The 248,898-nt window shown below is 41.5% G+C and overlaps 1 protein-coding gene across 7 annotated transcripts; it reads left to right on the forward strand.

Moving 5' to 3' along the window:
- Nucleotides 1-1,580: 1,580 nt before the first annotated feature.
- Nucleotides 1,581-240,421, forward strand: PHACTR2 (phosphatase and actin regulator 2). Of its 7 annotated transcripts, none has more exons than XM_070417821.1 (13): nucleotides 1,581-1,788; nucleotides 159,205-159,372; nucleotides 186,028-186,108; nucleotides 190,446-190,604; nucleotides 196,169-196,408; nucleotides 200,877-201,408; nucleotides 207,859-208,061; nucleotides 209,284-209,440; nucleotides 212,334-212,389; nucleotides 217,302-217,363; nucleotides 220,224-220,361; nucleotides 225,156-225,232; nucleotides 233,833-240,421. In XM_070417821.1, exons 1-13 carry the CDS (start codon nucleotides 1,581-1,583, stop codon nucleotides 233,846-233,848), a joined length of 2,097 nt encoding a protein of 698 aa, XP_070273922.1. In that variant the 3' UTR covers nucleotides 233,849-240,421. The 7 variants fall into 7 exon arrangements, with proteins under 7 accessions (XP_070273922.1, XP_070273924.1, XP_070273923.1 ...); XM_070417823.1 differs by lacking the exon at nucleotides 1,581-1,788 and adding an exon at nucleotides 72,728-73,047 and having other exon boundaries at nucleotides 217,299-217,363; XM_070417822.1 differs by lacking the exon at nucleotides 1,581-1,788 and adding an exon at nucleotides 128,529-128,749 and having other exon boundaries at nucleotides 217,299-217,363.
- The last annotated feature ends 8,477 nt before the right edge of the window (nucleotides 240,422-248,898 follow it).

Genomic DNA, 248,898 nt, shown 5'->3' on the forward strand with positions numbered 1-248,898 from the left:
TTAAAAAATAAAAAAATATGTAAAAATCTTTATTTTTGAAAGTATTACATATGTCCCCCTTTATCCCCCTCTGACCCCCTCCCCCCGCCCCCCGCCCCCGAGGCCTTCACCACCTTATTGTCTGTGTCCATGGGTTATGCATATAAGCATACAAGGTCTTTGGTTGATTACCTCCCATCCACCCACCCTCCCCCCGCATTCCCACCAAGATTCTGAAGTTTGTTCCATGCTTCCACGTCTCTGGATCCACTCCGTTCACCAGTTTATTTTGTTAATGAGATTCCACACATGAGTGAGATCATGTGATACTTGTCTTTCTCTGACTGACTTATTTCACCTGGAGATAAGCTGTCTCAAAAGGTAAGAAATTCTTCTTTTTACTGCTGCATAGTATCCCGTGGAATAAATGTACCACAGCTTTTTAATCCGCTTGTCTACTGATCCACACCCCTTATTTTTGTCCCTCTTTTTTCTTACGTCCTCTGCTTCGGTTGTTTTTCTTATTAAAAGATATAATGTGTGCAAAGTGTTTGAAGCAGCACCTGGAATATAGGCTTGTGTGTATCAAAGTTTCATTGCTAACCCTACTCCCCCTGCCCCCCTGCCCCCACACACACACATACATACACACATCCCCTCTCTTCCTGCTGTCCATCTATGGCCTGCAATGAATGGTGACTTCTGAGCCTGATTTACAGCCTTTTGATTCTGGGCAAGTCCTAACTTGGGGGCCTAATCAGCAAACTGATAAAGGTTAGGTTGTGAAATCACCAGCTGAAACAGCAAAATCCCCACTGCCCATTTTGCAAACCCCTGCAAGGCATGGAGTCAACTAAGATGTTTCCCATCAGAGACCTGTCCTTTCCTTAGAAAGCACTGAGTCGGACATCAAGTCTGTGTTATTTATTCAGTTCTCGGAACACTTGACTTTTAAACATGACCTTTGAGTTTACCCAGCAGACAGAAATCCAGGGATGCGGGCAACAGTGAGCTGGAGAGAAGGAAGGAGTTTCCAGGCAAGGGAAGGCCAAGGTCTTCCCTTGACTTAAGGGACTCCAGGGTCTGCCACTATCCACTGGCGCCTTGGCCCCGCAGTGTCTTACCTGTAAACCGGGTATGATCATTTCCGTTCCACAGCGCGGCTCCAGTGTGTGTATGACATCCCCCCTCCCCCCGCCCCATTAATGGACAGGGTATAGTTAACCCTGACCTTGCATCCCATCTCCTGTCGCCCACACCCCACTGATCGGCTGGCTGGGTGGCAGCCAGAGGGAGCCCACTGCTGCCGCCCCGCACAGGGCAGAGCCCGGCCCTTGGGGGAGGAGCGGCTGGGCAGGTTCGCAGGCACCGAGGGCTGCCGGCTCCGGGCCCTGCGGCTTGCGCCGGCGGGAGCGAGCAGGCTGTAGGCGGCTCCTTCCTGTGCAAACTTTTCTCTCCTCTTCCTCCTCCCGCCCAGCTGCTCGGCGCCCGGCGTCCAGCCTCCCGGCCCCTCGCACTGTCTGGGGGGCGCGGCGCGGCCGGCAGCACCGCCCTCGGCGCCAGCCGCACCCCGCGCTCCGGGCCGGCCACCGGAGGAGCCGATGGCCGAGGCGGGCCGGAGCCCCGCGGAGCCCCCGGGGGAGCCGGTCGGGCAGGTGGCGGCCAAAGCCTCTGAGTCCGAGGCGTCCGCCCCGCCGCGGGCCCTACGCCGGCTGCCCGGGGACCCGAGCCCCCGTGGCCGCTCCCAGAGCGACCTGTCGTCTTGCTCCAGCAGGGGCCGCCCCCTCCGGGTGCACATCTCCGGCTCAGGTAAGGGCTGGGGCGCAGGGGGCCGGCCGGGGCGGGGGGGCGGGCGCGGGCAGGTGGCGGCGATGGCCAGGCTGCAGCCGGGGCGTCCTCGGGCGCTGGTCTCCGAGGCTGGCGGCGGGAGCAGAGGGGCCGGGAGGTAGGGGCAGGGCGAAGCTGGACTCCCCCCGCCGCCCTCCTTCTAGGCTGCCCGCGGCTCGGTGCCCGGGTTCGGAGATGCTGGAGCCGGGCTGCGGGCTGCGGGCTGCGGGCGGCGCGCCGAGTGGGCGCGCGCCCCCAGGGGCGAGGGTGCTGCCGCCGGGCGAGGGGGCGCTCCCGCGGCGGCTCTGGTTCGCCGGCTGGGCCATCAGGAAGAGGAACCTTCTCTTGGTCTTGAGCGCGACTTTGTCCCTGGGAAGGGTGCGGTCCTGTCACTTGCGGGGCTGGGCCAGCTCAGGACTTGGAAACCCTCCCAACTGCTCTGCTTCTGAAATCGAGCGTTCTCGGGGGTGGGGGTGGGGGTGGGGGTGCTGCTGGCCAGAGGGCTCCCTGTAAAAGCCCGTGCAGGTGGTGCCGAGAGTTGGCCAGCCTGTGTGCTCATCTGGTCCTTCGCTGAGCCGTAGCCCGACCGCGGACTCTGGGCTCCACTCTGCGCGGCGGGTGCTGGGGGCCGCCCTGCGCCCAGGACAGGCGGGACCAGGAGCCCGGCCAGGTGCCAGGTGCTGTGTAACGTGGGGCGCATCACCTCACCTTGTCTCTCACATCTCGGTGTTCAAAGTGGGAATGAAGAGTGTGGAACTACCTACCAAATGGGGAGGTTGAGGATTGGATACTTAATCCTTTTTAAATGCGTTGGAACAACGCATTACCCTAAGAACTGCAGAACTTTTAAAAAGTCCACCAGATTGGTTAAGTTTCCACAGATGTTTTTCTAATTTTCCGTTGAGGGCTGATGCATGGGAACTGGAAGTTGAAAATAAAACGAACATCAAGAGCACACTTAGCAGCGAAAGGCCCTCACCGTGGCGTGCAGGTGTACACTATCCCCCACCAAGAATGACTCCTTTCAGGCTCCCGGCTCAGGCCAAAGCTCTACTCAACCCCACTTCTACCCGAATCCGAGTTTCCTGGTCAAAAAGGGCATGTTTCTGGCCAGCTAGCTCTGTTTTCCACCAAAGACCTCAGTTTTCTTTTTCTTGTTATATTGTTTTTGTCGCACAATGTGTATACTTAGAAAACATTCAAGGCATTGTTGATCCGACTTTGCAGATCAAATTGGGTAGAGCTGGTTAAAATTGTTCAGTACAGGTAATGGGAGGTAGGGCGTGGGATTTGTGTAAAGACCCCTCTGGTGCGCTAGCTGGTTTGGTTCAGCTGGTTTGGCCTGTGGACTGGAGGGTCCCAGGTTAGATTCCGGTCAACAGCACAGGCCCGGGTTGTGGGCTCCACCCTCAGTAGGGGGTGTGCAGGAGGCAGCCGATCAATGATTCTCTCTCATCATTGATGTTTCTCTCTCTCTCTCTCACTCTCCCTTCTCTTAAATCAATAAAAATAAAAAATATATATTAAAAGAAAGACCCCTCTGGTGAATTCATACTGTGGAAAGCATTGAAAGGAAATTATTTTACCTCTTGCTTTTTATGTCTTGGCCAAACTAAACTTGGCCTGTGGATAATCTCGATTGATTTTTACAAAAATGAACTGTTCAGATGACTCTAAAGCAGCGGTTCTCAACCTGTGGGTCGAGTCCCCTTTGGGGGATCCAACGACCCTTTCACAGGGGTCGCCTAAGACCATCCGAAAACACATTGTTTTTGTTATTAATCACTATGCTTTAATTATATTCAATTTGTAACAATGAAAATACATCCTGCATATCAGATATTTACATTACGATTCATAACAGTAGCAAAATTACAGTTATGAAGTAGCAACGAAAATAATTTTATGGTTGGGGGTCACCACAACATGAGGAACTGTATTAAAGGGTCGCGGCATTAGGAAGGTTGAGAACCACTGCTCTAAAGAGACAACTGAAAATTAGTCCAGTTGTAGATAAATAAGCATAGCTTGTATCACCATTTTTCATTCGGCACATGTAACAGAAAAAGGGCAGGAAAACCCTTTTAAATGTGAGTGTGCGAAGTACACATCGTGTAAGCTATGGGCTTCATTTTATAACATTATTTTGCTTCCGAGAACTCTGTGTCTCCTGTATGTTCTTAAAGGACATTGGAAGTGACAACTGTCCGCTGCGTTGTCCTGGTGCCCCTGGATGCTGACCCACGTGTAAAAGAGCGAACTTCTCCCTTGTGACTGTGTTCCATTTTCAGAACGGGGCTTTGGGATTCTGGAAGAGCAGGCTAAACGTGACCAGAAGCTCCTGCATTTCTTAGACTCAGAAAAAAGTCGTCTGGTCCCTCGTGGACACACACAGAGTGTTTTCCCAGAGTACTGTATCCTCTGCAGGCATGTGAGATTCAGCCAGATGACTGGGCTGGGTAACGGGATTGTCCTACAGGCACAACAGGGAGGTTACGCCACCTTGTGAAAACATCCCTTGGCCTGGGGGAGGGCAGCCTAAATTCCAGGCCCTCCCCAGAAGCCGTGGACACATGGGTAGTGCCCAGAGTTGGTTATATGTAGCCTCACCGGAATGGCCCCGGACCAGCAGCACCCGCCTCATCTCAGAATCTCACGCCCCACCCCAGACCTACTTAACCCCAGTCTGCATTTCACAAGTTCCCCAGCTTGTGTTTAGATACATTCATATTTCAGAAGCATGACTCTCTGACACTTGTTTTCAAAGTTGGTGACACATAGGAGTCACACGGGGAATAAAAAACAAAACAAAAAAACAACCACAACCAGAGTACGGCCAGGGCCCACCCCCCAGGGATTCTGACCTAATTGGCATCAGGTGCAGCCTGGTATTATGTGATTCTAATGTATAACAAAGCTTGAGAACCACTGCCTTGTGGCGTGTATATGTCAGTCTGTCCTGTGATGCTGTGGCCAGGGTTGGGCCAGTGTAAGGTTGATGGATTTGGTGTAGGACCTTCTCACATCCCTATTGGCACTTTCTCCTACTGCCACCTCCCAAACAGCTTTTCTCACTCCCTTTCTTGATTCCAGTTTCTTGTCAACAAGTTTCTTCTAAGGGTTAATTTCTAATAATGAGTCAACTACCTGGTGTGAGTCCTTGGGAGAGTGTGGGGTGTGGGGTGTGGGATGAGGGGTCGGGGAGGAGAGGGGAGGGGACATCACATTTTGCAATGATGTATGTCTGGGAGGGAGGAGAGGGAAGGAAGGAAGAGAAGACTGAAGGTGTTCTCCAAGGGCTGGCCAACAAGAACCTCACTCCAAAACAACCGTGCCCTCCCTGCTGCCCCCATCTGTCACCCCACCTTCCACCCAGTCTCCTCTCCACCCCTCTCCCATGAAAAAATAACTAAGAACTTGCAACTTGACCTCGAAAACTTTGCCAACTATGGCAATAAGAATTATTCCAATAGGACACATATTTCTAAAGACCAGCTCTGTGCTCGCACTGTGTTGATGCTGTGGGAATATCACAGGAGGATCCACTTTCCCCATATGCTTTATGCTTAGATTGTTGTCCAAAAAAGCACCTCACACTTAATGGCTTTTATTTAACTTGTGATGTGAGCAGTTAAATTTTCACTTGATAAAAATGCATGCATGTTGTCAGCATAACCTATATGTTGTTTTGTATTTAAAGTATGTTTTTATTGATTTCAGAGAGAGGAAGAGAGAGGGAGAGAGAGAGATAGAGACATCAATGATGAGAATCATTAATCGGCTGCCTCCTGCACACCTCCTACTGATTAAGCCCACAATCTGGGCATGTGCCCTGGCCTGGGAATCCAACCATGACCTCCTGGTCTGTGGGTTGATGCTCAACCACTGAGCCACACTGGCCAGGCATGTTTTTGTGGATTTTGTAAAATCCACTCAAAAAGTGCCAAGAAACCAAATATTTTCATAAAATGCATTTTACAAATGTTATTTAAATACATCAGCCCTTTCATTGAGCTTATAAAAACTGAGATTTTTTTTTTTTTTTTTTTGCTTTATAGAAACACAGATTGATTTTGCTTTATGGTTTTTGAACTCACAGTTTTGGAACTCAACAGAAGTTCTGGATTTTAAAAACCAAGTATTTCTTTGTAAATCTAGTGCCATTTTATCATTAAAAAATAAAATCCTGAAATAAGCTTTTGGTGGCATATGGACAGGTGTTTTATTAATTTTCAGATCAATCTTTTCTCATGCTAGAGACTTGAATATACTCAGTAGATTCTGATGCGCTCTTCTAATAAGCCCAATGCTTAGTGAGTAAAGAACCTTAGGCTACAACCCAGGGAAGTTTCTGCTCTAAGCTTTCAGCAAGTACTGACTGTGACCTACTGTGTGCCAGGCAGTGCTGGACTTGTCAGGCCATAGGGAGGCCCAAGAGGGTTGCCATCTTCAAGTGATGACTCTTAGTCTTGCATGTTGGGATTCACAGAGCAGAGAACTATTGGGGCCACTTAAAAAAAAAAAGGGATGTATGAATGAGTGGAAGACTTTATTAGCTTGATGTATAGATGTTTGGTACCCTGACTCATCTCTCCAGCATCCCTTTGCCCTGGTATACCATGGAATGAATAAATATATATATATATATATATCTGCAAAGCCAGTGCTGCTGTCAGCAGCTAGTGGTCATCTATCCCACTGAGGGGAGTCCTTGCTTGTCCACACCTTGCTGGTACTCCCAGAGTGCCTCTCCCTGACCTCCAGGGTTATAACTCTTGGAGTCAATGCTTGCATGCTCAGCCTTGTTCCGAAAGCATAATGCTGTGCCTGGGAGGCTGGGTCCCAAAGGCCCTCAGTCACAGCTGGGCTGGAGCTGCCCTAGGTCAGGAACAATGGATGCCTGCTCACTTTCCATTTGCTAAACTCAGAGTGGCTTTTGCTAAACAAAGACCATCTGGCTCTAAGTTTACTTTCTGTCTGTTTCTATTCACAGAAGACCAAAGCCTCCCTCCTGGGAGTACAAAGAGTCATGGGCAGAGCACACTGGGGGGCTCAAGTCTAGCCTGTGCCCAGCCCTGGTCAAGCAGTGCCCCCTGGTGTGGACATGCACAGCCTCCCTGTGCTCCTTCCCCAAAGAGGGACCCTTTCTCTTTGCCCAAAGGCCATGGACTTCTAGCCAGCTAGGAGCTGACCATTGGTCAGGCTTCATCCCAGAAGGCGTATCTTTTATCTAATTCTCACAAAGACCTCTATAGAAGCTGATGGTGGTCCTGTACATGAGGTTGGCACATTTTAAAATTCATCTTCACCTGAACCTGTAACCAAGGCTGGAACACACTCTGCTTCGGGGTGTCCAATCTGAACAGACTCTCCTCACAGGTGCTTCCTCATCCACCTATTTACAAACACCACCTCATGGCTTCTGTCTACACTACCCCATCCTTACCTTTGCTTCCTCTTAGTTCTTGTCCCTACATTTAGGGGGAAAATTTCTTTGTATTCCTTGGTTCAAATTTCCTAGAAAAGACCTATTTGAAACCACAATGAAGCCTATGTGTCTGTCCTTCATCTGATGACACCTACCCAAGCTCAAACCAGCTGTGGCCTAGAAGGTGAAGTCATCACACAATGCCAATATGGCCACTTAGAAAGGACTGAGTCAGGGAAGTTTCCATTTATTCATTCATTCAACTGGTCTTGAGTGTGCCGGTCATTGTTCTAAGCACTGGGTGTACAGAGGTAACAGGATATGATTCTGCAATTTGGGGGGCAGACAAGGTGTGGCAGGACAGATACAGCAGCATGTCTAGTGATCTAAGCCATTGTTATTTGCCATGATTATGCCAGAAAAATGACTGATGATGATGATAGAGATTACTCTTGTTCTTATTTCCAGAGGATGCACGATTTGCTAATTATACCTGAGCTGGGCACACTCTAGTTTGCATCAGTAGTTCAGTAGTAGCTCTGAGACTGATAGCAAAGCCATGGGATTTATTTTGAATTCCAGCTACTGCAGGGGTTACTCTAGGTGAGAGAGCATATCTTGACTTTTTAATTCATATATTCAATCAACAAACAGCGAATGAGCTAAACACAGAGGCTGCAAACACATCCCTAAGGAACTCACAGTGTAGTGAGGGGAAGACAGGTAAATAAACGAACAACTGAAGTGCAATAAAGTAAGAGTGATGACTTGTGCCCTGCCTTGGGCCTGGAGGAGAACCCAGGAGACTCAGCTACAGGAAATGGCTTGGGAAGGGTAACCAGGGAGAGCTTCCTGGAGGAGATGAAAGCTGTGCTATCTCCATCATCAGGTAGATGGATTTGGATGAGGTGGAGGAGGAGCGTTTGGGAGAGGAAACAGTACACACAAAAGCACCAAGGCCTGAAACAACCCAACATCAGCAGAAAACCCCCAGTAGTTCCTTTGGCTCTTGGTAGGGTTCCCGAGAAAGAGGGGAGAGAAGGGAGATTAGGGAGCTAGGCCAAAGCCAGAGGATGATAGGTTCCTGCAGCTGAATGTTTCCTGGGAGACATGATTTCAGTGACATTTGTAAGGCATTTGCAAGCTTGATGGGGGTATGTTCTAGTGTCTTCCGACATGGACACTGAGGGACAATGGAGGAAAGAAGACAGACAGCTAAGATTTAAGACACAGAGTCATGGTCCTTATCAGTGTGATATTGGTCAATTTACTGTCCCTCACTTTCCTGCCTGGTTTCCTTATATCTGACCTGGAAATGGCCAGTAACAGCAACACCTAGTTCATAGAGTTCTTGTATGAAAAGTGCCCTTGAACTTTAAAGTGCCATGTAGCCTGGCTCCTGTGGTTCAGTGTTTGAGCATCAACCTATGAACCCAGAGGTCATGGTTTGATTCTGGCCAGGGCACATGCTGGGTTGCTGGCCCGATCCCCAGCGTAGGGCATGCAGAAGGCAGCCTATCAATGATTCTCTCTCATCATTGATGTTTCTATCTCTCTCTCCCTCTCTGAAATAAATAAAAATATATTTTAAAAATGTTTTTAATTAAGTGCCATGTAAATGATGGCACCCTTTGCACACTTCTGTTACGGGACTTACTGTAGTAAATTCAAAATATGCATGGGTTTGTCTCCTTCCTCATACTGTAAGATCACTGAAATCAGAAAGTGTGTTTTACTAATATTTATATTTGTATTCTCAGTGCCTAATGCAGGGCCTGGTATATACTGGGTGCCTACTAGATATTTACCAAATGAATGCATAAATTCCTTAAGTCAGTGCTTTTGACACCAAATAGCTGTAAATCATGGTGTTTTAGAGAAGATAAAGGTTGCACCTAAGTTGACATGAAACTTTCTTCCCAGGTCCTAAAACACAAGCATCACACACTGGCCAAGCGCAGATAGGCACCAGAGAGAGCTAACCGGAAGTTGGAATAGTGGACTTGAGGCTTTGGCAGGTCTGCACTGGCCTATTTTCTTTTTCTTTCTTTTTTTTTTTTTTTGCTGTTGGCTACCCATTTTTATGTGTGGAGGGCATGCTTGGGGTGCAGATTTTGGAGACCATTAATGAAATGGTGTGAAGAGTTGTGAAGAGCTGGGTTGGCTACAAGGCCTGGAGCAAAGAGTTTTAAGCAAAGGCAGACCTGTTACCCTGGAGATGTCAAGGCATTCCTGGCACCAGTCGTGCAGCTGACCAGTTGAAAGGCAGCTGGACGGAAGCGCGTGGGGTAGAAGATCAAAGTTTCAGTTTTAATAAATTCTTATAAACCAAAAAATAGGCAAAGTGATAAAAAATATAAATGGAAGATTGGGTAAAAGCTATTATTCCCAAATGTGTTAAAATAAAACAAAACACCCTGGCCGGTTTGGCTTCGTGGTTACAGTGTTGTCCCATGAACTGAAGGGTCCAAGTTCAATTCCTGGTCAAGGACATGTACCTGGGTTGCAGGTTCCATCCTGGTCTGGGTTGGGGCATGTGCAGGAGGCAACTGATTCGTGTGTCTCTCTCACATCGATGCCCGCCCCCCCCCCCCCCCCCCCCCCCGCCCACCGTTTCTAAAAATTAATGGGGAAAAAATACTCTCAGGTGAGGATTAACCAAAAAATAAACAACAAACAAAACTAACCAGTGTTTTTAAAACTCTACTCATGAGATAACTAGAGCTTCTCTGGGGATATGGGGCAAACCACGCTTTGTGACATGTACAGAAAACTGTGAAAGGGAATTGGTGAGTGTCAGCCCAGCCTCCTGCTGGGATGCGCCAGCCGCCTTGGAGTGCTAGTGCTGGGGCTTGGATGCCAGAGGGCAGGTGGCAGGGTCAGAAGGAAGTGAACTCTCATGCCATTCCAGTGCCGCATTGTTTACACACGCTATCACATTTCATCTTTATAGCAACCGCATGACGTAGCGATATATCACTTTTAGATAAGGAACCTGGCTTTAGAAAGGTGGAGTAACCCACCCAAGTCCGTCCCACAGGTAGCAGGAAAGTAGTAGAACAGAAACCAAAATCTTTATGACCTCAAAGCTCACGCTCTTTCCCTCATTGCATGCTACCTGCTACCTTACCACCAAACGGACCCCCATCAACAGGGAGGAAATCGCATCACACACGCTTTACTCTGCAAGTACCATACGAGAGAGACCAGCAGATCTTTTTAAGGCCCCAGCCAATTGTCGATCCATTTCCAAGTACACCCGACACATCAGATTTAGTGAAGACAGGAACTTTGGATGTTCTGAGTTGTGATGGGATTCTGGAATCCAGTATTTGCAGGCTAGCACACTTCAGTTATCCTTATGCAGGGGCATTCTTTTGACCTCAGATCACTGTCTTGGAGTCAGGTGTGTAATTCATGCTCGAGAAGCATATCTCGGCTCAAAGTACAAGTGTAGTTTCACTTACAGTGAAGCTCAGGAAAAAACACTGAAGCAGCTTTAGTGTTTTTAAAATACCATCCCGGGTGACTCATTATCTTTGATCACAGTAGCTGAAATTTGCACAGAGAAGTAGGTTGCGCTAGCTTGCCCTCGCAAAGTTTCTGAGATCTAGCTCGCTTTGGGACCTGTTGGCTAACACTTGACATTTATATAGCTTACTTTGCAGTTTCTTGATGCCTCTGTGAAGGCTTAAGAAAAAGTAGCTATTGCTTATTCCTCATAACAGGAAGAAACTTGCAACATAAATTAAAGTACATTCGCTCTATGGAGAGCTCATATGTGGCTAGGGCAGGAATATCACAGGTGCGATGCTTCAATTTTGGATCCGTGGCTCACATATTTTCAATGTGTGGCACTTAATGTATGGCCGTGATTCAGGTCATCCACGCTGGTCTGTAATTTTCTTTTGTCTTCATGTACGTTTTAACCTCTCTGAATGTTTGGCATACTTCCTCAGAGGTATACTTTCTATTAGATAATTAAGTACCCTAAACATCAATAACAAATATATATTAAACCCCTCTTCTTCAACCTATTGGGCATTGTAAATCTTTGACTTCTGTTCCAGATACCTGGATGAAGGTTTCAGAAATATATAATAATGATAAAGGATGTGATTTATATAAAATGAATGTAACAGAACTTATGTCTTTAAGTGAATGTTTTAGAGCTTTCCTATTGGACAAGTGTATGCCTGTTCCAGTTATGATCTTGCTGGGTAAAATAGTGTTTAACAGAAGTCATATGACTAACATGTTTGATCCCTCATTTTATTTCCTTGCCCCAATTACAGCTCTTTCTAAAAATCATATCTACCTTTCAGACACTGTCACTGGGGAAGATTTGAAGTGGCATTCTAGAAATTGCTGGGCTAGTGCCACTCCATTGTGTGAATTCATTTTTCTCGCCGCATGATTATTTGGGTGTGAATAACACTCATTTAGACAGCTAAGTCATTCATATTACTTTATAGTAACACACCATACCTCAAAAATACATAACCATGCAAGGGCATCATGTGCTAACCAAACAGGTCAGTTTAGACTTCTAACATAGTGACTGTGAGCTTAAGAAATTAAAGAAGGTCACTATGACATTTGTGGGAGACTCAGTAAGATATGAATGAGAAGATTACTAATTGATAGCAAAGATTTGATCAAAATGAACAAATTTCCATGGCCAGTAATAGAGACTTCCTTGTTTGGGTGAAAGAAGAGAGTTTTCACTATTTTTTTTTTTATTACTCCTCACCCGAGAATATTTTTCCATTGATTTTTAGGGAGAGTGAAAGAGAGTGGGAAAGACAGAGAGAAACATTGATGTGAGAGAAACACATTGATTGGTTGCCTCCTGCACGAGCCCTGACTGGGACCTGGCTGGAAAGGAGCCCTTGACTGGAATTGAACCCGGCACCTTTTGGTCTGCAGGTCAATGCTCTATCCACTGAGCCAAACCGGCGAGGGCAAAGAAGAGAGTTTTTAAAAGTAAGGATAGAAGAGTAGTCAAAAACCAGGAAGTAGAGTTGAGTAGTATCCTGAGGCCCTAGAACAGTGATGGCGAACCTTTTGAGCTTGGTGTGTCAGCATTTTGAAAAACCCTAACTTAACTCTGGTGCTGTGTCACATATATAAATTTTTTGATATTTGCAACCATAGTAAAACAAAGACTTATATTTTTGATATTTATTTTATATATTTAAATGCCACTTAACAAAGAAAAATCAACCAAAAAAATGAGTTCGCGTGTCACCTCTGACACGCGTGTCATAGGTTCGCCATCACTGCCCTAGAACCAGGAACTAATAAGTTACCTGTGGCCAAGGAGGGCACACTCTCTTCATCTCTCCATCACTCCCCCTGCCCCCAACCAGGGATCTGTCTATCTTCATCTATCATCGAATGTAACCTGTCTTTCTATCCATTCATCCACCCATATGTATCAGATTTCTCTGCTGTTATGAGCACATGTTTACATCTAAATTTACACATCTTCAGTTCAAACCAGCAGAGAGACTCCTCAGTGCCCTTGGGTCCCAATTCCAAATGCCCAGCCTGGGCCAGATAGCCATTCCTGGACCCAGCTGTATGCAGATGTGGGATAAGTGAGGCTGCTGGCGTGTACTCCTCTGTAGATGTGGAGAAGATAGTTCTTAGATAAGTGATGGGGGGAATGGGAAAACACCAAAATTATCTATTGCCTCAGAGTACCAGAGAATTAGTGAAGTGAAGAATTCCTGGGTTTCTGGGGTGCAGAAGCCTCACTGAGAAAAGTCAAATGCCTGTTAAGGTAAGAAAGAAGAAAAAGGTTGGGTAATAAAATTACATAGAATAAGCCTGTCTGGTATGGCTCAGTGGATGAGTATTGACCCATGAATCAAGAACTCACCGGTTAGATTCCCATTCAGGGCACATGCCCAGGTTGTGTGCTTGATCCTCAGTAGGGGGTGTGCAGGAGGCAGCCTATTGATGTTTCTCATTGATTATTCTATCTATCATCCTCCCTTCCTCTCTCTCTAAAATCAATGAGACCATTGTAAAAGATTTTTAAAAAATTATATAGAGTAAGAAGACATTTGTCTATAATGAATTGGATGTTCCATAGCACAGTGGGGTATTATGGAGTTTTGGGGAAAGAAGAAAGAAGGGGTATTTCTAGGGAACAACAAGGTAGGGATAGCAAGGATGATGGAAGTGATTTGTTGGGGTGCAGGGTGGGGATACATGTTGCGGGGTCACGAGGGAGCAGATCTTATGCCTGGGGGGGGGGGTATAAAAAGTACAGGGGAGAAGCCTTGACTATGAAAACAGACAGTCTTCTCTTTTGCCCAGTTGATGGGGTGGCTACCCAATTTCCTTCCCAAACACCATCATACCAGTTGTAGGGTGCACGTTACCATGGTGCTAACATCCATCTATTCTCTTTTATTTCTCTCAGCCCTCAATGGTCATTTTACCAGACCCCTGTCCCTACACTAATAATGGGCCTCACACAGCAGATCGGGCCTGTGCTTCTTTCCAAATGGACCCTGTGGTAGTGAGGCTGACCCAAACCCTGGCTCTCTGGGGATTACATTCTCCCAGATGGTGACTTTGGCTTCTGAGGTTTTGTTAGGGTGTGGAATGGCATTCCTCTGGCCTAATCTGATCAAACGTTTCTCAACAAGGGGTTAGAGTTGGCATTAGGTCACATGTGATTATCCAGATCAAGATGGGTGGTTTTTCACTGTGATGACTGCTCTTTAGGCAGCTGACAAATTCCCAAAGACCTGGGATCGAGCACAAGTCCTTGGCCTTAGGCAATGGCAAGATGGGGCCTGGGAACACACAAGAGGGACCTGGCCGCTGCCAAGCAGCTGCAGAAGAAGAAAGAGTTTTGAACTTTCTGGTGCTGGAAAAACCCACCGTGTATATCAAAATCTGTGTGCACATGCCCCTGTCCCACTGCCGCCTTGGGCTGCGTGGCTGCCACTCCTCCCTTCTTCTTGTGTTCACACCTACATCAACTGTTGCTCTTTGAGCCCTCTTCCTCCAAGGCTTCCCTTGATGTTCATTTTTACAGCCCCTCACCTGTGCTGAAGTATTACTGAGGACTGGGGGTGGAGGTGTCTTGATATGATTCAACTGGTTCCTGTGCCCCATTGAGGAAGCCCTTAATCCCAGGCTGTGGGTTTCGGTCATTATCACCTCACTGCTCTGTTAATAGTCAACAGGCAACAAAAGCACCCAACAAAGGATGGAAAACTAGCCACACCAGAAAGCACTAAGTCTGCCATTTTCTTCTGGATGGGTACTGGGGTGATGTTTCAGCGCATCGACGGGCAACTCAAATCAACTGTAATGGCCTGTTGAGCAGAGTTCTCACCAGGGTTCACCTTTGATTTAGGGGGCAAAGTTATATATTATCTCATGTGGCATTTCTCAAATGTTACTGTGCTTATGAATCACCCAGGGATCTTTGTTGAAATTTGGTAGGTTCGGGGTGCAATTGAGCTTCTGCATTTTCTGACAGGCTTCTGAGTTTTGTTGATGCTGCTGGTCCAAGATGCTGCTGGTCCACTTTGAGGACCAATCCTCTAGGGATAGCTTTTATTGGACTTGTCAACTATTTTAAGGACAGATTCCTTTTGCACTAATGTCTTGAAATTCCATCTATGGAAACTTTGGTCCTGCTTTAAACCCTACTCTTGCTTTCTTGTTTAGTAAACCTTCTATATATTATTTATAGGAGGTGGAAGCTCGGAAAGATTTAAGAGAGAGGGAGCCTTTAGAACTTCCATTTATGCTGGATATTTTGCTTCAAGAGTGCCCATGTGAATTGGCTCCTGGGACTTTATCTGTAAACCCTCTGCAGCAGTTCTCAACCTGTGGGTCGAGACCATCGGAAAACACATATAGCATATCAGATATTTACATTATGATTCATAACAGTAGCAAAATTACAGTTATGAAGTAGCAACAAAAATAATTTTATGGTTGGGGGTCATCACAACATGAGGAACTGTATTAAAGGGTCGAGGCATTAGGAAGGTGGAGAACCACTGCGTCTAGTGTCTAGGGTTTTTAGATAGTAGCGGTCAAGAGATGGAGCTGGAGAATTTTTTTGAGATATAATTGGTATTTGGCATTGTATTAGATTTATTTTTAAAAAAATATATTTTTATTGATTTCAGAGAGGAAGGGAGAGGGAGAGAGAGAGAGAAACATCAATGATAAGAGAATCATTGATTGGCTGCCTCCTGCATGCCCTACACTGGGGATTGAGCCAGCAACCCAGGCATATGCTCTGACGGGGAATAGAACCATGACCTCCTGGTTCATAGTTCGATGCTCAATGACTGAGCCACACCAGCCGGGTGACATTGTACTCGGTTTAGATGTAAAGCATAATGATTTGATATTTGTATATATTGCACAGTGATCACCACAAGAAGTTTAGTTAACATCCATCTATTCTCTTAGCAACTTTCAAATATACAATACAATATTGTTCACCATAGGAACCATGCTGTACCTTACATCCTCAAGACTTACTTATAACTGGAAGTGTGCACCTTTTGACCACCTTCACCTAGATTACTTTTTTTTCCACCTAGATAATAATAATAATAATAGCCGTAACCGGTTTGGCTCAGTGGATAGAGCGTCGGCCTGCGGACTGAAGGGTTCCGGGTTCGATTCCGGTCAAGGGCATGTACCTTGGTTGCGGGCACATCTCCAGTAGGGAGTGTGCAAGAGGCAGCTGATCGATGTTTCTCTCTCATCGATGTTTCTAACTCTCTATCTCTCTCCCTTCCTCTCTGTAAGAAATCAATAAAATATATTTTAAAAAATAATAATAATTATTATTATTATTTTAGGGTTTAGGTCATTTATTTTTATTTTTTTCCTTTATTGATTAAGGTATTACAAATGTGTCTTTATCCCCCCATTTTCCCTCCATCCCCCCACTCATGCCCTCAACCCCCAGTGTCTGTATCCATTGGTTAGGCTTATATGCATGCATACAAGTCCTTTAGTTGATCTCTCCCCCTTAGCCCCACCCTCCCCTGCCTTCCCTCTGAGGTTTGAGCATCTGACTGATGCTTCTCTGTCTCTAGATCTATTTTTGTTCATCCATTTATGTTGTTCATTATAATCCACAAATGAGTGAGATCATGTGATATTTATCTTTCTCTGACTGACTTATTTCACTTAGCATAATGCTCTCCAGCTCCATCCATGCTGTTGCAAATGGTAAGAGTTCCTTCCTTTTTTTAAAAAATAATATATATATATATTTTATTGATTTCAGAAAGGGAGAGTGAGAGAGAGATAGAAGCATCAATGATGAGAGAGAATCATTATCAGCTGCCTCCTCACAGCCCCTACTGGGGACCGAGCCTGCAACCTGGGCATGTGCCCTTGACTGGAATCGAACCTGGGACCCTTCAGTCCACAGGCCAACACTTTATCCACTGAGCCAAACCAGCTAGGGCTAGGAGTTCCTTCCTTTTTACAGCAGCGTAGTATTCCATTGTGTAGATGTGCCAAAGTTTTTTAATCCACTCATCTGCTGATGGGCACTTAGGCTGATTCCAAATCTTAGTAGATTATTTTTAACTAAAGATTAAAACACCAAATTTATTGCAAACTCAAATCCATTTTTAAAAATGGCTTTACCCAAAACATGTAAAGACAAGAGTAAAAGAAGAATATACACTTTTGAAAAGTTTTAATTCTTCATTTCTCAGTGTCTGTGATGCCTTTTGTAGAGCAGAAGAGGAATAGGCTGAGGAGACTGGAGTTGAGGTTATTGACTCTCAGTCCAGGGCTGTGATCATAGAAATGAGAAGGAAAGGAGACCTCAGGAATTGGATTGGGCATGGATCTCCTTCAAAGGAGACTGGAGATGCTAAGATTCACCTCAGTATAAGAATGTTGATGATGCCCCTGGTAATTGTGAGCATGTTGGAAAATAGGCAGGTTTGAGGCTACAATAAGAAGATACATTTTGTCATGGGAAACACCCCGTGGAAGTGAGAAAAAGAACAACTGGGAGAAGCTATGGCTCTAAATGGAGAATTATGAGTTACTGATTATGTCAGTCATGTGACAGTTTATTATGCCTTGAATAGCACCAGAATTTTCATACATAACCATTTTATTCAACAGATAATTATTAAATCAACCACTGTGCAGTAAACTTTAAGTTTTCAGATGAGGACAAACTATCTTGAGTGCAGCAGTTAAGTTTTAGTTTTTGTAATCTCCAGGGTGTCTCATCCATAGTAGTTGCCTATAAAACATTTATTGGAAGTGACAGATTATACTTGGGACTACTCCTAGTCACCTAGAAATGGTGAGAAGAGCAGCTGAAAAAAAAATGAGAATAAGGGAGAAAAAGTATTGTGAATAAGGTTATTAGCATCACTCAAGTCACCTAAGAGACCTTGAAGAATAAATGCTGAAAAGACACCATGGGGTCACATCCGAAGGAAGTTACTGGTAGTCACACCAAAGCACATGCAGTGAAGTCTGGGAATGGAAACCTAGAGAGGAACTGGGGGAGTTGGAGATGAAGGGAAGTTTCAGGACCAGGATCATGGATGGAAATAAAGGGTGGGGAATGGAGGAAATAACCGTCAACAATAGAAGTCTTCCTGTGAAGCAAGTACTTTTTGGTAATCTTTCATTAGCTTGGTCCTGTGTGCCATCATGTATGTTTATGGATAATATTAAGCATGTAGCAGATGGTGCTTTATCAAGATTAAAAACAAATTGAAGATAAGTTTAGGAAGACTGGCACGATCTGTGGTATTCACCCACCTGTCATTTGCCAAGTATTTAATGAATGAGGTGAGCAGTGATATTTCATCCACAAGCTTAAACATGCTACCATCCCGGAAGTGTGGTGAAGGGACTAAAACCCATGTACAATGGTTGATCCATCAATGACACTCACCATGTATTTACCAAGTCTCTACTATGTGCCAGTGAGAAACAAAATCCAGCCCATGGAGCCCATATTGTGGTGGGAATGTAAAAAATAAACAAAGCTGGACATTAGTTCAAATGGAAAGGTCAGATTTTAATCAGTAACGTGCCACCCCGAAAGGGAAGAGTCTAGTGTGAGCTGAACTCAACTTCGATTTGTACAGAGGTGATCAGGCATTTTAAAGGGAGAATGGTAGGGAGGGGTGAGTAGGAGTTCAGTAGAGTCATGAAAGTGAAAAATTACAAGTGGGTTGATCCATGTGAAGTCTGTTTGGGTTTGTTATCTGGTGCTTATTGAAGTTAGGTTCCTTCCTCCCACGGAGGCTGGGAGACTGAGGCCCTATCTTCAAGTGTTAGTTGAAACAAATAGTGAATTATTATGGCAGCCTTGAGTTTTTGCAGGCAAGCACTATAGTCCCCCTGGTCATTGTAGGGATGTGACCTTGAGCTATTAGAAACTATGTCAGTGTTTGTTCAAATATTTATAGGCCAAAGTGGAGGCCCAGTCAAAACAAGGGCTCGGGAGAACCTGGCTAGAGTTTTATCAAGGACACAGGGATGTTTTCAGTGTCTAAGCCACAGAAAAGAGGCCTGAAGGGGTAGAGTGAGTTGGGGAAAAGGAGTGGGCTGTGAGCTCAGAGAAGTGAGAATGCCATGGGCCTCTGTAGACTATTGTAATGATGTTGACTTTCTCTGAGTGAGATAGCAAGTCAGTAGAAGCCTTGGACAGAGGGGTGTCATGTTCTTTGATGAAGTTAATGTGGAAAGCAACGTTGGGGAGATAAATGCTACATTAATACAATATCAACTTCAAAGTGAATCCGGTTACCACAGGGGTATGGTGTCTGCCTCTTCTTTCCCACTTCCTTTAGTTAATGGACAGTAATTAGCAAATCAGTGAGACTCTAAAGTTAACATTATGTGGAGTAGCTAAACTAACCCACAGCTCTCAGAATGGCTTCATCTAACCTCTGACAATTTGCCTTCATATTGAAGCATAACTGAAACAATTCTCCACTTTGCCAGCCTCAACAAACCCACTTTATATATTTTATCTCATTAAAATATTACAGTCTTAATGTAGAAAGCTCAACTACTACAGATATGTATGAAAGAAAAAGTATAATTCCTCTCACATTCCCTGTCCTCACTTGTCCTCAGCTTGTGTCCTTTCAGACGACTTCTATGAAAACACACAGAAAGGTCCAGGTATAATTGTTTTCCCTTCACAAATCTGGGATTATGCTATGTATGATCTTTGCAACTAGTACTTTTTTACTCAAAATTTTTTTAACATTCTTTTATGTCAATATGCATGATTTCACCCCATTCATTTTAAAGTTTGCAAAAAACTTTACAATCTAGTTGTGTTTTGTATAAACACTTCCCTGTTGATAAAAATTGTGTGTTTTTTCTGGACATTTCTGATATGACAAACAATGTTCAGTGAAAGTTGGACAAGTATATATGTTTACATATATAATATATATATTTTTCTGTGTATGTGGGTGTATTTCCATGAGAACATTCCCAACTCTAAGGTTATTAGTTTTCAAAAATTTTTCTCTAAAAGTCTACAAAGCCACACTCCTAGAAGAGTGTGAGTGCTTGTCTCCACACCACTGCCAGGACCCAAAGCTATTAACATTTTTTTAGCTTTTGCTAGTCTAAGAGGTGTAAGTTGTGTCTTGAATTTTGCATTTCGCTGATTGCTTTTGCAGTTGGGAAGTATTTTACTATTGACATTGTTTTCATCTATGGTCTTCCTATCCATATCCTCTGGTACATTACTTTCTTAGCTCCCTGTGTATTGAGGGTAGTAACTTTGTCTTATACATCGGAAATATTTTCTGCTATTCAGTTACTTTCACTTTGCTCTCAATAGTTTCTGTTGCTCAAGAACAAATCCAGTTTTGATGTGTGCCGGTACATGTTGACAGACACCTAGGAGGATTTACAAATGTGCCACATATGCCTCTATTTGCTTTAAAATGCCCTTCAGTAGAAGCCATTCTGGCTTCTGTGATTCTTATCTTTCCTTGTAGTGTGGGAGGCTTCCTGCTTTGCTGTTGTCTGTGTCTTTGCATTGGGCCTACAGAGCTTCGTTTAGCCAGGGGAGAAATACAGAAGAGATTTACAATCAGGTCAGATTACTTCCACTGCCTATGATATTCAGGATAATTTCTTGGGGGTAAGTTAAAATGTGGGACACCACCTTGCCTGAAGCAGATTTCTGTTGTTGGCAGATTGCAAGGTGTTACTTGGAGCCAAAAGCTTTATCTTTTCAACACCAGCGCTGCTGCTAGATTTCATTGCCTCCAACCCTGATCCTTGATTTAGTTCTGAAACAAATAATACAGCCATCTGTGCAAACTTGTGGGGGGAAAAAGAAGGGCAGTCTTTTAGGTCTGTTCTATTTTCTACCATGATGAGCATCAACAGAGACATTTTACATTTCATTTATCAGCTTATTTCCTGCTTTTCCTTTGGCTCCAGTTTGAATTCCTAAATTTCTGGCCATAGAAATGCAAATTAAATATACAGCCACCTCACTGGACTGTCAGAATTTACTTGATCAGAGAGTAAGCCCAGCCACCTGTTGGAGTGTTGTTTTTTCCCTAACTAATCATGTGAATTGCCTTGTTATGGGGAAATATAGATGCTACCACCTATGACCATCCTCCCACCTCCATTTGCAGATAAAATCTAATTATCACCCAAGAATGGTTTCTTGTCAAATAATATAATCACAGGCACTAAATAACTTAGGGCATTTTGACATTTAGGGTTTTTTTTTAACTGTTGTTTTTTAAACTGATGTCTTTAAGTTAATATTTCACAATTAATTGTTTAAAAGGCAATAAGAAACAGTAAAAGGAAGGAAGGAAACCAAATCTTTTACTCTTAGTGTTTGCTCTGTTTGTAGTCTTACACTGAAGCTGTAGTAAAAGGTATAGTGAAAATTCAAGATGTTTAAGAAATTAATGAATTTCATGGACTTCAGACAGGTTTCTGTTAATTACCAAATTTTCCAACTTTGATTAGCGAGTCTTTTGACACAGAATTTTTTGACACCAGCCACTATATAATCCAACCCCGGGTTGTTCTGGATTTTAGTTCTTAAATTCATTTCAAGATATTAAGAGTGGACTTTGGGTCTGGGCCCCTCCAGTGCTCACGGGTGCCAGGTGTAGAAAGTGGGCCAGCAGATCATGTGAACATTGGCCAAAGACATCCTCTCCTCCTTCCTCCCAGAAACCACATTTGTCTTTGAAATAAAAATGAAGCCAGAATGAAAGGGCCGCCGGAACCGGCTTGGCTCAGTGGATGGAGCGTCGGCCTGCGGACTGAAGGGTCCCGGGTTCGATTCCGGTCAGGGGCATGTACCTGGGTTGCGGGCACATCCCCAGTGGGAGATGTGCAGGAGGCAGCTGGTCGATGTTTCTCTCCCATCGATGTTTCTGACTATCTATCTCTCTCCCTTCCTATCTGTGAAAAATCAATAAAATATATTTAAAAAAAAAAAAAAAAAAAAGGGCCTTCCTGGCCTACCAGCAGTCACTTAATGGGGGTCAGAAGAACTGGCTGAGCATCTCTCTCAATTCTCCACAGAGCCCACTGATAAGAGATTGATTTGGTTTGACAAACTTTCCCTTTTAAAGATTAAACATTACCTGAAGGATAAAGGCCATTGGATATCATTCACATTGGTATGTATGTAAATTATATTCAACATCATTATCACTATAGTATTGTAGAGAAGTTCACTGTTACTGATTTTTTATTCTTCTAACCTCCTGAATCCAGCTTGACTCTTACTGACCCCATTTCATGGATGAGGAAGTGAGAGGAAGGTAAATAGCCTTGGCTCATACAATCATGAATGCCAGGCAGAATTCAAACCAGGTGTTCTGACCCCCAGCTTAAGCCTGCTGCTACCACACCAGATAATCAATCCATTACATCCCACATCTGTGGGAACAGGCGCTTTGTGGGGGCTGGGGAGGAGGTGTTAGAGGCATTTGGGGCAGCCAGAGATTCCGCCTGATGCTGAGACTGCTCTCTCACTGCAAAGGTCTTGATGTTTGAAGAACTGACCTGGCCATGCAGGCCTGGCTGCTCCGCCAGACTCCAGCCATTTAACTTGCCTCACTTTTCCCTCAGACAGTCTCATCCCAGGCTTGGAGGTACCGATTCTTTGCATCTTCTGTCTGCTACCTCAGGTTACCATGTGCCACCTTGGAAACATAGACAGACATGTAGTTTCTTTTGCCTCGACTCTGATGAAAACAAGGTGGAAATGTAAGTCATGTTCTTAACAGGTCAAATTTAGGCACATAGTCCATGGAATAAGCTAGAACTATAGTAGGCAGTTAGACAGACATGAGCAGATCAAGTACAGTAGGCTAGGTACTGAAGGTCACCAGGGCTGGAAGCCCTGGGTGCCTAGCAATGGGCAAAACTGGGAAAAGGACCTTGTCCCCAGGGTAACCTTTCCTCCCCTAGCATATTGCTGGTCATGGGTTTGGACCCTCTCCTGACCTTTCATATTCCTGGTCATACAGTTCAGACCCTCCCTTTCTAACCCATCCCTCTTTTTTTTTTTTATATTGTTTCTGTTAAAAGTGTTTTTGTAAAAGATGAATTGTTAACTAATATGTAACCTGTTGATAAGTGGCATATTTGTGTAAGAGTCCCCAGAACTAGCTTCTGGGAAGGAGGCTGACTCCAGCAGCCAGGTGTTCTGGCTTCAGGAGACTTGCTGACTCTCAACCATAAAAGCTGGACCTCTGCCTGACCAATTTTGAGATAATCATCAGAGTGGACTGTGCTGACATACACATAGAGAACGTTCAACTCCCCTCTGCCTGATTTCTTTGTTCTGCTTTTCCTCTCCCTCCTAATAAAACCCCTGCCTGCCCTGAAATGTTAAGATGGTCTTTGGGATGGGAGCCCACCATCTTCTCAGGTTGTCAGCACTTGAATAAACCGTCTTTCCTTGCACCCGCCCCTGCCTCTCGAGTATTGGCTTTCGAAGCTGCAGGCAGCTGAACCTGAGCTCAGTATCACCCTGAACTTTCTGCCCTGACATGTTGCTAGTCATTTGGTTTAGACCCCCTTATAGAGGGGAAACAAACAGGGGGGCCAGAGGATAGCTTTTAAACATTAAGCTCCCAGGACAGTGAGGTTCTGATCCGCATCAAATACATCTAGGCCTGCCGGACTGGTGTGGCTCAATTGGTTGGGCTTCATCCCGTCCACCAGGATGGTGGTTCAATTCCAGTCAGGGCACATGCCTGGGTTGTGGACTTGATCCCCAGTGGGGGGAGAGGGGGTGTGCGTGCAAAAGCAGCCCATTGATGTTTCTCTCTCATCAGTGTTTCTATCTCGCCCTTTCCCTTCCTCTCTCTGAAATCAATAAAAACATATTTTAAAAATAATACATCTAGGCCTCAGTTGTATTTCATCTCCAGGCCCAGAAAAGCAGCAAAACCAGACAAGCAATGCAATAGACCAGCTGCATTGACTAATGACCCCCTCCCTGCCCTGGTGCTAACCTATCAGTAAAGACCACAGTCCTGAAAGGACACACATGGAAAGCTGATGAGCATTCTGTTGGGATCCTCCCCTGAGACATCCAGATAAATACCCTCAAGACAGAAGACCCAGTGCAATGGGTCTTCTCTAGGGCAGTGGTTCTCAACCTTCCTAATGCTGTGACCCTATAATACAGTTCCTCATGTTGTGGTGACCCCCAACCATAAAATTATTTTCGTTGCTACTTCATAACTGTAATTTTGCTACTGTTATGAATCATAATGTAAATATCTGATATGCAGGATGTATTTTCATTGTTACAAATTGAACATAATTAAAGCATAGTGATTAATCACAAAAACAATATGTAATTATATATGTGTTTTCCTTGCCTCTCTCTTTCTCCTAAGCTACAAGATGCCCCCCACTACTACTACTACTACTACTACTTCTTCTTCTTCTTCTTTTTTTTTTTTGCCTCTGTAACGTTTCTTGAGTCCATTTCTTCTACAACTCACTTCTTCTACTTCTGTGACTTTCTAAATACACTTTCTCTTATAGTTTGAGTCTTGGCTCTGAATTCTTTCTTAGCCAGAACTCAAACACCGAGGTTGCTGAACCGAAGTCTGGTCTAACCCCACTGGTCTAACACCTGGTGCCGTTCTCGCCACCAACAGAGCCATCTTCCATTGTGAGTGCAGTTGGCACACAGCTGCTAGAAGCACCCTTCCCTGATACCCTTTTGCTTCCCCCATTCCTTCCTCAGAAACACCTGTGAAGGTTGGACAGCGTCCCTCGTGCCCAATCCAGCCTCACCTATTTCAGTAGACCCACCAGACTGAGCACTTTCCCTCTGAGCCTACCCTTGGGCCCAGCCTCTCTGCTGCTTCACTCAGGGGCTTCTGCATTCTCACCTTTCTTTATTTTTGCCGCAGGTTGGAAACCTGTAGAGTGAAAGAGAAGAAAAACATTGTACAATCAAAATGTATAGACTTTATTTGGATTCCTTTTCAAACAAACTGGACAAAATATGTTATGACATATTTTATGATCTTAAGGAATTGGTGCTAATTGTTTTTAGGTGTGAAATGATATTGCAGTAATGTTTCTTAAAAAAAAGTAAGTCTCTTATTTGCGTATTACAATATCATGAGGAGAAAAAAGATATATATCCCTTTTCCCCCCTAAAATGCTTAAATCTTACTTAGCTTTTTCTATTTACCCTATAAACATGTTCTGTCTGCATTAGAAATCTTAAATTTCTAAGTTCGTATGTAGTAATAGTACTAGGTTTTTAAAAGAATAAGTCATGAGTGTCAGATATATTATAAGAAGCAAGTTAAATATTTCCATGTTTATTTTCACTTTTAAGCCATATGGTGGAGGAATTAGGAAGTTCACTAGTTTCCTTATTCTTATTATCTTGATTTATTTTTCTTAGTAATATTCCAGGCAGAGGAAGGTAAAGAGGATATATAAGCGCCTCAAGGTAGGTTCATGCTGCTTTCACAATGAGAAGAGGTAGTGAGTGGTCCTCTTACACAATCTTGTTAACTGTTTATGAACCGGAAACTGGTTTTGTAAACAATTTGCTTGGAGGGTCAGAGGTTTGAAGAGAATTTCAGGACCTTGCTGCAAACTGTGGACCAGTAGTGGTGACCGGGTAGCTGGTAGTGGGTATATATTCCTCTCTGATGATTGAGCTGCTGGAATGCATGGGTGTGGCTTAGGCCTCTCCCTCCTCAACTCCCTCTGTTACAAAGGCCAGTGGAAAAAAGGGTCACTCAGGACAGTTGGCATTCAGAAGCAGATCATAGCAGCTTTCAGCCCCTCCTGGTCCCTCTTTGGCTTCTGCCAGACATGGGTAAATGGAGGGGTGCTGGGCCAAATAAGGAATGAATTAATCTAAGAACCTAATCTTCAGTGGCCTGTGAAGATATCCTGGAATGGGAGCAAGGCTTCCCCTCACTGTAACATAGAGATGACTGTCCTGATACAGCAAGTGTCCTTGGACTGTTCTCCTTTGGGGGTGACTTTGGATCTTGGCTGAAACATCCTCATTGCAGGCATCTACCTTTATTTTCATCTTGATCAAGTGGGTCAGCTCCAAACACATCTCTCAGGCCGTTATGAATTCAGAGGCAGCATCACCTGGATCTAACGTAAGACCAGCCCGTTTGGAGATTGTTTCTGATCTACTGAGGAAATGGCAGGAGAAAGGAAGGAGAGGGAGAAGCAGAAGGTTTATGGGTTATTTATTAGTTTGTGATTCTGTGTGTGTCAGTGGTAACTCTATCCTGACATCTGTCCCTCTCCTCATTCTTTCTGGGGGTGAAGTAGGAAAAGACAATGAATGTAGGAAGGAATCGAATATAATTCATTCATGAGCATGTCAGCTAACTGCTTCTCCTTCTTCCCTCTTGTACTTTGCCATATAGCAAATGTTGCCATTTATTTTCAAATACTTAAACAAATTAGGATGATTATGAGTTATAAAAAATATTTTCAAGATGTAGAGTTCTTTTACATATAGGAAATGTTTTACAAAAATAAGCACTTGATATTTTAACCTTTTTAGTAAATATTACGTAGTATTATTTACTAAAATATTATTCATTGTGTTTTAAAAATTAAAACCAATACGTTAATTAAATAACTCTACTTATGGAGAGAGATTTTGGCAAAAAATATATTGCAGAATTTCTGTAGTTATAAAGAGCCCTCCAATTTTGATTGATATAATCAATATTAATTGATTAGAAACTGAAGCAAGTGTTTGATTCTGCATCTTTTTTTTAATTTTTTTTTATTTTTTTATTTTTCGCTTAAAGTATTACAAAGGGTATTACATAAGTGTCCTTTTTTCCCCCCCGCCCTTGACAAACCCCTACCCTCCCTTACCCCCCAGTGTCTTAAGTCCATTAGTTATGCTTATATGCATGCATACAAGTCCTTCGGTTGATCTCTTACTCCCCTCCCTCCTGCCCCCCAACTCTCTCTGGCCTTCCCACTGCAGTTTGACAATCAGTTTGAGGCAGCTCTGCCTCTGTATCTATTATTGTTCAAAAGTTTGTAATGGTCTTTATTATCCATGAATGAGTGAGATCATGTGGTATTTTTCCTTCATTGACTGGCTTGTTTCACTTAGCATAATGCTCTCCAGTTCCATCCATGATGTTGCAAATGGTAGGAGTTCCTTCTTTTTAACAGCAGCATAGTATTCCATCGTGTAGATGTACCACAGTTTTCTAATCCATTCATCTACTGATGGGCACTTAGGCTGTTTCCAGATCTTAGCTATGGTGAATTGTGCTGCTATGAACATCTGGGTGCATATATCCTTTCTGATTGGTGTTTCTGGTTTCTTGGGATATATTCCTAGAAGTGGGATCACAGGGTCAAATGGGAGTTCCATTTCCAATTTTTTGAGGCACCTCCATACTGCCTTCCATAGTGGCTGCACCAGTCTGCATTCCCACCAGCAGTGCACAAGTGTTCCTTTTTCTCCACATCCTCTCCAGCACTTGTCTTTTGTTGATTTGTTGATGATGGCCATTCTGACAGGTGTGAGATGGTACCTCATTGTTGTTTTGATTTGCATCTCTCGGATGATTAGTGACTTTGAGCATGTTTTCATATGTCTCTTGGCTTTCTGAATGTCCTCTTTTGAAAGGTGTCTATTTAGATCCTTTGCCCATTTTTTGATTGGATTGTTTATCTTCTTTTTGTTAAGTTGTATGAGTTCCCTATAAATTTTGGAGATTAAGCCCTTATCAGATATGACGTTGGCAAATATGTTTTCCCACGAGGTGGGTTTTCTTGTTGTTTTGTTGATGGTTTCTTTTGCTGTGCAGAAGCTTTTTATTTTGATGTAGTCCCATTTGTTCATTTTCTCTTTAGTTTCAACTGCCCTAGGAGCTGTATCAGTGAAGAAATTGTTTTGGCATATGTCTGAGATTTTGTTGCCTTTGTATTCTTCTAGAATTTTTATGGTTTCCTGTCGTACATTTAAGTCCTTTATCCATTTTGAGTTTATTCTTGTGTATGGTGTAAGTTGGTGGTCTAGTTTCATTTTCTTGCATATGTCTGTCCAGTTTTCCCAACACCATTTATTGAAGAGACTATCTTGGCTCCATTGTATGTTCATGCCTCCTTTGTCAAAAATTAATTGAGCATATTGGTTCGGGCTAATTTCTGGACTCTCTATTCTATTCCACTGATCTATATGTCTGTTCTTGTGCCAGTACCAGGCAGTTTTGAGAACAGTGGCTTTGTAATACAGCTTGATATCTGGCATTGAGATCCCACCTACTTTGTTCTTCCTCAGGATCGTTGCAGCTATTCGGGGTCTTTTTTTATTCCAGATGAATTTTTGGAGAGTTCGTTCTAGATCTTTGAAGAAGGCCATTGGTATTTTAATGGGAAGTGCGTTGAATGTATAGATTGCTTTGGGTAGTATGGACATTTTAATGATGTTGATTCTACCAATCCAAGAACATGGTATGTTCTTCCATCTGTTTATGTCTTCCTCTATCTCTTTTTTCAACGTCCTGTAGTTTTCTGAGTAGAGGTCTTTAACCTCTTTAGTTAAGTTTATTCCTAGGTATCTTAATTTTTTTGGTGCGATGGTAAATGGAATTGTTTTTCTGATCTCCCTTTCTGAAAGTTCACTATTGGTGTATAGAAATGCCTCAGATTTCTTGGGGTTAATTTTGTATCCTGCTACATTGCCAAATTCATGTATTAAGTCTAGTAGCTTTTTGATGGAGTCTCTAGGGTTTTGTATGTATAATATCATGTCATCTGCAAATAAGGACAGTTTTACTTCCTCTTTTCCAATTTGGATGCCTTTTATTTCTTCTTCTTGCCTAATTGCAATGGCTAATACTTCCAGTACTATGTTGAACAGGAGTGGTGAGAGTGGGCATCCCTGTCTTGTTCCTGTTCTTAGGGGAAATGGTGTTAGTTTTTGTCCATTGAGTATGATGTTGGCTGTGGGCCTGTCATATATGGCTTTTATTATGTTGAGGTATGATCCTTCTATTCCCACCTTTCTGAGAGTTTTTATCAAAAATGGGTGTTGGATTTTGTCGAATGCTTTTTCTGCATCAATTGATATGACCATGTGGTTTTTTTCTTTCAATTTGTTTATGTGATGTATCACATTTATTGATTTACGGATGTTGTACCATCCTTGCATCTCTGGGATAAATCCTACTTGGTCATGGTGTATGATCCTTCTGATGTACTGCTGGATCCGATTTGCTAAGATTTTGTTGAGGATTTTGGCATCTATGTTCATGAGGGATATTGGCCTGTAATTCTCTTTCATTGTGATGTCTTTACCTGGTTTTGGTATTAGGGTGATGCTGGCTTCATAGAATGAGCTTGGAAGCGTTCCTTCCTCTTGAATTTTTTGTAGTAGTCTGAGGAGGGTAGGTTTTAGTTCTTCCTTGAATGTTTGGTAGAACTCCCCTGTGAAGCCGTCTGGCCCTGGGCTTTTGTTTGCTGGAAGCTTTCTGATGACTGCTTCAATTTCTTCCATAGTTATTGGCCTATTGAGGTTTTTAGATTCTTCCTGATTGAGTTTTGGAATGTTGTATTTTTCTAGGAATTTGTCCATTTCCTCCAGGTTGTCTAGTTTGTTGGAGTAGAGTTGCCCGTAGTATTGTTTAACAATCATTTGTATTTCTGTGGGGTCTGTTGTTATTTCGCCTCTATCATTTCTGATTTGGTTTATTTGGGACCTCTCTCTTTGCTTCTTGGTGAGCCTGGCTAGGGGTTTGTCAATCTTGTTTATCCTTTCAAAGAACCAGCTCTTGGTTTCATTGATTTTCTGTATTGTTTTTTTGGTCTCTATTTCATTGATTTCTGCTCTAATCTTTATTATCTCCTTCCTTCTGCTCACTCTGGGGTTTTCTTGTTGCTCTCTTTCTAATTCTTTGAGTTGTAGAGTTAGATGATTGACTACCATTTTTTCTTGTTTTTTGAGATAGGCCTGTAGAGCTATAAACTTTCCTCTCAGGACTGCTTTCATTGTGTCCCAGAGGTTTTGGATTGTTGTGTTTTCATTGTCATTAGTGTCCAGGATGTTTTTAATTTCTTCTTTGATGTCATCGGTAACCCAATCAATATTTAATAACATGCTATTCAGCTTCCAAGTGTTTGAGTATTTTGGGTTGTTTTTATTGTAGTTTATTTCTAACATTATGCCATCGTGGTCTGCGAAGAAGCTTTTTATGATTTCAATCTTCTTGAATTTGTGGAGACTTTGCTTGTGACCCAATATGTGGTCTATTTTTGAATATGTCCCATGAGCACCTGAGAGGAATGTATATTCCGCAGCTGTGGGGTGAAGTGTTCTGAAGATGTCAATTAAGTCCATCTGATCTAGTGAGTCATTTAGGATTGCTGTTTCTTTGCTGAGTTTTTGTCTAGCGGATTTATCCAGTGATGTCAGTGGTGTATTAAAGTCCCCTACTATGATTGTATTGTTGTCGATCTCTCCCCTGATATCTTCCAGAAGTTTTCTTATGTATGTGGGTGCTCCTGCATTGGGTGCATATATGTTTACCAGGGTTATATCTTCTTGTTGTATTGATCCCTTTAGTATTATGAAGTGGCCTTCCTTATCTCTGGTTATGGCCTTCACTTTGAGATGTATTTTGTCAGATATAAGTATTGCTACCCCAGCTTTCTTTTCCTTTCCATTTGCGTGAAAGATATTTTTCCATCCCTTCACTTTCAGTCTGTGTGAGTCCCTTCTAATGAGGTGGGTCTCTTGTAGACAGCAGATGTATGGGTCATGTTTTTTTATCCATTCAGCCACTCGATGTCTTTTGGTTGGAGCATTTAGTCCATTTACATTTAAAGTTATTATTGAAAGGTATTTGTTTGTAGCCATTTCTTTTTTTGTGTGTGTGTGTGGCTGTTTTCTTTCTGAGCTTGATATTTCTTCTTTTTACACCAGTCCCTTTAGCATTTCTTGCATGGCTGGCTTGGTGGTGATAAACTCCCTTAGCCCTTTTTTGTCTGTGAAGCTTCTTATTTCCCCTTCAATTTTGAATGATAGCCTTGCTGGATAGAGTATTCTTGGATTCAGTCCTTTGCTTTGCATCACTTTGTAGATTTCCGTCCATTCTTTTCTGGCCTGATGTGTTTCTGTTGAGAAATCATTTGATAATCTAATGGGAGATCCCTTGTATGTTACTTTCCGTCTCTCTCTTGCAGCCTGTAAGATTCTCTCTTTATCCTGAACATTTGCCATGGTAATTATGATGTGTCTTGGTGTGGGTCTTTTCGGGTTCACCTTGTTTGGGACTCTCTGGGCTTGTGTGACTTTTTTCTTCCCCACCTCAGGGAAGTTTTCTGATATTATTTCTTCGAATAGGTTTTCTAATCCATGTTCATCTTTCTGTTGTTCTGGCACCCCTATTATTCGTATGTTGTTTCGTTTCATGTTGTCCCAAAGCTCCCTTAGCCTCTCCTCCTGTCTTTTAATTTTTTTCTCCATTTGCCGTACAGTTTGAGTGTGTTTTGCTTCCTTGTCTTCTAATTCACTAATTCGGTCCTCTGCTTCTCCCAGTCTACTGTTGATACTTTCAATGGAGTTTTTTATTGAAGCTATGTCACTCTTCATTTCTTCTTGGGACTTACTTAAGTTGTTGATTTTTTCATCTGTTTCTTCTAGCTTCTTGCATAAGTAGTTGAGTTTTTCATCTGTTTCTTCTTGCTTCTTGAACATCTGGTGCATGTACTCTAGGAACCTTATTCTGAATTCTTTTTCCGTCATGTTGCATATCTCTGTCTCACTTAGCTGCTTTTCTGGCGAGTCCTCCTTTTCTTTCCTTTGGGGGTTTCTTTGCCTACCCATGTTTGATCTCGCTGACATATGTAGATGTTGAGATGTTCAGTGGCTGCTCCCTGGGTGGCAGGGGCTCCTTGGGTTGTGGTTGCTGCTCAGACGGTTGCGGTAGCAGCTGCTTTCCAGTTGGCAGCAGCTCCTCTGGTGGGTGTTGTTCACAGCTGTGTTGGCTCTTCTGGCTGGTGGGGGGAGGCTTCACGTACAGCTGCTGTTCCACAGACAGAGGGTGTGGTGATCAGGAGGCTGTGGTGATCAGGAGGCTGCGGTGATCAGGGGGTTGCTGTTGCTTGGATCTGCTGCGTTGATTTAAAGGCACAAAATACAACAGAGCAAGGCACAACGTACCAGGCACTGAACACAAGTATATTCACAATATTAATAACCCCAAATAAAGGTGACCACCCGAATTAAGAGAATTAGGGGATAAGGGAGAAAGAAGAGAAGAAGATAAAAGAGAGAACAGAAAAGAAAAATAAGAAAAAAACAAACAAAAAAGGAGTGCAAAAATAGAATTGGGAAAAAAGAGGGGGGAAAAAAAGAGAGCGAAACAAGAGAATGAAGTAGAAGCGGGGAAGAGACTGTTGGTATGAGGAGCAAACTCCAATAGAACTGCCACTAATCTCAACAAATTCCAGCAACAGATCCCTGGAGATGAATGCAAACTACAAACCACCAATAATATCCAGAGGGGTAAGGGAAAACAGAAGCACAAAAATAACCGGGGTGGGGTGGGGGAGGGAAGGGAAAAACCAGCAGAAAAAAAAAAAAAAGAAAAAGAAAAAGAAAAACAACCTCACAACCAGTCCTAAAAAAGAAGAAAAAACACAAAACAAAACAAACAAACAATTAAAAAAAAAAAAAAAGCCCAATATATTCAACAATCAAGAAAACAATAGATAGATAAGAGAGAAAAAAATGTTTGGAAAGTGAAGAAGGATAAAGAATAGGTGTATAAGGATTTAGAGCAGTAGATTGGAAATAGGATATATAAGTAGGGTGGAATTAGACAGGGGGTAAAAAGAGGGAATTGGGAAAGTCTGGAGCAGGAATAGGGTAAGAGAAACAGGACACCAAAAGGGGAAAAGTAAGGAAGAGGGTTTTAGCAAAGAGGTGGAATTGAGATAGGGAAAATTAATGCTAAAGGAACGATGAAAATAGAATGGAGAACACTAATCCCAAAAGAAAATGAAGAGAAAATAAAATGGCACTTTAAAAAATGGTAAAATGGTAGCAGTAATAATACTGGTTAAAAATAAAAATGTGGTAATTGAAAGGGTAAAATCAGGTGATGGAAAAAGAAGAAAAAGAGAAAAAAAAATTGGTTTCTTAGTAAAAAGGTGAAAAAATTAAAAAGAAAAAGAAAAAGAAAAAATTTGCAGTAGTGATGGTCTTTCGGTTCTTCTACTCTTCAGCCTGGTTCGCCTTAGTCCTGCCAGGTATTTAGGAGAGTGTTGAATTTGCCTGCATTACACTGTTCCTCCGTGTTGTAAATCACAGTCCTGATTTTAAAGCAGGCCGTATTTGTGATCCAGTCTGCCTTAATTTGTATTCCCCTAAGAGTCAGTTTGTGGCTCAGCCTCTGGGTGGCAGTGTTTTTGGGTTGGCCTCTGAGGCTATACAGCTTCTCTATCCTTTTTTAATCCTTACCCTGCTCTGTGTTGTTGGTGGGACTGAAAATCCCTCTATAGGCCAGACCCTGGTAACTCCCAGGGACTAATCAGCTTGTTTTAATCCTTTATCTCATACAGGGTGGAATCTGGGTGTGGCTGTGCTCCTTGCCTGGGGGGCTGGGGGGAGGAATTCCACCCTCTGGAGGAATGGCTGCCCCAGTCCTGGGCCCAGGGGTGTCTCAGCACTCACTTCGCTGCCACCTCCTCCGGCTCCCCCTCTTTCCCCAGCCTCTCCCCAGATTCCCCTCGTCTGCACCTTCGCCCTCTCTTCAGCACAGGTGAGTGTCTGTATCCGAACTGTCCTATGAGCAGGGTTCAGTGAAAACAAAGAAACAGACAAACGCCGGCCGGCCGCGGAAACGCTCCTCTCTTACCGGTCTGGGAAACGCTCCTCTCTTACCAGCACTGCATGATCTGGGAAACGCTCCTCTCTTATGGGCACTGCATGGTCTGATCAGTTCCTCAGGATGCCCCCTTTAGTCTCAGTTCTCCGCAATCACAAAATCCAAATCTCAAATCTCCTGGCGCCAGCAAACCCGCGGAACTCCTTACCCCGGTCAGGGTCTGTGTCTGTCCCAAGAGACGAGGCTGTCTGCCATGCGGTCTCCCTCCGACCCTCTGGGCTCAGGTCTGGCAAACTTTCCTGCCCAGATCCCTGGTTTTTAACCTTTCCAGGGGAGGTCTGCCCTTCCCAGCTGCAAACCGTCTCACCAGCTGAGTAAATTTGCCAATTCGGGGTGGGTGTTATTAGTTTCAGCTGCCTACTCCGTTTGCTCCGGGACAAGACCTGGGACGCGTCTGCCTATATCGCCGCCATCTTGCTCTCTGATTCTGCATCTTAAATTAGGCCAATTCATCTATAAACTATGTGAATAGTAGCTAATTACAAATTACCAGAAACTTAACCCAGTTTGGAGCAAATATTTTGAGCTCTCTCAATTTCATTTTACCATTTTATTTATTTATTCATTTAATCAACTCTGATTGAGAATCTACTATGAGGAAAGTGTTAGAGGCACAAACATGAATAAGCTCCTAGATACAGGCATCCTTAATCCCTGTATCTAGGACCTTATTTCTATGGCAGAAATGGACTTGACTAGTTCATTTCCATTATATGTCAGCATAGTATAGTATGCGCTACCATAGGTGGGAGACCTGACCTAGGCTGGAATTGTCAAGAGAAGTCACCCAGAGGAGGGGATGGATATCTGAGCTGAGTCAAGAAGGCTTAAGTGGATACTGACCAGGGGAGGAAGAAAAGGTCGGTCCAGGCAAGGTGAGCAGTGTGGGACATAGATGAGAGGGATATAAGGAGCATAGAAATAGTAAAAATCTCTTGATGGTTGGGATGTAAAATGCAAGGTATGTAAAATGCAAGTTGTGTGTGTGTGTGTGTGTGTGTAAGAGAGATCGGGGTGAGTGGGAGGAGGGTAATGTCAAGAATTGTTAGGCGTTCCAGGCTTAGGACCAGTAAAGACTCTGGGGAGCTTTAAGTGATGATCTGGCCAGACTCCTCAACTTGGCCACGGGGCTGGATTAATCAGTCTTGGACCCTGTTAGGCTCAGCTGGCGGCCAGCCTGGCTGGGACCCAGCACCCCTCAAACACGACAAGGATGGAAGAGGAGGAGATGCAGCAGGGCTGACCTCCTCTGACCTTGGCATAACGTGGTGCTGCTGTGAGCCATTCTGCTGCTCTCGGAGGGCCTGGCCCTCTGAGCACCATTCCCCCCTCCACGTGACAACAGTCATAGCACTTAGGGACGCTGATGGGGGGCCCATGGTGGTGCTGTTCAACCAGGGTGCTTACAAACTCTCTGAGCTCATGGGTGTGGAAACCCTCAGACCCTCTGACACCAGCAGCAGGTCCTTGAATGACTAGAATATTACAAGGGCTGTGATCCCTACCTCTCCAAGTGACTGCTTCACAGCGGGGCCTTGTACAAAAAGACTGGGTGACCTCACACCAGACATACACTAACCAAAAGTTTTCCTTCCATTATTTACATTACTGCTTTTATTACGTATGGAGATAAAAAGATAACTGTGGAAAAAATTTTTAACCTAATTTGGACATGGAATGTTAATAAAATGTAGCAAGTTTTTGAATATTAGTTACTGTTAAAAATGTGTTTCATATCTTGGGTCTGATATTATTCCTGTAATTCTGAGAAAGTGACATTTATAGGCTATTCATATGAACATTGAGTTACCCTCAATCCACTCACAGTTTTTGTGGAGGTTCTGGCAAAAGACAGCATTCCACACATGAAACAAGGCCCTGTGTTGGGGATTGGTGGGGTGGAGGGTAAGGACGTCGGGGTTCTGTCAGCGTGCTTTTGCAGGAGGGCCTGGCGAGCTCACCTGAGCCTGACTCCAGGTCCAGCCCTTATGTTGCCTGGCCGGCCATTTCACACACAGAAGTCATGATCCTCCACTGTGTTGTTTCCCCTTCATAATCAAATAAGCCACTTGTTAATATTATTTTTGTTTGTATTCCCCTGCACACACACACACACACACACACACACACGCTAGAAAATAAGCTTCGTGAGAACAGGAGCCTGCTATCTTCTTTTTAACTCTTTCTTCAGTGCCTGGAATGTTAGGTAGTTGCTCACTTAATACTTGTTGAATAAATAACTGAATCGGGGTGGTTGTTGGAGAAGAACTTTCAGGAAGAAATTCAGGGGCCTGAATAGCAGACACAATACAGGCCCTGCGGTTTAGGTCTCAGCCCTTTGGAGAAAGGAGCTGTAAGGCTAACCTGGGCTGGATTCACAGGGGCTGCTGTGAGCCCAGGGTGTGGAAGCAATGCCCAGTCCCTGGTCTGATCAGCACTCCGTGTAGCCAGGCACGGGAAGGTTGCAGGGAGTGCACATCCGAGGGCCTCTGGCATGGCCTCCCCATTCCCACATGTATAGAGGTGAGATGCCTCCTCAAAGTGACCCGGAAGGCAGGACATCTGAGGGGAGTGGGAGGTCAGGAGTGGAGACTCCCAGATTCATGGGACAGCGTTGCTGGGGGCCAGGAGCCCTGCAGCAGCAGTGGGGCAGGGATCTCGAGAGAGCTGAGTTATTACTGCTCACGTAATAACTAGCTCATTTGCATTATATTTCAACATCTCCCCTTAACACCTGAGGACACAGGTTGCTTTTGATGTTAACCTCATCCGAACTATACGTGGCGGAGGTTCAGGAGCATTTTTCTTGTCCTTTGTTGTCTCCGTGGAATAGATCCCGGCCTTTCTATTGCACCCTGTTCTCCAAACATGCCCTCTCTTTCCTCCCCATACGTTGGCATGTGCAGTTCACTGGGCTTTGAGAACCTTCTGGCTCTTCTTTCTCGATGTAGAGCGTCCACTCATCCTTCAAAACTCTGATCAGATGCTGCTGTCTGGCTGGACATCTTCTTAGCTCCTCTGGCTACAGGTACTTGCTTGCTGTGTGGGCTCAAGCCTCATCACAGTGTCTGGAACTGTGTTGGAATCATCTGTTTATTCAACTGTCTATCCAATGTGACTCTGAGTTTTCAAGGGTAATAGTCTTGCCTGAAATGCGCATATGTCATTTTCATGTCACAATATCTGGCTACGAGAGATAAAAGCAAAATTAAAGAATATGTCCAAAGTGTGAAAAACATAGCAGTCACAACTTTTTCTAAAAGGCCGTGCCTGAAATATTGTTGCTCACTTAATACTTGTGGCATGAATAACAGAATCGGGGAGGTTGTTGAAGAAGAACTTCCAGAAAGAAATTAAGGGGCCTTAATAGTGGACATGATTCAGATCCTATGGTTTAGGAAAAAAAAAAAGGTAGGATATACATTCAAGAGAATATCATTCATCTGCTGAAAGGAATGAAATTCATAAACATACAACATGGATGAACCTTGAAAACTAAGTGAAATAAGCCAGACATAGAAGGACCAATATTGTATGATTCCACTTATATGAGATATTAAAATAGGCAAATTCATAGAGACAGAAAGTAAAACAGGTTGCCAGGGACTGGGAAGAGGGGGGAAGGAATTACTATGTAACAGGTTCAGAGTTTCTGTTTGAGATAATGAAAAGTTCTGGAAATAGTGGTGAGTGTACTTAATGCCACTTAATTATGCATGTAAAATGGTTCAAATTTTATGTTCTCTATATTTTACCACAATTAAAAATTAAGGCAATAAATAGGAAAGAAATAAATGAAAGAATTAGCAGGAAAATGTTCCAAAGACACAAATACAGAGAGTAATTCAAAAGTATGTTGACCAGTTAAATGGGGTACAACTCTTTATAAAGAGAGGAAAACTCAGCAAGAGTCCATCAACGTCAACATAGTAGTCTCTTATTTTTCTGCAAAATTATCAGCTGCAAGCGCTTTCCCCAACATTAAATGAAACTTTTTCTGTTTATGAAATTTTATTTCAAATAAGCTGAGAGAATTCAAATTTGGGGTGTTGAAATGCCTTAATTTCATTGGTTACTTTTAGTTTTTAATCTGTTTTAATAATAATATATTTTATAAATACATAAATAATATTCAAAGGTGAAAATGAAAGGAACAGTGATAACATGTTAGTGGTTTTATGTATTTTTACTTTCCTGGGATTGGAGCCCTCTGTTACCATCAGATAAATCTTTTGCCTGGATGTTGTACTTGTAACGCTCATGCACATTTGGAGAACTCATTGAAGGGTATTTAAAATTTCCCTCCCCGAAGAGTTAGAGAACGTGGGGCACGAGGAAGCACGTCAGAGCTGATGCAAGGCCTGCGCCATGTCAGGACCACGCGGGGCAGCACAGAGAAGGTGCCTGGTAAATCCACTGCTGGACCCGACGTGGGTTCTCGGAAGCAGAGGCTCTGGCAGCACCTAATGGCGGAGTCTCAAACAGTCACCGGCCCTAAAAATAACCCGTGCAACCCCAGCAGAACGAAGGCCCTCATGTGGGGGAAGCGTAATGGGAAACACATAGATTGGTATTTTTGTCCAGATCACAGCAGAGCTGCTCCCCTTGTCCCCAGAGGAGGGGCTGTCACCCGCGGGGTCTTCTAGCAAGAACGACAGCTCCGGGCCATAGATGTGTGTGAGGAGTTTTTTGGTTGTAAGGGTCTGGGATGGAACTAAAATCAGCTTTCATGCAGTATTCCTTCTTTCATTCTGCTCATATTTAATGAGCACCTACTATATACACCACACATTGTTCTAGGTACTCGGAATATGTCAGTGAATCAAATCAAGACCAAGTTCTCTGCCACCCTGAAGCCTCTGTCCTGGGCGGGGGTGGGGGGGGGGGGCAAAATAAGGAGTAAACAGTATACATAAGTGCATTATGTAACGTGAGAAAGTGATATTACAGAAAAAGGAAGAGTAGAGCAGGGAAAGGACACTCAAGCATGCCAAGGGAGGTGTGGGTGGGGCAGGCGGCTGCATTAGGTGGGCAGGGTAAGCTTTGTGGAGACAGTGATACCTGTCAAAGCCTGGAGCGGGAAGTCAGCAGATGGGAGGGGAAGGGAGCGGGAGTGGGGAGGAGCATCCCAGGCACTGGACCTGTGCAGACCTCAGGGCAGCAGCACCCTCTGCTGGTTCCAGGCCGGGTGGCGGCTGTAGGGCCTGCTGGAGAGAAGGGAGGAGAGAAGGGCCTCATCATCGCCTGTTCTTCTCTGACCCCCTGCCCTCCTCTTGTAAGGACACTAATGACCATGTGGGGCCCACCTGGATAATGTTCCCGTCTCAGGGTCCTCAAATTAATTATATCTGCAAAACTGAGTCTGGAGTTCTGGTAAGACATCCAGCCTGGAGTAAACCTCTGGCATTTAAAGCCCGTATGGGGGGACTTAGTGTCTCCCATAACTCAGGACAGGGTGGAATTGGACACTGGATCCTGGGATTAAAGAGTAGTCATCATACCTCTTATTCTCCCTCTGTTTCCCACGTTCCTCTCTCCCACCTTGCATGTCCCATTCTCTTGGCTCTGCGCGTGTGGGATGGGTCCATTTTCTGCTGCTACAGGATCAAGTCGGGTAGCCAGCAACTCCAGGTTCAGTCATCTTAGTGAGAACTTCAGAGAAGAGATATAGAACCTGTCTTTTGTGGGGCCTTCAAATAAAACCCCACAGGGCCCTGATAGGGGCTGATTACACCACATGGCTTAGTGGAATAGGGCGTCTGGTGTCACCCCTGTGGATGGTGACTGTTGGTCCCAAGAGAACAAACTGGAACAAGAGGAGGAGCGATTTCCCAGAGTAGAGAGTGTGTGTGTGTGTGTGTGTGTGTGTGTGTGTGTGTGTGTTGGGGAGGACTATATTTAGAAAAGAGGAAGGGATGCTGGTGAAACAAAACTCTTAATTCAACTTGTTCTTCTATGCACCTATCTCCTCCTTTCCTTGCACCTCAGAATAGGTTAAATTCCAGGCAATTATCTATATGGTAATTATCTGTATTTCGCTTATGATATGTTCCCTCCTCCTCATATAATTTTTCCTGTAAATATGTTAGTATGTAACACTACAGAGTAGTGTTACATACTAACATCAAAAACACAACCACAATACCATTATCGCACTAAAACATGTAACATTAATACCATTCACTATTCAGTGTTTGAATTTCCCTCATTGTCTCAGAAATGATGGTTTGAATCAGGATCCAAATAAGGTTGATCCATTCTATTTGGTTCAGAATTTCCTTCTGAAATATGTAGATAGGCAATTTGTCCAAAGCCATTAGCAAACAAACACTCAGGCCTGTGTCCCTCGCAATCCACTGGTCACTTGCCTTTCACTTCTTTAATTCACCACCACTGAGCACCAAAGTGGCTTTGGCTCAGGACATATCTGGAGTCATTTTGGAAGAGGCAGATGTGGTTTAGGTGAGCTTGGCTTTTGGAAACCCCCAAAGAGCTCAATAGGCAGCATTCCTGTCCTGCTTCCCTTCCTCCCTTTCTCCCATTGGGAGATGAAAACATAGATGTCTCCTCCTCCTTCTCCTCCTCCTCCTCCTCCTCCTCCTCCTCCTCCTCCTCCTCCTCCTCCTCTTTTTCCTCCCCCTCCCCCTCCCCCTTCTGCTCCCCCCCCCTCCTCCTCCCCCACATAGGCCTTGTCCTCTGTTTTCAAACACTAACTTGCTTCATGTGGAACCTTCGCGGAGTGGACCCCCTAGGCCTTGCTTAGACAGGCAGGTGGCTGAGTTGAGGAATGAACGTCCCTCTGTGTGGTTGGGGTCCGCTTTGGACCTGTCAGTGCCTCTCTCTGAGCCCTCGAGGTTCACAGTGGATTCTGGGGGAGAGGGCTGGCGAGAAGGGTTTTGCTTTTTAAAGGAGTCCTTATTCTTCAGTGTGACATACTAAAATATTTACAGGAAAAAAATGATATGATGTCTGGAATTTAAACTATTCTAAGGTGAGAGAGAGAAGATAGATGCACAGAAGGACAAGTTGGATGAAGAGTTTTGTTTCACCAGCATCCCTTCCTCTTCAGCCCTCACAAACATGAACAAAGGAGCACTAGGGCCAAACCTCACCTTCAGAGAGGTTTCAGCAATCCCACAGCTCGCTCCAGGCCAGCAGGGGGATTTTGGTCCAGCCGCTGTGCATCTTCACACATAATTATAACCACAGGTATAGTTTTACTTATCTTTCTTTGATTCAGTAAATGTGTTTGAGTGAGTGGCTGTTATTATTATTTTTTCTTAGTATATTTTTTTTTATTGATTTCAGAGAGGAAAAGAGAGGGAGAGAGGGAGATAGAAACATCAATGGTGAGAGAGGATCATTGATTGGCAGCCTCCTGCACGGTCCCCATTGGGGATCGAGCCCGCAACCCGGGCCTGTGCCCCTGCCCGGAATAGAACCCAGGACCCTTCAGTCCACAGGCCAATGCTCTATCCACTGAGCCAAACCAGCTAGGGCGTGAATGGCTATTATTATAAATTGTTTTTATCCAGGAACTCGAGCAGTTAAAGCCAGTCCAGTCCTCTGAGGTCAGCTGTAATGTTTTTCTCAGGCTATTAGGCTCAAGTCAGATTTAACCAAAGATTAGCATTTGTGGCCTCATGACATTTAAGAATTAAAATGTGAACACAGTTGACATTTTGAAACAAAGATTTGTCGAGCAGATATTCAGAAGGGACGTTGACATGGATCTGACTGGTTCTTCCTCTTTGCCGTCACCTGCGTCCTGACCACAAATGGCCTTGTCCTCATTTTCATCCTGTCCAGTGTGGTGCTTTGACTTCGCTCTCTATGCTGGCTATTAAAATGTGAGATGAGCAGTTATGTATTTATCAGTGACATGGACAAGGAACATTGTTCTTGTGTGGTGGCTTCATATGTTTCATTTTGAATGCAACCAAGATGTTCATTCCACAATACTTTCCACTGATGGGCATTTTTTAAAAATATATTTTTATTGATTTTTTTACAGAGAGGAAGGGAGAGAGATAGAGAGTTAGAAACATTGATGAGAGAGAAACATCGATCAGCTGCCTCCTGCACACTCCCCACTGGGGATGTGCCCGCAGCTCAGGTACATGCCCTTGACCGGAATCGAACCCGGGAACCCCCAGTCCTCAGGCCGACGCTCTATCCACTGAGCCAAACCGGTTTCGACAGATGGGCATTTTTGATGGTTTTTCAGTCCAGCTGCCAGAGCTGTGCCTGAGGAGGTGAGTCAGCCTCTCCTCACTCCCCTGTGTTTGTCCCTCTCCCCCTTTGCTCCTCCCTGAGATGAACATATTGTTAAGGATTCATCAGTGTAGCAGCAGGTTTACAGATACCTGCAATGGGAAAGGAATCCACAAAATGCAAGTGGAGGAGGTAGCAGATCCAGCCACTTGCTCTGGGGAGGGGCCTCTGCGCGGACCCAGCACGTGTCCTTTGGAGCCTTGGAACAGCCCACAGGCAGCTGTGCGGTTGTGCTGGCTGTGTCTCGGAGTCTCTGCCCGGCCACCATAGCCTGCCCTGTGCTCCCCTTCCTGCCATGTTCAGGTTCAGGCCCAGGGCCCTGATTTTCCTGACCTCCCCGGTGGCTGAAAGTGGTGACTGATGTTTATCATAATGACCCTGAGATGGGAAAAGTCAAATTATGTTCATATTTGTTCCCTTAAACTTTAAAAAGCTTTCCATTTCACAATAATGTTAGCCTTAAGAAAGTGCTGCAAAGCTAGTACATAGGAGTTTTCTTATACCCCCCTCACCTGGCTTCCCCAAATGATAACACTTTACAAAACCTCAGGGTAAGTATTGAAACCAGGAAGTGAACATTGATAGAATCCCAGCTAATCTACAGATCTTACATCTAGCCAACTCTCCCACTGATGGCCTTCAGTAATTCTTGTCTGCATCGATTATTACTTTGGAGCTTGCTACGTGGTGATTTTCTATTTTTATCATTCCTTTTACAATTATTAATTGGAATTCCACTATCAGGAAGAGCTGTCTCATCTGAGCTACTTAGTATTCATTAAATTGCGTACTTATTTGTATCCATATGGACCCATGGATATGTATTTTATTCTATGTGTTATAATTCATTACTATTGTTACTTATTGTCTTGCTCCTATTGTTGCATATTTGGCTATTGAGGGCTCCTTTCAAGTTGGCTCCTATATCCTTTTGACTTGCCCCCATCATTTTTTAAAAGCATTTTCTTATATTTTTGGCACCAGAAGATATTCCAGGCTTATATTATATTCCTGGGCCTGATCCTGGAATCAGCCACTTCTCCTGGAAGCCCTCATCAAGCATTGTTTTAATGTTACATTTATGACATTCTATTCATGTTCTTTGAACATTAATACTTACTCTGTGGGAGATGTTTTTCTTCCATCTACAGTACTTATTTAATTATGAAGCAGGTCCACCAACATCAGATTACAAAAGCATATTTTATATTGATATATATGGTTAAAAAAAAAACAACACAGAAAAAGGAAGCCACACAATTAGGGTTTTCATCAAAATATCTATTTCTTTCTTGGTTCTGTATTTGTTTTCTGCACTTGACCACAGAGTCAATATCTTTTAGACTCTTCTTTGCTTTTAGACTTTGTTGTTGCCAAAGCAAATTCCTTTCTCCCTCATATAAATTTTCTGTCACATTTCTCTTCTGCTATTTAGCTCCTTACTGGCTAGATTTCTCTCTCATATTTTATCTTGACACCTCCACTCTGCTGAATTCCTGGCATAGCATCTCTGTTTCTCTGACCTGTGCACCCATTTTCTCGTCGGTTTAATCAATACATTCAGTTCAATACTGAGGTGGACCAGAAAGTTTCTTGGCTGAAAAGAGAGAATCTAAATACCTCCATCAACTCCATCCCAGTCACCTATTTTTGTCGAGAGAGAGAGAGAGAGAGAGAGAGAGAGAGAGAGAGAGAGAGATTCTTACAGAGATTGATTTTTAGGCTCCAAAAATGGTTTATTTTCTTTTGAAATTTACAAATCTTACTGCTACAAATATATTTAAAAAAATAGATTTTATTGATTTTTTACAGAGAGGAAGGGAGAGGGATAGAGAGTTAGAAACATTGATGAGAGAGAAACATCAAGCAGCTGCCTCCTGCACACTCCCTCCTGGGGACGTGCCAACAACCAAGGTACATGCCCTTGACCGGAATTGAACCTGGGACCCTTCAGTCTGCAGGCTGACACTCTATCCACTGAGCCAAACCAGTCAGGGCCAAATATATTTTTTTATTATCACATTTTAAAAACCCAATTTATTTAATCTGTGGAAATTTGATCTTTGTCATATCTAATCCAGAAGTACAAAATGAAGTATTTTTCACTTTCTAATTTGAAATATTTTTGTACTTCCAAAACTGTTGGGAACTTAGTACATTGTTTTCTCATATACCCTTCACTCGGAGGTATGTACAATTTCCTTATAGGATGTATGTTTCCATCTATGATCTTCCCACTCAGAATTAGTAGGGCCATATGGTCAACATTTATTGATGACTACCTACCCAGTGATTGCCCTTGACTCCCACCAATAACCAGCTCTATGTGCAAGATCCTCTGTGTAGCTTAGAGGGAATGACCTATTCTTTGCTCCAGGGCTGGGCTCTAGGCTTTGGCCAGTCAGCTTTGGCATGGAGCACGGTTCGAGGGTGTGATTGTGATCCAGCTCAGGCCAGGGAGAAGCGTGGAGGCTTTCATTGGGGCTTATGGAAGAGAAGTTTCCTCTGCATTCCATGCAAACCCCTGATGATATATCTTGCAGTCATAATTGTCAACATGGGGGAGCCTCCCCAAGTGTGAAAGTAACAACTTAGGAGGGAAGAGCCTAGAGGATTTCTGAGACTTGAGGATGGATGCACCAAAAGCTAAGACCAGCTCTACCTCCGGACTTCCGTTTTGTGAGTTAGTGAATTTCTCCTCCTCCCTTTTTTTTCTTTGCTAAGTATGTTTGGTTTGGTTTTTCTGTAGTTTGCAATGATTGCTATTGATGCAGACCCTTTCTGTTCACCCAGTCCTGTTTTTTGTACCTCTATTAAGATTTAGTTTCATTACTCATCATAGTTCATTAATGTCCAGTTTTCCATAGATTATGCTATCCTTGGAATTGTGCATTAAACCTTCATCTGCTTTTCTGATCTTTGTAGAGGACATAACACATCCATGTAGTTTCGCACTCTCTACCAGGCCCAGAGCTGGATCTACTTTTCAGTAACTTTTTGGAAATGTGAATTTTATTTAACAAATTACTTGTATTAGTTTTCTATTGCTGCATAACAACTTACCACAAGCTTAGCAGCCAAAACAAGTCTCAGTTTCTATACGTCAGGGTCAGGAACTTGGGCACAACTCAATGAGTTTTCTGTTCAGGGTCTGTCCAGACTGCAGTCAAGGTGTCGGCTGAGCTGTGTTCTCATCTGGAGGCTTGACTGGGGCAGAGTCTGCCTCTAAACTCACCCAGCTGTTGGTAGGATCCATTTCCTAGGGCTGTATGGCTGAGGGCCCCAGCTCTTTGCTGAGCTCCTTCACTATGGCTGCTCCCTTCCTTAAGCCAGGAAGGAAAGTCTTGTGCTCTAGTCTGCTAAACAGAGACTTACATCATGTGACAATCACGGAATGACAGCCCATCCACTCTGCCATATTCTGTTGGCTGAAGTCAAGTCACAGGTGCCTTTTGCACTCAAGATAAGGGACTACACAAAGGCAGATTCATCAGGAGGGGAAATCATTGTGTATCACCTTAGAGTCTGTCCTCCCACTATCTTAAATGTTTATGTTTAAAATATCTTCTCTTAGCTCCATAAGTGGGTTTTATGTTTCTCAACCTAGCTCCCAGGGGATTCAATTCAATACTTAAAATTAGAGCTGTATTTATTTTTCTACTCCGGAGAGACATTCAGTTTATTTGAAATTTCTTTTTCTGAATTACTGTATTTTCATTAGGTTGAATCGTTTTATAAATATTCATAGAATGATCCTTGAGAACATGTTTAAATTTTCCAAATATGTTTATGTTCTTTTGACGACATTAAAAAAGCAGCACCTCCTAGAGTTGTTTGCTTTGGAAGTTTCATGTAAATATTTCCCAAACAAACCAGCACCTACTCAATAGCCATATTGACAAAAGCCACAAAAGATGATGCACTGTCTCCTGCAGATATTTCAGTCCTAAATTCAACAGCTGGCCTTCTGCCATTTGTTTTTTCTCTAAGAGAATGATGTAAAAAAACACACACAAAATCCCCTTCCCAAATGTAAAAATTAACACTTTTAATAGGGCCCTGTGAAATTTGGCCAGATTTTTTTTTTTTAATCTATGCAGAATAGCTAGATGTGGCTGTCTGATTAGATTTCTCAATATTTACTTGGCTAGTTAGTTATAACAAAATATTCATGAAGAGCTATAATTAAGCAGATAAATAAATAGTCATCAGTAACTCTGAAAACATTTCCAGTCAATAAATTAAATTATGTTTGCATATATTTTCCTATTTTTATGTTTGATCTTATATCTGCTCATTATTTCCCCCTGTTTTATTTGTATAGTCCACGGATGTCATAATTCCTAGCCACAGTTTATGATTTAATGATACACCTTCACTTTCTTTTTTATAAAAAGTCTTCCAAAAGTAAATCGGTTAACTTATTACTAGCTTTACCTGTGTTTTTTTTTAATGTATATAGTTTGTATGACATTTTATAGGTATCAGATATTAATTTATTAATACCCTGGGAAATATTATAGTGATTAATAGTTTATCTATAAACACCCTTGGCAATAAACTGCTTTTAAAACACTAGTTTACAAAATGGCATTCGAAAAGATGGGCCTGGAGAAAAAAATCTCTTCCTAGCTGCTGTTTGCAGTTTGGACACCAGGTGGAGCAGTGGTTATACTGATCAGCAAATGCCTGCCTGTTGAGCACAAGAGACTTACTATTTGCACTTAATAGCTTCTATGCAAAAGACAGATGTACCTATAAATGTGTGATTTGAATTCTTTCCTCTTGTAAAGTATGGCAATCATTGCAAAGCAGTCTTAGATGAATTACTTTTTGTTTTTAACTACTTAGTGTTTATTTATCTTCCAATCTATTAAAACCATTATTGGACAGTTTTGTTAAATAAAAATCCAGTCCCTCTTGGGGTCAGTTGTTTTCAGAGTACATTGATTCTAAAGTACATTAAGTCTTTCTAAGTGGGCATTTGTTTTCAATTTAGAAGAATACAGTCTGTGAACAAATGTTCAAAAAGACTTTAGAAACTTTCGAAGAGTCGCTGTTTTCAGCTAAGAGGGCATAATCACATTTCTGGAATGAGATATGTCAGAGAAGCCAACACTCTTGGCTGAATTGAATGTCTTTTAAGTTGATGGCCAACAGGGCTAAGTAGATGTTATAACGTGTATGCCCATAGGGTTTTTCTTTATCTTTGCTGGAAATTTGGATCATCTTCAAACTTGATGCCTTTGCATTAACAATTGCTCTTTGTGGTAGGATCTGCAGTCTGACCCTATGTTTCCTTTGACTCAGACAACAGCCAGGGGGCACTAGTGAGCTGCTATTGGGTGACTTTAGGCTCCTGTGGCCCAGCTTGGGAGGGCTCTACTCTCTGCATTCTTTTGGATTACCTGTTTCAAAGCCAGAAGGTAATTTCCTATTCCTGAAAGGGAACTTTGCTGAATGGCATTCATTCAAAAAGGACCTGTGCTTAAAAATACAAGAAAACAGAATGTTTACCAGATTTTAAATTTATTAACTTTTGGACTAGTGTTCATTACTACCCAAAAAATGCTTCAAGTGAAAGTTTATTTCTAGTATTTAGTTTTTCAGATTTAAAACATAGGTCGCAAGAGGTAATATTATTCTTTTAAAAGTTAATAACCTAAAACTCTTTGAGGAGGACCAAATTTTCTATGACAGAGCTTATATTGTAGGTATATTCTACTCAAAATGTTATACCACATATCACACCCACACACAACACACAAAAAACTTCTCTGTCAGTTATATATTTATGTCCTTTAATTTCTATAAGATGCACATTTCAGAGTTTGTGATTAAACTTTATAGTTAGGTGAACTCCTTTTGAGAAGTTGAATGGAATATAAAAATAATGTTTTATTTAAAAGTCAGATTTTCAGTCCACCAAGAATTTTGTTATGGTGGATCTTCCGGTCAAAGGAAAAATCAATCAAATTTTATTATTATTATTATTATTATTATTATTATTCCAAAGTCCTGATTCCTGCCCCTAGGAACACACGGTCAAGGGCATCAGCATTTTGAAATAAAATATTACATAGTGTGGGGAAATTAAAGGGTGATTACAAACAATAGAAAGGATAAGAAAAGGACTCTAAGGGTTAAAGGAGTTAGGAGAAGCTTTGGGGGAAAGGAAAATTTTAATGTTAATGTGTTCACCTTAATCTGTTAAAGGTTGTGTACTAGTAAGATTTTGATTTAAAAACAAGAAAGGAGTGGGGGGAAAAAAACCACCCACCAGAAAAAATGGGCTGGGCAGACTCACTGGGATGAGAAAGTTCCAGGTGAATTTTTACTTTATCTGGAGTGACAGGTGAGGAGAAGGGAGATGGAGCCAAGCAGATATTATGAGACTCCTCTGTGCAAGGCCTCGGACCACAGTCTGCGTCCTGGAACTACAGCCACTCATCAGGGAGGAGCAGTTGAAATGTTTGGGTGCCAGAGTGATACCCTGAAGAGTCCTGTTCATGAGAGGTTCCTCTGGTAATCACATCACGGGTGGGGGGGAAGTGAGAGACGAGAGATACATGGAGAGCCTTTGAGTGGTTTAATTATGAAATAGTCCAAGCCTCAGCATAGGCTTAGGGAATGCAGCCAGAAACGAGGGCTACATGTGAGGTGTGGTGAGGGGAACAGGGGGTAGATATCATGTTTTACTATGATAGACTGTGCCAATAAGGTCTCATTGTTCATCTTTCTACGTAAATTAACCTACGTCTGGTTCAAGGCACTCATCCCTCATTTATTTTGCAACACTGGTGAGTCGCCCACTGTTAGTCTGCTCGTCAGGCCTGGTCCCCGCTTGTGGGTTACATCACGTTGAGGAAGGAGCCTCATTCTCTGCCCTTTGTGGTCGCTGTTACTGCTGCTCCTTCACGGACCATTGCAGTCATGTGCGGGGCTCTGTGGCTGCTGGACGTGGCCCCCTAGGCCTGGGCATCCTCGTGCTCAAGGGTGGAAGAGTCATAGTCAGATTTACTTGGCCCTCCTTTTCTATTTTGATTTTTGTTCATCCTCACCTGAGGATATTTTCCCCATTGATTTTTAGAGAGAGTGGGAAGGGAGGGGGAAATGCAAAGCGAGAGAAATATCTATGTGAGAGAGACACAGCAATTGGTTGCCTACCACACATGCTCGACCAGGGCCAGGGATCAAACCCAGGTACGTATGCTTGACTGGGAATCGAACCTGTAACCCTTTGGTGCATGGACCGACACTAACCACTGAGCTACACTGGCCAGGGCTGGCCCCCCTTTCAATGCCATGCATCCTCCTCCATCTTCCTCCTTCTTGAATAATTTAGTTTACCTCAACTCTGTTGGCTCTTGACTTTCTTCAGGGAGGCAAGAGAGCCCAGAAGTCAGGAGAGCAAATACCTGGCCCCAGGCTTTGCCTGTGTGAAGGTTGAGCAGGGCGCGATGTATGAATGTGCAGGTTTTTCATTGCACAAGAGCATGGGCCATGGGAGGGGGTACAGCCTGAAATCCAGCCCGCACACTGCTTGCCAAGCTGGGCAAACTGCCAAGAGGAAAAGGCACCCTTTGCAATTTTTTTATTTTTTTTAAATATATATTTTATTGATTTTTTACAGAGAGGAAGGGAGAGGGATAGAGAGTTAGAAACATCGATCAGCTGCAACCGAAGTACATGCCCTTGACCAGGACCGAACCCGGGACCCTTGAGTCCGCAGTCGGACGCTCTATCCACTGAGCCAAACTGGTCAGGGCCCTTTAAAATTTTCGCATAAAGAAGCCTTAAGGAAGGTCCCGATTGAAGGAAAGAAAATCTTCATTTAGGAGGTAGGTGATTCTTTAGTAGCAAATAACAGCACAAACACCAATCTATGCTAATTACTCTCTTATGTGCATAGTCTATAACTAGATTTTCATTACCATATTATTTCATTTCGTTTCTGTTTCAGGTTTAAAACAGGTGGTATGGTTATGCTAACCAACACCAAAGAAGTTTTATTAGGCTATCTCCACAGAATTTTTAACATCCAATCATGATACATTCATTTAGCACCTTCTTATCAAGGGCCTGTGCTCGAAGGATGATGGTAGAAAATGAAGATAAAATGGTGAACTGGATCAGCATGGCTACTGTCTTCACTTAGTTTTTACTCTTGGGGCAAAGGGAGCCAAGGCAAGGGGCCAGTGGACAAGTGTGGTGAGGAAGCAGAAAGCGCCCACAAATCAGGCAAGATCTTGGAGGAGAAGCTTGTTTGTGGAGAACAATACGATCTGGGAGGAGGAGAGGGGGCGGGGCCTCTTCTGTGGATGCTGGAATCGGCTGAAGACTGGAAGCAGATTCCGCTTCCCCTTTGCAACAAGAGGGGTGGAAGGAAGGATGAGTGGGTGTGTGTGTTCACTATCTATTTGCTGTGTAATAAATTATCCCAAATGTAGCAGCTGAAAACAATGCATTTGCTATTTCCCTGGGTCAGGAGTCCAGGCATATCTTCGCTGGGTCCTCTGGCTCAGAACTGCTTGCTCACAGATCGCAGTCCAGATACGTGCCAGGGCTGCGGCCACTTCCACACTGCACTCGGGGAGGACCTGCTTGCTGCGTACTCACAAGGTTGTCGGCAGGATTCCCAGCTTTGTGAGCGGTTGGACTGAGGGCCTGGGTCCATCCCTGGCAGTTTCCCAGGAGGCCACCCTCAGTGTCCTGCTCCTGGGCCTCCCCAAAGGGCAGCTCACTCCATGGCAGAGTGAGCCAGCGAGAACGCAAGCGAGAACAAGCAGGATGCTAGTCCTGGTCTCCTTGTAACCTCTCCTCAGAAGTGACATCCTGACAGTTTTGCTGAACTCTGTTCATTGGAAGGGAGTCACTTGGTCCAGCCCAAACTCAAAGGGAGGGGACTGCACAGGAGTGTGAATGCCAGGAAGTGGGGTTAATCCCATCCTAAAAGGCTGCCCCCCACAGTGTGGGTAGGTGGGAATCTGGTGGCAGGAAAGCAGGAAGAATTGTCTGAGGGCTTCCATTTCTCCTGTGTGTTGGAGGACAGTTTTTCTGTTCAGGCCTGAGGAGAGGGTCCCAGTTTGCTGGAGAGGCCTGAAATTATCGTTGTATATCACAGAAGAGAGAGTTAACTATAGAGACTTAAAAGAATTGCTAAGCAGTTTAGAGCAGTCAGATACAGACCTTGAATGTAAGAGGTGCCATCTATGTGGTTTGTGTGGATTTTCCCAGCGGCTCAGGGGGAGGTGAGAAAAAGACAGACAGTTGGATTCACAAAGCGTTTGTTGTTGTTCAGGGAGGTGCCACTGAAGGGCAGAAGGTCAAGGATGGTGGATTGAGAGTGGCTATACAGTGGATAGGGAGGAAAGGGAGGACTGGAGGTGACAGATAAGGAGAAAGGAGGAATTGTGGGTCTGGGAATATCAAAGAGGTAATTGAATAAGAGAATTAGAACTATAAGATCATGGCCCAAGAATAGCATGATGGAATTAAAATTTTTTTAAAGTGGCGCCATTGATGTGATGGAAAAGGGCGAGTGGCTGAAGGAACGTGAAGGTAAAGATCACTAAACAGGGAAAGTTCAAATAATTGAGAGGCAAAGGTGTCGGATGGGCCGCCCACATAAATGTTGAAGTGGCCCAGATGACGAACAGACTTGGGGTGAAGAACAGTAGCGGGAGGTGTAGTTTCCGGGTGGGATCACTTCTGGCAAGATGGCCCACTGGCTATGCTGAAAAACGCTTCCACTACAGAACACCTGCAAATCAGAGAGTGCATAATAGATCCAACCTTTTAAATATCTAACTGAAATTTCAAAAAAAAAAAAAGTGAGAAATCCCTCAGGACCAAAACTAGAGGAAGTTGGATGCCAGAGTGATAAACGGGCACTAAAGCCACCGCCAGCTTTTATCAACATCCTGGGGCCTGGGGTGGCGTTCTCTAGTCTCCTGGTGAGCCGAGGATACTGTCACCTGCTTTCCCCCTATTGACTATGGCAGAAGCCCTAGAAATGTCTCTAATTGCCCTGGGAAGTAGGGGTGGGAGGTGTGACCATGACAGTAACAAGCCATTTCCCCTCATTCGTCTGACCACCAAGTCCCCTTTAAATGAACACAGTTTGTTTCTGCAAGTGGACATGGATATGACAAGGCAGCTTTCTGGGCATTGGCTCCAGGATCTTGGGTTCTAATGCCTGGATGTGTCACATACACCATGGACAAAGGGCTGCACCCTTATTAATGGGAGAAGTCGAAAAAAATCTGTCATTAAAGGGACATAAGGAAACTTACCAGTCACTTCCTGGGCTGTGGATGGAAAAATATCTCCCATAAAAATTTACAGCTGAAGTCCCATCCTCATGGAGGTTGGGGCTAGAATTTATGCTACTTGGTTAGGTCTGTAAATGCCAAGCCAAGCAAGTAACTTCAAGCGGTTCTGGACTGGAGTACCGTGGGCACCTGGTGCAGTCTGTAGCAACTCCTTTCCGGAAGCGGAACCTCCGCCCTAGCTTCATGCTATTCCCACGCAATGCTCAACTGAACATGAGTTCACAAATCAAAATTACAAAATATAGTAGGAAACAAGTCTCAAGGAAAGGCAATCAGAAGGAAAATAAGGTCATAGAAAATCAGGTTCCAGATCATCAAGTACAGACGATGTAAACCAGCAGGGGAAGAGGAGGCAGGCAGTTCGATTCCTTGGCAGGTATCTGGAACACAGTTTGGATGTCAAGGTTTTTAAAACCTTAAAAACTTTTATTTTATTTAGTGATTTGATTCCTGGAACTTTTTACTAAAGAATGATCAGGTATGGATGTATAATGATATTCACCATAGTGTTATTCATAATATTAAAAAAACAACAACTTGGAAACAATCTTCATGTTCTAAATATGAAAGTACTATTCATATTTATAAACGGTTTTAATGATATGAGAATGTGCTTATAATATAACACTGTGGGATAAGAGCAAGATCAAAAACTGCTTGTTACACATGGTAGTGTCCAGCTCCCCAAATTATGTAGCTAAACAAAAATATTTTATTCTGTTTAAATAGGTATTTGAGGTATTCAGCAGTGGAAGAAAGGGCATGGGAAAATTGATGGCCTTGCCAAGATTTTGTTGAAGGATTCAGCTGTATTGAAAGAGAAAGGTCTACAAGGAATTGAAGCATAAAAATATATAAGTAATAGTTTGCACAGTTAGGCTTTAATTCCAAACTCTGATGCACTTAAAACATGCAGTCTACATTCACATCCTTGAATTAGAAACACCATACTGAATCTATTTTGGATATGAAAACTTCTCACAGGATTTAGGAGTTAGTAAGTTTCTGTTCCTGCCTTTGAGTGTAATTATGTATCAACTATTTATGCCAAAGGAGCCAGAACATGGGCCACTTAGGTACCAGTGATTTCACCATGACTCACAGTAGCAATAAAGAGCATTCCTCCACAATCTTTCCATCTCTATGAATTGAGAAGATTCAATATTTTTTACTAAACAGAGATTTAGTTAATGAAAGCACTTGTCATACCACACGAAGATGGATTACAGAAATGCATGCTAGCAGCTATTCTCAGATTGCCATCTGCAAAGAGCCATCTACAAAGAAAACGCAAACCCTTGTCACTTTTGACGTTGGTAAAACATTGGTTTACACTCCCAAGGTTTATCCTGAAGTTGCCAAGTGACACAATGATATGTTTGTGCTTTGCTCAATCACAAAAGTAGGGCAAGAGCTATAGAATACGAATACCAGAATTGAGAATACGAATAGAGAATTGAGCAATAGCAGAGCTATTCTGTCTTGATTAGAAGGCCGTGTGTCATAATAGCAAGAGGGAGGACTGAAGTAGATAGTAATAGGTTCAAATGTGGCCGCCCACCTTAATTCATTCTTTCAAGTGCTTACTGAATTTGAACCTTAATACATTTCAAACATCCTAAGTGCCATGGATACAAATTTTTAAAAGACTTGGTTTTTGACCTTAAGGAGACTTTAATGTGGATTAAATGAAGCCATAGATGTGAAGAGACGGGCAGGTAGCAGGGGGTCAATGAAGATGAGTTTTCAGTGCAGGATAACACTGCTCACTGGAGGTGGGACTGCGTCAGGGCCGTTTGGTGCAGCAAAGCAGTGGGAAATCCCGGTGTAGGAAGTACCCAGACGGATAGGCAGGCAGGGAAGTAGGCAGCATCAGGGAGATAGCCTGCCAGTGTGAAGAGCCTCAGCTGCCCTTTGTAAATTCACTCCTTTATTAAATTTTTATTAAGAGTATCCTGGGCAGAGAAGGAGCAGTGATCAATAGACACAGTCCCTGCCCTCTAGACCAGCGGTTCTCAACCTGTGGGTCGCGACCCCTTTGGGGGTCGAACGACCCTTTCACAGGGGTCGCCTAAGACCATCGGAAAACACATATATAATTACGTATTGTTTTTGTGATTAATCACTATGCTTTAATTATGTTCAATTTGTAACAATGAAACTACATCCTGCATATCAGATATTTACATTACGATTCATAACAGTAGCAAAATTACAGTTATGAAGTAGCAACAAAAATAATTTTATGGTTGGGGGTCACCACAACATGAGGAACTGTATTATAGCGTCGTGGCATTAGGAAGGTTGAGAACCACTGCTCTAGACCCCTCCAAATTCTGGAAGCCTCCTTTGAAGGAATTCTGGTTACTCTGGGTCCCTCTCTGGGTAGGATGTCTGACACCTATTATGGTAGTCCAGGTATTTTTCAATCCATCAATCAGTCAGTCAGTCAATGATTGTTTTGCATCTAACATCTGCTAAGTATATATGCTTTTAGACTGAGTTCAAAGCTTTTGGGTGGGGCACTTGCAAAGTTGAACTATCAGTTCTGGAAAAATTACAGTGTTAGGTAAAAACAATTGCAGTATTAGGCAGGTAATTAAGAAAAGGATTTGGCCTTAGGAGCCATTGCTAGAGTTGGGAAGGGTCAGCTCTTGGGATCCAAACAATAATGAGAAGCTGGGACAGAAAATTGGAGACCCAGATATGAACAGAGATCAATGGAAAAGTGACTTGATGTTTAATCTCACCGTGTTGGACAATGAATCCCTCTCCCGTGCATACAGAAAGGATTGGTCCCAGCCTCAGTTCCGGAGGAGAGAAGGTAAGGAGTGGCACAAGCAGGGTCTGATTTAAGTAGGGCACCTCCTGCTCCCCAGGCACGGCCCCCCATGAGGCTGGCTCTACTTGGTGGCTTCCCTGCAGACCCCAAGGCAGGGTTTCCTCGCCTGGAAGACCTCAGGAGGTTCAAGTGACGTATAGGATTTGGTGTAATTATTAAATAAACCTTGGTCAATTGCTACTACACGATGTAAGAAATGAGCAAATGTGCATTGTCTATCAGCATAGTGACCTCTTCACTAACAAAACCCGGTCCAGTGATCGTCAAGCTCGGATGATGTCAGCCACTGCTCTCCTGGGGAGGATCGGTACAGGGTTAGGGGGAATGCCTGACTTGAGGGCAGTAGTTTTCTTCATGGGGATCTGAGTAATAGGCAGGTAATAAAGACTAGGAGCCCAGCCAGCTGGGGTGGCTCAGTGGTTGAGCCTCGACCTATGAACCAGGAGGTCACAGTTGGATTCCTCGTCAGGCTATATGCCCTGGTTGCAGGCTCGATCCCCAGTGTGGGGTGTGCAGGGGCAGCCGATCAATGTTTCTCTCTCATCGTTGATGTTTCTATCTCTCCCTCTCTCTTCCTCTCTGAAATCAATAAAAATATATTTAAAAATAAAATAAAATGAAAAAAGACTAGAATGCCAGTACCAGGGAAGAGCAGGATGTATGGAGGGAGCCATGGCATTTCCCTCTAAACATCAAGAGCCTGGTTTGTCTTCACCAGAGGAAGGAAGGCCCACCTCCAGGCTAGTCACAACTCAGGTGGGAGGACCTATGAATGTTAATCAGCGACTATGGTGTGTTAGATGGGCGGGACCAGGATTCGGCACGAAGCCTGCACACAGCCCACAGAGAGCAACCAGGAGGAGAGTCTGCACAGGCTCAGGACTGAGAGTGGGGCCCAGATGGTGGGACCCACATGTGCACGGAGATGCAGGTAGAAGGTGGTGAAAGGGCATGTGGGCAGGGGGATGTGGGAAACCCAGCTAAGTAGTATCAGGAAGCAGGTCTGTCCACTAGAGCAGGATTCCAGCCACCAGGAAGGGGTGGGAAGCAAACTTGAATTCTCGGGGTAAGATTGGCTTAACATAGGCACAAATCTCTGTTCCAAGTAGAAATGGAGATAGTGGACAGGACAAGGACAAACTGGGAACCAGGTCCACTGTTTACCTAGGGCTGAGGGAGTGGGGAATTGGGTCAGAACCAGAGTTGCTACAGCCTCTTACCAAGCAGAGTACAGCATGGGGACCCCATAGCTCAGGGAGCAATACCCGAGGCTGATGGTGTTGCCTTGGGAGTACTGGGTTCTGAAAAGGACAACCAGAGAAGGCAGGAATCTTCCTTTGTTATCAATGGGCTGGGCACCTGAGCCTTCACAGTGATGTGGACGGAGAAGGAGGAGACCTGAGAGTTAATATCCTAAATGCTTAAATGAGGATTGGGGTTGGGGGCGGGGTCTGGGGAATGGGGTTTGAGCCCAGTAGCAGGGGATTTTAAGCTGCAGCTACTATCACATCATGGAAGGATCATATTATTTTTTCTTTAAAACAAAATATGAACCTTGGAAACACGTTATCATGTGCTCGGATGAGACTCGGATCTTCTGTATCATATTAAATGGAAGACAAGTTTTTCTTTTAGGTGCGTTTTAGGGCAAATAGTACCAATCAGCCATATAACTCAAAGGAACTATGGTATGTCTGATTGTGAGTAGACCTGACATGGATCAATCATGCTGTATTAGCTAAAATCTGTCTGTCTTAAAAGTTCTGAAAGTCTGCACATCTTCAGTGATGTTTGGCACCCTGTGTCACAATAGTAAAGATTGTCCAACCTAGCCAGTGTGGCTCAGTGGTTGAGCATCGACCTATGAACCAGAAGGTCACGGTTTAATTCCCAGTCAGGGCTCATGCCAGGTTGCAGGCTCGATTCCCAGTGGGGTGGGGGGAGGTGCAGGAGGCAGCCAATCAATGATTCTCTCTCATCATTGAAGTTTCTATCTCTCCCTCTTTCTTTCTTTCTCTGAAATCAATAAAATTGTATTTTTAAAAAAGATTGTCTAAATCAACATATTGAGATTTTTGTTATGGTTGAGTCATTTTTTTCCCTGGTGGTAATTAGCTAGCAGTTTCAGCTAATTAACTGCTCCTGGTTTGTGAAATCCACAACATCTGCATGAAGAAAGATAATCATCTATTAGCCATGGTGGCAAGACATGGTAATTATTCTAAATTTTAAATCAAATTACTTAGCTGCAAGTATAGAGAGAGAGTTGTAATGAAGACTCAGCCCTGATCTATAGCATTTGATTTTTTAATTGTTTAAGAAACCACACTTTATTTTTTCACAATGAGTATGATACAAATAAATTTATAGACTATCTGTGCCCAATCATATAAGTAAGTCTATACATTTTTTCTGTCCATGGAATCAAAGGTGTATATTTGATGAATTAATATTATCCAAAGTTTTATACTAAAAGAATATTCAATCTGATGTTATTCTTAACTCATCTTTCAGTAACTTGAAATGGTTTATGGTTGTGATCTATAATGGAATAATTATACCAAAGGCCTGTTAGCAACTCATGTGAGATTAAATTGAAAGATTAAATCTGGAGTCTGTTTACAAAAAGCTGGGATACTTTTTCATGGAGATATCCAGTAAACTAATGAAATATTTGAAAGGAAGAACGTTGCTTTGAAATTAAGAAACACTATTCTTTCATCCATCCCATAGGAACTCTACTTGAAGGGTTATTTAGAGTAAAAAATTAGTCCAGTACTCAGCACAAATTCTAAAAGTTACTGGCAGCGAAAGATCTTCTAAATCCTTTTATACTTAATATCATTGATCTTATAAGTGTAGATAGAATTACAGGATCCCAATTTAGAAGGGTTCTGGCATTGACAAATGTGGAGAAATTTTCCTAGCCATAAATTGGTACTTAGCAACTTACTACATTGTCAATGGAAATATATATAAGTACTAAAGTTACATAATATGGGAGAAATAGACCTCATTGGCCCAGTCCTTCTGTGGTCTTCTAATTTTTAAAAACATCTTTTTATTTGGAAAAATGAAACCATTTCTCCCCCCAAACATTATGGGAGTCCTACATGTAAAAGTGGTAAAAGTAGAGCTGCTTTGATGAAAATACCTGAGCTTTCTCAATGGGGTCAGGTTATCTTTGAGACACCACCAAGGAATATCGTAGGGTCCTGCAGAGTAGAGATTGAAAACCAGTAATATACACTAGATGTCCAAAATGCCAGTCCTTAGAGAAAGACTTTCCTGTAATCAACCTAAAGAAAGCAGAGGGAGAAAATACTAAAGATAAATGTAAGAACTAATGAAAGAGAAGGCAAATAGATGAGGATCCACAAAGCCAAGAGCTGCTTCTATGAAGAGACTAATGTCAATGACACACCTGGAAATGTCCACGAGGGACCGAAGAAAAGCACAAATAAACAATATTAGAAATGGAAAAGGAACAGACCTCTAGAGGTTGCAGGGATTAAAAGATAGCAAGAGTATATTATAAACAATTTGATTTCTATAACCTTGAAAACAGATTCAATATGCATAGTCCTAAAAAATTTAACTTACCAAAACTGGCTCAAAAAGAAACAGAAATTCACCAAGTCCTGTAATTATTAACTGATTTGAATCCACGATCAAAATATTTCACCAGTCCCAAAAGATTTTGATGAAATGATGAAAATGATGCTGAGTGAGTTCAACTCAGCATTCAAGAAACAAGTCATTTTAATCGTATTAGTTTGCTAGGGCTACTCTAGCAAAATACCACAGATGGGATGACTTAAACAACAGAAATTTATTTTCTCACACTTCTGGAAGCTAGAAGTCCAAGATCAAGGGTGTGGCAGGTTTGGTTTCTTCCAGGCCTCTCACCTGGGCTTGCAGATGACTGCTTTATTATTGTGTCCTCACACAGTCTTTCCTTCTTTGCATGGGGTGTCTCTGTGTGGTCAAATTTCCTCTTTTTATAAGCACACCAGCCAGATTGGATTAGGGCATACCCTAAAAAGCCTCATTTTAACTTAATCACGTCCTTAAAGGTCCAATCTCCAAATACAGCCATATTCTGGCGTACTGGGGAGTTAGACTTCAACATGTGAAACATAATTCCACCTATAACACTAATACTGCACAAACTATTTTATATTATAGAAAATGATGAAACACATCCCCAGCTCATTCTAAAGCCAGAAGGGAAAAATGACAGACAAATCTCACTTATAAAGTAGATGAAAAATTCCTGGACAAAATGTTTGTAGCCTAACCCAACAATGTATTTACAAATGTAATAATCATGCCCAGGTTGGGTTTATTACAGAATATTATAGTCACTAAAACTCTGTGCTTACAATTTAAAAAATTCATGGTAACAGTATAAAATTGATTAGTTTGCCAGTACCCAGTGATGTTTTTAAAACGTACTTATTTGAAAATGTACTTAATTTACATAAGAACTGGAGTTTTGGGAGGTCTTACATTCATTAAATCCTATAGGATTTTAATAAACCTGAATTTTACTGTGGTGTCTTCCCTGTATTTGGGAAGATACCAAAACTAAACCCTTTGAGGAACTTACCACCTAGAGGCTGAAGGATCCACCTTCAGAAATACATCCTAGTTTTCACACAAGTCCTCCTGGTGGAAGTGTTCAGAGAGAATGCCAGTCTCCGACATTAAATGCAGTTTCGTAGCAAATGTCTCCCAGCGTGGGGCGGCTCGCATCCGTTATTTTAAGCCACTAATCAAGAAGAACACAGCGTCTCACCTCCCCTGTGTTATTTATGTGGCTTTACGTGAGATTGTTGTTCGAATGTTAATTACAGGATTCCGGGTTGCACATTCAATAGGCATTTGTGATCACAAGTGGGTACTATTGAAGAAGAGGAAGGAAGGAAATACCACCAAGTGATGGCCATTCAGTAAACTTTTTAGGTTTAAATACCACTCCAGGAGTCCACCTTTCTATTGGGATTTATTTATGTATTAACAGGAACAAGCTGTCTTCTATGCTATATCTGAAGATTTAAGAAAGAAAAAGCCTCATGTTTGATTAGCGGAGGTCACTGCGGTAGAGAAATTTCGTTCACAAGGATGGTCTATTTTTGATGTCTTTGTGTGGGCAGTTCCCTGTGCTCCGTTGTGTGGCTTCATCCTGTCCCCAAGCCCAGATGGCCGTCTCGCCATGTGCTTGTCACTAGGTAGACTGGCTGCAAACACAGAAGAAATGGAACAAATCCACACCCCCTAGCAGAAAAGCTCTACATTTATATCCCACTGACAGCAGGCCAGTATAATTATATGTGTATAGGAAGGACTGAATTTCTTACAGTAATGGTATATGAGTTTTTGAGACAGTATTTTGAAATGTTGACATATTTTTTCCTGTCATTCTTTGCTCCTTGTGACGTCCCCTTCAGCCGGGGCACCTGGGGCCTTGCACTCACCTCCTTAGGGAAGGGGCACGGGGCAGAATGCCCGAACAGTGAAGCCAACTCTTGGCCACTGAGTTTCAAAAGCCTCGGCCTGGCATGAGATAAAAGACTGGAAAGAATTGCTCGAGGGTAATCCTGAGGCAGACAGGCCCAGACACATTGAGGACACTCTGGAGTGACCCTGCATCAAACACATGGAGACAGAAAAAGAACCATCTGCATGGTGTTCTAGGCCAGTTGCTTGATTGTGTCACCCCGTGCCCTGCCCCACAGGGTGAGACAGGAGCAGAGAACCAGGGCCCTGTGGAAGCCTTTGCTCAGTTGAGGGGTACGAGAGAGCAGCGCCCGTGTGACACTCAGGCCACAGACCCGAGGAGGCTGTGAGTTCAGGTGGGAGGCAGGGCACAGCAGTGACCTCTACGGGCCCCTCGCCTAAGGCCAGTGAAGGTCAAGTGGGATAAGGGCTGGCTCAGAGGACTGTGGTATAGACAGACAGTGGCCCGGTGTTGCCCTTGCCCTCAGACACTGGGAATGACAGTACCGGGAGTGTGCTGCCTGGAGCCCTGACACCTTTCTAGGCCGTGCCTTGGGGACCTGGGGTCTTGGAACTCCTGCTCCAAACAGCCCTCAGCCCACTTCCAGGGCCCGCCTGGGCTGGCTCCCTAGCCCATCTTTATGAGGGTGTGGGCAGACTGTACTGCTGGCGTTTGTATTCCTGGACCACCGGGGCCGCCTAGGGGCAGCTTTTTGTTGGACGTGTTGACATAAAGTACGTATGAGGATACGAGTGTGGCATGCAGCTCTCACGGTACAGGGCAAACCTGGGGGGCAGAGAAGGGTGGGCCTCGGGCCAGAGGTGGCTCTCAGCATGGCCGTGTTCCAGGTCATTATGAAGGTATATTTGTTAAGGCTGGAGGATAGAACGTATTTTAGTTAAGTTTGTTAGCTTGATTTTTATCACTTGTAAATATTTGGACACATGGGCATGGACTAGCATGGGGACCTGAGTGCTCATCTTATCTCCGCCTTATGGTGTTACCTTGGAGCAGCGGCCTGTGCCCTTGAGCCCCTGCCACTCTGCTCGGTGCCCTCCTGCATCCCTGCTCAGTGAGTGCTGATGGAATGAATTTGTCAAATGAGTGTGTGTTTTTGACGGTGGTTCATCTGAAAAGCCATTCAAGGCTAACTGCTCCTGTTTAGAACCAATGAAAATATTCTGGTGGCATTTGGGAACAACACTCAGGCATTGGCATGGGTAGAAGGCCACTAATTGTCTTCCAAAGGAAGGCAGGGTGTCGCGGCAGCTGCCTCCCAGGTAGTGAGATAGGAAGCGCCCTTGACTTGATTACGGTCCAAGGGGTAAACCCTGGCTTCTGCCTCAGCACTGGCCTCGGCAAGACCGAGCTGGCCAAGCTCTACATCCTCTGAGTTTGCCATCCAGTGGTGTGGAGCCAACGGCCTGCGCTTCTGGGCTGGCAGGGCTTGGCTGCAGCTCCTGTGCCCGGAGGCTGTGCTGGAGCCACAACAAAGGGCTTGGACGTGGCCCTGCTTTGCTCTCATTAACCAGCCTGTGGGTGGGTGAATCCGGTCTGGGGGCTGTCTGATGCAGTTGGGGGCTCTCTTCTTCCAATCAGCTTGCTTTTTAAAAACTTTATCTTTATTGTTGAAAGTATTGCAGATGTCCCCCTTTTTCCCCATTGACCCACCCCCTCCCCCTCCCCCAAGCCTTCACCACACTATTGCTTTAGCAGAGCTTCTTCGCAAACACATCAGCCGAGGGAAGCCAGTCTGAAACGAAGACTATTACATAATGATTTTATGAATAACATACAGCTTCCTAACGTCAGTCTTTTCCTGTTACCGTTTCAAACTGGGTTTTAGAAGCAAGCCTATTTTAGATTCTTGTAGTGAGAACAAAGTTAGAAACCGTTATCAGGTGTGACGCATTTGATGCAAAATATAGATGGATAAGGAATGACGTTCCTCATTAATAGGTACAAGTAGATGACGCCCACTAAAATATATATGAACCAAGGCAACTATGTCAAATGACCCGCTCAAGGTTGATTAGGTAAAGGAAGGAGTGTAGGTGGTAAACTTCTGATATTCTAGCTTTATTGGGCATGACCCTAACTGGAGGGGTTTGTGCCATATTCAGTGGGTGGAGGGTGTTATGCCACATTCACTCGGCTCTGGGCGAGTTTTTTGGTCTGTTGAGCAGGCCTGACAAGGCCCGGGGCATCTCCAGGGTTGTGAGCATTCTATGGTGCTGACTGGGTTTGGAGCTTAATTATTTAAATGTTTCCAGACTCAAATGACTAATGAGCTAACATATTTTTAATTCAGACTTGCACAGAGCAAGCTGTACCATGTGCCTGAAACAAACACTGTCGCCTGCCTTGATGAACCGTGCTGAGAGTTCCATGCCGTGTATTGTATTTCGATGTTCACATTTTAAATCATAAAATAAAAACTTTATCCAAATTTTAAGGGGGCCAGCGTCTGCCTTAATTCTAGTTCCACGGTAAAGGCTTCCATGAAGAGGACTAGAGTTTGTTTGGTTGTTGTGTTTTGAAGGGAGAGAGAATGCTGTTAGAATAAAGAAGAAGAATGTTCTACTTAATTTAGCCCTCTAAAGATAAACATGCTGGTGAATCATTGCAAGCTGATGTTGCTATTTTAATGCTAATTTTGCAACCTTTTCCTTACTCCCTTCCTGTCTCTGAGTAGGTGGGTTATAGGTAGACTCACTCAGAGAAGAGTCTGTTCTTGTCAGACTCCTTTTAAGTTTCCCCAAGGTTCAAACTATTTCTTATGTAAGCAATAGCTGGGGGGGGGGGGAGAGGGGGGAGCTCTTAAAATAGTACTTTAAAGAATAAGAGCATATTTGAGAATTATCCAGTCTGCAGAGATTATATAAAGTTAACATAGTTTACTTATCATCAAACTTAAGTAACTTAACTACCTCAAATGAATTAAAGCTATTTTATAGCACTACTAGTGCTATAAAATTTGGTGCATGAAATTCGGGCACTCGGGGTGGGTCCCTCAGCCCAGCCTGCACTCTCTCACAGTCTGGGAGCCCTCGGGGGATGTCCGACTGACGCCTTAGGCCCACTTCCCTCCCCCCCCCCCCGCCCCCCCCCCCCTGCCGCACTGAACACCAGGGGGCAGCTCCTGCGTTGAGCATCTGCCCCCTGGTGGCCAGTGCGTGTCATAGCGACTGGTTGTTCTGCCGTTCAGTCGATTTGCATATTAGCCTTTTATTATATAGGATGCAAATAGTAATTAAATCTTGATGATCGGTCCTGCAAAACTGACAGTGGGAAATACTTTCCCTGTCCTGAGCAAAACAGATCTAGGTATCACTCTATTCCTTGCCACATCTCAGTCTTGATACCTAACCTGTCTTTTTGGCATAGGTTCCATTTTCCAAGCTGGGGGTGGTGAACTAGGCTGGCCATCCTTTCTCAGAAGGTTGATTCCTCAGTGGTTATTCTTGTTGCAGAGACACCCATCTACCTGGGCTTCACCAGCAAAGAGATGGTCCTATTTCTATTTTCCTCAGAGTATCCATAATAAATATTGACAGCAAACATTTCCGAGTGGATAATGGTAGGTTTTCAACAAGGGAATGGTTTTTGCTGTAGAAATACTAAATCTCTCTATAAGAGCCACAGCATCCAACGATGAGGACTTGCTGTGAGTCCTGTGAACTCACTAGGATGGCCCACACCCCTTCTGTCTCTGTCTTGTGCTCTGAACCACCAGGTCCCATTGGTGCCAGAGGTGCTCTCACTCCTGCCTTCTTCCCTCCTTTGCTTTTGCTCCTGGCATCCACGTGAAGGCCACATCATTCTGCTGTACGCTCTGGATCTGTCTTTCCATCCCTTGTGTTTGGTTTGCCTCTGTGTCCTCACCGTCCATGTTGTGGAAGGGCGCATCCATTTTTATACCAGGAAAACCCATTGTCGGGGAGGAACAGGAGTGATTTCCAGGAAGACAGTTACTCACCCTAGCCTCCCTGAAGTGAAGGAAGTGCACTTATGAGCTCATTGTTCTTCCCTCCTTTACGGAGTGTTGTAGAGGTCAAGGGTTCCTCAGTGGCTTTGCTTTTTCACCTGGAACAGCTGAAACATAAGCAGCCTTCAGGAAAGTAGTGAAGTCTTCATGTGTTTTCATTAAATGGTTAACTATGATTTCTGTTACTCAGAGTGAATATCATCCTCTACCTGTAGATCTTCCTAAAAATAAAGTGAAATCTCCCTACAATCCGCACACCAGTGCAGGCGTACAAGGTCAGAATAAGATGTACATGTCATCTTTGTAGAGTTCTGACTCTTGGATTTCAGTTCTGCTATCTGTTTCCTGATGGGAAGCCAGTGATATAGGATTGGGAGAATTTGATTTTCCCATTCTCCCTCACATAACACAGTTTCAGCTGTGCTCTTGCTAAAGGGTTTTAAACAATATATATAATATATAATATATTATATATATATATATATATATATATATATAATATTTCAGAGAGGGAGAGAGACATCAATGATGAGAATCATTGATCTACTGCCTTCTACACGCCCCCTACTGGGGATCGAGCCTGCAACCCAAGGCATGTGCCTTGACTAGGAATCGAACCATGATCTCCTGGTTCATAGGCTGATGCTCAACCACTGAGCCACACTGGCTGGGTGGATTTTAAACTCTTAATCCAGCATTGGCCTGAACACTTTTGGTGATAGCCTTAGGGACGTCCTGAACCCAGCTTCCTGAATGCCATATGGAGTTAGAATCTTAGAAGTCCCTTAAATTTATTCTTTGTAATTCCTCTACTCCCTTCTCTTGCTAAGCACTCTTTCTTTGTCTGAGCAGATCCTACTATTGGTGCCCCTTCTGATACTCCTCCCACTGCCTACCATATTTTCTACCTATTACCCTACCTCAGGTGCACCCAGGGGGACTTGCCTGTCTGAACAGTTCCCAGGGAGAGAGAACTTTGATTAAGATGACTTGCTTAATAACGTGTAGTTTATAAGACCATGATGTGGTAGGCTGAATAATGGCCCCCACATCCTAATCTACACAACTTGTGAATATATTGCTTTACATGGGAAAGGGGGACTTTATAGATGTGATTAAGTTAAGGGTCTTGAGTTGGGGAAATTATCCTGGATTAGTCTTTTGAGCTCAGTGTAATCACATGGGTACTTATAAGAGAGAGGCAAGAAGGTCAGAAGAAAAGGCAATGTGACAGCAGAAACAGAGATTGGAGTGATGTGGCCATAAGCCAAGGAATGCCAGCTGCTTCTAGAAGTTGGAAGAGACAAGGAATGGATTCTCCCCCTGGAGCTTGCAGAAGAAATTCAGCTGATAACCTTGACTTAGCCCCCTAAGACTCATTTTAGACTTCTGACCTCCAGAACTGTAGGAATAAATATAGGCTGTTACAGGCGACTAAATTTGTGGTCATTTATTACAGTTGCTACAAGAAGCTAATACAGATGCAAAGATAATGGGAAAAGCAAGCTGAAAGCAGAGCTGTGAATCAGGTAGAGAAAGCAGTAGGATGACTAATTACTTCCTGGGAACAACCACCAGCGGTCCCCATCGTGGCCCATTTTCCTGCTCTTAGAACCTGGTTAAACCCTGAGTGTGATCCGGTGCCTTTCCATGTCTTGCCCCTCGTATCAGAGACAAATGTGTATGTCATTTCCCCCCCATGGCTCCCAGAACTTTCCTACAATTGTTTTTGTAGGAATCACTCTGCCTTACATTCCTCAAAGGTGTTGGTGGAGTCCTAACAAGCCCTTCTATAACCGTTTAGATGGCTGGTGTTATGCTCACTGTTACACGTGCCAAGTTTAGTGGTGTGAATGGTCAGCACATGAGATTCCTCCCTAGTAATTAATAGCTAGATCTTACCCCTCACTTCCATAGAACAATGGCCTCAGTGGGGAGAGTCTGAGAACTAAGTTCCCAGTTAAATCAGCCAAACACCTGTTGATTACCTTCTGTACTCAGCCTGCTGCTCTAGGGGTCCTGGGTTGATAGGAGAAACTTGGGTAGCCTCCACTTCTTTCATCAATGTGTGCCTGGAGAAGGAGATAAAAGCAACATGGTGAAACAGAATCATTTCTCTAATTTATCTGATGGCTAAGTAAGGATTAGTACTTAGTGCTTACTAACAGATGGCAGGAGGAAACACAATTTTCTTTGGGCTATTTAAGGACATCAGGTGGAAATTGATGAATGAGTGAAAAAGTGACCAGTACTTTACAGGCATGACGGGATTCTCCCGTTGGTGAAATGTGAAATGGCTGAAATGAAGAATGGGCCTTATCTGACCCCGATGTCTGTTTGTCCATGCATCACTTATGTGCTCACGTATCATTCCAAACACAACTGCTGAGCACTTAGTAGTGTTCTCAGAGTTATAAAGACTGACTAGATCCCTGGTTTCATGGATTGTATTATGCAGTAGAGGCAATCAATTAATGATTGATAAGGGCATTTTCCAAGTTAACAAACATCTTGTTACTAAAGATGTTTCTTAAGTAACAAGCCACTTAAGTTTAAGTCACTCAGAATCCAGGACACCTCGTTTGATGAAACCCAGCAAGGTATTCCATGAAAGGACTATTTTTGGTTGCAAGGTGGCGTTGCCCTTGCCACCCTGTAGGAACAGCTCAGTAGGCCCCAGCCTAAACCTTTCTCCCTTTCCATGTTATCTAGATAACTAAAACATCACACCTTTTATTTATAAAACTGTAAGTCTGGAAGGGATTTGAGAGGGCATCAGTTTATCCTGTGGACTTTGGCACAAATGCTTTCAGGAGCCAGGCAGGTCATGTAGGTCTGTGCAACTCTGTGTAAGACATTAGGGAATGGTGGGGACTTTGGCAAATTGAGAATATATGCCAAGACTAAAGCTTTCAAGGTCTGGGCTGACCAAATATTATGTGTGTGGACCAGATTTGTGTCCAGTTGGCAGCCCTCAATTGCTCATCTTAGAAAACAGTAATAGACTGACTCCTTCTTAAAGCCTGCGGGAGACCATCATCTTTGTAAGTTTGGCGACAGACTTCTCTTCATGAGGCCAGCATGCACCAGCCTGCCATCGGCCTGTTGAGGGAAACTTGCTATTTGGTTGGGGTGGGCACCATCATATTTTTACCTAAGTGATGGCTTGCGAAGAGAATTTGTTCAGGCTATATATTCCTGGATCAGATTCTGTGAACCAGTTTTTCCTTATGCTTGCTGGTTTTATAGCAGTAAACTCATTCACAAGCAGCTGTAACCGCCCTTTAAGCAACAGGTCACCCTTTTGGCCGATGGATGAAGTCTAGAACTCCCTTTTACCAATTATTCAGCACCAAATCAGACAAATGCCTGCCTCTGCATTCTGGTGACCTGGCTGTATTGCTGCCGACAATAATTTTTGGAGCATTGGTCATAATAAAGTGTATGTAAAGTTGCTAGAAACTGAGTTTTAAAATCCTTCAAGTGATAAAAAAAAATTGCTCTGGATAACAGTAAGTATATATCATTCTGCTTTGATTTATAGTTTTATAATTTCGCTTCCCTTCAGAAATAATTTTAATGTGACGTCTTGTTTTCTGGCATCTCTGATTGCTGATGAGACATCTATGTTGGTCTAAATGTCATGTCTCTCATTTCCAAGATTTCCTTCAAGTTATGTTCCATATCCATCAATTCTTGTCTCATATCCACCTTTTTTATTTCATAGTTTCCTATTTGTTTTTCATACACATCTTACTTCATTCTTGGTTGTGAGGATTTATCCTCTCACTGCGCATCTAGGCTTTATAAAGCTACGGCTTCTAGAAATAGATCAAAAGTCTTTTTTATTTTTTATTTCCCAGTTTCTTTTATTGAGTTGCGAAGCTCCATTGAAGCAACCCATTAGCCGGTTTTGACACCTCCTTTCTCGAGTGGAGCTCTTTTAAACCATCACACACAGGAACCGTGCTCCTGGCCTCCCGCCTCCACCACAAAGCACAGCGGTGCTCAGCGGGAGCCCCAGTCAGTGCTCAGTCAAAAGCTCAAAAACTTTTGGCCCCTTTCTACTTCATGGGAGTGATCATCTAGCTTTCTAAGCCCAGCTGTGACTTACCTGTGTGATATTTTATCTATAGTCACTATGCCTTTGGAGCAGAAGGGTGGTGTCCAAGCATGGACTCACCACACCACCTTGACCAGAAGGCCGTGCCTGATGGCTAAGCTTCATTAAGGTCTAGACACCAGGCAAAGCTCTGAGCATGCTGAAACGTTCCGTGGTCTCTGCATTAACATGTTATTTGTCTGTGTGAATAGAAGACATAATCTAAAGACCATGTACAAGAGAAGAGAAGCAAACATTAATGAGTAATTCAGGAGAGCCCCTCCTCTCCCATGCCACCAGAAGGGAAATCTCAAAAGGAAAATAGGAATAATTGAAAACAGGAGCATGGCAAGCGACTATTGTCCTAAAAGGCAGATAATAGGACATTAGTTAAATGTGTAATTGGTGTGTTGTTGTTGTTGTCTGCCCAGTTTTTCCTGGAAATACTCTCTGTTGCAAAACTTTCTCCTGTGAACTCTTTTTTATTTTTAATAGTTCAGGGATTTGGTTTAGTACTTAGGAGAGTTATAAATCCAAGCACTTTACTCAATGAAACTATCTGTATCCGATAGCGGTTCTTGTAAAAGCAGTGGCCAAATCTTTTCAGAACAGATTTCCAGTAGAATGTTCCCAAAGGAACTGGGAGCGAGCTTGACTGCTTCCTAATCAGTAGTCAGTATCCTGGCACTTTACTTGTTTGTATGAATCAGAAAGGGAGAAGGTCTGTTGGGCTGATCCGGGTGTCCTGGAGGTCTGCTGAGCCAAACACTGTAATTATGTGGGTAATTCATTCTCTTCATTGTTTCACTCGAAGGAACAGAGTCTAACTTTGTAGAGAAGGAACCCAGTTGGTCCCCTGAAAGCCAAGCCATTATGGTTTTAGCTGATGATTCTGGAGTTGCTACACCTCTTAGAAAGCCTTTGTGCCTCTTCATCTCCACAGCATCTACTTGAACTGCTCTGGGTCCAGTGGGCTCAGATTTTAGTCAGAAAAGGCAGAGCATGATTCCACCACCCCTCAGCTCTTCCCCGTGTCCCCCAAATCCAGGTAACTTTCTCATAGAAAGTTCAGGAATAATATGAAATGAGAAAAACTTCTCTAGGAAGCTAAGGCATTCTCTTCTGAGAGAGAGAGAGAGAGAGAGTGTGTGTGTTTTTGGCCAGGTGATCACCAGGTGGTGCTCGGTGATACATTTGAAGGGGGCGCTGGATGCCCCTGGTAGCCTTGCCCTTGCCACCTCAGCTGGTCAGACCCAGAGTCACACACACCTTATAACCAACCTCAGACAAACCATCCTTAAAAATCCAGCCGGAAAAAAAAAAAATCCAGCTGAAGGCGGGTTGTAGCCTTCTTTCTGCTGGTGGAACAGCACTGAGGGTATCTTGGATGCAAGTGCTCCAGACTACCATTGGCCTCCAACTGATCAGTCTGATTCTAAGAAAGCGGAGGAACACACATATAGGGACGTTAATAAAAATGGGAACTAAGCTCATATTTAAAACATGATGTGGAACATTAGGCTTACTGATGCTGCTATGCCATATAGCGTCTGTGGCACAATTAGAAAGGGCCTGGTGAACATTTTCTATTCAGGCTTTTCCCAAGGAGAGCATGTGAATTGTGGGTCTGAACTAAATCAAGGGAGGGAGTGGCTTCTCCCTGGAGCCTGCGGACAATGCTCCACCCACTGAGGCTTTTCATTGTCACTTTGTCTTCTGGTGCCCAGGAGGGACAGCGCTCGTGCTGGTGGCAAAGGCAGGGAGACAGAAAGCAGATGTGTCCTTGTCAATGTACGCAGTTTTTAAACATCCTCATCCCTCACAGGCACTCAGCATTAGTGTCATTATTTTTAGACCTCTCTCTCTGTTGCCTACCCCTTGTTTATGTCTGACATCATCGGTGGTTAGAGAGGTTCGGGTACTTAGCAGGTGAGAGAGGGAGGGAGTTCCTGGATAAGGAAGGGGATCCTGTGGCAAAACCCTAAAAAGGATTCTTTTCTGCCCTTTTCAATCACAAAATTGTAGTGAAGGGTCATAGTCTGTCATCTGAAACCCTTGGGCTCTGGTGTGTTTCCAAATTCAGAATTTTTGCATTTTAGAAAGGTAATATATGCCTGTGCCATATCCTCAGAAGGGTCTGAACAGATGCCCATACCCGGTAACACCAACATTTCCATAGCAAAACATAATTATGCATCCTAAGTGAGATAAGTAAAGAGTTTTAAATAGCCTCACTTCAACTCAGGTTGTGACACAGATGCATTTCAGAGCCAAACTTAAAAGGAGAAAACACCTTTAAGATTTCCAGAACCTTCTGGGTTTTAGAACTGTGTTTGAGATTGTGGATCTTATATAAACCACATCATGCGTGAAGCCGTGTTTAATGGTCTGTCCTTGGAACCCAATCAGTGTTTATGAGAAAGCGTGTTTTTCAAATGACCAACAAAACAAACGTTTGGAACACAATCCATTTGCACTTCAGAGACTGACTGTATTAATAAAAATAATCAAAAGCCACTTTTTGAACTGAGTGCACAGCCAATAGAAATACATTCTTATTAGTTAGCAGGCACTGCCAGTAGTGACACTTCTTAGCTACTCCGTTCCGAAGTCTCAGACTTCAGGATGTGTTTTCTCTACCCTTTATATTTCCCAAACTCCTCTCTTTAAAAAAAAGTTGGGTTGCCCTAGATTTCCTCCTGCTGATACTCTGGGTAGTTAGCAGTCTTAATCAGGGCACGGAGATGAGGAACGGAAGCCACAGTGATTTCAGTCTTGTGGGACCCGAGCATTTTAAAAACATACGAAGAATTTTTTTTGAAACTAATACAGTGATATGTCCTCAAAATTGTGTGACAAAATTAAAATAACGGAAATGGACATCACACGGAGAAATCACTGAGAAATTCAACTGTTCTGTGAAGAAACTATTTCTCTACTCTTTATGATATCATAAATGAAGTATTTTGCTTAAACAATAAGGTAACCCAAAATCCATAGGTAAGCCTGAGGTTACATTAAAAACAAAAATATTTAGAAGCTGTTGAAATGGAAGAGTATGTTACAAATAATTTGCAAATGGTTTGTCATTAGAAATTCCAATGGCATAAAGAAACAATGACAGAACAATGACACTCAGAACTGTTTTTTTAAAAACTTGTCAAAATAAAAAAACCTGTAGAGTCTTACTGTACTGTGGATTCATTGCATCATGAGTCCACTGTATATTTTTTTTTTACTGTATCTGAGAAAATGCAGAAAATACACGTGTGCTATCCTCGCATTCCAATATCCTATCATAATAGCCACAGGACATATGATTTCTTCAGCACTCGGCCCAGCATTGTGCCTTGATATTGTTGTAAGCAGTGTTAGGTATCTTGGAGGGCCATCTTTCCATAGCCAAATTAAAGAAAAGCAGTGAAATGGTGTTCTCTGTGTTCGTAAATGCACTTTTCTTCGTGCTCCCATTTCTGTTACTGAGAATGGCTACAGATTGGAACATCTATAGCATCCCTGGACATCTTTTGACCACTGTGTCTCGCATGATTAGTGCCATTTAGTGAAAGCCCTTTGAATTTCCCTGTCGGGCTAGGTAGGAAGAAATCCTGACTGGAAATAGAAACCCTAGTCATGATGAAAACATAACCAAAAAGGAATGACAAGCCTCAGCTTCTTATCATATACTCAGAGCAGAATAGTGAAGATGGCCTTTATTTTAAAATGTTTTATCTGTCATTCCTTGCTCACCCCCAACAACAATAACAAGAAAACTTTCACATTTCACATTGAAAAGTTGCCCGGTCATCCAGTGATGTCAGGGATGAAGGCCGGACCCCCGTTAGACCTGCCCAAGGGGGAGGACCATTTAGTGTATGGTTCACGGAGCCTCTTTACCTTTTCATTATCTCTGCCTCCCCTGCTCCTGTTTGCTCTGGCATCTTGGGGAGCAGCATGTACTCTGCATAGCATGTGCGCTTCTTTCTGAAACGTGCAGTCCATTCCACACTGCAGTGATTTTTTTTTCTCTCCTTTGCTTAGAACAGAGGTGAAAACCCCAGAGGATTCAAGTATCCACTTGATAGGCTCAGTCTCTCTTAATCAGCCTGTAATGGAGCTAATGGCTGTTTGTCATCCTTGGAGATATAAATTTCCTGGCGGTGTCTCCTGCAGACAGCGCATGGAGAAGGCTGTGTGTGCCAGCAAGCACCGATAATCAGCAGAAGGGCAGGGTGCTTCGTTAGCCAGGAGGAGCGCCGGGGCTTCCCGCTGCCAGGCTCCAGAGCTCGCCTGGCCACTCCTGAGACATGGACGATGCCGGTAGGTAAAGCAAGCCTGAATCCTTCCCACCCTCTCGGCTCCTTTGCCATCGGCATCCTTCCCTGCAGGATGTTTGTCTATGTGTTGTTGGTCTTGTCCTGCACTCTCACGTTCGAGCCCGGGAGACATGGTATGTGTTCACCCTGCTGCATTGTCCACAAGGCGCTCAGTGTCTGCTTTGAAGTTCAGGAATTGGGAACGCAGATTTTAATTCCACAGTCACCTTTGGGAAGACTACACGGTTATTGTATTTAGGCTGCAGGAAGTGTGCTTTGCTGTGTGATTCTTTTGTGCTCAGAACAGTGGGCGAAAATGCATCTGGTTAATGAAACAACTTACTAAAGGGTGGCAGAAGATGGATGGAGTTAATGAACTGAACAAACATTTTTTCACTGTTACGGTATGCACTGTGTAATAGCAGCTGAATGCTTGTGTCTGATGCTTAGTCTTCCTGTTAGCATGAAAGGTGGAAAACATCTCAGTATCCCCTGATATTTTAGTTTCAGGGTACAGACATTAGTGGCCAATCAGGTGCCTTTTGAAAATGTATTTGTGTTTAATAATTTGACAGCTAGACAAACATGACTGTGGGAGTATTCTAATGCCACTTAAATGATTAGCATAAAATTACTTCTCATGTGGAACTTTTTCTGTGCTATATTGGACTTTTAGAAGACCCATGCTATGGGATTACTCCCCATTTTGGTGTTAAGAATATTAAATGCAGAATTCTCCCCAAAATGCTATGGATGCTCTGTCTCCTGAAACTCATTAGCTCAGTTGCTCAGCTGGTTGCGGTTTTATAGAGAGATGCCTTGCAGCCGGTGGACACGGTCAGCTCTGCAAAGAGGATGCATCATTTACAGCACATGCCCCACAGTAAGATGACTCATTTTTAGCAAAACGTATTTGTTTGTGAAATGTGGCTATTTCAGCTCTTGGTTCAGGTAGCGTAGGCAGGCAGAGATTTTGAAGGTAGTGTGTTTTGAGTTCTTTCATCAAATAAGTTACCAGACTCTGTGACTAAAATCATTTTGTCTTTGACATGGAAGACATTGACATAAATTGGAACAATACAATATTAGGGGTGAGAATGTCAGGGCTATGAAAGGAACAAAACAAATATGACAGTGTGTGTGTGTCTGTGTGTGTGTGTCTGTGTGTGTGTGTGTGTGTGTGTAGGAAGGAGGCTGGATTGATGTATGTATGCATTATAGCCCACATTTTTAGTCAATAAAAAAATATGCCAATAGGGCTTGTCATTAAAGCATGTAGGTGTGATGTTCCATGACAAGGCACAATTTTAACAGGAACCCTAGGCTTCTCTAATTACAGTGGTAGAGTAAAAAAAAAAAAAAAAAAAAAATAGAGAAATAAACTAGAATTCCTAACTTAGCCTCATTTAAAACTTCTGCCACCCACAAGTAATTATACTGAGGTCCTGGCAGAATTATCGTTTTAATTCAAGTAAATGCCTTTCTTAACTGACTCATGTATTTTTTTAAAGGCCATTTAAGAAAAGGAATGAAACTACTATAGAGCCCCTCTGTAGGTTTAAAAAATGCTAAGGGTTAGGATTTACTTCTTGGCTTTCTGTAGCTTAGGGGGATGAGTATTTTCACAATTTGTACTTGTATTTATGCTTTCAGATGCTATTAATAAAATACGTCTGCTTCTGACACGTTTATGACTATTTATGCACTGTGTTGAGTGGCTTTCAAAGCAGCAATTTCTCTATCATTTCAAATTGTAGGTGAAATCCCAAATGTATTCCTTTGAGTGGAATAACAGGCTTTTAAATTACATTATTTGAATATTTCAGAAATAACACTTTTCTCATAATAGTTAATTGGCTGTCAAAGATCACTTTTCATAGTAATATTTTGATGATGTAAGCAGCCTCTTATAGCAGGGACATGTGAACATCACACATACACACACATACACACACACACACACACACACACACACTTCAATACCTTGTATTGACTATAAGGAAGGCATTTAAGATAGTACTGGTAAGTGCCTCCCCCCCTCCAAAAAAAATAAAAGCTCTAAATACCTTTAACATTTTACCAAGACACCCAATTAACTTGGGATACTGCAATTTCTCCAGTTTAATTTAAACAAGATAATGATGTTGAATATCTGTCTAAATTTTCCAATTAGAAATGGTTGAGGCCTGGATAGCAGAGGCTAGCAGTGTAGAGCTGAGCACCAGCCCTAACAATTGGACCACCCATTTCAGGGAGCCAGGCCTTCTTCAAGGTTGGATTTGTTTTTGTTTAAATGCAATTTTATTGATTTCAGAGAGGAAGAGAAAGGGAGAGATAGAAACATCAATGATGAGAGAGAATCATTGATTGGCTGCCTCTCACACACCCAATACTGGGGATCGAGCCTGCAACCCAGGCATGTGCCCTTGACCACTATTGGACCTGGGACTCTTCAGTCCACAGGCCAATGCTCTATCCATAGAGCCAAACCAGCTAGGGCCAAGGTGGGGTTTGGATAATTGTTAGGCAGAAACACAACAGTGGGCACACATAAGCCCAGTGCCTCTGATTCATTCAAATCATACAGAAGGCTGCATAGGAGAGATTCGTGTGTGTTTTCTGTTAACACATAACGAAGAGTTGCTGCCTGGGACTCGGGCCCGTCCAGTGCCCAGAGCAGGTCTGAGCCCACATGCCAGTGTGCTTCCACCCACCCTCTCCTTAGCAGGCGAGAGCTGACAGTCCTCCCATCTCTGAGAAGGAGACATCCCTTCCCCATAATTGCTAGCGTATGTATCCCTTTTAAGAGCTTTTCCTGGAGTAACAATAAAATATTTATCAAACAGTTGTGTGTAGAATATGTCAGGGCAGTTTTAGCAATATCTAAGCTTTTCTTCTTTTTTCATGTGCTTGTTTCTTCTGGTGAGTTCTATGACTGATATGGCTGTTCCTTTATCAGGCAAGGCTATGACTACAACTGCAGTTCGAGTTATTCCATCCCTGTGTCTGTGTCTGCTACTTCTCCACCCAGCCTTTACCAGGCGTCCTCATGGAGTCGTTGTGGAAGGTAGTGCTGAGGCAAAGCTGATTAACTTGGGGTGTAATTAACATACCCACTGTTTGAAATGTGCTTCCATATTCTACAGGGCAGAGTAGTCTCACAAGTTTGGTAGCATTTGTTGGGCTAATTTTTCTTTGCTCGAGACCAAGATATTACCATTATCATGTGTGGGTCATAAGAGACACATTCCTAGGTGGCATCTGTGAGAGCCACTGTGTCCTCGCGTTACATTCTGCCCCAGTGGCTTAAAGGGTTTTGACTCTTGAACAATCACTGGATGTGGAGAACTTCACTGTCTATGAGCTCTTTGCAAAAGAGACTGGAGAATCATTTGGAAACAGGCCATGTATTTTCTCATCTATAAGTGGCAACAATAATTTTACCTATCTCGGGATAGTTATGAAGAGAAAACATGGTAATATGTGTAAAGCTTTGTACAATGGCTGGCATATAGTAAGACTTGAGACATGTTGGCTGTTTAAAGAACTATCAAAAAATTAAAGCAGGGTTACATTATGAACAACTCTATACTCTAGCAGGGTGGCTCTAGCAGTGAGACGATGCCGTGGGAAGGTGAGCAGTTACAAGCTGAGAGCAGTCAGGTGGGTGTCCCAAGAGTGTAATTGGAAATTGATGCCAGTGCCTAAGTGGGTGGTGCAATGGGAATGGGGTTGAGGGATGCACTGGATCTGCATCAGTAGAGCATGAGGAGCAGATAAGGAGTCAGGGGGAAGTAGACTAGTCACAGCAGACCTTTGAGGTTTCTAGTTTGAGAATGTAAGATAATAGTGTTGTACTATGGAGCACAGAGGAGTTTTAAGGGAAAGACATGGGTTCCATTTTGGAATCGTTGGGTTTGAAATACTTCTGTGTGACCCACTAGCCAAAGTAGCTGTTCAGTAATGGCTTTCTAATCCACTAAAAGGTGTACACACACACACACACACACACACGCACACACACACGTATACACACACACACATAGGCATGGGTACATGTGCACACATGGAATTCCTTACTAACCATGGATTTGAGGTAATACAGGGTTGTTTTCTGTTTTATTTAAAATCTTTTCTATTTTATGTATGATTTAGTTCAGCCCTGTAAACCCCACTGCAGCTAATGCTTCCCTTCCCCCTCTCCCCTAGCCTGTGGGGGAACCTAAGGGGTGGTGTAGAGAAAGGAGACTTTCCAGTGCTTCTTGAAAATCTTTCAACACAGGTGGAGATAAGACCAGGCCCAGAGAAATATGCCCCTGAGCACTGAAGTGGTTTTGGTAAAGGCCAGGCTGTTATATAAGTAAATGTAAGCACCAAGACATTTCAGTTCCAGCCCCTCAGAACTTCCCTAGAAGAAGCTACTTTAGCAACTCAGGCTGCCCTCGCGGAGTCCTAACAACAGAAGACGGCAAATCGGGAGAATGGTTACCTAACAGAGGAGACTTTTTATGTGAATTAATTTGCTTTGGAAATGAATGCTTCCTGGGACAGTTGGCTATGTGTGAAAACTATATTTGGTGCAATTTAAAATGTTTTCCTGTATTTTCTACTTTCATGATATCTTGGTCTTAGTAGCTGCAGTTTTATTAACCATCTCACTCTTAGACATATAATAATGTTACACACACATGCATACATTTGTATGCGTTAGTAGATCTTTATGTATGTACTTGTGTGTGTATTCTTGAGTGGGGGATTATCAGTCTTGATACAGGGGAGTGAACTTGATAAAAATTTAGAACAGATTTTCTTTTTAATTAAAAAATAAATTTATCCTTATTCTCTGAAATATTCCTTATATTGTAAAAGTAGTTCCTATTGAACATTTTCTTAGCTATAAAACAAGTAAATACAGTGTTTTCCTCTGAATTTATTAGAAGTCCATTGTGCTGTTTTAGCACTTTATGGTTCACCAAGTACACCTGAGATTCACATAAATTTTTTTTTTCTAAGGGAGAGATTAAAATGTGATAAATAATCTGCTTTCAGAACTATCAGTTTTAAAAATGACAATATTATTGAAGAAATAACTGTTCTTTTAAAACAAAATGTCACAAGGAAAAACAGATTCATGTTAAAACATAAAAGTACTCTGAAGGTGGCACTAGATTTTCTTAGTAGTTTTTACTGTAATTGAAGAGCAACTTTGACCTCCTGAGAATAAACCACAGACTTAGCTTAAGAGTGTGCTGAACCAGGACAAAGTCTTCGTTTCTAAAACAAAGCCTTGTTTTGTTTTGCTTTTTCAGATCATTAGAATTAGTTCTGAGTGTTTTTATTCTTTGCAACCACTCATATTTCCAAAGGCAAAATGAATTCTGATTTTTCTATATTGGTAAGATAAGATGGGAATTCTTATGAAATGGCTTGCTTGGTTCAGGAAGAACCTTTGGAAAAGATACAGAGAACAAGCAAGAATACATTTTGGTGGAAGCCATTTTTAGGAACTAGCAAACTGTTCATTTGCATAAATATCAAAGCTTGATTACTTAAAAATTAAATATCTGTGCCCTCTCTGTCCAGGATATCTCTTCTTGTTCTTTGTTTCTAGCCTTTGGGGCATTTCATTGGTCACTAGCATCACCATCTGATAATGTGAAGAGGGAAAGGTAGCTAGAACTTAAACCCGAGTTGGAAATGAGTGAAAGTCAATTACACCTGTGAGAGTAGGAGTACTATGCAGATGTTTAAAAATCCACACTAACATTTCCCATGAAGTATTAAAAATGGGTGATAGCAGATTTTATATGCAAGAAGTTAATTTTAAAGTTCTGTTGTGTAAGTCAGGCCTCACAAACATATATAAGATAACTAAACATTAAGTGTCTTAAAAGAAAAGAAACGTACTTTTTTAATGTCTGTTATGTCCTAGGCACCAACTTCAGTATTTACATGTTACATCATTAATTCTTGCAGCCACTCTTACTTACTTTGTAAGTAAATACTATTTCCCCAGGTTACATGAGGAAACTGAGACAAGTAAGAGCTCACTCAATAAAGTGGGTGGTTTATAAACCTGGAATCCAGCTCTTTTTGACAATAGCAAAATTTAACCCAGCATTTTTTATGTTGTCATATTCCATTGCGAATGGGGAGTCTTCATCATTGTAACTTCCACGGTGTCTTCCCAGTGCCTAAGATGTAGTCAGAATATATGTTTTTTTAAAAAAATATATTTTATTGATTTTTTTACAGAGAGGAAGGGAGAGAGATAGAGAGTTAGAAACATCGATGAGAGAGAAACATCCATCAGCTGCCTCCTGCACACCCCCTCCTGGGGATGTGCCCGCAACCCAGGTACATGCCCTCGACCGGAATCGAACCTGGGACCCTTCAGTCCGCAGGCCGACGCTCTATCCACGGAGCCAAACCAGTTTCGGCCAGAATATATGTTTTTAAATTAAATTGAATATGCCATTTCATTCACTGAGAGCAAATTTTCCAAAGAGAAATTCATTTTTAAATATTCATGTTAAAAGTGATCATATCACATCTGAATATGTGAATATGTCTTTAGATGGAAGTCAGTACACGGGTAAGAAAATACGTATTTCAGTGTTTCTTTCATAAACATCATATGTTTTATATGCACAAGGATCCTCAGCCAATCATGAAGGGACTGAGGTTTGGCTTCTATTCTACGAGCTCTCGGGGAGCCTTCGGTTTTAGGAAGGCGTGTGACATGATAGGACTGATGATTTCAAGGCACAATCATCATCATGGGAAGAACAGACAGGAGAGAGGCGAGAATGGAAGCTTCCAAGAATGAAATCCACTTAGAAGGCTCTCAGCTGGATGATGGTGTGGATGGAGAGGAAACATAACGAAAATCCAGCCTGTTTCAAGGCCCAGCACATATCCCATCTTCATATCTTCCTCCATGGTCTCAAGCCCTGCCTTTCCCCAGGGCACTAACAGAACTCACCACCCAGGGTGTATTTAATGGTAGCCTACCTGAGATCATCCTCCATTTGAGTCTTTTCTTCCCAACCAGACTTTAAGCATTTTGAGGGCAATGGACACAGCATAGATATTCCTGTGTCCTCCAAAGAGTCAGAGTGCTGGTTCTCGACTTGGCCACACATTAGGATCACTTGGAGAGCGTTCAAAGTATAGCAGTCTCTGGGCCCGACCCAGGCAACTTAGATCAGAGTCCCTGGAGCAGGGCCATGCTATTGGTATTTGTTAAAAGCTCCCAGAATATCTAATGGACAGCCAGGGCGAGGACCAGTGTTACAGACCCTCAGAAATAGCTACCAAGTGGGAGTAAGGGCTCTGCTTCAGCCCCCTTTCTCTTCTCCGCCCTCCCTTCTCCTCTCCTTCTCTCTGAATAGGCCAGTCTAGCTGAGAATTTGTGCTGGGAAATGATCTGCTTCCAGGTGCAATGCCAGGCTGTGACAGGGACTGAGGCCTCCGGGGAATAAGCTGGAAACAAAAGAGCAGAGGCTTCTGGACAACATGTCAGAATAGCAACGAAGTTGACTGACTCCAGGCTTTCTGTCACCTACCGGTCTGGAGTGTGTGGGCTGATCAGAGAGGGCAGTGGTGGAGGGGCAGTCACCTGCTTCCAAATCGGGAAGGTTGTTTTCTCCGCTAGGGTCTCTCCAGGAAATGAAATACGGAGAGATTAAATCACTGCAGCGGCAAAAGCAGTTTCTGGTGAGACTGTCACAGGTAAAGCTTTAAACTAATAAGAGATGCTAACCATCCTTGTCAGGAGTTCATACTAGAATAGGAAACGTTATTAGACCCCCAGTAGCACTGCTATGGCTCAGTCATCACTAGCTGTGTATCTGTGCCGAGCGGCTGGGTCAGGGCCACTATTAGACACCGATGCTATATTTGCTGGATCCATGTGATCCACCACAGGCGGCCTGCTTTTTAGTGATGGAGAAATAGGTCCTGTTCCACCTCATACTCCCCCCTCCCCACACACACACACACACACACACACACACACACACACACGCAGAATGAGTTTCAGACCATTTTGAACTGACAGTGACCTTAAATATTTAAGCATAGGGATTTCATAACTTGCCTTTCTGAGTATTTTGGGAAATGATGCTTTTTACATGAGGCTCAATATATACCCTTTAATGGAAACAGTAAAATTAAAATAACTCATCTTTTGTAATATTTGATTTTATATGGTCACGAGGATCGTTTGAAAAAGTGTAATTGACAGAGGGCTTTTAAGAAAACAAAACTCGAAATGTTTTTACAAACGAAACATTTAGTATTGAGGGAGCCCCCCCGGGCATTACAAAGGAGGCTTGGAGGCGACCCTCATTCTGTTTGTGTTTGTTTGTTTGTTTTGCCTATCGCGCCTCTCCTACATGGATGCACCTCACATCCCCACCCTAACTGCCCTTCCTTCTCCCCATCCCCTTCACGCACACGTCCCCTGGTCTGGTTACTCTGCACTTCTCAATACACCCCAGAAACACATATAATTACATCATGCCACTCCTACGTGAGGGCACCGTCTGCATCCCCCATCACCACCACCCCTCCACATGGAATGAGACCCAGCTCCAGGGCCCCCTCCTTTGTGGACCCTCTGCAGTTCTTCCGGATGGAGTTAGCGTTCTCTTTCCTCTCCTACCCCTATGTCAGCACCTGTCAGGTGAATTGTGATGCTGTTTTATGTGTCTGCCTCTTCAACTAGACCGCAGGCTCCTCAGGGACACGGCCTCGTCTTCTGCATGAGCTCATCACCTTGTGCAGCCCAGCCTGGCTAAGAGAGCAAATGAATAAACTGGCCGTATACCATTTAAGATGAGTAGTGGGGAGCCCATCACAGTTGCTTGTGGAATTAAAATGTGTCTGTCTGTCTACCTATCTATATACCCATCCATCTCCCTGTCTGTTTATCTACCTGTCTATCTACCTATCATCTATTTTTATCTATCTATCTATCTATCTATCTATCTATCTATCTATCTATCTACCTACCTACCTACCTATCATTTATCATCATCCCAACCTCATACCAGACTTATAATCAGACTCTCCCATGGAAGAACAGAGAGCTCTTTGAAAAAAAAAAATGTTTCCTGGTGATTCGGTGCACACCTCTGGTGAGAACCATTTTTGGTCTTAGGAACATATAAAAAAGCTGTTTTTTGTATTAAGATAATTGCTTAGTCTAATGAACAGAACAAAATAAACTGAACAAAATAAATCCAGAGACAGAAGCATGGAACAGACTGTCAAATCTCAGAGGGAAGGCAGGGTGGGTGGGTAGGTGGGTGGGAAGAGATCAACCGAAGAACTTGTGTGTATATATGCAGAACCCATGGACACAGACAATAGGGTGGTGAAGACCTGGGGTGGGGGCAGGGGTGGGCTAGAAGGGGTCAATGGGGGAAAAAGAGGGGCAAATGTAATACTTTCAACAATAAAGATTTAAAAAAAATATTTTTTTAAAAAGGTAATTGATTACTGCCAATATGAAAGCACATTATTATTTAGAATCATTAAGATCTTGTGCCATTTACAAAATGCTCTGATGTACCCTATTGGAGGCTTGCGTTGGTCAGTAAATGAAGAAGCACCTCTCATTGACACTGGTGCCTGAATAGGGTGGTGATGCCTGCATTTTCTTCACCCACTTACTGTGGAGAGACACGCAATGGCAGTGGTTCTCAACCTTCTGGCCCTTTAAATACAGTTCCTCATGTTGTGACCCAACCATAAAATTATTTTCGTTGCTACTTCATAACTGTAATGTTGCTACTGTTATGAATCGTAATGTAAATATCTGATATGCAGGATGGTCTTAGGCGACCCCTGTGAAAGGGTCGTTCGACTGCCGAAGGGGTCGCGAACCACAGGTTGAGAACCGCTGCTCTATGGGGTCCAGATCATGAACTTGTTGAAAACATCATCCACCCAACTTGCCTTTAATTTATCACATGCTGCATGCCTCTGTTTGCATTTTATAGACTTGGGTGTTATTTTCTTAGTAATGGAAATTCGACAACCATCCATTTTTTATGAGCAGCTTAACTTAGGGCACTTTTAATAAAGGGATACAAAGGAAAATTTGCCAGTCCTGACCCATGAGCAGTCGGCGCGGTATAAGAGTAAAAGTATCTTGGGTTTCCTCTGTGAGACTTTAGTCTTCACCATACCCCCTTACAGAACGGAAGTCAATTCACGTGCTCAAACAATAAGCATTTTACAGCGTTCATTAACCTAAGGGTCACTTCTTTAAATTAAGGAAGTTCAAAGACATTTGTTTAAATAACTGTGTGACTATAACTCTGATTGAAAAAAGCCAGAGAGTTGAAAATTAAAGTCAACTTTGTCTTTAAAATCCAGACTTTGTGGAAAATGCGTTTAGAATGAAGCAGCACCCTTAACTTTTAAATGCCCTGGCTTGTGTCAGGTTTGATCACAAGGCTCACATTCTAGAAACAAAGGTGTCTCTCACGCTAACAGATGTCGGCTTTGTCCCCAGCAGTTTCAGGGAAGGTTTTCATGGAGCCTTAAAACTATAAAAACCCCTAATGTACTTTTGGGCGCCTGGGTTATTTTATAACAAAATCAAGTCCCACAGAACTATGTTTTAAAAGCAGGACTAGAGCTAAGTGATTGTGTGTTAGAATGCTGTACATTCTTTAGTAATATCCCTTTCATCTTCACAAAGGCTTACAAATATAATTCATTTCTCACAGTTCTCCAGTGAATGATGTGAACATTTCAAATGATCAGTTCTGCTTTTACAGACATGAGACTACGTCAAAAAAGTGTAGTTATTTATTTATTTATTTTCAGAGAGCAGCCTCCTGTACCTCTTAAGTGCACATGGAAACCTTTGTATGGACATAGAAAAAGCATGTCTGCGTGAGTATGTGCTTGGCCTTTGGCCAACTCATGAGGCATGGGCCATGGCAAATCTGATTCCCATTGACTTTTATGCAGAAGGAAAGCCAAACACAATTTACCCTTAGGGCTGCGTGCAATATTGTTTTTCAGGGAAATGTGGTTATATTTGTCCTGGGTACAAAGACTGTCTCTGGGGAGGACAGCCAAATGGCTTGGTCACAGTGTCCACAAACACAACTGCCCTAGTTCGTTATCTGGAAGCTGTCTGTGCTGGGATGTGCACTCAGGTGATGAGGGATCGGAAATCAGCTGGAAATTTCAGTAGAGGCTCGTTAATGCAGGGGCCATGCCTACAAAGGGCATATGTTTATACGGAAAGTGGGGAGCAGGTGAAGGGACAGTACAACCCTCCCCCCCCCCCCCCCCCCAGGGAAATGACAAGAGTAGGGTAGCCTTAGCATTTTCCCACAGAGATTAAGCATAGAGATCCAGGGACTGGAGTACTGGGTAGAGGATTTGGACAAATGAGAGAGAGAGAGAGAGAGAGAGAGAGAGCGAGATCCAAGCGGGTGCTAGTTTATGAGATAGGTCGACGGAAGACTTTGGGAAGGCTACATGGGTTTTATTCTGGCTTATTTGATTTGGTGTGAGCTAGCAGCAAAAAAACTTCAAGCTCAGGGGCGAGTTCCCTGTGCCCAAGTCCCCAGAGGCCCCTCAGTGAGAAAGGGCAGCTTGTTGCCATTGTCCAGCCTTTCCTTGGGACAGCCCAGGACTCAGGCAGCCAGTAGCTAACAAGAAACGGACCCTTCAACCACCAGCTTTTCATTTTAATTCATATTGTACATGAGAATCATTCTTTTTTTTAAAGTATGTATTTTTATTGATATCAGGGAGGAAGAGAGAGGGAGAGAGAGATAAAAACATCAATGATGAAAGAGAATCATTGACCAGCTGCCTCCTGCATGCCCCACACTGGGGATTGAGTCCACAATCCAGGCATGTGCCCTGACTGGGAATTGAACAGTGACCTCCTGGTTCATAGGTCAACACTCAACCACTGAACCATGTCAGCCAGGCAAGAATCATTCTTAAATTGCAACTCTTCGTTATGTGTAGTCACATTTACCTGCCTTCTCAAATGGAACATCCTGTAATATTTGGAAGAGTGTGGAAATGCGCAAAGAAATTAGACTCCATAGAAAAGGAGCCTCTTCCACTTACTGGCCTGGGGCCAGGGGCACATCCATGGGCCTCGCTTTATCCATCTAACTAGAGGGTCAGGTATTCTTGGCACTGCCAGAAGTATAACATCAGAGCAGACTTGTTTAGTGCCTACATGGTGTCAAATCTTTACAAATATCAAGTCATGTATTCCTCACAGTCGCCTCACAGGTGGCCATGAGGGCCCCCTCAGGCTGGGTGGCCCCTGCATCCCCACCTGGTGTCCTCAGACCATCAGCTTGTGCTATTGTCAGGGTTCTTGCTTTCTGCAGCTTCCATTTCCCTCCATTCTCATGGGCTCTTTCTTTTTTTCTTGGAGTTTATTGAGGTGTAATTGATACACAGCCCTGTATAAGTTTAAGGCAGTGGTTCTCAACCTTGGCTGCACATTAGAGTCACCTGGGAATCTTTTTAAAATCCTGATTTCTGGGCCTCATCCTCCGGAAATTCTGTTTCTTTGTTACTAATGTTGTGGCCCCACCCCATAACAAAGAAACAGAATTTCCGGAGGATGAGGCCCAGGAATCAAGATTTTAAAAAGATTCCCAGGTGATTCTAATGTGCAGCCAAGGTTGAGAACCACTGGTTTAAGGTGTCTAGCATAATGATTTGTATTACCAATACAGCTGTGAAATGATTATATCACGCCCTGACCGGTTTGGCTCAGTGGATGGAGCATCAGCCTGCGGACTCAGGGGTCCCAGGTTCGATTCCGGTCAAGGGCATGTACTTTGGTTGCAGGCACATACCCAGTGGGGAGTGTGTAGGAGGCAGCTGATGGATGTTTCTCTCTCATCGATGTTTCTAGCTCTCTATCCCTCTTCCTCTCCCTTCCTCTCTATAAAGAATCAATAAAATATATTAAAACAAATGATTATATCACACTAGTTGTAGTCAGCATCTATTCATCTGTTATCTCATATAGATACATAGAAATGGTTACATGTGCTGTTTGTTATCTTTGGTGGTCTGGGAAACCACATCATTGAGATTGTTATCCTTTTGTCCAAATGTGCACAGAACCCAGTGAGGGCCTGGGTAGTTTTCCTGTGATTCACACATATGAATGTCTTACTTTTACTTGGAGCAAGTGGCAATGCAGTGTATTTCCCAGTTCTTGACAAAATCTTCAGTGACCCTGCCCCTGCCCTCAGGATAAAGTTAAAAAACTCAAGGTCTCACGCAAATCTCTGGTCTGCTTGGCCCCCACCTGTGTCACCAACATTATCACCCACCCTAGTCACACAGTGCTGGGCCCCAGCGCCCAGACTCTGCACCTCATCTCAGATACTGTGCTCTTGCTTCTCTGCTTGGCTTTGTGGTCTTCCCCTCGCCCACTGTTCCTTCCCCGTGCTTCACCTGGTGAGTTCCCGTCTCTCGGGACCTGTGGCTGAGCTGTCACCATCTGGAAATCCTTCTCCACCCCAGTGCAGGGGCAATTACTCCCTGAGCTCACCTGGCACACATACCATTGCGTCGTCATTGGGTTTTCACGTCCTCTGTCCCCACCAGCCAGGGAACTGCTCAAAGTTATCTTCTCCTTGGTTTCCTTAAGGCTTAGCACAGCACATGGCACACAGTAGGTACTTAGTACATGCTGGCTGACTCACTGCTTATGCCATTGCTTCCAAGCTGCAAAATGTTCTATGTAGCACAGTGGTGTATTTATACATTCTTATTATGTAATTTTTTTAAGTTTAAGGAGGAAATGATAGTTCGAAGAAAATGCAGTTGGATGCAAAAATGCAAAACATTGCTATCAGCTTGAGGATGTTGGTAAAATCCTTATACACCCGAAAATAGTTGTTGTGACTATTGATTTTTTTTCTGCATGATTTCCATTAAACAAATTTAGAATTTTAAAATGCATATTTCTGTAGGGATTCCTTGCAAGGGAAGATGGAACATGTACTAATTATAGTAACAAGTGTATTGAATGTGATATCTCAAGAAGAAGGAGGTAGCATATAACTAAAGAAAATATTTTTTCTCTCCCTAGCCAATTTGGCTCAGTGGATAGAGCACTGGCCTGCGGACCAAAGGGTCCAGGGTTCGATTCTGGTCAGGAGCATGTACCTCGGTTACAGACTCCTCCCTGGCCTGTTACATTTCTCTCTGTCTTTCCCTTTCTCTCTTCCATTCTCTCTAGAAATCAAAGGAAAAATATCCTCTGATGAGGATTTTTTAAAAAGTTGCCGAAACCGGTTTGGCTCAGTGGATAGAGTGTCGGCCTTCGGACTGAAGGGTCCCCGGTTCGATTCCGGTCAAGGGCATGTACCTGGGTTTCGGGCACATCCCCAGTAGGAGATGTGCAGGAGACAGCTGATCGATGTTTCTCTCTCATCGATGTTTCTAACTCTCTATCTCTCTCCCTTCCTCTCTGTAAAAAATCAATAAAATATATTTTTTAAAAAAAGAGAGAAATCTCTAATACTTGCTATTTTAAAAAAAAGAAAAAATATTTTTCTCAAAGTGGGATTTGATTATAACACAGGCACGAGACATTTGAAAGTTGGCCATAAGTCAGGGCTAAAGAGGAATCAGTCTTCAATCTGAAAAAACAACAACAAAAAAAACACACTCAGTCTGGTGATTTTTTTATTCATTTGCTCTGCACATTTCCAATTACCTTTTCTAGAAAGAGAAATTATTTTTCAAAATACCTCAAATATATCATATGCTTAAATTATCCCCTGCTCTTAATATGTGGAGATGGAAGACAAACTTAGTCATAATACCCAGGCGAAAGAGAAATAATTCCGAACTATTGTCGAAAAGAAGTTAATGTGATTATGGCATATCAAGTTGGCTTCGTTTTTATGAAAACATTTTGCGTGTGATGAGCAGTATCAGAAAAAGGTATATCCCAAGCTGTTAGTTCTCATTCCCTGGGGAATGAGAGGGGCATTTTTACTTCATATTTTTTCTGATTTGTTTGAGGTCTTTTGGTTTTGCTTTTTACAATAAGCATACACTGTTTTTAGAAATGTTTGAAGCCAATAAACTATGTTTTAATCAGTTAATGGGGAAGCAGCATATATACTGCCTTACACTGTGAGATGCATTGTATGCTGGGTACACATCAGATATGACATGGGCGCCAACCCCCCAGTAACTTGGGATAAATGGTTTGAAGGTCCTGCCTCCGCACCCTGTCCCCAATACAAGCTATTACTGAAATTGTTCTTTTATTAGTCAGAACAGCTGTAAAATCTTATTAATTTTTATGACCAAGACAATTAATTTGCATGCACTATTATCACACAAAAAATATTTTCACTGGATTTGCTTCTGCCTTCCTATGTTGAGAGTGGACTTGAGGCATATGGGTAAAATAAGCAATTTGGGGATATGGCACCAATCATTGTTGAACGTGATAGGACGCAGTTTATTTTCGTAGCATGGCATTGTGTTCATATGGCTAAACTCCACCCTGTGTCTGTCTGGGTGGCGGCGTTGTGTTCAAACTGCCTCCGGGGAGCTCCAGGCCAGCGGTGGGACCCAGGGCTGCACCGAATCAGGGGAGGTGCTTCTATGAGGGGCTGGACCGGGAAGCCAGAGGGTCAGTGTGGGTTGGTCTGGAAGGTGAAGCTGACCTTGGTATTGGATCCAAGAGTTGACATTGAAAACAGTGGCAGAAATGAGAGATGGAGACCAGAGTTGAGAGCCGAAAACAATATCATAATAAAGCAGGAGTCAGGGAACAAGGTGGGAGCTCCCGTTATGAATACTCGATGAGTGCATTGTTTGTCTCATGTTAAAAATACGGACACGTATACATAACGCTAGAATGGGATAAGTCTGTGCCAGAACTGTGCTTATTTTGAGATGTATCAACGTTTTACTTGGCAACTCAGAATTTAAACTCAACTGCTATCTGGGCAGTTCATTCAACTAATATTTGGTAGCTTATCAAACAAGTCTGTGCTACATATTGATTTTAACTTCACCATGTGCGAGGAGGTACGGGCACTTTCTTTGGTGTCTCTCTGTAGGTCACGTCAATGTGTCTCTAATAGATTTAGTTTGCTAGTGAGTGTGTGAATTTTAAAGTTGTTAAACATGACTAAGTGAAGCTTATTGTTTTGAATTGCTTCCAAGTACTTCTTTCTTATTTCCTTTAATGATCACAATTTTTAAATATAATTTAGATGAAAGACACAGTCAGCAAATAGGAGTTGAGGACCTACTGTCTCAGGCACCCTTCTAGCTGCAGCGAGCATGGTGGTAATAAGATACATAAAGTCCCTGCTACCATGGCGTTCACATTCTATTGGGATAAACAGACCATAAACAGATAAACAAACAAATATATGATCAAATACAAGGTAGTGATAAGAACCCGGAAGAAAATTAAGCAGAGGGGTTGAGCAGGGGGTGCTAGAAGTGCTGTTATAGGTCAAGAGAATTTTATCCCAATGGTTGGCCATCAAAATGAGACTGGGTTTCAAAACCTTGGGGATGTTTTAAGCATAGCTTTTTAAAGACTTATATTATCAGGTTGGTGTAGTTTCAGGTGAACACTTTTTTTCCTTATTTCAATCCATTAAGTTTCCTGCTGTTTCAAGTTTCAAGGAATGCCCCAAGGTCAAAGAAAAATGCTAAGAATTCCATCTTGTTTTGTGTAAGGACAGAATGAAGGCACATAATTACATGGCCGTCCCCACCCTGACAAACCTGCCGTGGCCCAGATTTGTTTGAAATTTAGCACAAAACTGCATTGTTTTCAGAGGATGTTCCCAGGAGATAAGAAAGTCTGGCAGAATTGCCCTGGCAGCTTGATTACAAAAATTTTAAAACATTTCTTCCTCAGTGACAAAGACTCGTTGTTTACTCTTGTAGAGAACAAGTTAGCACATGTTTATGCGGAAAAATCTTTGGTCTTAGTAGCATCTGCCTGACTATGCTTTGCATAGCAGTCACCCCAGGGAGAATGTATAATGTGTGTCAATTAAAGAAGGACTGGATGGGTTTTGGCAAAGACATTAGAATTGCAACAGCCAGAGAGTTTCTCTCAAAAGTCACATTGAACGTATATACATTCATTTCAAAAACTTGGCATTACTCAAAAACAAATATGGACTTCTGATTTTAGAATTGCCCTTTGAGCCAGTTTGCAACCCAGACCAAAAGTTTATTTATTCAGCCATTCATTGGTTCATTCATTCTGTCATTCGACAGACATTTGTGAAGACTTCTCTCTGCCAACAGTGGTGCTTCTTGCTAAGTGTGTGCCAACAGATTAGAGCCATTGCTTTCTTTTGAGTGACACTGTTGTGGGGAGACAGGTAACTTATAGAACCGGAGGTGCTTAGATAACCTTGAACAGCAGAAGGTGGAGGGCCCAGGAGGAAAGAAGCTCTGCCTGGAGAGGTAGGAGAAGCTCCCAGGGGAGGTAGCATTTGGGCTGGAGCGCTTGAAGAACAGGTTCAAGTTTGCTAGGCAGGAGGAAATGTCAGTTTCTGGCAGCAGTCTCTTACTTTGTATTTACACATCATTATTTTCAAAACGAAGATGGCATGACTCAGTTTGATAACGTGTCTTAGTCAGCTGAACGGCCTAGAATGATCTTGACTAATTAAAAAAAAAAATTTACTTACAGGACATGAATATTTTCTACCATTCAATTTCATAAATATTTCCTGGGCACCTAGCCACAGGCAATATGCTATGCCATTATGTAGGTAGCCTTGGAGAATTCAATGGAGTCTTTTCCCGGTTTTTAGTTTTTAATATTTTATTGAGGTAAAATTCACGTAGCATAAAATTAACCATTTTAAAGTGTACAATTCAGTGGTATTTAGTGCATTCACAGTGCTTTACAACCACCACCTCTATCAACATATTTTCATCACACAAAGAAGACTCTGTATCGATGATGCATTCATTCCTATTTCCCCCTTCCCTCAACCCCTTTCAAACACTAGTCTGCTTTCTGTCTCTATGGATTTACCTGTTTTGGATATTTCATATAAATGGAATCATACAATATATGATGTTTTGTGTCTCACCTCTTTTACTTAACATAGTGTTTTCGAGATTCATCTACATTGTGTAATGTATGTCATTCCTTGTTTATAACTGAATAATGTTTCACTGTATACCTATACCACAGTTTGTATATCCATTCATCCACTAATGGACCTTTGGGTTCTTTCTACCATTAGTTACTCTGAAAAGCGCTGCTATGAACATAGTGTACTTGTATTTGTCTGAAGGCCTGTTTTGAGTTCTGTGGACTATATACCTAGGAGGGGAATTGCTGGATCATATGGTATTACTATGTTTAACTTTTTGAGGAACTGCCAAACCGTTTTCCACTGTGGCTGCACCATTTTACATTCCTACCAGCAATATACAAAGGTTCTATTTTTTTTAAATGTTTTTATTGATTTTTCTTTTTTAGAGACAGAGGAAGAGAGAAGGAAAGATAGGAACATCGATGATCGATTGGCTGCCTCCTACATGCCCCCTGCTAGGGATCGAGCCCACATCCTGAACATGTGGCCTGACTGGGAATCAAACCAGTGACTCTTAGTTCATGGAACTGTGCTCAACCAACTGAACCATACCGGCCGGGCAAGGTTTCCATTTTATCCACATCCTGGCCAATACCTGTAACTTTCCATTTTTTAATAATAGCCATCCAAGTAGATGTGAAGAATTATCTCATTTTGGTTTTGATTTACATTTCCCTTAAGACTGATGATGTTGAGCTTTCTTTCTTGTGTCTGTTGGACATTTGTATATCTTCTTTCCTCCAATTTTGATGGCAATTCCAAACAAAAGAAGTTATATAAATGTCCTGAGCTATGATAGCCATGGTAAAATAGCTGAAGCACCTCACAAGAGAACTGATTTTAGGCAGACAATATTCATTTGGCTCTGAAAATTATGGCGTGATTGTTTAAAAACCAATCTTCTTTTATAGTTATATTAATTATATTATGAAAACTGTTATTACATTAGTTAAAATATGAACTCATGAGTGTCTTCTCAATTATAAACATTAGCTTATCCTCTGCAATAGCTTGTGTCTGATAAGAAGTTCCTCAATATGAGCCAGATCTATGATCTACCCATTTACTCATAGCATTTTGAGATGTTGTTATCGATTTTGCCTGTGGGACAGAGTTTCATCAATTTTATACTAGCCAAACATTTCTGAAATATATGTATATGTTTGGCTGGTATAGAAATTATGAAGTACACACACATAGAGATAATATCTCAGGACTAGGAGGGATATTGAACTTAGGTTTCCACAATTCAACTCAATAATTATTTCAATACAGCATATTTATTCTATTGCTTCACCAGAAATAAAACTCTACATCTTTTTTTAATATTCCCAGTGAAAGTTGCTGCTCATTTTTCTTCATAACTCCATAGCTATGTAAAAATTAGACACTCGGGACAAGGAGAGGCCTAGAGCCAATGTTCTTTATCCAGAGAAAGAGAGATGACCCCAACACTATTTGCTGTAGCAACCATAGGCAGACAATATTCATTTGGCTCTGAAACATGGCATGATTGTTTAAAAACCAATCTTCTTTTATAGTTGTTATATTAATTATATTATGTACAACTGTTGTTACATTAGTTAAAATACTTAGTACTCTCCATACATTCAAAAATTTTGCATTGAGCACCGACAACGTTGCAGGAATTGTCTAGGATCTGGGAATATAGCAGTGAACAAAACACAGAACCTACATTTTGTCAGAGGAAATCAATAATGAACAAATATATCAGGGTAGTTGTAAGCGTTGCGAAACAAAATGAAACAAGGAGTGAGGGGCATGACAGGACTGCTGTTGAAGAAAGGTCAAGGAAGTCTCTGAGGAAATACAGATACGTGCAGATATCAGAAAAAGGGAGCAAAATGTGATGGGACAAGCTTCACCCGTTTGAGGGACAAAGTGGTATGATTTCAAAGGATAATGGGAGGAGATAAGGTCAAAGAAATAGCCCATTTAAAATAGGCCAGTGCTGAAGACTTACTCAAAATTACAAGGATCAAGTGTATCTGTCCCTATGCTGGGAACCAGGTCTAGCTTCTGGTTTGGTGCCTGTATTCATTTCCCCCACCTTTTTTTTTTTTTTTGCTGTAACAAATTACTAAAAATTTAGTGGCTGAAGCAACACAAATTTATTATCTTACAGACCTGGAGGTCAGAAGTCTAAAATGTGTCAGGAGGACGGCATCCCTTCTGAAGGCTCTCGGGAGAATCAGTTTTCTCTCTGTACTGGCTTGTAGAGGCCGCTCACATTCCTTGGCTCTGGGCCCCGGTGGCCCCTTTCTCCTTCCTGAAGGCCAGGGACATAGCATCTTCTCATCCCGAACATCTGCTCCTGCTTTTACATCTTCTCCCTCTGACGCTGACCCTTTTGCATCCCCCTTAGAGGGACTCCTATGATTGCTTTGGGCCCACCCAGATAATGCAGGATAATCTCATCTCAGGACTCTCCTGCCATATGAGGTAACATATTCACAGGTTCCAAGGACTGGAATGGGAACATGGGAGAAGGAGGCTTATTCAGCCTCCCATAGTGGTCTTTCTCAAAGACCACTTGATCCAAGTCTGATTTTTTTTATCTTTTTTTTTTTTTTTTTTTAGCAGTGCTGGTCCCAACATTTTCAGGCTATATTTCAGATTTCATTTTTCAGGTTCTTTTCCTTTACTTTCTGGTAAGAAGATAAATGTTTAAATGGAAAACAAAATTTTGTTAGACTGGAAATCCTTGAGGGCAGAAGAGTTGGCCTCATTCATCTCTTTTCCCCTAATACCCAACAGAGGTCAGAGCACATGCTCACCCCAAACAGAAGGTGGCGGTGATGGGTGCATTGTGCAGTGAGGGAGGATGGCATTTTATAGTTTTCTTTAAAATGCCCAGGGAAATAATAAAGCTCTCTAATTCCAAGAATGAGTACAGATCTATTATATGAACATCATTTTGACCATATGTCCTCTCCCTACATATGTCTCTGGAAATTAAAAATGTAGAAGGTGGCCATCGAGGTCTGCTGAGAGAGACAGAATTTTACCCATCTCAGAAAGAGCAGAATGTATTTCTAGTACCCAGGCTAAATTTTCCTTTCAGTGGTATTTTTAAAAACAAGTGAAGTTTCAGCACTTGAATTTATATCAAGCCCCACTTTTGGCAACCAATCTGCTAAATATTAAATTAGGTAATTTGAGCTTTACTCCAAAGTAACCACGACCTCTCTGTGATGGAGAAATACAGTTTGGCATCATAATGGTACCTTCACAAAATGCCCTTGCGTGTTGGGGTGGAAGTGATACAGATCAGTGAGAGCTGGGGGTACCCCTGGAGGCGGAAGATCTTACCAGCCACTTCATGGGCAGGAGCAGGCTCACGCGTGTAGGTGGCCTTTAGCTGGAAGTGGTTTGTCCCTGCACGTGTGTCCCGTGCAGCTGTTGATTGTTGAATGTACTGCCAAGAGGAGGAAAAACTCCGAGGAGACGCTTGTTGAAAGGGAGCCCAGAGCAGAGCTGTGTGCTGTTCCAGGACGAGAATTCTCAGCCCTGAGATAATGAAATGCAAATGGAAGGAGCGTTCAGGCTGCTGCTCAGCTTCATCTGAGTGTTTGTAATGTGCTCTGCATTGCTGGGGACGGCCTGTAAAATGTGCCATCTGCAACCGGTGGCATCGCAGACCTGGGCAGCCCGCAGACGGCGTGCCCTGAGCTGACCTCTGCAAGGCAATCGGCCCGACTGCTGCTCAGATCTTTTTCACCTTCTCCTGGTTTGCATTTTCTGCTGAGGTGATCTCTGTGACAAGAGGAGGATGGGCCCTAGCCGGTTTGGCTCAGTGGATAGAGTGTTGGTTTGCGGACTGAAGGGTCCCGGGGTCGATTCCGGTCAAGGGCATATGCCTGGGTTGCAGGCTGGGTCCCCAGTGGGGGACGTGCAGGAGGCAGCCAATCAATGATTCCCTCTCGTCATCGATGTTTCTATCTCTCTCTTCCTCTCCCTTCCTCTCTGAAATCAAAAAGCAAGCAAGCAAACAAACAAAAACACATGTTGAAGAGGAGGATGGAAGCCTTGGGTACATGGCTAACATAAGGTCGACAAAGGGATTTGAGTCTTTCTTAGATTAAGAGGAGTACTTATACCTATTCTTTAAGATGAGATCATGAAAAAGTCTTTATTTTACGATTATTTTAAAAACCCTCTTAGTTGGTGTGGATGCAAACAGACAGGAAACAAGATGCGTCTAGAAAGCCACAGCCAGGCATATTGACTCTGCTTTTAGAGGAAATGTAAGAAATACATGTTCATGTATAAAACCTTTGATTTGGTGTGACACGTGTAACTTAATTGCAGTGGTAGAATTCTAATTTTACCCAAATTTTATTCCCAACCTGAAACATCTGTCCACTAATTATGGCTCAACAATAAATTTAAGAATTTCTGATAAGTTAAAAATGACTTTGTAAACAGTGATCATCCTTTATGGGTTGTTACAAAGATTAAATTAGTTAATATTTGTAAAGCCCTATTCCTGACACATTACGTATTTATAAAATACATGAAGCTCATGAGGATGAATTCCACTTATTCAATACTCTTGATAAAGCAAAGTGAATTCCTTTGTTTAATTAAAGCTTAATAGAGCAGGTCTGTCTCATGCTAATTCACTTGGCAAAGAAGGCTTCCTTTGCACCCTAAGTCTGTCTCACAGAAAGTTACTCACAGGTCGTCTTCCTAACCAGTGCCTCGTGCAAGGCAGGTTTTCAGTGGTTGCTTCACACAACACCAGCTGTAGCGATGGCCCTTTCTTCTCTCCCTTCGGCACCAGCCTTCCTTGTTGAAAGCAGGAAATTAAATAAAGTACGTCACACAAAAATTGAGCAGCCATGTTAAGCTTTCATGAAAGGGGATTTTATAAAGTATCTCCCTGCCCGTGTGTGGGCTCATCACTTCCAGGAGATTTAAACTCTTTCAAGGAAATCGGTTCTCAGACTCCTTGCTGGCCCCATCTGCATGGCCCGCAGTGGTGCCGCACCCATGGTACACCCATTTAGCAAGTACTAAACTGAATGAACTCTGCCTCACTCTAATAGGGAAAAGACCAGGCCCTGAATCTACCCGGGTTCCTGACCTATAACGCCCAGCTTCCTTTCCAAACCCCACAAACTGGGTTTCAGCAACAAAGGCAAGTTTGCAACCTGGTCCTTGGAACACTGTGTGCATCGTAGAAATATTGAGCTTCTCATAAAATGCCTGCCTTCTGAAAAGCATCATTAAGAAACAGAGGGAGTGGGAAAGGGCAAAATGATGCACGCCCTATGATTTTTAATCTGCAGTGCTTTTTTTAAAAATCAAATCTGCCTTATTTCTAGGATGATGACTCTATCCCTTATGGTACAATGCCATTTAGTCTGGAAAATTGCAACTAACATGTAAAAATAAGGAGTGATGGGACTGAGCTGGAACACAGTGGCAAAGATTGGCCTTTGGAGTTCGAGAAAGGAATTGAGATGGTTCACTTCCCAGGCCTGCCCCACCCCCCAAACCACCTCAGCCTGACCCTTCCCTGACCTGGTGCTAAGCCAGTGCTCAGTAAGCCTTCTTCCAGAATTGGAGAAGCAAAAGTACTTTACCACCAAAAGGAGAACTTATGCTGTTTCCTTATCCCCATCTCAAGCAGTGGCTAAAACTCATGTAGAGGCAGTTAATTCCTTGGGGTTCACATAATACTGTTATTTAGACTGCTTCTATCTGGGGGAGAAACACTTTTTATAGCTTATTCTGGGCATCTATAGTTTGCCTAAATATTTATGTTATTTTAAAAAACAGTTTAGACCACCCCCCCCCCCCATGTATTAAAATAATTTAGAATTTATAAATATAAACAAATAAATATTTTTTGAGTGTTTGGCTTACTTTAATTAATAAATTTAATTTTTTAGAGTGGTTTTAAGCTCACAGCAAAATTGAACAGAAAGTACAGACAGAGAGTTCCCATGTACCACTGTGTCCACGCACGGACGACTGTGCCCACTGTCGACATCCGACACCACTCGGGTATGTTGGTTACAATCAATGAACCTACACTGACACACCATCACCCAGAGTCCATAGTTTACACTACGGTTTGTTGGTGGTGGTGTACATTCTAAGGGTTTTGACAAATGTATAATGATATCCACATTGTATTATACAGAATAGTTTCACTGCCCGAAAAATCCTAAATACTAATCTTTTTATTGTCCCCACTAGAGGTGGGGTCCCTAGGCCTGGCCAACGATCAAGGCTTGCTGGCCAGGGGGAGGGCCGGGGAGAGGGACCATGGGCCATTCAGGGCCTGCTGGCCGGGGGGAGGGACAGGGCGTGGGAGGTTGGCTGCTGGCCCAAGGAGGGAGCTGGCCCTTGGCCCCCCTGGGAAAGGGACCATGTTCGCCACCACCCTCCCCCAGTACCCCATTCCAGCCTGGGGCCCGAAGGCCCTGGAGGGGTCGGGAGAGGAGGCAATGGTCGCCTGGCCAGGCATGGAAGGAACAGATGCCGGACGCTGATGCCGCCAGCTGGCTGTGGGAGGTTGGCTTTGACAGCACACTGACCACCAGGGGGCAGCTCCTGTGTTGAGTGTCTGCCTCCTGGTGGTCAGTGTGTGTCATAGCGACCGGTCGACCAGTCGTTCTGGTTGTTGAGTCGTAACAGTCACTTAGGCTTTTACATATATAGATAGTTTTGCCTTTTCCAGAATGCTATGTGGTTGGAATCATAAATAGCTTTTTCAGATTGGCTTTTTTAACTTAGAAATTTGCATTTATGTTTCCTCCATGTCTTTCCATGGCTTAATAGCTCATTTCTTTTTAGAACTGAATAATATTCCACTGTCTGGATATACCAGAGTTTACCCATTCACCTATTAAAGGACATCTTGAATGCTTTAGAATTTCACAATTCTGAGCAAAGCTGCTGTAAGCATCAATGTGTAGGTTTTTTGTAGACATATGTTTTATTTTTATTATTTTTATTGATTTCAGAGAGAGGAAGGGAGAGGGAGAGAGAGATTGAAACATCACTGATGAGAGAGAATGATTGATCAGCTGCCTCCTGCATGCCCCACACTGGGGATTGAGCCCGCAACCTGGGCATGTGCTCTTGACTGGGAATCGAACCCGAGACCCTTTAGTCTGCAGGCTGATGCTCTATCCATTGAGCCAAACCAGCTAGGCTCCAGTTGTTCTTTTTAATATGAACTTTAAAAATTAACTTTTAAAGATGAACTATAGGTTTAAGATTGAAATAAAAATAGTCTTGGTTTAGAAGCAAATATCGTACCTATCAAGGCAGTATGATGAAATGACGATGACAATTATATTTCATCCCACTTTTAGAAAACACTAGTCCGGACAGATGTGTCCATAGACCCATTCTTACTGCGCTATAGTAGGTCTTCATTTGGGAAGGAAAATAATCTCATGTAGAAAATGGCCTAGAAAATTTTAAGTTCCAAGTTCCATGTTAACCTTACTCTATATAATTCTTTCAAGAACAGTATTTTTCTTCCTTGCTGGTAATCCAACAATACAATATAATTATTGAATTGCAACTCCTTTCAAGGACAGTTTTCATATATGTTCTAAGTTATTTTCAGGAGAGTTACAGCCTAATAGTGTACCATTCTCTTCAAAGGCTATGACTAAACAAATACATTATCTTGCTGTCTGATCTTGCCAGTTCTGTTCATTCAATGAGAGAGCAGTTTTGCTGAAAACGAAACTTGCATTTTTATTTTGATATGTAATATTCTATAGATTTGAAGATGGTATTTGTATACTCAGAGACTATTGAAGAAGAAGTGGTCTGATTTTTAAATTGAGGTGTTGGGGCCAGCTGTGACTCATGCTACTGATCAGTTTTGTGTTCATTATATGATAAGTGTTCACAATTAAGGAGTCTGATGCCAGCAAGGCCAAGCCCGTTAGATGATTTATCTCTTGTCTATTCCATTGGAGAGTGAGCCTCGGATTCATGCCAAAGATGATAAAGGCCAACAGCATCTGGGTTATAAGGTGTCAAGCTGATGACTGCAGCTGGGCATGTGCAGATGCCGCAGGCGAATCCTGGGTGATTTGCATGCCACAGATACTGACTCACTGCATCTGGCAGGCAAAGGAAACTGAGATTGCAGCAGCTATAAAACATGGTCTTGTTCCCATGGGATGTCATAGCCACAAATTAACGGGTCATTACAAATTTAAAAAACAGCACCAATATTTTAAATCTTTTTTTAAAAACTATTTTTAGGAAGGACAAGCTAATTGAGGCAATCCTAGAAACTAAAGTAATTTCTATGTACGGAACATTTATTTGCTGGAGGAAATTGAGCCTTTTATAGTTTTATTATTATCATTAAGATGTTAGACAGAGTACTTATATATATATTTCAAAGTATGACATTTATCCTCTTCACCTTGTTATTTTCAGACAGCAAGAGTTATATCATCTATATATAGTACATCTTTTCTTTTTTTTAGTCCAAATTGGATTATACATATTGTTATATAATAATAATTTTTAACCTAACAATATCCATTGGTATGTATGGATGTTTTAAATACTCTTCCATTATTTGGACATATCCAAATGTATTTAACTGGTCCATTTTTGTTGGGGGCACTAAGGATGTTTCTGTGTGTATTTTCTATTACAAAAATATCACACAAAGTACACATATGTAGAAAACTTTGTTCTCTTAAATATGCCTATAGGACAAATTTCTCAAAGTGAAACTGTGGGATCAGCCCAGCCTGTGTGGCGCAGTGGTTGAGGATCAACCTATGAACCAGGAGGTCATAGTTCAATTCCCAGTCATAGCACGTGCCTGGGTTGCGGGCTCGATCCCTGGTGCAGGAGGCACCCGATCAATGATTCTCTCTCATCATTAATGTTTCTACCTCTCTCCCTCTTCGTTCCTCTCTGAAATCAATAAAAAATATATATATTTTAAAAAAAGAAAAGAAAATGTGGGATCAAAAGATACATGCTTTTAAAATTTTGATAGGTACTGCCAAGTTGTCCTTATAAAGGTTTCTATCAATTTATACCCTATAAACAATATATGAGAGTGCCTTATTTCCCCACCCTCACAACAATTAATATTTTAAAATACCACCCAAAAGGTGAAAAAGTATTTGTAATTATTTTTTAATTTGTTTTTGTTTAGTCCTGGTCACATGTACTTCTTTTCTGTGACCAATCTCTGCATCATTCTTGGCTTTTGCCCATTTTACGCTAGCTTTCTCTTGCTGATCTATAATGGCTCTTTATGTTGAAGATAACATGTTATGCCTTTTCATAAATGATGCAAATGCAGAACTTTTTTTCTATGTAATCAACTTTATAAAGTTTTATTTATTTATTTAAACCTTGTGGATTTTGAATCCCATATAGAAAAACTATCCTCATTTATTTCTAAAAAATTGAATCATGCTTTTTCTGACATTTTGTTATATGTATGAAATGTTATATATATAATAGAGGCCCGATGCATGAAATTCATGCAAGGGGCTCGGTCCTGGCAGCCCCGGCAGCTGCCTCGACCCTCGCAGCCCCAGCTTCGTCTGGAAGGTCATCCGGAAGGATGTCCGGAAGGACATCTGGTCTAATTAGCATATTATGCTTTTATTACTATAGACTAGGGGCCTGATGCATGAAATTCATGCGAGAATATGCCTTCCTTCCCCCAGCTGCTGGCACTGGCTTCCCTCTGGCACCTGGGCTTCCCTCGCAGCCCCAGCTTCATCTGGAAGGTCATCCAGAAGGACGTCCAGAAGGATGTCTGGAAGGATGCCCAGTCTAATTAGCATATTACACTTTTTTTTAATATATTTTATTGATTTTTTACAGAGAGGAAGGGAGAGAGATAGAGAGTCAGAAACATCGATGAGAGAGAAACATCGATCAGCTGCCTCCTGCACATCTCCTACTGGGGATGTGCCCGCAACCCAGGTACATGCCCTTGACCGGAATCGAACCTGGGACCTTTCAGTCCGCAGGCCGACGCTCTATCCACTGAGCCAAACCGGTTTCGGCAAGCATATTACACTTTTATTATAGATTGTTATATGTATATATGAAATGTATTTTTTTTATATATGAAATGTATATTTATTTAAAAAGTGAGGTAAGGATCCCCTTTATTTTCTTTGCCAGTGTACTTCTATACATCATTAGTTAATGTTCTGATTAATTTGAAATATCACTTTATTATATGTTACTTGCCATATTTCTTAGAACCTCTTTCTAAATTCTTTAGGTCAGTATTTCTCAAATAGAAGTCAATACATCACTTAAAAGAATCTGTGGTTTATCAGCAGTTCATAGGAGTTGGTTTCCAAGAAAAGGTGATTATAACATTTGATTCACAAATTTAAAATATAAAATTAATTATAATTTCCATGGAAATTCTATTTTTTCTTAATCTCCTATTTTTTCTTAATCATTGTCATGTCTTTAAACATTGCCCATGTGTTAGCTCATCTTAGCTAGCATGTTTAAGAGGGTATTTTTTGTCATAAACAATAATTTTTGGGTTATTGCTGTATTATTATTTTTATAATGAAATTTGCTTCTTTTCTTATTTCTGTTGGGCTCTGATATGTTCTCAATTCACAAAACTAGGTGAATGGCTCCAATGTAATTCATTGAAGTATAAAGGTCGAGTCTTTTTGGCTGTCGCATATCTCCATACTTTTCTTTCTAAAATATATTTCTTTATTGATTTCAGAGAGAAAGGGAGAGGGAGAGAGAGATAGAAGCATCAATGATAAGAGAGAATCATTGATTGGCTGCCTCCTGCACGCCCCCTACTGGGGATCGAGCCTGCAACCCAGGCATGTGCCCTTGGCCGGAATCGAACCTGGGACCCTTTAGTTTGCAGGCCAACACTCTATCCACTGAGAAAACCTGCTAGGGCCACACTTTTCTTATTTGGGGGACACAAGTCTAGCTGAACATGGACTTTGCCATCATCCCCTGGCAGTCATCACTTGGCATGTGGCCAAGGTGTCACCATCAGATGCACTTGCTCCAGGTTTTCAGCCCTGAGGGTTGCCATAAAGTAAATGTCTGTTAGAGATTTTTTCATGGGGACTGACAGAGTTGAGCGTCAAGTGGTGGGTAGGGAGGGTCCCAGGGCGACGGAATGCAGCAGCATGACTGACCAGTGCACCGTCCTGTGGTGGCATTGCAAGGCCAGTGTCCTAAGCCAGTGGTTCTTCTGAGGATCCTTGCTATGCCTTGTTCCCTTATTCAAGCCCTAACCTCGCTCCATGAGCCACCCAATATCCTTCCAATTAATTCCTTTTTTGTTTAAGTTAACCATTGTTGTTGTTTGCAGCCAAAAAGAAACACACAAAAATGAGAGAGAGAGAGAGAGAGAGAGAGAGACATGTGAGACATGATATTTCTTTGGCCGTTAGCTGTTGGTCCCTCTATTCCTAGTCCTCATTATGTTGTTGGTCATAAATGTTGCCAGACGGTAGTGTATTTGTTTTCTATGCACATCTCACCCATGATTCTATTTTGGAAAGACAAATGGTGCTTCAGAGAACTTTATAGTGATAGTCATTTCAATAACAACATCATTGATGGCTCACAAAAGCAGAACGATATAATGACTCAAAGTTAGTCAGCATGGCTACCTTACTGATAGTATGTTGTGAGTCCTAGACTGGATACAGCTTGTGATTAATATCCTCATTTTATCCATTGGTTCTCATGTTGTCTATATGGATAGATTAGTACACGGTGCTACAAACTCCCATAGGAAAGACATCTAACACAGATTTGTTGGGACAGCAACACTTTCTAGAAAAGTAACTCTTGGATTTGAAACCCAAAAGATGGACAGGGGACCAAAGTTAACCAGGAGACTCAGAATCCAACAGAATAGAATAAGATCCTCTGGCAAAAACCCTGAAGAGAGACACAAGAAGAGCAACTTACTCTCTAGCTCAGTGCAGAGAGACGAGCCAGGAGGCGGGGCTGGAAGGCGAAGTGGAGCTAGTCGAACTGGTCAAAGCCTAGAAAAGCTGAATGGATTTTGCATTCCTTCTGGTTTAGCCCCAGAACGAATTTCCGATTTGTTTTTCTGTTAAGTAATATACTACTGCTGGTATACTAATACACCACAGCTTAATTTGAAAAATATTTAAGACTTTTTTTAAATACAAGGGACATTCTTGGGCAGTTGTGTAGTGGGTTGAATGGTGGCTCCCAAAAAAGAAATGTCAATGTCCTAACACCCAGAACCTGTGAATGTGACCTTATTTGGAAAAAAGGTCATTGCAGATCTAATTAAGTTAAATCTCAGGAGATGAGATCCTCCTGGATTACCCACATGGGTGCTAAATGCAATGCTAAGTGTCCTTCGGACAGACAGAAGAGAAGATAGGGATGCGCAGAGGAGAAGCCATGTGAAGACAGAGGCAGAGGTTGGGGTGTTGTGGTCCCAAGCCAAGGAAAGCCTGGAGCTCCCAGGGGGTGGGAGAACCAAGGAGATTTACCCCTAGCGCCTTCAGAAGGAGCATTGCCCTTCCAGAACCTTGATTTTGGACTTCTGGCCTCCAGAACTGTGAGAGAATAAATTCCTTCTGTTTTAAGTCACCAAGTTTGTGATCATTTGTTATGACAGCCACAGGAAACCGGTACAAGTTGCTGCGATGAAATTTAGCTTTACATTTTCTTCTTGTAATGCTAAAAAAGGCCGAGAGATTTATGCACAGGACTAGATAATAGTGCTATTCCCACCCATGTGTGGCCGAAGCCACACAATGACAAGTTCTATTGGCATCATTCTGATGGTCAAAAGTTCCTTGATTCAGAATGTCCTTTCTATTTCACATACTATACCCCAAACCCTCGGTGAAGTCAGATATAGTTTGTTGTGCTAATTCTGTTATAAGATAAAAAGTGTTTCCATCAAGGTTCTGTTGTTTTTAGACCTAGTTTCTCCAACACATTGTTACAAACAGGCTTGCTTTGGAAGCACTGTGAGAACCTAAAAAAGTGATCAGTTGACCAGAGCAAAGAGCAGCTATGTTAACACAAGTAAATGAAACTTACCAATAAAACAAGCATTTCATTTGAGTTGAGGGTTTGAACCTTCTTATCTTCACAACTCTACCACAATCTGAGGTTCTGGTCTGGGCACGGCTTATTGGATTGTTTGTGTTTTGGATTTACTTGTGTTCCTCCAAAGTTCATCGGTTCAAGTCCTGACACTCGTACCTCAGAATGTGTCCTTATTTGGAATGGGGTCCTAGCACATGTAAGAGGTAAAATGAGGTCATTAGGGTAGGCTCGAATTTAATATGCCGAATGTCCTTATAAAAAGGGGACGTTTGGACACAGAAATGCACACAGGGAGAATATTATATAAAGATAAAGACAGAGATTAAGTGATGCTTCTACCAAGTCAACGAATGCCAAAGATTGCCAGCAAATCACCAGAAGCTGGGGGAGAGGCATAGGACAGATTCAGTGTCACAGGACCCCTGGTTCTTGGGCTTCCAGCCTTCGGAACTGTGAGACCGAAAATCTATGATGTTTAACCACCCAGTGTGTGGTACTTTGTTACAGCAGACCTAGCAAACATAGTACAGTTTGTTCCCTATTCATTTGTTTGAGAATTGTCCATAAGCACCAAGACAATTCAGGATAATAGAAAGGAAAGATTCAGGTTATATTTCAGGTGATTTCATCCTAAACTATTTAGAACTCACTTTACTAACACTATTACATATTGCATATATAATAATGAATTGAATACATCACTGTTCTATAGACACATCATTGATGAATAATTTATATAAATTTCTACTTTAGCCCGGCTGGTGTGGCTCAGTGGTTGAGCATTGACCTATGAACTGTGAGGTCACTGTTTGATTCCGGGTCAGGGCACATGCCTGGGTTGTGGGCTCTATCCCCAGTGAGGGGTGTGCAGGAGGCAGCCTATCAATGATTCTCTCTCTCAAAAAAAAAATTTTCTTTCTGCTTAAGCCAGGTCTTTTTTAGGGCAAAATATTTCATAAATAATTTACTCAGTGACTATGGTTGGCTTTAGAATTATATTGGAATAGATATAATCCCAAATCAAATTTAACATTGACATTTAAAATCAGACCTTGTGGTATATATACACAATGGAATACAACTCAGCCATAAGAAAGGATGAAATAGCATCATTTGCAATAACATGGATGGACCTTGAGAACATTATGCTAAGAGAAATAAGTCAGTCAGAAAAAGCTAAAAACCATATGATTTCACTCATGTGGGATATAAAACTGAAATTCATGAACACAAACATCAGTGTAGTGGTAGCCGGAGGGAAGAAAGTTAAGGGAGAAGGGCATTCTAACAAGGTGACAGAAGATTTAACTTTGGGTGGTGGGCACATGATGCAATATACAGATCTTGTAACATAGAAACCCACACCTGAAATCTATATGTTCATGTTGACCAATGTCACCCCAATCAATTTAATAATAAATTTAAAAAATAATAAATGAGGACAGTTTATTTCTGCTAAAAAATAAAATATCAGACCTGTAGGTAGCTTTAATCTACTCTTTAGAATGCTATTAAATGTTTCACTGGAAATGCATATTTTGTTTACAAGCAGAATTTAGTGTTCTGTTTCCATGATGGATATTGATATTTGATATTGAATAAAGCACTGAAGAGAAGTAATCTATTACAACTTGTTTCTCCTTGTACAAGCCTCTGCAAGCACCTCATGTCATGTTCCTGCATATCCAAAGAGATTAGAGGCAGCAGGATTTCAGATCAAAGACTATGCATCTGCCTACCCCAGGGTTTTCAAATTAAAAAAAAAAAAAGCGCTCATTAAAGAAAAGTAACTCAACAGAAGTCTAAATAAAATGCAATTTTAAGAAACTTAATGTTCCTTAAATGTTGAATATCTGATACTTCAAGTGATTATTCACACTTTTCCCATTGTATTGAAAGTAAAAGTCAACTTTTGCAAAGAATGTTTAAAATATTCTGAAATTTTGTATAATAGCGCAGTTATCAATCTGATTTATTGTGAAGTATTTAGACCCCAATGAACTTAGTGGCATTTATATGGACTCATGCATATTTTAGGCTTCTTTAATTTGCATAATAGAACATATGTGGGTTTTTTTAAATTTAAAGTTAGACTTAGTGTTGGAAAGTGCTGTTTCTAATTTAATGTTATAGGTCCAGCATCTGCAAAGTAAAAGAAGGGTGTGTGTGTGGTGAAAGCATTTTGTAAGTTTATATTTACTGAAGGATGTATTGCTCATTTGGAAGGGAAAAATTTCTAGTGGATATAATAAAAAGTTGTGCTGGTGTTTATAAGTCTCTATATTTCACATTTTTTAGAATATAGATATGACAAAATTTTATTTTTTGGTAATGTCCGTTAAATCTACAGAGAACAAATACATTTTAATAAGTAGTGTTTGGCTTTAGTAATGAACACTTTGAAGGAAACAATATATTTCTTACTTCACACATTACACAAAAATAAATTAAAGATTAATTAAAGATTTATATGTAAAAGATAAAAAGTACCAGAGGAAAATATGAAAAAGTGAGCATGAAAGTCAATTCATAATTTTTTAAAAATATATTTTATTGATTTTTTACAGAGAGGAGGGGAGAGGGATAGAGAGTTAGAAACATCGATGAGAGAGAAACATTGATCAGCTGCCTCTTGCACGCCCCCTACTGGGGATGTGCCCGCAACCAAGGTACATGCCCTTGACTGGAATCGAACCTGGGACCCTTGAGTCCGCAGGCTGACGCACTATCCGCTGAGCCAAACCGGTTAGGGCCATAATTTAACACTAACATCAGAAATCATAAAAGAAATGGTTGAAAGGTTTGTGTGCCTATAATTATAAAACAATCTATAATAATAAAAGTGTAATATGCTAATTAGACTGGATAGCCAAACAACCTTCCAGACGTCCTTCCGGATGAAGCCACGGTGGCAGGGCCAAGGCAGAGGTGGTTAAGGGCAATCAGGCAGGCAGGTGAGTGGTTAGGGGCAATCAGGCAGGCAGAGGTGGTTAGGGGTGATCAGGCAGGCAGGCGAATGGTTAGGGGCGATCAGGCAGGCAGACAGAGTGGTTAGGGGCAATGAGACTGGCAGGCAGAGTGGTTAGGGGCAATCAGGCAGGCAGACAGAGTGGTTAGAGGTGATCAGGCAGGCAGGCCAGTGGTTAGGAGCCAGCAGTTCTGGATTGCAAGAGGGATGTCCAACTGACGTTTTAGGCCCGATGTGGGAATGTAAGAGGGTGCAGGCCAGGCTGAGGGACCCTTCCCCCATGCACGAATTTTGTGCACTGGGCCTCTAGTCCTATATAATAAAAGCCTAATATGCTAAGTGTCTGGTAAGCCGTTCAACCAATCAAAATGTAATATGCTAATGATATGCTAAGGCTGCTCAACCGCTTGCTATGACGTGCACTGACCACCAAGGTCAGACAGTCGACTGGTCTATGAGTTGCTATGATGGTCACTGACCACTAGGGGGCAGACGCTCCAACCAGTTAGCTTGCTGCTGGGGTCCAGCTGATCGGGACTGAGTGAGACATGCCCTGAAGCCCTCCCGCGGTCCCTGCCTGGCTGGCCAATCTCCCACATCCCTCCCTGGCCCTGATCATGCACCAGTGGGGAACCTCAGCCTGGCCTGCGCCCTCTTGCAATCCGGGCTGAAGGGACCCCCCCCCCCCCCCCCCCCGCCTCAGAGTGCTCAAATTTCGTGCACTGAGCCTCTAGTACTCTATAAGAAAACATAAATTTAAAACACTAAGAGGAAATATTTATTTACATGTTAATATGTTAGAAACAATTCCATAAATATTCCTTTAACACGTTAAGTGCCCAGTCAGTCACCGGTGACTGACACTATACTTTCCGTCCGGAAGACAAAACAGTCTGGGCACTTAATGTGTTAAGCCTTTTATATTAAAACTAGAGACCCGGTGAATGGATTTGTGCACTGGTGGGGTCCCTCGGCCTGGCCTGAGCCCTCTCACAATCCGGGACCCTTCAGGGGATGTCGGAGAGCGGTTTTGGTCCGATCCCTGCAGGCCATGCTGAGGGACCCCACTGGTGTCCGAATCCATGCACCGGGCCTCTTCTATGCATATAAGACCTTATGTTAATCTCTTCCCACCCTCCCCCCTGCCCACTTCCCTCTGAGATTCACCATTCTGTTCCATGTTTCCATGCCTGTGGTTGAGCATCTGCCCCCTCGTGGTCAGTGTGTGTCATAGCTACCAGCCAGTTGACCAGTCAGCCGGTCGCTTAGGCTTTTATATATATACTAGAAGCCCGGTGCACAAAAATTTGTGCACTTGGGGGGGTTCCCTCAGCCCGGCGTGTGCCCTCTCGCAGTCTGGGACCCCTCGGGGGATGACCACCTGCTGGCTTAGGCCTGGTCCCCGGGGGATTGGGCCTAAGCTGGCAGTCAGACATCCCTCTAGCAGCCCAGGAGCCCTCGGGGGATGTCCACTTGCCAGTGGGGAACAGGCCTAAGCTGCAGTTGGACATCCTTAGCGCTGCTGAGGAGGCGGGAGAGGCTCCCACCACCTCCGCTGTACTGGCAGCCATCAGCCTGGCTTGTGACTGAGCAGAGCTCCCCCTGTGGGAGTGCACTGACCACCAGGGGACAGCTCCTGCATTGAGCATCTGCTCCCTGGTAGTCAGTGTGTGTCATAGTGACCAGTCATTCCCAGTCTTTCTGCTGTTAGGATCAGTTTGCATATTACCTTTTTATTATATAGGATAGAGGCCTGGTGCACAGGTGGGGGCCGGCTGGTTGGCTCTGAAGGGTGTCCCGGATCAGGGTGGGGGTCCCGCTGGGGTGCCTGGTCAGCCTGGGTGAGGGGCTGATGGGTGTTTGCAGGCTGGTCACACCCCCTTCAGGGTGGGGGTCCCCACTGGGGTGCCTGGTCAGCTTGGGTGAGGGGCTGATGGCTGTTTGCAGCTGGTCACACCCCCTTCAGGGTGGGAGTCCCCACTGGGGTGCCTGGCCAGCCTGGGTGAGGGGCTGATGGCTGTTTGCAGGCTGGTCAAGACCGCCCCCCCCCAGTGGGGACCCTCACCCCATGGAGGTTTGGCCAGCCTCAGTGAGGGGCTGATGGCTGTTTTCAGGCTGGCCACACCCCCTTTAGGGTGGGGGGTCCCCACTGGGGTACCTGGCCAGTCTGGGTGAGGGGCTGAGGGCCATTTTCAGGCTGGCCAAGCCTCCCTAACAACGGAAGCTCCCAGCCTCTCCTTTTTTTCATTTTTCTTTTTTAATTCTGGGATTTATTTACCTTCTATAATTGAAACTTTGTAGCCTTGAGAGGAACTCAGAGCCGGCCAGGGCAGGCGGGAGGGAAGCTTGGCTTCCTCCATCACCAGGGGCAACCAAGCTTACTGCTCGCTCCAGCTCCGTGGCTACAGCCGGCTGAAAGCAGGTATCTGGGGTTTATTTACCTTCTATAATTTAAACTTTGTTGCTTTGAGTGGAGCTCAGAGCCGGCTGTGACAGGTGGGAAGCTTGGCTTTCTCCATCATTGGGGCAACCAAGCCTCCTGCTTGCTTCAGCTCTGTGGCTGCCGGCCGCCATCTTGGTTGGGTTAATTTGCATATAGTCGCTCTGATTGGCTGGTGGGCGTGGCTCAAGGCATAGTGAAGGTACGGTCAATTTGCATGTTTATCTTTTATTACTGTAGATAGATGTGTGTTCTGCAGCCCTTTGACAGGTGTTTAAATGAGCATCTAACATGTCTGAAGGCATAGGTGAAATACAAGAAAGATACAGATTAGACTCAGTTGGGGTCCTCCCAAGAGCCCTAAATCTATAGTTTCATTTCCATTCTTGGAGGGTTTATGTCAATATATAGTTCTTTTTAAATTATAAAACTCTATGCCATTTTAAAACCTCTAAATAGAGCAGACATTATCCAATATTAATATCATAACATAGATCCTTTATTGACTATTTAAAATAGCCAAATTACATCGTGGCCAGTTTGCTTTAGTGGTTAAAGCCTTGGCCCGTGAACTGAAGGATCCTGAGTTTGATTCCTGGTCAAGGACATGTACCTGGGTTGCAGGTTCCATCCCTGCCCAGGTTGGGGCGTGTGAGGAAGGCAACCAACTGATGTATCTCTCTCACATCAATGTCGCTCTCTCTCTCATACACTCCTCCCTTGTGCCTCCTGCTCCCTTCCACTGTCTCTAAAAATCAGTGGGACAAAATAAATCCTTGGGTGAGGATTAATAATAAAATAACTAAGTTAAGTGGCTTCCAAATAAATTTGCTAGTAGTATAACGAGTGGCAGACCTTTGAGATCTAATTAACTTTATGTGGCAGACACATGCCAACACACATGCATGTATTTTAATATAATACAGTCACTTCTTAGACGTAACCTAATCCTTCCAATACCGCTGAAAATGTGTCCCATTTTGCATGATTTATCGTCGAACCCCAGCTCCCTTTCCTGTGTTCATGGAACTAGTGGAAAGTCAGAATTCCACTTTTCTTGAAATGTCAAGAAGGGCAGATGCACTCCGACCTCAGCTTTAAATTTAACCAAGAATATGGGAGGATTTGAGGCTGCTCCACATACCTCGCAAGGAATTTTCCCCTAAGCACTAATCTCTGAAGAGCCTGAAAAATTTTGCAGGCAAAGCCTTATTGTCTCTTGACATGAAGTTATGCTCAGCATGCTAACTATAAGCCAGAGCTTACTTTCGGAACAGCAAACAACATGTTCTTACTCTTTGTAATGTCTGTGCTAAAATAACAGTCTTGTGATGATGATTATTCTCTATTGTCAACGTTTCTTAAGTGCCTACAGTAGGGGTAGGGCTTGCTTCTTAAGAATTTTAAAATGTGTTTTTAGCAAGGCTTTAAAGATTGAATCTTTATCTTGCTGTCACTAATTACATTTTTCTAAGGAGTTAAAAACACACACACACAAAAGAAAACCCACAGAATTATTTTAGGTCCCCATTAAAATGTAGAATGTTCTGTGGTGGCTGGCTGCTGGTGACACTGATAACCGGAAATACTACAACTTACTGAACCAGGACTAAGTAATGTGTGTTGTAACGTGCACTTTACACTCATTTCTCTCATGCAGGTGATATTACCTCTATTTTTCAGATGAGAAACTGAGATTCAGAGAGGTTTTAAAACTTGATGAGTTCACGCAGCTAATACATAATAGCAAGATTCAAACCTAGAGCAACCCAACTCCAAACCCTACTATGAACCTTTTTTTCTTTCAAAATTCCTGCAGTCAGTGGGAACAATCTAATATGTGTTCATTCATTCACACTTACATAGTGCTAGGCCCTAGTACCGTCTCTAGGCCTCTGCCTTCCTGCATGTCCATTTGATTGAAATGAATAAATGCTTAATATTAGTTAAGTGATATGGGAAAAATAAAGGGAAATAGAGAGACAGAGATTCCTGAGAGGGACACTGAATATAGGGGTAGGGATGGTCTCCCTGAGAATTTGTTAGCTGAGGGGAGACCTTGGATGAGACAAGGGAGGAGAAAGCCCTGCAGATATTTGGGGAGAAGAGCTCTCAAACCAGATGGAAGAACAAGTGCAAAAGCCCTGAGGCGGGAATATGCTGTGTTTGAGGACCACAAGGTAGGCCAGTGCGGCTGGAGAAGGGGGGCGGGGAGATAAAGGAGAGCATGAAGGGAAATGAGAACAGAGAGCCAGCCAGGGCAGTTCAGGGAGGCTCTGCAGGCCATGGTAAGGATTTACAATTTTTAATTTAAATGTTTGATGGGAACCTAATGGAAGACTGGGCTTTGGGGAGGGCCTGAGTCTCACTGACCCTGGCCTTAAGGAGAACAGATTGGGGGGAGGGGGCCTCAGCTGAAATAGGGAGTGCAGTTAGGATGCTGCCTTGCCCCAGGGAGATGTGGTGGCGCTGGTGAGCGCTGCATTTGGTGTCTGTTTTGAGAATTCAGGGCCAGGGGAGTTATGACTAACTGGGGACATCGGCAAATCTTACCACAGAACAGTGGAACAATAAGGACAATGTCCGATTAAGAGCTGGGTTGTTAGCTGCAAATTCTTCCAGGCATCTCCCACATATTATTTGGGGAACGCAGGGCCGGTGACTGGTAGTATTTTGAGATGGGGGAAGACTACTACAGCCTCGTCTGCACCTCCCTGAGAGCTTAGCTAGCCACCAATTTGCCTTATTAATTAGTAAGTGTTCATCCTAATTCTAGATAGAGTTCTCAAATGAATTAAATCCAAAGGACAAGAGGATAATAAATGGATCTGATCATCTATAAATTGGGAATAACTGTAGGGTAGTGGTCGGCAAACTGCGGCTCGCGAGCCACATGCGGCTCTTTGGCCCCTTGAGTGTGGCTCTTCCACAAAATACCGACTTCTGCGCATGGGCCACGAAGTTTCAATCGCACTGTACGCACGCCCACACGTGGTATTTTGTGGAAGAGCCACACTCAAGGGGCCAAAGAGCCACATGTGGCTCTCAAGCCGCAGTTTGCTGACCACTGCTGTAGCGGGTAGGAAGATGAGGCACAGTAAAGCAAGGCAGGGCTAATTGAGAGGGAGGCTGTGATGAGCCGGGTAAGTAAGGAAAGGCAAGCGACACAGAGTGGTGGGGCAATCCGAAGTCGCTCACCAAGACTGAGCACAATCTGACGTGTGGAAAGGAGTGAAGGGCTGGTGGAGTTTTCCAGTGCTCTGAAGCACTAATCTCCTAAATGTGGCACGCTGGCCAGCAGTGGAGTACACCGTCCAGTTCCTCACTTTTCTGAGGTAGGCAGACTGGGGATCATGCTTCTCCAGCCAGAACAGGTGCGTGTGAATGTGCGTGTAGATGTGTGTGTGCCTGCATGTACGTGGGTGCCTATGTGGCTAAATAAAGCCTACTCGATCTTGCCTCCCCTCATGGCTACTGAGCTGTTGACTTTGGATGGCCCACACTCAACCAACCACCATCCAAAGTCACAGCTTTTCCTTCCTTTTTTCCTTCCTTTTTGTGTGTATGTTTGTAAACAGTAACATTCACACCCAAGGAGAACGAGGGGTAAGGAGAGTGTGAAATGGGCCCGAGTCAGAAAACATTTAAGAAGTGCAAGAAGGAGGTTGTTGCCTTGACTTTCAAATAAATGTTGGTAGACTTTGTTGACTCTCGTGCATACCTAAGGAGGGTGTGGGGGGGGGGGGGGGCGGGGGGTGGGTCAAGAGTTTACTAGTGACCCTCAGAATGTTTGACCAGAAAGGAGTGAAAACCACCACCTGGTAGGCTCATGTACTAGTATTTATTCAGCACAGGTGAGTTTGTTGGACGTTTTGTGTGTGATTAAATGTAAAAATCCCCAATAAATAAATTTTTTTTAAAGTTCTTTCAAGGAAAAGGCACTTTAGCTAACTGCAACAGCTAGCAGCCTTGAGCCAAAGCAGGATACTGGAGCACCTGCTTCTTTTCCATACCTGCTGGATTGGTTCAGCCAAAGGGCATTTGAGCCAGCACGTCTCAGATGAAAACCTCTTCACAGTGACCGCAGCTGTGTTTCCCCTGTGGGACGTATGATTTGCCTGTCAGTGTTGTGAGTACACATGTGTGCATTGCTTTTGTTTCCCCAGCAGAGATTCCCTCTAAGCTGGGTCAGGTTTTAGTTCTTATTACAAAGCTCAGAGTTTCGGGAATCCAAGTGGGTTGCTAATTCCTGCTGATAAAGGGGAGCAGCCCTCACAATGAGTGTATAAACAGAAAGTTTATTGTGAGGTAATCAGAGCTGATGGTGGTTTTACCAGCAACAGCGATATTCACACCCAGTGGCTGAAATAAGGCTGAATGCCTATCCGGAGCTAACCCTGGGCCGTCACACCTGGACTGTTTGTCTACGCTGGTAGACTGAGTGTGTGTGTGTGTGTGTGTGTGTGTGTACACACGCACGCTCGCGCACACGTGTTTTATAATAGTTTCATGGCACTGTGAAATTCAGTTGCTTTTCAGCAGTCAGTCTAAGTAGGGTAGGTAATTCATGAGCCCTGGGCAGGCACAGCACCCAGCCCCATCTCAGGAGTATCTACGTTATTTCCAGGAAGATTTAGGCCAGAAACTCCTGGCAGACAATAGAAAAGCACCAGGTGTTGCCAGCAACAGCCTCCTTCTTCTCCCTTAAAAGTTGTGATGGGCAAGTTTCCCAAAGCAGGAGAGAAAAATCTATGATTTTATGATTTCATAATCTGATCTATAATTCTCTTAATGATCAGTACTAAAGAAGCATCTAGGTCAGTGATGGCGAACCTTTTGAGCTCTGCGTGTCAGCATTTTGAAAAACCCTAACTTAACTCTGGTGCCGTGTCACATATAGAAATTTTTTGATATTTACAACCATAGTAAAACAAAGACTTATATTTTTGATATTTATTTTATATATTTAAATGCCATTTAACAAAGAAAAATCAACCAAAAAAATGAGTTCAAGTGTCATCTCTGACACGCGTGTCATAGGTTCACCATCACTGATCTAGGTAGATGAATCTGTAGTTGAATGACTATTATATCCAATGTTTTGATTAATAAATAGATGTCATAATAGAAGTAGAAATTTCATGATTTCTTTAGCAATAACTGACTAGCAAAGCATTTCAAATGAATGACTCAAATAGAAAGACCATGTCTCAGTTTTGTAATCTACAAAAAGATGAGCACAACAGACATGTTAATTTCAAAACTTAGGTTTAAAAAACTAACTGGCAGGTTCCACATGAACAGAGACTTGATTGGCCAGAGTGAAATGTTCAATGTTTTGAATGTTAGATGATCACAGATTCCATCTGAACCAAGGTTGAAGTGATTGCTTTTTTTATACTGGGGGTGGGGGGGGTGGGGGGGTGGAGGGTATTATAATTTACAGTGAAGTGCACAATTTTAAGAGAACAATTCAGTGAGTGTTTATTTTTGTTTTGTTTTTAATTCAGTGAGTTTTGACAATTGCATGCACCCATTCAACCCAGGATATAGAATATTCATATGCCCACAGAATTGATCAAGCCATAGAAAATTCCTTTCCCCACAAAAATTTCCTTCCTGGCCCCTCCCAGTTAGTCCCCACCAAGTGGCAAACTCTGTTCTGACTTCTTTCACCATCCATTAGTGTGCCCAGTCCTAGAACTCTATCAATGGAATCATGCAGTATATACTCTTTTGTGTCTAGTTTCTTTCACTCTGTAAAATGGTCTTGGGGATCATCCATTTTGTTGAGTTTATCAGTAGTTTCTCACAGGTTGGATTCCCCAGAAAGAGACAAAGAGTAGCGTGCAGGGCATTTATTAAGGAGGCCGCTTGGGACCTATCGCTTTGAAAGAGGCAAAAGAAGCAGGGGTGAGCAGAGGGAAAGTGGAGCTGTGAGGCAGCCCAACACCAGCCTCAGCTGATGCCAGTGGGTGCTCTGGACCCATCGGTGAATGGGTTGTTCCGTGGTGGAATTCTCTCCTGTCAGTGGGAGCGCTGGAGTTAGATGGCAAGTTCTGCCCACTCTGTAGTGATCAGGCATTGAATGTGGGATGCTTCTCCCCGAAAGGGCTGACTGCTAAGGGCGGTCTTTCAGCAGCACCCCCAGGAGAATGGGAATATGTCCTGAAGTTCTGAGAGGGTTTGGGGCAGCACGTCATAGAGTTTCATTGCTGAGTTCCAGTGATGGATATAACACAGTATATTTTATCCACCCTCCTGTTGATGGATATTTGGCTATTATGAATAAAGCTGCTATGAACATTCTTGAACTGGTCTTTTTTTATGGATATATGTTTTCATTTCTCTTGGATAAATGCCTAGAAATAGAATTTCTAAATCATTGGATAAGTGTGTTTAACCTACTATAAACTGCCAGACCAAATTCCAGATTTACCATTTTATACCCCTCCAACAATGAATGAAAGTCCCAGTTGCTATATGTTCTCACCCACACTTGGTGTCTAGTCTTTTTAATTATGGGAAAGACTTGAAAAGTTTCCCAACCATGTGGATGGAAATGTCAGAAGAGATTTCTGCTTGGATTGGAGTTTAGACTAGATAGATTCTGAATTTATGATATAAAAAGGCACCATTTCATATGCATTGTTATAGCAAAAATCACATTTAACCCGTTCACTTTAAATCCTTTGTTATTTTGGGAGATGTACTGCCACATCCAAATTTATTTCAAAACGACTTTGAATTCTTGAAGTTCAGGTTAAACTTAAGTGTGAACTTAATCTGAATTTGAACCTCCTTAATGGTAAGATTCTTCTATACTTGAAAACGAATTACAGTGCTCAGATTCTTTTTCCTACCAGATTCCTTCAATAAAGTATATTTAGATAATATGCTTTAATAGTACCGATCAGTTACTATATGCAAGGCTGTGTGCTAACCATGTCACATGTGTTTCAATCCTTTCAGTTAATTTAGGTAGGTACTATAATTATCACCCCCATCTTACAAATGAGGAGCTGATAGGGAAAGATGGGGCTGCTTCATTCATTCAACAAGCATTTATTGATTGCCACCAACATATAAGGGGATAAGGTATTGACAAAAAATAGTTTTCTTCATGGAGATAGAATTCTAATAGTAGGAGACAGGAGATAGATAGATAGATAGATAGATAGATAGATAGATAGATAGATAATAAAAACAGTTCCACTCTTGTGCTTTCCATCCTATTTTTAAAATTTTGGTATACTAACTAGATAGAATGATATATATGTGCATTACACTGTTACTATTATACTCCTAGACATCGCACTACACAGTAGGCATCCACGGCTGGCTAAGAGTTGCAGACATGGGTTCAGATCATTGTTGGAGGGTTGAGAATTGATCACAGTCATGGTCGTTAGAGCTTAGGCTCACCCTTTGAGCTCTAACTGATTTAAGTGACTTCCTAAGAGTTGCTTCTGTAATTCAGATATGCTGGGTGGGCATGGACAGTTCAGCTTTGGCAGTGTAATATTTTTGAGTGAATAATGATATAGATTCTCAAAAGCCATGTATTTTGATATACAACCTACATTTCTTCTCAACTATTGTCCATAGTCCATTTTTCAGGCTCTGCCCCTCTTTGAACTCATCAGAGGGGAGAGTGTGGACTTAACCATCTGGCTTTCTCCCAACTGCTAAGGTCTTTTCTTTCCATTCCATGCTACACTTCTCCCTCAATTCAAATTAAACTTCTCGTATATCTGCTTCCTCCCAAACAATCTATATTCCTTCCTGTATTGGTTATCTATTGCAACATAACTATTACCCAAAACTCAGGAGCTTAAAACAACATATTATCTCTCAGTGTTTGTGTGTCGGGGGCTTAATGGGGTCCTTGCTTAGAGTCTCAGGGTGTCACAAAGCTGCAATTAAGGTGTCAGCCAGGGCTGTGGTCTCATCTGTGGCTTGACTGGGGAAGGACATTCTTCCCAGCTCTGCAGCTGCTGGCAGCATTCCATTCCTTGCAGAAAGTCAGACTGCAGGCCTGTTTCTTGCTGGTCTTGAGCCAGAATACTCTGCTCCTTGTCTCAAAGCGCTCTCCAGCTTACAACATGGCAACTTGCTTCTTTGTAGCCAGGAGGAGTGTCTCCTAGCAAGACAGATGCTCCAATCTTACATAATGTAAGCATGGGCACAGAGTCACATACTTCCTTGCCATAGTGTGTTAAGTAGAAGAAAGTCAAATCCCATCCACCCTCAAGGGAAGGGGCTTACACAATGTGTGAATACCAGGGACCCGCCTTGGCATCTGTCCACCACACCCCCAGTGTTCTGAAATAATTCTTGACTTTAGTCAAATGTCTTCTTCTTGCAAAAGCAGAGTAAACCAGAACCCTCCCTCCATTAACCTGTGTGCTATGGTTTGTGTGTTAATGAATATTCCTGTTTAACTTTAGCACTGTTAATATATTTTTCAACATGCAAGTATCTTTTATTTATTTATTTTATTGTTGACATTATTACAGATGTCCCCACCCCTTCCCTTTTATCTACCTCCACCCAACTTCCTCCATCGCTCCCTCTGACCATCACCACACTGTTGTCTCAAACAATCTATATTCCTACCTGTATTGGTTATCTATTGCAGCATAACGATTACCCAAAACTCAGCAGCTTAAAACAACATATTATCTCCATGGGCTATGCATACATGTTCTTTGGCTAATCTATTCACCTTCTTTCATCCACCTCCCCCCCCCCCCCCCACCACCACCAATTCTACTCCCCTCTGACCTGGATCAGTCTGTTCCATGTATCCATGCCTCTGGTTCTATTTTGTTTGTCACTTTATTTTGTTCATTAGATTCTAAATATAAGTGAGATCATATTACATTTGTCTTTGTCTGGCTTATTTCACTTAGCATAATACATAATCTTCGACATCCTATGTTCATAGCAGCATTATTTACAATAGCCAAGATCTGGAAACAGCCCAAGTGCCCATCAGTAGAGGAGTAGATAAAAAAAGGAACTCTTACCTTTTGCGACAGCATGAATGAACCTGGAGATTATTTTGCTAAACACTGTTATATTTTAACCAAATCAGTTTTTAATAAGATGTGGAGAAATTGAACAAAGCTTTAACTGGGGGGATTGAAAATATAAATGTATATAATCAGTAGATGATGGTAATATTCAGATTATATGCTTTCTCCATTACTGAATTTAAAAATGTAAGTACTCATCAGTAAATGGTATTCTGTTGACACTATTGCTTACTGCTAGGCCTAACAGTGAACTCCACTGTACTTTTACTGCATCCTCAATTTCGTTTTCTTATTTCTCCTGGTATCCACAGATCTAAAGAGTGCATTGATACAGATCAGATGAATTCATCATTTATATGTAAAATACTTGCTTAATGAGCACTTACCCATGTGCTGGCTCTATGCTGTCTTATACTGGTAAATAAGAATGGCTTCCAATGACACTCAGTCCAGTGCAGGAGATGTGTGAGGAGACAGCCTTGGAATAAATTCCATGGTAGACGTTTCTGTGGAAATATATATATATGTAGGTCCTGGGAGATTTGACATCTAAGCCAACATGTCTTTGAAAACATAAAATATAGGAGAATTGGAGGCCAGATACTGAGAATCAGTCAACCCAAGTAGACATAGAAAATAAAACCTGAGGAAGGATGAGTCCTCTAGATGTTAATAAAAGAGGGATACGAACAGAGGTTGGAGAACCAAGGCTTTAGGGTAAATCTAGATAGATGATGGGGGGAGATGCCATGAACTTTTAGTATCTGCAGTGTTGGCCTGCTGGGAACAAAGTTTTACTGTTCAGATAGTAATTTTAATTTTCAGAGTAGGGTATTAGCTATTTCTATATGGACATAAATAATGGAGTACACCTAAATATCCATAGTGCTGTTGCATGAAATGAAAAACTCCAGGTGAAATAGGGTAACATTTAACTTGAAAACAAAGCAAAAATTATCACCCTAAAATCACAGACTCAAGTAAGAAATGTATATGAAGGTTGACTATTTTATTAATAAATGTAGCTGAATATTATTTTTGGCACTGGTTCACAGAAGCAAATCATTGTTTGTGTTACTGGTTCACAAGACAGTACTGTATATACCACCTATAAAGAAGAAGTAAAATAATCTGAAGAAACGGGGAATTTTTTGGGACTTTATGTGGACTTTGGAATGTTTATTGCACAGCAAAATCCACAGCATTTTCTGCTAACTATATATATATCAGGTGAAGATTGCTTCTTACTATATATTGGACCCCTCTGTAACTTGTAAAAATTTCCTTTGTGCCTTCTCATGATTGAAAGTCGTCTGCTTAGAGAAGTTGGGGAATGAAAACTCGTTAGCAAAAAAGCCTCCTTGCTTGGAGAGTGGTGTGTGGATTTAACGTGGCAGTATTCCAAGCCTGTTTTGTATGTGTACTTCTTATTGTGTGATTTCTCCTGAATAAATCTCGTTTTGATGAAAGATTAAGTCTGAACACCTGCAAGTTGCCTCACCCTCCTTCTGGGCTCCCACCTTTTTCACCTATTTGGAGAATGTGTCAACTTTCCTTAATTGAGAAGTGATTTGTAGTTACTGAAATCCATTTTATATTATAAGGTCTCTTCAATCTGTACAACTTTCTCTAGAGGATTGTTTTACTTGGAGGCATGTCTTAAATTCAGATTTAAGTTCTAATAAAATAAATATGTTTTTAGGGACAAACCTTATAGCTGCTTTTTTCCCCCCTGTGTTAAATACCAGAAGCATAAAAATAAAGAACAGTTGAAGTTAAGACTGTTAAATATGAGAAACTACTGATTTTGTTTGTGATTCCCTTAAGATACCATTTGAAGTTTTAAAGACACCATTGTGCTATGAATTAAAAAATATTTTTATAGAAAGGTATTTATTCTAAAGGAAACAAAAATAAATAGTGGATATGAGTTTTTCATCTGTTTTTAGTTATAGAATGCTGAGCTATTTAATAATGGGGAAGTGGTTTAAATAACACTAAAATGCATTTGTATTTTTCCCTGAAGGCAAAATAGTAAGCTTTAAATTTGCCTTCCTATTAGTGATGTTTCAGTTCTTATAACTACCAGGTAGTTCTGTTCTTCATCTTGAATTGTCTTCAACTACATTCCAATAACTTTTTCCATTAAAAAATGCAGTGTAGATATTTTTGCTATTTGTTTAATTCTATATCTCAAGTATATAGAACAGAGCCTTTTGCAAAGGATATGCATAATAAATATTTGTTAGTTGAATGATGAACCAATAAATGAATTCTTATTTATATAGAACTATCATGCATATATAATAAAGACCCTATGTATTTTCATAGAATATGAATACAATGAAATACAGTTGTAACCCAAGTGCCCATAAACTGTAAATGGATAAATAAACTTTGGGATAGCCATATAATGGAACACTACTCAGAACAAAAAGGAACAAAATACTGATACGTACAAATATATTAAGTGAAAGCAGCCAGGTATAAAAAAAACCTGCATATGTGTTATTCCACTTATATGAAATTTTAGGAAAGTCAAAACTATAGGGATGGAAAGCAGGTCAGTAGTTGCTCAATGCCAGGGGTGGAACAGGGATTAACCATGACGGAACTCTTTAAGGTTCTCAAAGTTTTCTAAAACTTCATTGTGGTCGTGGTTGTACTACATATTTACCAATATTTATTGAACTGTTTCCTTGAAATGGGTAGATGTTAGGGTTTTGAAATTATTCCTCAAAAAGCTATAAGCAATAAATAAATACAGTTAATACTAACAGCATACTACCAGAATTTAATCTTTCTTTGATTTAAGAAGTGCTTCATGATTTTGAGGTAACTTCAGAAAGAATTGCTGACTCTGTATTGGAAAGATTTGGATTTAGCAGTTAATAAAATTCAGAGCCTTCCCTCTAGAAGCCCATGGTTCATCCTTAACTCTTGGTAGAACACAGCTCTACCAGTACTCACTATTGTAATCATTTACCTGTAAGTCCCAACACCCACCCTCCTCATGTATAGTAGTCTCCCTTATCCGTGGTTTCTCTTTCCGCAATTTCAGTTACCCACGGTCAACTGTGGTCTAAAAATATTAAATGGAAAGTTCCAAAAATAAACAATTCATAAATTTTGCATTACTGCCATTCTGATAGCATGATGAAGTCTCGTGTTGTCTCACTCCGTCCTGCCCAGGACATGAGTCATCCTTTGTCCAGTGTATCCAGGCTGTATGCATGCCCTGCCTGTTAATCACGGAGTAGGCCTCTTGGTTATCAGATTGACTGGGGCAGAATCCCAGTGCTTGTGTTCAAGTAACCTTTATTTTATTTAATAATGGTCCCAAAGCCATCCGCATAACTTCTATTATAGTACATTGTTATAATTCTTCTATTTGATTATTAGTTCTTATTGCTAATCTCTTACTGTGCCTTATTTATAACTTAAACTTTATTATAAGTATGTCTGTATAGGAAAAAGCCTAGTATATATAGGGTCCAGTACTCTCTGCAGTCTGAGGAATCCACTTAGGGATCTTGGAACATATCCTCCGTGCACAAGGGGAGACTACTGTGCAGGGTGGGGCAAAAGGAGGTTTACAGTTGTGAGTACGTGAAACACAGAGTTTATACTTGTATTATTAATTATTGCATTATTTTCCATTACAAATAACTGTAAACCTACTTTTGCCCTCACCTGTATATACTATGACTCCCACCAGAGCGGGGGTCTGTACCTCACTTATCTTCATGGCCATGCACTAGAGGTGCTGGTCCTCATGGGAGGCCCCCTGTGAATTCTGTTGAATGTCTCGATGATTATTAATGAAATGGCATGTAAAAGGAAATCTGCGGGACTTGATGTTATCTTGCAATGGAGTTCACCTACTATTACCAAAATCATCCATATATTCCTAAGGAACTTTTTTCCAATTCATGCCTGGAATTGCTATAATTAAAGAGATAACCCAAATCCTTATTCTTTTATTTACCACTTATATATTAAATGCCCTCTGTGTGCTCAACATTTTGTTATATTTTAGGGAGGGATACGATGGTTAAGGAAACAGGGATTTGGACCTTATTTAATGCAATTGTTTTCTGTAAATTAGGCAGTAATTATTCAAGATGTCTTTAAGGACTGTTCTTTATAGATTTTTGGTCAGTAAAGATTATTAATTTTATAACAGTTGTCAGAGTTTTATGTACAGTGGGTGAGTAATTTGTTTTTCTTATGAAATGATGCGCAGCGCATTGCACACTTTTTCTCCTGGGGTGCGGGGTGGTGGGGGGGGGCAGTTTTTGCAAAAGGAAATTCCAGCACCACCCCCTGAGGTCTTTATTTGCCAGAGTAAATCTTCCAACTGTCCAGCTCAATCAGTAAGTACGCACACGTGAGGCACAGCACGCCCTCTACACAAAGGCAGGGCCAAGGTATTTTGTTAATCCTTTTAGCCTGAGCAAGCAGCAGAAGGAAAACGCAGGAAATAAATCACATAAAAATATGAGAACAATAGGAAAGAAAAGCCCGTCCTACAGGTTTGTTTCCTGTGCTAATACTTGTGGAATGTGGTTTTCTGTCCTGCTGATGCTTAATATAACTAAAATGTCCAAAGTTGTAATTTTTTTTTTCTTAACCAAAGTTCTCCTTGATCTGTTTATATTTTCATGTTGAAACTAAAATCTCTCAGAATTGTCCAAATAAAAGGCATAGGAAACATCCGGTTGCAATTGCTACAGAGTAGTTTTTTAAAGTAAACACTAGCTACATATAAAGAATTCCAGGTGAAATGATAAGATATAGTAAAACTGTTTTTTCAGTAGTTATTCTTTTTGTAAGTAAACTACTGCCTTTCACAAAATGTACCCAAGTTTTGGGGCAGTACAAAGTTTTTAAAAACCAGTAGATATTCTAATTAAAAATAAAACGAACTTAACGTTTAACATGTTTTGCACATCAGTTTTTAGTTTCTGAGTTATGTATTCTTTTACCTGATTGTTAGAACCTATTGTATTAAAATAGCCTTCTAAGTTTAAAAATTGCCCTCTAGCACCTCCATCAGAGGAAGGGAGAAAAGGCAGTTTCCTGCTTTTTAATAAATCTGACAACGGTAAGTAGAAAGAACATAATTAGCTAAAAAATGCTGCTTTAGATTACCTATGAATTTGTGTTGTTTCATCTGAGCATTGTACCTGGAAAATAAACCTGTATTTCTAAACACCTTCTGTGGACAGTTACTAAGTCATAATTACTCAATTTCATTTCTTTCCCACTAAGAAAGGGTTTTCTGAGACAGCAATTTCCATGGCTCAAGGAAATGTCAGTAATTCGCTGGATCTCCATGGCTGAGTTCAGGAACAAGGGTGGCAAGTACACGGACCTTCACCTCCTTGTACCTGGCCACCACCTCCTTGCTTCCAGGGCCACCACTGCTGTGATCAACCATCACGCCCTGGGACTCCTCCTAGCCCTTCTCTTCCTAACTGCTGGTGTCTCGAAATGGACCCAGCACCTGGCAGCAGCTGGGCAAAGCGAACACCCAGGCTCCTGTTCATGGCATTTGTGCTCTTAGGGAGGAAGCTGTCACTCTTTCTCCCACTCCAAGCTAAGATTTGGCCGCCTAAAGCAGGCTGGCAGTGTCCTGAGTGACAGGATTTAGTCGTGGTGGCAGTAGCAATTGTTAGCCACCAAATTATAGGTCTGCAATTGGGACTTTGACCTAGTAGGAAAGAAGTTTAGGTTTATGTCTTCTTTTAACTTTTATCCAGTAGGTGTAGTGATTTCCATTCATTAGGAGTGCGGTGTGACATTGGGCACCCCAGACGGGTGAGCTTAGTAATTCCTACGTCGGACTAGCCAGTGAAACCTGTGTTGTAGGGTAGAATACTTGAAAATCTTAGTAAGTGCACCGCTTCGTCACAAGGCAAAAACAGTTTCAGGAAGGGGAAATTCCATCTAATCCACTCTTCATTTCTTTCCAGAATTATATGAATAAATCATCGAAGTTGTTTCAAGGGTTGAAAAATATTTAGACTGGACAGTGGAAAAATCAGTAGATGCCATCCCTCTGTATTTTTAGGAAAGCTTAACATAAATGATTCCTTACACTCTGTCCTCGTATGGTTTGGTGGCAGCGTATTATAGGAGATGAAAGTAGTAGTATGCTGAAGTCAGCTCATACAGGGCAGTTGTTATATGTCCAGGAATTTTGCAAACCAGTTGACATAAATTTTGCAAGTTGGTTGACCACTTGTTGAATTGGCCATTGTAGAAGTATTTGCATCTTGGAAACTGGCAAACACTACACATTGCAAATCAATCTTGTCTCCTACCCCCAGACAAAACTGATTAAACATTTACCAGGATAGCACTAGATAAGAGATTGGCTTAGAAATATAGACCAAAGAGCAGGATCAATGGGAGAAATGCTGAAGAATTACCTTCCTCAGAGTTAGATGTCAGCACTGATCTTGCTTAGCATTTTTTTAAAAAAAAATAAATTCCTTGGAAAGAGGTTATAGAGAACCATCCTTATTTTTCAGATGACATTAAACATTCCCATAGTTTAAACTATAGGCCCATAGCATTAACACCCAGAACTCTTAGAAAACTGTGAGTTGGCTGAATAATAGCAGAATATGGGAAGAGTAAAGCAAATTTAGGAGAAATTGCCTTTAAATATCCTTGTTAAATGATAACTTCTAACCTTTGTGTTATATCCTAGAAATGAAATGTAGGGATTTCTGTCGATGTTTTCTGTGGTCAGTAGAATAATTTGTTAGCTGTGATAAAAAAGGCTGCTTCAACGCCAAGCCCCATCAGAAGCTCTGGAAATCAAATAGAATAGCTGGCCCACCCCTCTAAAGCAACCCTCGTGCACACTTCCTGCAGCTTTGGTTGACATGCTTCACGAATAATGTAATGGAACTGGACAAGTTTCAGAGAAAAGCTTGTAACCTGATCGGGGGATTATAAGAATCCCAGATGAGGCTAAGATTATATTAACTAGCAAATCATGAAAGGTTTTGAATAAAGTAAATATAGATGGATTTAGGGAATCCTGAAAGACTAGAACTATGGAGTACCACTTTGATGTTTGACATAAGAATCTGTAGAAGAAAATAAAAGGGACACATTATTGTTTTTCAAGGAAAAGAAGTACCTACAGTAAAAATGTTGTACCTCAAAGTTTAACTTCTGTCAATTTTTAAAAATCATTACATGAGGCTATTTTAATGTGTGACATCTAATGTGTATTTCCTCTAATCAATGACCTCCGTTATTAAGCTCTATCAATGGAAGGAAGACTGAGAGGTTCCCTCCTCTCAATTTAGGCTGAGCAAACTCTTAACCTGGGCTTTTTGTTGTTGTTGTGTTAAGGCAACTTAAAGCAAAGAAATGGAAAAATCACTAGAATTGTTTACTTTTATTGCTAAACCCTCCCAGCTGGGGTGTGTTCCCAAACACAACAGTTTTTCACTTTTAAGGAAATTTAGTTAGGATTAATTTCAATATCCTAATTAGAACTCACATCTTATTTAATCCTTAATTTCTTTTGAAAAAAAAAAATCAGGGTTTCTTAAGAGTGAATTTGACGCGGGGGTGGGGGGGGGTGGGGGGGTGGTGGTGGTGGTGGTGGTGGTGGTAAGAGATCAACCAAAGGACTTGTATGCATGCATATGAGCATAACCAATGGACACAAACAGTAGGGGGGGCGGTGAGGGCATGTGCTGGGGGGTGGAAGCAGCCAGGGAGAGGTCAATGGGGGAAAAAGGAAACTCATGCAATACTTTTAAAGTTTCCAGGGGTCCTCAAACTTTTAAAACAGGGGGCCAGTTCACTGTCCCTCAGACCGTTGGAGGGCCGGATTATAGTTTAAAAAAAAACTATAAACAAATTCTTATGCACACTGCACATACCTTATTTTGAAATAAAAAAACAAAATGGGAACAAATACAATATTTGTATTTGCATGTGGCCCTCGGGGCTGTAGCTTGAGGACCCCTGCTTTAAACAATACAGAATTTAAATTAAAATAAAAAAAAGAGTGAATTTGGCAAAGGGAAGTAGATAATTGATTCTAGGGGGAAAAAATCCCATGATGGAGGGTAGGCTATTTGGGTGTTTAAAATTAGGGCAACTATAATGAAACGAACAAGCAAATATATTTCAAAAAATAAAAATAAAACAACACAAACTTTAGGGAAAAAAGACTTTCATGTTTTAAGTATTAAATAGTAGATTATTTTATTTAATATATACACTTTTTAAGAGTTTTAAGTTGAATCTTTAGGAAAACCTAGAAAGTTAAAGCTGTGGCAAGTGACCTAAATATATTGCACTTTTTTTTTTTACTGCTTAATGAACTATGTCTCTCTCAAAAGTGCACAAATCATAGTACACAGCTCAATGGGTTTTCCTAAAGTGAACACATTTATGCAACCACCATCCAGTCTAATGCCATATACCTACATAGAAGTATACATATGTACACATATTTATGGTTCATAAACTAATTAGGAGGGAAAATTCAAAATGATAAATCTAATCTTTTGCATTTAACCAGATATTTAATTATTCTTAATTTTATGCATTTATAAGGATCCCAGTTCCCACCATATGTTTTCCTTTAGTTAGAATAATTTTCTTTATCATTTTCTGTAATGAACATCTGTGTTGGTGCTGAAATTTATCAGTTACCTTTTATATGAAAATATTATTGTTTTGCTGTTTTTTAAATTGTACTTTCACAAGTTATGGTTTCTTAGGTTTTAGAGGATTTTTTTAAGCACCTAGCACTGTCCTGGGTTTCAGTGGATTATGGTGACACATCAGCTATTACTCGGCGTGCTCTACCTCACTAGGTAATACAGGGTGGGGCAAAAGTAGGTTTACCATTGTTCGTACAGAAAATAATACAACAATTAATAAATATAATACAGGAATAAGCTCTCTTTCTGTACTCACGACTCTAAACCTTCTTTTACCCACCCTGTATATATGACATAGATAACTGATTATACTAACCATCAATTGTAAATACCAAGAGTAGTTATTTTCATATTTTGAAGAAGGCTGAGATTTAATAGAATATTATAGTAGAATTTAATTCAACTTTTAGGCAGCGTGAGCTTCTAAAGTAAGTTACTGTTGTTTTCACCTTTTCTATATTTTAAACACCTTACCACATGGCCTGGGAGTCCTCACAGGAGAGGCGAGCATCCTCAGCTTTAGGTGGTAGAGAGCAAGCAAAGTATGTATTTAATTGATCTCACACATGGATCTATCATTCAGATTTATTGTCCAACCCGCCTGGGGCCACTAATGTGTGTGTGTGTGTGTATTTTAATTCTATTTGTTAAGAGGAAGATAATTTTTAAAACAAGAAAAAAAAATGCGCGCAACACAGACATCTAACGGTGCTGCAGTATTGCGAACACAATGTGAGGAAGGAACTAACTTAAAAGAAACACATTTTCTTAAATTAAGTACCGTGACTAAATACTGTAATTCCTTTTCTTCTAGTCCTTAAGGATCCTTTGACATTGAACCTTTCATTTAAAAGGGAGTCGCCTGAACTCTCTACTACCATGGGGGGAGGGGGGATGTGCTGGTATCACAGACCCGGTGGGCGCGGCTGGACAGCCCGCGCCTCTCCCCTCCCCACTGCTTCGCGCCCCACTTCCCCCTCCCCTCCTCCCTCTCCCCCTCTCCCCCTCTCCCCCTCACTCCTCCTCCGTCACCCCTGACCCCGGCTAATCTGCATAGAGGAATGACAGGCATCCGCTGGGCAGGATCCGCCGCGCCGGCTGCGGCCGGCCGGGCTGCGAGACCCGCGTGGGGGAGAAGGTGAGGGAGGCGGCGGGCGGCTCCGCACCGGCCGGGCCATGAGCGCCGGGGACTCTGTCTGCGCGCGGACCCATGAGCGAAGGACCCACAGAGCCGCGTGATCGCCGGACCTGGCCCTGCGACCCTAGACATGGGCCAGACCTCCGTCTCCACGCTGTCCCCGCAGCCCGGCAGCGGTGAGTCCGGGGCGCGCGCGATGCGCTCCCGCGGCGCGGGGCGGGCTCGGGGCGGCGGGGCGGTCGGGGGCCCCTCCGCTCGCCTTGCCCGGCCCGATCCCGCCAAGTCCCCGGGAGAAACCCGAGAGGGAGCGCTCCCCCGAACTCTTTGTCGTGGAAAAGTGGAATGCCTTTTGGGACCCAGCCGACTCGACCTTAAAGGCGCAGGCTCCATTTTCTGCAGGGGATGCCTCTCTTGGGTCATTCCCTGAATTGCTTCTGAGCCTGAAATTTCCGAGAAACACCAGCGGCGTAGTAGTGCTGTGTTTTTAAAACGCGAAACTTAGATAAACGTGCCAACCGGTTTTTCTGTCTTTACGCTTGGCTTCTGAACAGACCAGAACGGAATTCTTTCGAGCCTTTCCACTGATTTATGGTTTGTTTTTCGGAGTACAAGAAGTGCTGATTCCCTCCTTTCTCTTATCCTGGCGGAACGCTGAATACTTAGTAACTAACTGCAAAAAGTTGCCTAATGGTGTCAAATGGTTCTTGGGTTGTTGATGTTAGACACACCAGCTCTAACATTTGGGAACGCATCTCATGAACTCAGTTATTGAGGGCTAAAGTTCGTTTTATGGAAACGTGTGTAACGTTTCTGAGTTATAATGCCCTGTTTTAAGTTTCTTTCTCTTTTTTTTTTCATTTTCTTAAACAAAACAAAAAAAGGGGAAGGAAGGTTCCTCTGCCATTTCTCCAGGAGTGTAGGGATAAGTAACTTTTTGGTGGTGTTACTTGTGATTGGAGAATAAGTGTAAAAGGTACTATTTTGGTAATTCTCCATTGACAATGAAAAAATACTTCAAAGGAGCCATTTACATTATTCCTTCATCTATTAGATACGCTTTTGAAATTGTGTAAATGTCAACAGGATGTTACTGAAAGGAAATGACAGGGCACAGATGAAGGTTTTTGTTTTTGTAAATCAGCTCCAGGATGTCTCTAACTAGATAGAGTTCTACCATCCCAACCTCTCCCCACATGGGTTTGTTTATTATTCTGTAGAGCGTCACTCCCTGAAATATCATAAGCTCTGCTGAGGCTTGTGTTAGTGCCCGAAGAGAATGAACCCTCTGCAAAGGAGAGAAACCAGAATCCCCGAACATCACACCTTCCCTTATTGCTAATGACAAGGTTGGGCAGCGCTCCAGAACATGAGAGACTTCATATTAGTGGGGGTTCTGATTAGAAGAGTGAATTTTGTGTTAACAAAAATCAGGGAATATTCCATAAATGATGTGTAAGAAGCAGAGCAGGATCCTAAAATGTGACTGTCCTAGCTCTTACCTAGTATAGAAAAAAACAAAAAACCAGATTACTATAATTCCTAATTAAACGAATAGTCATGCCAAAAGATTATACAATTTATTTAGATAAAAGTAATTTAGACAAAAAGTCATTCTTGACCATAAAATACTTAAATTGCAGGGCCTCGGTTTAGTTGTCTAAAAGTTTGTATGCTCCTGGACCTAGCCGGTTTGGCTCAGTAGATAGAGCATCGGCCTGTGGACTGAAGGATCTCTGGTTCCATCCTCATCAAGGGCACATGCCCGGGTTGCAGGCTCCGTCCTCAGTGGGGGTGTGCAGGAGGCAGCCGATCAATGATTCTCTCTCTTCATTGATATTTCTCTCTCTCTCTCTCTCTCTCTCTCATATCAATAAAAATATATTTTAAAAGTTTGTAGTGAAGTGACCAATCCAGACAACCCCCCGAAAGGGTTTTTCCAGTTTTATTTGGTTGATTAAGGGATGGCAGTAGCTACAAGTTTTAGTATTGAGGAGTGGAGTAATTTTCACATGGTATCTACTTGGGTTCTCTAGGTCTATTACTATTACTCCATTTCCCCGAAGTTTTACCATCAGATTCTAAGTGGAAAGATAAAACCAACAACAACAAAAGAACATTTGGTTGTCATATCTAAGTTTTATATTCATGTTGGTATTCTTCTCTGAGTCTGAGAGTGTCATACCTTCTACTCTTCCAAGTATTTTGTTCACTCCTTATTAGCTGTTTAACAGTGGCTTTACAAAAGGTGTGAAGATTCTTCTGCTTGTGCTCAGCTATCTACTAGTTGTTTAAGCCTAGAGTCGCTGCTAGGGGTCGTAGTGGTGAAGATGATTCTCATCTTAAACACTTAGCGGGGGCAATCTGTTTGAGTCTAAGGAATCAGTATCACAGAGTCCAATGGTTTGCACTTGTTACTGGATTCGGGCTTGTGTAAGAATCATCATTGTAGGCTATAAGGTGGCTTGCTGCTCACTCTCTTGATTTCAGGCTTTTTTGAACCTTTCAGCCTAAGGCTGCATCTGTTTCTCCGGGATCTAGGAAGACCATTAATAATTATTTCTGAAAACATGCAGTTAATTTCTGTTTTTTTAAAGAATGTTCACTTTTGCCACTTCTATTTAACATTATACTGTATATAATATGTGAGAGCAATTAGACAAAACAAAAGGAAATAAAAGGCATTCAGATTGGAAAGGTGGAAATAAAATTATCTCTCCTTGCACATGACCTTGTATGTAGATCTTGTATATAGTATGATCTTGTATATAGGAATCCACTAAAAAATATATTAAGACAAAAAAAAAACACCACCACCAAAATACTAGTTCAGCCCTTGCTACAATTTTTGCATATCTATATTCTAGCAAGGGACATTCTGAAAATGAAATAAGCATACAGTTTCATTTATAATAGCATCAAAACCAATAAAATCTTTAGGGATAAAGTTAACAAAGGAAGAGTAAGACTTATACACTGAAAACTATATTGTGGAAAGAAATCAAAGAAAACCTAAATAATTGGGAAGACATCCATATTTATGGGTTGAAAGACTTCATATTGTTCAGGTAGCAATATTACTCAAATTGATCTACAAGTTCAACACAATCCTTATCAAAGTCCCAGGTTGACTTTTTTTTTTTTTGCAGAAATTAAAAATCTGATTGTAAAATTCATATGGAAATGCAAGAAAGCCAGAATAGCCAAAAGAATCTTGGAAAAGAAGAAGAGTGTTAGAAAACTTATACTTTTCTGTTTCAAAACTTACTATAAAACTACAGTAATCTAGACAGTGTGGCCTCTTAATAGACATTTGGTCAATGGGATAGAATTGAGAGTTCAGAAATAAACCCTTACATATACGGTCAATTGATACTTGACAAGGGTGCCAGCATAATTCAATAAAAAAAGAATTGTCTTTTCAACAAATGATGCTGGACAATTGGATAACCACATGTAAAAGAATGAAATTGGAAACCTACATCACACCATACATAAAAAATAACTTAAAATATATCTTAGACCAACATATAAGAGAACTACAAAACTCTTATAAGAAAACATAGCTATAAATCTTGATGTTGGTTAAGCAATGGTTTTTTAGATGTGACACCAAAATACAAATAAAAGGAAAAATATAGATAAATTGGACACAATAAAAATTTTAAACTCTGAGTTGCAAACCATATTATCAAGAAAGTAAAAGCACAACCCAGAGAATGAGAAAATATTTGCAAATCATGTATCTGATAAGGGACTTGTATCCATTGTACAAATAACTCTTACAACTCAATAATAGGAAGGCAAATTAACTAATTAAAATGACTTGTTTTGTTCCTGATCTAAGGGGGTAAGCTGTCAATCTTTTACCATAAAATATCATATTAGCTGTGGTTCTTTTCATAGATGCCCTTTATCAAAAAGTTCCCTTCTATTCCTAGTTTGTGAGTGTCTTTATAGTGAAAGAGTGTTGGGTTTTGTCAAAGGCTCCTTTTTTTTTTTTTTTTTTTGCCTCTATTGAGATGATCAAATGGTTTTTGTTCTTTGTTCTATTAATATAGCATATTACATTACTTGATTTTTGGATGTTAAACTAACCCTGCATTCTTGGGATAAGCCTACCTGGGGATGGTATATAATACCTCTAATATTTTGCTGGATTTCGTTTGCTAGTATTTTATTAAGGACTGGACCTGTTATTTCTAAGTACGGGCTAAATAGGTATGCTCCCAAATAGTGTGCTCTCTGTATCCTCTGGTCTCATGCTCTAAAAGAGATGAGACTTCCAGCATTCCCATTGTCAAGAACAGGGCATAGTAGATTGGACACAATAAATGTTGATTGAGTGTATGAATGACTCAACAAATATTCTCAATGAACAACTTGACTACTTAGAGCTAATGACTTATACTAGTATGAATGAGAGCTATGTATTATTTTTATTCATTTTTACTTCAAGAATTGCATGTTACTCTGGCTCTGTTGTCTGAAGGGTGGTGTCTGAATCTAGTAACCATTTATTCCAGTCTTCTTCAGCCCCACCCCACTCCCACTGTGCCGCAGGCCAGCTCTCGACTGCTTAGCCTCAGTCCTTGAGTTGAAAGCACCGACAAAATCACTCTTCTCATTTTTAGGAGACAAGAGAACACAAGTGAATAAAATATGCAGGATTACACCTAGACCATGATAGAACCTTTATCTGTGTTTTTTGGTTTCCATATTTTGGTTGGGACCTTATATTTATCATGTTCAGGATATTTCCTTAGAAACCCTGTATAAGAATAAATCATAAAGGCAAAAATGGACAGAGTTTATTTTCCTTAATGAAAATAACATGCACATGGTCAAAAGTCAAACTTTACAAAATGCCTCGGGTTTTACTCCCTTCTAGACTTACAGTTTTTTTCCAATTATAACCCAGCATGTACAACTTTTTCATTCCAGTTTGTTTTCATTTATGTATTTACTACTATCTTTGTCAAAACACAAGCAAGACATGTTATACTTTCCACTCGAGACTTTGAGTTGTTCAAGTGATATAACCTCAACATATTTCTATATGTATCTCTTTAATCTTATAAACAAACGATATTATAAATGGATATATCATAATTTCCTTTAAAACAACTCATGTTTTTATATTTTGTTTGTATTTTTATATTGTTTGTGGGTTCTTTTTTTGTGTGTGCGCTATTATGAACAATGCTGAATGAACACCCTTATCTAAATATCTTGAACGACATGTACCAGTAAAATCCTAGCAGTAGAATTGCTGGGGCAAAGATTTGTATATTTTATTTTGATAGATGTATATTACTCTCACAGAGGCTATATCCGTGTATGAGAATTCCTTTCTCTGCACTCTCACCAACACTGCATTTCAGAGGATAATTAATATCCCCATTTATAGATGAAGAAAGCTAAAGCACAAGAGTTAAGTAACATGCCCACAGTACTTCACCAAAGAAGAAACATAAAGGGCCAATTGGTGTATGGAATAAAGTTTAAGCAATTAAATGGGGAGGGGGAGGAGTGAAGGATGCCATTGATCACCTATGAATTTAGCAAAGATGAAAAGGAATGATTGCCAGGAGATGGTTGTCTTGTTGTAGTTTAAACTGGTACAGCCATTCAGGAGAGCAGCTTGGTAATACATGTTAAAACCTCGCCCGGATGGCGTGGCTCAGTGGCTGAGCATAGACCTATGAACCAGGAGGTCACGGTTCAATTCCCGGTCAAGGCACATGCCCAGTTTGCGGGCTCAATCCCCAGTGTGGGGCATGCAGAAGGCAGCTGGTCAATGATTCTCTCTCATCATTGATGTTTCTGTCTCTCTGTTTCCCACTACCTTCCTCTCTGAAATCAATAAAAATATATTACACACACACACACACACACAACCCTAACTGGTTTGGCTCAGTGGAGAGTGTCGGCCTGTGGACTGAAGGGTCCCAAGTTCGAATCCAGTCAAGGGCATGTAACTTGATTGCAGGCACATCCCCAGTAGGGAATGTGCAGGAGGCAGCTGATTGATGTTTCTCTCTCATCGATGTTTCTAACTCTCTATCCCTCTCCCTTCCTCTCTCTAAAAAAAAAAATCAATGAAATATATTTTTAAAAAACCACAATACATAAAACCTTAAAATGTGCATGCACTCTGACCCAGCAGATTTCACTTCCAAAAGCATATTGTGGAGGAAATAATTGCTTGCTGGAGCAATGTTTATCAAATTGGAAATAACTGATGGTCAAACAACAAGGGATTTAAAATTAATTGGGATATAATCATATAATAGAATAAGCCCTTTAAAATTAAATTTTTTGAAAAGTGATTTTCGTCATGAATAGCATAAAAATGTGAAGCATTGAGTTTAAAATAATACGTGCATGAAGGACAGAGAGAGAGAGGAAATTCATGTAGGTGGAGGTAGTGTGACGGTGATGGCTTTCCCCAGCTTTGGACATGGTCAAAGCCAAGGCTCTGTATCCAGTGTCTACCTGGACCCACTGGAATTAAAGCCATGAGCTGGCCTGCAACTGTCGCCTACTCAGTGCAGTCAAGGAAGTAGATTAGAATCCTGGATCCTTGAGCCTCTAATTAAGCCTCTTTCATTTGGATAGAGGAAAAGTTCCCAAATGTTCTCTTATCTTCAGGGACTTGAGTGTAACAGGCTGTGAGTTTCTACTCTTGGGAGTAAAAGCTCATGTTTAGTGGGAACTCAACTTATGTAGAAGTGATGTAGAGGTAGAAATAGTCTTCAGAAAATAAACACTTCTTGATCCAGTTCCCCACTGGTATCCCATTTAAAGCAGGGGGACAGAAAACAAAAACAAAAGGTTTTGTTCCCCAGAAGGGAATGGATAGATAACATTCCTTTGAAAAGTCTGATATAACCATTATCCTTTATACTGTCAAACTACCCCTCCATTTATTTTCATTTCCTGGGCCTGGGTATTTTTATTCATATAAACCTTCTGGCAAGTATAACACTCCAACCCTTAACACGAAGGAAATTTTGGCTGATGATGGATGGAAGTGGTATTTTGTTTAAGAATATTCTGGAAAGTTGTGCTGGTATGTGCTTTGTGGGGATATGCCTCAAATCCCCTCATTATTTTAGGGGATGTTAAGTAAAAAAGAGGGGCACCTTCTTCCAACAAACACTCCCTGAACTAAAGTAATTACGTGTGAGGTAGCTGTGCAGGTCGTGGGGAAAGATCCACAGGCAAACCATACACAGACCTGCCCACAAGGGTCTGAGCCTAGAAGGCACTGATTAGAGATGTGCTGAAATGAGGGTGGGAGGGAAGGGATTCCTAGAGAACTGGGGGGACAAACTAGGGAGGCCAAAAAGTGTCTGAGGGGGACAAGAATTCAGGCTCTGAGATGGGGCGGGGTGGAAGGCAAGATGAATCCACAGGTGGTAGGAACCACTGGAGGTCTTTCATCAAATGAGAGAAATGATTAGAGCTTTGCATGCAGTATTGATTTTGTTGGGGACACTGAAAGCAAAACCAAGAGGTAGACAGCAACACGATGAAATGAGTGACTGATCTGGGAGGTGGCTGGAGAAACGGGGAGGGTGATGCCCAAATTTGTTTCTGCATCTCTGCCATCTCCTTGATCTCCAGGTTCAAATATGCAACTGCCAGTCTGGTGGGTCTGTTAGTCTTTAATGGGTGGCTCATAGGTTAAGGTCTAAATAGAAGACTGAATTTCTCCTCCAAAGCTGTCCTTTGCTTGACCTCCTACTTTTCACCAAATGGTATCCTCCAACCATTCACTCGTTCTGGCCCGAAATCTAGGAGTCATCTGAGGTTTTCCCTGTCCCCTTCATATTGATCCACCAGCATGTCCTGTCTATTTTTCTCCAAAAAGTATCATTCTCTCTATTTCTACTGCCACTATCTAAGCCTTGGTCAGGTGGTGGACTCGAGCTGGTCTCTTGCTTCTGTTCTCAACCTTCTGCAATTCATTTTCCATATAACAGCTAAAGTGATTCCCCCCCCCCCCCCGCCCCATGACTGTTCCTTACTCAAAACCTTCCTGTGTCTTCCCATTGCGGTTAGAATAAAATCCAGATTTCACACTATGGCCCTCAAGGCCATACATGATCCTCTGTGATCCCTGATCCCTGCCTACATTTCCGACTTTTTCTCCCACCGCTTTACCCCCATCCCCGGCCTCAACCCCATGCACAACTTCACTCTTTTTCAATCATCAGGCAAGCGTGGCTCCTTCTTGCCTACGACCTTGGCAGGACATTGAGGGCACACTTTCTCTGCCTCTTTACAAAGCCAGCTCCAGCAATACCCCCTTCAGAGAGACCTTGGCTGCCCACCCCCCTCCAGAATATTCTGCCCACCCCAGCCACAGTTATCTCTTCCTTCATTCACTACCACTCAGATTATCTTGTTTATGTGTTTATTTGCTCATTGTCTCCCTTCTCCAGAGCTTAAGCTCCAGGAACTAAAGGAGGTTAGCTGTCCTTCCCCCCATATGTCTTATTCCGAGATATTTGCCTGACAAGAAAACTGTTGAATAAATGAATAGTTCGGTTTGGCCAGGTAGGACTGGTAGGAACTGAGTAGAAAGTTAAGTGGTGCCCAGGAATCATAGAGTTGTTTAAACTGATTCTTTAGAGTGCACCTCCAGTCTCTGACGAGCATGCTTACCTTGCTAATTATTGATTGTTTGGCTGACACATTCTTACTGACTTCAGAGTATGGAAATCAAAGCGATATCTCCCCTTTTCATATTTCCTCTGGCCCCAGTCACACATGTCTTACCCTCCCATGTTCTCATCTTCCCACATGCTTATAGTGCTTTTGCTTAGATGGGTATTCCATGTAATTACATAAAAGCTAACAACAGCTAAGCCTATGCAGACCATGATTACTTCTTCTTTCCTGCATAGCTTTTGCTTTCCCTACTTGTGATTTTGTTTGCTAAGGCTCCTATATACTACAAGGGGCCCAGTGCACGAACTCGTGCACCTTGAAAGGAACTGTGGGCCTAGAGGCTACAGTGGGCACAGGGGCAGGTCTTGATCCCTCCTGCCACAGCCCCCGGTCCCTTGTCTGCCAGCAGCCCCACTCCTGCTGCTGCTGCCGCCGCTCCTTCATGCTGACAGCGCTGGCCCCGCTCGCACCCGCTGACAGCACGGAATGATGGGGCTGGCGCCAGCAGCAGGTGCAAGTGGGGTCAGTGCCATCAGCGGGTGCGAGTGGAGGCTGCTGCCCCGATTGCCCCTCAGGAGCTTCTCCATCAGCGGGTGTAAGTGGAGCCAGCGCTGGCAGTGGGTGCGAGCACCGGGCGGGACCAAGCAAAGAATTCTCAGTAGCCACCAGAGGCTCACCCCAATGACAGCGACGTAGCCCCGCCTTGGTCTGGTGCCCCTACTCACCTGCTCCACCATCCCGCCTCGGCCATCACCCGCCATGTTCCATGCTCTGCCACCAGTTGCCGATGCCCACCATGTTCCGCGTGCACCTCCTGATGGTCAGTGCCCATCATAGCAACCAGTTGTGGGGTTGTTCCACTGTTTGGTCTATTTGCATATTAGGGATATGTATATATATATTCCTCAAACCTTTCCCCAGTTACATAGGTCTTGATATGTTCAGACAGTTTTGTCATTCTTTCTAATTCACCTTTAAGAAGTTTATCCATACTTTTTCCCCTATTCTAATTTGAACTGGATTTCCTCTAAACCTACTGCCCAGTGTTGCCCTAGGACAGTGATGGCGAACCTTTTCAGCTCGGCGTGTCAGCATTTTGAAAAACCCTAACTTAACTCTGGTGCCGTGTCACATACAGAAATTTTTTGATATTTGCAACCATAGTAAAACAAAGACTTATATTTTTGATATTTATTTTATATATTTGAATGCCATTTAACAAAGAAAAATCAACCAAAAAAATGAGTTTGCGTGTCACCTCTGACACGCGTGTCGTAGGTTCGCCATCACTGCCCTAGGATCTCTTCTCATGTGTTATTTTTTATTGGTCTATTTCCTTATTTTGACACACAGGTAGCTTCTTCAGAAAAATTCATGGGGCATATTTTTTGTTTTACTTTGGGGTTTTTTGAGACTTTGTATTAGAAAATGTCTTTATTCTGGCTCCCTGCTTGGTTCATAACTTGGCTGGGCCGTAAGGTAGCACAGACACCCACCATCACTTTTAATTAATTATGATTAACATTTTCCCTTTATGTAAAAGACTGTTTTTTTTTTCACTTTAGCAAATACCTTTTAATTAATTTTAGAAGACTTCTTGGATGATTGTCCTACAACTCAACTGTGACCTGCTTTTGTTGCTATGATCTAAAAATTGTTTTACGAAAGTTTAAAAGTTTTATAGCTGAATAGATTAAATATGTTTATGGAGATAATAGCATGCTAATTTTTTGTAAAAAAATTTGCATTGAAAATCTGTGTAGAACAGCGATTTTCAACTGGTGTGCTGCAGGAATTTTTAAAACATGCAATACTTGACTATTCAGTCAGAGCACTGACCGCTTTTGCCTTAACTGTCAAATAAAGAAATGACAACTGCCAACACAATAGCCATCCAGTGTGAATGAATCAGAATTATACCTCTTGGCATCTCCCCTTCCCTGGAGCAACCCTGAGGCTTTCCCATGCCCTCTTTCCTTCTTCTTAGGCATATCTTTGCCTTTCCTGCTCCTAAGCTCTATGGCCCTTCTTTTGCCTCTGTAACTTGTTTCCTGAGCCCATTTCTTCTGCAGCTCACTGTTACTACCTCTGTAACTATCTAAATAAACTTTCTCTTATTAAAAAAAAAAAATACCTATTTTTTGGTCAGATGTTATATATTTTTGGTGTGCCATGGAATTTTAGTAAATAGTTTATGTGTGCCCTTAGGTGAAAAGGGTTGAAAATCACTGGTATGGAATACTGGTAATTACACTTTTCCTTTATTTTTTGCATGTTATTTTAAGGGCACATCATCCTTATAAGATACTGGCCCTGAAGGAACCCTAGGGAATCACATACTGAACATTGGTGTTTCACAGACTTGTCAATTGTGAGAATCACCTGGATGCTTGGTAAAAAATGCTCATCTCTGGGCTCCATCTTCTAGACCAGCAAAATCAGTCATTTGGACAGGGGTCTCAGAATCTGGGTTTTCAACAAACATTCCAGAAGATTCTCAAGGTGAGCAGCATTGCTGGAGATTAGCAGTTTTTAAAAGGTGGTTTCTGATGAAAAGTTCTCTTCACTAACAATGTGTATCTTCTGTTGACTGGAGGTAGAAATGAACAAAATGTCCAATTCAGAACACAGCTATTCTGTACTGAGTGCCTTGATGCATTTGGTCATTCATATGCCCTGTTCCCGAGCAGGTGTTTCCATTGTCAAGTACAATTTTGGAGTAGTCTCATTGCCAGAAATGTTTTTGCTCCTACGTACATTTTGTTAGTCTTATAAGCTGCACAATAATTTATTTCCCACAATAGCCAGGTCTGAGCCGAGCATAATCACATCTGCAGAGAAAGGGGTTATCAGAGAATGGCAATTACTGTTTAAGGAAAGGGCTCGGAATTTCTACTCTGTTGCCTTTTCAGGGAGACCCCCCTCTGAACTTCATCTGAGGCAGCAGCGTGATAATTAAGGAGGAACCTAAGTGAAAGAACAGGGTGTTCCATGAAAACAGGTGTTTAATAATGAGTGGCAGGGACCGCAAGAAAGATATTTGTAAAATAAATTTTTAAAAAGGAGGCTGAGCCCTTTTTCTCTTTTAGGAATGTGGGTAGCAAATTCTGAACACTCCAAAAGGAAGCAATCATTTATTTAAAAATTCTTTTCATATGTTCCTTTTTGGACAGTATTTGGCTTTTTATTTTCGCCTCCGTTAGACTTCAGGCTCTTTCCTTTGAATGTTGTGCCTTTCTGCATACGCAGCCCAGGGTGAGGTACATTCCACTCAGTCTTATTGGGGTCTCTTCAAAGGGTTTTCTGAGGCTTGCTCAGCCTCCCCCCCTCCCCGGGAAGGCTACTGTTTGCTCAGGGTGTTCAGAGGGGCCTGCTGAGCCTCGCCTGGGACCTTCCTTCCAGGTGAGAATGTTTCTGACAACCTGGGTAGCCCCCCACCTGAGAGGTTGAGTCAGAGTTGCTATTGTCAGTTTCCTCTCTTTGAAGGGATTTTGCTCTTTTTAAAATTTCTTCTCTATCTGTGAAGTTAACTTGTTGGACCCGCCCAGCTGTCTTTAGAGGAGCTGCCTGAGGATGGAAACGTGGAATAAGCCAAAAATGAATTAACTAAGCTCATGTCGAATGTTTCTGTGGGCCTAACCGAGCGATGTTCCATTTTCCTAAAGTCTCCTAAAGCGGAATTGTACACATATGTGCGCAGCTGGCGCTCTGTCGCTTGGAAAGTCCTTGGCTGCCGATTTATTCAAGAAAAACATGAAAAGAATAAAATCAAACTTGAGATTTTAAAAAAGAATCGAGAACTGCGTTCTGTAAAAACCAACCCCCTTTACTTATCCAACCACAGAATGTCAGAAAACACATAGACTCATTTTTAAAATGATTTTTTTTTTATAAACCATTATAAAGTAATCATAGCAGAAGCTTTTAAAGAACCTTTCTTCTCCCCTCTTTTAGGTGCGTAGGGTAGTGTTGAGGTGGAAAGCCTGTGACCTTTCCACTCTCCCTTCAATGGGTGAATAAATAGCTTTATGGACAGCAGGAGATGCCTATATTAGTTGGCTAGTACTAGTCTACCATAGCAGAGTACCACAGACTGGGTACCACAAACAGCAGACACTTCTGTTCTCACAGTCTAGAGTCCAGGAACGTAGGACTCAGAGGTCCAGGATCAGGATTGGTTCTCCGAGCCCTCTGTCCCGGGCCTGCAGATTGCCGCCTTCTCCCTGTGTCCCCACACGGCCTTTCTTCTGTACGTGCACATGTCCATGTCTGCACTTTCTCTTCTGATAAGAACGCCAGTCACATTGGCTTAGTGCCCAACCATATGATCTCATTTTACCCTCATCCCTGCGTTAAAGGTCTTATATTCAAATACAGTCACATTCTGAGGCACTTGGGGGTTAAGACATCACAATATGAATTTTGGGGGACACAAGTCGGCCCATGACCATGTCCTTAAAACAAGTTAACAAATCAGGACCCATTCACAGTGGCCCATAAGCACATTGGGTCCACTGTCTTTTTTCCGGTTTCCTTAATTCCATTTCTTTTTTCTTTTTTTTAGTATGTTTTTTATTGATTTTGGAGAGGAAAGTGAGAGGCAGAAAGAGATTGAAGCATCAGTGATGAGAGAGAATCGTCGATAGGCTGCCTCCTGCATACCCACTACTGGGGGTCGAGCCTGCAACTAGGGCATGTGCCCTGACCGGGAATCGAACCATGGCCTCCTGGTTCATGGGTCGATGCTCAACCACTGAACAACACTGGCCAGACTTTCAATTCCATTTCTTAAATAGATTACAACCTCTTCCTTGCTCACCTCCAACAGTGCCACATGTTTAGAAGTTATGACTTGAGTAAGGGAAGGCAATGAAGGTGATTGGATGGGAATCAACCAATGTCACCAGACAGTGCCATTTAGGAAGTGAAGCATAGGATATAAAGAGTATAAGGGGTAAAATTAGAAAATGTTCTATGTGAACATGATATTTCTGCCATAGCTGTGCAAAAAATAATAATCTTGTGGTTGGAGCACCAAATGAATTGCTTAATGCTGAGAAAGACCAAAAAATGCCTATCAAGAGTCTAATCCCAGTGTGTTCAGCATCTATGTGCCACCTGGCTGGGTTTAGGGCTTCTTTGAGGTCCCTGAATGAGAGGCACTCTATTTAGAGAAATGTTTTGTTCCCAGATGTCACTCCATCTATATTTTTCTTTCTGTGTTTGATTTTTCTTACTCTGTATGCTTTCATTGTCTTAGATGTGTTTGCTCTCCAGCAGAGTGGCATGTCTCTTCACAATGAGCTGCTAAATTAAGAAAGAAAATGAGTAAGGATGCTAAAGAAAGATGGTGTTTAAACACCTGTCAAAGTAAAGCCAAAACAAGAATATTCTTGCCAGGAAATGCAGCAGCCTCATTGAGTCAGGTTGGTAATTCCAAGAAGACTCGGGTATGACTAAATACATTTGTATTAGATCCCATACACATTGCGAAACACCTAGCAGGCTTTCGATGATGGCTTCCGATCTCTCTTTAAGTTTCTCAGGAAACTCTTGACCGGAATGGACAGTGTGGGTAGACTTGCTCATCTTGTCACAAGACATGAAGATAGTGCTTCAAAAGCACCCCCACCTTCTTTAGGTTCAAAATTCCTTAATTTAAGTGGAACAGGTTCCTCAAGCCATTTAAGCACACCAGACTTGGGTGCATCAGAACCTAGCATTCCTAGAACTTCCCTTAGGATTTACAAGTTTTCGGTAACCTTAGAAATGCTTAAAGTTTTTAAGACTTTTTGGGGCCAGAAATTTCCTAGAAGTTAGACTAGAGATGGCTGAGATTAAAACAAACAAACAAACAAACAAACATGTCCCAAAAGCTGCATGCAAGACCCAAATTTGGGGGGCCCTGTTCTGAATCCAAAATAATGATGGGGTGTGTGTTGGGGGTGTACAGGAACACTTAGCCATTAATGGTGACTGTCACTTTAATTCTTTAAAGCATTCTGCAGGTTAGAATCTGCTGAACACGCAATCCAGGGAAAGTTAAAAGTCACAGAACATTAGTGTTCTTCAAAGTGAGAATGCTTCGCCTGGATCCAAGATCCTGATATTTCAGATTCAACATTCAGTATCCTGCCCTAACTGGTTTGGCTCAGTGGATAGAGCGTTGGCCTGCGGACTCAAGGGTCCCAGGTTCGATTCCAGTCAAGGGCATGTACCTTGGTTGCAGGCACATCCCCACTGGGGAGTGTGCAGGAGGCAGCTGATCGATGTTTCTCTCTCATCGATGTTTCTAGCTCTCTATCCCTTCTCCCTTCCTCTCTGTAAAAAAAAAAATCAGTAAAATATATTAAACAAACAAACAAACACACACAAAAAACATTCAGTATCCTAAAGCCTAAATATGAAGTCTCGACTATATAAGTGGAAATGACCGATAAGGATTTAACTACTAATTCTTTGTGAGTTTGCAGTGCCAGGCCAACCTTGTTTTTATTACTGGGTACTTCAGTTCTAGGGGCAAAGAGAGAAAGAGCCCAAGGTTCCTGTTAGGTCTTGAACCGGAAAGGGTGCAAAATAAACAGAGGCATCCTTTAGAATGATGTCTTGGCCAGTCCAGTGGCTAACAGTTCTCAGTACAGAAACATCCTCAGGACTTTGGTATTTCTATTGCATTTAAAGGTGAACTGAACTGCCAAGGATATGAGGTTCTGAGGTTAATAGAATCATGAAACAACTTTTCTTCTCTCTTTAGATTTGGACATTAGGTGTGTTTGGAAACAGGAGTAAATGCAACTTCCTGTGTTTGGCAGCTATAGCGTCACAGCTTATAGTACAGGACTTTCAAAAAAAAAAAACCCAAAGCAACAAAACTTACTAGCCCAACTAAGTGGAGAAAGTTCCATAACTATTTTCAACATGATTCACTGAATGTTGTATTAACTAAGTAAGCAACCAGTCTTTTGAATAAAATGGTGGTTTGTTTATGGGGTTTCTTTTAGTGTTTTTGTTTTTGTCTTTTTTAACAGGCAACGTATAATAAGAAATTATGCAACTTCCCAGCTGGTAGAAAATAGAGTCAAGTTCAGTTCTAGCTACTCTCGCCCTTTCTTGTAGGTGATGTCCACCTTCTTGCTTTGTTTCTGTCCTTGGACATGGGCATTTCTGCGGCAGGATAATGGTGATTTCCCTGGAATGTTAGTGGGTCTCAGCGCCTTCCAGCCATTGTCTCAGACCAAAGGAGAATGCAGGTGTCTGTGCAGGAGTCTGTTGGGGGGTGGGGGTGGGGGAGTGTTTTCCTGGCGACCTCTAGAAGACCAGGAAAATCTCTTCCCCAAAAACTTTACTGCCCCAGTTGCTCCAGATCAAAAAGAATCCACTTTTATCATTTATTCCCCTCAAAACCTTTTCATGGCACCCTTTCTACTTGCTTGGGTGGGCAGGAGGAACCGAAGTAGTGGGAGGAGTTGACCTTCTTTGAATATTGCTGAGGCAGCATGGCCCTTTCCATGTGTTAACTCTGCTAAGCCTAGCAGCAAGCCACGGGGTTGACTGTATTATCCCATTCTATGGGCGAGGAAAAGTTGTATAACTTGCCCAAGGTTACCAGCTAGGATGTGGAGGTAGAGATTATTCTAGTCTTTCTAATCCCAAACATAATGTTTTTCCTCTATAGTACTCACAGAAAGGTCTGTGTTTATACTTAAAATGACTAATTCTTTTTTTTTTTTTTTAAGTATACACAGTGCTCCCAGAGTGCCAAATAAGCTAAAGAATTAAATAAAACAAAACATTTTCTTCTCTGGGAGTTCATCATCTTTTTTTTGCTTCCCTTACGAGAACTGAAGAAAAATCTGAGATGCCTAATGTGTTTGAAATGTTTAGAGAAGGAAGAAGGAAATGTCAGCGTGGTGTGTGTGGAGGGGTAGCTCGTGAAAAAAATTAATTTTCACCATTCATCTCTCTGTGAAAATAGAAAGTTCTTAAAAGATTATTTCACAGATAAACTATTTCAGCCGGTTTTCAGTTATTTGTCTTTGATTAATTGTCTTTTTCAAAATTACATAATAAACAGCGTTTAAGTCTTTGTTCACCTGGAAAATTTGTCTAAGATGGCTGTCCCATTCTTAAGAGTGTTAATCATCCTTCCTGCTGGCTTTGATATTTTCTCCGTTTCAAACTTTAGTGTTTGTTATATTATCTTTCAAAATATTTGGAATTCTACAGGAAGGCACTGTAGGAAACAATTTCCTCTGTGTGAAAAATCTCAAGCTAAAATAAACCACGGCCTAGTTAGGCCAGGCCTTGTACATTATTGCCAAACATTTGCCCATGATTTAGTTATTCATTTTGTAAATATATGCCAAGTACCTTCTGTGGCCTAGGTACAGGGTGGGGGCACCGCCCATGGAGCACCAAACCCTCTGGTCCCTGTCCTCACGGGATTCCTGATCTAGAAGGGAAGACTATTATGTACTTTTTCTTCTCATACTTGCTCCCCAAAGAGGCATCCCCCCCACCCCCCAACTCACTAACAACAACAATGATCTTTATGGCTTCTGGAAAAGTCGGTGCACTGCAGCTAGCTCCTTCCAAAGTTCAGCTATGGGCTTTTGTTCCTTCATTCTAGTCCCCACTCAACATTCCTTCAGGCCAGTGTTGAAACTCTTCATAAAAATTATATCAGAAAAGAATTTTGGAATAGGCTGTTTGGCTTGGTGGTGGCCTAATTGGATTCCGAGGCTTTCCGTGCGGTGTTATACCCAAGTCCTGCTGGTACAACTCGTTCCCTGGAATGCTTGCTTCACACACATGTTATTGGAAAGAACGAAACAAAAATAGAACATCTTGTAAGTGGAATATCCTCAGTGACTATATTGGAGAAAAAAATCAAAATCAACCCTAAAGGCATCATTACTATAAAATTAGTTTTTAAGAAAGCAACGAATGGAATTGTTTCTCTCTCTCTCTCTCTCTCTCTCTCTCTCTCTCTCTCACACACACACACACACACACATTAGATGTGTAAACTAAGGAATGTTAGTCCTTTGCTTTTTACTGATTTTTAAATGGTTTCCTGCTTAATTTGGATAGGATATTTTCACCTTTTAGGCAACATTAGGAAAGTAGACTGTCTCTAACCCGCAACAATTTCCCCCTGAACTTGACCTTAGAACTTGGATACTATTTTATGCCTTGCCTGTCATCAGAATTAATGCTCAGCTGTCACAGTGTGAGCCCCTCCAGTCGCCCACATGCCCTGGGCTCCCGACATGCAGTACTTCTACATTGGAATGGACGGGTGCTTGAATGGTAATGGTCAGCCTCCCTCATATACTGTAAGCCTCCTCAGGGCAGAGATCCAATCCCTTTTTGCTCACTATTGTAGCCCCAGGACGTTATCTTGTTTATAAGAGTTGCTCTAGAAATGAATTATGAATCAATGACTGTATTTCACAATAAGCAGATTTTTTTCTACCTCCTCATCTTTTTTGGACTTCTCCTTGATCCTCTTCCTCATATTGTCTGAAACCCACCTTTCCTTGGTAGTTCTTCCCAGTAACTGTCTATATTGGAGCTCCGTTCTCCACGCCTCACCATTGACATTTGATCCACTCCTGCCCATTCTGCTTCCATACTGCATATATTCTCATTTAAAGTACGAGCCATCCTGCTGAGTTTCTCTTCACATCGAGCTGCTGGGCTCACCTCCTGACTTCCTGGCCATTCCTCAGAATCACCAGATGTCCAGGCTGTCCTTCTCCACCCCAGGTCTTGGTGTTATCCTGGGGGAATTCAGCCCCCATGTGCTAGTCTGTTCTCTCTTACATCTTCACTCTCTCCTCCCTCCAGGCTCTTTCCCCTCAGCCCATAAACCTGCTTCAGTGTCCCCCACACCCTTGAATTTAAAACAAGTAAATAAACAAAATACTTTCCTTGATGATTCTGAGAACAAAAGAAGTCCAGGGTTCTTTATTGCATGAAGCCTGCTGCCTCCTAAATGCAATCCTTCTCTAAGACTTTACCTTTGGTGCTCACCTGCCAGTCCTGTATTTCTCACTGTCCGCTGAACACCTTTCGCGGCATGTCCTGCAGCGCCTGGAGCTCACGCCACCTGCACAAGCCCTAGTCTTTCTTCCATGTCATCTTCTCGTCTCGACATCCTACCATGTGTCCAGAGAGTTTAGGCCCTGGAGTTCTCTGTGACTTCCAGGTAGTTCATCTGTTTCCTTACTTCCCCCCCTCAGTGTCCCTGGGGTCCATTCATCATTTCCAATCCATTTTCACTGTTCTTGTCCAAGCTCAGATGCCTGCATGGTCACAGTCACATCTTAACTGAAGGACAAGGATATAAATCGGGGTGCCTTGGGGACTCCTTATGACTAATTGACATAAATTCTCCTCCCAGCATCCTGCCTCCCATTGTAAAAGCCTGTAGGTTTCATTCTGCTGTGGGAAGAGAGTCCAGAATTCTACATGTGGCCACCAGTCTCTTCACAAATGCCAGCGTTGGGAACTTGGTGTGACTGCCAGGGGACTGTTGGAGTAGAGACAGGGTTCGTCACGTTATATGCTGACTCTCAGGGCCCTTACTTATGCACCAGCCTGTTGACCTGAGGATATCGGTCCAGGTCTAATGGGTTATTTTAACAATACTTCCATTACATTCATCCTCTATGGGAAATTTTCAATAATTTTGCCTGAAGCAGAATTTAGCCGCTTACTTAAAAGTCATGAAATTGCATTTGGTTCTATTTTACAAATTCTATATAAGGCCTGCCAGCTTCTCCCCTAAAATTTCACCCCAGGTGCGTGCTCAGTATAAACCGAGTGGCGATTATCCTACAAAAGGAGGTAAAATTCTCTCTCACTTAATAGTTTGTCCACTGGAGATGTATCGACTTTTTCTTCCTTTTCACAATCACAGCACACCCTCCACACACCAAGACCTGCTCCCTCCTTAGACTTTTGGAGTTGTAGATGGCTAGGGAAGGGAAGGAAGGTCCTTTCTTGTTTTTCATCTGTGTAGCAGACTTCTTGCCATTCTTAATTAAGCACAGCCATCCTATCTGTTCATAGAGCCCTTTGCTTGCAGTAGTAACATTGCTACTCAAAACTGAAGATGCTTTTGTTTACATTAAAATTGATTTTCCATTTGCAAAGTAACCCTTTCCCACTCAGAGTTTCTTTAAACCCCAACTTGGGGTGGCATATTTACTCTGTTAAATGTCCTGCAGCAAGTCTAGGGGATGTTGCTCATGTCAGTGCATCAAGATGTCACACAGCTGCACAAACACACTCTCATTCTGAGGCTGATCAGCCGCAAGTCAAAACTCTGAAATTCTCGGTGAGGGCTTGCAGGCAGATGGAAGTCTTTAGTAGCTTTTCCCTGTGGGAGTTTAAAAATAATGGCTGCCTCCGTTAGAAAAGCAAGTTAAAAAACTGATGGTATCAAATTTCTAAAATTAATGCTACGGTACATAAGGATTCTGTGCAATCAAATGACTGTAGGCAATATAAGTGAGGTGGGCATTCTGCCTGCATCCAGCATGAACTTATCTGTGGCGACACTGGGCATAGTTTTAGAGAGCAAAGCAGTACCTGCTCCAGCTCCTGGATTAGTCCAAGGAAGTGGTGGAGGGTGGAATTAAGTTATTATTCATTAGGATTATTATTCTTGCCTTCTCTAAAAATAGAGCCTTGTTCCCACCCATGACCCTCTGACCTGTTTTGTACAAAGGACACTCCAGAGGCAAACTGTTGAGGTTAAATCCCATCTACCATCCGTGACCTTGGGCAAGTTGCTTGGTCTCTCTGGGCTTTTGTTTCCTCATTTACAAAATGGAAATACTAATAGCACATACTTCATAGGGTTGTAGTGACAATTAATGAGGTAGTATTTATAAAGCACTGGAATAGATCTGAATGTGTCCTAAAAGATTGATATACTTAGCACAAATATGAGAATCATAGAATTTTTAAAGTTGGAAACGAGCATAGAGATCATTTAACCTAATTTCAGAAATGAAATATTAGGATCCTTGCTCGAGGTCACAGGGCTAGTTAAGTAGCAGAGTAGGGTCTGGGACTCAGCTCTCTTTTGGCTAACAGTTAACCATCCCAATTGGATGGTCAAAACCCAGAACATTCACTGAGATTTATTGCCTCTCCTGATTGTGCAATACCTTCTTTGCTTTTTGTTCTACAAACAGAATCTTACTGCTCTTTTAGAGTTACTAGGAGGTGTTGCTGGTTCACCATGAGTTCAGCTCTCATATTCCCATGAGGACAGCCTCATAGATCAGGGGGGCTGCAGGGGGGCAGGGGTGCTTGATCAAGATCAGATGACCTAGCCTATGTCTCTACCACAGGTTAATGATTTGGGAGGCCACAAAGCTTTCTTAAGTCTCAGTTTCCTCATATATAGGGCTTTAATGTATATATATATATAGAATAATGTAGAACTATTAAACACGATTATTGTTCCTATAAATGATAATATGACGCTCAATGTTTCTGTGGATTGCATTTCTCTGAATGGCTGCCTGTTTTATTATGCAGAGTAAGCATAAACATAAAACTATTTACAGAAAATAACTTCACCTTTATTTTATTATTTTTTAAATTAAATTTATTGAGATGACATTGGTCAACATAATGATATAGGTTTCAGGTGTGTGTTTCTATGTTACAAGATCTGTATATTTGCATCTATAGTCAACTCTTCTGTCACCATATATTAGGACCCCCTTCCCTCTGGGCAACCACCACGCTGCTGTTTATGTTCATGAGTTTCAGTTTTATATCCCACATATGAGTGAAATCATATGGTTCTTAGCTTTTTCTAACTGACGTATCCACCTTTAATCTTGCTTCTAATTTAGCATGGCTTCAGGGCAACCACAAAAGATGACAGAAAGGTAGATTAGCTCTCCCAGAAACCTAGTAAAGGAAAGGAGATATTATTTACATTTTTCAGGTGAAGAAAGTGGTAATGATAGCCTTTCTAAAAAGAAGAGGTGTCTATAAAGCTCCCCGTTTTTGAATAGTCTGTCATCTGAGGTCTTGCTAAGATAGCATATTTCTCATTTTGTAACTAGGTAGCTGCACTTTGAAACGCGCATGTATTGAGATGAATCTCACATAATAGCATTCAGTGAGAGAAGACAAACACAAAAGAATTGCTGTATAATTACACTAAATTGAAGTTCAAGAACACATAAAAGAAGTTAGCAGTGATGGAAGTTGTAACAGTGGTTATTTGGGGGAATGGATAGGATGGGAAGAAGGAGAAGGATGGGCCTGGAAATGAACTAGACCTTGATATGGATGGTGTGTGTGTGTATTCTTATAGAGAAAGAGGAAATAAATATTTATTGGTTAAATTATATAACTGAGTAAAGAGTAAATATCTTCCTCAAGTGCCATGCTGAGTAGGGGGCAGAGCCTGGACCAGATCTCAGGTCTGTCTGCTTCAGAGATGGGCCCCTCACTCACTGCTTTAACTCGGTGCTAGGAGTCACCCTGAAAGACCCAGGGAGATCACAGACAGGATTGTTGCCCTTATAGAGCTCACAGCATAGGCGGGGGAAGCAAACATGATGGTGGTCAGTGATGCCAGCCCAGGGGCAAGGCTGGAGCAAAGACGAAAGCAGAGCATCCCAGGAGAGAGCAGTAACGCTGAGTGGGGGGCTCGGGAACATTTTGCAGGGAGAGGGAGACCTGAACTGGGACCACAAAGATGAGTAGCCTTTCCCGTGGAAATCAAGAATGGAATGGCCTGAACATGAACAAACCAAGGGTGGTTGACCTTTTAAAGTAATTCCAAGAAAAATGTTCTCATCACAGTGCTGTGCTCATAACAGACAGACGATACCTATTTATGGAAAAAGGTAAAAAACAAACTTACAAAATCCTATCTTTGCACATGTATCATTACATGTGGGTATGAGTTAGCAATTCAGAAACTGCTATACATATATACTGGAATGGGACAAATGGACAGCGAATGTTAGGAGCAGGTTTCCCACTCTTGGAAAGTAAGGTTACAGATAAGCAAGAGGGGAAGCCAGAGTGAGCCATGTGGTACTGGATTAGAGTTGGAAACATCACAGTGAACTTTTGTTTGGCCAGATAAACAAAGAGATAGGTGATAGATAGATAGATAGATAGATAGATAGAGAGATGATAGAATGTATACATTTGGCTCAGTATACATACATGTATTTCCTAGCTCTGTTTGTTCAGAGGACCTAGAAGCAATGATACCCCTGTGAGTGCTACAAGCACTCAGTCTTGGATTCTGATAGCAGCCTCCAGTGAAAGGAATTAGAGAAATTTTCAACTTTCTATGTATAAATGTGTCTACCGCTGCCTAAGAATCTGAGAATAGAATTTTCGAGTTAGAAACGACCTTAGTTGGCACTGAGGAAAATTACTTTTCATCAGCTGATAGTTCCTTTAAAAAATAATCAGCATTAAAGTAAAAGTTATGGCTAAAAATATGTTTTAAATTATTTAGCCATCATCTTAAAATCCAGCAAGAGTAAAACGAACAGAATGTAAACAAGAAATTAAAGAAAAAGAATAGAATGTGAGAAATGTTGCTATAATACAGTTAAATGAAGAAATTTTGGTCTCCTCAGAGGTAGACGGTTCTTATAACGTGCTTCCAAATTTGCCAATTTCTGTTCTTCTGTCACTTGAAAGAAGCTATAAAGTTTCACTAGTCATTCATCTTACCCCCTAAAAGGAAGAAATTTGATCTAACCCAATGTAAACGCTTATTAGCAAGAGAGTAAGCATCTCCTTCAGACAACAGAAGACAAGGATAACCACCTGACTTCCTTATAAACCATCAGTCTCTTCTGTGATGGCTCATAGAATCAGTTCACGGTGACCTTTTTGTCCACTTGGCTTTGTGCCCAGAATCTATAATAATAAAGGGGTAATATGCTAATTAGACCGGACATCATTCCCGGCATCCTTCCTGACGAAGTGGGGGGTGGGGGTGTGAGGGGGGCAGGAGCCAGCCGGAGGGTCCCCGGGTGCCTGCCAGCGGCCCCGGGGAAAGCCAGCTGGGGGAAGGAAGGCCTACTCTTGCATGAATTTTCGAGCATCAGGCCTCTAGTTGTATATATGCCCCTGTGTATGACAACAAATTTCCTACATCACTGTGTCAGTTTAGAGAGAAGACTCACATAGGATAGGAAATAGAGGTATATTTTCCCTAAGCACTGTTCTAATGCTTCTTTGCCATGTGTTTGATGGCCTTTAAAGGGACAAGTGGCAGAATGATAGTGGAAGCAAAAACTCTAATACAAATTAAAATGCAGTGATAATATTAGGTAAGCATAATAAATTACAAAGGCACAAATAGCCTAGAAACAATAGTTTAAGGAAATAAAGGCTGGTTTGCTTGTTTTTTTGTGTGTGGGTTTGTTTTGTTTGTTTTTTGGGGTTATTTTTGGCTTCCTTTAAGTTCTTGATTTTTAAAATGTCAGGTGTTTTTATACAATGCCCTTTTAACCTGTATATTTTTCTGTAGTACAATAAAATCACTATGAGTACTATTATAAGCATATACTTAGTACAGCAGAGTATTGTCAAAGCATTTTTTTAACCACATGATTTCTCTCTAATTGTTTTTGTTACTATTGGGCTTCAAAAAATATATTATCATTAACCTTTAGCTATTTAAGGATATCTGGAGGAAAGGTGAGACAGTTTTTGCTGCCTACTATGGTACAAAGTGGCTATCAGTCTATACAGAATCAGTACCAGGAATTCTTTTATTGAGTTTTTTTTTTTTAATTTCCAAATTATCTTTTACCTAAAAACTTGTGAATTGGAGCACTCTGCCACATTTATCTCACTTCCTCAGTGGCTGAAATGATTATGTGTTGAGAAAAATCTAAAATAAATACTAACTTGTCACATAACTACCGAATATTATAAAAATTCTACAAACTCTTTTATTAGATTTAATTTTTGTAAGAATCCATGTCAGCCAGTCCTCAGATCTCAGAGGGAAGACTATCCAAACCTACGCTTCATTTTATGTGGTAATTCTCTAGCCTCTTTAGTTTTGGCATCTATGGTCACATTTGCACTGGAACTACTTAAGTGATAAATTTCTGTTTAAATGAAAAATAAAACCTGCACGTAATCTCTGAATTTTTAGCAGTTGGTGGTGTAGGGAAGTCTTGTTGGGTGTGAGCTTATTTCAGTGAGAAAATAGACTGAGCTGTGTCATTTAAAGTTATTGCATCTGAGTTCGGCTGGTGTGCTCAGTGGTTGAACACTGACCCATGCACCAAGAGGTCACTGGTTTAATTCCCGGTCAGGGCATATGCCCGGGTTGTAGGCCCCAGCTGATCAATATTTTTCTCTCATTGACGTTTCTGTCTCTCTCCCTCTTTCACCCTCCCTCCCTCAAATCAATAAAAACATTTAAAAAATAAAATTGCTGCATTTGAATGATGAATGACTGTATGCAAAATATTTTAAATATTTAGATGATATTTGAAATATTTTGAAGTGTTGAGCTCAGGTGTGAAAAGGAAAGTTCTGATGAATGACGGATTACTCTTGATAACATGAAAGTGGGTAAAAATGAACATTTAAAGCCATCAGGAAATGTAGACTTTCATCTGGAATTAACCTGACAATTTGTTCTTTTTTTTTTTTTTTTTAATATATTTTATTGATTTTTTACAGAGAGGAAGGGAGAAAGATAGAGAGTTAGAAACATCGATGAGAGAGAAACATTGATCAGCTGCCTCCTGCACATCTCCTACTGGGGATGTGCCCGCAGTACATGCCCTTGACCGGAATCGAACCTGGGACCTTTCAGTCCGCAGGCCGACGCTCTATCCACTGAGCCAAACCGGTTTCGGCAAGACAATTTGTTCTTGTCTGCATGTAATGCAAGATTCCCTAGACTTGTGAAAATTTTTTACAAAGTTTCAAACTAATTGTAATGGTAAATTCAGCAAAAAGAAAGATTATAGAAATATCTATGGCCCTGGCAGTATCCTAGGTGTTTGCAGGAAAGAATAGAGTTAATGTCCTGTTTATACTACTCCAAAGCAGGTAACAGTCCCCTTCGTGGTCATGGTGTAAGAGAAGTACAATGGCAATTTAGCCAACGTTGCCAGCACATGGTTTCTAATTGCAAGTGTGGTTTACTATAATAGCCCAATTATAAAATTACAGGGGGATTCATTCACTCAGGAAACAGTATGTGTGAGTCTGTTGCTGTGGTCATTGGCACTGGCCCAGGCTGTTTCCAGAGTACAGATAAAGTCTAGAATTGCAAATGCATAATAAAGAAAGATAATGGCTGTTAATTCCTTATACAGTAATGGATTTAGCATTAAGGCTTTCATTTCTCACTTATCAACTACCTCACTCAATCTCCCCATCTGGCACCTAGGGAATTATTTAATTTTTGTGTGTTTTTTGTTTGTTTGTTTACTTTTGTTTTCAGGAGAAAAATATACTATTCTTAAGTTGTTCAGGTCCAAAGCAAAATTTATTTCAATCCTCACCTGAGGATATGTTTTTATTGATTTAAGAAATACAGAGAGAGAGAGAGAAAGAGAGAGAGAGGAGAGGAGAGGAGAAGGGAGGGGAGGGAAGGGGAGGGGAGAGGAGGGGAGGAAAGAAAAATATCAATTGGTTACCTCCCATAAGTGCCACAACCCAGGATTGAAACCGAAACTTAGGTGCCCTGACCAGGAATCGAACCCACAACCTTTTGTTCTATGGGATGACCCTCCAACCAACTGAGCCACCTGGCCAGTGCAAAACAGAATTTTTATGGAGTATTAGAGAATTGGATATGTGGGTTGAGAGAAAATGAGAACTAGGATGTGTATCTATAGCTACAGAGGTGAATTTGGGATGAAAAGTTAACTTCCTATGTTTGTAATAGTCAGCGCTTTATGTTTCACAACATTTAAATTGTTCAGAATTGAGCCCTTCAGCATAAAGTCTCAGTGAAAAAGAAATACCATACACTTAGTTCCTCCCTGGGTTTCCCCTAGTTTAAGGAAGGCAGTTGGACAGGAGTGAAAGTGAAATAAATAAGGATTTTACTTCTTCACTCTGGTTTAGCTTTAAAATCAGTCTGTTCTCTCTCTCTCTCTCCCTCTCCCTCCCTCCCTCTCTCTCTCTCTCTCTCTCTCCCTCCCTCCCTCCCTATTGCACTATGGCCAACATGGGCAAGGCAAAATAGATTAGGAGCCATACACATAAGAATTTACATTTCTACCTGAAATTAGAGTAGACTTCACTAGTGAGAAGAATGAGATTTATCATTTTTTTTTTGTTTGAAAGGAGTACTCCTAAGGATTTAGACATTGACATGTACTAATTGTCTTTTTTTTAATTCAGTCTAAGATTTTCCTGCTTCTTGGTTTGTCAAGTAATCTTTTTATTGAAATGTAGATATTTTTGTATTATGTGATGTGACTAAATTTTATCAACACTTTTATTTAAACTGGCTTTGTCTGACATCTCTCCAGCATATGAAGCAAGGGTGCTAGCTCTTTACTGCCAGGTGGAGGGAAAACTCCAGGTTCCTCACTTGTCCTCTGTTGATACCTGTTGGTGGAAATGGGGGTGGTGGTAACTCCTGGTTATTGTTGGGCACAGTGAGATTTTCAGATCCCCACGTGGTCTCCACTGACACCACAGTGGGTGGGAATGGTGCTTCCCCTGGGCAGTGGCTGGATACTACCCAGTATTGGGTGAGAGCAGGAAGAGAGATACCTCGTTACTACAAGTATGGTTGGAAGTCCACGTTCCCTTTTCGAGGTTCATGAGGGTAGCAGTCTAGTCTCTCCACTCAGCCTTTGCTGGCCTGGATGGTCTTAGTTTCTTCTGTGGTGAGCAGTAGAGCAGTTATTGTTTAAAAGTTTTCTGTCTTGCTAGGCTGTTCCTTTCCTGTTCCTTTGGCTTTCGTTGAGGCCTTTTTAGTCTAAGACCATTGGTGACTGCTTGAGCGACAAGTCTGGTATACTAGTACATGAGGAAAGAACGAAAACCCAGGAACCTCACTTCCATGTTGTTTCTTGGGTCCTGAGGTCCCAGGCTGGTCTACTTCCTTTTCACCTTGCAGAGTCTTCTTATGTTGGTTTTATATATGACACTCGGGGTTTTTTACCTGTACTTAGCAGGAGGAATAGGAAAAAAATGAATCTGCTCCATCTTCCTGCAAGCCGAAGTCCTTGCCATTTCATTTTTGTTTTATTGTTTTGTTTTTCTCAATATTTTGTTATGAAATGTTCTGAAAATGAAACAACTGTACAGTTAACCAACACCTATCCACCGCTTAGATTCAACACTTAACATTTTGCTAATTTTACTTTATTGTGTACAGGGTGGGGCAAAAGTAGGTTTATAATTGTTCATATGGAAAATGATACAATAATCCTATATAATAAAGCGGTAATATGCAAATTAACCCTCACACCCTCACAAGATGGCTGCCTACAACCAGGCTGGCAGTGGGGTTAGTGAGGGACGACCAAACGACTGAACAAGCAGGCTGCATGGTGTGACCAGGCCGGCGGGGGAGGGGGGCAGTTAGCAGCGACCAGGCTGGCAGAGGGGGGCAGTTGGGGGTGAGAAGGCTGGCAGGGCAGGCAGTTAGGAGTGACCAGGCCAGCAGGGAGGGGGCGGTTGGGGGCAATCAGGCTGGCATGCAGAGGCAATGAGGGGCGACCAGGCAGGCAGGCAGGTGAGCGATTAGGAGCCAGCAGTCCAGAATTGTGAGAGGGATCCCGGATTGGAGAGGGTGCAGGCTGGGCTGAGGGGGACCTCCCCCCCATGCAAAAATTTCGTGCACCAGGCCTCTAGTTAATCTATACTAATAAAAGGGTAATATGCTAATTAGACCAGGAGACCTTCAGGACATCCTTCCAACAAAGCCATGGTGGCAGGACCAAGGCAGAGGCTGTTAGGGGCGATCAGGCCAGGAGGGGAGGGCAGTTGGGGGTGATCAGGCTGGCGGGGGAGGCAGTTGGGGGCGAGCAGACCATCAGTGGGGGGTAGTTGGGGGCGATCAGGCTAGCAGGGGGGGCAGTTGGGGGCAAGCAGGCTGGCAGGGGGACAATTGGGGGTGAGCAGGCCAGCGGGGGGCGGGGGGGCAGTTGGGGGCGAGCAGGCTGGCAGGCAGGTGAGTGGTTAGGAGCCAGCAGTCCCAGATTGCAAGAGGGATGTCCAATTGCTGTTTAGGCCTGATCCCACAGAGGGTCCCAGATTGGAGAGGGTGCAGGCCGGGCTGAGGGACACACACCCCCATGCACGAATTTCATGCACCAGGCCACTAGTTAATAATAAGAATAAACTCTGTTTTGAGTACTACCAACTGTAAACCTACTTTTGCCCCACCCTGTATTTGTCCATTCTGTCTTTCCATCCATTTATTATTTTTAGTGGACATCAGTACACTTCACCCATAAACACATCAGCTTCAATATTATTAATTGGACTTCACTACTTATGTTTTTTTTTATTCAAGAAAAACTGTCTTAAATTTAATAATGTTATATATAATAAACATTAAAATTTCAAGAAAAAAGCATTTTGAGTATAATAATATTCCAAAACTGTACTAACATAGTATGATATCATAAAAGTTGTAGGAAATATTAAAAATCTGCAAATAACAGGATTACTTCTATTATAATCTAGAATATATATTTTTTTCTCTGGCTCTATTTTTGTTCATCAGTTTATGTTGTTCATTACTTATGGAGTTTTTTAAAGGTAAATTTTACATAAAGTGACGTGCACAATATCATAATTACCATTTCATGGGTTTTGTATAATCCATCCCTTATTGAGATCATTTCAATCACCCCAAGAAGTTCTTCACACCTCTTCTCAATTCTTACTGCTACCTCACTCCCAAGAAGCAATTATTGTTCTGCTCCCTCCCTCCCTCCCTTCCTCCCTTCCTCCCTCCCTCTCTTCCTTCCTTCCTTCCTTCCTTCCTCTTTGTTTTTTTTGGGTGGGGGAGAGGAATGGCCATAAATTTATTTTGTCTCCTTTAGAACTTCATATAAATAGAACCACACAGTATGCACTTTTTGCGTGTTGCTTTTTCCCCAGCTCAATGTTTTTGAGATGCATTCAGGTTGTTCTGTGTATCAAGGGCTCTTTTTAAAAAAATTGCTAAGTGCTATTTCACTGCAGAAATAACATTCTGTTATCCAATATGGGCTCATTCCAGTTTTTTGCCATTAAAATTTGATAGTTGGGGTAAGAAGTCATCACTGTCTTTCTTCTGCTTTGAACATAGTGCAAGGCAACCTAGGTTTTGTACCTTTCTTGTGATTAATAACATGACCAAGGCACATAAAGATATGTTCTATCACTTGCAGTACCCACATTTTCCACATTTCTTGTTGGTAGTGATAGCTATTGTTTTCTTTGAGGCTGAAAAATTTTTTGTAATAGAAGCAAAAGATAGTTTTAGCATTGTGAAAATTAGAATTTAACTTCTTGGCTCTCAATTTTACTTTGTGAAGGAGAAACCGTAACTGTAATATTTATTACTGAGAATGCCAAACTAGCCTTTGGGGAAACATCCTATTTCAGAAATATTTAGAATACTCTATTTTGCACAAAGTATTGATGTAGCTGTTGCACATAGATTCAGCTGGTTCAATGACCCATACTTGGTCTGTCCCTACCTATTAACTAAGCCTCCTGCTTCTCTGTATCCACAAAATGATGATCTAAGGGGACTATGATTTCTGATTCATTTATACTGATTGATATCAGGGGAGTTCAGCCAGTTGGGAAATGGGCAAAGTAGACTTTATCTGAGATTCCAATTAAAGTGGGCATGCTTGCTGTTAACGGTGCAAGAAGGAATGGATGAAATTGCTTCACACTGGCATTACAGCTTTCCTCTGACTCGCTTTTCTTCATGCAGTTGACGGACTGGACAAAGCTTCCATAGCCAACTCAGATGGCCCTGCGGCAGGCTCCCAGACGCCTCCCTTCAAGAGGAAAGGGAAACTGTCCACCATCGGTAAAATCTTTAAGCCTTGGAAATGGAGGAAAAAGAAGACCAGTGACAAATTTAGAGAAACCTCAGCAGGTATGAATATCATAACTTTGTTAGAAGAGAAGATAAATTGTTAAATTCGCCAAAAGGTAAAAAAAAATAAATAAAAAATGGGGCTTGCGGGTTTTTTTTCTGGAAAAAAATTAATTCATATTTAAAGTGAAATTATTTCATTTAAGGATGAAACAACTATGAATTCTGACTTGCCTTCTTTTTCTAATCATTTTTGGCTTTCTTAGATAGTCTTGTGATATATAGTTGTAAATTCACATGAAAACTGATGTGTAGGGAGGGGGAAGTAAAATGGAAAATTAGGAGTTGAAATGTTATTTGCTATCATTGTAGCTGCTAGTATCCAATCCATGCACACACACTCACACACACTCAGACTCAATTGTATATCTATCTACTTCATTCCAGTAGCACGATCCTATCTGTTAACTTAAAAAATTTTAATGTCTCTCTTTTTTAATGTATTTGTTCTGTGGGCAAAATTTGAATGGCTGTATAAAAGAAGAATATTGCTCTATTTATTGCTTAATGTTATATTTCTATCATGTCTTTAGGGCTAGTCTCTGTCCTGGGGGAGTAATAACCCCATTGGCATGCAAGTTTTTTTTTATCATTAGTTTATTTTGTGGCTTTTTAAACCTTAAGAATTATAGCATTTAGTACCTTTCAGATGGACTCATAGAGGAAGCTCACTTTAAATCTCAGGCCAGAATTAAGCCCAACTTAAACAAGTGTCCAGTATCAGTGGTATTTTGTTAATATATCTTCATTTAAGTTCAGTTTTTTCCATGCTTATTGTCCAAAACAGTCACTTCATCAAAATTCCTCATTGCACCACAGTCTAATATCGTCAGTGTGTGTACAGGGTCACAGAGCATGTCTTACTGGCCTGCACCGAGGTAAGAGCTGGCCTTTCATTTTAGAGCTGTGAAATAAGATAAAAAATGCCACAGACCTTCCTAAAGAAAATGGTCTCTGATGTATTTGCAGCTATATAATATCTTTGAGCATTTAATATCTTAAAAGAAATTAGAATACTATACCTAGAAGTTGTTTCAAAATAACCCTGGAAAAGGAATGAATATAGATGAAAGAAGATTGGCCACAAGTTGGTAATTGTTTAAGCTGTGATGGGTATATGGGGTTTATGATTCTCATCTCTCTACTCGTAGATATTGGAAAATTTCCTTAATGAAAAGATAGAAACGGAAAAGTAACTTGGGCCCTAGCTGGTGTTGCTCAGTGGATAGAGCATCAGTCTTCAGACTGAAGAGTCCCGGGTTCGATTCCAGTAGGGGAGTGCAGGAGACAGGGCACATGCCCAGGTTGCAGGCTCTATTCCCAGTAGAGGGAGTACAGGAGACAGCTGATCAATGATTATCCCTCATTCATTGATGATTTCTCTCCCTCTCTGAAATCAATACAATTATATATTTTAAAAAAGAAAAGAAACTTGGCTGAGAGAAATAATGATAGCTTGGTGATTGAATCCTCTTCAGTTCCTATTGGCTTCTTGGATTACGAGGCAGTAAGAAGTGGTGGATAGAGTGCTGTGCTGAGTGAGGACTTCTGGGTTATAGTAGTATCCTTGCCACCAAGGTGCCGTGTGACTCTGAGCAAGTCAGATCAGAGTTGAATGAGTTGAATTCTAAGGTGCTTTCAATTCCATATTCTGTTGTCAGTCCTTGACTCCTTCCAACCCCTTGCTGGGCACCCTGTTCTTCCTTGTTCTTCAATTATGAATGGAACTACACTGGCCTTCTTAAGTGCCTCCTCTCACAGTTCCCTACGCATTGGGAGAATCTGGCTCTTCTCATTACCATGGCTTCCCAAGATGGGAGGAGGTCTCTGGAGAGTAGCATTAAGGAGACACTGAGAAGACAGGGTTGACACCTCTTCAGTTGTCTCTCTTGCTCTTTACCTGAATCTGGGCTGCTAACTTCTAAAGACAGCTGCAGTGAAATGCCTCTTCATCTTTCCTTGTCACCTCTTTTCAATTATTTTAACAGTAAGGAGGCTATAACATATTCCCACCAACTCTGAATATTCAGGAAAAGTGATTTTAAACACTGAAGTATTATTTTGTTATCCCATATTTACTGAAGATAGCCTGGCCATCTTCATATTCTCTTTTTCCTTTTCAAATTGATACAGGATTTTATATAAGTTTAGCTCCAAGAAGTTCTTGGTGGATACTGTATTTCTAGTTCCTGAGGACTACCGAACTACATTAAAAATCTGAAAAAGTTATTAGATTCCTCATTGGTTGTTTTTCTATCAAAATTGTGACAAAATATAAACAAGCCACATGGATGTGTTAACAGTTCTTTGTAAATCTGCTTCCTACATTGACTTGCACGATTTCTTTGTAAACCCACACTATTGCTAATGTTTTACTGGAATTTTATAAGAGGTTATCAAGTGTCCAGTTATAAAGTACTTTATCATCACCTTAAATGTCTGTTTAGTTTAAGGCTTAAATTCCTGCTGAGCTTTGTGGAATGTATAAGTAAGGCCTAGAATGAAGGGCAGCACGAAATGGTAGGTCGTGTTTCCTTCACGTTGAGGGAAGAGGTCACACACAGAGGAAAATCGATGTGGTTGGAAGTAACCAAGAGAAAACTCTTTTCTTCTTCTAATAAATTATCTCAGAAACAGAGAAATCTGGCTGTCTGGATATGACCAAAGTCATGTGCTATCTGGAAAACTATAAAGTACACCTTAGGCAACAGCCACAATATCTTGGGATATGCAAGAAGATGAATTCTTTCCAAGAAAAGTAATTCTTCTGTGTTTTTCCTTCTCCTAAACTCCTGGCTTTATAATTACAGGGACATGAATCTTTCTGTGTTCCACTACGAGGTGATTAATACCACTTTTCCTAGTCTGGATTTCTGCTGTAGGAAATTTTAATTGGTAGTAAATGGGATGCATTGCTGATTCATTAATGCCATTGTAATAAATGCCATTGTAATCACACATTCATTGTGATGCTAAGAGGTAAAAAGAGTTCTGTCTTCGGCCTGCTGTGGTAGTCAGCTTGTCCGGTAGGCCAGGATGAGTCTGTGCCCCGACTTTCAGGTCTCCGACCTTGCTTTAACCCTTTGAGTGCCAACCAATATCCTAGGAACTATGCTAAAATTGCCAAGGCATTTTTGCTGATTTCACAGCAGTTTAGGAAAAAAATTATGAATCGCAAGTAAATGAAGTTACATATTAAAAAACTTAAGGAAACCTTTACTACATTGACATATTTAGCAATATCATCATCACTAATAACAGCAGACTTAGAACTGGACGCCATTTCAAAGCTTTGATAGCGCTCCCGGCGCTCAAGGGGTTAAATTAGAAAAGCTACCTGTATTTTCACCTCTGTTTGGGCTGGTCTGTGGACTGTCAGGTCCTAGGGCAAAAGAATGGCCCCTTTCCATTTACTCACTGCAGGTGTTTTTCTCCTTTACTTTTCTTGAGTGACAGGGTCCTTCTTAGGTGTGGTACCACCTAATCTCTAGGTCCTATCCCTTTCCTATCACTAGAACTCATAATGTTACTTACACTTTTTTTCCCCCTACATAATCATTTGTTCCTGTTCTTTTTTGGGGGGTGGAAGGTAGACTAAAGTCCCTGTCTCTGGATCTTTCAACTGTGTCTAAACACAGTTGTGCCTCTAACTTCTGCATAGACTGCTACCATCAAGACCAAGTGTCTTAAAAACCCAACCTGTATCTGCTGCTCCCACTTTCTGTCTACACCCTCATTCCTCTCCCCAGAGCAGTCACCTCTGTATCTAGCACTCCACTGAGGTAGTTCCAAGCCTCCTAATCATGCATTTAGTATTACTCTTTCATTGTCACCCATTTCAACCTCTACATTTGCCATTGCTGATTAGTTCTTCCTTGATTTCCAAAAGGTGTCATTGTTTGTCTTTGATTTTTCTTGCTCTCTTTTGCCCCCTCTCTTCCCTTTCTCATCTCCCCTAAATCTTTGAGGGGACTTTACTACGTGTCTTAGCCCGTCTCATTCTTTTAACGTGTCCTTCCTCATCACATCCTCTCTTCTCAGTACCCACATCCCTTAACCCCAGGTTCCAGGGCACTTTTACCCAAGCATTTGATGAGCAGCATGTTAACACAGAATCCATTCATACGATCTGCATATATCTACACTGAAAATGTGGTGCACGCCAGGCATTGTCCCAGAGCCGAGTGTTCTGCAGCAAATGAGCAAGCGAGGTTCTTGCTCTCATGGAGCTTTCACTGTAGAGAGGTAAGGTGCTGGAAAATACTATGAGTGAGCACAGGGAGTGAGGGACGAGGGAGTAGAAAAGCACTGTGTACAAACATGTTCCAAACCAAAGCAGAACCCTTGCCAACCCCACTATCCTAGGCAGTGCAGATGTGGCTTTGTTTAGCATCCAGACTTTGAACCATGGAGTTCTTTGACTCTTTCCTACCTGTTACCATCTTCCCATTTGGTTAGTTCTTAAAACCATTTATTTATTTCCTCCTACTTAGATGGTCTCTAACATCAACCTTTCTTCTCAATCCCCATTGTCTTGCCTGTCCTCATTACCCTCTATCTCAGTTATTTCATGTAGCCACTTTGCTATACTTAGGTATTGGCTGTCCTAGCTGTAGAAAGCTATAGAGTGCTAGAGACGGCAGGGAGAGGCTGGGTCCTGGCAGGAAGCCCACGAGGGAAACCTGACTAGCTGGTGAGGCTGACAGAGAAGGTTCAGGATGCCACAGGCTTACCCCAGAGTAAGCAAGATAGCACTTTTCCAAGTCTCAGGCCAGACAAGTAGAACAGTGGGTTCCCCACACCAAAATGACACACATTCCACCAGGTAGGGTAGAGTAACGGAGCATCCAGGTGAGTGAGATTGGGAAATCCAGGCACGCCTTGGTACAGAAGTGGTAGTATTCATGGGCAGATGGGGCTGGATATAAGGAAACAGACTTAAATAGGGCCTCCATCCTCGGTTCTGTTTTGTTTTTATGGAACTAGGGGATAGAGCTGGTAACCAGGACAGGAAGTTACCAAAGGCATCAGGACAGAAACTCACTGTACAAGGTGGAACACAGAATGGGTCCGTGGGAGTAACTTCCTCAGCCCCCAAACCTCAGGTGTTGGAGCTCCTGTTGCTAGAATGACACAGCCCAAGACCTGAGAGGGAGGTGAGAGCAGAGGCTGTTGCGGATTTGGGGAAATAGGTAGGCAGAGCACCCATCTCTCCCTTCTCCCCTCCAGATCACTCTGATCCTACCACGAGGGAATCTCCTGCAGGTGGAACTGGGTTCTGTCCCGTCGTACTCAAAAAGTGTGACTGACCCCACATGGTTTCCTAAATGAATTTCAGATTCCTCAGCTCTCCTCAAAGTAACCCAAACTGACCTTTCCTAGCCTTATTAGTTTTGGCCTTGAACTTCAGTCACACAAGGTCACTGAGCATGCACTAAGCCTACTTGTCCCCAGGCCATTCTTATTGCTCTTCCCTCGTCCTCTGCGTACCTCCTTCCCCATCTACAGCTGGTGAAAGACTACCACCTAAACAAGGGTCATACGTGTCTCTTCTTTCTGAAGCTATTGGCCTTGATTCTGCACCAGCTGGGTAGGAACCTCTCCTCCTTTGCTTGCACTGCTGTTATGACAAGTATATTTTCACTTCTTTTCTAGTTTATCTATCTGCTCCTAACTTACTGTGTAAAGTATTTAAGGGCAGAGACTATCTCACTCAGCTTTGCCCTCACTCAGCTTTGCTCACTTCAGGTGTCTTATGCAATAATTTGTACCGGGTATGCACACTTACATGTGCCTTGAATTGCTTATTTATTTTCTATTCTCTGTAACTAAAAATAGAGCACTTGGGTACTTTAGGATTTCACAAAAGAAATTGAAGATTTAGAAACCATACTGGAAATAGAGAGTAATTTAAAATACTAATCAAAAACATCTGTACTCATAATTACAACCATATAACTATTTTTTTTATTTTTTTTAAAATATATTTTACTGATTTTTTACAGAGAGGAAGGGAGAGGGATAGAGAGTTAGAAACATCGATGAGAGAGAAACATCGACCAGCCGCCTCCTGCACACCTCCTACTGGGGATGTGTTCGCAACCAAGGTACATGCCCTTGACCGGAATCGAACCTGGGACCTTTCAGTCCGCAGGCCGACGCTCTATCCACTGAGCCAAACTGGTCTGGCCATATAAAACTATTAAGAGGCCAATAAAATAATAAAGAAAAAATGTTTCTATCTTTTGACCCTATTTTGAAAGTAAGTTATACTCCTAAAGAAAACTAAGGCAACTTCTCTTCATTAAAATCATGACTTTTATTTGTTTTGTTAGAAATGGGGAAGGAATGCCAGTCTAGATTTTTAGATAACAGTGTTGCAAGTTATCAGCTTTCTATTAACCAGAGTAACTTGTAGAGAGTCATCTGGTAAAAATTTTAATTTACCAAAGGTACTCAGCATTTCCTAATAATAACAATGGCTAATGTTTTTTGAATGCTATTGTGTCAGTTCCTGCTCCAAGAATTTTATTCACATTAGCTCATTTAATCATCAAAACCTATGAAGTTTAAGTGCTACTGTTTATTCCACTTTTTTAAAAATATTTTTTATTGATTTTTTACAGAGAGGAAGGGAGAGGGATAGAGAGTTAGAAACATCGATGAGAGAGAAACATCGATCAGCTGCCTCCTGCACACTCCCTACTGGGGATGTGCCCACAACCAAGGTACATGCCCTTGACCAGAATCGAACCTGGGACCCTTGAGTCCGCAGGCTGACGCTCTATCCACTGAGCCAAACCGGTTAGGGCTATTATTCCACTTTTATTCGCGAGGAAATCACTTGCCCAAGGAAACACACCAGATAGGAAGCAAAGTCAGTATTTTAACCCAACCAATTTGGCATCATAGCCAATACTTTAGACCATCACGCCATGTTGCATCTCTAGAAGATAACTTCATAGCCAGATCAGTAAGGATTGCTCATTGAAAGATGAGTCTAATACATTGGTTTGCATCATATACTAGTTTTTGCCATAAGAAGGATTTGGTCTCTTATTTTGGTTCTTGACTGGCTTGATTTTCTATACCTAAAAAGGAGGGCAAAATTAGAGGATTTGCCCAGGGTGATGTTTGTTAAGGACTGGTCTAGTTGCATTTTTACTTTATCTCGGTCCACTGAGAAGATGGAAGTACTTGCAGATATCATTCACTCTCGCACCATTTTGGAGGAAGAGAAGATGTCTCCCTTTTCCCAATTTGTATAGCGAGAGAAGATACCTAACCAGCCATAACCACGCAGCACATCCAGGTCCACATAGGGCTCCTTGCTTACATGGTAGACAACACTCACTTGTCCTTTCAGATACCTACTACATGCCAGGCACTGTTACAGTGATACAACAGGAAACGGAGGAGGAGAACTGCCCTTCCTTATGGAGCTTACATGCTAGCAGGGGTTTACAGAAAGTAAACCCAGTAAGAGAGTATATTAGAACAGGAGAAGAGAAAAAATAAAGCAAGAAATAGGGAATGTGGGAAGGAAGTTACAGTTCAAAACAGTTTGGCTCAGTGGATAGAGCCTTAGCCTGGGTCCTGAAGGGTCCTGGGTTCAATTACAGTCAAGGGCATGTACCTAGGTTGCAGGCTCCTTCCCCACCGGGGCCCTGGTTAGGGCTCGTGCAAGAGGCAACCAATCAGTGTTTTCTCTCACATCAATATTTCTCTCTGTCTTTCCCTCTCTCTTCACTCTCCTTAAAAATCAATGGAAAAATACCCTCGGGTGAGGATTAAAACAAAAACAAATAAAATAGTTGTCAGGGAAACTTTATCAGGAGGAGCAACAACATTGGAGCAAAGAGAAGGAGGGAAAGAAAAGCACTCAGAGAAATCCTATTAAATAATGATATGCCTTTCCTTCTGTCTAAAAATGGTGTTCATACACTGTGAGTATAGTTCAGTATAAACTTCTCTCTATCCAATACTTTAGCAATGAAAATTCCCCACATTCAGTCACCTCATGATTGTTGATTCTAATAGCTACAGGGGTAGGCAAAAGTAGGTTTACAGTCAATGAGATGATGATGATAATACAGAAGTTAATAAATAATAATACAAGAATAAACTGTTTCCTGTACTCACAACTGTAAACCTACTTTTTCCCAACCTGCATCGCCAGCACCGTGGCTCCTAACAAATCACGTGACTTCACTCTATACAGTTCTACTAGAGGAGGAGCAGGAATCCAGGGAAGGGATGTAACTCTGCAATGTAAAACATTTTGTTATGGCTTCCTTTCTTAAATTTAAATCCAGGAACCAGTCCATCAGAAAGCCAGCTCCATGGAGCCCAGGTTTACAACCCTCATTTGCTGATGGTGTTTTTTGGTGGATCCAAGTATCAAGTCCAACAAAGGATGCATTTGTGAGTTGAAATGATAATGCATTATTGCCTCTGTCTTCAAGCAGTCCTCACTTACATGCCAGTGGTGGCCCCAATACTGCTTGGTTAGATTATCTGGAATGATGAGAATGTGCCCCAATTAATTTACAAGATTCAGTTTAATCCACAGTGCACCTGAAGTCTGATACTATTAAGACCCGTTCACATAAAGCCAAACACTATTTATTGTGAATATAGTAAACCACTTTTTGAGTTTTCAATTAAGGTTGTAAAGGACCATGTCAGTCTTCTAAGTCTGTCTCCAGGGCAGCAATCCCAGTCTTCAGCAACACTGACTACACATGGTCCTCAGCTTCTTCCTGGGCTCCCAGTTCCTAGCTCTAAGTTCACTTTCTCACCGTGAAAGTGGGAAACCCCCAGCCTTCCATGCCTTTCTGTTTCCTTCTCAGGACTTCTGACGAGCTGGACTGTCTGATTGCTTCTAGGGAAGACAGTGATTATTCTGTGAGCTTTTATTGAGCACCTGGTCTCATGCAGTGTGTGCTAGAGACAGTGATGAACAAGCCTGATGAGGTTCCTAGCTCATGGCTATTTTTAATGCTAAGATAACATGGTGACTTGCCCCAAAATTCTTATTATTACACTTAACCAACCACATTGTTACTATTTAGAATCACATCCAGACTAGGAATTCATCTTGTTATGAAAATGATAAGAATTTATCAGTAGGAACTAAGTGTCTTGTAAGTGTCCAGGGAAGTGATAGTTCCCTGGTGATAGTTTATATTGCATTTCTGCTCATTTAATGTTCCATATGTAGAATGATGTCGCCCAGATCCTCCTAACTGGGTGATTTGTTTTCCCCCTATAACAACATGTTGTATGTTGTATTTTCTTTCTGTGTACCCACTTCTACATGTTCCCTAGCATGTGTCACCCTCAGTTCTGTGTTTTCCTGAAGGCATATGCCTTCCTGATGGTGTCCCAATGGGCCTGCCCCCACCCGACATTAGACCTCCCCTTTGTCTCTGATCTGTCTCTTTTGAGTTGTCAGGCATCCTGCCCCACCACGTCTCAAAAGAGTTACTTTCTTGTGCTGACATCTCAGGGCGCCTTTATTGCTCTTCTTCTGTCTCTGCCCCCATTCATATTCTGCCCACACTTGTTAGATACTCTTTTGTCTGAAAGCACCAGAAGTTGCCACTGCTTTTTTTTTCTGTCCGAGCTACTGTCCTCCTGGTTTTATGCTATTATCTCGGTGCTTTCCCTCCGTCCCTCATTCAGCTTTGAGGTTCTTTTCAATAGGCCAGTCCAGTCAGCTTTGCCAGGCTGTCGTTTCTACTTTCATGGACTGGACAGACAGACTGATCGTTATTGTACAAATGTCCTGACAGACGATCATTATTATACAAATGTTATGGTCCCGAAAATGGGACACCATCAATTCAAGCAGCTCTTCACTTTCTTGGTCCACCCTTTTCACGTACTACGGTCTTCAGCCAGAAGGGAAGAAACCCCCGGCCTTCCATGCCTTTCTGTTTCCTTCTCAGGACTTCTGACGAGCTGGACTGCCTGATTGCTTCTAGGGAAGACAGTGATTCCTAGTTCAGAAATCAGACATCTGGCGTGTCCTTCTTCATGTCCTAAGAAACACATGACAAGAAGACAGCATTCCTTCTGATGAGACCCGCCGGTCACACACGTGGGTCAGAGCTCCTTTGTGACCACAGATTGGCCTTTCTTGCCAGCTCTGAAGAGTCCTCCTTGTTCTCACGCACAGAGCAAATGTTCACTGATCCACCCACCATGAGCCCGGAGCTGTTCTGTGTACAGGGATCCAATAGCAAAAGGGGGCGTTCCAGGCTCTGAGGCTTGTCCTCTGCCCTGTGCATTGGTGTGTCTGGGTACCACTCTTCTCATCCGCCGCTCTCGCCTGCTGCCCAGCTCCCTGTCCACACAGGGCGTCAGCCTGCTCCCCGCTTCTCTGTGTGAACTTTTGCCTCCTGTCAACCTCTTTCCGGTAGTCTTGATTTCTCTTTTCTTCCTCAAAACATTGCTCTTGGTAACTTCCTTTAACTGTATTATTTCCCCATTCCTTCTGGATACCGTTCACCTTTTCCAGACCCGAGCAAAGGAATGTGGTCCCCAAATCCGTTAACCTTCCCTTTTAGTGTGAAAACTGGCTTATATTTGTGGCTTGCCTATGGGTGCTTTCTCTCTAAAGAAGGAAAGCAGAGGTCACAGCTGAGAGATCACTGGAATGGTTTCTGCACAGTCCAGACCTTAGTTCTCCCAAGGTTACCTGTAGCCTCTCTGGAACATTTCCTGTAGACTTCCCCAGCAAACTGGGCGCCTAGGATTGAGCTTTTTCGTTGAGTACCAGTTTGTGTTTGCTATTCAAACCTTAGTCCTTGCGGAAAACACAGGTTTTTTATTTTTCCAAAACTTTTTCTTGCCTTTCTTTTGGACTGTGGCCATGGCCAATGAGCCTATGGAAGATGTATTTATTCTTCTTGACCACTCCTGAGATTTTCTTAGATGTAGCTGTAGTTGGCTTATGTGGGAGGCAGATATACAAAGGGACCACTAACTAGTTCACTCTTTGTCACTGCATTTGTGATCGTGACTTTCTTAAAAGAGGTCATTTTCTTGGTCGTTCATAACTCTGATATTTTTTCTGTATGTGTGTGTGTCCAGTTTTTTAAATTTTAGTATAAGTATAGGTTTGTGTAACCATCATTGTAATCAGGGTATATCGCGGTCCCATCACTCACCAAATCTCCCTTGTGCTAGTCTTTATAGTCACACCCTACTCCCCTCCACCCGCCACCTCCTCTCCTAACCTCCGGCAACCACTGCCTTGTTCTTCTTCACTATCATTGTGTTGTTGCAAATAATAATAATTAATAATAATAATGTCATAAAAATTGGAATCCTTCAGCATGAAATCTTTCACTCAGCATAGCACCTCTGAAATTCATGCAGGTTGCTGCAGGTCCCAGTCATTCCTTTTGATTGTTAGGTATACTCTGTGACATGGTTGTGCCCTAGTTTATTTATCCACTGACCTGTTGAAGGACATATGGGTGGTTTCCAGCTTGGGGTAATTATGAATAGAGCTGCTATAAATATTCATGTAAAGGTTTTTGTGTGAACAAAAATTTCATTTCTCTTGGGAAAATACAGAGGAGTGAGATTTGGGCTCATAGATTAAATGCATGTTTAACCTTATAAGCATCTACCAAACGATTTTCCAGAGCTTTGCATTTCTACTGGCAATACAGAAATTTCCAGTTTCTGTACATCCTTGTCAGCACTTAATCTTGTCATGAGTGTTATTTTTTAATTGTGGTAAAAAACACATATCTTAAGATTTACTATCTTAACCATTTTTTTAATGTACTGTGTAGTAGTGTAAAGTATATTTACATTGTTGTGAAGATCTCCAGAACTTTTCCATCCTGCAGAACTGAAACACTGTACCTATCAGACAACTTCCCTTAGTCCCGTCCACCCAATCCCTAGTGGAATTACCATTCTTCTTTCTACATCTATGAAACTGTATTGGACACTTCATGTAAGTGGAGTTGTACAGTAGTTGTCCTATTATACTGTTTTATTTCACTTAGTATAATGTCCTCAAGGTTCATTCATGATGAAGCATAGGAAAGCATTTTCTTCACTTTTTTAGACTGCAAAATATTTCATTGTATGCACATACAGGCATCTCCCACTTTTCAAACACTCGCTTTACGTCACTTCGCTTTTACAAAAGACCTGCATTAGGCCTCTCGTGAGGGAAAAGAGCATTCAGCATTTGTTCTGCAGCAGCTGTTACAGAGGCAGCAGCTCCCCCAATAGTGAGAGTGGCCACCAAGCTCCAGCCCCGGGAACCACGCTCAGCCTCCTGGCATCAAGCCCCATCGCTCTGACCTGAGTCTGGGAGCATGTGTGTGCTTTCTTCTGTACATTCCTGCCTTTCCTGTATGGTAGTGTTGTTTTCAGGTATAACTTGATCACCCTATCTCTCCTCCAGCACTCTTTTTTTAACAGCTTTGTTGAGATATAATTTCTATGCCGTACAATGCACCCATTTAATATGTGTAAATCAATGGTTTTAAGTATTATTCACAACTATGCAACTATTACCAGTATCAACTTTAAACATTTTCATCATCCTAAAATGAAACTCCATCCCATTAGCCATCACTCCTAATTTTCCCTCACAACCCCAGTTCTATTTTCTGTCTCTGTAGGTTTACCTATTCTCTCTGTTTCATGTAAGTTGAATCATATAATAATAAATACTCGGTCTTTTGTGACTGCTTCCTTTTATTTGGCATAATATTTTCAAGGTTCATTCATGTACCATGCATCAGTACGCAAGTTCATTATATTGTTGAATAATATTCTCTTGTATGAAAGTACCGCACTTTGTCCACCAGGTGATGGACAGTTGAGTTGTTCTACTTCTGGCTATTATGCATAATGCTGCTGTGAACATTTGCGTGCAAGTTTTTGTGTAGACACGTGTTCTCACTTCTCTTGGTTATATACCTAGATATGGAATTGCTGAGTCACATGCAAGTCAATGTTTAACATTTTGGGGAACTGCCAAGACGGTTTTCCAAAGCAGCTGCATGATTTTGCATTCCCACCAACAGTGTGCGAGGGTTCCGATTTCTCTCCACTCTGGGCAACATTTGTTATTATCTGTCTTTTTTATTATTGCCATCCTGGTGGGTATAAAGTAGGGCCCCTGGCACTCTTGGTTTCCCTTTTTCTGCCTTACTTTTTTTTTTTTCAATTCTTTAATGTTTGAGGTATTACATATGTCTTCTTTTTCCCCCATTGATCTCTTCCCGGCCGTTCCCACCCCCCAGCACATGCTCTCACCCCCCAGCACATGCTCTCACCCCCCTACTGTCTGTATCCAGGGGTTATGCGTATATGCATGCATATAAATCCTTTGGTTGCTCTTTTATCACCCCACCCCCACCCCCGCCTCCCTCTGAGGTTGGATGGTCTGTTCTGTGCTTCTGTGTCTCTGGATCTATTTTTGTTCATTAGTTTATGTTGTTCATTCTATCCCACAAATGAGTGAGATCATGTGATATTTATCTTTCTCTGACTGGCTTATTTCACTTAGCATAATGGTCTCCAGTTCCATCCATGCTGTTGCAAATGGTAAGAGTTCCTTCTTTTTTACAGCAGCGTAGTATTCTGTTGTGTAGATGTACTGCCTTACTTTTTTTATTTCCATAGTACATTTTACCATCTCACAGTTACAAATTATGTCTATTGTTTATTATCTGGTTCCCCTTCCTACTAGATTATAAATTCCATGAGAATAGGGATTTTTTTATTCTTTTCTGATAACCATCCCAAAGCAACAAGAATAAATAGTGCCTGGCTTATGTTCGACATTCAGTAACTATTTGTAGAATGAATGAATTAATGAAAGACTTTTGATGAGGCTTATCCCATCTCATACATGAGGTGTTTGCATGTGGATGTTTCTGATTTGGAAAATGCTGGAATTTGGGGGGTAAAGGATAGATAAGAATTTTTAATTCGTTGTGTTCATATCATTGAGAGCTGCTTAAGTGCATCAAGGAATCTTGAAAAACCAAAATAGACAAAATGAATATTTCACCAATTTTAATGGACAGGGTGAGGTCCCATCCCCTCATGAATGGATAATGAACCTGAGTAACTCTTACTGTCTGCTGTGTATGGCAGCAGTGTTTTTAAAGGTCAGTATGGAGGCATCACTGACACAAAGAGGAGGCAGGTGGGGATTGTGTGTAATTCAGCTATTTTGTACCTGTGTATTTTATTACTGAACCTAATCAGACCAATGAGTGTTAGAGGTTCTGTGAATAGAGATAATATATAATAATTTTATCATACATACTTTAATTTCTTTTATTCTGTTTTCCTAAATATGGCATTAGATGGAATTAAAACACATTTCCTCTATATGCATTAAATATTAAGGAGACTAAATAATCTTCTTCATTCTTTGCCTCCCAGTAGAATGAGTTTTTTTCTTGATCGAATCTTTCTACATATGGGTGGATAGAAAGGATCATTATGGCCTACTGATTTATTTATGGAGCATTTATCATTCATTGTAGGGGTAAAACCCATTCATGGGAAAGAATGATCGTAGTGTTACCTTTTTGTATATTTGTCGTGATTGAAATTAGTGGTTTCATAAATATTGAAACCTTCCATCACTGGTTTAAAATAGCCAACTGTACAGTGAATGGCCTCACCGTCAGGGCCCACCTTTCACAGATAAATATAAACCGTAACATCTGATTTCTAAATGGAGACTCCCTTGCTTCCTGTGCGGTCTAGAAAATATGATATTGTTTGTTTAATCCACGCTGCACTTTAGGTTTAAATGTGTTGAGCTGTCTAGAATCTGAGGCCTCCACCCTGTCCCAGGGAGATAGGTTCTTCTAGGGCAGGGGTGGGCAACCCCTGGCACGTGTGCCAAACATGGCTCTCCAGTAATTTTTGCTGGCACGCGAAACCCTCTCTTATAATCTTCCATTTACAATTTTTTTCTTAATATCGACTTTTTTATTTTTCAGATAAATTCAGTGTAGGTGCATCTTAGATAAATAAATAATTTTACATAACAAGTTATCTTAAAGACCATAGACATGGATTGACGAGAGAGGGGAAGAGCAATTTCTATGCCTCTACCTTAACTCTCCCTGCCTTCCTAAATCCGACCAGTGTTTTGGTTTCATCCACATACGCTTGTGAATCTTTGTTCTCGGTGATGAATTTTGTTAAGTCTCGTAATAGGAGTAGCCTGACGGATGAAAGTAGTAGCTCGTGCATATCTCTGAAATTCAAGAAATATAAACGTGATGTAAAATCTCTGTCATCAGTGATGCAGCAGCAAAAGTCCCACTGATAATATCAAATGGAGTCATAAAGTTTTCTGTCGGACTATCAGTGTACATGTATACATTAAAAAATAAATGTATTTTTCATCATCATATACTATGTTTTTGTTGCTCGAATGAATTTTATTATTTCTTCAAGGTTCTTCACATACGTACACCTTAAGAGATATCAAGTAGGCGTAACATGTTCTCAAAAAATTAGGGTTGGCACACAGGAGAATTTTGGGTCAGAGATTTTGCTGGTTTTGGCACGCACTCACAAAAAGGTTGCCCACCCCTATTCTAGGGCAAGTGAACTCAGATAAGCAAGGCCTTTTCACGGAGCCTTCTATGAAAACATGCTTAAAGGAGCGGCGATGCTATAGACTTCGCCGATTTCTTATTGTAAATGACATATTTTAAAGACTCGCACCCACTGGGATGAAATGTAGAATTGTTGCCTTGAGTCTCTACTTTTGTCTGCCACAGGTAATTCCTAAGGGGGATATGGAGGAAAGGAGCAGTGTTCTCTCATCCATCTCATAACAAAAGGGCTCCCGCTGGGATGAGACAGTGTGAGTTCCTATTGCTTTAAGAGAGGATCTGATTGTTTATACGCCTTACTTGGGTGGATAATTTCCTAAATTCATTTTCCTTTGGAGTGGTGCCACTTTTAAACACTTTTAAAAGGCACTAAAGAATTCCTTCTGGCCTGGGTCAGAGAGCCCATGTCAGGAAAGTCCATTATTTTATTTCCTTTGCCTATTATTTCCCTTAGTGGTTTTGTTTTGTTTTGTTTTTTTTCATCCTGTGATACGAATCCGGTCTTTATCACTAAGGGCTCAGTCCTGGAACGTGACCGCTTTTTGGCTTAGACATTTTCCTGATTTGTTTCCCGCTTGGAGTATAAATTGTAGTTTTAGTTCTTATTTCTTTGGTTAGGTGAAAGGAGTTTGCACCTCTAGGCTTACAACAATTTTTCGGCCTGGGCTCTCGTCAATGGCTTTCCCTAACCCAGACTCTCTAGGGTTTGACGTGGATACCCTTGAAGTTTCCTTTATTCCAAAGTATAAGTGTTTCCTTAGTACCTTTTATAAGACAGGGCATGAGGGACTATGTAGGAAGTATGAGAGAATAAAAAGCATGGTTAGCGAGAAGGCTGGATATTGGAAAATAGCGAACACATTACACATGCATGTGGTTAAAATTCTTTGAAAAATCCTTGCGACCTATTTTTCATCTTAGATATATGGCTTTCAGCATTAATGTAGCCCCCAGATGTCTTACAATTTAATTTACTTTTGAATTGTGGTAGAAAACACGTAACATAAAATTTACCATCGTCACCATTGTTAAGTGTCTTCTATGGAGCTGCAGCCTCACTCTAGTCTAGAACTTTTCATCTTGAAAAACTTAATAACAGTCACCCATTTCCTCTCCCTACCAGCGCTTTCATTTGTTTTTAAAGAAAACCTTAGGTGAACCAAGTGTAAAATATTAGTGACACCAACTAGAACTTAATCACCGATTTAAATGTGATGTTGACATATTGCTGGCATTATGTAGTCCTTTCTGTTTGCTGTGTTTCTCAATTCAATGCTAAAAAGTTCAATTTAGTTAGTACCCCAGGAGGTTTGAAATGTTCCTTTGAATACTTTGTATAATGTGCTACGTGTGCAACATATGAAGTAAAGTGTTGTTGTTTTTAAAAAAATAAAAGTAAAAAAAAAACACACTTTTATTTGTTACCCAGTTGCAGTTTTATTTGGGATTAAACTTAAAGTAAGAACAAGATACGTGGATATTAACGGTAATGTTCCAGATGCTGTTTTCAATGCTCGTAATCTCCCCAGTTACTCTATGAAGTGGGTTGCTATCATAATCCCCATATCACTAATGAATAAACACAGGCACCGACAAGTTAAATGACTTGCCCTAAGTCCCAGGGCTTGTGAGCAGCACAACCCATCTTTGAACTTCAGAAGCCTGGCTCGAGTCTGCATTCTTAACCCTTATCCTCTGCTGCCTTCTAGATCAATAGCATATTTAAGAAAAAATATCAATAGGATATTGTCAAAGGGATATCTACACGTGCAGACAGGAGAAAATGGAAAGTTGGGGAGGAAAAATACTCACATTTTTGTGGCCCCTGCTTTGTGTCAAACACTTTACAAGATGTTTTTTAATCACCCTAATATCCATCCAAGTTAGGTTTTACTACCTCTATTTCCATGTGAGAAGGACAGGGAGGAGTTTAGGGGCCTGCCTGTGGTCACCTGGTGACAGGCTGCAAGGTCTGGATTTGAACTCAAACTGTATCCTTTTTTTTTTTTTAACATGTGTTTGTTTTTCCAGAGAGAGGAAGGAAGAGGGAGAGAGAGAGAGAAAAATCAGCGATGAGAGAGAATCATTGATTAACTGCCTCCTACATACCCCCTACTGGGGATCGAGCCCACAACCCCGGGAATGTGCCCTGACCAGGAATCAAACCATGTCTTCCTGGTTCCTGGGTCAACGCTCAACCACTGAGCCACGCCAGCCGGGCTCAAGCTGTACTCTTAAAAGGGCTAGACTGTGTACTTCCTGATCCATTTCCTACTTTCTAGTGTTTTCTTTTTTTTTTTCTTTTTTCTTTTTTTTAAAATATATTTTATTGATTTTTTACAGAGAGGAAGGGACAGAGATAGAGAGTTAGAAACATCGATGAGAGAGAAACATCGATCAGCTGCCTCCTGCACATCTCCTACTGGGGATGTGCCCACAACCCAGATACATGCCCTTGACCGGAATTGAACCTGGGACCTTTCAGTCCACAGGCCGACGCTCTATCCACTGAGCCAAACCGGTTTCGGCTAGTGTTTTCAATCTCCAAGAAGAATTAGGAGACCCTGATGTCACCTTAATAACCAGACATTTTGAAACAGGTATGGAAAGGGAAACTCCTGAAAGGGGGCGTTTTGTTGAAGTAGAAAGTTAGCATTGCAGTCACACCTTGCGCATTAGGTATAATGAAAAGGTACTTCTCCCCAAGGCCCCAACATTTTCAGTGTTTTGTCCTGGAAAATATAAACTTCAGTTGAAGTTACTCTTGGTTCTCCTACTGCAGGATCAAGCAGGAATCGGGTGTTGCTTATCCCTCCTGGTTTAGTCTAGGCTTGGACCAGTTTCACCAAGGAAATAGTGTTCTTTTATAAATACTGTATATTCTCTCGTGTGGGCAAGATGGTAGGTAGAGGAGGGGAATATTTAAAATGTTCAAGAAAACAAGCTTTTTAATGATCTTAAGAAACCTGTTCTGATTAGATATGTATGTGAAAAACATGGGTTTGGAAAACAGGCCCACTCAGTCATCTGACTAACTTAAGCTGCTTATTCACATCTATTAGTTTGAGTTGGTGATGTTTTAATACGTTTTGTTCATAGGATAACTAAGTAAAATAGGCTGTTAAAAATTATACATTAACCACCTCAAAAAAAATTGTCGTCATCTTCATTTTAAACATCTGTCCCTTTTGTGGTCTGATCCTGTCTTGGGTTTACTATATTTTAATGTGAAGAAATGAGAAATGAGAAATACACAAAAAATGGAAACTTTTCATCCAACTGGATGAATCTGCAAGCACCTGTCTTATGCATTTGTGTTTCCATGAGTTTATAGGAGTCAAGACTAGAAGAAGGAAGGACACGCAGTGTCTCACGTAGCTTACAAATCCTGCCTCTAATCACTCTCCTGAGATTACTTGTACTTCCGGGCCCATCTGGGATCGGGGACTTGCCCATTGTTCTAGTCCTGAACATCCTGTGGGAGTAATAGCCACAAGTCCCGTGGGTTGATCTGCCATGGCTGTTCCCAGCTCACCCCATCTGGAAACAGGGATTTCAGCTGCCGCTGTTTGCACAGGACAAAGATCACCACTTCTTGCCCTGGCTGGGTGGCTCAGTTGGTTGGAGCATCATCCCGTATACCAAAAGGTTATGGGTTTGATTCTCGCTTAGGGCACATACCTGCGTCGGGTTGTGTATGGGAGGCAATCATTTGATGTTTTTCTCTCACATTGATGTTTCTCTCTTTCACCCCTTCCTCTCTTTAAAATAAATTACACACACACACACACACACACACACACACACACACACCCTCTGGTGAGGATTAAAAAAATTTCTGGAAGGATTAAAAAGACATGAATAAAAGTGGTTATTTGCTTATGGAGTAAGAGTGGGGTTCAGTTTGATTAGGTGAGGGGGCCAGTGAGAGTGAGAATTTTTACTGTATCCTTTTATAACCTGAACTGAGCATGTACTACCATCTAAAACTTTGCCATTTAAAATTAACTTTTGAAAGCTATCCTGCTGTCTCACATCTTGAAGGAAAATTGGAAAGCATTGTACCTCTCGTGGGAAAGTTGAAGTCTTCATAATTATCATGTCAGATTGGAGAGTGCACGTGGTAGGCTTTTGGCCATACATATCTGGGTTCAACCAGATTCTAAGTATGTGACCTCTTTAACTCTCACTATCCTTAACTATTCTGAGGAAATAAAAATACACACTTCATCTATCTTTCAGGAATAATGGAAGGATTGATGGAGCACCAAATAAATGATGATTTCTATCCGATTTGTAGAGGCTGTTGCGACACTGATTTCAAAAGAGGGGGACATAGATCTCTCCATCTTCCTGTTGCTTAAGGCCTGGTCAAGTTTCAAGCTCTTGAAGAGGAAAGAGAGGGCCTGTGTAGTTCTTTTTTTCATATTTCTGCCATGAATACCTAGAGAATCTTTAGCCTCTACTGGAAAAATATTCAATTTTTAAAAAGCATCTACTTAATACCTATTTTGATTAGTCATAGCTTTTCACTTCCGATGAAGGGTCAGAGGCTTAACGAACGGGGAATTTATTGGTTCATGTAACTGAAAAGCGAGGGACAGACAGCCTTCACGCGTGCTTGGATCCAGGTGCTCGGAAGCTGTGCCGAGGAATCCGTGTCTTTCTTTCGAGTCTGTGCCTCTGCATTTGTTTTTTCCTTTAAGTCGGGCTCTCTTTGTGGGTGCACATGGACTACTAGCAACTCTGAGCTTATATTCAGCTAGTTTAACAGCTGCAGAGGAAAGAGAAAGCCTTCCTCTCCGATTGCTCCAGCAAAATTCTCGGGCCTGGATCTCAGTAGTGCAGCTTGAGCACATGCCCCTCTCTGAACCAAGCACCAATGCCAGCGAAATAACTGGGCTCTGGTTGGGTAAGCAGGGGAGCCCTAGAGCCCAGGGATGGGGTTCGCCTCACACAAGTGACGTGGACCAAGAGCGGGGGAAGGTGGTTCCTCAAAGGCTAAAACTCAGATGGGCTGTTCCTAAAAGAAGTGGAAAAGAACACAAGGCATGCCTTCCCTCCCAGTGCCGACCTCCAAATACACATCAGTGCACAACATCTACTCTGCAATATTGGTATTATGAGGGTGGAATAATAAACAAGATATCCCTCATAGGAATTAGACCACAGTCACGTGACTATGCAATTATGTACGTATGTAGCAATGAAAAATGTACATGTGCTATAACAGAAACAATAGTAATAGCTAACAGTATTGAATGCTTTCTACATTCTAGGTGCTGGTCTAAGCACTTCCCTTGTTGTAACTCATTTAATCTCCAAAAGCACCAGAAAGGTAGCAGCTGTTAAGGCACAGAAGTCACTTGCAGTGGTTCTCAGCCTTCTGGCCCTTTAAATACAGTTCCTCATGTTGTGACCCAACCATAAAATTATTTTCGTTGCTACTTCATAACTGTAATGTTGCTACTGTTATGAATCGTAGTGTAAATATCTGATATGCAGGATGGTCTCAGGCGACCCCTGTGAAAGGGTTATTTGACCGCCAAAGGGGTCACGACCCACAGGTTGAGAACTGCTGCTTTAGGGACTTAGTGAGTTCTTCATTCTTGCCGGTACAGGCAGTGAGATCCAACACATGGGGGCGCTGTGTGAAGAGGACCTAACTTTCCAGGGAAAATTTTACCCGAGGTGGATAGAGAGTCTAATTCTGGGAGGAAGAAATAAGAAAAGAAGGCACGGAGCCGAGGAAGTGCTGGGGATGTTTAGGAAATGCAAGGAGTGGAGTTTGACTTTAACATCGGATTTGTGAAAAAGCGAGATGAGAAACAAAGGGAGGGGAAGACAGGTTCGTTGGGGCCAGTGGTAAAGCGTGGCTGCTGTTCTGAGGGGTTTGGCCTGAGCGTAGTCTGTAGGTCTGGGAGGAGGGGAGTGGTGTGGGTAAACAAGAAAGTGGCCGGACAGACCCCTGAGTGTTCTTGGGTGGGGATGTTGGCTTATTTCTCCGCCTTACATTCTTGAGATGTTTTGGAAGATTCTTGTAAATGTCCTGTGGGGTGGCATTTCGGTGTTTGTTTCTTTAAACGACTTAGCTGCCTTAGCTGTGCCTAGTGAAGGAAGGGTCTTTGAGAAAGGAGGCCATTACTTGACATCCTGTTTTCTGTCACTGCTGTTGAGGAGAGGTAAAGCCAAGCCTGGCTTATAGAACACTTTCAGCGCCAGACAAGCGCTCCTCTGTTCCTGTCCCAGTGTTACAGTGAGGCCATTCAGTCCTCGGGACCGAGAAGATAACATGGCACGCTCATTGAATCGTTTTCTATTTACCTTCCTATTTTGTTCCGTCATTAAACGGTGTTAGAATTGAACATTAGGACTCTCTTTTCTGGCCAAAAGAAAACACCAGTGGCTTGTGGACTGCAATATTTACTCACACCGATGCTTCCAAAGGAGTAGAAAGTGCTGGCCGTGCGTCCGCAGAGAGGAGCTGGTGCCACACGCCCCAGCTTCCCCTCCTGAATGCAGGCTCCGCGCCCAGAGGACATCGTAAATCACTTGTAATTTATGATGAGCCCGAGCGTGTGTTACACCCTGCTGGTTGGCTGGTGTCCTGTACACATGATGACTGCCCTTTTCCAGAGCACACAGGGGCCTTTCTCAGATGAGCCATAGGATGGAGAGCTGAGGATTTTCCCCTCGGCTGGCCCAGCCAAAAGTAGAGGAAGGAGAAGACAGAAGACTCTTGTTCTTCGAGTTTTGCCACAAGCCTCACTTGCTTTCTCCTAGATGGGAGGTAGGGAAGGGGCAGCAAACAAGACCATTATCATTATTAGCCTATTTTCTTTTATTCGTCTGTTCAACAAACACACCTATCTTCTGAGTGCCAACCACCTGCAAGGCACTGTTGGGGAGACAGCAGTAAGCAACACAGGGTTTTGATTCTCGTCAAGACTACACTGACACAAAGTAGTAGGTTCTGTGTCAGGAGGTGATGACACATTTTGCAGGGTAGGAAGATGGATAAAGACAGGAAGGGGAACAAGTTATTCCACACTGGGTCTGTGGGAAATGGATTTCCAATAAGGGAACCAGGAAGAAAGTGATAGAGTAAGCCAGTGGGTTCTGGAGAAATTGCATCCCAGATAAGGACCGAGGCCACCATGCAGGGGCCCAGCTGGGGGTCAGAGGGGCTGGAGCAGAGAGAGCCAGGAGGGAGTGGTAAGGAGGGAGACAGATGAGGGGGACTAACCTATGGCTCATCTGGACACCATGCCAAGGAGCTGAGATGTTATTGAATGTGAGATAGGCAGCCAGAGGGAGTTTTTGGAAGGTTGATCCTTTCAAATACTTGAGGAACCAGAGTCTAAACATGAAGTCAGGAAAACGGGGACCACACACCCTTCACACCTTAGAGGAGTGTGTGCTGTTGTCATCAGGATTGGACTGTCAGGCATTTACCTCACCCAGTGCAGAGTGTGGAACAGAAACTCTAGTTTTGCTTGATCTGGTGTAAAAATCACGCATGCCTTTTAAATTGGGATACAAGTGAGTAACCATGAGCCATGCACACAACTGGTGGGAATACTTTTCATGGACAGACCTCGCCACCTCATCCAGGGACGAGTGTCCTGCGAAGCCTCTTCTCCGGCATCCGGCAGTGTTGCTACAGCTGTGAGCGGGGCTCCCAACATTCTCGCTGTTCTTGCAAAGATTAGCATGAGCTTCGGAGTCAAAGAGCAGATACTTGGGATCAGATTCTAGGAGGCTTCAGCAACCCGCTTTGCTCTCGGTGAACACGGAGCTCACGCGGGCTGTTTTCCCTGCACGAATGTCTTAGTCTAGTCTAGAGCTATGGGGTGGCATGAGCCTGGTTAAGGTGATTTTGACTCCTTGTGAGGAATATCTTTCTAAAAATGAGGGAGATGGATTGTAGAGGGGGCTCCACCATAGCACCCACCCTGCCTCTACGTGTGTGCAAGCAGGTAAGCACGTCTCAGGAAAGTTCCTGAAATGACTCTTGCTTTGTGTGGCTGTTGGACTAGAATGAACTCTCAGATTCATTCCGATGCAAAACCTTTCCGAGCCTATGAAAGTGTTCGGTGAATGTGCTCTGCAAACATACAGACACTATATAAACAGGAGGCAAATATTTTAAAAGATGAAGAGTGAAATACTTGTTCTTCTGGGAGAGCCGTGGTTGGGACTTAGTGCCCTGACAACATACCTTCCACGCTCAGTCGCCTGCAGTTTGTTCTCATTGGCCCCAAACACAGTTATCTGCTTTATGTGTTAAAAATGTGCTCAGCCAAAGACCAAACAAATAGCCAGAGGCATTTTCCTATCAGGGCCCTGTTTGTAGGAGGTAGAGCCAAGGAACAAAGCTGTGGGTTTTGAGTCTTGGCAGGAAGCCAAGCTGCTGCTTGAAAGCTCCAGGATTTACAAGGAAGAAAGAGGAGGGATTTTTAGCTGAGATTAAGTTGGTTTTAAAGCAGCAGAAAATTTAAAGTTAAAATTAAAGCCTGCTCTGGAATCCATGATGGAAAGGCAGAAGCATTCTGGGCTCTCAGATGGTTTTTCAGAGCAAGAATGAAGATTTCAAAAGGTGCATAACGCAGAGCTTACAGAGGGCCTTGATTAATGATACAGGGTCCCACAGCATTTGAGCTGGGCGAGCGTCCTTTAGGGATCATCGAATCTCGTCCCTCGGTTTCCAGATAACGGATCAGGAGCCCTGGAACTTGCAGAGACTGCCCGCTGTCACACAACTATTGTGGAAGTTCTGGTGCTAGAATCTAGGACTCCTGACAACCATTTTGTGGTTTCGGCCACTTTACAGAAGCAGCAAACAATTGAAAGTTGCCGAAACCGGTTTGGCTCAGTGGATAGAGCGTCAGCCTGCAGACTGAGAGGTCCCAGGTTCGATTCCGGTCAAGGGCATGTACCTGGGTTGCGGGCACATCCCCGGTGGGGGATGTGCAAGAGGCAGCTGATCGATGTTTCTCTCGCATCGATGTTTCTAACTCTCTATCTCTCTCCCTTCCTCTCTGTGAAAAATCAATAAAAATATATTTAAAAAAAAAAAAAAAAACAATTGAAAGTTGTTTCCAAAGAGCAAGGGGCAGACGCCACAATGACTGCATTCTGCATCGGCAGTGCAGTTGGCTCCCAGGATGTGGCCTCATCCCCAGGCCCAGGGTGCCACCTGCATCCTCAGACTTAGCAGCACGGCCTCTGTCCCCCACCCCAGCAGTAGGGGATGAGGCCTGGAAGAGGCCTGCCTCCCCTCAGAGCCCCAGTCAAGCTTGAATGGGTCTGTAGGCTCCAGGGGAGACTGCCCTGGCCAGGGCCCTGTAACCACCTGCACAATCTCGGCCGCATCCCACAGTGTCACTGTGGGTGTTGCTGTTTGGCTTCCTGTGCTGACAGGGGTTCCCTCCTCTTTGACCAAAGCCTGAGCACATCGAAGCTGTAGGTAAATAGCAGCTCTCTTTTAGCCTAAAAGAACTCCCACAAAAGAATAGGCGCTGCTGGCTCCCCCACTCGCAGATAACTTTGCCCACTGAGATCACCAGCATCTAAGTGAGCTGTTGTTACTTCCTTCTGGAAGGGTGGGTGGAGGTGGGGGTGGATGGGGAACCTAAAGGAACAGGGGACGCTTCTGTGTGTGTCTCCATTTGAACCTGTAAGATGTTATCTTTTTCCCCCCCACTATTTCTTTATTTGCTTATTCATTAATTTTCTAGTTGTTTTACATTCTGATTCTATCCAAAAAATGTTGACCAAACCTAGAACAAAGAGCACAAAGGCAGTCAATAGAACATAAATGAAGTCAGGTCGCTGAGGAGGGGGAAACAGATTTCCCCATGAATTGTCATATGAAATCTGTGTTAAATATCAACTTTTACCCTGGCCTTTCTGGCAACCAGGTTAAAAAATAAATACACCAATTCTAGTTATCAGAAAGGAAAAATGTTCAATTTCTTCAAGAGAGACTAAGTGTTGCTATTCTGGGGCTCATGGTGTTACTAAACACTTATTGAGGACTTTCTGGTGCCTAATACAAAGCTCCCAGCCCCAGAGCACCCCTCCCTTCTCCCTCCCTTCCAAGTGTCCTTGCTTCAAGCCACCTGGAGCCGCCTCCCTCTCAGCCCCCAACAAAAAACATGTTCTTAGTGTTATCATTGGCTCTGTTTGTGTGTGTCAGGGCATGGCTTGGGGTAATTGTGTTGTCCAGGGTGTCTCTAGGATTTGCAGATTAGAAGGTCTAGAGTCGGAATTATAGAGAGGATCAGAATCCAGACCTACTGCGACTACCCAGTGTACCTGCCCTTCCCCAAAGAGCCCTACGCCCCTTCTCTGGCCCTTTTTGCTACGTCAGGGTGCTGTTTTGAACAGGGTGTAACTGGAATGTAGATTCTTCCAGAAGAAAGAATAAGCAGTGTTGAGAGTCCCACCCTTTGCATGACTCGACTTCATCTTCCTAAGTCGGGATATGTGGGGGGATATAAGAACACTATATAATTTTATAGTATGGCAAGGAAAAGAGTTACAGAAATCTGATGTGTTGCACTTTTGTAATAGGATGTGTGAGAGAGAAAACACTGAAAAAGTCATCTCTTCTCTCTGGGTTACCCGAATGTTTACTGAAAGTTTGCTTTCTTGTTGATTTTTACTGTAAATATACATCTTCTCTATATACATTTTATGTTCATGAAAACCTATGTTTTAGAATGCATCATTACTAAAGAAAGAAATACTTGAAAGTGAGAAGTAGTTGATGTGAAATAATTTCTCTGGATTCTTGGCCCATCACCATCATTTGAAGACCAGACCCAGCGGCTGGGTTTCAAACCAAGGGCTCTGGTCATTGCCTTTGTCCTAATTATGTTGACTCCAATCACTAGACAACTAGAAAAACTGGGGTTTGAGTCCTCCCATGAACAGAATGAATGTACTTGGAATGTTTTTCATAATTATTTTGAGCAATGACTTGATTCTTACATGTGCTTATTCTTTTTAAAAGTATTAGAAAGGAAGATATCCACAAGACAAAGTAGAGAGGAGCTGATAAGAAGGGGAGTTCTTAAGGAATTGCCTGATCAAGGTGAGGAACTTAATCATGCATTTAAAATAATTTGATCCTTCATTCTTTGGTCCTTCTTTCATTTTCCTTTGAAACTTAAGATGATCGTGGTCTTTGGGAGATAAAGCAGTGAGTGCCGCCCTATGGGAATCTTGCTTTAATTCAGAATGCCTTTGTGGGCTGCAATGAATCTAAGGTCTTCTGGAAAAGAAATTCAATTACCTTTTTGGTGAATCCTTCACCATATGTCACTCTAAACCTAAAGCTGTACAAAGGTACCCTGTAGCTGGAGAAACAGATAAAGATACAAATACTTATGGTACTGCTTCTTATCTCTATTGTTGAGCTGAGGTCTTTCCATGCAAGTTAACTCAGTTTGCGTAAGTGCCGAGTTTAGCTTGGCTCCTGAGTTTGGTTTCTCAAGTCTACCAGTAAAAGTAAAGAGAGAAAAGAGATGATAAACATACCTCTCTTGTCCTTTATAATGCACTCAAATGTACAATCAATAAGGCATGAATGGGCAAATTAAGTTAATTTGCTTTATCATTCTCTCAAGTAATTTTTTGTTCTCATTTCTTTGGATCTGTCTCTCACCTTTTCACTAACAATTATTTCCAAGTATTTTTTTCTACCTCTATCTGCTTCCCCTTTTTTCTCTATTCTCCTAAAAAGATAAATAAGAATTAGGTGGAAACTGAGATAGACTCTCAAAAGATTGGTTATTTCTCCAAGTAAATAATACTGAATAATTTTCATTGCTCCCACTACTATTGAAACTGAATAAATTTTTTGTTGCAACATTGTTTTTTACCTCCTGCCTTCCCCCTCCCCAACATTTACTGGGGTAAATTGTTGTTATTATACTTTGATAGGAACAAATAATAAGCTATTAAATTGGAGCTCTTCTCCTGATCTATGTTCCTTGCAAAGAAATTAACATCTTTTGGCATTCACTACTTATAAATCCAAATGACACGCTTTTTCCAACGTTTGAATAATCCAAGTAGAACTAGGAAATGTTTTACTATTTTATTCTTGCTTCAAAGAAAACAGGGAAGTCTGGAGTGAATACTACATTTTTTTTTTTTTTTTTTTTTTTTTTTTTTTAGCCCTCACAATTTTAGGTATTTTACTTTGATTTCTGGCCTTTTATATATTTCTCCACTCCATTTTATGAATGAATTTTGTCTTCCCTAATTTTCTACTACTTTGAAGCTACTTATTTCCTGCCTGGGACTTTTAAAAATAAAAAATACACATCCTTAATTTTTTTTTTTTCCTTGAAGGTCAGCTCACAGTATAAAAATTTGTCTCCTCTCTAATCTCTCTGGAGGCAGGAGAGGAGTTTAAAATCCACTGACAGCTGAATGCTGCCTGGTCACCTCTATTTCAATATTTTTAAAAAGAGGGAAAATGAATGAAAATTTATGATTGAAACTGTCAATGAATATTAAAGATAGAGATTAAAGTCCCATTTTTTTATCTAAAATTTTATTAAAAATTATAGCTAGGAAAGAGTGTCCTTTTTCTAAAAACAAATGGCAATTGTCAATCTAAAGAAATGCTTAGTATTGCTTTGTTTTTATTCTTCCTAACCTGTTATATTATTTGCATGATGGATTACAATTTTATAGACTTATTTCCCCAAAAGTCTGACCTCCTTGACCTTTTTATTTACCTTTTGCAGACTGGACATTAAAAGTTTTAAGACACAAAAGAAGAAAACAATTTTTAACCTAAACATAATGTAATAGGTTTTAATGTTTGGGAAGTCATCAATTACTGAATTTTACTTTCACCTTTTGCAGAGTCCCTGTAGACAACTATAGAAATTACCTAATACTTGGACATTCCCGGTGATGCCTATTGGAAATAGAGTTTTTTCCCCTTTTCTGCCAAGAGCTGGAGAAAATAGATTTTTGTCATTTTTCCATAAACAATTATCTTGATAATTTCAGTCTGTTTTCAGCTCTAGCCAGAGCCTGGAAGCTGCTGTGCTTGGTGACAGTCCCCTCTCCTCTGCCACGAGGATTCATTCTTTGCCTTGATCTTCTTGACCTTGCCTTAGCTCTTGACAGTGCTTGTCCATTATGCCCTTCCATCAGGGAGCCAGATAGACTGTCTAAACCTCTCCAGCTACCCTGGGTTGGACCTTGTCCCACCCCACTCCATACCCTCCCTCCCAGCTATTATTATTATTCCTTTTAAATTATCCTTTTTATACCAAGATCTAACTTTAATCTAAAATTTCAGGAACTGGTCGCCTCTCTTGAGAAGTTGATGATCTAGTCCAAGTTCAGTCCTCCTCTTCTGGTCTTCCCTTCCGTCCTTTCCCTTAGCTTTAACCTGAGGGCATGTAGATGTTTTTGCCTGCTTGCCAGCCTCCTTCCCTTTTCTCTCTTGCTGTATTACCTAACCTTCTAAAGAGTCACTCACCTTTTGTTCATACCTGATATTCTCCTGGTCTCTGTTCCTGTATTAACTATATCTCACATACACTTGTTTACCAGAAAGAGGGGAAAGCCCTCCAACCTCTCATGCTCCTTGCTTAACCTCTTATTTCTATTTGTGCTTTAGCTCTTGGATTACTCTAATCTCACAACTCTTTTCTGAGTTTTCCCTTTTCTTTGCATATAAATGCTCCTATAATACTTGGTGTAGGCCTCTTATATAACTTGCCATCTAGCTCAGCGTCTTCTTCTGTTTTCTCTTGCTGAGCTTTTATTTTACTTACATACATAATCTATATTAAGGACTTAACTTGTTTTAATTCCAAAATAGTATACAAAGCTAGAAAACTTTCTCACACACCAGTTAGCTTCAGTTCTCCTTTGTTTTATTCTTAACTTCTACATTTATTACAGATATGCTTTCTTTTTCTACGGTTTTTCTTTTATAAGAGTAGCTTTATTTCATATCTCAAAGTAAGTATCCTTTCATATTGTCAACGATTTCTATCATATGATAATCCAATTTGTTCTTATAATAATAAATAAGAATATTTTGATTTCTTTTTGTTTTGACACATACTCTTTAAAAATGTATTGCCTTAATTTTATTGAAATAGTTAAGATGCACTGGCAATGGCATTGCCTTCAATTATTGTCTATTTCATTTTTATACATGAGTCAGATTAGAGGTGTTTGGAAGTCACGTGACTAAGCAAAAACTTTTGCATTTTGAACATGTATAACTTTATGATATGTATATTTTACTTATTAAAATGTCATGCTTGGTTTTGTCAGTAAGACCAGCTGATTTCATTGTGAGGCCAAAACCATTCTCTAGTATTTAGTGAAAATTTGGAAGATGGTCTGTTTTATAATGGTTGGCAAAATAAGATTAATCAGAATTGTATACATTAGCAGTAATTATGCATTTCTTCAAGTTTTCTCAGTAAAAACTTCAATTCCTTAATTGTTTTTTTTTTTTTCTGCATTGGTAGCAAAGCCTCATAAAATTTTCCAGGGTTAATCTTTTCAAGCATTTTGGCGGCTGAATGAAGAGTTTCTGCAAAATCTCTTTTCACTTTAGAAACTCCTAGAAATTGTGAACATTCAGGGGTTGCAATTGGTTGTTTATGATTTAGCTAACATATTAGAAATATTATTTTCAGTTATGATTTTTAAAAATTGTTCTGTAACTACTTTTTCTGCATTTTTTTACCCCTAATATTTTCAAATTATTATTAGGCCAACTTAAAGACTCTTTGATCAGTTGTATATAACAAAGCACATGAGTTCATTTTAATGTTTTCATAAATAAGATACTGAAAATATAATTAGCCTTGCTACCATCATTCTTTGACTGTAGAGGAGCAGCTGTACTGCTGCATTAAGTTAACATATCATAGAGGTAATATTCTGCAGATGGTGGTGCTGGGAAAATGTCATATCCTCCCACTAATTGTTTGTATGTGTAAGTACATTTCGTGTTACTTGTGTATTTTCATTCACCCTGTGTTTTTGGTGCTTGTTAAAATGTCTGTTCCATTTTTCAGGTTATTCCTTTTAGGTTCAGTTTCTGAATGACAAAGAGACTCCTAGTATTGACTTCAACAAAACTTAAGCACAAGAAGAGAGGGACTCTGCTGCCCGAGGGTATTTTATCATTAGGCTGATCCATCCGACTATCTGAATGGCATCTGGATGCCCCCTCCATAGCTGCTCCCTCCCAAGATGAAGGATTTTCTAGTTCTTTCATTTGAATGAATTATTTAGTAAAACACGGTGAAATAGTACAGGATGTATTTGGTTCCCAGGGCCTGAAACCTGAACCCTACAGTCCTACTAACTGTAAAGTTGGGTTTTAAGAAAGCCATCCAATTAGACATCTAGGTGTTTCTTTCCCTATTTTAGATGGAGATGTAACAGTTAACTTTGAAAATTCAAACGGGCACATGATACCCATCGGAGAGGAATCTACCCGAGAGGAAAATATAGTAAAGTCTGAAGAAGGTAATGGCTCTCTAGCTGAAAAAGCACCACCTCTGGAGGAAAAGGCAGAAGAGAAGAAAGGTAAAATCAAGAGAAACCCCTCGTTCTTTTCCTTCACCACAGCTCAATGTCAGGAATCGGGTCTTAAGCTCCAAATAGTGATGTTAAGACCAGTAGAGAGGAAAATTTGCAGACACACAGAGGAGAGAAATAATAACTAGTGAAGAGAAATTGGATAGTTTCCTCAAGTAGATGCATCCATTTTATAAGCACATCATTTTAATTTTTTATTAAAGAGGGCTAATTACCAGTAACAATCAGATGGATGGCCTCTTTAATGATTAGAGATGTCTGGGAATATTATCTTTTCCTCAGGAGCTTTTTCTCAGAATCTTCTTTGGGAAAAAAAAAATGCCAGCATTCAGAACATCTTTCTGTGCTGGTTTTGGCCCCTGTGAGCAACTCAGCTCAGAAATGAGGGTGTGGCTGGTGCATCCACACACCCAACACTGTAGGTTCTAGTCCAGGTTCTAGAAATTTCTGAGAGAGACTCAGGAATTATCCCCAGAGATGCTGAGGATTTGGGTTGCTGTACTGGCTTAGCTTCTGCTCAGTGATTTGTCTGTGCAATTGGAAATTTCAGAATATACCAGAGGCAATTATGCCATTCCCTAAAGGCTTCTTTAAGACCTCGCTTTCTGGAGTGACTATGCTATGGTAGGTTGCATAACTGCAAAATTCATGTCTACCAAGGACCTTCAGAACATTCACAAGTTCCTAGTCACTGATTGATCACCTCTGCATACCACTGCTATTACGTGCAGGCACCTCCAAGCCTCATACTTACGCAAACATAAACTGAAACTCCTATGAAGTAAGGCTTTGTTGGAAGTTCTAGATCCCATGCAGCATAAATATGAATCCTCAGGAAATGAACTATTTCCTTCTGTAATGTCTGCCTCTGAGTTGGTGGATGGCAAAAATTTGTCAAACCTAGTTTAGGTTCTGTAGGCATTTTGGGAACTCTTAGAATCTGCTGGAAGCAAACTTTTCTTCTGTTCTTGATCCAAGTCCTTCAACGACAAAGAGAACAAAAGAGCAACCTGCAGACATTGTGACTTAAAAATCATCTACTCTGGAAGCCCATCACCCCTGTTATTTGCATGTAAATTAGCCTTTAAAAATTTTAGAAGCCTCTGGTAATAATCTGTTAGAAGTTTATTATTTTGCTTTATTCAATATTAAGTATACTATGGGACTTGTACTTAGTCCTGTTTCTTTGAAGGACTCTGGTTAAGCTTATGAGTATTGATTATGAGAAATTAACTAACATTTTTCCGGATACTATTCCTGAAACCTAAAGAGAAACAGACCTAAATAGATTTTAAGGGCATTTAGTTGAAAGTATTACCACAAGTAGTGATTTCTTTTATTTTTATTTTTTTATTCCAACTGTCCTTTTTCACCAAACTGTTACATTTCAAATCCATCTCTGGCCCGTGCCTTGTCCATCCTTTGTGCATTGAAGAGTTACATTCTTTATTATGTAACAGTGCCATCTCCGGTGCTCACTTGGTCCGTGTGGGGTGTCCATCAGTGGACTGGCCAGACTTCAAAGGAAGCGTGTCCCTTATCAACCTAATAAGAAGTTGCTGACAGTTTTATGTTAATTAAACCAGCAGGCCTTGATGTTCTACAAAGACGATGGCAGATCTCATAGGTCCATGGATATTTGAGAGATGTTTTGTTTTCTTATTCTTTACTCAGAATGAGTACAGTCAGTTCCTTTTGGTCAAATAAGGTCCAAGATAGCATCTTGCTTGGCTAGTCTGTACATAAGGACATGAGATGCTGGACATGTCATCACACCCCCTGTAAGACGCATGGCCTCCCTCCCCTGTGCGGATGGTGCACCCACCAGAGCCCCTCTGGGAAGTAAAATGAATGTCACTCATAACTCACATCACAAAACATTAAGTTGAATAGGCAATACTTTAATGAACAAAGGTAACCATTTATTTCTCTGTAAAGGTACCATTTAATTCTAAAAACACCGCAAGATTCACTTTTATGTCTGATCCCACTTCCTGTTTGAGTTCACTACCTTGCAAATCCACCATCCCAGGTTCTTAATTCACCCTTAATCTGGAGGTGCAGCTCTTCCTTTCCTTTCACAAGAACATTATTTATGCAACCTATCCAAGAGCATTTTTTCATCTATTAATTGGTTATGTTTGTAAAACCACGTCATGTGCCTTTAAAGCCTGAGATGCTTGTATCTCTTTTTAAGACAGTATGTCAGTACTTTAGTATTTGAAACATCAGTGTCAAAAAAAACCACAGATAACAAGTGGCCTTCACACTGCTCTGTGGGTAGGTTTCACCTCAGACATGTGGGTGGGTGCTCCTGAGGCTCCTGGAGGCACCGGATTTTGGAGTTGGTACAGTAGTCTTGGGCTCAACACTGGAGACTTTCCCCTGAAGACCTTCAGGGCTCCTAGTCTCTCATTAGTCTCTCAGCAAGGGCCCTTAAACATAGAAGAGGCAGAAAAACCGATCTGCAATCCGTTAAGTGTAGCTTGGCATTAAATATGAGAAATCTGAAAATTATTGGATGTTATTTCTACTGAGGACTTTCAATGAAGTAACAAATGATGTAATGCATTTGTGCCAACATACTAATGACGGTCTGCCATGGGTAAGCCTCTGCTGGGGACCAGGAAGGGAGTGGTGAATGAGCAGTGGCCTCTGCCTGCAAGCAGATCGTGGCATAGGAGGAGCCAGCATGCGGTACAAGGTGCCAACCACTTGAAAAGCCTCAGTGCAGCAAGTCAGGAGCTTCCCACGGGGACAAAAATTGGTCCTTAAGAAGATATTTCTAAACTAAGATTTGAAGGAGACAGCAGTCCGATGCAGGAGAAATGGGGGCAGAGGTGTAGTCTAGGCAAGACAAAGACACATGCAGTTCTCAGGTTTGCTCTATGTTATCGAACTGAACTCTCCACGTGGTGGAGGGAGCCAAACATGGAAGTACAGTAAACAGCCATCCTCCAGACTATTGCGTGAAACGGTGTCCTTGTCAAGCCAAAGGACAAGGCAGCCTTTATTAATGAACCTCCTCTGGAAAAGATAATACGCATAGACTCCATCAACTTAATCGTGTCTTCAGGTCATATGGCAATAGTTAAAAATATAACTTGACTGAATTCATTATCTCCCAGATAAAAGGAGGAGTTTGTTTTCTACTAATGCATATTGTTAATAACTGTCTGCTAATCAGTCACATTCATTGAATAGACATGATGTTTAAAGTGTTCTGCTTAAAATTTTAGACAATAGTCGTTTATAATTTAGTCAGAAAAGCATACTGTTTGTGTGTGCACAATCCCCCCCCTCCAGAATCACCACAGGGTAAACATAAACATCAGCCAGGTGGCGAACACACAGCGGTAATTGGTGGTGGTCGCAGAGAAAGGAGTGGGCCATGCTTCTCCAAGAGCCGGCTGAGAGTTTGCGTGCACTGTGTTCATTTTCCACCCAGGAGGGATTGTCGTTCCCAAATGTCATAGAGCGAACCATCTCCTCCTTCCCAAACCCAGAAGCTGGATTCTTTGGGGTATGACTTTAGAATTTAAAGCCATGGGCAGAAAGAAGAAAGATCTCTCCATGGTCTGCCATGAAGGCAGAGGGGAAAATTGTGAGAGTTGGTGGTGTGAAAGGGAATAGAGAAAGCAAGTGTTGTCAGTCCGTTTGACTGGCTCTCACCAGATAATATTATTGGGCTTGAATTCTACACATGATATTATGCTAGGGGCTAACCTTCTAAAGAATGAAGAAGTACTTAAAGAATAGGCTTCTGCCCTACATCAAAAGACTGGCAAGTCAATGTCTAGTTATATGTTTTATGTTAAAACTAGAGGCCCGGTGCATGAATCGTGCATGGGTGGGATCCCTCGGCCTGGTTGGTGATCAGGGCTGTCTCACCCAGTCCCGATTGGGGCTGGCCAGCTGAGGGGAGGGCCTGCGGGAGGTTGGCTGTGGGAGCGCACTGACCACCAGGGGGCAGCTCCTGCATTGAGCATCTGCCCCCTGTTGTTCAATGCGTATCATAGCTACCTGCTGGTCACCCGGCCATAACGGTCGCTTAGGCTTTTATATAGAGAGATAGATGTTTTAGGTGTGCATTAACTTGTGTTGTTCTCAAACCTAACTGACTTTTGTGATTCAGTGGCCTCCTGGTTCAGACCAGGTAGGTGAAGAAAGTCACTGCTCAGTTGGGGAGACGCGATATATAAACAGAAAGGCAAACACAAAGCAGCCTCTGATGCATGTTGAACCTGTAGCTACAATAAATTCACGGTGCAGGAGGGGTCAAGTTGGGCTACAGTGGCTGAGGTGGGTTTCACGGCGGAGGGAGGATAGAAGAAGTTCTACTGATTACCTACCATAGCTTGAGTCATTTTTATGGTGGTTATATCAGTGGTTTGATGGGGATGTAGAAACACGGCAGGGGGTGCGGGGGTGAAGTCCTCACTTTCTAGGATAAGAAATGTGATGCATGCTAATATTAAACTTTTTCTTGCTCATTCAATAATGGGAGGAAACATCCAGCGAAGGCTTAGTCTTGTCTGAATACTGTCTTATGTTTTTTTATTGTGCTCCATGTATAAAGAAATGCTGCTTAGCTCTTTGGACCAGAACTGTATTTTCATGTCAATCAATCACTATTAGGAAAAATACGGATGCGACTATATGAATGAGCATTCCATATCTCCACTTTCAGTAATGAGAGACAAATACTATTTCTCCTTCAGCTAGGGCTAGGCAAAACCTTGTGAGAGGTTCATATTCTTAGATATAAAATTTTTAAAATAAAGTTTAACCCTTGTCTTTTCAAAATTGTTACTTGTGTTTTTACATCACAAAACAAGTTTGGTAGTTTTTGGATTCTGTCCCTGTAGTCGTGGCACTGTTAGGACAGGTCAGAGGAAGCTGTTATAAGACAGGAAGCTGCCCGACCGCACCAGGAGAGCTTGAGAAAACAGTTCATCCTTTGGTGCATTGTGCTTCCTGTAAAGGGTTCCACAGAGGCTCTCTTAGATTAGAAAGTTACTGGGTTTTGACCCCAGTGAGACAGAGCACCACCCCGTCTGGTTGACGGGTCTTAAGTTCTGACAGCAAGAGGACCAAGGTAACTGTGGGTCCAGCCATCACGGGTAGTAAGCCCCTCACCCCGTGGTGGTGTGTGTAATGTGCTGATCAGTCACTCTTGGGAGCCCTTCAGTTTTGTGAAATTCAGTGTAGCAATCATGCTCACGCCATCATCCAGCAGCCACCAATTCAAGGCTGGTGTCAGCCCCTGACGATGGACATTTATATTCATCCTGAACGTAACTTCATCAACATAACTTGTGCAACCCTGTGTTATCACAGGAGTGATTCATGTCCCCAGACAACACAGCCTGGTTTGGCTTTCAGCCTTTGTTCTGACCCCAAACATTGCTCTCTCTGGTGCAGAACGCCACCCTGGTTCCCAAGGGCCAAGCAGCTGCATGTTTGTATCGCTGTCACCGTTTGTCTCACTCCTGCTACGTATATGGCGTGTGTCTGTATCAGTCTGCTTCTGTTCACTTTCTCATTTGTAGAGAACACTGAAAACCACTCTGAAACACCGGCAGCTCCTGCTCTACCTCCTTCAACTCTTCCTAAGCCTAAACCCAAACCTATGCCCCCCAAAACACCTGTGCCTCCTAAAGGGGCTGCTGCTGGGGCCAGCCCCAAGGGTGACGAAGTGCCTCCTATTAAAAAAAATACCAAGGCTTCTGGTAAACAGGCCCCCATCCCTCCACCCAAGCCAACAAGCCGAAACACAACCCGAGAGGCTGGTAAGTATGCCCCCAATGGGGTTGAGTCCAGGGTGCACGGCTCTGGGGTGGGGCTGATTTGGATGGTAGCCTTTTGATTGTCTGGTGTCTTAGGATGGAACACCAGTGCGTTTAGCTTTGACACCGAGAATGCCCAGGAGATTCCTTTGTTGCTATCTCCATCAAAAGAAAGTTGACCAGTTGATTAGTTGACCTCATTAGTTTGGGGGTGAATAGACCTCTTTCATCCTGAGTAGCCACTTATCTGCACGAGGACCTTCAGAAAGAAACAGGAAAGCAGTGTGCCTGGTGAATGGCGATGATCTGATATGACATTATTTAGACATCAACTGGCCTTCTGCCTGTTTGAGTTTATGGGTAGATTTTTGGCTTGAGTTTTCTTTCAGAATGTCTTAGGTTTGCACATAAAAATGTGACACTGCATCTTTGACATAGCTGCTGTATTGTATTGTCTTAAATATGTCCACGTACCTAGTCATTTATCTATTCATAAACAACAACGGTTGGGTCAGCCCACCACTCTCTATTGAGTCATTCCTGTTTCAGCAGAGTTGAAAGTTACATGCTCAGAGCTCCCTCCGCCCCAAACAAAGGACTTTAATCGGTTAGAAGGAAAGCATCCTACTGTGTGGTTACAAGTCACTATTGCAGTTCACCAGGGCAGTGGTCGGCAAACTGCAGCTCGCGAGCCACATGCGGCTCTTTGGCCCCTTGAGTGTGGCTCTTCCACAAAATACCAACTTCTGCACATGGGCCACGAAGTTTCAATCGCACTGTACGTGCACGCCCGCACGTGGTATTTTGTGGAAGAGCCACACTCAAGGGGCCAAAGAGCCGCATGTGGCTCGCGAGCTGCAGTTTGCCGACCACTGCATCAGGGGATGTTTTGGTGATCTACAGCATCTGCAAGTGATATGTATCCAGCTCTCCTTTCACATCAGATATGCTTAACCCAAAGGGAGTGCCCATCTTCCAGTGAAGTGGCATGAGGAAGCCCACCGTGCCACCCAGCTTTTAAGAGACATTAATCAAAATACACGTCCTGGGTGGCTTTTTGCCATTAACACGTACATAAAAGTCCTGTCTTAGCAAACCTTATTTTCCCTAAAATCAGCAGCAACGTTCTTGCAATCAGCTACCGTGATTTGCCTTGTTGTTGATCTTTTTCCCTTTGTAATTCATAATGCTCAAGTTTGGAGAATGGCTTAGTTGACGGTATGACAGATCTCTGAACGTAGGTAGATGTCTCCTTCCTTGTGTCCCTCTCTTCGGCCTTTGACCTTGAGTGGCTGGGTCTCTTCTAATGAGGGCTAAATGAAATGTCTCAGAATGCCCTGCCAACAATGCGTTCAGGCCATTTCCTGAGGGGCCAGCTGCCCTCACATGTCATTATCCATGTATTTTCACATGTATTTTCCTGACTTCCTAGCACACCGTAGGACAGGGGTGGGCAAACTTTTTGACTCGAGGGCCACAATCGGTTCTTAAACTGGACCGGAGGGCCGGAACAAAAGCATGGATGGAGTGTTTGTGTGAACTAATATAAATTCAAAGTAAACATCATTACATAAAATGGTACGGTCTTTTTTTTTTTAGTTTTATTCATTTCAAACGGGCCAGATCCGGCCCGCGGGCCGTAGTTTGCCCACGGCTGCCGTAGGATCAGCCTGATGTGATGCAGGCTCTGATCCGCTTCTTTAAGAAAAGCTCCAAACTGGAGGCCAGTCCTTGAGAATTAAGACCTGCCTCACACGTCCTTCCCTCTTCCTCATACCCCCATGGTAGCGGCTCGCTATGGGCTCGGCTTACACTCCGTCTTCCTTCTCTCAGAAGAAAGCTGATTAATGCCAGGGCAGGGACAGCTTCCATGAAAGATTTTTGAGTTATTTCCAGATATTTTATAACTTGAAGATTTATTTACAGACTCATGATGTTCCTAAGAGAATAGTGCAGTCATGTTATCCATTATATTTAAAGAGGCCCGACTGGACCACAGTGTATATAAAAATGTTGCTGTTCACGGGGCTGCCACAGAGAAATGGATCCTTTTGTCAAATATTGATAACACTCAATCAGAATCCAGCTGATATTCCATTTGTAACCACTTAGAATTTTCTACATGGTAATGTTTCACTTGAATAATGTTGACTTTTTGGAAAGTTACTTCAAATGCTGTTCTTGATATTGATTCAGATGTTTTTCTCAAGGAAAGCTATTGGTTAAGATTCTATTTTTGTTACCTAGTTAGTATACATCTCCAGGTGACCAGATAGCTGTTTGGCACAGTCAGCTACATTGCCCATGAAATAAGGCAAAATCTCCTATCTTGTGTTCTTTGTCATACAGTGTCATGCACTTTGATAACAACAAAAGCGGTTAACTGGGAGAGGTGGCATTTCTTTTTGGTCCTGGCCTTCACTCAAGGTGACTTAAGCAACATGGCTAATTTCAGCAAAGTCCTGTTCGAATTGCTATTTGGAAGGGATTACGTTCAATTTACCTAAGAAAATAATGGAACATGTTTAGACATCAAATCCTTACCATATTTGTTGTGAAAAATAAATTTAGAATGGACTTAGATTGCAGGAGTTTGCTTAATTTGTTTGTCTTAGAAACAAGTGAAGATTGCTAACTTCAAAAAAGTAGAATTAACCACAGCTGGCTGGCTGCAGGCAAACTGTCCCATGAACCAGTTTATCAAGAGAGAACTAACCATGAAAAAAAAAATAGTATTGACAGGCCAGACTTGGAGGAGGAGAATACTAGTTATTGTGTATATCTAAAATAATAAAGCCCCAAGCTATGGAGACTTCTTGTAAGCCTGGATCTTGTCACCATGTGAGACTGGCTTCTTATAGTATATCAGAATTGGTGAAGTCTTCCATCTCATTGTCTATTCCTTTATTTGTTCTTCATCTCGGGACCCTCCCAATTGACTTAACCAGAGGTAAGTTACAATAACATCAGTGTGCAATTCAGATTGGCTTCACAATACTAATCAGATATTGTCTGATAGCTCTGTGGAAGGCAGTTTAACCCCTCATGAAAAAGAAGGGGGATACAACATTACAACAGAAAAAGCAATTAGGAAAAATGTGTAGGTCCTAGAGCTCATGAAACAAAAGTGCGTTCTCATAGGAGTCTAACTGTACTTCCTAAGATCATATAAAGGAAGGAGAGCTAACCTTTCTTTTCCTGAAAATGGTTTGGTTAAATAAAGGCACCTCTATCCAGAAGTAGGCAAACACACCACTGACCAAGTCCCTAGAGCAGCGGTTCTCAACCTGTGGGTCGCGACCCCTTTGGCGGTCGAACGACCCTTTCACAGGGGTCGCCTAAGACCATCGTGCATATCAGATATTTACATTACGATTCATAACAGTAGCAAAATTACAGTTACGAAGTAGCAACGAAAATAATTTTATGGTTGGGTCACAACATGAGGAACTGTATTTAAAGGGCCAGAAGGTTGAGAACCACTGCCCTAGAGGAACATAAGCAGTTTTCAGAAGATCCAATGATACTCTTTTTCTTCAAATTATTCAACTAGTACCCACTTAGACTTTTTTTTGTAGAAAAGAAATGTTTCTGCCTTTGATATTTTGCAGGAGACTTGACTTTTACAGGTGGCCATGTGCTTTTACTCTGTCCATCACCATTGCCCATGGTGGTACGGGCCAGCACGGCAGGCTTCTCACTGGGGCCGTGCAGAGAGCTGGGTTAGAGTTCATTCTCTTAACAGTAAGATGAGAACATTTGCTTTTGGCCCAGAAAGGAGCGGGTGGTATATACCCAGGCCTCTTCTGAACGTGGACCACGCCATTCCCGGAAGACACCATAGAACCTGCATCACTTGTGATGAGCTCAGCCTTGTGCTATCCCCAGACAGCTGCCGGTGTCTGTCCTCTGCACATGATAGTATCCGTACTTTGGAGCATGCAGGGGCTTTTTCAGGTCACCCAAAAGACAAGGAGCTGAGGACTCCCTTTGGCTGGCCCCGGTAAACACTAGAGGAGGGCCCCAACCGGTTTGGCTCAGTGGATAGAGCATCGGCCTGCGGACTGAAGGGTCCCAGGTTCGATTCCAGTCAAGGGCATGTACCTTGGTTGTGGGCACATTCCCAGTAGGGGGCGTGCAGGAGGCAGCTGACCGATGTTTCTAACTCTCTATCCATCTCCCTTCCTCTCTGTAAAAAATCAATAAAATACATTTTTTTAAAAAAAGACTAGAGGAGGGAGAAACAAAGGACCCTTATCTCTTTGGGTTTTGCCTCAAGCATCGCTCCCTCTTTGATTGGAGGCCGTGAGGGGGCAGAAAACAAAACCATTATCATTTTCTTTTAGTCATTTGTTTTTCAATACATTTAAAAATTTTTAAGGGGATGTTGTCAATGACAATTGCAGCTTGGTTAGCTTGTTTGGAAAGTGCTGTCTTCTCTGACTTTTAATGCAAAATCTCTCTATTTTAGCTGGGTCCTCTCATTCCAAAAAGACTGTGGGCTCCAAAGCATCAGCGTCACCATCTACTTCTTCTTCGTCTTTTCTCAAAACTTCAAAGGAGACAGTTTCTAGCAAAACTGGGACGGTGGGAACCACAAAGGGCAAGAAAAAAACTGGCAAGCGGCCCACGCCTCGGCCATCCTCAGATGCAACCACGGCTGGTACGTCCGACCTTAAAGGAAAGCCATCGGAGGCCAAGGTGGAGAGTCTCAAAACTGAGCCAGCGGGCCCTGAGACCGAGGAGCTGAGCACAGGCAAACCCAAGTCTGTGGTCCCTCCACCGCCTGTGACCCCTCCTCCTCCTCCCCCTGACCCTCATCTTGTTCTGGAGGAACAGTGCGTTTTTGCTGCAGACACTCCTATTGTCCTGGTCAGTAATGGAGACGACGTGCCCGTCCCTACCTTAGACGTGAGTCAGCTTCTCTGGACTGAAGAGCCGACAAATACAACCACTGTCCACTCAGGCACTGGCTTCAGTGTTAGCAGAGAAAATGCAAAATGGTGAGTCGGGTCCCCAACCCCATATTCCCTCTGCGTTCCCCGAAGCTGAGTACTAAAGATCACTAAACCATTCTACTGGAAGTGAGGGAACCTACTTTGTTTTCTTTTATAATTTAATCTAGTGATTGTTAGACCAACACATGTCACCCAGCCATTGGTTTTGCAGAGCCCTGTCCCAGGAAAGCCACGGGCTGGGCACAGTGACGTGGGCCTTTCAAGTACACTTAGAGCTGCCTCATCACTCCTCAGCAGTCCTTTCTTTTCCCTAAGCTGTTCCCTTCTCTTTCCTTGCAGTGGTTAAGTCTTTACCACTTGTCTAGGTTGCTCATCCACTCCTGCCTACCTTCATTTCAACAAGTTATTTAGCCGTCTCCTTCTCTAGGAAAATAAAAGCCATCAGGAAAGACCTCCGTCAAATTCCAACTCCTTTTCGTCCAACGTCAGAGCGGCTCTGCTTCTTGCTTCTTTAACTCCCCACCCAACAAAATGTTATCTCCTCCGTGGAGCCTTTCAGGGCTCATCCAGACAGATTTGGTTATTGCATCTACTCTACTCTGACAGTGCTTTTTCCTAACTGGGACAGAATTAACCAACACATGTCTTATTTACCTCAGTATCCCAGCAACCAGTGCAGAAGCTGGTATGCCACAGGCATGCCATCATCTAGTTGCCCAAGCCAGAAACCTGGAATTCATCCTAGGGTCCTCCTCCTCCTCTGTTCACTGCATTATTCACAGAGGCCTGTACATGTTCTACTTAAAGGTAAATGAACCATGTTAGCTGTCCTGACCCACAGGCTGCCAGATTATAGTGGACACCAATTCTGTCTAGGGAAGGCTTAGACCTCGTAAATCCAGCCTCTTTTCTATTGTTTTAAGAATAAAACCAAGTTCACTCTTCAGATCACTTAATTTAATATTTCCTTTTTCAAAAAAAATCTTAATCATGTTTTAAAACATTGATTTGAATCAATAGACTAAAATATTAACTTGATTCAATTACTGATAACAATAACCTTCATTGATTGAATACCTATTACTGTCAGGAACTGTCAGTTATTTAATTCACATAAGCTTCCCTGAAATATTTCTGTTAAATAGGTGAGAAAACTGACACTGAGAGAAGTAAAATAGTTTTCCAAGATTACCCAGGTAGTCAGTGGCAGAGCTGGGTATAGACCCAGGATTGCACAACACATTCCATGCCCTAAGTAATTTTATAAGTTTCCAAAGTAGTTGCTTCCACTTCTCCTGCTTTTTTTTATGTGTTCATTCTTGGTTTTTATTTGTTTGTTTTTTAATATATTTTATTGATTTTTTACAGAGAGGAAGGGAGAGGGATAGAGAGTTAGAAACATCAGTGAGATGCCCTGTCTGGTTTGTCTCAGTGGATAGAGCGTCGGCCTGCAGACTGAAGGGTCCTGGTTTCGATTCCAGTTAAGGGCACATGCCCAGGTTGCGGGCTCAGTCCCCAGTAGGGGGCGTACAGGAGGCAGCCAATCAATGATTCTCTCTCATCATTGATGTTTCTATCTCTCTATCCCTCTCCCTTCCTCTCTGAAATCAATAAAAATATATATATTTAAAAAGAAAAAAAAAAAAAGAAACATCGATGAGAGAGAAACATCAATCAGCTGCCTCCTGCACAACCCCTACTGGGGATGTGCCCGCAATCAAGGTACATGCCCTTGACCGGAATCGAACCTGGGACCCTTCAGTCTGCAGGCCAACGCTCTATCCACTGAGCCAAACCGGCCAGGGCTTGTTTGTTTGTTTGTTTGTTTGTTTTGTTCTTTTTTGTTTTATCATCTTGAGCACCATCATTCAAAGGAAAGCCAAGGAATGATAAATAAAGGTTAAATTGCAAATTACTTTCTTTGTTTGACATGCTAATAAATGCTATGGGAACAGAAGATGTTGAGATGAGTGGTTATGGTATCCCTAGTACTTCCAGCACTTAGCAAATGTCTTTATTTATAGTGAGTGTTTTCCAGCATCAATTCCAACCTTTAGACCTACACAGTCCTTCTTTCAGCATGTGTTTTCACTTGCCTTCTGTGTGCTGGGCAGTGTACCAAGCACCAAAGATACAAAAGTGAGCAAGACATTATAATTCATTCTACTTCTTACCAAAATGATATCCAACATGGCCAGGAAGTTTAAGATAGGCCTGTACTTAGGGAAATAGATTGAGTATATGCGTTTATTTTTCAATACAAGGTGCAGCCTATAAAGTGATTCCAGCATAAGTGGTCTTCAGACTGAGAGGGCCCGTATCCAAAAGTGGTCTGACTGTCCAGCTCACTTCCACAAACATTTAGGGAGGACACTGTGCTGTGCGAAGCGCCATGCTGCATGCTGGGGGCGATGTCAGTCTTCAGCCAAGAACTCGCAGGACTGTCAGACGAGAGCGCTGAGCATCTGCTCTCCATTTCCACTGGGACTGTGATCAGACAAAGTGAGCTTAGGACATAATGAGCCATCGGGGTTTGCATAATAGGTTTTCCTGTCACTCAGGGCAACTACCCTGCTTTCCTAGAAGAGAGCAGAGAGATTTTCTTCTTCCTATATTCTTCAAAATAACGTTAAATTACAGCTCATCCCGCAGGGATGGTTTGCGTTTGCTCTCGAGTTAATGAGCCTGAAATAAGTAGTCTCCCAAATTTCCTTCCAAATTCTTTCTTCTGTTTTTAAGCGGATATTGGAATTTGAATTTCTGGCTCTTAGTCACTTGCTTTACTTAGAACTCTCCCCCAGTTATGTTTAGTCAACGAATGTGTGAAATCCTGTCGTCTTATGAAGGGGCTTCTGTTTGGAATACAAATATCAGAACTTTAAAGAAGACAAGTGGCCATGTGTAAAAATACCTACCTCTGTTCACACATTGCAGGGTGGTAACTATTTGGTAGATTTCCCTTCATTGGCAGCTTCGTCAGTACCATGTATGTCTGGTATAACTGAAGGCAGAAACTAATAAGCCCATCTGGAGCCCATATTCAAAAGGGCCTTGAATCTGCTTAGTCCATTTCCACAAACATTCACAGAGTGCACTGTATTGTCTAATGTGCCCAGGAGCCTCTGAGAAATATAAAAGCCAAATCATGAGTTGACTGATGTAAAATTGGAGTATAATATTTAACATTAAATATAAACAATAATATAACTTATAACCCATTATAACTTATAATACTAAGCATAAAATATCATATAGCATAACATTTAATAGGTAGACCAGGAGACTGAAGTCTGGGTTCTAGACTGGACTTGCTTCCATGGTTGGGCAATTCACTCATGGCCCTCCTGGGTTCCATGAACTACAAATTATCTGCCCTCCTTATGCTATAGAACAGTTGTAAGTTATAAATGTATGCAGAAGTCTTTGAAAACTATAAAACATTGTAAAATACAAGGGAGGCTAAAATAATAATCGATAACATAAATTAATGAATGAACAAATGCCAGGGCTTCATCGTGAAGTATCTTTTGTTTTGCTCTTCAGAATGCGTTATTAATTGGCAAATCTTTTAAATGGGTTGTGGTCACCCACAGTCGCAAACAAGAATGGCCTCCAGTGGCAATCAACTAGAAATCCAGACTACGGAAAAGCTTACCCATAAAATAGATCTTCTCTCATTTAAAATGAGATTTCACACTGTGGAAACAGTATGGTGGTTCCTCAAAAGATTAAACATAGACTTGCCATGTGGTCCTATAATTCTTCTTCTGTATATATTGCCAAGAGAATTGAAAGCAAGTACTCAAACGATACTTGTACACCGAGGTTCACAGCAGCATTATTCACAATAACCAAAAGGTAAAGACAACCCAAATGTTTGTCAGCTGATGAATGGATAAACAAAATGTGGCATATACATACAATGGAATATGATTCAACCTTTAAAAAGGAAGGAAATTTTGACATATGCTACCAAATGGATAAACCTTAAAGACATACTAACGGAAGTAGGTCAGACACAAAAGGACACATGTATAATTTCAATTATATGAAGCACCTAGAATAGTAAATTTCATAAAGACAGGAAGTAGAATGGTAGCTGCCAGGGGCTGAGGGGGACAATAGGAAGTTATTATTTAATGGGTACAGAGTTTTCGTTTGGGAAGATGAAAAAGTTCTGGAGATAGATGGTGGTGATGGTTTTACACAATGTGAATATACTTAATGCAACTGAACTGTGCACTTAAAAATGGGTAAAATGTTAAATTTTATGCCATGTACAGTTTTTTCTTTATTGATTAAGGTATTTATCCCCCCATTACTCCCCCATTACCACCACTCATGCCCTCACCCCCCGTTGTCTGTGTCCATTGGTTAGGCTTATATGTATTCATACAAGTCCTTTGGTTGATCTCTCCCCCTTACCCCCACCTTCCCCTACCTTCCCTCTGAGGTTTGATGGTCTGATTGTTGCTTCTCTGTGTCTGGATCTGTTTTTGTTCATCAGTTTATGTTGTTCTTTATATTCCATAAATGAGTGAGATCCTGTGATATTTATCTTTCTCTGACTGGCTTATTTCACTTAGCATAATGCTTTCCAAGTCCATCCATGCTGTTGCAAATGGTAAGAATTCCTTTTTTACAGCAGTGTAGTATTCCATTGTGTAGATGCACCACAGTTTTTTAATCCACTCATCTGCTGATGGGCACTTAGGCTGTTTCCAGATCTTAGCTATGGTGAATTGTGCCACTATGAACATAGGGGTGCATATATCCTTTCTGATTGGTGTTTCTAGTTTCTTGGGATATATTCTTAGAAGTGGGATCACTGGGTCAAATGGGAATTCCATTTTTAGTTTTTTGAGGAAACTCTATACTGTTCTCCACAGTCTGCATTCCCACCAGCAGTGCACGAGGGTTCCTTTTTCTCCGCATCCTCGCCAGCACTTGTCATTTGTTGATTTGTTGATGATAGCCATTCTGACAGATGTGAGATGGTACCGCATTGTCGCCATGTACATTTTATACAATAAAAATGAAATTTTCTATTTCCCCCTTTGAAAACAAGTATTCTGGCTGTTGGATTTTTCTAATATGTGAAAAATAGAGACTTTTGAAAGCACCTAGGCTTGTAACCCCAAAAAATTTTCAACACCTCCGACTCTCACAAAGTTTACTTGTTTTTATTATACAAAGAACTGGTTTTGACTTTTTTTAGTTAGTGAGAATAGCAAGCCCATGTTTTCCACTACACGGCCTTTCAGAAGTGTGATATCTAAATTTGGATTCTTCTGTTTATATCAGATAGCAATTTGAGGATCTTCTGTATCTTAAAATGAAGATTATATTGTTTTCTATATAATTTTTATGTAAAGTATATATTTTTTATTCTAGTCTATGAAAATTTAAAAGCATTTCCTATTTATAGTAACTATTTTATTTTTTAATTATATTGACATTCAGTATTATATTAGTTTCAGGTGTATAGCTAGTGGTTAGACAGTCGTACTTGACAAAGTGGTCCCCTGTATTTCAAGTAACCATGCATAGTTATTACAATGTTATTGACTATATTCCCTGTGCTGTACTCTGCATCCCTGTGAGTATTTGTAACTACCAGTTTGTACTTCTTAAGCCCTTACCTTTTTCACCGAGAAAGGTAACCCTCCTTTCTGGCAACCCTCAGTTTGTTCTGTGTCTACGCATCTGTTTCTGTTTTGTTTGTTCATTTGTGTTTGGTTTTTTTTTAGATTCCACATATAAGTGAAATCATATGGTATCTGTTGGCTTATTTCACTTAGCATAATACCCTCTCAATCATGTCAAACTCAAAGGCTAACACCAGCCGAATAACTGAGGCATGCGGCCTGCGGGCCATGAGTTTGACATGCTTGCTTTAGGTCCATGCCTGTTATTGCAAACAGTAAGAATTCATTCTTGTTTATGGCTGAGTAATATTCAATTGCACATATGCACTTTAAACCAGATACTCTTTCCAAGCTCAATAATAGAAAAAGCTTACATCCTTAGACATAAATTTCTTCTAAAAAGTCCACTTGACTTCCACCCATTCCATCTTATGTTGTTAATATAGTCTTAAGACAGGCAGGTTTACAAATGAAGAAGCTAAACACAGAGAGAAAAAGTACTAAGTCAGGTATTCTGGAGCTCCTAGTCTATTGTTCTTTCCACTGAACCTCCATTGCTATGGAAAAATTATTTTGCAAAATATAGTTTTACCATATTCATGTACTAACTATATCAGACACCAGCTAGTCTATCCTTTTCGTTTTACAAATGAAGAATCTAAAACTGGGAGGATTAAGTAATGCCTACTGGTCTTCCATTTCAGTGATTTCGCTGGCCTGTGTCTGCTTTTTCCTGCGCCAGCCTGAAGGGTGCTCACACAACAAGCACTCCTTCTCATGGTGTTGGGGTGTCCCTGAGGGTTGCTCTGAGCTTTACACCACCCCTGTGTTTCTGTGCCTTTGACAGTTTCACAACCAAAGACGAGCTGGGAAAGGCAGCACCTCAGCTACTGGCTCCTGGGCTGATGGGAGAATCTTCCGAATCCTTCAGTGCCCAGGAGGATGAAGGCCAAAGGGAGTACCGGGCCACTGACTCGGACTCTGATGGGCCGATCTTGTACACTGACGATGACGATGAAGAAGATGAAGATGAGGATGGCAGTGGAGACAGTAAGACTTTTTCTCAGGAGGTGGGGAGGGAGGAAGGTGGTGGGCAGAAGCCACGGCGTTTTATAAAGAACAGAAGCCTCACCAAAAACCAAACATCTGAAGTTCTCTTTCCCCTCATATTCCTTTCTCAAATTAGAACTGTGTATATCCTGAGGTTTAGCTTCTGCTGACAGGCCTTTCCAAAAGTTGGTTCCATGCGGGGTGGGCAGTGGGGCGTAGATAGGCACGTTCGTATTTGTCCCAAGATTAAAGCTTCCTGAGGATGGAGGCGGTTCTCAGGATGATCAAAGTCAGCCCTTCCCTGGGACCTTTGTTGAATAAAGAGCATCAGTGCAGGATTCCCTGGATTACTCATGGGAAATGTTTGAGAATTTCACTTATTTTTTTTATGCTGCAGTTTAAGGAGAAAGGAGGGAGAAATGAGTCAAAAATGACACATTCCTCTTAAGAATTAAAAACAATCACTCATCCATGGTAAGATGGTATGCCTTCTAGGAAAGAATGCCAGTAAAGTAGCGAAAGCCAACCATTTATGTGTAAATGAGGGAACTGGAAAGTGCTATTTTTTAAATTTTTCTAAGCAGGATGACTTAGGAGGGATTCCTGAGTTAAATTTATAGATTATGAAAAGTTATTAGCATATTTATGATTAAACATCAGTTTGTCAAATTTCTTTCCATTTGTTCCGAACAACAACAAACATTATCATCCATCTGGTATTAACTATCATCTGTGGAGATGTCAGGGATCTCTGGAGTACTTTAGGATTAAAACTTTAGTATAAATGTGGACTTTTGCCAGAGTGGTTTCTGCGTGGAGAAAGAGGGGAGACAGGGATTTCCTGAACAGTATACTAAAGGGGCTAAGTATTTAGACTTGAGAAAGAGAAGGCATTATGCAATCAGTAGTTTCCATGATTCGCCATCTCAGCAAAATAAACTTCAAATACCACTTTCCAAATGATGAGGTGATACTTCCCAAGTTTTTCATGGTGCCCCAACATTCTTCTGAACATTTTTAAAAATAGTTCTCCAGTTTTTCAAAATGAACCTCATCCAACTAAAAAGGCCCTCCTCCGCACCCCAAGGCTAATTAAAATTCCCCTCCTGCATGTGGACATAGAATTTGGTCTGGACTCAGTTTGAAGTCCATGCCCCCTGTAACCCGAGTGGCACCGGTTAAAAGGCTCCTTTTCTGCATTTCTGCCTTTTCTAATCCTCAGGTGCTTTGGCAAGTAAAATCCGACGAAGGGATACTCTTGCTATAAAACTGGGCAACAGACCGTCCAAAAAAGAATTAGAGGACAAGAACATCTTGCAGCGGACATCTGAAGAAGAGAGGCAGGAAATTCGACAGCAAATTGGAACCAAGCTAGTCAGGTAATGGCTGAAATTTTAGTACAGCACCCACGAACACATACTTTCCCTCTCCTGTGGTTTCCAACCTGTGGTCACTGTGAATGGCTTGTGTAAGGGCACACCTGGCCTATCTGGTCTTTTAAAGTTGGTGCTGGATGGTGAAGCATTCAAAGAACCCGTGCTTCGGTCCAGACGGCCAGTGGCTTTGAGGTTGCCAAAGCCTGACCCAAATGTTGACAGACATTTTCTATAAAGGACCAATTCGTAAATAGTGTAGGCTTTGCTGGCCAGAAGGTCTCTGTTGCAGCTGCTCAGCAAGAGCAGCCATAAACAATACATAAACACACGAGTGTTCCACTGCAGTGTTATTCATCGAAACAGGAATCAGCCTCGTCCACGGACTCACCAGCGTTCCTGGGATTTCCAGGCGGCTCTGTCCTGTGGGCTATGAGACTGTGGAAACAGTAGTTAGCTGCAACGGTCAGCTCCATCCAGGTCAGGTAACCACGGCCCCGATGTCAGAAGTTCCCTCCTTTAACTTCAAATAAAAGATCATCTGACTTCTCTTCCTGCATCCAGCTCTTGGTGATTTTTATTTTTGCCACTAGTGACGTTGGAAGTCCATTGAACTGGCAGTTTTAATAGAAATGAATGCTGAAGCTCTCATTTTTATTAGCAGCTTAAGTGACGGTTATTTTTCTGACTTCTCCCACCCTGCATACACCACAAGGTGCATTAGCCGGGGGAAGGGAACAGTCTGTGAGACAGAGCAGGATCTATCAGTGCTGCGTAGGGGCAAAGAACCAGGAGCCTTTAGTTCTCACTGTCAGGAGAATCCGGACACCCACCATCAAGGCACTGTATTAATCATTTATAAGATACTAGAGGCCCGGTGCACAAAAATTTGTGCACTGGCGGGGGGGGGGGGGGGTTGGAGGTGGAGGAGTGTCCCTCAGCCCCACTTGTGCCCTCTCACAGTCTGGGACCCCTCGGGAGATAACCACCTGCTGGCTTAAGCCCGCTCCCCGGGTGGCAGATGGCAGGCCAGATCCCTCGGTGCCTGCCCTGCCTCCCCAGGTCGCGCACACGGCAGGGCCGATCTGGGGGTTGGGGCGCCACTCCCAGTCGCACACACAGCAGGGCCAATCCGGGGGTTGGGGCGCTGCCCAGCGTCGCACACATGGCAGGGCTGATCCGGGGGTTGGGGCGCTGCCCCGTGCGGGTCACACAAGGGACGCCCAGGCGGGCCGGCCCATCGCTGCTGCCCCACCCGGCTGCCCCTCCTGGCCGCCCCGGGTCAGGTTGCACATGGGACGCCAGGGCAGGCCGGCAGATCGCTGCTGCCCCGCCTGGCTGCCCTGGGTCGGGTCGCACATGGACGCCCGCCGCCCCAGGTCGCAGATAGCAGGCCCAGATGGCAGCAGGGCAGGCAGGATGGCGCTGTCCCACCCCACCTCCCCGGTGGCAAATAGCAGGCCCAGATGGTGGCAGGGCCAGCAGGATGGTGCTGTCCCGCCCTGCCTGCAGTATGCAAATTAGCCGCCAACAAACACTGATTAGCCAATGGGAGGTGTAGCGAAGGTACAGTCAATTACCATGTTTGTCTATTATTAGATAGGATCAGTAGTTGGAGAAGAAGAAAAGGGAGGAAACTCCATAAACAAAGGAAGGATGATGTGTTTGGGGGATGACGTAGTAGGGATATGTCGCACAGGATACATGGGTACACAGATGGCACAGCTTCGGGCTGGCATAGATAGTCAGTGGTTTTTTTGTGGACTCACAATTAAGTTAATTTCAAGGGAGCTCTGATGGAGATTAAACTTTAACAAAAGTTTTAATGAGCTATTTAAAATATTATTGATTTCAATAATTTCTGTCACAGCCATAAAAACTTAGAATTGGTAGTATCTATATTAAAATTTACCTTTCATGGATATTAGTTTGCACACACTCAGCCTACATCCAGAGGAAGTTTTTGTCTGTGATTAACAACAAATCAACAACGTAAACAGGACCAAGAACAAAGTCCGAAAGGGTTCACAGGACATTCCGCTCTTGTGAACAACGAGTTAGCTACTAATCACAAGTGAGCCTGGCTTGTCTTGAAGGCCAACGGGAAGGGCCTAGGCATCTCAAGAGAACTATATACATTTGAAATTCATTGAGGTCACAAAAGCAGTATTTCCCTTAAAACACTATGAAGTGTAGATTGATCATCTCCCAAGTTAAAATGAACTCTCAAGTGGCAGCCTTTTTTAGATCCAAATGACTGTATATGAATTAGGGAAAAGGCTAAGCTGCTTTAGCAGAGGCCGAAATGTGCAGTGGTCCAAACATTTCCACATGTTTATTTCTTTTTCACGTAACAGTCCAGAGGTAGGCGGGCTGTCCAGCACGGCTGGGAGCATTGCTCCTTGCAGTCAGCCAGGTACGCAGGTTCCTTCTGTCTTGTTGCTCTTCCATCCCCATGGGTATTCCATCTACATGATCCCAGCTGACTCACTGACCATGTTTAAGTGGAAGAAGGAAAGGCAGAGGAGGGTAAAAAGTAGAAACCACAAACACCATTTCTGCTCACATCCCATTGCAAGAACTTGGTCACATAGCCACACCGTGCTGCTCGGGTGACAGAAAGCTGTCGCTGGGGGAGATGGGGGGAATATGGGGTTATAGTCAAAGCTCAAGGAGTTCTGTTTCTGAAAGGAAGAGAGAGAACAAGTAATGGGGGTTAGCTAGCAGTCTCGGCCACAATCTCTAGTCTCCAAACTAACAGAAAGGACACTTTTATGGGTTTAAAAGTTAATTTCTGTTTCTCAAAACAGGAAAAACATACCGTGTTTGTTGTTTTATTTTGTTTCTCACTAAGGGGGCCTTGTTTGTAACCTGCAGTATATCTTTTTTGTCATCGTAGGAGACTTAGCCAGAGGCCCACAACTGAAGAATTAGAGCAAAGAAACATCCTAAAACGTGAGTATCCTGCAGTGAACAGTGATTCCTTGTCTAACCATTAACAAGCTCCCTCTAGAGATGATTCGTTTATCAATAGAAAACCATAGTATATTTATTCATAAAAGGTAGAAATGGCCCATTCATATCACATTTATGTGTCATCGTGTATATAACTTAAAAAAATAATTTCTTGACATTTGTATTTCATTTTATGGCTTTGAGCCTGATATCCCCCAGACCAGAGTCACGGTTGTGACAGTTGTTTTTAAGATGAAATATATTCCATGTATTCTTTCACCCAACTATTCAATAAAAGAAAATGCTCTAGTCTGCTTGCAAACATGTACATTTCGAAGAAAAGACCAGAAAATCCACAAGGAAATGAATCAAGCCTTCCTATATTATTCTTAATAATACAATTTGTTGCCAGGTTTAACAAATGACTCGATTTAAAACAGACTCATGGTCAAAGCAATTTTTCAATCTATTTCATTTCAATCCATTTCATTTTCCTTTGTTATGATAACTCTTTTTCCCTCTTGAGTTATTTATAATTTCTCAGCACTTACCGAGTTTTCCATTTTCCAATTTTTTTTCTCCTCTATTTTTTTTGACTTGACTTTTCACTCACCGATCCAGTCATATTTAAATTATTAGAGCTCATATGCTAAAGCTATAAGACGAATGGAAGCAGTTGGTCGTGCGTGCTACAGTGTATTAATGTGGTTACTAACTACAGTGAGTTAAGTAATGGATATTTTTAAATTCAGCCACTGCCATTTTATATGTCATTAACCCAGTTTCAAAAGAGCTTTTTGTTGTATGAAATATCAAAAAGCAGGGATGGGCCAAACTCCAGATAGTACCACAGTAGTAACGAGCCATTGGCATGCGCTGAATATTTTTACCTAGGCTTTTAGGGTCAAGTTGGCCTATCTGGATCATCCCCATTCTCCAACCGGAATCATTTTCTTTTCTGAGGGAAAGAAGGGTTTTAATAGCACGAGGACTGAAAAGGGAGAGGAATTGCCAGTCTATGGGATTTTTTCCCTTGGAATTTTTTTTCCCTTTTTTTTTTTTCTGGCTCTTTGTGAGCATAACTGGGATAGAACTCAAGAAAGGACTTAAGCAACCATCAATGTATACAAGAGCCAGTTTGGAGAGGGAAAAAGTCATGGCTAGAAAAGAAAAAAAAAAAATGGTAGGTCTTAGCTTTCTAAAATAGGATGGCAACAACATCTAATTTTGACAACAAAACCAAACCAAAAAGGCCCACGGCTTTTGATAACAGGTTCCCGGAAAATATTTGAATTAACTTTTAGGTAAGCTCAAATGCAGATCATGAGCTCCTAACACACAGATTATTTCTTATTGGATGCCTGATGCAATACCTAGAAAAAAAGGAAGAGCGAATTCTGGGTAATTTGTTCCTGCTCCTGTGAGATAAATAGTGCCAGACCACATTGGTGTTTGGTTGTTTGAGGAACTGTGGGATAGATCTGGAAATTTATCGCACATCGATCTTAAGTGCTGTGTTGGCTTTTATCCCCCATTTTCCTGGAGGTTTGGGAAAGAGTGAAATGCCAAAGTCAACTTCAGGCTTGACTTCAGCCCTTATTTACTTCCTTTTCGGTTTGTTTAAGCATGCTTTTTCTGGAAACAAAAGACACATTTGCAGTCTGGAGAGGCAGATAACTGGCCGGTGGTCTCCTGACATAATATTATACGGCCAAGGGAAGCAGAAAAGAGAACTGGCGGACATCATCCAGAGCATACATATGACACGTTATTCCGCCCCTGCTGGCTTCTCGTCCTTCCACATAGATGGCTCTTGTTTGTTTATATCTTTCGTCTCCAGTGTTGGGTCAAGAGCAGTATGATTGTCTATTTGGAGAAACGTCTATGTGTGACATGGTGTGGTGTTTAAGGACATTTATTAACTAGGTCACTTTTTTCTTGACAAATTAGAGAATGAATTCACAGAATAAAACATTCAGCAGTTCTCAAATCCAAGTCCATCACTAAACCTGAACCAGATGACCATGCTGATAGCCCTATTTGGAACACAGGACAAATTTTATTTCTCAGTTTCATTCCCAGTATTACAATCTGTTTTATTTCTTTCCCATTTTAGTGCATCTAGCATTTAAAAATACATATAAAGCTATATTTAGTTGTACATTTTAGAACCAGTTCCTTAAAACTGTTAAAATAGAAAGCACGTTTTGGTGCTTAAAAGGTCAACTTTTGCTCGGCAGGAAAAGTGATATATATGGCACACCTTTTTCAGGGTAGGGATAAAAGTCCACAAACTATTTTAGCTGTGACCATTATTCCAGCTGTGTCTTCTATAAGGGAAAAAATGTACTAGGCTATTCAGTTCTGCATGTAACATTTTCTATGAAATTTTTAATCCTACAGAAAAAGTTAAAAATTTTACAGTAAATACCTATATGTCTGCCATCTATATTCTACCATTAAGATCTACTTTATCACATCTTGCTTTATCACATATCTGCCCATCTATTGATCCATCTCTTTTGTGGGGCAGGGGATGCATTTCAAGTACGTTTATAAATGTATTTCCATTTGCTAAAAATACCCATACAGAAATATGTAAAACAATAAAAAGAGAAAGAAACCCACAAAAATGTTTGGCTTTTTAAAATCCCATTTTATCTGAATTGATGACTCGAGAATATAATACTCCAGTCCTGGTATTTCCGTGTTTCTCTTTGTTCTTTTAGCTCGTCCGCAAAATGCTCTGGGCAGCACTCCCTAACTAGGCAGCTTTCCTGTAGTGCACCCCCACCCCCACCCCCCAACCTCCTGTATTGCTTGTATGTTTATGGCAAATACTTCCTGTGGCTATTCTGAAATATCCGCCCCTCTCTGCTCTGATGAGAGTTACTGAGGGCAAGATTTGTCAATGAGCCACATCACTTCCTTCATGAATGTTCCTCCAGTCTGTTTCAAATGACCTGAAAGGTTTATATCCTACTTTATAATTACCCTCTAATAAATCTAAAAGAAAAGGAGGAAACATTAAAAAAAAAACTTCAGTCAATTTTTTAAAACAAAGTTTAAGATTTAATCTTGACTCTTTGTAAGAGATTTTTACAGTGACTATTTTAATAAGATTCACCTCTAAAACCCTTTTCCTCTAACTTCATTAGAAGCATTAATTTCAAATATGGGGACTGTAAGAAAGCCAGCTCCTGATGTTAAAAAAGAATTCCAAAATGGAAAAATCATGTTTCTTTAACTCCCCTAACTGCAATTGACCCTCCTCTTCCTCCTCCTTCTTCTTCAACTTAACTGACTGCCACGTAGATACACAATATGCCTATTTAATAAGGCAAAATTATCTAATATTCCCTTCAAAGATACGACATTTTGTGTATTTCATGAAAATTGGAGCATGAGTTTTGAGTTGTATTAGATACCCAATTTTTGTCTTTGAAAAGTACCTTTAAAAACATAGCATAATCACTGTATAGGAAGAACTGAAATGTTTAAGGGTTATATTTTTCTTTTTACTAATAATGTCATCGGAGGCCTAATCTTGTAAAACCCTAGTTTGAATAGCATGAACTGTAAGTTTGGTGTTTGGATTATACAATCCATATGCCTTATACACCTCACAAAAGGTAATTATTTGACCCTAAGGATGTATTTTAAGAATACCTACAGTAACTTCATGGGAAGAAATCTGAATTATAATCAAATTTGTTTGACACTCGATAAAAATATACTACCAATAGCTAGTTGTTTCCTATTCTGCAGGGTGATTTCAGTTTAATGTTCACTCTATCTGAAAGGCAGACTAATCATTCTTTCTTCTCAATTAAAATTAGTGTTTCAGAAGCCTATAGAAACTTTTCCCTATTAATAAGGAAAATCAATAGAATTTAGCATGTTCAGCTAACAAATTCAGATGTTGCAAATATTGAATGCTAAATTTTATTAATGACAAAAATAATCTTAGTAGTAAGTCTATTTGAATTTTAAAATCTAATTTTTTTTTATAAGTATTAATACCCAGTAAGCAAAATCTGTGCTCATTTATTGAACAAATGATGAGCTACAGGAAGCTATGGAGAGAAATTCATCAAATAAGCAACCATTAAAATCTGGAGGGATGTTTATTTCTTTAAAGTTCTGGACATTTTTCTCTTAATCCCATCTGTTGGACAGCATTCATTTAGGTTGGCCATTAAATTGTACTACTTGGTAAAGTACTAGAGGAAGAGGAGACGTTGGAAAGTCACAGTCATGAGAAAATAAATCATCTCCACCAACAGTACACCATAACCCCATTCGGAACATTCTGGTTCAAAAGCAGAGTCCAAAGAAATGCTTACATTCTGCTTCTATGGAAACCAAAACAGACAGATCAACTATTTTGGTTGGATTTGAATGGAAATCAGCAACTCAGACATGCATCAGATGGTTCTAATTTGTTATTTTGATATGTCTCGGATTTTCACATGGAGGCCAGATCCAGCAGTAAATTTTTCCCTGAATTCTGATCATCTATGCTTCTAAGCCCATGAGATGATCAGCAATGAAAGGCTTTCACCAGAATATGGGAACTCTTGTGGGGGTTTTTTTGTTTTCAGAATATAACAGGAAGTCTGGAAGCAGAAAAGGTTTACAATTAGTAAATAGGCCAGTCATATAAGGAAAAAAATATTATGTGTATGTATATATGTATGTATGTACTAGTATACATATATAAAGCGATATAATTATATATATAACTTAATGGTTGATCTTTCTGCAAAGTATTTTGACAACTTTTTAAAGATGTTGGAATGTTTCATCAATATCTGTTAAAATCAAATAATTGTGGCCTGATCTACTTTTCTGATTATAAAATCACTTATAATAACTAAGTCTTCATGTCTTCCCTTCCATTAATAAGCAGAAAAGAATGAAGAGGAAGAACAAGAAGCAAAAATGGAACTTAAACGCAGACTCAGCAGAAAGGTGATGAAACTACAACTGTTAATGATTGTGTGTGTTCTGAGATATAGTTCCTTTTTTAAATGCAAATCAACTCTTCACATGTAAATCTTGATATTTAGGGATAATTATTCCTGTTAGTCTACTAACTGATCATAGGCATTAAAATCAATGTAATGAATACAGTATAAATTATCTTTATATTTATAATTGCATATGTTAATTTTGATGTTAATCAAAACTTTTAAAGTGCATTAGGTGATTATGAAAATAACATGTAATCGGTGTAAGAATTTTTTTAAATGCAAAAGGGAATAAAAGAAAAAAGTCATAGAAACTTCTTCCATTTAAAGATAACCTTTATTAACATTTCAATGTTTAGTTTTTAAAAATGCTTACACTTTCCACGTAGTCTTGGAAATATTAAATAAATATTTTTTTGCTACTGAAGATTTGCCACTATTCCGTATCTGAGCTGGGTGACTAATTTTTTAAGTGAACTTTGATCGCCCAGGCTGCCTACTATAGTGCTACCCAAATTGACAAACAGCTTACCTCAGGCAATTGTTTCCACCATTTATGAAAATATAAATGTGATGCCAGAGCTATCACTTTTTCCTGTGTTAAAATAATAACAGGCTTTGGAAAAATTAAGTACTATAAGCACTTGTATTTCATTGTACATCTTTGTCTGGTAATTGTTCAGGTATACCTTCACACCTGGACAAGGCAGGATGAGTAAAGCATGACACCTGCAGTGAAATGTGTGGTCTACCCACATTTACCTGGGCTAGCTGGGGAGTCCGAGACAGGTAGAAGAAACAGTCCATTCCCATGGAAAAGTAGAGACTGTACTTTGAGAGGTTTTGGTTTTGATTTTTAGAGGAGACAATCCTTTATTCATCTCTCTTTTTTTTTTCCCCTCAAAGACACTAATAGTTAAACAATGATCAAGCTGAGAAAGACTCTGTAAACTGAATTTCAGAGCTGTCTCTTCTGGCATTCAGTGGCTAAGTTCCAGCTTTAGATAAGAAGTAGCCCTTCCTCATAGCTCCACACTCACCCCTGACATGCATATAATCTTCTCAGTCCAGGTGGGCTCTTCCAGGAGGCAACAGAGCCTGCCCTTAACTCCTGTCCCCACTTGCCTCCTCTATGCAGAGCTCCCTGCCGTAGGTGCAGGACAGTTCATACCACTAATAACGACCCTGTTACTGGCACAGTCCTGAAGGGCAAGACTGAATGGAGCCTGGCAGGTGTTGCTCAGTGGTTGAACGTCTACCTATGAGCCAGGAGGTCACGGTTAGATTCTCAATCAGGGCACATGCCTGGGTTGGGAGCTTGATCCCCAGTAGGGGGCATGCAGGAGAGTCAGTGATTCTCTCTCATTATTAATGTTTCTATCTCTCCCCCCCTCTCCCTTACTCACTCTGAAATCAATAAAAACATATTTTTTAAGACTGGATGGAGAATTTCTGACCTGTGTGGCCCTTGGTCACTTGCCTTTTGGGCGGTCCCCAGAGGCAAGGGTTTCTCTACCTCCTTAACCCTACCAGTCCTGGAAAGGTAGTAAGAATCTAACAATAGAGATCAGACAGTAACTGAACTGCTTAGATTATTCCTTCCTTTGTCCAGTGCCCACCAGGACTTCATGAACCTAGCAGTTTTCATGTCCCAGCTCAAGTGGGCTCAGGGTGTAGGCCCAGGCTTTCTAAGAGTCTTTGAATGTCTTGAAGGTTAGAGCACTGACTGAGCCCAACCTCTGGTTTTACTCAAAAGAAAACCACGGCCCCAAAATGGGGATGTTTTTAACCACAAAAACATTTTTTTGTGATTGTGCTTACTTTTTCCAAACATTGAGCCTATGTAAATAAGGAACGCTTCCACAGAGGACTACTTAGACTGTGGAAAGTCTGGCTAATACAGGGTATAGATATATGAAGAGAAAAGATGCTGAATATGGATCCTTTGAGTAAAACAGAAGCCTGGGTCTACCTGTGTCACAATACTAGGACATCTCCCACTGAGAAAGGCCACAGAAGCAGGAACCTCAGTAGCAGAGAGTAGTGATGCCTGTCGACCAGGGGGCCATGTTTCCTTAGTCTCAGAACCATCTCTGCTTTATTCTCGAGCTTGAGAAAGAGCCGAGAGAGGAAAGCAAATACCACGGGGCTGGGTAGATTAAATATAACTATAAATTCCAATTTGACAAAGACCATAGGAGGAATCCACGTTATTAGACGTGTCTTGAAGGTTGCAGCTGATTCTAAGTAGTTAGGGCCCCACTGAAGTGCAGTTCTCTAGAAGGACCCCCTCCTACGTGTCAGCTTTTGTGGCCAAGAGTAAATGTCAAGCATGGGCCTGGGTCCTTAGCCTTTCGTGGAAGAAGTCCATGGACACACCCTTCCCCGGACCATTTCTTTGTCATAACTTGGTGCATCTCTGAATGTACAGGTTTAATTAAAAATAGGAACCAGGCTTTTTATTGTCATTTCTAAAAGTTGCAGGGCTTTCTCCTTCATACATAATTCAATCCACATCCTGTGTCTGGATTTTTATTGTGCCTGTGGCTTCATGTTCCCTGTGTCAGGGATGACAGGCACCTTTATCACAATACCAGCAAGGTGGAGGAAACAGCGTAATGCACACAGTTGCCAAAGATTGTGACCTATCTAAAAAGGATGATTTTTATAGCCTCAAAATTAGGGCACACTGCTTTCTAGTTCTTATTAGAAACTCCCAAGATGCTGCTGCCTTTTCTTCCTTCTTCTTTTTTTTTATGTGAAAGTGACCTTATTTGACCATAACTTCTAAGTTCTCTATAGAAAACCACGAGGCTGTAAATGGTTTACTGAACTTGTCCTTTATCCTTGTCCTCCTGCAGCTCAGCCTGAGACCTACGGTGGCAGAGCTACAAGCTCGAAGGATCCTGCGGTTTAACGAGTATGTAGAAGTCACCGATTCTCCCGACTACGATCGCAGGGCAGACAAGCCCTGGGCCAGGTTGACACCTGCAGACAAGGCAAGAACTCAAGTGTCTTTAGCTATGATTTCACTGATTTATGATTTTATTGCTTTTCTAAAAGCGCCAACACTCATTTATCCCCACTCAGCCATCTAAGGAGGCTTGATATTACCAAGTATCCAAATAATTTTTTGCCTTTCATTATTTAAGCCACTTATGTGATATATTTAGTACTATTAATGAAGTTCTTTCAACTAAGTCTCAGAAAAAAACTATAATTCTCATGGTACCCAAAATACTGCATATTTGGCCCTGGCCAGGTGGCTCAGTGAATTGGAGCATTGTCCCTTGCACCAAACGCTTGCAGGTTCAGTTCCCAGTCAGGGCACATATCTGGGTTGTGGGTTCGATCCCTGGTCAGGGTATGTGTGTGAGGCAACTGATCAGTATTTCTCTTTTACATCTATGTGTTTTTCTCTCTCTTCCTCTCACTTTAAAAATCAATAAAAACATATCATTGGGTGAGGAATAATAATAATAATAATAATAATATGTATTTGGTCTCAGTGCTATCTCCTAGCGGCTTGTTTTGTTTCAATTTTAGAAATTCCTACTTTTGGCTCAGTTACTTTTCATTGGTCCTACCCAGCACTATTCGGACTCCAGTCCCACTACATCAACCTACTTCTTTCTGTTCCATATTTTCAACAAAATTAGTCTCATTTACACTTACATGAAGAGTTATTAAGCCTAAACTCAGAATAGAAAAGAGAGTTAAGAATATTATACATGTGGATCACTAACATAACCTATGGGAGGGAAAAACTTTTTTCCCTCTCATAAAATAGTCTCAGGAAATCTCTTTAGATAGTAAGAGGAAATAACTCTTGGAATAAAACTATGGTCATTCTTGCCCTAACCGGTTTGGCTCAGTGGATAGAGCATCGGCCTGCGGACTCAAGGGTCCCAGGTTCGATTCCGGTCAAGGGCATGTGCCTTGGTTGCGGGCACATACCCAGAAGGGAGTGTGCAGGAGGCAGCTGATCGATGTTTCTCTCTCATCTATGTTTCTAACTCTCTATCCCTCTCCCTTCCTCTCTAAAAAATCAAAATATATTTTTAAAAAAACTATGGTCATTCTTTAGTAAATTTTTTTAAATGGGTATTGCATTTCTTTAATTGGCTGTCATCGCAACTTGCTGGCATAGTTTTTCAAGCAACCAGTTCCTATAATTCCACATCACATTCATGCCTGTAACTAACTCATCATTTCTCCGTGTAATTAAAAATTATCTGGATGAGTTAGGCTCTGAAGCTTTCTTTATTGGGAAGAGTGGAAGACTTGAAGTAAGAAGGCAGTTGCATCAGCCCCATCTTAGTACTCAGTGCCCATTTGATATCTACAAAGTCACTTGATCTCCATTTCATCATTTGTGAGATGCAAGTCTTGAAATAGTGTTCAACTGCTTTGTAACAAACCATCCCAAAACTTGGTGACTTGAAACAACCATCTTATTTTGTCCACAGTTTTGTGAGTTAGGAATTCAGGAAGGGCCCAACTGGGTGGTTTGTTTCTGATCCATATGGCATCAAGTAGGGTGGTGCTTGGGCTTCCAGAATCCACTCCTGAGCTGGCTTCTTCACTAGCACGTCTTTGCCTTGTTGGTCCTCGGCCTCTTTCTGTATCCACATGGCATCGCATCTTCCAGCCCCTCTGCTTGAACTTGGGTTTCTCACACTGTGGTTTTCCGAGGGTGGGCACACTTTTACATGGCAGCTGGCTTGCAAGAAGAAGGAAGCAAAAGATGCTAGGCCACCTGGACTGACACAGCATCACCTCTGCTGTGTTCTGTTGTTCAAAGCAGTTACAGGTCTCACCCAGGTCCACGGCTGGAGAGAGAGACTCCACCTCTTGAAGAGGGAATTGCAGATGAGCATGTAAGATGTGCCTATAAATACTGAATTGGCTGTCTATGTATATGGTCACAAGTGAATGGTAAGACTTACTAATATAAAGAACGTATAGCACACAATTTACAATTAAAAATAAACTATAGCCGAAACCGGTTTGGCTCAGTGGATAGAGCGTCGGCCTGCGGACTGAAAGGTCCCAGGTTCGATTCCAGTCAAGGGCATGTACCTGGGTTGCGGGCACATCCCCAGTAGGAGATGTGCAGGAGGCGGCTGATCGATGTTTCTCTCTCATCGATGTTTCTAACTCTCTATCTCTCTCCCTTCCTCTCTGTAAAAAATCAATAAAATATATTAGAAAAAAAATAAAAAATAAAAATAAACTATACAGTACTCTGTAGATTCCACATCCCAATTGGTTCTCACAGCATGCTTTCATTGACTTTTGCCAGACTCTAAGATCTGTAAGCCAACCTACTACTATTGAGAATAAGGACTTCACCTTATTTGTTTTCAAGGCTCCTTGAGTGGCATTTTCTTCTTGCACAATCACAAACTAAGATTTAATTCATTTTTTGAAATGTATCACAATCATGACATTCTTGAATACTTTCAGTGTACAAAGCACTTTTAAATATGCTCTTAATTGATTCTAATAATATTATGAGGAATTCTCATTCCCATTTTCCAGATGAGAAAACAGGTTTTGGAGCAAAGTAACTCGCTAAGGGTCACTGCTATTGAAGGCATAGGTAACACTAGATCCCATGACTTCTGACTCCGAGTGGACTACTTTCCACTTCCTCCACTGAAATGGTAACATTTAGAGGGGAAATTTTAAATGATTTTATGCCACTGTCCATATTAAAATACCTTCTTTCAAGGAAGACTTTTTGATAGATGTTAATTAGATGATTAGTATGGAGCAGCTTGACTGTTTCAGTTCCTGGTTCTAGGTACCAAGTTTTACAGTGATTAAAACAAAAGTATCCTCACTGTTCATCTCACTTGTGCAGCAAGATTCATTGTCTTATCTCAGTGGATGCAGACCCACAAATATCTTTCTTCTTACTTCATCTTTTCCAAAATTCAGTAGCAAGAATTGCTTTTTAAAGAAAAAAAAAATCTCTGCAATCCCTTCCCAGCCACAGGCTCCCCATAGAGTCTATAGGGGTTGAGGAATGTGTTTGAAGAGACCGTGTTTGAGAAGCAAGCTGTGACAATAGGATTTAAATATAACAGTGAAAGGGGTGTTGGGAGAAAAACTTGGATATTGCAGAGTGACAATAATAGGGGAAAGCCAGAGAGAGGCTTCAGGGCTTCCTTTTGTCCTTTTCCTCTTCTAATATTCTTCATTTTCCCACCACAAAGTAGATTTCCTTATCTGTCAGTGAAGTCATTCTCTGTGGCTTGTAATGTCATTCTTTGTTTTGGCTGAAGAGTCCATTTTTTTCAAAGAGATTATGGAGCTGTTTTTATTAGTGTTCTTAAATTTACATGAGGAAACTATTCTTTTTTTTTTTTTTTTTTTAATTTCAGAGAGGAAGGGAGAGGGAGAGAGAGACATCAATGATGAGAGAGAGAATCATTGATTGGCTGCCTCCTGCACTCCCCCTACTGGGGATCGAGCCCGCAACCTGGGCATGTGCTCTTGACTGGAATCCAACCTGGGACCCTTCAGTCCACAGGTCAATGCTCTATCCACTGAGCCAAACCAGCTAGAGCAGGAAACTATTCTTTGTAGAAAAGTTAGGATATAAAGATAAGCACACAGTGGAAACCAAAAACCATCTGCAATCCAGCCTCAATTGTTAATTGATAACTGATATTAACATTTTGATGAGCATCTCAAGTTTTTCAGCCTGAGGGACATAAGCATCTCTTTAAACCCCAGCATGTACATGGCATGGATTATGTGTTCGTTGAATAGTAACAGTGACAGCATTCCGTTTGATATTTTATTTGAGTGGCTGTGCTGAAACTTTCCATTCTAATTATCTTAACTTTCAATATGAAAGAATAAATAGCAACTGCCTTCCCAGTAGCTTTGTGGCAACTGCCTAGAGCAGTGATGGCGAACCTTTTGAGCTCGGCGTGTCAGCATTTTGAAAAACCCTAACTTAACTCTGGTGCCGTGTCACATATAGAAATTTTTTGATATTTGCAACCATAGTAAAACAAAAACTTATATTTTTGATATTTATTTTATATATTTAAATGCCATTTAACCAAGAAAAATCAACCAAAAAAATGAGTTCGCGTGTCACCTCTGACACGCGTGTCATAGGTTCGCCATCACTGGCCTAGAGCCATGTCACTGTGTGTGGTATTAAATGCAGAACTTACATAGGGAAATGATATTGTTTCTCAGAAGATCTCATGACCTGCACTACCCTTGTGGTCCTGGGGGTGACTCATAGATCAGACCCCAGGATACGCTTAGGAAGGGCCCCCTTCCTCCACCTTGTCCATGACATGGAGAGAAATCCATCCGGGTTTTCGTTTGGGAGTAGCATGGCACTGCATCTAGCATACCGTTTCCTAGGAGAAATTAGGAATCCCTTTCTCCAAGATATTTCTTTCTTGCTTGCTTTTTTTTTTTCTTTATTAATCCTCATCCAAGGACATTTTTCCATTGATCTTTTAGAAAGAGTGGAAGAGAGAAACATTGATGTGAGAGAAACAATCGATTGGTTGCCTCCTGCACACACCCTGTCCAGGGCCCGGGCCGGGGAGGAGCCTGCAACCAAGGTACATACCCTTGACCTGATGGAACCCGGGACCCTTCGGTCTGCAGGCTGATGCTCTATCCACTGAGCCATACCAGCTAGGGCTCTCTGAGACATTTCTTAAAAGAAGGCCTGCTTCGTTGATGCAGTGTATGCCAAGAAAATATGTGACCTAAGTAACAAGTCTGTATATCTACTTTCTCTTATTCAGGCAGCAATACGGAAAGAACTAAATGAATTTAAAAGCACAGAAATGGAAGTGCATGAAGAGAGTCGGCAGTTTACAAGGTAAGTGGACACAATTCAGTTTAGCATATTAAAAATGATCAAGATGGTAAGTTTTATGTTATGTGTATTTTACCACAATTGAATTTTTAAAAAATACAGTCTAACATAATACCATCTAATGAACATTTCTAAAATTAAGTCTTGTTTTTTCTCTCAAAGAAGTCTGAGTCATTCTAAAGGGCTATATTTGGTTTCTTTTTCGTTTTATTTCCTGGGTGAGAAGACAAGCTTTTTGAAGAGACTCAATTAACATTTTATGCCCTGAACAGATGCTGGTGGGAGCCGGTGTGGGCACTTATGTGTCTGCTTTGGACTCACAGTAGACATACTTAGAGAGGAGAGAAACTCAGTTTTCAGAACATGTCACTTAAAATAGGAATCCCATGTTCACTGGTGCCACAGAAGCTCTCTGTAATCCTGCCATCTTTCCTCCCAACACCCTTCAGGCTTGCTTCTAAGCCCTGGGTGATCATGTCGTCTGACCCCCCCACAATTCACAGGTGTTCTGGATGTTTCTATCTCAAAGGTTTACATGCTTTGCTTTATACAACAGGTGTGTTCCTAAAAATTTGAAAGTCAATCAAATCCTTAAGAATTAAATTGTTAGGAAACAAACCAAAATAGGCGATTACATGGAGACTTCTTTCTGGGAAACATGCCCCGATCCCCTAGGCTGGAAACAGCGTCTGGAGGGCAGCCCTACATCAGGTGCCACCGTTAACGCTGAGGCTCTGGTGGCAGGGATGTTGCTGCTGGAGAGCATATGGCATGGACGGAAGTAGGATTTAATAGCAAACCTCCTCCCTGACGTTCATGGGGCCTGTCTTGCTCCACAGCTACTGTTCCTATAATAACCATGTCTGGTGTGCAGAAGAAACTCCCCTTTCTGCTAGGATATTTCTTATTTGTTTTGTTTTCTCCATAGCATGTTTGTTTGCTTATTTATTTATTGAGAGAGAGATAGATGAATGAATATGCATACAGGACTTTCAGACATCCTGAATGTATGGGGCTTCTCTCTGTCTGAAGGCTTCATGCTGTCATAATCTACACAGACACCCGTCACATACCAATATCAAGCCAGACCTAAGTGTCCTCTCTTTCTCTCCCCTCTATTTCTGGGGTCAGGAGAAGTTCTTGCTAATGTCTGACACCTGTGGTCACACTGTGGCAGTAAAGTTGATCAGAATAAGGTGGCTGGATATTTATGGTAACATCGAACTGGCCGGGACCTCCAGGCAACTGGGAAGGTGGCATTTTTCGTGTCTTTTGTGTCCTGACCCCTGAGATGTAGTGACTGTATCAATCCAGTCTTTGTCATTCAGGATAATTTTACTTCTCTGTAGTTTTCCTAGAAATTGTAGTATTTGATCCCCTCATTTCATTTGATGGCATTATATAAAGAATAAATTATAATAAAAATAATTAAAATTCTAAAATGCCTTTTTATGGAAGTCCTCATTTTATGAAAAATAAGCATTTATACTGAAAGAGGCTCTTTCTCTTCTGTTGTACTCTATAAACAAGTAAAAAAAATAAGATGCAGGGAGAAGTAAAGGTCATTTTTTTTTTCAGAGATGTCTTTTTAATGTGAACAAATAATGGTCTAAATAAGCTTTCATACAGTATAAAAATTTGTCAAGTAAAAATGAAAACTCCCTTCAGTCCTTCCCCAGTTTTATTCTCATTCGCACCAGTAACCACTGGTGAAAGTTTGGTGTAGATCAGTGATGGCGAACCTTTTGAGCTCGGCGTGTCAGCATTTTGAAAAACCCTAACTTAACTCTGGTGCCGTGTCACATATAGAAATTTTTTGATATTTGCAACCATAGTAAAACAAAGACTTACATTTTTTATGTTTATTTTATATATTTAAATGCCATTTAACAAAGAAAAATCAACCAAAAAAATGAGTTCACGCGTCACCTCTGACACGCATGTCATAGGTTCGCCATCACTGGTGTAGATCCTTCTAGACATTTTTTCTGTGCATTTACAAACATATATGTGCATATATATGTACATATATGTACACACACACATACATCTGCATATATATATATATACACACATCCTCAGTCACACACAAAACAGCATTCACAAAATTTTTCAATATTAGTATATATCTTATTAATTTGAATGATTCTATGGTATTTCATGGGTATTATGCCATAACTTCCTGAACAGTTATTCTATTCATAGATGTTTATGGAATTTTTAGTTTTTCGTTAGTAAAATGATGCTGTCTTTTGAGTTTCTTTATAAATGTATCTTTTTGCTCGCACACCAGTATTTCTGTATTAGTCCCATAAGTGGATTTCCTAGGTCACAGGATATATATTTTTACATTTTGAGAGATACTATTCCGTGACCTACAGTTTACGAGCATGCCTGGTCTGTTAACCCTCATCACCATGTGGGGGTGATGATGGTGGCGAAGAGGCCTATATTCTAAAGAATGAACATTAATATCCTATTTCACTGATTTCTGTAAAGTTGAGCATCTTTCATACCTTTATTGACCATTTATTTTTCATTTTTTGATTTGTCTTTACCAATTTTCTTTTGGGTTGTTTATCTTTTTCTTATGGATTAGTAAAAACTCAGATACTGAGTTACTACATATCACAATACTTTCCCCCAATGTATTGCTAACATTTTAACTTTTTTATGGTTTTCTATTTAAATGTTTGCATATTTAAATTTGCCTGTATTGTTATTTTTTAATTTACTGTCTTGTGTCCTAAAGAGGAGGGCCAAGATTATAAAAGTACTAGAGGCCGGTGCACAACATTCGTGCACTGGCTGGGGGGGGCATCCCTGAGCCCAGCCTGCACCCTCTCACAATCTGGGACCCCTTGGGGTCCTTCACGCTGCCACAGAGGCGAGAGAGGCTCCTGCCAGCGCCAGCCGTGAGCCTGGCTTCTGGATGAGTGGCGCCTCCCCAGTAGTCAATTTGCATATTAGCCTTTTATTATATAGGATTACCTTTAGTTTTTATATGTGTTTTTGTTTTACACTTAGATCTTTCATCCATTGGGCAATTATTTGGGTTTATGATTCAAAAGAGTAAACTAGCTTTACTTTGTTCTAAATCAATAGTCATTGTCCCACTGCGATTTATTTCCCCCTCGGTGTAAAATTTTTCTCTTAATGTACACGTGGGTCAGTTTCCAGATTCTTTAGTGTGCTCTAGTGAGCTATTGTCTATCCTTGCATGGTGTCACACTGTTTACTTAGAATAGTACATTTTATAGTATATTTTTATATCTGGTGGGGTATTTTCTCACCTTGGAAATTCCGTTGGCTATTTTTCTGTATTTGCTCATCTGCAGAAATTTAGAGCATGCTTGTTGTGTTCCATAAAATAGTCTATTAATATCTTCATTGTTTAAGTACATATGAATAGATGCAAATAGGGATGAGCTTCATTTCAAAAGAAAATTATAGACTTTGGGGGATAATAGTTGATATCAAAGGTAAGTTTTACTAAAGTTTTCAAAAAAAATATATTGATTAACACTCTTCCAAATGTCTTTCCAGATAAGGAAAAATTAAATATTCATATCACTGCGATGAATATGCCTTGCTTAAGTATTCTTAAAAACTTGGCAGGAAAGCAAATATCTACTGTTTTTCCATTCATTTCTATTACATCATTGGACTTGCCTTTTGGCTCTGAGACTTATGAAAATCATGCATATGATTATCAGATTGTTTTCATTATTTCTTTTAGGAGGAGAAAGTTTTGGTAAACACTGCTGTGTCTAATCCAAATGATACAAATATACGATAATGTTTTACATTTAGAAAACTGCTCATGTAGAAGATAGTGGTGTTCTTAGCACCAGCCATCCTTGGAGGGCATAAACAAGCTGTTGATCATTACCTAGCCTCTTAGATGCAACCTAGATACAGAGCAACTCACTTATTAGCTCTTCTTATTAGTGTCAGACATTATCTCCTTACATCAAGTAAACATTTCCTTTACAACCTAAATCTATTAACTCCCCGGGCATTTGGCGGTGTTAAAAGGGTTGAGACAGCCCTGCTCCCTCTGCCCAGGTACCTCGTTATCCAGAGATAATCTCCCACACAGTGATGGATCAGTCAACACTGGACGGAACACTTCCCATATGTAGCTTTTTTTTTTTTTTTTTGCTTCTGTATCTCTGGGTAGAAACCAAAAAAGCTGATTACATTGGTTGCCTCTGGGAAGGGGAATTGGGTGACGGATCAGGCATGGGAGGGATTCTTTTCACTGCTCACTCTTTGGGCCTTTTGAATTTTTGAAACATAAGAATGTATTACATAGTCAAAAAAGCCTTGAAAAATAAAGAAGCTATTCCCTACTCTTTGTAAATGAGAAGTTCATCATGATGACCTTCCTTGAAAAATGTGCTGGTGCTAATATTAAAGGTGACACTCTTGCTATTGGTGTACCAAGAAGACACCTTGGAAACCCCCATCATGAATACATTTTGGGACATGTTTGGTCTGTAGTGGTGAAGAATTGTAGTGATGCACTCTTTTCTCTAGTTCCCCAAGTTTGTCCCAGTATTTTGCAGATATCTGTCTGGAATTAGAATGGACTTTCGTCCCCTGTAATAAGGGTGAGGACCAGTGGGCCCTGCAAGAGTTCATTCTGTGGCCTGACAGGTACCAAGCCCTAACCTTGGTCCCTTAAAACACTTGCTGCTTATTCGGCCAGCCACATCCTGAATTTTCTCCCCGCAGCAGCTGCCCGCCCACACCACTGTTCAAAATCCCAAAGACCATAGGAAGGGCCATTGCATTCTGAAAGGAGATCACCATGGCAAAGGAAAGCCACTTCCCTTTCCATAGGAAATAGAATTTCTACAATTTAAAATCATTCCCTAAACCAGTGATGGCGAACTTATGACACGCGTGTCAGAGGTGACACGCGAACTCATTTTTTTGGTTGATTTTTCTTTGTTAAATGGCATTCAAATATATAAAATAAATATAAAAATATAAGTCTTTGTTTTACTATGGTTGCAAATATCAAAAAATTTCTATATGTGACATAGCACCAGAGTTAAGTTAGGGTTTTTCAAAATGCTGACATGCCGAGCTCAAAAGGTTCGCCATCATTGGTCTAAACCAAGGTTCGCCAACCGCTGATCCGGGGACCACTGGAGGTCCGTGAGGTCCGAAAGGTTGGCGACCGCTGCTCTAAACCATAAAGGCAAATTGTATGAAAGGTTAGCTTTTATTTAAAAACTAAAATTTTTTTTAAACTAAATTTTGAAATGGTTACAGCTGAGTACTAATATTATGGGTAATTATATTTTTCTTCTGGAAATTCTGTTTTCCAATGTTTTTGTGTCAAGTGTATGAGATTTATAATCAAGAGAATATTATTTTTTTAATTGAGTTTTGTAAATAAGAACATTTTTAGAGTGTGTAATGTAGTACTTATATTAAGGAATATTATGAAAGATTAATAGAATCATTGAATTGATGCTCTTAGAATAAAAACAGGCCTCAAGGGATCGTTGGCATAATGTTAAGTGGAAAAATCAGGATACTGACTGAGTGTATATATGGCAGCGGTGTTTTATTTAAAATTCGGATGCATAGAAAAAAATTAGGAAATGATATAAAAAACTCTTAATGGTTTGTTATAGAGTGGGGCTATAGTTTTTTTCTTTTTTTCTTTGCTCTACTTTTCAAATTTTCTTGATGTGGTTATGTTGAGGTGTGTCTTTAAAGCAATTATCTCATTCTATACCATCCTGTGGTATTACTATTCTACGTGGATTTACAGATAAAATAAACCACTCTTTGCCCTAGCTGGTTTGGCTCAATGGATAGAGCGTCGGCCTGTGGACTGAAGGGTCCCAGGTTCAATTCCGGTCAAGGGCACATGCCTAGTTTGCGGGCTTGATCACCAGTGGGGAGGCAGCTAATCAATGATTCTCTCTCATCATTGATGTTTCTATCTCTCTCTCCCTCTTCCTTCCTCTCTGAAATCAATAAAAATATTTTAAAAATAAAAATAAACCACTTTTTCAGCTTCCAGATATGCTTATGAAAATGGAACAGGGCAGAAATGACACATGGGACCAAAATAAAAATTAAGAGTCCCCCACAGAGGAAGACGAGGGCTCCTTCTGCAGTGGCGCTTTCTTTCATAGCTGCCCCATGTACTTGCTGCCTGGACAGAAACCTGAAAGAGTTGCAAAATGCTGCTTTACCCACCAGAGTGGAAATCATGGCTCAGCATTTGAAATAATATAATCCTATCCAACCTGCGGTCTGTTTTCTTGGGTAGAGCAAGGAGCTGTGGTTTAGGAGAACCTCCTCATTTGTTTAACATAAGTGTGTGTGCAGGACACGTAGAGCCTTTTAAACAAAGGGAAAATTAATTATTCAGGATTTCTGTGTATAAGAAATAGGGACGTATGGGAAAGTTCATATTTTACATTTGTGAGTAATTTTATATTTTATATCACCTGAATGAATTTAAAGGAGTACATTTTTAAAAATAAATTATGGAGGGACCATATTGAAAAGAACTTTTTTATGGGGAAAAAGAAATATTTTTTTCTGCATTCCATGACTTAAGAAGAGTTTTTTTCCCCCTATTTACTTCCTCTCAATAGTACGGAAATAAGAAAAGTGTATTGCAATTTTAACAAGAAGAAGAAAATATGGATAACTCCAAATTTGAGTCTCTGGAAAGTTCTGGAGAAAAAAAGAGCAGCCGGAAAAACTTCAGTACCCTTAGGGCACAGTAAATGTCTTTATTACTCCATCAACTGGAAGCCTAAAGCCAAACTGTCATTCTGTCAGATAGGCAAACTTCTCAGGAGGCAAAGCTGAACTTCTTAGGTTTCAAAATAAATGCAAACCGCTCAGTGGTAACAAACTGAAGAACAATTTGCATTTTCAGTACCTCTAGCACAGTGGTTCTCAACCTTCCTAATGCCACGACCCTTTAATACAGTTCCTCATGTTGTGGTGACCCGCAATTTCATTGTTACAAATTGAACATAATTAAAGCATAGTGATTAATCACAAAAACAATATGTAATTATATATGTGTTTTCCGATGGTCTTAGGCAACCCCTGTGAAAGGGTCGTTCGACCCCCAAAGGGGTCGCGACCCACAGGTTGAGAACCGCTGCCCTAGAAGAGCATTTTAGAGCTGAATTTGAACATAAGATGCCTAATTTAAACAGGATGTAAATACCCTTTTCTGATTGGTTAGTGCGAGAAAATATATGTTTGTTTTTACCAAATCTATCAGCCCATATGAAAAGCGGGAACATTGCTGAACCCCAGGTTTGTGGGCATATTATTGCATTCACACTATGAGTTAGTCGCCTTCCTCTCTTAGCCGCCCTTGAAGCTGTGCTGATGGCCTGTGACTCCCAAGCAATCCAGACTGTGGAACTCACTCTCTAGTGGGATCCATGAACAGACTGTGTCTGCAGAAAAAACAAAAACCTCCTTCCAGTCCAAATTTTAGAAATGTTTTTACAGGACACTTTCCAGGAAAATGCTGGGCCTGAGAAGGCTCTAACTCCCTTCAGGCCCACTGACTGCTCACTTTGTTTCCCAACCCGATTTTTAATTTACCTTCTTCATTCCATGGACTTTCCCGATGGGAAGAGAAAGCCTCTCGTGTCGTGTTCCCCCAAACTTGTCCTTTGAATCCAGGACACTGTGGAGTGTTGCTGTATGGAGCCCAGCAGATCAGGAGAGATCTAAAATGATGGCTAAATTACGTGAGTTTGTAGTGCCTGGAAAAACTGGACCTAACCGAGAGGGATTTGGGTAGCTTGTGGAGTAAAGACACTGCAGGGGCTGTTTGTGTCAACAGGCCCCCTCCATGGGCTGTGGGCAGTGCTGGGCTCCCTGCATGGAGGGAGCGATACTGCTTGTTTCAGACCCTGAGCCATCACTGGACTGGCTTCTCTAGTAATTGCAAGAAGTTTGTACAGGGCCCAGAGATTTGAGTTGCCAGTATGAGGCTTTAGGCTAGAAGCATTTTAAAAGGTAGAACATTTAACAAGATAGAAAGTGCAAGGGCAGGCTTACAAAAAAAAAAAAATATCTGTTATCTGTATGGTTGTACGTATGCTTAGTATGTTGCCTATAGAACGTTTGGAAGGAAATTTCAGCAGGTGTTTGGAAATTCAGGTGTGGAAAGTAGATTTGGAGTCCTCAGCGGGAGGTGAGAACAGGCTAAAGGTAATGAAATAGTGACTATTTGTTGATGTTTCCTTGTATAACGACAAACCAGGTGTAACCACAACCTTTATGAAAATCTCCCTCTGCTCAGTACAGCTTAGAACATGATCCTCAAGGATAGGAGTGCTTTGTGTATCGATTGCTCTACATCCTGGGAGGATATAATCAGTGTCTCTAGAACAGGGGCTGCCTCTGCTTTCTGACGTAACATTGATAGCAGCATTCTGTTATGACAGTAATTTATAACAGCAATTCATTGGGGGGCTGTCTAGAGCCACCTCTAATTACAGACATTCCCATACCTTATTCAGTTCACTGAGTACAGCCTGTGTCTCTATACCACACACTCACTCAGTGTTTCCATTTGCTTATTTCAGGTTTCATCGTCCGTAATGAGGTGCGAGACTCTTTGGAAACATAGACTGATCATCTTTGGGGGCAGCCTCGCTTCCTAAACACCTGATACTGCATTGCACTGGGATTTGACTGTGTGTGTTTCCATTTAACTTGTGGTGAAGGAAGCGTGTGGAAAGTGCTCCCCACCTGTACAGCCCAGATGTGGCCAACAAGCCAAGGGTCGGGTGTAGTGACCCTGCTGTCCAGCATGGGCACTGATGGTAAGGGACACAATGGTCGCACCCGTTATTCTTCATCAAGGGTTTTAATCAAAGAAGATGAGCAGAAGACAATCGCTGGCTCCCTGTTACCAGAAAGCCAAATTTTCGAGTGCAGGATAAAGGGGGTGAGCCGGGGATAGACTGTCTGGGCACTGGTAAGGGGTGGGGGTTGAAAACCAGAAAGAAAGAGAAAATTTCATTATGTTAATGAAAAAAGAACATTGAAACTTAAATGTATTTTTGAAGAAGGCTTTTGATAGCTGAGAACTTATTAAGGGCTTGGGGTCTAGTCACCCCTTATGGATTCCTTAGAGACCTGATCCTAGAAGAATATTCTTTCACCCTTATGTTGGTGCAGTATAGTACCATTATTTTGTATTGTGCCAGTGAATCTAATTGCCACAAATAAGTCTGAGTGTTTCATGCATCTTTTTCTTAAATGCAAGAGGCTTTCATGGACTTTTAACAAGCATGCTTACCCAAATTCTGTTGCATGCTTTAAGTAACATAGCTATACACGCTTCACTTTTTTTTTTTTTTTTTAGACTCTTTACCTAATGCACCAACCTCCCGCAAGGATAACAGGACTGGGAATAAAGTCAGATGGGATGTGACCCTATTAGTCTGTAGCAAGCTTTAGAAATAAATCTGTTGGTCTTTCCCTAGCTTGATTATCTTCAAAGTTGAAATAACCATGCTTGAGCTAAGGAAAATAATATTGACAATCACATCTTTTTAAAAATCCTGAATCCAAAATTAAAACTTAAGCAAGATGCAAGTGTTCTGCCCGCAGTTAGCTTTGAGTGGGACTGCAAAGGAATACTTATTTTCAGTGCTGCATTAAGTTGGATTGCTGCTATTAAAAAGATAAAGCACATGGATAAAAAAAAAATACCCAAAGATATATAAGAACACGGAAAATTTTTGCTAAGTTGAGAATGAGGAGAATCTCATTTTGTGTTTTATGTCTCTGCAGATTGCATCCATAAATATAATATTGACTTTTAGTGCAAAAAAAAAAGGTGACTTTAAAGTTATGGAAGGTGTCCCTATGAGCCTACAGTCAGTATTGTTTACATCAATAAACCCTCTATTTCATCTTAATATTTCCCATGGAATCACAGGCACAGCATGGCTTTTGCTTTCAAACATGTGACCACATGTAAATACTACCTTGCATTTCATTGTTTGTTCACAATTGTTTTGGGCCCCCTTTTATTAAAAACACATGCTTTGTGTAATAAGACAAGACCTAACTAGACTTATCTTCTGAAATGATTCTGATTCATAATATGGAGGACTATAATTTTCGATCTCAACCAAAAAGCAAACATCTGGTGGATAAATTTGGATCCTGCCATTTATTTATATTTGATATTTTAAAGAACTCCTTGAAATGGGGGGTGATTTTGCTTAAAAGTGAAAAAAAATTGGCCCCACTTAGTCTATTACAACAAACCAGGACCATTTATAACTAAGAAAATTGACCAGCATTGTTGCACCTCTTGCCACACTCAGCCACATGCTGTTAGTGAAATGGCGTAGGATTTCTGCACTGGTGTCATTTCAGTAATAGAATCAGATATATTTTTGCTCTGAAAAAATGTTTCTGCATGCCAAGTGGGTTTCTCCGGCTGAGGTTGAGTCCATTTCATAGTGCTTACATCCAGCTATAGACATGACCTATGTCCTCATTTTTTGCTGAAGTCATTACATTATTTTATTATTATTTTGTTGTCTTAGGAAAAATACCAAGGAATGTAATGTTATTTTAATTTTCTATACTTATGATTTTTTTAACAAATCACACTTCCATAAAAATGGTAAACATAAGACATCACTGTTTTATTACTCCTATACATGTCAAAGAAAGTCTCCACTTAGTTAATAAAAGGCACAGTTTTTTCCCCTCTAGTGGTGCATGAAATGCAATTTTTTATTCCTACAATGAGTGCACCCAAACAAAATGAGAATCTGGTGCCTCGATCCATTGTTTTTCTTGTATGATAGATCAGATTTAGGAACTACCCACACTTTTTCTTCATACTGATTTATATGCTTAGAGAAAATTTTAAGAGACAAGCTTAAAAGTAAGTAAGTAAATAAATAAATAAATAAAAATTAACTGTGGCTTGTCTAAAATATAAGACTTGGAACCACCAGTTACTTCATTAATTGATTCTTTAAATAAAAAGCTATGGAAAGAAACGAAGGGTTGTGAACTAAGCTGTATTCTGCAGAATAGACTCTATTTCCATAGCTAATTCTAAAAGGCGGAAACACTGCATACCCACCCCAGCAGCCCATCCAGAGGCCTCGTGCTTGGGAGCCCTGGAAGGATGTGAAGGTGTGGACACCACCTCCACCCCTGCAATACAAGTATGCTTCTGCCTGAGCCTTTCTACATTTTCAGCATTTCTGCAATCCAACCCATACACTGCAGTTCTGTGGAGAAAATAAATGTGTGTGTTAATCGTGTTGTTACACAGCTCCAGGTTAGGCTGAAGTGTGTGGGTTTTCCTGAGTCTCCAAGATATGATTCAGGGGGAAAAACAAATCCATCTCCAGGAAGGTGCCAGGTAGGAAAGAACTAGACAGACTGTAAGTAGCCATTTCCATCGTTCCTAAAATGGAGAAAGGAACATTAGCATTAAGGGCTTAAAAAGGCGCCATGGGCTTAGCACCTTCAGGGTCATTACCAATCAGCCTGACAAATGAGACCTCTGGTGAGCAGCATTAATTCAGGGTAGCCTGCCTGATAGTTTCCTGTGTATGTGAAATGTCTTGCATTTTTTATGGTCAATATTGTTCACCCTTATGTTAACACCTTAAATTATTTACATTAAACCTATAATATTCAGAGAACCATTTTGGGTATTTCAATAACTTTTAAATGGAGGAAAAGGCAAACTCATCTCTCTCTCTGAAAAACTGACTTTCTGGTTTTATTTTTATATCCTTTATTAGTACAATGATTTTTCACTTATCTTTTTCTACTGTTAGTAAATATATTCTGTAAGTAGAAAGTTCTGAAATTTAAGTGAAGATCTATTTAAAGACGTAGAGGAATTGAATATACCCTTCAAATATGATCCAATATTGAAAATGAGAGATAAGTTCTTTAAACCCATAATTCGGGTTTTACACACTGCAGTTAATTCAGTGCTGCACTGGCACTTTAAAAAAAAAAATACAGTAACTTATAGGAGAGAAAAACCTGCTACACGCCTGTAAGTTCCACACTTTAACACATAACAGCCATTATATGTATACTTAATGGAGTCAGACAGACACAACTTTCAAAAATTATACTGTATTCACAATAGAAAAAGGAAGTCTTGTCTACCGCATAGTAGTATGCCCACATTTAAACAGGGAAGGTTTCTTTTCTTCCTTTCTTGCTCAGAATTTTCTTCAGTGTTACTATTTTGTAAAGTGGTCCCAGCAGCACATTTCACAGAGTGAGAAATCTCTTTCAGAATAGGTGAGAAAAAATCAAACTTGTACAAGACATATAAATTTATATCATTTCATCAGTATGGTAGCTCATGCATTCCTAAATTCCAATCATATTTTAAGCCTAACCTTACTAGTAAAAGTATATACTTTGAAACAAAAGTTAATTTTTTCACATCGTTAGAATATGCTGTGAACACTAAGAAACCACTTAGATGCAGTTTCTTACCAAGTTGTCTCTTGGCCATTATTGAGTATTTGCTCTCTACTGGTACTTAGGGGTGGGCTATATCAGTTCGTTTTATTTTACTAAGCGGAATGAACTTCTAGAACTAAAGTCCTAGAGGAGAAAAGTAATCATCAAATTAATAGGCCCATCTTTCTGAGAGAAAGCACATTTCCGGCTAGTTCAAACCCAAGTTTCAAAGAGTAGCATGGGACTCTACTATAATTTGGCAGTGACCAAAGGGTGGCAGGGACAAAGGCAGAATACTCCCAAACCATTCTCATATTCTCTCTCTCTCTCTCTCTCTCATCATTATGCTTTAGCTCTGTATGGAAATGTGAACCGCCACTAGTATTTCTAGAAAACAACAGAAACATAGGCTACTTAAGCTTTTTCAAAGACAGGGCCATCCCAGATTAACAAATCCCATTGTATATGCTGTAAGATTTCTAGGAAGAAAAAAAAAAGGAGAATACTATGGCAGTTATTCCCACTGAAAGCCAACTTATAGGCAAGGGAGTCATTTTTAGCTATGCTAGGATTTGCTGCACACACACACACAGACAAGTCATTTTGCTTGTTGCACTGCTAGCACAGCTGTACATATGAGCAAAGCACTGTGGATCAGTGTTTCTCAGTGGGGAAGCTGTTGGCATTTGGAGCTGGGCAATTCTTTGTTGTACAGAAATGTCCCATACATTGCAAGTATTACGCCCAGTAAAAATCAAATGTAAAAAGCCTTCCCCCATGTTCAAATGCCCTCCTAGGAGGGCAGTTGCCCCTCCCGTGAATACCACTGTCTACTGCATTTTAGGGCATTAAAAATGCAGGAAAAGTGTCTGTCTCAAAACATGTCTCGGCTGCCTTGCATTTCTTTGGGCCCTGAATCATTTCATCCCCCTTCATTTCTCAAACCTTCTGCTTCGATGCAACTTTAATTTGCCCGTTCTTGAGGGAGGTGGTTACTGGCCAGCCATGGCAGTTCTAAAGGGCATATTCACTTGGGTAGTTCCTGGACGTACTTAACGGAGAGATTTCACAATGAGCAAACTTTTTCATTTTTTGACCTCACAATTTTACTATAGATCTACACTGTTGTGCATAATCCTTGTCAATGTCATGAGGATCCTTGCATAGTTTAACCACAAACATGATAGTTGACAGTCCACTTGAACAAAACCTGTGGTCTATGAGCATTACCATTAGATTTTTACCTGGGAAGCTGCAACTTATGAGTTCCAAAGCAATCACCTGTTTATCCTATAAAAGAAGCATTTAATCCACATGCCAATGTTTGAATTCCCCCTGTATACATGTAGTTATATAGCTCAACTTTCCTAAAATTTGTGAATATTGAATTGTAAAGGTAATTTGGGGTAGGTGTGGATTGTATCTACATTTGCTTCTATACTTCAATGCTGATCATGCCCAAAACAGGATGAGTTTAACCTAGGTGAAACGTTATTACACTATACTACCAATACCTAAATATACTTACTCTCTTTGTTGCTTTTTATGACCAAACCAGAATATTAAATATGTCTCTGAAATGATTTGGATGAACTGTGGCTAACAGAATGGAATTAATTTAACCACTAATTTTTTTAAATATTCAAATTTCTAAAACATCTTTTTTGAGAAAGAGCAACTCAAGAGTCGACAAAGGTGGTTATATTGTGAACTTTTAGATGGTGCTTAAGAATTCTTATCTTGTTAAATATCAGTATTTCTTTTTTTTAAAGAATAAATTGAAGGGAGTAAATGAGGCAGAATGCCACTCCACCCTCAGGTCAATTTTATGGTATATAAAAATGCCAATAATATTTGTGCCACTTACCAATATGGGGGCGAGGTCGACTTTTCCCTTACTGGATGCTTTCGTTATAGTTTGACTATACCATTATGTTGCTAAGAGAGCCTCCACAAGGAGAAGTCACCATTGCAATGCTAACAAGGGTTCGAAAATAATCTGCATGAATCGGGTCAAACCACTTTCATTACTTAAAATATAGGCACTGATATTTTTATATATTTTTAAATATTTCTTCTGTGGCTTAGACATGTGCCAATGTGTTCATGACATTCTGAACCAACTTCACCAGATATAGTAACCTACCTACATTTTTTGTCTATAAACAGTCATTTTAAAATAAAGAACTATATTTGGTCTTGTGTTATTTCAAGCTTTGGTTAAAATGATGAGGGTGGTAAGCTGTGACCACTAACAGACTGACTGACTGATTCCTGATTTCCAGTGAGTGAGCTGACCCTACATATTGCACAGGTGTACTCTCTGTGAGTGTAAATAACTGGAACTGTACACCGATGAACATGACCGTTTCTCTTTTCTGTTGCTGTTGTTCTTGACCTGTACTGTATTATAGAATGTGGGTATAAATAGCTCTGAGTATACACACATATGTATATGTATTCCACTATCATAACCTGAAAGAAAGACTATGTGTTATCTTTTTTATTCTGTACTGGTGTTTGTGTTATTTAAAAAGCAAATTTATGCTCTATTTAGTTGTATTATATTATAGGATACCTTGCTGTGCACAATTCCAAGTGCCTTAGAACATTGTTTAGCTTTCTTAAGTATATAAAAATGCATATATGTATAAAATTGGGAAAAGTTACCTCAATAAAATCATTGGGAAAGCCCCAGCTTTAGTTTGTCACAATTTCTGTTGTATTCAGACAGTGCTGAGTCTTTTTAAATTAAAAGCTCGTAGAGTTCTCGCCTGTATGGTAAAGCAAGACTAAGATAGCTGTTCTAATTGCCTGTTATTTCAACTCCCCCTAACTGAAAACTTCTTGTATGTAAGATCTTGTGGTTTGTATTTTCTATTTAAAATATCTAAGAATTACTCTTTAAATAGTAACTTAAAGTATATTTTTTAAACTTGCTGTCATTTTATATCTGGGTATATTTGATATTGATGTTTTTATTGACATTATTATATATAAAAATAAAAGGTAGTCCCTTTAGAGGTTATAATATAGAAAATAGTCCAGCTGGTGTGGCACAATGGTTGAGCATTGACCTATGAACCAGGAGGTCACAGTTTGATTCCTGGTCAGGGCCCATGCCCGGGTTGTGGGCTGGATCCCCTGTGGGGGGCCTACAGGAGGCAGGCAATCAATGATTCTCTCTCATCATTGATGTTTCTATCTCTCTCCCTCTCCTTTCCTCTCTGAAATCAATAAAAATATATTTTAAAGAAAGAAAATAAACAAACTTCCTCATTATGCTTACTATTTAATGTATTATAAGCCAGGAGAGAGATTGGGAACATATTTTGACCAGAAGAGGAATTGGAATATACTTTTCATGTTTTCCAACCGTGGTTACTAATAGTCATTTATTCTCCTTTGACTCCAGGACAAGGGCAGAGGTATGAGGGGGAAGTTGAAAAGCAATTTATGTACCATTATTCTAGACTGAAGATGTATGATAATATTAGGAGCAAAACATTTAAAAGGAACATCTGAAAAATTGGCTCCAAGCATGCTATTAAAAATTAGCAGTACATTCCCAAGGTAGGTGTAGAGGTTCAACAACTACTTTCAATTTTTGTTCAAACTAAATCAGGTTCTACATTGAAACATTACTTTCCAAAACCCAATGGTGGTAAGAAATGGACATTGTTTTTATTGTACACAATGGTTTGATGGCATAGCATTTATTGTGATTGAACGCTTCGCTGGACCTCAACTCAGACATCTGCATGGAGATGCTGCCACTGCACTGCTATCCACAGACAAAAGTCCTGTTTATGAGTTTTGGAGCTCTTGGCCATTTAAAAGATGGTCACTATAAAGAACACATAAAATTCTAGAGAAAGGCTAAGAACTTAAAGTTTATGTGAAGTTTTTTGCTTCTTTGCTTTAAAAAGGTACCATTTCTAGAGATTTTAAGGAGAAAAAAAAATCTGTTAATGTGCTAACTTTTCATAATTAGACAAATATCCTAGGGAGGAGAGAATTGGCATTTTCAATACCCGTTGACCTAAGGATTTGCTCTTGGGTGGACTTTCAACTTTGGTTGGCCCAAGTCAGACAAGCTGGAGTAAAGGTGCTCCGCATTGGGAAGAATTTGCCCCTAATTGTTCAGCTAGGAAAATTCGGCAGTTCAAACTTAAGCTATGCACCATCTTCCCCACAGTCAGTGTAAGTTCATCATGGCTTTAGTTCCGTCCCTGATTACCCCTGAAATCTTGGTAATTACCACTCTGAGTCTTCCCCAATCAATTTATTCTTAACCCTGCTACCACATTGTTCTTTGTAGTGGACAACTCTCATGTTATTCCTACTCAGAATTTTCCAGTGAGTCCTCTCTGCCTACTGGAAAACTCCCAGGTACTGAATGTAGTACCACAAGCCACCGTTCCAAATGACTCTCCTTTACTTCTCACTTGGGCCAAGTCAAATGAAGCTCATTGTTCCTCAAATACATTATGCACTCTTCCAATATTACAACTTTTTTCATGCCTTTCCTCCAACTGGAATTCTGTTTGTTAACATCCCACCCAACCCTCTAGGAAGGATTCACATGTCTTCTCTAGCTATTGCATTTTTAAAATATTCTGTTTCTCTGACTAGACCCAACTCATTTAAATAACATCATATTAGATTTGTCTGTTCCACACCACTATCTAGTCTTCTTTGTCCCTGAGCCCAGAGCACTATAGTTGTGCGCAGGATGGCGCAAGTAAGTATGAAGAATGAGCTGAAGATGGCAGCTAAAGGCATGGAAAACTAAAGAGCACAATGGTTAAACCTAAAAGGTCCTTGTAAACCTTCTAAAGAAGATGGAATTTATCCTTAAGACAAGAAGGGTCAACTCAGATAACATCTCAGATGTTCCCTAATTATTCTGGCCACAGTGTAGAGACTAGATTGGAGAAGCAATATTAGACACGCAAAGACCATTGATTTTTTTTAATGTTTAATTTTTCATTAACACTTAATATTACATTGGTTTCAGGTGTATAGCATAGTGGAGATATATATATATATATATAACTTAAGAAGTGATCCCTACTGATAAGTCTAGTGCCCATCTGACACCAGTGGAGACCATTACTGTTGCTATAATTTTGCTGGGAGGTGATGGTGGCCTCGATCAAGGTATTAACTATTGGAATGAAGAGACATAGTGAGTTAATGACAGTTGAAATGATGGTTGCACCTGGGAAATGAGTAAAGACTATACCCACGCGTCATGTCTAGGTGGAGAGTGGTGATGCCACTTGTTGAAATAAAGAACGGAGGAGGTGAGGTTGTTGTAAGAGGGGAGTCGGGGTGCAGGGGGAGGGGAAAGAGGGTAGGAGGTGTGAAGAGGTCAGGTATTCAACTTTGTATGTGAAATTCAATGTGTTTGAATTGCCTGCCTGTTCGGACTTCCACATGCTAATAGTCTGTTGGATATGAGTTCGGAAGGTCAAAGAAAACGTCTTGGCTGCGGAGAGGAAGTTGAGAACCATCAGCACTGTAACAGAAGCTGTGGCAATGGACAAGCTCCTTAACAATGGAGCTTAAGACTGTGAAGAAATTGCTACAATGAAAATTGAATGAACTGTATTTTTGTTGCCTAAATTTGTCTCCAAATCATAAAATTCTTTCATTTACATATCATCTGAGTGCTTTAGATGATATACATACTTTTAATTTAACTGGGTTTTACTGGTTAGCATAAATTTAAATAAAATGGAATAGCACCTTATGGAGGGGGTTAAGTTGTAAAGGAAAAATTATATTTGAAAACTTACATTGCCCCAAATGTAATATACAGGCATGTTATCACAATAAGTCAAACATAGCCTTTTTTAATGTCATCAGTGGAATGTTTGATTGGTTCTTTAAACCAGATATTATTAAGAAATTAGTTTACATTTAGGTGCTATACTGTGTGTGTGTTTTTTGGTTTTTTTTTTTAAAGAACACCCCACCTTTAAGCATAAGAATTACACTCAGCACAGTGAGATGCTCACTCTATAAGCACAGGGAAGAGGGTGATGGAAAAAAAGTACTGTAGGTAAATGTCTCAGCTCACCCTCAGTCCGATGGAATGACAGGCAGAATCCCTCAATAGGAATGTAATCCCTCAGTAGTACTAACACTAGTCTCTCATTTTCTGAAAGCAGAGTTAATTTTATAATTAAATACATGCATGATCTAACTACCCCATATCAGTAAAAAGAGTTTGTAAACCTAAAGCTAGAATGAATGCAACCAACACATATCAAAGAATACTAAAAATGCATTTTATAATTTAAAAGGAACAGTAGAGCCGAAACCGGTTTGGCTCAGTGGATAGAGCGTCGGCCTACAGACTAAAAGTTCCCAGGTTTGATTCCGGTCAAGGGCATGTACCTGGGTTGCGGACACATCCCCAGTGGGAGATGTGCAGGAGGCAGCTGATTGATGTTTCTCTCTCATCAATGTTTCTAACTCTCTATCCCTCTCCCTCCCTCTCTGTAAGAAATCAATAAAATATATTTTTTAAAAAAATAAAATAAAAGGCACAGTAGAGAAAATTAATTTGGATTAACATTTCCAAAAAGTGTTATCCAATGAAACATGTACTTTTGACTCTAAGAACAGGAGTCTGTAAACAGAAAGCCAACCAATACCTTGAGTTTGTGTCATTAAAAAGAGTTTTAAAGAACATACAGTCACCAGAGGCTAGAAGCAAGTGAAATAATCTAAGCATGTAATATGAAGGACCTGAAAGGCACCAGAAATTGAGGGGAAAACAAAGGATTGGGATCCTGGGAAGTGGAAAGTCAGATTAAGATGCAAGCTAACAGATTCCCATGATGAAAACCTGATTTGAGGCAAAGCCTGTGTTTCCTGACAAATCCCAGATGCCGGAGGAGGCCCAGGATTCAGGAGATGGCCTTCCTGAGGCAACAATGAAGTTAGGTGAATATCGACACTCTGCTAGGAGGACAACTGCTCCTTCCCCCTGAGCCCTGACCACCAACCAGCCACAGATCCAAGTAATTAACACACAACTTCTCATTGAACTCAACAAAACCCTATATGATGAGTATTAATAACATTATCTATCCCATTTTATATTGAGGCGAGTGAACGGAGGTCCCCTCTCCCCAGGTTAAACAATGAAAATGGAATAAACACCAGAAACTAATTCCAGTTACCATAATAAACATACTCCTGTTAGTATTATAAGGAAAAATGTGTGCTTCAGTGAAAAATGATGCACTTTTTAAATAAGCACTCCCAATTCTGACTTTATGTGGGCTTTGCACCTTTCTTTGCCTCTGAGCTGTTTTATAATTTTGTAACTTGTGGCAAGCTGACAGTAATAAAAATAATTCTTGTCTCTAGACATGTACATAAATTCTGTCCAGTGGAGGTTCAATCGTCTTCCCTAGGTCACCGGGAAAGAAGCCAATTTTGTCCTATTTACACATTCTTTTCAATATTCTTGTTCTGTCTATGTTTCTGTTCTTTGGATTGCCTTCTGAACTAATTGAAACATCTTACCAGTTCTCTCCTAACGTGTTAAATAAAATCTTGAATATATATATATATATATATATATATATATAATATCTCCTTAAATTCTTGTGTAGGAATTTAATGAGTAAATGTATATAAAGTGCTTAGAACTATGTATATACATGAGTCATGATTTTACCATTTTATAGAATATCCTTTAACAATATTTATTGAGGCAGATTATATTAGCATCTCAACTGCCCCCTCTTTGGTTTTTATATTTAAGTATCTTTACTTTTTTTATACCAATGAAATACTTCAAATGGTCACTGCAGACATGTAAACAGTGAAGAAATATCTCAATTAGAAATGGAAAGTTTTCTGCAATCCCAGCTCCTCGTGGATAATTGCTGTGGGCAGTTTGGTGCATAGCCAATTAGATATTTTTCTATGCGTGCACTATGATATTTCTGTGTAAAATGTTTTCCTATTATTACTTTTTAACCAAAAAAAAAAAAAAAAAAAAAAAGCCATCTACTATGGTGTTCTGCAACTTGCTTTTTTTCCAACCTGCTTTTTGTCCATATCAATCTTCCTTAGAACAGCTTCACAATTGACCGCAGTATAAATGTTTTCTTTACATTAATCCCTTACTAATAGAATTTCCATTTATTTCTCTATCACAAACAATGACACAGTGACCATCTGTTACATCCATCTTGATGCACCTCCCCTTTTGATAAATTAAGTACTTCCATAAGCTCTGTTAATACTGTCAAGCAAGTAATTTATAATTCCTAAAGTTGCTGCTTCAGGGTCTAGCAAATTTGCTCTTCTTTGGGGTACACTGGTTTCCTGATGCTTTGGGATCCGTGAGTGATGCTAATGGAGAACCCCGCTGAATGTGATGTAATCGAGGCTAAGATGATAAACACAATATCAATACGCAAGCTGATCTCAGATGGAAAAAATGAGAACATTTTCAAAGCCCAAACTAAGCTATAAATTCTGTTTAATTATTTTGAAATAGATGCCATTAATTAGAGCATACTAATAAGAGAGTAGAAGTATAGTTTGGATTTATTATCATCGCTATAATATTTCAGTTTTGGGTGATTTCAATGGTAGGAAATAACATTTTAATGGCAGGAAATAGCATTGTGTGAAGATGAGTTTTGTTTCTAACCATTGTAATGAAGGCATTGTGCTAGATATTGTATTCAACAAATATTAAATGAGCTAATATACAGAACCCAGAACAATCTCTGACACCTGTAAGCTCCCCATATGTGTTGGCTTTTTAAAATACGGTGTATTGTAATGGTTAAGAGTATGATTCTCTAGCTACACCTGGGTTTGCATTTTCGCTTCACAGCCTTGGGCAAAAGTCACTTGACTTTCTGTTCCTTGGATCTCTAATTCGTAAAATAAACGGGTAAAAATAGTATATTTCCTTAAATTCTTGTGTAGGAATGTAATGAGTAAATGTATATAAAGTGCTTTGAACTAATTACTATTGAGTCCTTACTATACTATGCCTTGGGGAAGTAAAGTTGGCAAGACAAAAATCTTTGCCCTCAAGTAGGTTACTGCAGAATGACTCTAAAACAGATGAAAATAAGGATTTACATTTTAGTGTAACTGAGCAGAATAGTGTAATCACAGGATACAGTGAGAACATTTGAGATGGGCCCTAGTTTTGAAGAATACAGGTATACCTTGTTTTATTGCACGTTGCTTTATTGGCCTCACAGGTGTTGCGCCTTTTACAAATCAAAGGCAAGACACTCCACTAACAAAAAGGATTACAACTCATTTTATTGCAATATTCACTTTATTACACTGGTATGGAACCAAACCCACAATTTCTTCAAGGTATGCCTGTATACGCTTCCTGTGGCAGAAATAACCAAGCTAACTCTTGAAGGACAGGGAGTAAAGAGGAAGAGCCTTTTAGATGGGCATGAGAAAGCCAGTCTCTTTAGATACATATGAGAACTGCAAACAGTTTGATAAGGCTGGGTCATAGAGTGGTATGTGGGGGAATAAGGAGACAAGATGCTAAATTGATGGCTTCCATGCAAAAGAATGTGGACTTCACCTGAGGCCAGAGGGTGGATATTGAAAGTGTTATACAGAAAAATTGCATGATTGGATTAGAGTATTAAAAACAATAAATTTGATAAAAGGGGTAATGAAGTAATACTAGTATACTACTACTTGGATACTTAGAAGGCACCATGGACAGCTATTGCTGGCTGAGTGCCTTAGCGAGGCCGTGTAGCATATGGTTAAGAGTGTGGCCCTTCTGCCCTGACAGGTTTGGCTCAGTGGATAGAGTGTCGGCCTGCGGACTGAAGGGTCCCAGGTTCGATTCCGGTCAAGGGCATGTACCTTGGTTGCGGGCACATCCCCAGTAGGGGCTGTGCAGGAGGCAGCTGAGCGATGTTTCTCTCTCATCAATGTTTCTAACTCTTTATCCCTCTCCCTTCCTCTCTGTAAAAAATCAATAAAAATATATATATTTCTAAAAAGAGTGTGGCCCTTCTGAGCCAGACTGATGTGCTACACATTCAGGCTCTTCCACTTCCTGTGTGACCTTAGGCAAGTCACTTCAATTCTCTGAACCTCAGACTCTACACCTATAAGATAGGTTTAGAGCTATCTAGCTGTACTTGAAAAGGTTATCAAAGGAATTGAATGATATAATGAATACAAAGTGCATAGCATAGTGTGTTTAGTGTTAATATTAGGCATATATATAATAACAGAATATTACTAAAAAATAAAAAATAAGCAATGTGGTTAAGTGGCCAGTCTTAGTTAGACGAGTTTAAATCCCTGTTCTGCCATTTGACTAGCTTGTGTGACCTTGAGAAAGTTACTTAACTTCCTATGCCTGAGTTCTAGTATTTGTAAAATAATAAATATAATAGCTCCTCTCTTGTAGTCTTGTGGTAAGGAAAGCATGAAATAATTCAGATAAAGTACCAGAACGTCAATTCATTTAAACCAATAGAATTTATTGAGTATGTATGCCAGGCACTATTCTAGGTCCTGAAAATAGACAAAGTAGCAAATAAAACAGATAAAATCAAAATTAAATCTGCCCTCAGGAAGCTTAATTATAATAAATGTCTGGCACATAAAAGTGTGTTACATATTATTCCTGTTACAAAGCATTTTCTCAAGACAAGTTAGTGGTACTAAATTGTTTCTATAATTTTTATTGTAATCCAAGAATAATATTCCATTAACACTTAAAATGGTAATAGGACATAAAGATGCGATCCAAGATAACTCAGACATTGGAAAGACCGGGAATTAGGGAAGAAAAACACAAATTTGTGCAAAGATCTGCTGCTAAAACTGAATGCCTCACCACCCGCTTTTGCCCAGGAAAAACTCCGAGAGTGCTCGGACACCTTCCTGAAACCCTCCTGGAGTGTTCTTCTAGCTCTAGCTTGTTTGCTTAGACAATAAAATAATGTTTCCACTTTAAAATAGGCGTGCAAATACCCGAAAGATTATGCATATATTTTATTAGTTCAAATGCCTCTACTGTCAACAGTCTTGGGGGTTGATTAACTGAACATTTTAACGCAGTTTATTAAATGGTGAAAAGAACCCGAGGAAGCCTGGTGCAGCCGAGAATACCAAGGCCCAGGACC

Source organism: Myotis yumanensis, unplaced genomic scaffold, assembly GCF_028538775.1.
Source record: "Myotis yumanensis isolate MYYU_CA2020_CCGP unplaced genomic scaffold, mMyoYum1.0.hap1 SCAF_6, whole genome shotgun sequence".
In the NCBI taxonomy this organism is placed as follows: Eukaryota; Metazoa; Chordata; class Mammalia; order Chiroptera; family Vespertilionidae; genus Myotis; species Myotis yumanensis.

Excerpts from the sequence above, each read along its gene's own strand:
- PHACTR2 (XM_070417821.1), top strand. The coding sequence starts at position 1,581 with ATGGCCGAGGCGGGCCGGAGCCCCGCGGAGCCCCCGGGGGAGCCGGTC. Across the intron at positions 186,109-190,445 it reads TAAGGAATTGCCTGATCAAG|ATGGAGATGTAACAGTTAAC; the intron begins GTGAGGAACTTA and ends TCCCTATTTTAG. Across the intron at positions 217,364-220,223 it reads AACGCAGACTCAGCAGAAAG|CTCAGCCTGAGACCTACGGT; the intron begins GTGATGAAACTA and ends GTCCTCCTGCAG.